This window comes from Pelophylax lessonae, assembly GCF_965119305.1.
Source record: "Pelophylax lessonae genome assembly, chromosome: 3".
Lineage (NCBI taxonomy): Eukaryota > Metazoa > Chordata > Amphibia > Anura > Ranidae > Pelophylax > Pelophylax lessonae.
In genome coordinates this window covers 240,223,201-240,511,558 of record NC_138770.1, presented here as the reverse complement: position 1 = coordinate 240,511,558, position 288,358 = coordinate 240,223,201, and the positions used below count along the sequence as shown (strand labels likewise).

The window sequence follows — 288,358 nt, the reverse complement described above, 5'->3', positions numbered from 1 at the left end:
CAATCAATTATACGTTTTCCTAACCTGTATAATTTCATATTTTATGTTCGGTTTTCTGTGATGTCGAGCGCCGCCATCCTTGCTGTGGGTTTCGTCTGCTGATCGCTGCTGTATTTCCGCCCACAGTATGTGTTTGTTCCTAAATCCCGCGCATGCGCAATAGACGCCGAAACCAAGCCTCGTTTTGGTTTCATTCACCATTTGGACAGCCAAAAGGAGGCTGTCCACTATCTCCCCTGTGACGTAGCAAGTCACATGGGGTAGTGGAGAATTTTTTTCATGGGGGGAAGTCGGAGTCTCGCGGGAGCATGGGGCTGACGTCTAGCAGAGGAAATGACGCAGCCCCGAAATAGACACTGAATTATTCCAGCAAGCTCATTATCTTGCCGGAAAATAAGATCACAATGAGCATGCGTGAGTGACGTAATTGACTGCAGCGATCTAAATCGAAGGAGAACGGCTGAAGTGACAGGCAGGGTAAAAGGTTGGTAAAATAATACGGACACAGATCATTTTGATTATGTAAAGTTGTAAAATTGATGATACTACCGCTTTATGTGTCATGAGTTGTAGATTTTTAAGTTTTAGTAGGGGTTCTCTGAGACCGGAAAATTATTTCAAGGGTTCCTCTGTGTTGAAAAGGTTAAGAAAGGCTGCTCTATAGTGTGGATGGGGAGATCTCACAGGCTGAGCAAAAATAATCTCTGTGCGTATACCCAGCTTAAGTTTAGTCAAATAAGTTTTTAAAAAAGTCAGAATAAGGGACATTACTTACAGTCAATGGCTTGTGTCCCTTGCGCTGCTGGCTGGGAAATCTTCCTTCCTCCGATTCCCCATCACTCACCCCCACTGCCATAATCTTCTGGTGCCACTGAGTTAATAGAGCTAAAAGAGCTGTCATATGGACTTGTCAAGAGTGCTGCCCCCCTTGCCATTCACATAAGTTGTAATAATAGTTGTATTATAGCCTTTTTGAATGAAATACGATCAATAATTGGAGGAAGCAGACCTTTCATTCATCTGCCTGTCCTCTATTCATACAGCACTTATCATTGTATAGTGCAGCTTCTATAAATGGAGGAGCCCAGAGCATCAGAATATTATGGCGGCAGAGGTAGCGGGGGATTGGAGGGTGAAAGATTTTAATTACTTCTGTAGCCATCAGCACAAGGGATGGATTGCAAGTAATACTGCTTTTGCTAATTTTTTTGAATACCTTTTTTAAACCAAAATAACTTTTTTGACCAAACTTAGGTTTAAGTGCTGATTCACACTGGTGCGATGCAGGAATCCCATGTGATCCGATTCTGGTGCGGGCCAAAAAATAGGTCCTGCACAATTTTTGTCCGAACGCGTTGCAATTTCAGCCATACAATCTGTATGGTTGAATTTGTCGCACAGACATCGCATGTGATTTGCAGAGTTGTGTGGTGCGTATCACATGTGATGTTTGACATCGCTACAGTGCGAACCTGGACTTAAAGTAGTTATGAAGCCTCAGTGAAAAATATATGTCTACTGTATATATATATATACAATGTATATATACAGTAATGTCATAGTATACTTTTTATAAATCCACTGTTCAAAAATACTAAAATAGCACAATATATATCTTTTTTCAAAGTTATATAGGCTGTCACATGATCACAATTCTTCTGCAGAGCATCACAGAGAGACTGGTGTGCATGACTCCTGGTGCCAAACTAGTGTTACTACCGGAGGGGACCTAAGCCCGCTAGTAATAGCAATTCTATGGCAACAGAATGCAAGCCAACAACCAGGGCCAGTGATGTCACTCTCCTATCCCCAGCAGGCAGTCAATCAACAGTGCAGGGATGGGGGAGGGGCGTGTCTAAAAACAGACTATGGAAGATACAGGCACTTTGTGTGCTTGCACAGGATCCTGTACCTCTGAACAGGAAGACATGGCACACAAACTTACCACACTAGCACAGATTGGTTACTATGTTTGGGTTCTGTGCTTAGGTTGATCAGTTTGCAACAAAGAAGTGAGGCTAGCAGGACCAAATAAGAAAATAATAAACACATTTTGCACTTTTAAAGAGACACATTACTAAAATGTAGGTTTTAAGGTAACAAACACTTTAATTCTCACATAGGGGGTAATAAAAACATAGCAAATTATGTTTTATTGGCATAAAGGGGTCAAGGCTGGAAATTTACTGACGCATAACTGCATGATAGCAATAAGCATCGTTGTCATTTATCTCTTTAAAATGTTTTGATCTTATATGGAAAACAAGTTTTATGCCTAGTGTACACTGTAAGGGACAAATCCACATTTATGCCTAGTGTACACTGTAAGGGACAAATCCACATTTATGTCTAGTGTGCACTGTAAGGGATAAATTCACATTTATGCCTAGTGTACACTGTAAGGGATACATCCTCATTTATGCCTAGTGTGCACTGTAAGGGTTAAATCCTCATTTATGCCTAGTGTACACTGTAAGGGATAGATCCTCATTTATGTCTAGTGTGCACTGTAAGGGATAAATCCTCATTTATGCCTAGTGTGCACTGTAAGGGATAAATCCTCATTTATGCCTAGTGTGCACTGTAAGGGATAAATCCTCATTTGTGCCTAGTGTACACTGTAAGGGATAAATCCTCATTTATGCCTAGTGTGCACTGTAAGGGTTAAATCCTCATTTATGCCTAGTGTACACTGTAAGGGACAAATCCACATTTATGCCTAGTGTGCACTGTAAGGGATAAATCCACATTTATGCCTAGTGTACACTGTAAGGGTTAAATCCACATTTATGCCTAGTGTACACTGTAAGGGTTAAATCCACATTTATGCCTAGTGTACACTGTAAGGGATAAATCCTCATTTATGCCTAGTGTACACTGTAAGGGATAAATCCACATTTATGCCTAGTGTACACTGTAAGGGACAAATCCACATTTATGCCTAGTGTGCACTGTAAGGGATAAATCCACATTTATGCCTAGTGTACACTGTAAGGGTTAAATCCACATTTATGCCTAGTGTACACTGTAAGGGACAAATCCACATTTATGCCTAGTGTGCACTGTAAGGGATAAATCCACATTTATGCCTAGTGTGCACTGTAAGGGATAAATCCACATTTATGCCTAGTGTACACTGTAAGGGACAAATCCACATTTATGCCTAGTGTGCACTGTAAGGGATAAATCCACATTTATGCCTAGTGTACACTGTAAGGGACAAATCCACATTTATGCCTAGTGTACACTGTAAGGGATAAATCCACATTTATGCCTAGTGTACACTGTAAGGGACAAATCCACATTTATGCCTAGTGTGCACTGTAAGGGATAAATCCACATTTATGCCTAGTGTACAAATCCACATTTATGCCTAGTTTGCACTGTAAGGGATAAATCCGCATTTATGCCTAGTGTACACTGTAAGGGATAAATCCACATTTATGCCTAGTGTACACTGTAAGGGACAAATCCACATTTATGACTAGTGTGCACTGTAAGGGATAAATCCACATTTATGCCTAGTGTACACTGTAAGGGACAAATCCACATTTATGCCTAGTGTACACTGTAAGGGATAAATCCACATTTATGCCTAGTGTACACTGTAAGGGACAAATCCACATTTATGCCTAGTGTACACTGTAAGGGATAAATCCACATTTATGCCTAGTGTACACTGTAAGGGATAAATCCACATTTATGCCTAGTGTGCACTGTAAGGGATAAATCCACATTTATGCCTAGTGTACACTGTAAGGGATAAATCCACATTTATGCCTAGTGTGCACTGTAAGGGATAAATCCACATTTATGCCTAGTGTACACTGAAAGGGATAAATCCTCATTTATGCCTAGTGTACACTGTAAGGGATAAATCCACATTTATGCCTAGTGTGCACTGTAAGGGATAAATCCACATTTATGCCTAGTGTGCACTGTAAGGGATAAATCCTCATTTATGCCTAGTGTGCACTGTAAGGGATAAATCCACATTTATGCCTAGTGTGCACTGTAAGGGATAAATCCACATTTATGCCTAGTGTACACTGTAAGGGATAAATCCACATTTATGCCTAGTGTGCACTGTAAGGGATAAATCCACATTTATGCCTAGTGTGCACTGTAAGGGATAAATCCTCATTTATGCCTAGTGTGCACTGTAAGGGATAAATCCACATTTATGCCTAGTGTGCACTGTAAGGGATAAATCCACATTTATGCCTAGTGTACACTGTAAGGGATAAATCCACATTTATGCCTAGTGTACACTGTAAGGGATAAATCCTCATTTATGCCTAGTGTACCAGTATAAAGGAATTTACATACATAATTCCTCACTCCCATAGGTGCTCTCCACAGTATGTGGCCAGTCCCTGCGGCCTCTTCTATAAGGTGTTCCACCAGTCGCAGGTATTCTGCCATCATCAAATACAACACAAGACCAATGGTCCTTCATTGTACTTGAGGTGTTCGAGGGATTGCTCACAGCCCAGAGTGTCAGGGAAAAGAGGTAAGTGGGGGGAGTGAGGGATTAGGTAAGTAAAAGTCCCTTTTCTTAGTAAATTAGGCATACAAGAGCATTGAACCTTTGCAGTACACAAGGAGCCCCTGTGCAAGGGTAATGTGTTGTTTTCCCTGGTATTCAGCTTCAAACACTTTCTTCTTGCATATATTCTATTTTAGTACTGACAGAGGGATGTGTTCTTGGGAAATAAATTACCTGGCCCCTAGACAATCTTTATTTAACCTGACATAGACATCAGGACAGGATTCAATGGCAATTAGGAAACCTCCTCATTACTGCTTACTGCAGCATTATTACAGCGGAGAGGCCAGAAAACCGGACAAAGATGTCCAATCTGTCTAATTATTATTGATATTAATGACGATCTCCTAATGAGGTTTGTCAGCCATTCATGTTGTGATTGCTGCACAATCTGTGACATGGTAAGGTCATAATACTCTTCAACTGACTGACACCACAGTCATTTCTTTTTCTCTTAGCATTTTTGGTGTCATTGCCAAATAATCAGCTGTGGAAATTCAACAGTTTTGACACCTTCGGGGGAATTAAAGAATGATCCAGGCATAAATCCTGTGCCACCCTTTTAGACTGATAAAACAGAAGAGATTCTGCTGCCAATGAATAAAGGGGACTTGTGTTCCTTTGCTAATTCGGGGGGGGGGGGGGGGACTGCTTGGTTTTTCGATGTGGTGTCTATGTCAGACAAGGGGAGATCTGACTCCTTCATACTAATGTGCTAACATTAGGTAAAATGCATGTGTTGCTGCATGCTACTTTATCGCACACTGATACATAAACAGCAGTGAGGTGTGCTACATTGGCATTTATATTTTAAATTCAAAATTAATTATGTTTTTTTTTATTTTTATTGTTAATGGCCTCACAATACGCTACTTCAGTGGTGAAAAAGACACGCTCACTGCAGCACACAATAATACACATGCCATGTGTTGTGGTCTGCTGAGTTAAAAAAAAAAAAAAAACAGCACATGGCTTGGGAATGCTAATTCTCTGGCTGTCATGTTGATGTTCTGGCTTTAAATCTATCTACGTGGCTGACATCAAACATAGAAATATAAAGAGTTCTTACAGTTTAAAGATGAGCTCTTGAAATGTGACCAGAACTCTTGCAGTGCTCCCCTTCACTCCCCGATTCCATACTGCAAAGGCCCAGCTCACATTTAGAGATTTGGGTTCACGGGTAGAATCGCCGCCATTCTGTTCATGATCCCAAATCGCTAAATGTGAATGGGGCTTAAATATTTGTTTAGTCTAGGGGGAGATAAACCAGCGTGTTTCTTACCATACTCCCTAATCCGGCTGGCTCCCCTGGATTCTCCTTTGCTCCCTGAATCTCCAGTCGGTTGGTGGGCCTCGGCATCATCACATGCAATACTGGACTAATAAGGACCTTAGAGAGGAAGCTGCAGGGGTAACTGGACGCACAGATTGTGGGTGCGAGCTGGAGTCAGGACTAAGGTAAGTATCTCTACCTATCTGTGCACCCCTAGACTATATAAGCATTTGTTCTTGTCACATTCTAGTTCAGCTTTAAAGCATGTTTGTTCTAGATCTATGATTTAAATGTACTTAAATTGAAACTTCACCCTAAATGGGAGTTCTACTTTATGTCCCCCTCCTTACCTCCTTTATCATATTTGTCACATTAACATTACCCATTACCAATAACCTAGTTTTGATAGGTACCCGCTCCCACTCAAATTGCCTAGGTCCCCCTTCTTTGCCTGCAGCCATCTGGGACACATCACAGCTCCCAGGAGGCTGCAGGACCATTCACAAAGTGCAAAATAGCTTGTGCCAGCACAGTATGAAGCCGCAATGCATCTCAGCTGGCATCCCACAGCAAGCATGCAGGATGTGGGGACCCAAAGACCAGTGAACGACTTGCCCGGGTGCAGACAACTCTGGATCCCTGGATGGGTAAGTGTCCTTTTATTAAAAGTCAGCAGCTATAGTATTTATAGCTGCTGATTTGTAATTTTTTTTTTTAGGGTGAAGATCCTCTTTAAATTAGATTAGCAACTAGCATTTTCAGAAGAAGACAGAGCCACTTTAAAGTGTGCTGCCAGCCTAATTCAAAATGAATGTGAGCAAATCAGATTGTTATCCATCAGGGTATCCATATTTGATTTTGTTACCTTAGTAGGTTTTCAGAAAGTAAAGCTGGCCATAGATGGTTTAAATCTTGGCCAGTTCAGCAGGGACTGGCTGAGATTAAAACCATGTATAGACAGGCTGAATGTGTCCAAGTTACATAGTTACATAGTTACATAGTAGGTGAGGTTGAATAAAGACAATAGTCCATCCAGTTCAACCTGTGTAGGTGTGTGTGGCTGTAATCATCTCGCATAGCCCTGAATGTTCTGATCCTTGAGATGCACGTCTAAGACTCTTTTGAAAGCCAAAATACTTCCCGCAGAAACCACATCTTGTGGTAGAGAATTCCACAATCTTGTAGCCCTAACAGTAAAGAACCCCCCACGTTGCCTGAGGTTAAAACACTTCTCCTGTAATCGCATTGTATGCCCTCGAGTCCTCATGCAATCCCTTCGACTGAATAGCTGTTTTTCTAAGCTGAGATCCCCATTGAGATATTTATAAATTGCTATCATGTGCCCCCTCAGGCGTCTCTTCTCCAGGGAGAATAAATCAAGCGATTGCAGACGCTCTTCATAATTAAGGTCCTCCAATCCCCTAATCAGTTTAGTTGCCCTTCTCTGGACCTTCTCCAGCTCCAACACATCCCTCCTGAGGACTGGTGACCAGAACTGGACAGAATACTCCAGATGTGGTCGGACCAGAGTTTTATAAAGTGGAAGGATTATAGTCTTATCTCTGGAATACATCCCTTTCTTTATGCATGCTAATATTCTGCTGGCTTTGGCAGCTGCCGCTTGACATTGCATGCTATTGCCTAATCTATGATCAACCAAGACTCCCAGATCTTTCTCCATTTTTGATTCCCCCAAGGGTTCCCCTCCTAACGTGTATTGTGCTTTTATGTTTTTAGTCCCCAAGTGCAACACCTTACACTTCTCCACATTAAACCTCATTTGCCATGTCATTGCCCACTCCGTTATTTTGTCCAGGTCATTCTGTAGGATATCTGCTTCATGCTGTGCAGTTATTGCCCTGGCCAATTTTGTGTCATCTGCAAAAACTGATAACGAACTACTGATCCCATCCTCAATGCTGTTTATGAATAAATTGAACAAGGTTGGTCCCAGGACTGAGCCTTGGGGGACCCCGCTTACTACCTCCGACCAGTCTGAGTATGCGCTGTTTATTACCACCCTTTGGACACGCCCTTTTAGCCAGTTCTGTATCCAAGAGTTAAGTTAAGATCCAAGTTGATCCATCAATGTCAGAACCAGCATGTCAGCATTTTAGGATGCGATTATTGCCAGTAGCCATAGCCACTAGCAGTACTCACTGTGTTCTCCCAGCAAGGGTGGCTCCCCTAGCCCCCCTGCTGGGGGGACACAATGGCTCCAAGGCAGGTTAAGTGAATGTTACATAGTGTTCATCCAATAAAAACTACATGTACTAGGTGAATGAAATACATCAAACAAAGCAGAAAATGGGTGAATTAGTGCATCAATATAGCCATCTTCCATAAAAAAATATAAAACAAACAAATCCTTGAGTGAAAAAAATAAAAAACAATAGTGTCTGAAGTTCATATATAAATAGAAGAAATGGTGGACTTCTAGGACTATGTAAACTCCCAACACCAAGGTGACTTATGTTCCTTGGAGATCAGTGTGTTGGGTGATCTCCATATATAAGAAGTAGCTCAGATTGTTGATTCCACATGTACTGAGCACCATAGATCTTTACAGAGGCTTTATTTTGGGCGATCCAGATTCCTCATCTGGCAACCGCTGACTTACTATAGAGGGTCACAGGCTGAGACCACCCTAGGAGACCCTCTAGAGGCACTTGGAGAATTCATCTTGTCCAGCCTATACCTTTATATTCAACCCTGTAACTTTACAGCTGTAAGGTGAGGGAATAGCACTCACAGAGGTGTCATCACATTGGGAATTGAAACATCAAACACGTTTGTTCACCTTGGTGTTGGGATTTTACTAGAAGTCCACTGTTTCTTCTACTTTTATCCCCCGTTCACACTAAGGCGACCTGTGAGGCGACCTGGTCGCCTCACAGGTCGCCGCAGGTCGCCTCCCATAGGGAAGCTGCGGACCCGTTCTAATAGGAGCGACACAAGTCGCTCCGACTTAGAAAAAGGGTCCGGAGCTTCTTTGGGGCGCCCAGGAGGCGACCGCCTTAGACTTCAATGTTATGAAGTCCGTGGCGGCCGCTCCGAGGTTGCGGCGCGCTGCTCGCACCGCGATCTCGGAGGTCGCCCCGGGAAGTAGCGTCGCGGTAGTGTGAACCGGCGCTTATATGAATTTCAGACACTATTGTTTTTTATTTGTTTTTTATTTTTTCACCGAAGGACTTATTTATTTTATTTTATTTTTTATTTAAGATTGCAATATTGATGCACTAATTCACCCATTTTCTGCTTTGTTTTTTGTATTTATTTTATTCATCTAGTACTTGTAGTTTTGATTGGATGAACACTGTTTAATTCACTTAGCTTTCATTTATTTGTTTACAATATTATATTTTTATATGTATCATTGAAGTTACAGATGCTTTTCACACCATTTTTAGTTGCCATTCAACAGCGCAGCATTACTTTTATATTTTTTTATGCTATTTTCGGCTTAGGATTGGCTGCCCAGTGCATGCGGCTGTTGATCATTTGGCCATCCTTACATGATAGCGTGAGAGTACCCTACTCCAAGGGAGGAATACCCCCATCAACACAGTCAGCAACTCATGGTTGCAGGAAAGACAATCGTTCCATCTATGTCTGAATATAGAATCACGAAATAATTGATTACACACACTGCAAATTTTTGTTGGTATATATTTATTATGTATGTCATCCCACACCTCAAACAAATTCATGGCTAGGTTTTACCTATGATCCCTAGCTATACTAAATATTTCTATTTCTATGTAATCTAATCTATTTCTATACTAAATATTTCTACAGTAAGTATAATTCTTTCAGTCCCGAGTCATAGCAGGAGCTGCCACAATTGAGTGACCTTTGTTTCTATATTAAGCGTATAAACACTCCCTTTCCTTCAATTCTAAACTACTAGTATATGGTGCTCTTATGAGATGGTGTTTCTGTTAGTGACGTTTGGACTCCATGGATATATAAAAACACACCAGCTAATGCTATTTTGTGTCCATTTGTTTTTAAAAGTTCTTTTCTTTTAAATGCAACATATAAAAGTATTTTGTTTTAATATTGGCTTGTTGTGATAATCCGCTGTACAGCAGCCAGCAAACTGTAGGAAAGAAAGCGTGCACCGATAGTCAGCCAGGCCTAGCTGCAGTTTACATAGGCTGACAGTGGATATCCTGATAGAGGAAGAGAGCAAAGTGAGCCAAGCAATGACTCATCCCTGTGCTGCCACACCTTTACTATCCAATCAGTCAGCTTGGGTGTGACAAAGTTGTGGACGATTTGTTGTGCTGCTGGCTGTACCTCTAGATTACAAAGATGGTTGCAAAAAATTACAACTGCTTTGTTAAGTATATCAGCTTCCCATATGCAGTATACACATGCAGAGCCATGCTGGCATTAGCCATGAGGCTAATTAAGACTGCTGCTTCAGGTGGCACTCATGTGCCCATGGGGGGGGGGGTGGCAGCACTGAGGCCACAGTGTCAGCGGCCACTCCATCCTCACTGCAGCTCATTAATGCTGAGCCTGGAAAAACTACAACTCAGCATCACGGAGCTCCCTGCCTGACCACTGTGTGTGCCTGCTGCAAAAATGGCTGCCTTAGTTGGCATCTGAACCCAGCACAGTCACATACAAGATGAATTCAATAACTGTTTTTCATTTTTGGCATCTCATGCTTTATTTCGACGCTAAGATGTTAATATAAATTGGAAAATTGGTGGTGAGTGAACAAGACACGCTCACTGAAGCACACTATAATGCACATGCCACGTCTTGTGGTCTGCTGAGTTAAAGAAAAAAAAAACAGCACATGGCTTGGGAATGTTAATTCTCTTACTGTCATGTTGATGTTCTGGCTTTAAATCTATCTACGTAGCTGACCCCGAACATAGAAATAAGGAGTTCTTACAGTTAAAAAAAAAATAAAAAATTTAAAGATGAGCTCTGGAAATGTGAAAAGAACCCTTGCAGTGCTCCCCTTCCCTCCCCGATTCCATATTGCCAGGTCCCAGTTCATATTTAGAGATTTGGGTTCGCGGGAGAAATCACCACAATTCTGTTCACGATCCAAAATTGCAAAATGTTTGTTTAGTCTAGCGGGAGATAAACAGGTATGTTTCTTACCTTCCTCCCTACTCCAGGCTCCCCTGGGTTCTCCTTTCCATTTTTGGCATCTCATGCTTTATTTCAATGCTAAGATGTTAATATAAATTGGAAAATTGATGAAAAGCAGACAGGCTGGCACAAAACATTAAAAAATACAAAGTAGAGAAAATGGCAACATCTCTACAAAACAGCAAAAATAAATAAAAAATCCCACTATCAGAGGAAAGGTTCTTACCCAGATCAGATACCCTCCATTTAAATGATTACACCTGATTTAGGTTGGCATTAACCATCAAAGAGAGAGAAGCCTGAATTACCTTTTTTATAGTCTTCTGAAGACAAAAGGGAAGGCATAGGGACAGTTTTTTTTTTTTTTTTTTTAGCAAAATAAATGTTCATTGATGGTACAATCAATGAACTCATCATGTACTAGTATAAAATCTGTTTAATGTTTCTTTGCAAATGATTGGGTATTCAAGGTGAACACTGCTTTACCCTATTTATTATCATTATCTTGCAACGGTAATATTTTTAAAATGATAATGTAATTTGTTAAAAAGTGAAAATAGTGAAAAGCCTTGACTCCTTTAGTAACCCAAACTACTAACTACATAGTACATTGCATTTTATCAAGTCAAGTTTACCATAGGAAACTATTTCAATAAGGTATTCAATAGCAGAGTGAGTAAATAGAGACAATTTTGCAACTAACCTAAGTCATGTTTACTAATGTTTGTGGTTCAGGACAAAGTCTACATATACAAGTTGGCACAAAAGTTCCATTTATAATCAGTTGCAAAGAAATCATTAGAATGTTTTAACACTAGGGATTAAAACTGAAAAGTTTATGTGGTTTATTAACACAGTATGCTGGTCCCGCTAACCCTTTAGGTTTCTCACTAAAGCTTGTCTCAGGCTTGGTCTGAAAACCCCGGTCAGAGGTCTGCCAGGAGGTCACTCAATGTTTTTGGCCATGGCAGCTCCCATATGAGCCACACTAATGGCTGGAATACACGGGCCGAATATCGCCCGATCATTCAACCACCGACTTATGAAAAAGTGTTCCTTGGTCGAAAACGTTGCCAACATACACAGGCCGAATATCGCCCGACCGTTTGACCGCCGACCATCGAAACAGTGCATGCGTGATTATGTTCTACAGATTTAAAATGAACGACCTTAACACCAACGTATAGAATATCGTTCGTTCGCAAACGAGACAACAGAATTTTTCGTTTTTTTCAAACGGGATTTTTCGTTCACAATATCGATATCGGTCACTGATGGCTGGGCATTAACGAGTAGAATATTGGCCGATCCTTCGCTGAATGGAAATTTTCGGCCGATTTTCTTATCGTGAATTCCGGCCATTAGCATTGGCAGCACTTTTTTCCTGACCTCTATGTGTATTCTACAAATGACTTCATAGCGAGCCAGGACTGTCCTTTTTAGGATTCCTTAGAAAGGCTATTGACTGGAAACCAAGAACGCTACCTATAACCACATGGTAGAGGAAATGAAGCAGGAGCATCCCGCATGATAACCATTGTTTTTTCATACTTCCCATTCCCACCCATTTATTACACTCTAAAGCCCCGTACACACGTACCGATTGTCGACCGTAAATATTCGGCCGACGACCGATCGGCCGATTGTAGGCTTGTTAGTATGATGCTTCCGACAGCCGACAGCGCATTTTCGGCCGAACAGAATCTGTCGTGCAAGCATTAAAATTTTTGTTGGCCAACACCAGAACGGCCGATTGTTCGCCAGTCAGTACAGATTTCGGCCGACAGACAGCAGATTTGCAAGACTGGGCATGCTCAGAAAAGAAAAAAGACAAGGAAAGTTAACCATCACATGACATCACTTCTGCAGTCGGCTGTTGTTGGCCGACAAAATTCATGTGCAGTCTTTTGCAGTTTTCAACAGACACGACAGCCCTGGAAAAAGACGGCCGATCGTTCAGCCGACAATCGGTACGTGTGTACGGGGCTTTACTTTAGCTCTCTCTGCCTCATTGATCTCAATATAGTAAGTGATTCCTTGAGCACAGGTGTTGTACCAATGATTCTCAAACCCACCACTATCAAAAAAACAAAAAAAAAACCCAAAACATTGCTCTTCTCAACTTAAACAACCTTTGACCTGTATATAATTTATCTACCCTTCCTTGCTAAGTTTCTAAAATGTGCTATCATATCTCAATTAGATAATCACCTGACTGTATAAAGTTTGTTTGAACCTTTCCGATCAAGTTTTCGACAGCTGCACAACACAAAAACTGCTTTGGTCAAAGTCACTAAAGACCTTTTTTATAACTTCTGATTCTGACTCTTTATCTCTTCTTATTCTTGACCTCAGTTCTGCCTTTGACATTGTAGATCAGAATATTATACTGCCTCACGTTGAAATCATATTTGGAGTTTCAGAAGTTGCTTTGAAAAGTTTTTTACTATTGCTTTGTCTTGCTTGGTGGATTTCAGCCTGAAATTGGTCCTGTTAAGTACAGTGTACCTCAGGGCTCTACCTTTGGTCCCTTACATTTTTAGCATATACAGTGCATGTTACTTGGTTGGCTGTTAAGATCACGGACCTCAATTAACACTTTCATGCTGATGATACTCAGATATACACCCATGCAAATCCATGTTATAATTTTGTTGTTTTATTCATTTCTAACTGTATCTGTATCATAAAGACATGGATGACTTAAAATGTCCTTCAGCTAAACTGTGACAAGAATGAAGTCATGCATTTTGGCACTCCCCTCTTCAACTTTGTAAAGCCATTCCTTTAAAGAGGAAGTCAACTCGGCTTTTTCTTTTCCTTCTTACCTGCAAAGTGAAGGTATAATCTGCTAGTAATGGTATCATGTGCTAGTATGCATCGCCTACTTGACACTTACCTGCAAACTAAGCCCTCGTCATCCCTGCTGAAAGCTGCATCCATCTTCACCTGTCCTCCTTCCAGGTCTGCAGACTCCAGCTGTGTGAATGGCAGAAGCCACATGACGTCACTCCTGCGCATGCGCCTGGGAGCTGCCGGTTATGACACTGGGCTCTGAAGAAACAGCATGGGCAGCTGTTCCTTCAGAGTGCATGCACTGATGACGTCATTGGCGCAGTATTCAGTAAGTATCTCCTAAACGGTGTAAGTTTAGGAGATATTTACAGTGCCTATAGGTAAGCCTTATTATAGGCTTACCTATAGGTACAAATATTAGGGGGGAGTTTACTTCCTCTGTAAAGGAGAAGTAGGGCGAAAGCTCTTTAGGCCTTACCTCTCCTGTGGGTTCAGGAGTGCACTTTGTCTGCATATCTGTGACCTGTTTTTAGCCAACGGCAAGCTAAGGTCTGCTGTCGGCTGATGTCACTCAGCTGGTGCAGGCTCTGGAACGATCCCAACTTTAATGTTGGGATCCATCCAGATGCCTGGACTGCTCTGTGAAGATTGAGAACTGAGCGATTAGTAGTGTTTAATCGTTCAGTTCTCAGTGTAGAGGTGACAGGGAACAGCTACAGCTGGGATCGGTACTGCAGACATCTATGTCAGTTATAAGGCCCCTTTCACACTGGTGGAGTCTGCCCGCTCAGCAGGGGATCTCTCTGCTGATCCCTGCTGGGCAGGTGGATGACAGGTCCGTTGTCCTCTATAGGCTGTTGGAAGGAAACGGGCTGCCTGTCCGTTTCCATCTGACTGTCATCCAATCCGAGCCACTGGACGGATGGGGAATGGATCCCCATTCGTCAGGATCAGATTTGATGTTGGCAGGTGTCAGTGGGCACATGTTCACTCTGCTCCCTAGAGAGAAATGGATGGTCCGACCAGGTCAGCCTGAAAAACTGACAGGCTGACCCAATCAGTCCTTCAGTGTGAAAGGGGCCTAACTATTTGTTATTTTTGATTCCTGAACTTCTCTATTAATCACTCTGATAATGGCACTGTACTTGAGCTTCAAGCCTAGCCCCCGTGACAGGCAGCTGGATTAATGAAGATATCCACTTATTAAAAAAGGATGCTCTGTGCAATCCAGTGGGCTCTGGCTTTTGAATGGAAGGCTCTAACTATATAGGCTATAATGTGAAAGTTGTGTGTCTGATTGAGTAATGTTTCCTTTCCTCGGGTTTACAGGAAACCACCATAACAGTGCTGTAAACTGAAAGCTAGTTTTGTTGAAAGAGAGCACAAAATACACAAAAGGGGGCTGCCTATGTGTATCTGCTTTGTGGCCACTATACTAAAAGAAATAAGCTGCCATTTCTGACCTCCCCTTGGGAAAACTACAGTGCCTGACTATCATGCTCATCAATAGCCTTTAGAAATACTTTGAGTCATTGACCCAGAATAAGTCTGCAAAACACATTTTCTGAATTTGTTCTAGGTGTGACTGAAATTGGGGGCTGCTTATAGTGATTCTAAATTCTTAAATTCTCAGTTGTTTTTTTCAAATAACAAACATACTTACCTACTCTGTGCAAAGGTATTGCACAGAGCAGCCCAAAACCTCCTCTTCTGGTGTCCCCTCCTTTTCTAGTTACACCCCATATGAAGCATCTTTCTATGGGGGCTCACCTGTGGGCTCAGCATCTATTGACATGCACAGCATGGTTCGGTTCCCTCCTTTAAGTATTTGACTGACAGCAGCAGGAGCCAATAACCCCTGCTGCTGCCTTTCTGTCCCTGTGTGAAGAGGGAGAGAGGAAAGTAGACTGCAGTCAGGCACAGCTCTGGATAGATTCCGGAGTCAGGTAAGTGTTTAGAGGGGGAGGGGGCACAGTAAGTCCTAAAAGATTTTTTTCCTTCAAGAGATTGTAAAGTCAGAAGGTTTTTTTATCTGAATGCGTTCTATGCATTAGGATAAAAAGCCCTCTGTGTGCAGCAGCAGCCCCTTAGCCCCCCTAATACTTACCTGAGCCCCATCTTGGTCCAGCAATGTAAACAGGACACTTCCTCCTGATTGGCTGAGACACATCAGCTGCACCGTTGGCTCCTGCTGCTGTCATTAAAAGTCAGTTAGCCAATCAGGAGAGAGTGGGACAGGGCTGAACCGCGGCTCCATGTCTTAATGGACACAGGGAGCTGTGGCTCGGATTGGGTGCCCCCATAGCAAGCTTTTTGCTGTGGGGGCACTCAACAGGAGGGAGGGGCCAACAGAGTCGGCGAGGGACCCGAGAAGAGGAGGATCTGGGTTGCTCTGTGCAAAACCATTACACCGGGCACGTAAGTATGACATGTTTGTTATTTTTAAAGAAAAAAAAAAAACAAACCTTTACAATCACTTTAAGGCTCGGTTCATACTGGGGCGGCACGACACTGTACTATTTCGGGGGCGACTTGCGCATTCCCATTCACCACGACTTCGGAGCGACTTGCAGGGACTTCACATAATGGAAGTCTATGCAAGTTGCTCCGAGGTCGCTCCGAAGTAGTACAGGACCCTTTTTCTAAGTCGGAGCGACTTGTGTCGCTCCTATTTGAATGGGTCATGTAGCAGTCAATGAACTGCGAGGGAGCGCGACTTTTCAGGCTAACAAGTCGCCTGACAAATCGCGCTGGTGTGAATGGACTCTAAGGTGGACATGCAGGCTGGTAATGCATGGCAGGGTGATTCAGGTTTGATATGCCGCTATCTTTGGCAAATGTGTCCTCAATAGGAAAAAAAATACACAAAAACACAACATTAGCATAAAGCTGAACTCTAGACAGATATAAAAGGCCCAAATTAATTCAGCTCTGTGTTAATTAATTTATCAATAAATTTTCTTTTTATTTGCATGCAGTGCAAGTACGTGGATGTGAATCAGTATCAGTGTATTTCAGTCCCTTTACAGCAGAGCTTAAAGTGGGAGGGAAGCTGCAGGATGAGCCAATCAGTTCATGTGTTGACAAGGAACATGCTATTTAAAAAATGAAAGCAAAGTAACAGAAAGATAAGCTGCACAAAGCAAGGTCTGTAAAGACATGGATGAGCGAGTTAGGGGTGGAGGAACTTGACTGGCTTGTACTGACCTCAACCCGATAGAACACTTTTGGGATGAATTTGAGCGGAGACTGAGCCAGGCCTTCTGGTCCAACACCAGTACCTGACCTCACAAATGCGCTTCTGGAAGAATGGTCAAACATTCCCATAGACACACTCCTAAACCTTGTAGACAGCCTTCCCAGAAGAGTTGAAGCTGTTATAGGTGCAAAGGGTGGGCCAACTCAATAATGAACCCTACGGACTAAGACTGGGATGCCATTAAATTTCATGTGCGTGTAAAGGCAGGCGTCCAAATACTTTTGACAATATAGTATATATATATATATATATATATATATATATATATATATATAAATATATATATATACATACTATATATATATATATATATATATATATATATATACAGTGCCTTGCGAAAGTATTCGGCCCCCTTGAACTTTGCGACCTTATGCCACATTTCAGGCTTCAAACATAAAGATATAAAACTGTAATTTTTTGTGAAGAATCAACAACAAGTGGGACACAATCATGAAGTGGAACGACATTTATTGGATATTTCAAACTTTTTTAACAAATAAAAAACTGAAAAATTGGGCGTGCAAAATTTTTCAGCCCCCTTAAATTAATACTTTGTAGTGCCACCTTTTGCTGCGATTACAGCTGTAAGTCGCTTGGGGTATGTCTCTATCAGTTTTGCACATGGTGAGACTGAAATTTTTGCCCATTCCTCCTTGCAAAACAGCTCGAGCTCAGTGAGGTTGGATGGAGAGCGTTTGTGAACAGCAGTTTTCAGTTCTTTCCACATATTCTCGATTGGATTCAGGTCTGGACTTTGACTTGGCCATTCTAACACCTGGATATGTTTATTTGTGAACCATTCCATTGTAGATTTTGCTTTATGTTTTGGATCATTGTCTTGTTGGAAGACAAATCTCCGTCCCAGTCTCAGGTCTTTTGCAGACTCCATCAGGTTTTCTTCCAGAATGGTCCTGTATTTGGCTCCATCCATCTTCCCATCAATTTTAACCATCTTCCCTGTCTCTGCTGAAGAAAACCAGGCCCAACAATGATGCTGCCACCACCATGTTTGACAGTGGGGATGGTGTGTTCAGGGCGATGAGCTGTGTTGCTTTTACGCCAAACATAACGTTTTGCATCGTTGCCAAGAAGTTCGATTTTGGTTTCATCTGACCAGAGCACCTTCTTCCACGTGTTTGGTGTGTCTCCCAGGTGGCTTGTGGCAAACTTTAAACAACACTTTTTATGGATATCTTTAAGAAATGGCTTTCTTCTTGCCACTCTTCCATAAAGGCCAGATTTGTGCAGTATACGACTGATTGTTGTCCTATGGACAGAGTCTCCCACCTCAGCTGTAGATCTCTGCAGTTCATCCAGAGTGATCATGGACCTCTTGGTTGCATCTCTGATCAGTCTTCTCCTTGTATGAGCTGAAAGTTTAGAGGGACGGCCAGGTCTTCGTAGATTTGCAGTGGTCTGATACTCCTTCCATTTCAATATTATCGCTTGCACAGTGCTCCTTGGGATGTTTAAAGCTTGGGAAATCTTTATGTATCCAAATCCGGCTTTAAACTTCTCCACAACAGTATCTCGGAACCTACCTGGTGTGTTCCTTGTTCTTCATGATGCTCTCTGCCCTTTAAACGGACATCTGAGACTATCACAGTGCAGGTGCATTTATACGGAGACTTGATTACACACAGGTGGATTCTATTTATCATCATTAGTCATTTAGGTCAACATTGGATCATTCAGAGCCCCTTTACTTTCAGTTCAGCAAACAGAGAGTTTGCTGCACTGAAAGTAAAGGGGCTGAATAATTTTGCACGCCCAATTTTTCAGTTTTTTATTTGTTAACAAAGTTTGAAATATCCAATAAATTTTGTTCCACTTCATGATTGTGTCCCACTTGTTGATTCTTCACAAAAAATTACAGTTTTATGTCTTTATGTTTGAAGCCTGAAATGTGGCAAAAGGTTGCAAAGTTCAAGGGGGCCAAATACTTTCGCAAGGCACTGTATATATTATATATATATATATATATATATATATAGATAGATAGATAGATAGATAGATAGATAGATAGATAGATAGATAGATAGATATAAAACATAGGAGAAACAAGAGAAGAAAAAGAAATTGGGTGCATGTAATCAATATGCTACACTGATTTATACTTTATAGTGGTTTGATATATTTGTAAGCCAAACATGATTAGATACATGCAGCATTTCTAGAAAGGAATATGCATTAAACATACTTAGATAAAAGACATTAGACGCAAATGACTTTTATATTTATAATTCAATTCATTAAAATATATGAGTTATTTTAGAGAACGCTGTAAGTGCACTTTAAGACAAAGTGCACTTATCCTGTATGCCTTTTTGTACTGACCTCACGCAACCCATCCTTCCTCTTCACAGATACATACTTACCCTAATCCAACAGACATGGCTTCCAGCGCCACAGGGTCTTGCTGTTTTTGCTGCACCTGTGCAATAAAATGGTTATAAAGCCTTAAAGTGGATGTAAACCTCATTTATGAAATTGGACCTGGGCACATATAGCTGTAGAGTTATTTATCTCTCTCCAAAGCCCTAAGTCCCGTGTCCTTCTGCTGCTCCATTTCTGTGTTATCAGCATGATAACTGTTGACAAGTTCTCCAACACAGGAGATAAAAGCAGCTGGCAGTTTGTGTACATAGAGATAGATTAGCAGAGAGCTGGTCTATTCACAGCACAGCTCTGAATGTTTCTTTCTTCCTCTGCCTATGTGGGGGGGGGGGGGGAGGTGCCTTTCCTCCAATCAGCTGTCACACAGTATATGCCAACACTCCACACCCAGTGCTGGAACAGGAAAAAAAAATTCTAACACGATGTTCACTTTCTAAACAGTGTAGAAAGCTGAAGACAGCAGCTATACAAATAAAACTTATGTAGCAAGATTTGTTTTTTGTCTGTGTATCATCTCAGGCTGTCCACTTCACTGGGTATATGTGAGGGTTTATACCCACTTCACGGTTTTTAATCTTAATACATTCTATGTGTTAAGGTGAAAAAGATGAAAAATCTTCTGTGATGCAGGGCTCCCCTAGACCCCCCCCCCCCTCTTTCTTACCTAGGCCCAAACCGATCCAGCGATGTGTACGAGCGCAGTGGCTCCAGCTGCTGTCTCTCTCCTCATTAGACAGAATAATAGTGGCAACAGCCTTTGGGCTCCCATTGCTGTCAAACAAATCCGGTGACACGGGAGCGAGGGGTTGTTTTGCTTGCGTCTAGCAAGGTTACTTTGCGGTACAAACAAGGAAACTTAGGGTAACAAGCCTGCACAGCTGCCCCCATGGAAACCAGCTGGCACCCGATAAAGAGAAGGGGCCAGGAGCACCCCAGAAGAAGAGGATCAGGGCTGCTCTGTGCAAAATGATTGCACAGAGCAAGCAAGTATAGGCCTTATAAAAAAAATGAGGGTTTACAACCCATTTTAGCCCTGTAGAACTTTATGTGAATGTAACCCAAGGCTAGAGACTTTTCTATATTAGTCTGTAGGGTTGTAGTGAGCAGACATGGCCAGAATGTAAAAGAAGATGCTGGAGGCCGGGACCGTGAGATCCAGGTAAAAATGCATTTGTTGAGGGGGAGGGTGGGTAATAAAGATAAGTTCACTTTGTCTTTAAGTGTACATATCCTTTAACTGTATCTATATTTTACCTCAAGACATTTTCCCATCCAGATGTTCATGCCAAAAGCCCTATACATATTGCAATAGTGTAGATCTGTTTTTTTTTTTTGCCTTAAATAGGTATTCACTCTATTTTTAATGAACAGTTATTTTATCACTACCTCGAATGGTGCAGTTTTCTGTTTCCTCATAGAACTTCACAATGTCACAATGATCACCAGAGTCCCTAAACATTAGAGTCCATTTCTGGGCAATGTATAACGCCCTCCCATCCCTTTCTTACTGCTCCTTCGCTATTTTTTTAGAATAAAACTTTAAACCTTATTACACTCACCTAACTCTACAGTCACTTGTCCCTCACCGGCGCTTCTTCCAGAAGTGGAGACCAGTGATACATGTAGCAGTCCAAGCCCAGTGCCAACTGGACGCAGACTGCTTTTTTATGAATCACCCAACGCAGATGGTAAAATTACCACACAAAAATACATAATAGATGAGAGAAAGTTTAGTGAATTAACCCCAATTTCCAAGGACTGTGTGTTTAATCAGAATCTCCTACATCCTTTGCCGTACATCACCCATTTACCAGTTTGACCATGTACTGATCTCACATACACCACATTATAAATATCATGAATGTTACTGGAGAAGGTGTCGTTATTGTACTATGACTATTAGTAAATCATAGACGGGGGAGGCTGTACCTAGATTCAGAGGGGTAAATAATATGCCCCATTGTTAAAGTATAACTAAACCTAAGGACAGAAAATGTAATATATTGAAGCCTACCTGTCCCTAGATGTGATGGCTGCATTCATTTTTATTTTTCAGGCTAAGAACTATTTCAGCAAGTAAAGAAAATACCTTTTGCTTTTACCATAAATGCAGCATCCTCGTCAATTCCTGTAAGCTAAACAGAAAGCACAAACATTGCTATCTTCCTTCTGTAAAATACTAATTCCCTCCACTGCGATAAAGGGGTTGATTCACTAAATCACGAAAAACTGGCAGTTCACTTTGCAAGGGAATTTCCATTAGCTTAGTGGGTGAAGTCAAGCTCGGCTCATATGCAATCAAAAATATATATATTTTTTTGCTACACTTAAATGGGTATTCTTTGCAAAGTGATTTTTCACAGCATTCACACAGTTAAGGGGACATTTTCTTAATGTGCGAAAAATACCCTGCAAAGTAAACAGCCTATTTTGTAAATCAACTATAAACAGAGAAAGGCATATTAGAAGTCCAGCCTGGGTGCCTACCATGGCATCCTTCATAGATACAACAGAGACATGACAGTAGTCACCCTTGAAGAGGAAGTGTGATATTTTCAGGATTACCAGGTTAAAATAAAGGGAAAATGCCTGAAAAAAGCGCCCAATCTAGGTCCTGTTATGCTGCAAAATATTACAATTTTTGGGGGGGGGGGGGGGGGGATGGTTAGATATGTTTTTAAAACCAAATGGCCTATGCATGAATGCATGAAACATTTCCGTTTTTGTGAAATGAAGGCGTTTTAAAAGCTGATAGGACTTTTGCCTTTGTGTTAGAATAGAAAAACATATACCATAGTTGTATTGATCAGTCAATGGCAACAGAAACTAATATCCATTTATGGATTTCTTTAAATCAAGTATCATCAAATGTTGGGCATTGGGTAAATCTAAAATGAGCACACTCTAGACCAGCCATTCTCAACCAGGGTTCTGAGGAACAATAGGGTCCCTTTATAGTTTGCAGGGCGTTCCTTGCGCTGTTGCTGACTGACCTCCCATCTGTTGATGACTGTAAAATTTTGGGGCCAACACGACTTGACAGAGCCAGCAGCACTGTCTACAACAATGATCTTTTTAACTGTCTGTAAGGGGGGCGTTCTGATCACCACTGTAAAAGGGGTATTCTTCCCACTAACCTTCAATTTGAGGGGCATTCTTCCCACTGAACCCCAATGAATTGGTTTTAGCCAGAGTCCCCTGAGTTCTGAATTTATTTCATGGATTTCTCTGGGGTAAAAGGTTGAGCAAGGCTGTTCTAAACAGTACAATAAAAGGACAGCATAGTCCTTTTAGTCAACATAGATGAAGAATGAATGGTTGTAAAATGATAACACTGCTAGTGGTATATATAACAAAATAACGCTTGTGATCTATCACCTGAGTACACTAAAATATGATGGAGTAAAACAACTAAGATATTTGAATTAAGCTATTCTAATGTGGCCACACGTACTTGTTGTTTAAACTTTGGAGTCTGTGTATGGACCAGCAAAAATATCGCCATTTTTTCCACAGTTTATACCTTGCACAGCTGCATGCTCATATTTGTCAGGGTATATCTAATTTAGGCATCTGCTTCTAAGTCTAAAATGCTAACTGGCAATTTGCCCCAGTGTAGGACTGCTTGCAGTGTCACAAGGTTTGTCATCTAAATACAACTTACTGCATAGACCAATAGCAGTTGTTAATATTTTTTTAATGACATTTACCAATGTAATTTTAATTATTTGTGTGATTTCAGTTGAATTACCACTTATGTTTAAGGCTTTTTGTTTACCACAGTGCAATGATGTAGATGGTCCAAAAAACTAAAACATATAACACAAAATAAATAGCAAAGCTTGTGCATTCCCTAAAAATCAACACCAATTAACCAATTGGTGCTGACTCTCACTGCCACTTTTAAGGGTTTTAGAATGCCAGGAGACGGGCTTTTGGCCATGATTGGCTGTCATGGCGGTCACATGAACATTAAACTCCTGTTCGCAAGCAGAAATCGGGAGGTCTCTGTTAGGTCTGGAGGTCTCTGTTAGGTCACTATGCCAGGAGTGCACTGGTGCAGTGGGTCCTGGGTTCCTCCTGGTGCACAACAATGCCCGGCCTCATGTGGTGAAAGTATGCAGCCAGTTTCTACAGGATGAAGGAATTGATACCATTAAACGGCCCCAACGCTTGCCTCATCTAAATCCAATAGAACACTTCTGGGACAGTATGTTTTGGTCCATCTGACGCCACCAGGTTGCACCTCAGTGTGTTCAGGAGCTCAGTGATGCCTTGGTCCAGATCTGAGAGGAAATACCCCAGGACGCCATCTGTCTCATTAGGAGTATGCCCAATGTTGTCAGGCATGCATACAAGCACGTTGGGGCCATACAAACTACTAAGTACCATTTTGAGTTGCTCCAATTAAATTTCAGCAAAATGGACTAGCCTACTGCATCATTTTTTCTCATTGATTTCCGGGGTGTCTTTAAATTCAGCCCTCTGTAGATTGATCATTTTAATTTCCATCAAACAATGTGTAATCCTTGTGTTCCTAACACATTACCCAGTCTATATCAGTATAGATATCCGGCATTATATTTTTCCCCATTCAGATCTGATGTGTTTTCAAAGTGTTCCTTTAATTTTTTTTGAGAAGTGTACAACACACAAACAGAAAAATCTAAAGTGATTGCGACGCTGAAGTAAAAATAGTACATCTCCACAGAAATGTGACCATATATTTAAAGTGTCACAACCACAAAAATGAATAAAGCCCAGTGCTAAAAGTATGAGAAAAGTCCAAAACTGCTTCACTTCAGCCATTAACCAGCGATTGAAAAAACACCCTTCGTGTCAATCCTTCACTGGATGGTAAAATTTCAAACTCACCACAATGATATGCTGTCTATTATTGGAATAGCAATGAGGGCTTCATGTATATGACATCCAGCATCACCACTCTCACTCTGCAAATGGCAGGACCGGACTGCTCTATTCCACTCCACCAGGGGTTAGTACCAGTTGATATCAGCATGGAATCACCAACTATAAAAAGTGATCATAGTGTAGTAGTTTTAATCATAATCCCAAATAACCAATACAAACACCCAGCAAGAAAAACAATGTAAACAAATGGCGCTTCAAACTTACATAAGGGGCTGCCAAACCGGCAGGGAATGGCAGTGCGACGTCTAGCCATTACCAGGAATGCCCAACGTACGCTTTGCTTGACTGCACGTCTTCAGGAGCTTCTGTTTGATCTTAAGCGGCCATTACTATGTGACGGATAGTAACATAGTTAACATTTCCTATTATTACTTCAGCGCTGCAATCATATTAAATTTACATTATTAGTTATTATTTGCCCTTAGATACTCCTCCAAAGTTAAAATGGACAGTCATATATACCGTATGTAATTTATCTATAAAGGTACTGGCTGTACTAATTACTGAATGATGTTAAACTGGCAATAGTCTGTGCATTCCCATGACTGCCATTAGGTAAAAAAAAAGCCCTCAGAGCACCCTGTAGACATACATACTTATTTCTGCCAAGCTTTCCAACCTTTCAGATCTCTCTGTGGCCAACCTTGACAGCGCATGACTGATAGTGTTTGCTGGCACCAGACATGAAATTCCACCCTGAATTACTGAAAATGGCTGCAATTTAATGTATAGGGACATCTTTATTCTCTTTATCCGTATTAATTATTTGGGTTGTTGTAAAGCCAGAGAGATACCATTGCACACATTTCATTCCATTGTCCATAGACAATGCATGGCCTATCATTGTTAAACATGCTCTTCTTTTTCCTATGTGTAATTCTAGATAACTGCCCAATATTGCATACATTTTACGGGGTGTATGGCATATAAATGGATGCACCTGCAGATTTGATTTCTCTGTAAGACTGACTTAGATTTGGGTTTGTTTTTTTTTTATGTATACTTAGTTATTTCATTTTTTTTTCTCAATGGCTTTATATTGGTGTTACATTGGTTAGATATGGATTGGTTGATTTATATGGAATTTCTTTGTCCCGACTTCTTTTCTTTTACATGCAAAATGTCAGCATCTTGCAATGATAAGCATCTCTGTTAGAGAGTTTTATCACAAGAAAGAGAAACTTAACACTGTGGTATTTTTTTTAACCCCCATCTTAAACTTTGAACTGCGTTAGCCGCAACTGACATGAACTCACATGCCCAGCAAATTCAGCGTTGTTAAGCCTGGTACACATAAGCCAATTATAGGCTGGTATCCCAGTATTGGCCGGTTCACGACATTTGGCCCATGTGTACATCAGCTTGTCCGGGAGAAGCCGGCCAAACCGACATCCGATCAGAGTTGGCAGCCAATGGCTGCGAGCGCTGGCCAGTATGTTCTGGCAGGGGGGCAGTCCTCCTGCTAGAACACAATAGCGGTAAACTAACAACTCACTGGGTTGAACAAAAAAATACAGTGTGTACCAGGCTTTTTTCTGGACTCCCCTGTTCTGCTGTCACACACCTGGTCGCATGCTGCCATCTTTTCTTCTATATCATCTGTCTTTTCCAGGTTTTTCCAGTTGGCCCCAATGATGTGCTACCAGGTCTGCCCTCCAAGTGCTGTGTGTATTTTCTCCTGCAGCTTCCAGGAATATGCGATATGTGGGGCTGCAGGCGCATGGACAAGTTATTCTGTTATTCTGTTCCTAGAAAAGAAGGGAGGCAGGGGGCTGGGTACTGTACTAAAAAATAAAAAAAAATAAATGTAAAAGAAAAAAGGGCTGTTTTTTTTTTTTTTTTTTTTTTGGGGGGGGGGCAAGGGTTGTTCTTTTTTTTTTTTTTTTTGAGTGAATTTCCACTTTAACCTCAAAGATCATTTTAGGCTGAAAACTTTTTATTCAGGTACATGTGCATACATAGGTGGATGGCACTGACTGTATAATCATTCTATTCCTGGGATAAACAGCGTTTTTGTTTTACTTCACCTTTAGTACAGAGTATACACTATAAAAAGGGCTGTGTAGCCAAAATTTGAACATTCTTTCTTTAAATTACCAATAGTTAATATTTATTAGCAGAAATTACGTTTCATTGTTGGATCTCATTTATACACCAGTCACCTTCTATATAACCTGTTATCCTAGAGCATGGCAATGATGTATGGTGACCAGGAGAAAAGGGTGAAGTTTCTTATACACGTTGCAGCCCTGAGAGAGAAGTGAGCCACGAAATTGGTAGCAGTGAACTTTGGGATCCAGTTACAAGTCTGTCATTCTGTGCTTGGAACTTAACCAGCAAACCTAGGGAAAATATAATACTTGCTAGGGATGTTAGACATTAGGCTTCATTTTTTTCTCTTTTTGTCTCTAAATGTTTCCTAATGACTCCTAGCATTATGCTTATATTCCTTGTTAGATAAACATGGAAATATTGTGTGCCACAGACCCTTTAAATTTGCAAGGGAGGTATATGTTTATGCTGCCCAAAGCTACCAGATGCTTCCCTAGACTCGGCTCATTTCCATGTCTGTATTTTAGATGTGATATTCATTATCACATTCTCTTAAACTGCCCCCAAAGCACATGGAGATTTCACAATAATCAGTTTCTATCTACATATGATTAATATTATTATTTTACAGGATTTTTTAGCACCAACAGTTTATGCAGAACTTTATAATATGAGGGTAGACAATACAATTCCTTACAGGAGGAATCAGAGGGCCCCGCTAATTAGAACTTAGAATCTAAAAGGCAGGGTCAAGTAATACAAAAGGTAATAGCTGTGGGGGATGAGCTAGGGGGAGGCAGGATAGGCTTCTCAAAAGAGAAGTGTTTTCAGGGATTTCCTAAAAGTAGACAGAGTAGGAGATAATCAGATATATTGGGGTAGGGAGTTCTATAGGATGGGAGAAACTCAGGAGAAGCTCTGGAGTCGAGGATGGGAGGAGGTGACAAGGGAGCTAGGGAGCTAAAGCTCTTGGGAGGAACAAAGAGAACACTTTGTTTGGTATTTCGAGACTAGGTTAGTTATGTAGTTGGGGGAAGAGATGTGTATGGCTTTGTAAGTTGTTAGTATTTTGAATTTCATTCATTGGGTGAGCAGAAGCCATTGGAGGGACTGGCAGAGAGGGGTAGTGGACACTGAACGGTTGGTAAGGTAGATGAGACATTTATGATAGACTGAAGGGGGGATAGCCTATGTAAATGTAATACAGTAAGAAGGGAGTTGCAGTAGTTGAGGCAAGAGATTATCAGGGAGTGATTTAGAAGCTTTGTGGTGCCATTCCTTAAGATGGGCTTATTTTGAAGATTTCAAAAGGGGGAATAAGGAAAAAGGGGGAGGATAGGGGAAGGGGACAATAGGGGAAGAAAAGGAAATTGGGACTTTAAATGAGACTTATTTTGAAGATGTTGCGAAGGTTGAGGTGGCAAGATTTGAACCGTGATTGGATGTGGGGCCAAAAGAAGTTTAGAGTCCAGGATTGCACCTAGCACCCTAGCATGAGGGGGCAGGTTGATAGTTGGGCCATCAATCCTAACAGAGAAGTCTGGGGAAGGGACAAGTTGGGAGAAAATAATATAAGCTCAGTTTTGGATAGATTGAGTTTGAGGAAGTATTTTTATGTAATACATTTTAGATGAATCTAACGCACATGGAATGTCTTATAGCATTGCTTTCGGTTATGCAGTTTTCACCTACATGCTTTCATCTGGTTCTTTTTTATATCCTGTCTGCTGCAGTTTTACTTCAGGCTTCAAGCAAGCCTCTGGGAAGATTTACAGCATTACATATGAGCTACATGAAACATCCACAATATATGTTTATTATGTGTTTTTTATTGCATAAAACAGTATGGGAAGTCCCCAAAAAATCAATACAGAAAACACATTAATACATAGTGAAATACTGCATGGCACTTGAATTTGTGCTTTCATAGTACCCGATAGCATGCCGTGATATTTGTACACTTGCTAAGCATCTATATTGTGCAAAAAAGGAAATGGGACCCTTACTTAAAAAATAAAAGTCAGACTGGCTGGATATTGTAGGCAATACAGACACTTTCAAAACATGCCTCATTTTTAGAGGTTCATTGTTTTAATGCAATAGTATTTTTGTGGTTATACAGCCGAAACATCATGTATAGCTTAAAAGGCCCTACACAATAGTTCTTTTATTGATGAATGGGTACAATATGCTTGATGAACCTCCTTGCTTCTTATAACAAATTGTACCCTAGTAGGGAAACTTTCACACTAAAGTTCCAAGTTCTTTTTTGTGGCAAAGTGTTGACTTCCTTGCTGTGCTGTACCCAGTCTTAGTAGGAAAACCTGGACAATTTAACCATTTGGTTTTAAATCTATACACTGAAGTCACTCCACAATTTAGAACATTTTAACAGGGTCATTTTCCCCAATTGAAATTGTTTTTATTGCACGTCACTTTTCTGGCTTTGATTGTCTAATTTAGTATGTCAGGGGAGTTTCCTGCAGTGCACATTAACATGAAAAATAGTATTTATTCAGGAACGTCTATATTTATATAGTGCTGACACAATTAACTATTTACACCAGTCCCTTTCCCAAAGCAGCTTACAATCTAATTTATACTAGCATGCATTTTTATTTGCTTATTGAGCTAAAAGGACATTGACTGAAGAGGAGAGGCATTGGCAAGATGTCTAGGGTAGTGTGAGTCTTAGGCCCCTTTCACACAGGCGGACCGTTCAGATCCGCCTGTCCGTTTTTTTGGCGGATCTGAACAGTCCCCCCATGCATTCCTATGGGGCATCGGATGTCAGCGGAGACATGTCCGCTGACATCCGACCCGATCCGATCCGTCAAATCTGGACGGATGGAAACCCTATTTTCCATCCGTCCAGCGGAGCGGAGCGGATGGGATCGGATGAGAACGGACTGACGGTCCGTTGACATCCGATTTCCCCCATAGAGATGCATGGGGAACTGTCAGCTGTGTCTCTGCACACAGCGCGGAGACACAGCTGTCCTCCTGCTGCTCAGCGGGGGATCGGCGGCTCCCCCGCTGTGAAAAACGGACTCCGTCCAACGGACGGAGTGTGTGAAAGGAGCCTTAAGCATTTAAAATACTGACACAGTTGTACAAACCTGATATATTCAATTATAAATCTGAAGATGCACCAATGAAATGGGATTGAAAAGGGAAGCAAGCATATTTGGAGCCTGGCCTTGACAAATATAGTGTTTCTAAAAAGCTTTGACATGTTCCACAGTTGTTAATTTCACTAACTGATGTCCATGTACATTTGTCCTTGAAAGGTAAAGGGTATTGATATGACAGATACACATTGATCACTGGGACTGTAACAATGTTTCTGAAACTTGAGCTGTTCATATTTTTCCCTCTGTTGCAAAGCCTATTTTAGTAGGCTTTTTTTTTTTCCCATGTAACTCCGTGTGCATTGATATAATAACCTTTTGTACAGTGAAATCTGACCTTCTTTGGAACAATTAATTGTTTTCAGCAGAAATCGCTAGACCTCTCATGCTTAAATTGTCCTGCCACGCCACAAACTAAACAGAAGACTTGAATGGCATTTTTATATTTGCAGCTGTTTATAAATGTTGATATTTTTTTCAAACTCTTCTTTTAATAAGGTATACTAGGGTGGCAGTAAAAAGATTAATGTTCAGGCATTTGCAACCTTAGGCTAATTCATTATTTTAACCTTACTGATTTTTAATCCTCAGTGTGGCAAGGTTTAGCAGTAAAGCTGGTGTAGTTTGATAGGTTAGGGCAGGACATAGAAACCTCATGGCTAAATCATTTGTCCAGTTCAGTTCAGACATATTAAATGACAATTCAGAATTAAGCACTGGTAAGCGGTTTATATCTTCCAAATGCCATACTTTTAAATTTAAGTCTTGATTAGAATAAGCACAATATACATGATCAACAATGCTATATACAGTGGGTACGGAAAGTATTCAGACCCCCTTAAATTTTTCACTCTTTGTTATATTGCAGCCATTTGCTAAAATCATTTAGGTTCATTCTTCTTCCTCATGAATGTACACATAGCACCCCATATTGACAGAAAAACACAGAATTGTTGACATTGTTGCAGATTTATTAAAAAAGAAAAACTGAAATATCACATGGTCCTAAGTATTCAGACCCTTTGCTGTGACACTCATATATTTAACTCAGGTGCTTTCCATTTCTTCTGATCATCCTTGAGATTGTTCTACACCTTCATTTGAGTCCAGCTGTGTTTGATTATACTGATTGGACTTGATTAGGAAAGCCACACACCTGTCTATATAAGACCTTCCAGATCACAATGCATGTCAGAGCAAATGAGAATCATGAGGTCAAAGGAACTGCCTGAAGAGCTCAGAGACAGAATTGTGGCAAGGCACAGATCTGGCCAAGGTTACAAAAAAAATTCTTCTGCACTTAAGGTTCCTAAGAGCACAGTGGCCTCCATAATCCTCAAATGGAAGACGTTTGGGACGACCAGAACCGTTCCTAGAGCTGGCCGTCCGGCCAAACTGAGCTATCGGGGGAGAAGTGCCTTGGAGAGAGAGGTAAAGAAGAACCTAAAGATCACTGTGGCTGAGCTCCAGAGATGCAGTCAGGAGATGGAAGAAAGTTGTAGAAAGTCAACCATCACTGCAGCCCTCCACCAGTCAGGGCTTTATGGCAGAGTGGCCCGAAGGAAGCCTCTCGTCAGTGTAAGACACATGAAAGCCCGCATGGAGTTTGCTAAAAAACACCTGAAGGACTCCAAGATGGTGAGAAATAAGATTCTCTGGTCTGATGAGACCAAAATAGAACTTTTTGGCCTTAATTCTAAGCGGTATGTGTGGAGAAAACCAGGCACTGCTCATCACCTGTCCAATACAGTCCCAACAGTGAAGCATGTTGGTGGCAGCATCATGCTGTGGGGGTGTTTTTCAGCTGCAGGGACAGGACGACTGGTTGCAATCGAGGGAAAGATGAATGCGGCCAAGTACAGGGATATCCTGGACAAAAACCTTCTCCAGAGTGCTCTGAACCTCAGACTGGGCTGAAGGTTTACCTTCCAACAAGACAATGACCCTAAGCACACAGCTAAAATAACGAAGGAGTGGCTTCACAACAACACCGTGACTCTTCTTGAATGGCCCAGCCAGAGCCCTGACTTAAACCCAATTGAGCATCTCTGGAGAGACCTAAAAATGGCTGTCCACCAACGTTTACCATCCAACCTGACAGAACTGGAGAGGATCTGCAAGGAGGAATGGCAGAGGATCCCCAAATCCAGGTGTGAAAGACTTGTTGCATCTTTCCCAAAAAGACTCCTGGCTGTATTAGATCAAAAGGGGGCTTCTACTAAATACTGAGCAAAGGGTCTGAATACTTAGGACCATGTGATATTTCAGTTTTTCTTTTTTAATAAATCTGCAACAATGTCAACAATTCTGTGTTTTTCTGTCAGTATGGGGTGCTATGTGTACATTCATGAGGAAGAAGAATGAACTTAAATGATTTTAGCAAATGCCTGCAATATAACAAAGAGTGAAAAATTTAAGGGGGTCTGAATACTTTCCGTACCCACTGTATACATACAAGGCTTGACAAATTTGCTTTGAATCTAGAAGCCAGCTAAAAAAGTTAGTTTTTTTTTTAGCATAGCATGGGTTGTCAACACCCAGGGCAAGGGCCAGCCAATAACCCCTACGTAACACAGTCAGGGTTATAGGCTGGCTGTAAAGAATGACAAAAACCTGTTATGGGGGAAACTCATTACTATGCCAATTTTCCTCTAAGCAATTTTCACATAACCCCCCTTCACAAACCCCCCCCCCTCTTCACAAACTCTCCCCCTGAGTGCTGGTATGTGAAGAAGAAGAAAAAAAACGTTAGCTCTGTTGCGGGTCTAGCTCATTATGAAATACTTACCTTAGAACGAGCCCCCGCCGTGCCGTCCGCTCACCTCTATGACGGGCGACATGTCCAGTCGCCCGTCTTCCGGGATCGCGGCATCCGGCCATCTGATTGGCCGGAGCCGCGGTGACGTCACTCCCGCGCACGCGTGCGGGAGCCGACAGTTACGGCACGGGGCTCTGAAGGAACGGCACGTGTGGCCGTTCCTTCAGAGTGCATGTGCCAGTGACGTCACTGGCTGCATGCAATGTAAATATCTACTAAACGGTACATGTTTAGGATATATTTACAGTACCTATAGGTAAGCCTTATTATAGGCTTACCTATAGGTAAAAGTGTCAGAGGAGGGTTTACTTCCTCTTTAAGACCCCACAAACAGCTTTCTCACTGCTGCTGTCCTATGTGCACTTATCTGTCTTGTGTTACATCATCTGCTGCCACACCACCCACAGTTGCCAGTGTGCATCTCCATACACTTGAAGCGTTCGTACACAGCCCTGAAAGCTGAGCAGAAGCATAATGTTTGCAAGGGCTTTTGGCCATTGGTTAGCATGGTCATGTGACAGTGCTGACCAATGAGAGTCTCTTATTTTGTCTGGGAAGAAAGCACAGACTCTCATTGGTCCGTGCTGTCACATGACCACGCTAATCAATGGCCAAGAGTCCTTGCAAAGATTATGCTTCTACACAGCTTCCAGGACTGTGTACGAATGTTTCAAGTTTACGGAGAAGCACACCGTGAGCGTGGGCGGCGAGCGGCAGATGATGTTACACAAGACAGATAAGTGCACAGGGGATGGCAGCAGTGAGTGGGCTGTTAGGAGGGTCTTAATGGTCTTTGATGCCAACAATGAATGGGCTGACAAGAGACCAGGCACCAGGATGCAATTTCTGGTTGGCATGGTGACCTGGCACCTGGGATTTGTTGAGCCCTGTATATATATATATATATATATATATATATATATATATATATATATATATATATATAGCATATATATGTGTGTGTGTGTAAATTTCAGTAAATACTAGTGGACTCTGTAAACAACACACATTAAACAAAAGAGGGATAGAGGAAACAAGTGAAAAAGAGACTAAGATAGTTGCTGGCTGGATAGATGAAATATTTCATTCATGTGCTAAATTTACTCTTTATCTGACTTAAAATAATAAAGGAAAAAATATTACATTTTGTTTTTTTTTTTAGCCTTGGCCATATTTAAGTGTAATTCATGTCATTTTTTTCCTTTTTTTAGTTTTAGATAGAATGGAGAGGGATAAGAACACATGTCAGTTTTTATTGTTGTCTGTGCCCTTATTAGGAAGATTCATTCTCTCTCTTTGTCCTGTTTACCATTATCATCAAAAGTGAAAGTAAAGAAAAATCCCAGTTTGGGGAAATCTTCCAATGGTGACTAGTTCTGATGACCCTGGTGACACCCTGGGATTCCCTTACTTTGGAGGGTTTTTTTCTTTGGCTATGGGACAAGATGTGAAAGGAAATCTTCCCTGTGGGACACAGAAGGCAAAATAAAAACTCCCAGCTGGCTTCATTGTAATGCAGAGTGCACCTCCAACTCTGATATCACCCCTTCTGATTTCACAGGCACGTGAGTGCATGAGCACAGTCTCAGCAATTCTCATTTTCTTTTTTGTCATAGGCAGAATTTCTTGAAATCTAGGAACAAACAAAGGGCCCCCTATTGACAGACTCATCTCCTCCTGCTTTGAAGAATTACAGCTCGGGTCTCTATATTGTCCCTGCTGCCAGAGACAAGTGCTGTCACTCACACCTAATTATATATTTGTCTCCTTGCTAACAGTGGTTGGACAGTGGTGGAGGCCCTAATGACTAAGCCCTAAGAGGGGTGAAACATGTCAGATGGGTGTCTACAACCAGCTATAACCAATCAAATTACCAGTGGGACTTCCATGGAGTGCAGACCTGTTACTTCAATTTTGCTATATGTATTGAGCTAGACAAGCTCTTGTCTTCCAGAGTAGTGGACCTCCCAGAGTAGTGGACCTGTTTAAGAGGTTGGAGCCGTGTCGTTTTTTCTTTAGCATTTTACCGGCCCTCTAGGAGTTGAGAATCTTTGCAAAATAAATTGTATGAATATTCCCTTTGGTTATCCAATCATGTGTAGATGAAAAGGGTAAACAGCTATATTCTTTTCACAGGAATGGATAACTGAAGTGAATATTCACATAATTTATTGTGTGAGGCTTCCCAACTCAGTAAATCAACTTCACTCATTTATATTCCTTGTCGCTATGGCATATACATGGAATTTGTTGAAGTTTATTATGCTATTACTGAGATGTAAATGGAAAAAGTGAAGTGTGTCACCTGACCATACACAAGGAAAACGGGTACAGTTATGGTGTTATTATTATTCAAAAAACTTTTATTAAATATAAAAAAAAAAGAAAAGAAAAACAGCCATATTCCCTTGAATTGCCAGGGTTTAAAAATACTTTCTGATTTCAGCCAAACACATAAATGTAAAAATAACGAGAGGTGCTCATAAAATCTTGTTCACAAAATGTGCTTTGTGCTTCTAGATGTTCCAGACATGTTTTGTCATCTCCTGTTTTTTATAATGCTGAAAGGCTTGCAGGCAGGGCATGGACAAAAACCTTTGCTGTTGGTTTATTTTCATAACTGAAATGTGTTGTAATGTCAGTTTATAGCAATACCTCTACATGGCATATTTTCAACAGAAATAGATCATTGCTAAGACTTTGAATTGCCTAAGCAGTTTAGTGCAGAAGATCATGTCTCCACAAGAATATTAATAATAAAAATACTTTAAATGAAAGGAATTTTACATTGGACATAAAATGCATCTAGAACATCTAAAGAAAGCATGGGCATCACAGAATCTACCCTACAGCAGAACTGAAGGCAATAGACAGAAGACATTGTTAATAAGAGAAATCCCACATGTAATTAAAAAAAAACAACTTGTTTAATTCTAAACTTTAGGTAAAGCACTAAATACACAACTAAAACACATATGGAACTGCTATACCTGCCAAAGAATTTGTATTTATGCCCATATGTTTATGGGACTTACACAGCTCTGCCATTTAGCACAGCCCTGTCTGGTAGGGGAACAGGACCCGCTTTTCATATGGATATCAAGCTAAAAATATTTGTAGCATTATGCAAATTCCAAGTGAGATAACTAAGCAAAGTTCCAAAATCGCCTCTCTAAGCCATATGATCGCCCACTCACTCATTTCTATAGCTCCCATTAAAGTTACATAATCCAGACACTATTAAAAGTCCTTTAGCCCCCTATGATCTAGCATTAGTATTGGTTTCCTGGAAGGTCTGTGGAAAGGGAAGCGTCAAAATTACTACCAATTAATTGTAATGACAAAATGACTGCTCATAAGAACTGGTACCCAGATTGCGATTAAGAGGCAATGCCTAATATATAAAAATATATAAAAAATGCTGTTTGTAGAGAAAGAAAGGTATACAGTACTTATTAGGTGTAAAAACTGGTATCTGTGTTAAAAGTAACAACCTTGCCTTCCCTTTTAAGTTTGCCATAAGCACAAATATACAGAAACTTTAGGGATAAGTGTTTCAGAAGCCTAGGCTATCTGCTCATTGCTGCTGATGTGCCCCCAAAGTGGATCTTTACAGCATCTGAGCATCACAAACGGAAAACGCTATTAAATAATTTTTTATTATTCAAAGCAAACTCCCCTATCCATCCATGTTTCCATGCTTAATTTTGTTGAGAAATCACTTTGATAAACCCCCCCTAGCTCTCCTCCCCTCCTGAGGACTCCTGGGATGTGTAACATCATTTGCTTAGGCAAGAAACCAGGAAGTAACTGAAGAAATGTAAAAACAAATGTTTAAAACAAGTAAATATGATATACTTTCCTATCTGTTTACTAATGCTAGCAGCATAAGGATTAAAGATAATCAATATTAATTGGGAGAGTGAAGTTCCACTTTAAAGTGGTTCTAAAGGCTAGACATTTTTTACCTTAATGCATTCCCTACATTAAAGTAATATATAACAAAAAGTGCAGCGCTATCAAATATGGATTATGAAGAAGATATCGAGGAGAGCAGTCCACAGGTGAAAATTATGGTGAAGCATGCACAAGATATAAACATTCAGTGCTCTTCAATGTGCTGGTAATCCTCCACCCAGTCTCATTAGCCTCTCACCTCACACTTAGCCCCTGTGTCACCAGACGGGCTAGTAAGACAAACTTTCTCCAAGGATATCACCAATATAGATCAAATCAGTATTCCTCTTCATCAGAAGATAAGGCTCACAGGTAACAGATCACAGGTCCATAAAGCGGGTCACAGGTCCATAGGAAAACAAAGGTCCGGACATAGTGCATTACCGCAATAAATTACTTTATTGAACATAGCATAAAATCATAAAAATTACCTTGTAAAGCACTATACAAGTGCATGTGATGAGCAGATTGTATTACACACAGCGGTCTCGACCGCAATGGATGGCGGGTGACGTCACCGGCCCCTCCCCCTTCGCACGCGTTACGTCCCACTGCACGGGACTTCCTCAGCTATTGGTAAGGGAGAAGGACAGGGCTACTTATAGTCACTCATAGCCATCAGTGGAAGGTGGGAGAGCAAGGGGTGTGTTGACCAAGAAGGAGTCTCAGTATCTAGACCCACTTTTTTGCAGGACACCTATTATCTATTGTCTTCCCAAGATCCACAAAAACGCAGAACGACCTCCAGGTCGTCCCATTGTAAATGGGATTGACTCGGTCACGGCGAGGCTTGGGCAATACATTGATGTTTTCCTGCAGCCCTTGGTAATTAAAACAGAGGCCTATCTTAAGGATACAAAACATGTAATTCAAATCTTGGAATCCTTATCTTGTACCCAATCAACGATAATGGTTACAGCGGACGTAAGTTCGCTGTATACTATCATCAGTCACAAAGAGGCTTTAGCAGCGGTGAATTGGGCATTAGAAACTTCTGATTTACCCAGGAAGAATAAAAGGTTCTTGTGTAGAAGTCTTACTTTCTGTCTATCCAGAAATAATTCACCATAATTTTCACCTGTGGACTGCTCTCCTCGATATCTTCTTCATAATCCATATTTGATAGCGCTGCACTTTTTGTTATATATTTGTTATTGGGACTTTTGGTTTATTGATCCTTTAGTGCATAGCAGCTTTCTATTATATTATTTTATACAGTTGCGCTGAATTTTTATCTATTATTATCTACATTAAAGTAAAACATGTCTCGGTAGTGGTATTGCTCCTTTACCTCCCTATCTCAAACCAGTGCTGTAGAGACACTGGTCTCTTTTTCTCCCTACAGCCTCAAAGACAGCATCAGGAGCCATTGGCTTTTGCTGCTGTCAATTAGTTTTGTGAGGAGAGCTGCATTGTGTCAAAGGACACACACAGTCAAGCTAGGGAGTGAGCCCGCAGGTGTGCCACCATTAGGATGCAGCTTCCTATGGTGGCATGCAGAGAAGAGGAGGAGCCAAGAGCACCAGTAGGGGACCCCAGAAGAGGAGGTTTCGGGTTGTTCTGTGCAATACCATTGCGTTGAGCAGGTAAGTATACCATGTTCATTATTTCAATTTAAAAACATTTTCTTTACAACCACCTTAAATCTTTCTTTTACATATGGTGTCTTTAAATTATATATTGCTATTTTTGCCAGAAAGGCAAATTTTTAGCAAAAGGTGTTAAAAAAATCATTAATAAAATACTGACTTTGCGTGTGAACCCGTTTTAGTATTTCATATGTTCAGTTAACTGTGCAGCTATATTGTGCTATTGTTTTGATCTGTGGACTCTTACGCACTTTAGGAATCCAAGAAATCAAAATGTATTAATCCGTTCTCTGCAGAATTCAGAAGAATTTGTACTCTGAAGTCCTGTAGTTCTTCTGAATTCAATAGAAGTTTGTTCTATGCAGAATTCAAAAGAGCAAAACGAATTATAAATAACAGATTTCAGTATTTCCGAGTTGCTTTGCTCATAACAAATGGTTTCCCTATAATATTCAAAAGGCGGTGACCCTCATGTAACACAGTTATCGGTAATCAATCCCTAACTGTTACTGAGGGCTCCAGTTGCAAACATGAATAAAGTGTAGCACACAATTTAATATCAATTTCTTCATTTACACTATCATGTCATGATGCTGTAAGGACATTCCCTTTTTAAAGAGACATCAAGGTAGGTGCAAAAAGCGGTAGCCCCACTTAATACATCTAGATCTAATTTCCAAAATTGTCTTAATGCTGTAAGAAGATTTACGTTTTAGCTCATTTATGTGTATCACAGGTTAATTGGATTCTGGTCAAACAAGCCCTAATCTGTGTAGATTGTTAGGCTGGCCAGTGATCTGAATGACAGATGGGGAGACACCAGCTCAGTTTTTCAAACGCCAAGACCCAGCACTAACTGATATGTAATTCAGAGAGCAACAACCCGCTTGTGTAAACATGAATAGAGAGGATAGGTGTAATTGCGAAAATCACTGTGTAGTTGCAAAAATCTTTATGTGCTATGACACTATGGGGTTATTTTACTTAGACTGTGGACTTTTCAAAGTGGTGGACCTCTTTCAAAGGGCAGTTGCCCTCTTCAAGTGCAGTTGCTCCAGAGTTTAGTAAAAGAGGTAAGGTTTCACTTTGCAAAGAGTACCCAATCACTTGCAAGGGAAATAAAAAAACAACATTTGTACTTGCATATGATTGGATGATGGAAGTCAGCAGTTTCTGCTGATTGTATAAGCTCTGGAGCAACTACACTTGCAGAATGCAACTGCACTTTGCAAAGTACACTGTCTTTTTCCCTTTAGTAAATCAATCCCTATGATCATTACTTTGATATTAAGAGTACCTAATATATCTAATAGATATCATCTAATAGAAATATCTAAAGGGTGGTCACTTTGGGTTGTTGGAATGAGATAGGGATACCTCGTTTATGCCCAGCCTTCACTACTTGCTAATAGGTGTTTTTATTTTTATCTGACTGTTCTATCAATACACATACAAAATACTTATTCTGGAAGTACATACCACTTACCTCTTAGCCTGGCATGGCATCACTGAATAAATGATGGAAGTGAGGACACTTCAGAAGCCCCTCTATAAAAATGGACTACAAAGCAATAACCCTAAATCTTACAAACTTAATGTGTTTTATTCAACTGGTTATTCGAGACCAGAGAGAGACTTATGTTTGACCTTCACATCATCCAGAATTAGCTGTTAAAGTGGCAAGAAAGGACAGCTTAGTCAAGTGAGTTACTCATGCATAGTGTGATAGCGAAACCTGTCTTCAGACCTTATTTAATTTAGGATTTAAAGAGAGCATTCGATAATGAAGAACCTATTTAGCAAGACAGCTCATCTTTATATAAAATGGGTTTTCTTCATTTAGATCTGTCGCAGTTTCACATTAGGGAACAAATACAGTGGCCATAAATCTATTGAATTTTAGGCCTATCTTAAGTGAAACTAATATTATGGGAATTTACCAGACTTATTTGAGCCTGAGCATATCCGAGGGTTGCACATAAATCCAAACAAAGTAAAGCACTTCAGACTTATTAAAGCCAGAGATCAGAAACCAATTTGTAAGCACAGAAGTTAGAGGGCAAATGTCTAGTACACTTCAAACACAAAGGTGAGATTAACGCCAGTGCTATTTTTCAATATATAGCAAAACAAAGAGCCAACTGGGAGATAAAAAATTTTCTCTCTGGGCTCCAAATATAAACTTAAAGAGGAAGTAAACCCTCCTCTGACACTTTTACCTATAGGTAAGCCTATGATAAAGCTTACCTATAGGTACTGTAAATATCTCCTAAACATATACCGTTTAGGAGATATTTACCTTACATGCAGCCAGTGATGTCACTGGCGCACGCGCTCTGAAGGAACGGCCGCTGGTGCCGTTTCTTCAGAGCCCCGTGCCGTGACTGTCGGCTCCCGCGCGCGTGCGTGACGTCACCGCGGCTCCGGACAATCAGATGGCCGGATGCCGCGATCCCGGAATACGGGCGACTGGACATGTCGCCCGTCATACTGTTAAGCGGGCGCCATGACGGGGGGCTCGTTCTAAGGTAAGTATTTCATAATGAGCTAGTATGCGATGCATTCTAACTCATTATGTGTTTCTCTTACAGATTGCAAAAAAAAAAAAAGTTGTATGGGTTTACAACCTCTTTAAGTACTAAGGAGAACAATTATAAATATATCATAAAAATTATTATTATAAATATAATTGTTATAATAATAAAAATGAATTAGGTCAACTAATGGTTAAAAAAATGCTGAAGCAAAGTGTACTCTTTATCGATAAAGTTTTATGAAGGAGACACAAACTACGTACATAATGCCTCTTTCTTTGTATGTGTACCATGCGTTTTCTGAAAATCCTACTGGTGGTCAGTAAAAGTTTAAATGTAGACAGATATAGAGACCACCATATAAAGCCCAACTCCAGGCTGTTTTTCAGTATACCCATGCAGTAGGGTCCCTCCCGCTCTTCATGGGTTAAATGCTCATTCAGCCAGCGATGGAGGGTGTGGTGAGTTGGGGTGGGAAGAAGAGATGAATAAAGTAAGCATTTGCACTTTTTGCTTTCCTTCCTAACCAAACGAGTTTTAACCCAAGCTGCTGTAAATCCTTACACTGCCACCAATGTAAGTGTTACATCAACGGCAGTGCCAGCATGTAAACAAACTCCCAACTGCTATAACAACTGGGAGCTTGTTTCCATTTTTACTCCTTGGTGTCAGCATTTACGTAGAAGTGATTGCATTTTGGAGGCTTGACATTTTGCATTTATTTATGCAATCTCATCTTTTATATTTTACCAAAAATTGGGTATTATATTGTATTTGTGGGCACCAATTTAAATTTGTGTATTTTTCACAGAAAATACCGATTTGATAAACAGTAGAGCAATTATTTATTGGCATATAAAAATTGCAACTGCCTCCATTTTATTCTACAGGGTCTTTAATTTCAGAATTATATAATGTTTTGAAAGTTTTAAGCAATCTTTAGGCTAAAAAATGTACATTTTAGGTTGTGAGCAAAAAATTAAGAAAAAAAAAATGGCTCCAGCAGCAAGCATGTACCATGGGAAAGGAAGAAGGTACACTGTAAGCCAATCGGGTTTTGCTGCATTTGGAATGGCTGTAAAAATGATAAATTACACTTGCTGACTGAAGAACAGAGCACATCGATAGCTTCACTGTAAAACAAAAGAATGAATATACTGCTACTTCTTCTTTTTGCAAATCCTGAACCAGGATGTATTGCTTAAAGTGAATATGTACTGTAGAGAAAGAAACAGGCTTATGTAACTGCTGCCGTCAGCATCTGCAAAAATTCAACTTCCTTTTACTCCCCTCAATTAGACTGCTGGCAGGAAACACTATTTAAGCTGCAAGTGTTAATGTGGAACTTACACAGGGCTGAGGACTCTCTTTCTGACAAAACCTTTAAAAGGCAGGTCAGAGAAGAAAAAGTTAGTACACGTGGCTGATGAGAATGGCAGTTAAATGACCTTGGTTTGCCCTGCTAACTCTACTGAGGCATGAATGCCTGGGTCACTACATTGGCTGAACAATATTCAAAATCTTTTAGCAGGTGGAACAGTTCATATAGTATATATTTGTTTCAACTATATGTTTAGCTGTTTGATGAAGTTCAATTTTCAAACATGTAATCACACAACATACTCATTTTTGAAGCATCAGGAAATTACATAGAGCCCTTTAGAAGGACAAATAACAATTACACTGGGCTCTTTAGAAGGAAAACTAACCCTGTCAAAATGGCAAACATTAAAAAAGATAATGGTCATCTTGGATTAAAAGAGTCACTTTCTATAATAAGATTGCACAATATATTGCCCTAATCACTTCCTTTTAAAACAACAAATTTCTATCTAATAATGATATCCTAAATTGTCCATACATAGTGGAAGATCATTACATGCACATTAGTTATTCAATAATACTGTGATGTATACAGTGGAAACATTTGTCAGAGGAAGTTGCAGACTAATATTGAAAAATCATTTAGGCTGGAACATTGTAGACCATGTTCTAATGGTCTCTTGGTTTAGCAGATAGGTTTCACTATATATGGTGCTTTTGGACTCCATACACCCGTACTCACTGTTGAAGCTCATTATTGTTTAAGCCAGACACAGTGCAGAGTGCAATAAAGTGATTGTAAAGTCTCATTATTTTTTTCAATAAAAATAACAAAAATGTCCTCTGTGCAGTGAATTTGCATAGAGTAGCCTAGATCCTCCTCTTCTCGGGTCCCTCTTCGGCTCCCCTGGCCCCTCCCTCCCTTGCTATTGGGGCACCCAAGCTGAACCACAGGTCCGTGTATCTATTCAGACATCTCTCCGTCTCTCTCCTCATTGGCTAACTGACTTTGATTGACAGAGCGGGAGCCTATGGTGCCACTGCTGTGTCATAATCAACAAGGAGGGGAGTTCCGAATGGCTGAGACAGTCGTTGGCATCAGTGGATCGAGAGGGGGCTCAGATAAGCATGGGGGGGGGGGGGGCTGAGAGCACACAGAAGGTTTTTTTTATCTTAATACATACAATGCAAATCCCTTTAAATACTTTTTAAAAGCTCATGTGTACTGAACCTTTCTCAGAAATCTCTGTTGGCATCAGGGCACTTACAGGCACATATTGATGCCCATTTGTAGGGTTCCCAATATGAAGACTACCTGACTTATTTCTGCTCTGAGTCATTTTTCCTTCAGGGTCTAAGAGAAAAACAAAAGATTTGATGGCTATGGATAGTTTTAACATCCTGGGCCTTTGACACTGGGTATCAAATGGTGGTGAAACTTTGTTCATCTGGGGAAACACTTTGAAATGGGAGTAGCCCTTAAAGAGACCCGGGCAAGAAAGGGTATTTGTAGTAATTTTAGTCTAAATCTCCCCTTTACTTTTGCAATTGTAGAACAGTCTTACCTATCAAGGACATATATATGTAATGTTTTTTAGTTGTGTTATCTTCCCGTCAAAGCAACAATGTCAGCTTAGAGCCATGCTGACCTTATGAAGGCTGACCCTTTGCTTTCTTGGGATCACAGCACTCTATCCAGGCTGCTATAGGAGGGTAAAATTGTCATTAGGTATTTTTTCTTTTTTATTTTCATATACATCTGACAGCACTTTTTTCCTATAACAGTATAGTAAGGGTCTGTTGAATTCAGGTAAGAGGTCAGACATAATATAAGTGCTTGTGCTGATATGTAAATTGCACAAAGTCTGCGCTATGATAAAAGACTCTTCTTGACAGACTCTTCTTCTTCTCTTTGAAGAGACCACAATAAGAGTATGCTTCTACCATGAACTGCCAAATGGAACCACCCAAAGTATTCCATGCCTGTGATCTCAATTGCATGCACAACAGCTTGCCACCCTCTTAGGTGCAGGGACACCAAACTGAAAATAAAAAATAAAAAGAAGGCGCACCAACCTAGTGCAATACCATAAAAAGTTTTTAATGAATGACATAAAAATAATCCATCATATTTACAAGACAACAAATGTCACAGGCATATAATACAATCCACACCAGACACACGTCAGTCAGGTAGACACGGCTGATGCATTTTGAGGGACAGGCCCTCTTCCTTAGAGCTAGCCTACACTTGTGTTCCAGAATTTATATATAAAAATACAAGTAATGAACACCCTCTAATGACCCGCCCCCAGTACAGAGGAAGGGACAATAATACAACTCCACCCCCTCTTGTGCTGATAGGCTTTACTATGCAAATGCAGCATGCTTTTGACATCAGTTTGATATAAAGCTGAGATCAATCAGAGTTAATTTCAGGTGCAGCTACCCTACATTTTGACCTGCTTCTGCTGCTTTTGCATTTCCAAAGACTTGTGTGAGGAAAAAAGCAATTCTAAAGTAAACGTCAGCCCATCAACACTGCCCCTTTTAATGAAAAATGAAGGATCAGATTATTAAAAAATAATATTGCTGAAAGTAATAGCCAATGATAGAAACTTGTGTCTTATAGGTAAAAAAACATCCTTTGCTTTTTGTGCAAATGCATGGAAAAAGTACCTACAAGTCGTAACTCCAAAAAGCTCAGGGAAGTTCGATTCAATTTGAAGACAATGTGAGTTCTGCAATCCAAGTGTAAATATTTGCACAAGTCTTTGTTTGATGTGTGATCATAATGGCATCAGTGGATAAACAGATCATTTTAAGTAGGTCATATGCCTAATCAGGTGCTTATGGTTATAGAAATGTACGTTCATTTTGGTTATACTTTGGTTTGGTTTGTCACCTTCAAACGTACAATACTTAATAGTGAAAACTATGATTCTCTACGGGATTGCTGTGGGGCAAAAGTTTGAGGGTATATAGGGTGATCTCCCAACTTCTACCCTGAGTTTTATACCAAGCACATTTTATGCATTTGGGTGCTCTTGACTTACTTTAAAGTGTTAGTTCATAATTACAGAAAAACTGTATGGCTGGGTTTACATTTGCTGAGGCCACGGCTCACAGCAGGGGGTCCAGTGAGTCTCCGTTCACACATTTTTGCCTGAATTCACCCCTGATTCAGAGCCAAAAACACACAGGACCTTTTCAAAATGGGGACCTCACCTGCCCCCAGAGGTGTGTGAACCAGCTCCTTTGAGAGCGGGTCACACTCTCCTGTCATGCGAATTGCATGCGGGGAAACCCGCTGTCAATTCATATAAGTGTGAACCCAGCCAAAAGGTTAATTAACAGCATACATCCCCCCTCCCCGTCATGGCTGTACTTACCTCCAATGAATGCTGAGCTGTCTGTGTCCTCAAAGCCAGTCCAATGGTCCGGGGATTTAAAATCCCTGCTTTTCTCCCTCTTCTCTGTGCAGCACTTTCAGGATGGACCAGAGGGATGCTCTGTGATGGCGCTGACCAACCACAGTCACTTTAGTCCATCTTGGTAAGCGCTGCACAGAGAAGAGGGCGAAGAGTGGACTACATGGGTATAAACAGGCCAGGATCCCCGGAGGTAAGTACAGCGGCATCAGGAGGCTGGGGAGGATGTACAGTGTTAATTGACCTCTGTGATAGCGTTGACCAATCAGAGTCACTTTAGTTCATCTTGGGAAGCGCTGCACAGAGAAGAGGGCGAAGAGTGGACTACATGGGTATGAACAGGCCAGGATCCCCGGAGGTAAGTACAGCGGGCATCAGGAGGCTGGGGAGGATGTACAGTGTTAATTGACCTCTGTGATAGAGCTGACCAATCAGAGTCACTTTAGTTCATCCTGGGAAGCAATGCACAGAGAAGAGGGCGAAGAGTGGACTACATGGGTATGAACAGGCCAGGATCCCCGGAGGTAAGTACAGCAGGCATCAGGGGGCTGGGGAGGATGTACAGTGTTAATTGACCTCTGTGATAGCGCTGACCAATCAGAGTCACTTTAGTTCATCCTGGGAAGCAATGCACAGAGAAGAGGGCGAAGAGTGGACTACATGGGTATGAACAGGCCAGGATCCCCGGAGGTAAGTACAGCAGGCATCAGGGGGCTGGGGAGGATGTACAGTGTTAATTGACCTCTGTGATGGCGCTGACCAATCAGAGTCACTTTAGTTCATCCTGGGAAGCAATGCACAGAGAAGAGGGCGAAGAGTGGACTACATGGGTATGAACAGGCCAGGATCCCCGGAGGTAAGTACAGCGGGCATCAGGAGGCTGGGGAGGATGTACAGTGTTAATTGACCTCTGTGATAGCGTTGACCAATCAGAGTCACTTTAGTTCATCCTGGGAAGCAATGCACAGAGAAGAGGGCGAAGAGTGGACTACATGGGTATAAACAGGCCAGGATCCCCGGAGGTAAGTACAGCGGGCATCAGGGGGCTGGGGAGGATGTACAGTGTTAATTGACCTCTGTGATAGCGCTGACCTATCAGAGTCACTTTAGTTCATCCTGGGAAGCAATGCACAGAGAAGAGGGCGAAGAGTGGACTACATGGGTATAAACAGGCCAGGATCCCCGGAGGTAAGTACAGCGGCATCAGGAGGCTGGGGAGGATGTACAGTGTTAATTGACCTCTGTGATAGCGTTGACCAATCAGAGTCACTTTAGTTAATCTTGGGAAGCGCTGCACAGAGAAGAGGGCGAAGAGTGGACTACATGGGTATGAACAGGCCAGGATCCCCGGAGTTAAGTACAGCGGGCATCAGGAGGCTGGGGAGGATGTACAGTGTTAATTGACCTCTGTGATAGCGCTGACCAATCAGAGTCACTTTAGTTCATCCTGGGAAGCACTGCACAGAGAAGAGGGCGAAGAGTGGACTACATGGGTATGAACAGGCCAGGATCCCCAGAGGTAAGTACAGCGGGCATCAGGGGGCTGGGGAGGATGTACAGTGTTAGTTCACCTTTATATTTTTTCTGGAAAGGTGAACTAACACTTTAAACTGCTGGGTTGTAGCAAATGGTGCTGAATTTGGCAGCACTCTTTTCCAAAATCCAGCTGTGTGTGGCTGTCTAACATTTGCTGTTTCACAAAAGAGGAGCTGTAGAAGTTTAGACTCTGAAGTAAGCCCCACGCACATGTCCCTACATTATAGTCACAAGGCATGAAGGGTTAGCTCACATATTTCCTGCCTTTATATTCAGAAACAGACTGCTTATATACAAGCACACAGGAAATACATTCGGCAAAAGCACCTACCACAGCTTCTTCAATTTAAGTAACAGTATCTTTATTTTAAAATCCCCCCCCCCTTTCCTAATTAAAGTCTGGTCACTCTGGTCAAACATTTTCACTATTACGGTACCTGCTAGCACACTTGATGAAGAGACGTGTCCAAACACACAAAACATTTTTTTTTACAAATAGACATGATATAAAGGGTATTATTAAATGTAATTTTTTAAAATGTGTAATGTATATGTTTATAGCATGTGGCTATTTTAGACACATACAACTCTTAAAAGAGTTCTTTACAGCATATGAATACACCATGAGTAGTTTTTTATATAATAAATACCTTTTAAAACACTCCATACACCTATAAAGCACACCGTTTGCCTAGCTTAATAATCTAGGAACAGCCACCAAAACACTCCAAAAATATTTCTATTACAGCAGTGGCGGCTGGTGCTCCATCGGTCGGGGGGGTCCAGTCCACACCATACCCCCCCCACGGCACCAGTTCACTTACCTTGTTCCTCCAGATGGCGATGGCTTCCCCCTCAGTCTCCTCCATGTTCCCTCTCGGCGGCCATCTCCTCCCTCCTCCTCCGCCAATAGGATGCCTTCTCCTTTGGCCAATTGGGAAACAGGTCTCAGAATCCGCTTCCTGATTGACCAGGAGGAGAATCAGTGTGGCCATAGCAAATATTAATTTGCTATTGTCACACAACTGGTAGGGCACAGTACTCTGCGCCCCCAGCCCACCCTTTTTTGAAGCCTATTAGAGCCTCTGGCTCTAATCACGTGCTTCAAAAAAAAAAAAAAACCTAATTGGAATCCAAGCATCTGGCGTCCTGCATGTAGATTAGGGGGCTGGACGCATGGATAGGAGGGGCCTCTGCGACCCTAATGGATGGGCCGCCACTGCATTACAGTCATGCCGCTCCTGATAGTTCCAGTCAGACAACTAAATAGTATAAAAATTGGGTCCAAAACTCAATAGGGACTGTAAAGTTATTTCACATTGATTTCCATTCTACTTCTCAAGCTTGTGCTTTTAGTATGAAAATGAATTATGCACACTTTCTCTAAAAGGGTAGCTGCTTTGGTTAGGTTTGAGTTCTCTCTTATGTGCTTCATACCACCCAGGCCACCCAAAAAACATATATTAGCTTAAACCTAAAATATGTAAGCGCAAACCAAATATATTCCTCAACGGCAACAAAAGATACATATTCACTTAATGCACTCAAAATGTCTTTGAAAACCTAGATATAACTTTGTAAAAGTAGCGGTAACATCATCACTGTGCTGTACATATCATGGGCAGAGAGCAGAATAGTTGTTGGGATCACGTCCTCCTACTAAAGGCTGCCTGAAGAACTAATAGTGAAAAAAATAAAGGGGAGGAGCAGTGACCAGTCTGTGCACTTAATACAGGACTTATTCCCTACTGGAATACTCCTGAGGACCACAAAACGGATTTTTAAAGGGGTATTAATTTCACATGCTGATCTGCCCAGTAACACCTTTCCTGTCCTAAGGTGTCTTCACTCTAGATGAAGTAATATAGCAGACACCTTTGGACAGCAGCATTGTCAATCTTGGGGGGAGGGTTGTGTTAGATTAGCAGATTTGTAAAAACTTGACTAACAAACGGAAGCTGAACTCCAGCTAACACTTTATAAGCAGTTACGGCAAACAGTTTTTCTCCTTTTGAGATAAAGGCTTTTACATACATGAATAAAAGCTGACCATTGTAAGCACCTTTATTTGTCAGTAATAAATGGTTTGTCTCAACCCTCTAACTGATATTTTAACCAGTTCTGGACCGGAAGAATTTGCCCCCTTAATGACCAGGCTATTTTTTGCGATTCGGCCCTGGGTTATTTTAACGGACAATTGCGTGGTCATGCAACGCTGTACCAAAATAAAATTTATGTCCTTTTTTTCCCACAAACAGAGCTTTCTTTTGGTGGTATTTGATTAACTGTGTGATTTTTATTTTTGCGCTATAAACAAAAAAAAGGAGCAAAAAGTCTGAAAAAAATATATATATTTTTCACATTCTGCTATATAACATTTCCCCCCAAAAAATCTAAAAATCTAATTTTTTCATCCTTTTAGGCCAATTTGTATTCTCCTACATATTTTTGATAAAAAATTAGCAATAAGCGTATCTTGATTGGTTTGCGCAAACGTTATCTTGTCTACAAACTAGGGGTAAGATTTATGTAATTGTTATTCATTTATTTATTTTTACTAGTAATAGCGGCGATCAGCGATTTTTAGCGGGACTGCGACATTGTGGCGGACAGATCGGACCCCTAACTGACATTTCTAACACTTTTGGGGGGAACCAGTGACATTACTACAGTAATCAGTGCTAAAAATATACACTGTTACTGTAATAATGACACTGGCAGGGAAGAGGTTAACCTAGTTGGTGATCAAGGGGTTAAATGTGAGCCTAGGGAGTGATTACTAAATAGAAGGATCACAGGTGCTCTGTGATCATTTCAGAGAGAAAAACAGTCAGCTGTGTTTACAACAGCTGTTCATTATTCTCTATCAGGGAGCGATCGTGGGTGGCCTGCGGCAATCGTGGCCGGCGGCCCCATGCATCGGAATCCCCGCTGCCTAGTGGGGGCGGGAACGCCAGCGGCGTGCGCTCACCCCCCCCCCCGAACCAAGTGCACGACAGACGTACCCCTACGTCGGTTCGCGCAGGAGGGGCTGCCTGCCGCAGTATGTCTGCAGCGGGCGGTCCATAACTGGTTAAACAGCTTGATATGTTACAGTAAAGCTGGCCATACATGTTCAATTCTCTTGTATAATTTTCCTTTAGCTTTACCTTAACCACTTCAGCTCCAGAAGGTTTTACCCCCATAATGACCAGGCCACTCGTTTCGGCACTGCGTTAATTTAACTAAAAATTACGCAGTCGTGTGACGCTGTACCCAAAACAAAAAAAGAGTGACAATTTTGAAAAAAAAACCACAATATTTTTTACTTTCGGCTTGAAAACATTGGCAATAAATAAATGTAAAAAATCAGCTTAGGCCAATTTTTGGTAACGCAGAGACCGCGTGCACATAAGCACATCTACATGATTATGCACAGCCGAGCCGCCCTGCCGCAGTAAATCTGCGTGGGGTGGTCGGCATGTGGTTAAACGATGTAATGCAAGGGCAAGGGCCTGCCTAGTTGGATACAATTGAAAGTTGTTTAGTTTTGACCTCATATTACAGTATATTACAGTATAGGGTTTTTGGTAAAAGGAACATTGTACAAGAAAACTGAACATGTATGTTAAGCCTAAGTTGAAAAATAACAAACTTAGTGGATGAATTACAAGTTAAGAATAAAGGAAAAATATCTAAAAATGGAAACAAATGCAGCCACTGCATCTGGGAATCAGTAAGGTACTATAAATTATCATTTTATTTTGGCATTTAATACTGCTTTAAGGAAGAATATATACAAACTGTGTATTTACACTATATTTGTTTAGCCTTAAACTGCAGATGCTGGTGAACTTTGACATAGTTTTAAGAGTTCCTGAGTACTGGGGTTACAGAAGCCTTTCACTATGCTTTTGTATGTCCTTGTGGTCAAATTAATTTAAGTTCTCAGCCATGTGTCTAAGGTACAGTTAAAATTTCAAGACCTACACCCTAATAATGAACTGACACTGGTCTCTCACTACTTAATCTTCAAACTTTGAAGCTGAAAATTTGCTCAATAAAATGTTTGCTCTGTATTATTGTGGACTAAAAGATATTCTCATTAAAATACCTGTATTTTGCCAGAACATTTATATGCACTTTGGTCTAATAAGTAACTCAGGATTGCAACAATCTGGCACACTCTTGTAGGCTGATTTCATTATGCTGACTAAAAAGGTCTTATTGGCGTAGTTAGTGCAGAGCAATATACAGTGCTAGGAACAAGAGTAGTGGAAGTCTCTCCAATATTATTTTATTTTCTGCAACCCACTGATCTTGGCCTCTTTCCTGAGGACTGCTCAACTCCCTCCTCCCTGGTCCCATTTGTTCCCCTCTGTATAGTTTCTAAATCTCCAGTCCCTTTCCACAGCCTTACCTCTGTATCTTTGTTTTGTTCCTTGTATTCAAGTTTTTAGCTCAGTCTTTCTACCAACCAGCCCCTCTACAATACATAAGATAATAATAACCTCCTCAGCCATTGCACAAGAGTTCCTCAAGCTTTTGCTCTGGAAACCTGCAGCTCTCCAAACGGGACCCAGTGTTTGAGCCTTTTATAAATCAAACACCAATCCTACCCTAAGTTTTTTAAATACCCTGAGCAGCCAAATCACCTGGAAATCTCAGAAATGCCTGATACTGCAAGCACAAATTAAGCAAAGAGGACAGCCGTCTGCAAAGATCCCTGTTGTCCTCTACATGAGAGCTACATCTAGAAAAGTATTAGTATGACCAGTAATAGTATTTCAGGGATAAATTAATATTTTACTTTAACCACTTTAGGACCGGAGGATTTTCCTGCTTTACGTCCAGGCCACTTTTTGCGATTCGGCACTGTGTGACTTTAACTGACAATTGCGCGGTCATGCAACACCATACCCAAACGAAATTTACGTCCTTTTTTTCCCACAAACAGAGCTTTATTTTGGTGGTATTTGATCACCTCTGCGCTTTTCATTTTTTGCGATATTAATAAAAAAATGCGACAATTTTGAAAAAATAACAATATTTTTCTACTTTGACAGTTAAAAAATATCCAATATATTCAATTTTTGGCATATATTTAGGCCAAAATGTATTTAGCTACATGTCTTTGACAAAAAAATTCTCAATGAGCATATTTTTAACCGATTTAAGACCGGAAGATTTTACCCCATTCCTGACCAGGCCATATTTTGCGATTCGGCACTGCGTTACTTTAACGGACAATTGCGCAGTCGTGCGACGCTGTACCCAAATTAAATTTATGTCCTTTTTTTCCCCACAAATAGAACTTTCTTTTGGTGGTATTTGATCACCTGTGCGATTTTTATTTTTTGCGCTATAAACAAAAAAAGAACGACAATTTTGAAAAAATAACAATATTTTTCACATTTTTTTATATGAAATTCCCCCCCCAAAAAAAATTTAAAAATCATAATTTTTTTAACATTTTAGGCCAATTTGTTTTCTGCTACATATGTTTGGTAAAAAAATCGCAATAAGCGTATTTTGATTGGTTTGTGCAAAAGTTATCACAGCTACTAACTACGGGAAATTTATGTCATTTTTATTGTTTTTTTTTAACTAGTAATGGCGGTCATCTGGCGGTGATCTGCGATTTTTTTGCTGGACTGCGACATTGCGGCAGACAGATTGGACCCCTAACTGACATTTTTGACACTTTTGGGGGTACCAGTGACATTACTACAGTAATCAGTGCTATACATATGCACTGTTACTGTAAAAATGACACTGGCAGGGAAGGGGTTAACTTTTTTTGGTGATCAAGGGGTTAATGTATGCCTGGTGCTTACTGACGTGTGTGGGGAGAGGGGACTGTGTGACACAGGCACAGATTGCAGGTTCAGCTATGCTGAATCCTGTAATCTGTCCCTGCCTGTCACTTAGGAGATCCGCCCGCTTTGTTTACACAAGCGGGCGGATCTCCTCACTCGATCCCCGACGATCGGGGAAGAGCGGCGGTGATCACCGCCTCTCCTCCCCTGGCCCGACTCCTGCTGTGTCTGAATACAGCGGGAGCGAGCCTCCGGCGGCGCTCGCGTCGCCCACAAGCGGAGGAGTCCAGTGACGTAGACCCAGGTCACTGGACGATAACGAACCACTTTGCCGCAGTACACTCAATGTGAGCGGTCGGCAAGTGGTTAAATTCAAGGCAGCATCCCAAAATTTCAAAGGTTGACTTACAATAGAAAATTATAAACTAAATATAAAAAGCTAACATCTTTAACTACTCGCCTTACAAAGAGCAAGTGACTAATCAGCAGTCCAGTAGCCAATACCCTTTTCAAAATGTTGTGCCTTATGCTACATCCCTCTGAATGACAGCATAGCTTATAGAAATCAAGGCAAAGTAAAGGGCCAGGCCGGCTAAGCTATAACTTGCTAAAGAGGATGCATGGCATTATACAGGAACTCAAATTCTCAAATTCTAATGTCTAAATAAGTGGTTGCCAATTTTCTTGATATGAGGAGACTCAAGTGCAGTCACCGACATCACCAAAGTGCCGCACATAGAATTTAGTGCATATTCAGTATCAGGGACAGCAGACACACTACAGGAAATGGACATAGAACATAGACATAGATACAAGCGATTGTCAGAAACTGTGGACAAATAGAGTAGATGTTCAGAAACTGTGGGCATGGTACAGGACTTGATTTTCAACTGTAAATATAATACAAGATATGGTCAGAGGCTGTGAACATAATACAGGAGATGATCAGAGTCCAAGGACATGATACAGGAGATCATCAGAGACTGTGGATATTCAGTAATACAACAGATGGTCAGAGACTTCAGACATGATAGGAGATGGTCAGAAACTGCAGACATACTGAAGGAGATTTTAAGAGGCTGTGAACATGCTATAGAAATTGATGCAAACTGGGGACATGATTCAGGAGACAGTCATAGACAGTACACATATTTCATCAGACTGCTAGAAATCATTGCTAAAACAGGACAATAGGGAAACACATATTAGGGTCTACAGGGGCCTCATGAGCCATACAAAAAGTGCCAAAAGGCGAAATGCAACCCCTGGGCCACACATTGGGCACCAGGAGTCTAAATGATCTATGATGGTCTAAATGTAGTCATACATTTTATAGATTTTGCATTCTTTCTTTTCTTTAAATATCAAATTGCATTAGAGAATCACAGTTTTATTCATATTTTAAGATTCATACATGTGCCCGCATCACATCTGAAAGGAATTTGACTTCAGGATCTGTTTATTGCTAATGCTAGTATTTATCAGTACCTTGTTCAAACTAAATCTGCCCAGTAATTTTGAGTGTATTTAGCTGCATATGCTATATTTTATACTAGTTTTACTGGGAATAAGCCAAAGAACCTGTGACAAGTCCAGTTCTACATCTCCCTATTCTGCTTGTGTTTGATTTTGTTTTCGATCTGCCAGTTGTGTTGATACAGTAGCAGCCCCTTCTCCCCTGCATGATCTATTCCATCTGGATAAGCTGTTTGCTTATTTTGAGCACTGCAAATTTCAAACAGACTTCATCTTTAAGTAGCTGCTTTGCAAACTTATTCTCAATTTTTTTTATGTCGTATGTAATCTACTGTATATCAACAATATTCAGTTTTTCTAAGAAGTTGAAAGTGAAACATAGTCCAAAACATGTTTTTTGGACATAAAAGCAGGCTTTGCTTGAAAACTTGTGCCCCTCCTTAAAAAACAATGCTGCGTCTTTACAAAAATTTTCACTGCCAGCTCCCTATAGTAGAAGAGGTATTATACTCACCTCTCTAGGTGCCTATTGCACCTACTTTCCTTTCATTCCAGTGGTGTAGCCTATAAATAAGTCTTTGGAGTTTAGGGACAACTGTGGTCCCCACTAAACACTGTTGCACTATTCCCTGACACCTGCATCATAATTGTGTCCTGTAGTGATGTAGTGGATGGACAAAGAACCACAGAACTTGATAAGAGACGCAGGAAGTGTTAAATGCCAAAGTGGCAGTTGTGGCACTGGAATGAAGGGAAGTCAAAGGCCTTAGGAGAGGTAAATAAATTAGGTCTTCTGTTGTACAGTGCTGGCATTGAGAATGTTCTTAAAACCTGACAGGGTTGCTTTAATAAAATAAAAAGATACCCATCAGTTTTTACTTATGAATTGTAAATTTTGGCATTAGTTCATATTTTTTTGTTTTACATGTTTTATTTATTTGTTGATAGCTTAGGACACTATAGTAGACCTGCTATTTAAAAAAAAAATAAAAAATATAAATAATTTTGCAGTGGCGAAAACGGGCTTTGAATTTTTACAATTTTATTGTAGCATTTTGCTGGTTATGCATTCAACAATTTGCATGCAATTTCACAAGCCTTTTCATCGATCATACATTTAAAAATGATTGAAAGAACAAAGGCAAACCTATCACTAACTGGAATGAACCCAATCGACTTTGAGGTCAAAACAGAAAGTTAGTCTAAAAGCACTTTAAACTGCTGTTTTGCAGTACCATAGTTTTAATTTTTTATTGAAAAATGACCTAAAATTATTGGTTTTCTTTTCCTGTCAACGTAATGGTAAATTGCACATTTACAAGATGGTTTATATGAAAATAACCAAATACATTTGGCTTTAGCTGTAGTTAGTGTCATCATTAAAAAATAATTAAGCACAATGAGTTCCGGATTTGCTTGGACAAAGTCATGGTTACAAAATCATGATGTCATGAATCAATTCTTAAGAAAACCACTTGAATTTACTAATGGAACTAGAAGACAAGAAATTATCTTTTGATGACAGATCATAACACTCAAATGGTCCTTATTAGTGTACAACCCTATAATATGGAGTGGATTTGCGTCAAGTGAACCTGAACCCATCCTGTCTGCGTTCTGATAAACTGCTGAAAAAACTGGTCAGATTTGGCCAATTTGCCCACCCAAACCCTTGCTTCTATTTGTGAACAAACTAGACAGGGATCACTGACCTTATTTGATCAATGACACCACTCTTTATCCCTGGCTGGCTTGTTTATTAATTGCAGCTGGCTGCAGATCTGTCTTTTGGAATGGGGGTAGTGATGGTGAAGCACTGTCGTGCGACTGGTCATTGGAGAACCCCACACTTTTTTTTTATTTCCTTATTTAGATTTTTCACTTTTAAAGGTTTAACACTTACTAAAGCTTGTTTGCAGTTTTTTTTTACACTGCCTGAGGTTTCCCTCCACCTTTCCTTCTCCCCACCCCTTTCCCTTGCTCCTCTCCTTTCACTGATCTCACATCCTCCATTTTCCTTTTCTCCCTTTACCCCTCTTTGGATTCCACTCTGTTTCCTTCCTTCCATCCCTCCCTCTCCCCTTCCTTTTTTTTCCACTGGTTTTCCTGTCCACCACAACTTAAATTGCCTGATCACAAAATATCATCCAAACCGGCCTCCACGCTCCACCCAAGACCTCCTGCTTTCTATCTCCCTCATCACTTTCTTCTGTGTTTGCACCCAACACTTTTCCAGAGAGTCTAGCCTGTACTTGTAAAGAGAAGATGCGCTTTTTGTGAGTTTAACAATACAGATTATTTTTAAAATATGATACTTACACCTCTGTTATATCCGTTCTTGGTTAAAGAAGAATTGCAGGTATGGGTATTTTTACACTGTTACGTTGGTCTAGCTCAAGCCACTGTAGCCGTGCATATACCATACCTGTGGCATCCCTCTAGAAGCTAAAAAGCACTGTATTAGGCACCACTACTACACTGATCTCCAATAGATTCCAGGTCCTATGCCAAGTGGCTGCCATGCTGCATTGAGCTCGGCACTGGCATCATTCAGCTTTGCCTTTTCTCAATGACTGCAAGGTGTTCTTGGATTGAACGCAGTGGAAAGGCAAGACAGTGACATCACGATCTTTACCTCACCCAATCAGAGAACACTTTGCATTCATTGAGAAAATCCAAAATGTTCTTTGAATGGTGCCAGTGCTGCACAGACAACCTCCTGTGTTCGGTAAGCAGCAGGGCAGCTGCTCAGTACAGGATCCAGAGGCTACTGGAGATCACTATAGTAATGATATCTACTACAGTGATTTCCAGCTACCAGGTATGGTATATGCATAGTTACATTGATCTAAGTTGGAGCAATGTAACTATGCAAAGATATCCATAGCTGGAAATCTTCTTTAGTAAGTTAATATCTGTTGCACTGAGAAGGGTCCTGTTTTTGGAGTAAAATATTGGAAATGTCTTTGAAGAATTAAAATGGCTAAAATGTAAGGAAAGCAGAAATGCTGTGTGGCTTTTCATTGCGCACAAGCTTTCATTACCATCTTCTCTGACATCTCCATTATATACACCAGAAAACTATACTTGATTTTCTGCAGACATTTTTTCATAAGAATAGATAACTACTGTAGCTAATTGAAATGAAAATCACAAAAAAGGATATTGTTACCAAGTGTTAAAGTATAACAACAAAATTTAAATTACCCTTCTCTCTAAAAGTTGCTATTGTTCTTCATATAATAAATGGGTTTAGTCATGCTGTTCATTATTTTGCGTAATTACAGAATTAAGAGACAAGACTATTTTTTTTTCTTTAACAGCAATAGTTTTCATGTTTAAAATACGAATCCATTCAACAATAAATTCTAATTTCATGTTTTCATTTTGTATTTAATATTTCTACTGCTAATACTGTGAATTTAATATGCCTGTTGGTTAGAGATGAAAGAACTGAACTCTGATTCAGCCTAATTTGTACTTAGGCATATCGGAGATCTTGGCAGATAAAATAGCAGTTTTCTGTGTTCCTATTTTAGTTTACTACAATGAAACAAAATTCCTTTCCAAAGTTTCCCAGTTAGGTACTAGGTATAGTGCTAGTAAACCCTTGGTAAGCACACTGCTGGAATACCCTTCACTAGGGTGGACTTTTAAGGAACAAAAGATTTCAACTAAAAATAGCAGTCCACAACTGTAGTGAGACAAGCACACCTGTGCCAAGCAGAGGTGCAAATTCTTGCTAAATGGGTTACTTGGTTGAGGGGCAGCTTCTGCTGGGAGAGGAAAGTCTAATAGAGAGAAATTATATACTCCATGTCCATAATCTTAGAACTACAAAAGAGTAAGACAAACTGCTGTTCTGCTCTTATAGTGGTTTGGTTCCAGTGTAGGTGAACTGTGAGGACAAATACAGCTTTAATGATGGCCCATCTTAGACAGTCTGGAATATTTTATTATACACAGGCACATGTTATTAACAGTCAGCAACATGATGTGTAGATATATGTGCTATCCCTGGAAGACTTTTTTCTCAAGGCCTGTCAGGACCTCTGACCTCTCCTGTGTTTGGCAATGACTCTACTTGCTGAGCCACCTGGAATGCTGGACAGTTCCCTGGACAATTCTCTGAATATTCCTGCCTTGAATCTTGTTTGTCCTGAACCTTGAACTCTTTGCTTCTCCTATTAACTTTCTGATTTAGGCCGTGTCTCTGCACTTCCTGTTTTCCAGATTATTGTGCTCTCTCCAGGCAATATCTTGATTTTGTCTCTCCTGCTGCTGTCTGTATTTTCACTACCATTCATTACCAACCTTTAGGCTTATTCCTCTACTATGCTTCTGCCTAATGCCAACCTGCAACTATTCATTACTGACCTCTGGTTTGTTTACTGACTACGGTTCTGCTTGATCTCTACCTGCTATATCTGCTACTGGCCCCCCGGCTTGCTCACCTCATAGTGGGGAAATCTGAGGACCATGACCTGGTGCTGACATGCAGCAAAGCCCATCTTCACCATCTGGAGCTCTGGTGAATACTATTAGTACTTAGACCCTGCACCTCAGGTGAACCTGTGTCATCGGCCAGGGTCACCTGTTTGTATATCTGCCCCACGTGTCAGTGGGTGCTTCTCCACTGCTATAGCTAGTAGCCTCTGTGCCTAACTCCAGACTGTGATAAGGCCACATTCTATGCTTCTGCCGAAATCCCGCCATGCCTTGGTTATGTTTAGCAAATAAGCAAAAAAGCTGTTGGGGTGTTTTTCTAAAGCGGCCTTTTTCAACCAGGGTGCCCAGGCACCCTGGGGTGAATTTAAGTTACTACAGGGGTGCCTTGGGAAAATGTCTCAAAATTGCCCATAAATTGTATACAAGCCAGCAGGTGGATCAGGCCTGCCTTTTAGTTACATAAAACCACAGGTTTTTAATGTGCACCATTCTAGCTACTGGCATTCTTGCAACCAGTGACATCATTGGTTGATAAGAAGGATGTTGGACACCTGCACAGCCTCCTTGTTTACCCTTCCCCGTCAGCACTGGGGTCACATTAGCTGAGTGAGGGAGAATTATCCAATCATGTGAAAGCAAATTTATGTTTGCTTTGAATACCCAATCATAAGCAGATGAAATTAGTAAACAGTAATTTGCTTTTCACATGAGTGAATAATTGAAGTCGATAGTCACAATCAGGGCTTTTTTTCTCAGAGAAAAGGTGCAGGAACTCACCCTCCCCGCCCTCAACCACACCCAAACCCCGCCTCCAGCCACACCTTAATTAGAGAAGAGAAGTACTGCAGCACCAAATAACTGTAATAAGTTAAGGCTTAGAACTGTATATCACACAAGGCACATGGTTCAGGAATGTGTAACAACAAAATACAGGACTCAGGATTTCGTAACACACAGGGCTCAGGAGTGTGTATTGTGCAGTTGTGAGAAGTGTGTATCACACAGGGTGCAGAAAAAAAATCAGCAAAAGAGTTAGTACTTACATTCAATGAGAAGTGTCCCTGTGCTCAGTAATATGCAGCATATAGCCCTGTGTACAGAGTTTGGGGGTCAGTAATATGTAACATAGGGGTTATCACACAGAGTGCCATGGTAAAGCATATATAATATGCAGACCAGCATACAGAATGCAGGGCTCAGGAGTATGCATTGCAAAATCTATTGTACAGAGTACAGCATTCAGGAGTACCATCTTGAGGCCTTTAATACTGTATGTAACATACAGCCATGCATAACATATTCTAGGTCACTTAACTTAGCATGCTTTACTTGCTGTCCCTCAGCAAATTTTCCTGGTCTTCCCCAAGCAAAAATCCCCCTTCCCTCAAGTATCCTACCCCCCAAAAGTAACCTTTAAATCCTCACCTCTGCACACCTCTTTGCTTATCTCTGTGTCCCCCCTTCCACAGCTTACCTCAGTAACCCTCATCCACAGCTCACTTCTTCTTTGCCCTGTCCAAAGTTCCACTCTGCACCCCTATCCACAATTCACATCAGCACCCTCCCATCCACAATTCACCTTTGCCCGCCCATCATCATCTCGATTCTGCACCCCTCCAACCACAGCTTACAACCCCGGTCCACAACTCACCTGCCCCCTTTTGCGCCCCATCTAAAGTTTATCCCAATGCACAGCTCTCACCTTTGCCACCCCCCATGTTTCATCTCTGCACCCCCAGCTTCCCTCACAGCTCTCACCTTTGCACAACCTGCCCCCCCCCTCCACAGCTCTCAAGTTGCCCTCTGCAGCTCTCCCCTTTGCACAAAGCTCCCCCTTCCCAGTTATCCTCTCCCTCTCTGCACAAATTTCCACCCCAGCTCTCCTCTCAGCCCAACCCCCCCCCCCAGCCCATCCACATTTTCCCAGTTCTCCTTTCTGCACAAATCCCTTCCAGTTCTCCTCTCTGAAAACATATGCCTCACTTCACCTCTCTGCACACATCCCCTCAGCTCTCCTTTCTGCACACCCCCCCCCCCAGTTCTCCTCTCTGCACACATCCCCCCCAGTCCTCCTCTCAGTACACATCCCCCAGATCTCCTCTCTGCAAACATCACCCCCCAGGTTTCCTCTCTGCACACATCCCCCCAGTTCTCCTCTCTGCAGACCCCCCCAGTTATCCTCTTTGATAACCCCCCCCCCTTTGAAGTTCTGCATAAATCTTTCCCCCAGCTCTCCACTTGGTACAAATCCCCCTCCCCTTTCACATTTTTCTCTACACACATCCCCCCAGCTCTCCTCTCTGCTGACCCCCCTTTCACTGTTCTCTTTGCACAAGTTCCTACCCGATCTCCTCTCACACTTTTACAGTACATTCCTCTATGCACAACTTCAGTCTCTGGAAATTCCTTACCTCTTCTGCCACCACTGGGCTCTATGATTTGCGTGGGCTTTGTTTTTTTCTTGTTAATTCAGCACAGTCCAGAGAGCTCCACCTATTATAGCACAGAGCTGAGGAGGAGTTTCAGAGCTCCTCGACTCTGTGCTACAATGTCTCAGTGGCGGCAGTAAGCAGGGACAGATGCTACTGGAATCACTGCAGCTGTAGGTTGCAGTGCTGGGAGAAGAAGCACTCAGGAGGGCTAGCGGGCAGCAGCCCTGAGTGTCCAACATTAACACTGAAGCCAGTAAAGGAAGTGAGCTGTGCAGAAAACGTCCTCTTCTGGCTTCTGTGTTACATGACAGGTCAGTGAGGAGAGGGCTGCCAGAGCTTCCGGTACGCCGTTCCGGCAAGTTCAAGCTGAGAAAAAGCCCTGGTCACAATATTTCTCAACGTATTTAGTGTTAGCTATGAATTAAAGTAGAAAGTTTGGTGTTTAATTGTTACCCTTTACTGGTGAGCTTAAATTAATAAAGATGATATCTATAAATCCTGAAAAATAGATCTATGTTATTCTAAAACTTACATCTCAAATAACTTAAACTTGACCAGTAAAGGGCATAGCCTAATGTCCAAACTTTCACATCAACTCCTTTAGTAAATAAGCTTCTATGTGTTACAGTTTTCAAAAAGTATTTTATTTGTTTGCTTAGCAAAAAATAAAACACCCATTAGTGATTAAATACCACTAAAAGAAAGCTCTATTTGTGTGAAAAGAATTATAAAAATTTCATATGGGTACAGTGCTCCATGACTGTGCAATTGTCATTCAAAGTGCGACAGCACTGAAAGCTGAAAATTGGCCTTGGCAGGAAGGGGGTGAAAGTTCCCGGTATTGAAGTGGTAAAATATTAAATTACAAAATAGCTTGTGTAGAAATTTTATATACATTTCATTTAAAATTGAGTTATCCTTAAAAAAAAAGAGTTCACTGTACCAAGCTTTAGTAAATAAGGCCTATATTATTGCAAGACATTTTCTCTATGTGTGGGAAACTATGCACAAAACAATGTCGATTACCACATGCACATTAATGCGTGTTATTTTGTTTGTTAATGTTCAGTGCATTAGGACAGCCATTTCATGTTGAATGGGTTGTCAGTGCACCATTTTTTACAACACAGCACATCACAACACAGAGGGATGGCCCTAGTAGACAGTTAGGTGTCTTGCATACAGTACATATGACAGAGAACATGCTAAAAGGAATAGAAGGCAAATTAAGAAGAGGGATGATAACTCATCATTGTTTTGACACTCCTTTGTTGTCCAATCAGCAGGCTGTGGGCAGGAAGGTGGCATTTCTGCTTTTTTTTTTTACCTCCAATGAAGATACGGTAGTAGTGCAGATGCACGAATCACAAAAGTGAGAGGACTGCAACTCCTTTGGCAGATAAGGCAGATTGCATTTGTATATTGAATTGTGTATCTAACTGTTTTACTGAAGTTTAACTTTAAATTCGAACAACCAGCGCTTGACAGTTATCAAGATGGATCTATATTCTGTAGCTGGGACATCATTAAGCCTATCACTAAAGCTGAATGCATGTCAGGTATGATAGCACCAGCTTCATAAATATCTTATCTAGTGTTATAACAGTAGTAGTTTTATCATGGGAGCCTTCTGTTTACCTTACTTTAAAAAGCCATTCGATAAACTGTTTTCAGCAATATAGATTTTGCACAAAAAATATTTAGGAGGCCTAGATTCTAAAGATACATATCAGCCTATCGCTGTCTGTCTAAGTCTTATGCACCAGCTGACATTTCCTATCGAGAATTATCATTATATATCCCTAAGCAGACAAAAAGAATTTAATTTATCTGTAAAGTAAATCACATAAAAACTTGCTGCAGTATATTAATACACAATGTTTTAGCTCAGTCTGGCCTACAATAGATTTAATCTTACATAGTTACATAGTTAGTGAGGTTGAAAAAAAACACTAGTCCATCTAGTTCAACCTATGATGTGTGTCTGTGTCAACAGTACATTGTATACCCCTGTATGTTGTGGTCGTTAAGGTGCCCATCTAATCGTTTTTTGAAACTAGCGATGCTCCCTGCTGATACCACATCCTTACCACTCTGATGGTAAAGAACCCTTTACGAAGTTTAAGGTTAAGCCTCTTCCCCTCTAATTTTGGTGAATGGCCGGGTGTCTTTTAATATTCCCTTTTGCTATGCTAGGGTCGCCAGTATGGTATTTGCACATTGATATCATATCATTAATCTAAGGGTCCTTTCTCTGTACATTTTTCAGGCGGGCCTGATGGGACATTGCATGTAAGTCTAAGGGAAGGCTTATCTCAGAGTCCATCCAGATCTGTAAAAAGATGGAAAAGTGCTGCTTTCTTTTACTTCTTTTTTTTTTTTGGACCTAAAAGTGACAGATGTGAGGTAGTTTGATGTAAACAAACACAAGTCCATTTTTATCTGGACACCCCCAGATCCAACACGGGTTCAGCAAAGTTCTAGCTGCTGAATGCAGAACAAAATGGCCACACATGTCACAAAAGTGAAGTCTCTTCTGCTTCAAACAGCAGGGGATCTATTCAGACAAACTGGTGGATGGACATGTGAAGGGACCTTAATATTGCAAGATACCATAATGCATAGCTTCTAGGCTCCTAAAATTATATAGTAAACAGCAAAGGCAAAGCCACTTATATTAAATGATGTTATTGTATATAATGTCCATAAAAGAAAATAGTGCTTGCATTACTTTTTTGTATCTATATGAAAGATAGGATTTGGAGGTCAAAATGTTATAAAATAATTTAAATCAGAGAAATTCTAAATAACATGTCTAACTATTAATTGTTTGTTCATAAAGTCAGAGTTGTGTTATAGTCACTAGTTGCAGTCTAACTATAGCAAATGTTTTGACATGCAAGTTTGATTTATTGCAATTGGGCATTTTAGACTGATACAGGTTATATTTGAGGGATATAGCCTATTAAGGACTGATTGACAAATTTACATTACATATTTACATGGGTTTTCTATTCTGAAGGAGACTATCTTTATGGCAAATAAAAAATAAAAAGTTGGCTGTGCTAAGGACCATGGAATCACATTTATCAGTCTCCACAACCTTGCTGCCTCTTTGATCTTGCAGACAGTTAATAATTGAGATCCCAAAGATCATCCTCTGAATATTATCCCATTTGAGCATTTTACTCAATCTTTAAAACAAAATAATGTAAGGAAATATGTAGGGTGTCATTGTGGCCTTCCATGTAAAAATTCTAGTTACCTGGCTGTTTTTGGCTTTTAAGGCAATGGTTAAGAACAAATATGCAGCAAGTTAGAGTGGAATCGAATCAGTCACTAGGGGTTGATTTACTAAAGATGGAAAGTGCAAAGTCTGGTGCAACTCTTAATATAAACCAATCAGCGTCCAAGTTTTGTGTCGAAGCCTAATGAAACAAGCTGAAGTCAGAAGCTGATTGGCTACCATGCACAGCTGCACCAGATTTTGCACTCTTTTAGTAAGTAAACCCCTATGTGCCTGACACATAAAGTTTTGAAACAAATCAATCAACAAACAAATCAGGGAACTAGCTTTGTCAGAATATGAATTCAGCAATGGAAGCCGGCATATTTACCCCAAAACAGATTTCCCTTCAATTTTTCAGCTTGATAAAATACAAATCTGCCATTGTTAGTCAGTATGGATTAGAAAATAAAAAAAGTGCAGGTTTGTAGTCATCACAGCCTTTTTGCTTTTTCAAGAGAGTGTAAAAATGATGTTGGACCTGTAAGCCTATTGTTATTCCAATAGAATTGAGGGAAAAATTCTAAGAGACGCCAACATGTTCTGGGGCCCAAAATGCTCCTTCATCACCAGCAGTGGCATGGCACTTAAATTTCTATCTTGAGTTTTGCAGTCTATGTATGCATTGTGGTATGCACCTTTCTAACTTTGAAAATGGTTTAATGTCTCTTGTGGTTTTTACACTCTTTCTGAAGAAATTCCCCAGCACTTGCCTGAGAGTCTAGGTTGTGAAATGCTAGGTTTATTTAGCTGTTATATCTGATGTGTTTTACTAACTTGTGTATTAGAGGTAGTCAAGGTAGTCAGGGATCCAGCCCTTCAAACCTTCATAGGAGTAATAATTATCACCAAGAAGGCAATAGAACCAAAGGCAACTTAGGTTATACAAAAATCTGAACAATAGCTCATAAAGAATTATAATTGTGCATGCCTAAATATGAATGCTCTATATTTGCACTGTGGAGAAGATTACCTAAATGGTTTGCCATGTATTTGGATTGAATTCGTTCATTGGAAGTATGGCAAACAACCAGACCTTTAGTGGTTCTATGTGATAATTATATCTTGGTTCAAAGATTACATTAAACTGATTTTAGGTGGTCCCAACAATCATTAAGTAATATATTAACATAGGCTCTTTAAAATGTGATTTTTTAAGATTTCGTAGATACATAGCATTTTCCTCAGAATATAAATTATGATGTCTGCTTTTATAAGAAACTGTGGGGTTTATTTACAAAAGGTGGAGAGTGCAAAATCTGGCTTACCTCTGTACAGAAACCAATCAGCTTTCTAAACTCAGCTTGTTCAATTAAGCTTTGGCAACAAAACCTGGAAGCTGTTGGCTTCTATGCAGGAGTGAGCTTGATTTTGCACCCCCCAGCTTTAGTAAATAAACCCCTGTATTTAGACCTGTATATTGTTAAGGTAAAATCAACTGAACAATCTGCAGTATTAGTTCATTTGTTTTAAATGTTTTTAAAGACTTGTTCACATGTGTGGCAGGCCTTGTTGCACCTCTGAGAAGCAATCTGTACTGGATTGCTTTTTCCAAGACAATATATCACCTTCTCACTATCTATTTTAACCCTGTAAATGCCACACACCCGTGCCACAATCAAGTGCAACCGCATTGCACGCAATGGACTTGCATGGATCGCGTTCAGCAGGTGTTTAAATTTTGGAGCAACCACAACACATGTGCAGCTATGAGAGGTGGCTCAGACAAAAACAGAAGTTACCAGCTCAACTCACCAACCATTCTGCTTACCAACCAAATTAACCTGTCCAACAGGGGTTTAGTTAGCACACATTTGCAAACGCATGCGTAAGCTGCAAGGCCCCTTCACAGCACCCTGTATTACTTGCAGTACTAACCCTACTAATTTATGAGAGTCTCCACAATGGAAGCACATGCATTTAATGGATAGATGAGAGGTGGCTGCATGTCTGTGTTCAGGTAGATGGTCAGAGGTGACCACCTCAACCACCTGGTTTGACTGGCCACGTGAACAAACCCTAAATGCTAATACACATGCTAAATAAAGAATGTAAAGTATGTTTGAAAGAATTACATTTTCCTCTGTGTTTTGACACTATCAATTTGTTTTGAAAGTCTTTTTGTTTTTTGCTATCGCACCATGTTTAACTGGGCTTACATTGACTGTCTGGCAAGTCTGACTTCTTGAGAGTATGAGGTTAAAAGTCAAATGGTGTTTGATCTTTGCAGCCTTGTCCATTGCATGACTTTATGCTGATAATCTAAAGTAATTTCACTTTTAATAAGTTTTGAGGGTTTTGTAAGATACATAGTGTAACCTGTACAAATGCTGAAATGTGACTAACATATAGGAAATTTTAGAGTGCATCCTTAAGTCATAGAAAACAATATAGGCTATAACAGTAAAGATCAATAACCATGAGTTGCAGTAGAGATACCCGTGTTGTAAGTTGAATAACAATTGTTGGGAAAGGAAGGTGGGAGAGGTATTAGGGGGAGTGAAAATGTGTGTAAAGCCTAGTACATCCAGGCTAAATGTCAGGAGACATTGGCCGGTTCAAAAAAAAGAAATAAAAAAAAGGCCGACATTCTGCTCGTGTGTGTGTGCCACCCTGTCAGACAGAAACTGGCCCTTTGCCTGGCTTCTGTCAGACAAGCATGCTGGAAGACCAGCAGCCGACTGACTCATGATCAGCACTCTCAATAGCCAATAGCAGAGAAGGCTGATCGGAGTGTTCTGGTGGGGGCGTCCCCCTGTCAGAACACAACAGCTGAGCAGGGGAGATCGCTATACTAACTTTGCATAGTTAATACAGCGACTCCGACCCCACTAGGTTGAATGAAAAAAAAACTCATATTGTGTACCAGGCTTTAACCAAGAACTAGGAGACACACCTGGATTAGATAGAGTTGGGCCCTGCACAGAGGGTGGTCAAGAAATAGTCAGTTCAAAGGGTTGCAACTATAAAGCTTCAGGTGACACATGACTCTCAAGAAAAAGGGTCTGACATTGTAACTAAAGTGTTAGTATAGCCAATACTTTTTATTTCAGTTTTGGAAACAGTAGGCTGTCTGTCTGTCTGTCTGTCTATGCCCTTCCTCCCCAAACTTCCTGTGTTATCTCAAAGAACCCTTCTAGTTTGTAACTTGGACAGAATATTTAGTCTTTATACTGTAAAGATATACGAATAGGAGTGGTTAAGTAAGTTAGCAAAATAAAACTGAGCAGGGCTGACACCATGCAATGCTATTAGCCTACAAAAGGACACATCAACAGGTATTTTCTGTAGTTGCACGTTATTTCAAAGGGATAAAGAATGGAGAATAATACATGTATTGCAGATAAGAACTGTATGTTTTTTTTGCCTCAACATATGCTTCCAGTCCAAATCTTGGTCACGTACATCTTGGAGTAGAAAAAAATGCAGGCTCTTGAGGATAACCACAGCAAAAAAGAAAAAGAGGGTGGTCTGGAGACCTCTTTCTAAAACCTACTGAAATCCATTCAATAAAAAATAGAAGTGCAGGGATTATTTAACTTATATCTGCCTAGGTTTTAATGGACTACGCATACTGTAGTAAGCTCTTTATGTATGTTTCCACGCAGGTGTGTAAATGGTTGCTCTCAACGTTTGGAGCCTAGTCCTAGGTCCATTTGGGGGTTGGTGAGATAACATTAGTGCAGCTGGAACAAAGCCAAAAATGTCTGGTGTCACAAAGGTGTCTGTGGGAGGAGTGTGTAATAGGATATGGCAAACTGCGAAAGAAGACCAACCAATGTTTTTCTGAAGAAATAATTATTGATTAGTGATATATATCATGGCAATAAAATAACGATAATGAAATAATGTGTCTGTGTGTTGCTGATTGCTCTGGATCCAGTCATTCAGCTAATCTGTGTTACACACCTTTTATCTAAGAAACCGACAAGTTGCCACAAAATGCTTCCCTGGACCCTGGTGTTATCAATAAGAATGTATTCATCTTGATACCTTTGGTGATGACACTTCTTACTTTGCGGTCTGCCATATCTTATTACAAAACCCTCAAACCCTCCCGCAGAGGCCTCTGTGACACCAGACACTTTTAGCTGTATTTCAACTGCACATACTCTTTAAGTGCTAGCCCAGTTGGGCAAGAGGAGCAGAACACTACTGTAAATGGGTCCAATTATGTTGAAATATCATCTCAAATAGCTAAATCAACCTACATACGGCTGTTTTATACCATACTTTCTTTTTGTGCATCATTTGAGATTTGCTGTAAGCCATTAACGGTCTAACACATAGAAGACTAATAACATTACTCCCAAATCTGACTAAATATTGTAGGTGTTGACGTTTTGAAAATGCACCTTGCACTGATCATGTCTATTGTTTTAGCCTCTGCTTCACCAAACTAAAACAAATATGTCATCAACTTAGGGCGTGTGCTGCCACGTGATTTTTTATCTGGCAAGGTGTCACCATTTTGTGGTGAAGCAATGGAAAAAGCTAAAAGTAAGGTGCCATTTTAAAACCAGAAGCCCGGAGGTGTAGTGATAATGCTTTTCGAACGATGAGGCCAGTGTCGGCTTGTTATTAGTATATACAGCGGCTTTTTGGCAGGGGAACAGCGTGCTACAGTTTATTGTATTTCTGGAATCAAAAAACCTATTTACGATTTAACAGCAGCGATCCCTTGAGGTAAACAGGAGCACGCACAGAGTCGTCTTTTTAACATCGCTTGCCATACGGTATTTCTTCTTGTGGTATGAAGTTTTTTTTACTTCTCTTTACCTCTAGATAGAGAGCTTTTGTTCATATTCTCCCCGGTCTGTGATGTATTGACAAACTGTCTGCTGAGTGCACAGCATAGTTTTAACAGGACAAGCCAATGCAGATTTGTGATGTGTATAGTCAGGGCTGCTTATAGTTTAGAAGGAAGCGAATGCAATAGGTCAGAAGAATGTACCATTTATAAACACCCCTCCTTTCCTTTTATACTCATGTGTGAGATGTAGCAGTGTGAAGGCAGCGTGTACACAAGGCAGAACAGGCAGCACAGGAGAAGAGTCAGCCTGGAAGTGATCTGCAGTTCTTGCCTTCCCGTCTAGTGATTTTCCAAGCTCTTCAGCTTCTCTCGCTCTTTCTCCTTCCCCCCCTCTGTGGAAAGGACGGGTCGTTTTATTGGAAAATAACATGGTTCAGCCCACTAACTGCATGCTGCATGTTGGGTAAATTCAAAACCCACATGCGAGACCTAGTGCGGAAGAATTATTTACATCTGATGGATATTTTCGCTGCTTATTGCATAGTAATGAGCTTCTGACAGGCGCGACCTTTCATAAGACAGCTCACATTATTGGCTTCCTGCCCAGAATATTGCTGCAACATTATCTGTGATTGGTTATCTTCCTATCATGCATTGCTTCACAGGGGAAACAGCTTCTTCTTCTTTTTTTTTTTCTTTTTAATAAACCTACGATGGCTGGCTGCAATATGTTACTCTGTAAGTATCTGCACAGGGGACGGACAGGCAAGTGTGTGCTGTAGCCACGCAGAAAAAGAGGGAAGGGAAGTGTGAAGGAGAAAGTCAAGTACTGCTTGGTTAAAATTAAAACGTGTTTGTTTTTTCTACAGGTTGGTACTAAGAAGTGCCTTTCCTGACGTCCCTGCTGCTTGGACCCGCTTCTAGAGCAGACTCTGCTTTTTGCCTTGCTTGCTGCCAGCTACACTGCAACGAGAGCAAATCCACCCTTCTCATCTATACCTCCCCTTCCCAATTCTGCTCCTAATCAAGACAGATCCCTGCATAAGGCACTGTGTTATACCACTCTGGGTATAGTAACAAAAACAAAAAAAGAAACCAAACTAAGGTATCTGCTGTTGGGAAAGCAAAGACAAACACATGGGGATATAGGGAAATCCGGTGGAAACCTCTATGATTTTTTTTCTCTACAGTGCTGCATCGATACATGCCTAACTAATCAATACAGATTGCTCAGCAGAGCCCTTTTGAATTGCCAGTTCAGCTGCGTGGAGATTACCTTTCGGCAAACTTAACTGAGAGCAGCCCGGATAGTGCGTGTGCCAGCACAGGGGTCGCCACGTATTCATGCTTGCATTTTGGGCTGAATATCAGAACTCCAAATGGGTTACTGAGAGGACAGAGAAGCTCCAGGCCACCTCAATTAAGCAAACCAAATGTTTTTAATATCACAGATCCGCTACTCTGTGTTATTTATAAGGTAGTAGCTGAAGAGCAGTGAGACATCTGTATGCATATACAGACAGCACAGTTTTACCATTTCAAAACCACAAGGGAGACAGAAAGGACGGTTGGAGTTTTTTCATTCTCTGGCGACTTCCGAGAAGTTTTTTTAGCTATCTGTAGAATTTAAGTATGGCTGTTAGCGTGGCACCCATGCGGGACACAAAATGGCTAACGTTGGAAGTGTGTCGGGAGTTCCAAAGAGGGACCTGCTCAAGGCCAGACACAGAATGTAAATTTGCACACCCATCGAAAAGCTGCCAAGTCGAAAATGGACGAGTAATCGCCTGCTTTGATTCACTGAAAGTGAGTAAACATTCTTACATTTTTGGCATAAACATTTAACAAATACATGCAAGAACAGTATCAGAGCTGCCTGGTATTTAAACACTGCTTTTTCTCACGTGGCTGACTGCATTGCTAGCTAGCAAAGGCATCGTATGCATGTGGTCTTAAGTAGCAAGGAAACATAATGTATTTGTATTGACATTATTTGTTAAGCAGCATGATAGCAAAAAGTAATTAAATTACCTGAACATAACATTTGTGCTTTTAAAAGTAGATTTTATTTGATTCCTTAATTTTTCTTACATTGATTATATTGATACGAAATGTTGAAATTAGTTATTATTTGATGTTGAAATTAGTTATTATTTGTAATACTTAGCTACATTTTCTATTTGCAGAAAACTTGCTCTGCATTTAATCATGCTGTTGACATATGGATTCATCTGTTACTCAGAATCAAGCTGTTGCATTCCCCATTTTACTAATATGAATGACCAATTACATTTTCTACAGATCTTAGTGTTGTAGTTTATTATTCCAATTGCAGTGAATCCCATTATTTAGATAGGTAGTGGCTTTTAACTACTTGCGTTGATTGCAGTTTGTGAAGAGTAAGGGGATATTTTTAAATGTATTCTATTTGTAAAACTTCATATTCCAGATTTTATCTTTAAGTTTTAGAGACGTAGTGTTTGCAGTTACTGCTCTAAATAAAGTTTGTGATTTCTTAATCATGGCGTAGTTGCAATATGCAAGTGGATCTGATGACAAACTGTGGAATGCGTATTTTAAAGCTACCTATACAGTATGTAAGCATGTTATGAACACAAGATGATTGTTTTTAGGCCTTCTGTGCCATTAATGTGCATGGGGTGCCTATCTACTTCTGGGGTGGAGAAGTATCCATTTACAGTCATTCAAGGCTTCCTTGGTGCATGTGTGTGCCTCTAAACTCTCTATTCTGGAGGGATATCTGTCAGATTTGGCTGTTATGATGGATATATATTTTATTTTGGGAAATTGAGCCATCTGCAGTACGAAAAGTAAAAACCTCAGGCTTCCTAATCTGCCTGTATCTAGACATTTTCAGACTGGATCCTTGTCTTGGACAATTGAAAATCTACAAATGTCTACTGACAGACTAATTTGCTAGGATAGAATTTGCCCTGGCCCCAATCAGCATGACAGATCACTGTCTAGCTAAAGTAACAAACTTTGGAAAATCCAGCCCCAGCTAAAATGTGTCTATTTTACAGAGGGGAGAAAGATTAAAGCGGAGTTTCACCCATTTTTTAAAATTTACTTTCATCCAAATGGCCATCCGCAGTGCATTTCTAAATAGATAATATATATATTTTTTTAATGTCTAAATACCTTATTTTGATCTGTGTACGCGGCACTTCTAGTCCCAGCCGCCTAGGCGATGTCAACATAAGGCGATTCCCATGGGCTCCTGGGATATCAGCGTCATCTATCCCAGGAGTCCATGGGAATCGTCTAATGAAGAAACTGCACTGTGCAGTGTCATTACTGCGCATGCACGAGATTGGGAAGTGCATGCTGCGTGGCCAGCTGCACTGAATCCGGGAAATAAACACAAGCGGGTTTCAGATGCCCACAACCTCAATGGCCCCTGCCTACTTCCGAGATCAGGTAAGATTTTATTGATTTAAAAGAAATAAGAAGGAACAAATCAATAAAATTTGTTTAAAATCTTAGTGCTGGTTCACACTAGGTCCCTCCGTCTTAGGGGGCGACATGTGAAGTCGCGTGCAGCGTGACTTGCACGGACTTCATAAAATTAATGTATATGCAAGTCGCCTCCAGGTCGCCCCGAAGTAGTACAGGACCCTTTTTCTAAGTCGGAGCGACTTGTGTCGCTCCTATTAGAACCGGTCCTGTACTACACTATGGGAGCGACGGTGCATGACTTGTTAGGCTGACCAAGTTGCCTGACAAGTCGTACCAGTGTGAATGGACACTTAAAGTAGAAGCTCTAACGATCCCAGCAGAGCATTTGAAAATAAATTTATTATGAAGACTGGAACTCTGCTTTAAGCTGTTCATACATGGATCAAAATTCAGCCAGTTCAGCAGGGACCGGACAAAGTTTGATCCATGTGTGGCCATTGCTGTTGAACAGAAGTCTTCTTCTGTTCAACCACTCTGTTGGTATTTTTTTGATATTTTCTTGTGTGATCAGTGCTGCAGGCAATAGGCGGCAGCGCTGATCTGTATATTCTGATGGAGGGGAGGTCTCCCTGTTGCTAGAATAAAATGACACAGTGAGGAGTATTCCCCATCCATACTGAATGTGCGGATGGGCAAATCGGGTCAGTATTTTTTTCTTTTTTTCAACCAGCTGATTACATTTTAAAAAAAAAACTGACCCATGCAGGGCCAACTTCAGAGTGTTCTTTAGTTTGTTTGCTGTCTGTGTTTGCATTTGGGAGATTTAACCTTGCAACCATTGTTAGGGTAAGACAAGTACAGGAAGTGATAGAATAACCCTCTGGTGGAGACATAGACTTGTAAAGGGAGGAGGGGTTAGAACATCTGTCAGGTTTGTAGCACTTTCTGTGTCTGTTCATCCTGTTCTGATAACACCTGTTTCCTTTTATTTCTTATGCTGAAGTCAACAGAACAAGGATATATATATATATATATATATATATATATATATATATATTCCATAGTCGTACTGGCTCTAATTCCAAGTCCTTTACCTCTAAAAGTTAGAAATTTATTCTTTGCATATCACCAAGAATTACATTAAAAGAGCTCATTGTGCCTTGGGCAGCAGGGTTTTAAAATAAATGTGACAACTTTTTCCTTATTTTGTTCATTTCAATTATCCAATAAAGTGAAAAGCAAATTCCTTATTACTTATTTCATGTGCACATGTTAGATAAATAAACTGTAAAGTCACAGTTTATTGAGAATTCACTTTAGTAAATTGTGAATTCTTCTTTAGTAAATCTGCCCATACTGCAAGGTTCTAAAAAGTTTGTTGAGGTTAAAGTAAACTCACCTCTGGTAGTTGGCGGTGTTCTTCTATGGGAAAGGAAGTATTCTTATGTTCACAAAAAGTTAAACCTCTTCTACCACAACACCTAAATGACAATTATCCTAACTGAAAAAGTCCCTGAAACATTAAAGTAATTTTTTGTAAGACTTTTAGTAATAGCTAATTTCAATAAGTCAATCTACAACTGATTTTCTGGGCCTTTAAATGTTCTGAAAATCCTTCCGTATACTTATTTAGCACTGTAAGCTTGTATTTAATTATATTCCAGACCTGGACATCTGTTTTACCAATTTAGGAGCGTTATTAAAATCTGTAATACTGGTTCCATATTCATGACAAATGTAATAATAAAGTGAGAAAATCTGTAATTTAGCAATTAAAGGGCACAGTTGTAGATCTAAGAGGTCAGAGTTAACCAATTTTACATTCTGCTAGCATACATCTACTTTTTTTTTTCTTTTACTTAATGTGAGTTTAGTATATTAAAGGCAGCTTGTCTCTGTCAAAGATGTATTGTGTCGGTCTGTTATTAATGCTCTTGGCACTGATCCACACCTTAACTGGGCTAAACCTGACCTTTATGAGAGTTATTACTTCAGTTAGTAATTTTTAGATTATATTAGGTTCTATGGGGCCTATCTAGAATCCTCCTGGGTTTATTATCTACAACATGCTAAGGAAACAAACTGCTTGCAAATAAACACAGAAGGGAGTTCATTTTTAGGTATTCCTTTAAGGCCAGTAAATCTAAAATATACTTTTACGAATATATTACCAACATTAAAGGCCTGGATACATGATTACTGGGTACTTCAATCCACCTAGCTCACAGCTTTGAAATTCCTGCCACTGACCCCTCAGTAATGCCTTCCTGCAGAGTGCAATGAAGTGAACACTTTGCTGAGTACTATGTGTACTGAGCTATGCACCTCAATGCACTCTTCATGCCCTGGAAGTCATGGAGAGAGTTTGTCTCGATATCCATGTATAATGATATACATATTTTTAAAGCTTCTGGCTTCTTGCAAGTATTGCCATCGAAGATCACTTCACAGAGTGTTCTTCAATAGCACATAAAACAGCAATTATAAAACATACACATATTTAAAATGAACCTGTGATTTGCCCATTTACTACAAAGTAGCATGGACTTTGAATCCAACCCTTTGAAGCAGGAAATACTCACCTGAACAACAGAGGAAGGAAGGGAAGGGGAATGTGTGTTGCTGTGGACCTGGGTATTATAGCAACTCAGTTTATTTGCCCTGCAAAGGGGAAAACATAGGTTTGCTATAAAATTCAACATTTCAAGGCATTGATTATTTCATAGATTAAATTTGATTAAAATAAATTTCAAATAGGAAAGAGTAGCCCAGGCACTGGCAACACACAGTGGGCACTTCCAGGTGCGTGAACATAAACTTCATTTTTCATTGCATTGTAGTTAAAAATCTATAGAAAGTGTAAAATGTTTGGTAGGAGAAAAGGAGCTTGTAGTGTACCTTATTATAATTTGTATAGACCTTTAGGCATGACACAATATATAGGACACAACAGGTTAATCTCCTAAACATCTCTCCAAAAGCTTTTTTGTGAAAACTGATATTTAACCACTTTAATACTACAGCTGTATCCTCAATTTAGGCCTTTTTTTTATAAATATATATTTATCTTTATTAGAGAAATGTCTCCTGGTTGCTAGTGCTAATTCAACTTACGTGTTTTACTATTGAGTCATCACAGTAAAGGTAGCTTGAAAAAGAAAGTTATAGAGGCATGAGAGGGATGTAAAAACTCCATCGACCAGAAAGCTTGGCCAGGTTTCTGTTTTTTTTGTGGCCACAAGTGAAGCAGAGGTGGCAGCTACACTGATCAGCAATAACTTTATGACCATTAAAAGGTACAGTAAATAACAAATAACATTGATTATCTTTTTACAATAGCATCTGAAAGTCGCTGGGATATATTAGGCAGCGAGTAAACATGTTGTCCATAAACTTCATGTGCAGAAAGCAGAAAAATGGTCATCACAGTTTGTTGTGTATTGGGCTGAATAGCTGCAGTGTGGTCAGGGTGCCCATGCGGACCCCTGTCCACTACCAAAACTGCCTACAATGGGCATGTGAGCATCAGAACTGGAGTACAGAGCAATGGAAGAAGGTGGCCTGGTCTGATGAATCACATTTTCTTTTACATCATGTTGATGGCCAGGTACATGTGTGTCACTTACCTTGGGAAGAGATGGCACTGGGATGCAGTATGGGAAGAAAGAAAGACAGTGAAGGCAGTGTGATGCTTTGGACAGTTTTCTGCTGCTACTGATGGCTTGGTGCCAGATACCATAGCATACCTTCAGAGGTCTAGTGGCGTCCATGCCTCGACAGGTCAGGGCTGTTTGGCAGCAAAAGTGGGACCTACTCAATATTATGTGGGTGGTCATTAGGTTATGGTGTATCAGTGTATATAAAATAAATATCACTTAGATTTTATTTTTGTTTAGTTTTTTGGTCAAGTTCGGAAAGATGCTTAGAGCAGAGTATAGTATATTAATGTAAAATATTCCATAATAGCCAGTCAGGAATAGTTTTCAGAGGTTAGGGGAAGCAGAACAATGTGCTTCTTGCTGACTTGTTGATAGCCCTTTGCACGTTTGTATAGTTATCCTTTAGGCTAGCTCCTTCCAGCATCTCAACTAGCCTGTCCATGTTCCTGGTCCACACTGAACAGCCCTACAAGGACAGTGAAAAATACCATTATTTCTTTTGGAGAGTTTTTCTATGATTGGGAAACATAACAAATTGTCTCCCCAAAGGAATAAAGGGATTTTCACAAAATTGGTCACAAACGCAATACTTTCACCTGCACTTGATCGCATGGTACAGTAGTTACTGCAATCCAGTTTCTGTGAATTTTGTAAAGTAGGGCACATTACGTTTGCAGCGGTCATGCACAATTTCAGCCCATTAAAAGGAATGAGCTAAAATCACACTGCACCCGGATGGCATGTGAATTGCACAGGAACGCACAGTGCATTCCTATGCAATTCATGGTGTGAACCAACCCTTAAAAAGGATTTCAATGCTGTCCTTCTGAATGCAGTGCAGGAGTTAGGCTCCTTTTATGCAGGTGGCCAGGGAGCAGTAAAGATAGGTGGTTCATTTGCATTTTTACTGCCCACTGATTGCATACCTCACAACTTTCTGAGATGGGAATGACAGACACCTATTAACGAAAGTATGTAGGCATAGGATACACCCCCCTGCCACACCCCCTTAAAGGAGAATTGTACAAAAAAAAATGATTGGTTAAACCCATGTGTGCTTTTTTTTACCACTACTATTCCTTTATATTGACTTTTGGAACTTAAAAATTCAGCAATTTCGAAATTGGATGAAAGGTTTAGCACTGGGAAACACTTTTTGATAGATAAGTAGTACATTTTATATACAACTATATAGATCAGACCATAACGAGGGACAAATGAGGGGGAAAGAGGAACAGAGGTGCATCTTTCCAAATCAGGAACAGTTGGGAGCTATGCTGATCTCCCACCTACAAGTAGACATGGTACAGCTCAGGTGAGTACACATTGCCACGGCCATAATGCTTTGCATTGGGGTGTGGCAGCTTTGTCGAGTTTGATAAGCAGAACCTTTCCTTAGATCTAGGAGCTGAATTCATTTTCTTTCATTTTTCTTTTCACCTGCTGATCCTGTCAGGAACAAACTTTCTGTCCTAGGGTGACAACCATACTGCATCTATGAAGGGAAGCATTGCCTGCTAGAAAGAGCATGTGTTATCACTCTGTAACACCATAGCTCCCAACTGTCCCTGATTTTGATGGACTGTCCCCGATTTGGAACAAAGTCCCTCTGTCCCTCTTAACTCCTCATTTGTCCCTGATTTTGGTCTAATCTAAATAGTTGTATATAAAATGCACTATTTACCTTTCAAAAAGTTTCCCAGTGCTAAACCTTTCATCCGATTGCTAAAATTGCTTCATTTATAATTGTCAAAAGCCAGTATAAAGGAATAGTAGTGGTAAAAGAAAAAAAAAATACTTATGGGTTTAAGAAATCATTTTTTGTAGAATTCTCCTTTAAAGCGGAGTTCCGGGCACAAAATTGAACGATTTTGTGCCCATCCGCTGGCTCTTCTTCACCTGAAAAGGAATTGGATAATTAGGGTTATTTTTTTTTTTTTTACTCACCTTGTATTCGTAGAAAGAAATACTCACCTATTCTCCACTTCCTCCCTCCGTGGCCGTGGCCCGCACCGTCACTTCCGGTTTGCAATGATTCCTGGGAGCTGAACGTCATCGCTCCCAGGAATCAATGCGATGGCACCGGCCCCGCTCGTCACTTCCGGTGCACCGCCGCATTCCTTGCTAAACAGCTTCTGGGCATGCCCAGAAGCTGTGGAGGAATGCGGCGCCGCACCAGAAGTGACGAGCGGGGCTGGTGCAGGCGCATTCTGGGAGAAGAAGACACGGAAGAGGACGCAGAAGAGGATCGCGCCTGCTTCAGCTGCACACAACAGAGATGGCAACGCTGTAGAAAAATTTTTATAAGTGAGTATTTCTTCTTGCAGTTAAGTGCGAACCGGGACAGATCAGAGGCTAGCCATTGTGGAATGTACTAGCCCTGACTGTCCCGGGGGTATGTTTATTGCAAAACTGTTTTTGTGCACGGAACTCCGCTTTAAGGATGCGTGTCCTGTGCCTACTTACTTTTGCTAATAGGTGCCTCTCTTTTCCATCTCAAAAGGTTGGGAGGTATGTAACACCTCCCCCTTTTCATAATACGGGGGTAGGAAAGGGGGTGTTTTGTAGTCAATGAAGATAGCTGGTAACTGTCCACAAAGAGCACATGAAGTCATCCTCTCACAAGATTTCTGATTGGATGAACAGCTATTTGCTAAACAGATATAATAAAATGCTTTCAATTTTAAATGTAATAGATCATAAGAGAGCAAATAAGGGAAATGTATTGTTAGGGTTTACATACACTTTAGGCTCCATTGCTGGTAGAATACTGTTAAGAAACAAAATTCCTCTAGTTCCAGCTTTAGTTCCAGGAAGCCGTTTTAAAGACAAAAAGGTAGCACTGCAGGATGATAGCTGAAACAATACCATAAAAAGGTAAAACAGTTCTTGCTGTGCAAATGCATTTATTATAGCACAGTAAAAATCTCTGAGTTGGCTACACCTAAATACATTGATATATGGATATACATAGATATAAAATATATTTATCAAATATTTTGTGACAGGTTGATTCATTTGAAGGAGACATTTACTTTAGCAAGTTTGTCCTTTACATAGTTGGCAATATTCCATAAAAAATTCCAAGGACACCTTTTTTTGCTCTGTGTCCAGCAAGCCATTGTATATAGAAAATGTAGTTTAAAGAGGCATTCATTTAAAATTGGTTTTGGTTCTACAAGAGACATATCATTAACCAATTGTATAATTTTATTTTAAAATACTGCATGTACAGGTAGACTTGTTATAATAAAGGACAAAAAACACAGCCACAAATTATGTGTCCTCTTTCACAAGAGTGCTTTGGCCTGTACAGCATGAAAAGCTGTCCTATTTCAGGTCCTGCAGGCACAGGTATTGCATACAGTCAGCTGCAAGCAGCCTGTCAAAGTCAATGACAAGCTAAAATACACCACTGCAGGCACATAGGGATGGTACTCACGTACAGCACCACATGCATGCAGCTGCTACATATTGTTAATGATTTTCACAGTCTGCTGGCATTGGGCTGTATGCACCACCTTTGCCTCCCAGATATATATGTCTGGTGTGTACAAAGCCAACATGCCCGTGTAACATGTATTTCTTTAGCTAGTTATCACTTTCAGCTTTTATAGTCAATTTATAGTGCAGCAACCCAACAGCTTTTTGCAGAGAATACCAACTAAACTGCCAATACATTAAGCAAAAAATATTTAGAAAACATAATTTGACCTTAAGGCTCCATTCACACCTGGGCATTTTGGAATTCAAAACGCAGTACAACTGCAAAATATAGGTTCAGGTGCCATTATTTTCTTTTGGAGCGACAAGCTTTACCTGATTCAATTTGCTGTGATATGCGACAATCGCACCCAAACCGCACTGCATTTTAGGTGCCTTTGAAAATAATGGCACTTGAACCTGTGTTTTGCGATTGTACTGCTTTTTGAGATTGTGGGCAGAATCGCAATATTCTGCCATGATCCCAAAAGGCCATGGTGTCAATGAAGCCAAACTGTTCTGCTGACTACTTTTACACCTGGCTGCTGATGGGGTGAAGGATTTTGTAGGTGGCAAAAGTCTTGTGTAAAAAAAAAAAAAACTATTCATGTGTAATAAGTACTAATCTTGTAAAGTAAAACTGGACTCTCTCACTCAGCTTAACATGATGTACAGAGAGTGCAGAGGTCAGGAGTATAATGTACAACATAGCATATATAATGCATTGGTCAGGAAAATCATGTATGCAGTTCAAAGGTCAGGACAGTGGCAGCCTGTCCATATGGGGTGCAGGGGCGCCTCTTTCCTAATCCATGCGCCCGGCCCCTATTAAGCCCCTAAGGGGTACTGGACACCTGGATTTCAATGTTTTTTCTTTTTTAAAACCTGAGGCTCTAATTGGCTTCAAAAAAAGGGTGGGCTCGAAGCACAGGGCACTGCATCCTGAGACCACCCACTTGTGTGACAATAGCAAATAATATTCACTAATGTCTTCCTGATTCTCCTCCCGGGCCAATCACGAAGAGAGACCTGAGACCTGATTGACCAGGGAGTCTTAGGGGGTGGCATTGGTTTCTGAGCACCAGCCACCACTGGGTCAGGAGTAAAATGTACAACAAAGCAAATACAGAGCAGGATTCAGGAGTGTAATACACAGTGCAGGGGTCAGGAGTATAACATACAGCATAGTGAATGCAGTGCAGATGTCAGAAGTATATTGTGCATCAAAATGTGTATAGTGCGGAGATTAGGAGTATAATATAAGAAATAGTTTATACCAGGGATCTCCAAACTACAGCCCTCCAGCTGTTGCGGAACTACACGTCCCATGAGGCATTTTAAAAGTCTGACATTCATGGACATGACTAGGCATGATGGAAATTGTGGTTCCTGAACAACTGGAGGGCCATAGTTTGAGACCCATGGTTTATACAGTGGAGGGAACTAATTTAGCATCTGGACCCACAGCCTAGTGATCTCTGATGTGATGCATAGTTTTGTGTTTAGTTGTGCTTACCACAGGTTCCTATTTTAGGAAGCGTTGGATTTTTTTTTTTTTTTTTTAACCTAAACCAAACAGGTAGTGACCATTGCTGAAGTTAAAACTATTGAAATCCATCCAAACAAAAATATAGAAACATAGAAGAGTGAAAAAAAACCAAGGCAGAAAAAAACAAGCAGCCCTTTTTTTTAACCTTCTTTGTCCAAGCATAGGTCTATGTTTGTTCCACGCATGTTTTCACTCACTGTTGACTGACTCACTAACTCTCTGAAAGTCTTCTCCAAACATCAAATATTGTGGTAAAATAATACTTTATTAGATTTGTTTTGCACTCTCTTCCTGCTACTTTGAGACGATGAGCCCATGTTCTTGATCTTAGCTTCATTTTGAAAATACTGCCTTACTCTACCCTATTTACACCCTTAAAGTAATTCTAAAGGCACACTTTTTTTTTTTTTTTTAAATAACAAACATGTTATACTTACCTCCTCTGTGCGGTTGGTTTTGCTCAGAGCAGTCCCAATCCTCCCCTTCGGGTCCCTCGTCGGCACTCCTGGCTCCAAGTGCCCCCAAAGCAAGCCACTAGCTTTAAATTAAAGCATGTTAATTTCATTTCAAAAGTAATTTCAATATTTTTAAATCTGCAATAGTAATGCATGGTGATCCTGCCATAAGAGTCCTTATTCAAACTTTTCCTGTTAAAGTGTGATAAGGCTCTGTCCATGTCTATGTTGTGCTCCTTCATTGTCACTGTGTCACACAGCTTCAGATGAGGATTACAAATGGCTGTTTAACATATCTTACATAAGGCATGGTCCCCTGTTGTCATCATGAGGAGATTTGCCCTGAGAAATGTCTGGCAGCCATTGCTATAGGGCAGTGATGGCGAACCTTGGCACCCCAGATGTTATAGAACTACATTTCCCATGATGCTCATGCACTCTGCAGTGCAGTTGAGCATCATGGGAAATGTAGTTAAAAAACATCTGGGGTGCCAAGGTTCACCATCACTGCTATAGGGCATGTAGGTAAATAGGAAGCGTCTATTAGAGGCTGCAAAACAGCAGAAAAGGACAAAAAATTGAAAACAAAAATGTTCCAAAAATGTCTTTCTTGTGTATCTGGTTCAAGAAAACAATACCTAATTTCTTGTGCTAATAAAGCACCTAGTGCTGTTTAGCATACCTCCCAAATTGTTGAGATGGGAATGAGGGACACCTATTACCAAAGTATGTAGGCAAAAAACACCCCAGCCACACCCCTAATGAGAATTAGACAAAAAGAAAAGATTAGGTAGTCAGAAGTGCTTTTTTTTATCACTACTATTCCAATATATTGGCTTTTGACATTTACCAATGAAGAAATTTAGAAATGGAATGAATAGTTTAGCACTGGGAAACACTTTTTGAAAGAAAAAAAGTGCATTTAAAATACAACTATATAGATGAGACCAAAATGAGGGAAAATTAAGAGGAAAGAGGGACAGAGGGACTTTGTTCCATTTTTTTTTCTTACCTGCAAGGCAAAGGCATAATGTGCTAGTATGCATCGCATACTTACCTGAAAACAAAGCGTTCCAGCAATGCAATGCCATCGATGGAGGCAGGGTCCATCTCTACCTGGTCTTCCTTCCGGGTTCATGGCTCCGGCTCTGTGACTGGCCGAGACCGCAATGACGTCACTCCTGCGCACGTGGGAGCCGGCAGTCACGGAACACTGCTCTTAAGAAACAGCACAGGCTGCCATTTCTTCCGAGCGCATGCGCCAGTGGTGTAACTGGCTACTAGCTCAGTAAATATCTCCTAAACGGTGCATGTTTTGCGATATTTACACTACCTATAGGTAAGCCTTACCCACTTGCTGACCGCCCGCCACAGTTTTTAAGTGGCAGGCTGGCTCGGCTGCGCAAACCGACATAGTGGTGCTAAAGGGGGGCAGCTGGGATGCCGATGCACGGGGCCGGCGGCCGCGATTGCCGCCGGCCACCTGCGATCGCTCCCCGATGAGAGAGAAGAACGGGCAGCAGTTGTAAACACAGCTGACTGTTCTTCTCTCTGAAATGATCACAGAGAGCCTTCTATATAGGATCACAGGTCTCTATGGTCATTTCAAAAGCCCCTCCCCCCACAGTTAGTAAACACTCCCCTAGGCTCACATTTAACCCTTTGATCACCCACTAGGTTAACCTCTTCCCTGCCAGTGTCATTATTACAGTAACAGTGCATATGTTTAGCACTGATTACTGTAGTAATGTCACTGATCCCCTCAAAAGTGTCAAAAAGGTCAATTAGGGGTCCAATCTGTCTGCCGCAATGTTGCAGTCCCGCTAAAAATCGCAGATTGCCGCCATTACTAGTAAAGAAAAATAAATAAAACAAAATGGCATAAATATTTTTGTAGACGCGATAACCTTTGCGCAAACCAATCAAAATACGCTTATTGGGATTTTTTTTTACCAAAAATATGTAGCAGAATACAAATTGGTTTACAAGGATGAAAAAATTTGATTCCTATTTTTTTTCTTTGGGAATGTTGGATAGCAGAATGTGAAAAATATTGTTTTTTTTTTTCATAATTGATGCTCTTTTTTTGTTTTTAGCGCCAAAAAATTAGGTGATCAAATACCACCAAAAAAAGCTCTATTAGTGGGGAAAAAAAGGACATCATTTTTTTTTTCGGTACAGTGCCGGATGACCGCGCAATTTTCCGTTAAAATAACGCAGTGCCGAATTGCAAAAAATGGCCTGGTCATTAAGGGGGCAAATCCTTCTGGTCCAGAACTGGTTAATATAGGCTTACCTATAGGTAAAACTTAAAGATGGAAGTTTTTTCCTACCTCTTTAAAGTGTTTCTAAAGGCTGAAGGTTTTTTTTTACCTTCACGTGAAGGTAAAAAACCTTCTGTGTGCAGCCCCCCTCCACCAATCCTTACCTGAGCTCCCTCTGATCCAGTGATGTTCCGGGGCTCTCCCACTGCTGTCAATCCCAGCCAGTGAGTCAATGAGGAGAGAGCGGGGGGGGGGGGAGCTTTGCCTCTATGTGTCTCAGTGGTGCCCCCAGGGCAAGCAGCTTTCTCTGGGGGCACTACTCAAGGGCGAGGAGCCAGGAGCCGGTGGGGTAACCAAAAATAAGAGGATCGGAGCTGCACTGTGCAAAACCATGACACCGAGCAGGTAAGTATAACATGTTTGTTATTAAAAAACGTAGCTTTAGTACCACTTTAAGGAAGGTGATTGTGAAGCCGGATACACACTAAAAGTCTTTTTTGTTCAACTCAGCGGACAGATCGCCGTGATAACATAAATGATGTTACAGCGGCAATCTTCCCTGCAATAACACCTTTATTAATCGGTAAATAACTCATAAGCGTGCAATGCAGATGCACAGATAAAGCATGTCAAGCAAGGCTCCTGACTGCACTTCTCTGCCCGGATCACTGAAGGGGATGTGCTCTATGGTTGTGGCTGCGCTGGTGGTTCTCAGGGCTCCCCAGCTACTTTCAATGCACTGGCACTGACAGCTGAGACGTTGGAACCAGAAGCCAAGGTGCGCATTCGCATACCTCCCAACTTTCTGATATAGGAATGAGGGACACTTATTAGCAAAAGTATGTAGGCATAGGACACCCCGCCACACCCCTTAAAGAAGAATTGTACAAAAAATTATGAGGTAAAACTTCCAGTGCTTTTTTTTTGCCACTACTATTCCTTTATATTAGCGTTTGAAATTTACAAATGCAGCAATTTAGAAACTGGATGAAAGGTTTAGCACTGGAAAACACTATTTGAAAGATAAATAATGCATTTTATATACAACTATGTAGATCAGACCAAAATGAGGGACAAATAAGGAGGAAAGAGGGACAGAGGGACTTTGTTCCAAATCAGTAACAGTCCCTCAAAATTAGGGACAGTTGGGAGCTGTGCGTTTGGAGCATGCATGTTCTTTCCTCAGGCTGAGTTTACCTAATAATTAAAGTGTTTTTACCTTCAATACTGCACTTAGTTGGCGCTACTGTTCTTCCCTCAGGTCTTTGTAGCCAACTCAAAGGGAGCTACCTAACCTCCATGTGTTAGGTTCACACCAACGGTGATGCCATGCTTCCAGCAGTAAAGGCTCATTTTCCCTAAAGGGGAAGGGGGTTCAAGGGGGCTTCATTACTGCCTCTAATTGCCTATGTGTGCATGGACACATAGGCTAACATTTAGGGGCGTATAGAGGCAGAAAAAAGTTGCATTTTTAATGCCCACTGTGCATGAGGCCGTAGAGTGGGCATATCTTCAAGCACACAAATAATCCCCAGCATGTGCTTGTAGAATTAGCTGTCCCTTCTTATGAGTGCTTTAAATATCAGTGAAGTCCCTGAACAAATGTATGTTCCCTGTATATGATGACACTGTGGGTTCAGGAAAGGATAGAGGTTAAGGAAAGGATAAGGAATGTGTTGTCATCTGTGTTTCTGAGGGAGATGGAGATGCTTCTATTCTATACTATTTTTAGCACAGAAGAAAGATGACTGCAGTATTTTCAAAGGAGACCCCATGAAGCGGCATTACCCTTCAGCTGTGCTTCCCAGATTTTGGACAAAGTCCCAGGAGCCTTATACTATGTCGAGCAGAGTTTCTAACTGCTGGATGACGGTAAAGGGCAATCATTCAAAATAGTCAGCACAGTATTTATGAGTCCAATCTATGGACATCTATCAAATATCAGAGCTTTTTAAAAACAGTCGGAATAAAGCTTGTCTCCTGTGGAAGATGGATGTTGTACTCACACACATATCTAAATTAATGTTCGTTCACGTTGTTCTCTATTTAGAATATGGATGGTAGAGGGCATGAAATATTAGGTGTTCTGGTACAAAATACTTTACTGTCTAGTATAGATACTATCAACTTTCCAGACTAAGGTAAATATTGGTTCAGCCCTTCAATCTGTGCATGGTGATTTACATTGCATTTAATAGCTACCTTCAAATAGCCTAGATGATAATTTCAAAAGTGGTTGTAACCCTAAAAAAGAAAAAAAAATATCCTTTTCTTTTAAATCATGTTAAACTGTATAGTGCTTCTGCGTTGTAATTTGTCCCTTTCTATGTTGTAATATACCTGTTTAATCCTGCCTGTTCCTCTGTCCCCTTAGTGTGCTGACCACGGTAATCATGGCTGCTGATCCATGATACTAAGGTCTGGTTACGTGCCTCCATCATCCCGCTGCTCTCCTCTCTCTCCCTCCCTCTCTCCCTGTCAGCTCGGGAGTCTGTGTATTGAGCCATCTCCTCCCCGCCCCTCCCATCCTCCCACTATTTCATCTGTAATAAGTTAGTGATTTCAAACCCTGTACAAGATGTACTACACAGTAAGTTTAATTTTTTTTTAAATTTGAAGCTAAATGCTTTTGACTGCCCAGCTGACGTTAGAGGGGAAACTCAGCCCCTCCCACTGTAGTCCATAGATCTGGGGAAGGTAACTGCATATCAGCAATATGAAAAAAGGTATTTAGCTGCCGAATTAAAAAAAGTATACACAATGTGTAGTACATCTTGTTATTGCAGAGGGGCTGGCAGTATTTGGAATATCTGACTTAACAACCAATATGAACAAAGAATATCCCTCTATAGTGTGTACTTGTCTTAATTAGGAGCACTACATGTCACTTTTGTCTGCTGGCTCGTTCCTCTGCTGTCAGCATTAATCATTTCTGATGAGTTTTCCTGCCACCAAGAGAAAAATAGTGACAGAGGAGGGACCTTTAGTAGACTGACAGACTCAGCTCTGTTTCGGTGTGCTGTGTGAAGAGGGGCGTGTCCCTTGCCTCCAATCAGCTCTCAGACTTCTCCTCACTGAACTCTGCAGAGTGTAATTTCAGCTCTCCATCCCCTTTTTTTCTGAACACTCAGACAAGCTGCAAATTCAGCACTTTGAATGGATGTAGAGAAGAGAAGACTGCAGATAGACAGGTACAACTTATGTAGAAGGATTTGTTTTATCTCTGTGTATCTCGTGAGGCCAGTCACTTCAATGGGTATATTTAAGGGTTTACAACCACTTTAAATGTAAATTGTGATCTTAGATTTCAGTTTATAAATACATCTTTCGTATTAACACATTTGCAGTTGTAATGGGACAGGGTATAACTGGAAACTATTAGCTGGGGATGGAGGTGGGGAAGGGGGGACAACCAATTAGTCTTGTCACAGAAGACTTAACCTACATGAAGGCCTTACCTTTGAGCAAACATGTCAAAGCAATTTGTAAGTAACAATTGCTGATGGATGTGTAATGTACAGCGCAGCATGCAGAGTGAGATGGTGTGGAAGGCAGAATAAACAGCACAGCCTACAGAATAGGATAGCGAGGAACATAAAACATAATGCACAGCATACAGAATGTGGCAATGTGGAACAGAGAATGTACAGGGGGCGTGGCAACACAATTCTAATAAATTAAAGAAAGTTCTCAGCACAGCTAGAAAACTGACCACGTTGTGCTCTCATGCCTAGTGTGATCAGTTTAAAACAGGAGTGCTTGGGTACTAGCAGGAACACCAGGTATTTCACACAAAGGAGGCAATTCAAAGAGAAAATGATCATTGTATACATATAAGTACATGGTACAGCAGGCACATATCAGAAATATGAAATGTTGGGGCAACATATTTTTTAATTAACACCCAGCTCTGGGCAAGTCTTTTTTCTCTAAACCTCGCCCTACCTCTCTGGAGAATCCCTTACCTATTTAGCTTCGGTAAAGAAAAAAAAAAGAAAAGTCACTGTTACATCATCACCCAGCTTCAAAATTCTCATCTTCCTGCAGCATAGCCGAAAGGAGTCTGCAGGGCGCCCTACATCATACAGGTAAACTTTGAACTAGTGGAGAGGCCATTGTATAAAATGGTCACCCAGCACAAAGATAGCTGACTGGGGTGAGCAGTTATCTTAAAGTGGTTGTAACCCCCCCTGTAATGTTTGTACCTACAGGTAAGCCTATAATATGGCCTACCTATAGGTACTGTAAATATCTTCTAAACTTGCACCGTTTACGAGATATTTACTTTCCATGCAGCCGATAACATCATCGGCGCATGCGCTCTTAAGAAACGGCCACTCGTGCCGTTCCTTCAGAGCCCTGTGCCATGACCAGCGTGCGCCTCCCGTCACGCGTCTCTGGCCAGTAGCACAGCCGGAGTCTGCAGGCCTGGAAGGAAGACGGGCGAAGTTCGACAAGGGCTGCGTTTGCAGGTAAGTGTCACATAATGTACCAGTATGCATTGCATACTAGAACATTATGCATTTACTTTGCAGGTAAACAAATATAAAACTTTTTTTTCGAGACTTCCTCTTTAACAGGAAATGCTGGCACAAGAACAGTAAGCAGACAGCACTTCCTGATGAATTGGGAAAGAATCAAACTGAGAGCATCTTAAAGATAAAACCCCATAGTAAAGCTAGGGCACTTGCTTTATTTTAAATTCTACAGCTTTAATGTTTTAAGATTCCAAGCACTAGTATCAGTAATTGGGCTGCTTTTAAGATGAAGAGTGTAATGTAATAGGTATGCTGATCATGTTTATACTGACTTCAACTATTACAAGTAAATTAGGCATTATAATCAAAATGCTTTGCTGTAGGGTATGTTGAGATTGTATTTCAAGGTACTGGCTTGTTAAATTAAAGTGCTAACGCTATCACCATTGCAGAATCTCTGGCTGCCACAGGCCTTATAAGCTAGGTCCCGTAGACTGATTCCCTAGCCCTACCTCTTGCAAAGGCCTGGAGCGTCAGTGCTGTACACTGATTTGGCACATACAGTATCTCACAAAAGTGAGTACACCCCTCACATTTTTGTAAATATTTTATTCTATCTTAAAGAAATGACACTTTGCTACAATGTAAAGTAGTGAGTGTACAGCTTGTATAACAGTGTAAATTTGCTGTCCCCTCAAAATAACACACAGCCATTTATGTCTAAACCGCTGGCAACAAAAGTGAGTACACTCCTGTGAGGAGTACAAAAAAAAGTGTGTCTTGCCTACAGTCAAGCATGGTGGTGGCAGTGTCATGGTCTGGGGCTGCATGAGTGCTGCCGACACTGTGGAGCTACAGTTCATTGAGGGAACCATGGATGCCAACATGTACTGTGACATACTGAAACAGAACATGATCCCCTCCCTTCGGTGACTGGGCTGCAGGGCAGTATTCCAACATGATAACGACCCTAAACACCTCCAAGATGACTGCTAACTTGCTAAAGAAGCTGAGGGTAAAGGTGATGGACTGGCCAAGCATGTCTCCAGACCTAAACCCTATTGAGCATGTGTGAGGCATCCTTAAACAGAAGGTGGATGAGCGCAAGGTCTCTAACATCCACCAGCTTTGTGATGTTGTCATGGAGGAGTGGAAGAGGACTCCAGAGGCAACCTTTGAAACTCTGGTGAACTCCATGCCCAAGAGGGTTAAGGCAGTGCTGGAAAAAAATGGTGGCCACACAAAATATTGACACTTTGGGCCCAATTTGGACATTTTCACTTAGGGGGTGTACTCACTTAAAACATATAATGAAATATTTTCAAAATGTGAGGGGTGTACTCACTTTTGTGAGATACTGTACATTGATTAGGATAGATATACACAACAATGTCTTGAAAATTCCCAGCTCACTTACCAGCCAGCCTGCAACAAACCAAACTGACCCTGTCTAACAGTTCACGTTAAAAACAAGGGCTTTGGTTTTCGCACCTTTGCAAATATATGCCTAAGCTGTAGTGGCCATGACATGTGTTGCCCTTCCATGTGCTCCTTGCTTCAAAGCCTAGTTATAGGTTGGAGTGGTTGCCATTTGTTTGTACAGAGATGAGACCAAAGCAGTTCTTTTTAATTCCATAGAATAGTAAATTCTTCCCATTGTGAATTATATAAATTGGGGTGTAGAAACTGTTCACGTACCAAATTGAAAGTTTAATAGACGTGCAATTTGTTTCGGTCCGAGTGTGAATTCGGATGAAATTTTGATTATTTGGAGATTCGGATGTATGTATGTCAAAATTAGTTGAAATTCTCTTTGTTTATTTGTTTTATAATGAATTACAATTTTTCGAAATAATTCAAACGATATGAAACTAAACTAAACTAATTCCGAAACGATTTAACGGAACAAAATTAGTAACATAACGAATCTATCCAAAACTAAACACATTTTTCCATTCTGCATATGTCTAAAGTTTAATGAGCTTAGTAAATAGGTTAAGTCAGCCTTTTATAAACTAAACATTTTTTTATTGTTTTATTTATGCTTGTAAACAATTGAATAATCACAGGTTCGCCTTATTAACAAAAAATGACTTTGCTAAACGAACAGCCTCTAATCTTTTAGTAAATCAGCCCCTGTATATTGATATATTTTTGAATTTAAAACACAGAGAACTGATTCAATTTAATTAGTGGCTTACCTTAAGCTGGTTTTAAACAAGGAATGTAATGTCACTTTGTTCAATAAGCAAGATGCAGTCTGTAAAATGACATGAAAGGGCACAGTATACATTACATGACAAGCCTAGGGTTTCAAACGCAGATGTTAATAAATATGAGATACAAATCCTACGTCTGCTTTAAGTCCTGTGGACTGAACTTAGAAACATGTTCTCTAATGTCACGTTATATTAAGCTCAGAATTATCCTGAAATAACATTACTTCACTATAATGCTAGTTACCTCAGCTGTACTGTTATTTTTGCATATACCATACATATTATCTCATTGAGACATATTTACAACATTGAAAAAAACAGGCATCTGCTTTTACTCTAATGTGGAACATTAGCATGCATGTACATGTATAGGAGTGTCTTGGTGTCCCAAGGACACAGTTTTGCAGTCCTTATTTGTCTAGTTTTATTAACTCTATGAAGAGGTTATATGACCTGATCTATGTGGAATACTAGCCACTTCCACTTTGTCTATGTCAAAAATAGTTGCAAGCAAGCTGTTGCTATTGAATACAGGTGCAAGAGAAACATTATGACTTATTTGCATGCTTTACAACTCCTGCCTAAAACTGAACTGAGCTAGAGATAAAGGTACTGGAAAAGAACAAAGAAGAGAGGGTGCACCAGCCTAGTGCTTTATCCCAATCACATTTTATGGTTAAAAATAAGCAAGTGACTACTTACATACATAGAGGGAAACAAAGCTCAACTAAGTGATGGACTTGTTCTGGCCACTGTGGCTTGAGGGGACATCTTCCTGGATCCAACCGGCTTATGCTTTTCAAGAGTAAACTCTTTCTCAGAGCCGAGGGTTAACCCTCAAAATGCTTAAGCTGGATGGATCCAGGAAGATGTCCTCTCAAGCAACAGGAGCATATGGAGGGCCAGAACAGGTCTATCACTTTAACTAGCTTTGTTTCCTTCTATGTTTGTAGTCACTTGCTTTTTTTTAAAATAAAAGGTTATTGGGATAATGCACTAGTGCACCCTATGTTCTTTTCCAGCACTTTGTTTGGACTCTCCCCAGTCCTGTGAGAGCTGCAAGGTGTGGTGCGCTTACTTCTACTGCCTGCAAATAGATATGTATGAAGATTACATGCCAGATCCCAACATTCACGTGCAAGAGGTGTATTGCTTTGTTGACTAGAGATAAAGGTCAATCTCCTTCCCGACTGCAAGGGTTAACTACTAATTTAGCTGTTGGGTGATGATCAAGGCAAATTACTTATCTTATTCCTCATTACCCTGGTAGCCAGCACTTTCCTCCACTATTTCATGCTCCAAGGTGGTGGGCCAGCCCTTGGTGTTCTCACATACAATGCAGGACCATTGGTCCTGCACTCTATGTGATGATGTTAGAAAGCTGTGACTAGGGATGGGTGAATCTGCCCGAGCTGGAATTCCTCAAGGGTTTGGCGAATCTTGTTAAATTCTAGTCATTAGTGTTAATAGGCAGAATACTGAATAAAAGAAAAAATAATCAGCGCAAACCAAAATCAAACAAAAAGACAATCTCGTGCACAAGGCTGCAAACAATCAGTGCCAAACACAAAAACACCTGTAAAACCTGAAAATAATAATATTGCTGCGCCAAGTGAACATCAATCAAATGAACATAAATTGGTGTTTAAATATCAAGTGAAAAATAAATATCATGTGAAAATAATCAGGGGATATAAATCAATCAAATTGTCCCAATCAGGTGATATAAGAATCACTAAAAAGAAATAAATTGTCCCCAATCACACATACATTTGCATACATTTGGAGAAAGGAGCAGGAGGCGGTGATTGGAAGACCAGGCTATTGGAATTTTCCAAAGTATGCTTTGACTATTAGGAGTCTCTCCTTGAGGTGAGCTGCTAGTCTGTCACTAGTCACTTGGAGCACTTGAAGTGAAGCATGCAGCACCTTTAATCACGTTTATGGATGAAGATTTCACGATTTCTGACACGATCTTTTATGTGTGATTGGGGACAATTTACTTATTTTTAGTGATTCTTATATCACCTGATTGGGACAATTTGATTGATTTATATCACCTGATTATTTTCACATGATATTTATTTTTCACTTGATATTTAAACACAGATTTATCTTCATTTGATTGATGTTCACTTGGCGCAGCAATATTATTATTTTCAGGTTTAATAGGCAGAATACTGCCGAAAAGGCACAGGACTGGGGACTGCCATGGGGGACAATGGAAAAAAAAATAGAAAATCCATACAGTGGGGAGAGAGTCTTCTCTTGCTGCTTTGAGGGCAACATTGAAAATGCATAAATCCCTGCTTGTGCTTTCTTTACACCTTCATTCTACCCCTCAGGGGGTAGTTGGTTTAAGACTGCCACTTTAATATCGCTTAGTTGTGGTATAATTAGAATAAACTGTTTTTTTTTTATTTCTCAATGCAACATCGTTGGTGATATTCACTTGTATAGATTTATACTTTATTGTATGTGTAGGAAAATAGATAATTCCCTTAACCACTTACCTACAGTGCACTTTCACCCCCTTCCTGCCCAGACCGATTTTCAGCTTTCAGCGCTCTCACACTTTGACTGAGAATTACTCAGTCATGCAACACTGTACCCATTCAAAAATTGTGTCCTTTTTTTCACACAAATAGAGCTTTCTTTTGATGGTATTTAATCACTACTGGGTTTTTTATTTTTTGTGCTATAAATAAAAAAAGACTGAAAATATTGTGAAAAAACGCATTTTTCTTTGTTTCTGTCATAAAATTTTGCAAATTAGTAATTTTTCTTCACAAATTTTGGCCAAAATTTATACTGCTACTTATCTTTGGTAAAAATAACCCAAGTAAGTGTATATTATTTGGTCTTTGTGAAAGTTATAGAGTCCACAAGCTATGGTGTGAATCATTGAAAATTGATCACACTTGATCACACCTGATGTACTGAAGGCCTATCTCATTTCTTGAGACACTAAAAAGTCAGGAAAGTACAAATACCCCCCAAATGACCCCTTTTTGGAAAGTAGACATTCCAAGGTATTTAATAAGGGGCATGGTGAGTTTTTTGAAGTTGTAATTTTTTCCCACAATGCTTTGCAAAATGAAGATTTTTTTTTAATTTTATTTTTTTTTTACAAATTGCCGTATTAACAGGTTATTTCTCTCACACAGCACATGTATACTTGCAACTACACCCCAAAACACATTCTACTACTCCTTCTGAGTATGGCGATACCACATGTGTGAGACTTTTTCACAGCCTGGCCACATACAGAGGCCTAACATCCAACCAGCACCGTCCGGCATTCTAGGAGCACAAATTTCACATATAATTTCCTGACAACCTATCGTACTTTTGAAGGCCCTGGAGCACCAGGACAATGGAAACCCCTATAAAATGACCCCATTTTGGAAAGCAAACACCCCAACGTATAATTTTTGAGGCATAATGAGTCTTTTGAATATGTCATTTTTTTCCACAAGTTTTTGGAAAATGTGGAAAGAAAATGAAAACACATTTTTTTTTACACAAAGCTGTCCATTTATGCAATATTTCTAACACATAGCATGTACATAGCAAAAATTGCACCCCAAAATACATTCTGCTATTCCTCCTGAGTATGGCGATACCACATGTGTAACACTTTTTCACAGCCTGGCCACATACATAGGCTTAACATCCAAGTAGCGCTTTACACAAAGTTGTCCATTTATCCACTTTAAGACTGGGCCTATTTTTGACACTTGGTGTTTACAAGCTAAAATCATTTTTTTGCTAGAAAACTACTTGGAACCCCCAAACATTATATATTTTTTTTTAGCAGAGACCCTAGAGAATAAAATGGAGATCGTTGCAATATTTTTTATCACACCATATTTGCGCAGCAGTCTTCCAAATGCGATTTTTTTGAAAAAAAATCACTTTTTTGATCTAAAAAATAAGAAAACAGTAAATTTAGCAAATTTTTTTTCCATAATGTGAACGATAATGTTACGCCGAGTAATTAGATACCCAACATGTCATGCTTCAAAATTGCGCATGCTCACAGAATGGCGCCAAACATTGGTACTTAAAAATCCCCATAGGCAACATTTTAAAAATTTCTGCAGGTTACTAGCTTAGAGTTACAGAAGAGGTCTAGGGCTTAAATTATTGCTCTCGCTCTAACGATCGCGGCGATACCTCACATGTATGGTTTGAACACCGTTTACATATGTGGGCGGGACTTGCGTATGCGTTTGCTTCTGCGCGCGAGCTAACGGGGACAGGGCGCTTTAATTTTTTTTTTTTTTTTTTTTTTCTATTTATTTTATTTATTATTTTTTTATTTTTACACAGTTTAAAAAAAAAAAATGTTTTGATAATTTTTATTCCTATTACAAGGAATGTAAACATCCTTTGTAATAGAAATAGGCATGACAGGTCCTCTTTATTGTGAGATCTGGGGTCAAAAAGACCTCACACCTCACAACTACACTAAAAAAGAAAAAAAAAAAAAAAATTGTTGAAAGAGGAAAAAAAAAAAAGCAAAAAAAAAAAGCGGCCCTTTAAACCGGTTGCTAGGCAACATCTTTTGACGTAGCTCCGGTCCTCCAAGACCATAGAGTTGAGTGAGGGCCATCTTGCCCTCACTCGACTTCCTGTCTCTGAGGATCCGGGACCGGATGGTTTTCCCCGCTGGCGGCGGGTCCGGTAAGCTGGGAAAACGTCTGGGACGCGGCAGGAGGGGGGGGGGGGCACCTCTTCCCCTGCACCGTAAGGGTAATTCCGCGGCGAATCCGCCACTGGGACCACCCTTATCTGAAAGCCGACCGCCCGCCGTTTCAAAAAATACCAGGGTTATGGGGGCTATCTTCTGCCATAACCCCAGTATTTAGCTTTTAATGGCCGACGCATATAGTCGTTAGGCGGTCAGTAAGTGATTGCATGTATATGGCAAACAGGTGACGATGACTGATGGGGTGACAGGTGACGATGACTGATGGGGTGACAGGTGACGATGACTGATGGGGTGACAGGTGATGATGATTGATGAGGTGACGATGATTGATGAGGTGACAGATGACAATCACTGACCGGGTGACATGTGACGATGATTGATGGGGTGACAAGTGACGATCACTGATGGGGTGTCAAGTGACGATGATTGATAGGGTGACAGATGACGGTGACTGATGGGGTGACAGGTGACGATGACTGATGGGGTGACAGGTGACGGTGACTGATGGGGTGACAGGTTACGATGACTGATGGGGTGACAGATGACGATGACTGATGGGGTGACAGGTGACGGTGATTGATGGGGTGACAGGTGACGGGGCGATGGTCACTGATGGGTGACAGGTGACGGGCGATGGTGCACGGCGCTACTGATGGCAGTCTCTGGTGACCGGTGAACTTTAGGCTACATTCACATGTGAGCGTAGCGATCACGGGCAGAATCACTGCGATTCTGCCCGCGATCCAGAAATCATTGCAAATGGCGGGACGCCTGTGCGTTGCCCGCTGTGCGATGTTGCTGCGATTTCCGCCTGCCGAATCGCGGTAACATCACGCAAACAATGCATGACGCCCCAAAGAAACTCTTGTACTTTTTTGGGCGTCATGCGATGTTTGCGCGATGTTACTGCGATTTGGCAGGCGGAAATGGCGGCAACATCGCACAGCGTTTGGGGTGCTATTGCAAATTACGGGCAACGCACAGGCGTCCCGCAATTTGCAATGATTTCCGGATCGCGGGCAGAATCGCGGTGATTTTGCCCGCGATCGCTGCGCTCACATGTGAACGTTATGGGTGTCAATTTCTGGGCACTGATGAGGTGACTGTTGGGTGACAGGTGACATTGGGGGGGGCTGGGGACTGTGTGGGGACCTTTATTACTGTGATTTTAGTGTGATTTTACTTCTTACATGTGTACAGAGCAGTAACTCACTATTTCTAGCTCTTCTCCCCTCATACTGGAAACTGTATGAGGAGAGAAGAGCTAGTAACAGTCAGTTACTGCTCTGTGTTTACATTTTGTGATCGGCTGTGAATGGATTCACAGCCGATCACTTAGTAAACAGTCACTGTCAGTGACTGTTTACTACCGCCGGTGACAGCTGTGTTCCTACGGAACACAGTGCCACCGACATGACCGCGCTGCGCGCCCCCGATCGCGCATGCGCGGTCATCTCCCGGCCGCCTCCATTGTGATCGGCTGTGTCATTGGAACACAGCCGATCACGTGGGAAACAGCCATGCCTATTGGCTGTTTCCCCCCTGCCGGTGACCGGCTGTGTCCCGGGGACACGCCGACACCGGCAGTGCACGGCGGCGCGCCCGCGATCGCGCGCCTGCCGTGCATTTACTGGGTCACGTCATATGACGTCCGCCCAGGATAATAGCCGCACCGTCCCGCCGTCATATGACGGCGGGCGGGCGGTAAGTGGTTAAATAACATGTTTCTGGTATGCCTTAAAGCAGTATGTGGTGTTAGAGAATAGTACGATTCCACCGACATTCTGAGTGACAGCGTACATTGGCAGCATAAATTTGACCAGCTACAGGACAATTTTAATGAGCAAAGCTAGTCCTAATTTACCAGAGACAAAAAGCACAGACATGGGTTATTCTACAAGAATAAGAACACTGCAGAGGATACAGTGGTGTAAATTTGGCAAAAAGCAGGATAGTTTTGATTAGTGATAATAGGCCTAACTGGTGTATGCCTAATTTTTATTTTATCTTTAGTGATAGGAGGTTGCTGGGAAAGTGAGTAATATAATGTTTTTTTATGATATAGCAGCATGCTGCAAACAAAAGAAAGGCAACTCCAGGAATAGATGGTTGGCAGCAAGTTAGTGCTTCACTTGGAGCACCCCAAGCTAAAAAAGGGTCAACTTAAACCCAAGAAAGCCTCCCCTCACCCATTGAAATATTACCCCACAATTTTAAAGGGAGACCATGCAGTAAAAAGGTAGTTTAACCTAAAATAAAGATGCTATTAACATAAAACAAAAAATAATATACTCCCAAAATGAATGAAAACCCCAAAATACAATCACCCCACAGCCCAGGGATGCATTGCAGCAAAAAAAAAATAAAACATTTCTATGACGTGGACAATATGTAAAAGTGACTACTGACCTTAAATCAACAACAAAATAAAAAAAATAAAAAAAGAGGCATTAAAGTGGTTAAATGCCCATAAAGCTAAAATGCAGTTCTCTAACTGACACAATTTCCCCCTATGCAGTTTGCCAGCTTTCTCTATGCTTTCACAACAAAAATGTCCACTTTACACTGCAGTTGCTCTGTACCCCCAAGACCCTTCTAAGGCCTCATGTACACTGTATGTTTTTACAGCTCCTGTTTTTGGCGTCAGACGTTTTTTCTGCAGCCAGTAAACTCCCCAGCATGTTATTCTATGTGGCCATGCACACATAGGCTGTTATCAGCAGTTTTTGGCAGGGGCATTTTCTGGCTGAAAAAAACCCCCCAGAACTAGTGGGTTTTAGGAGACTTTTTTCAGCTGTAAAAATGCTCTAACTCTGATAAAAGCTTAAAAACTCTGAAAAACATCAAAAAATGCAGTTATTCTGCGTTTATCAACGTTTTTGAGCCATAGGCTTTTGCGGGAGTATAGTTTTCATAAAAAAGTTAAAAACGCCACAGCTGAAAAAAGCTACAAAAATGCTGAAAAACGCTACTGCAAAAAAGCTAAAAAATTCCTTCTACAGCTATAGCTTTCTACTGATATTTTGATAATGTCCAGTGTGCATGAGGCCTTATAATCAGGGGCTGACTGATCATAATATAGAGCCCATGCAGTGCATTATGGTTAAAAAAAGAGCATAAATTCACTGGTACCTCAAATCCAAACCTTATCCCTAGTTTTGACAAAACAAAGAGAGGCAAAGAGATGTGGCTTCATAAGACTAAATAATAAGGTAAGAATATTTCTATCGTAAGATAAAATGAGCAGTAACCCTTGCAGTGCGAAGGGAGACCCACTGCAAGGGTAACTATTTTTATGCCCAGAGTTCTGTGAAATTGCCAATAAGCATGGTTTGGTGGAGGGGACATGCAAAATCCATGATTTTTCTGAATAATTATCACACCTTCTCATTTAAAACCATATGCTGCTCTTTCATTATACCTTAGTTCACCTTTAAAAGCCCAGATAGTTTTTTTGGCCCCTCCTTGTCATTAGGGAGATTTACTAAAAGTGGTGCACACAGAATTTGGTGCAACCTTGTCTAGTAACCAGTCAGCTTCTAGGTTGTATTGTTAATGCTGAATTGAACAAGCTGCAGTTAGAAGCTGATTGGGTACTATGCACCCCAGATACCGTGTGCACCACTTTTACTAAACCACCCCCATATTGTATTGCATCCAAAGCCATTTGGGAGATTCATCCACGTTATTTGTCCTAGTGAGGGAAAAAAATCTAAAATATAGAGATTTTACTGGAACAGGAATAGGTGAAATGGTCAGATGGGGACATTTGTGACTGTGACAGTTGCTTAAGACAGGATTTCCCTTCAGTTGGAGATATTTCATGCCACTTCCTCTTGTGTCTTAAAGAGGTAGTAAACCACTGCCATTTTATTTTTAAACCTGCAAGGCAATGTTATGATGTGCTAGCATGCACCGCATTCCAGCACATTATATGAAACTTACCTTAGAACGAAAGCCCTCAAGTGGTGCGCTGTCACAGTTAAAGGTGCTTCCATCTTTACCCGGTCTTCCTACTGGGTTTGTGGACTCTGGCTGCGTGAGTGGCCGGAGCTGCCATGACGTTGCTTCCTTGCATGTGCATGGGAGCCATGGTTTAAAGCATAGGACTCACAGAACTCTGAAGGAATGGCACAGGTATGCCATTGCTTGAGAGCGCATGCATTGGTGACGTCACCGGCTGCATCTACAGTAAATATCTCCTAAACGGTGTAAGTTTAGGAGATATTTACAGTACCTATAGGTAAGCCTTATTATAGACTTACCTATTGGTAAAATTCAGGCATGGTAGTTTGCTCCCACTTCAAGAAAAGTAGAGAATGGAAAGCTCTCCCAAAACAATTGTCTATGGGGTTTTACCCGTTCCCTACTCTATGCAAAAATATTTGATTGAGTAGAGCTCAAAAAGTATACACAGTGCCAATTTCAGGGGGTTCCTGATAAACTGGTTAATTTGTTAAGCGGTAGATCATGTGGATCCAACTAACCAATTAAAAGAGCTGGACAGAAAAACGTGGGGTGAACAGCAGGTGGATTCCTCTATCCGCACTGTATAACAGTCTGCAGACTGAGCAAAAAAAAATCCATGATTGGTCAGCTTTAGTCTCCATATGGCTGATCAATGGTTGAGCAGGCAAAGTCTAAGATTTCAGCTCCTGGTCTTAAATTATGTATGTGTTATAGTTTAAAGAAGTAATGCTGGAGGTTTGTGAGACCACAGAGATATTCTGTCTTTATGTTATACTGGCTTTGGCAGTTATGAGGCGATTGTCAGCTGCTGATTCACTCTCCAAATGTTGTCAGAGGTTGAGTATAATACATGGGTTTCTTTCTCCTGACTTCTTTGCTGCCTTTCAGCAGTGCTCTGCTTGTCACGAGTGTTTACTTCTGTATTCACCATGTTCTAATGCTGTTTTGAAAAACTGCTCCGACTTGGATGGGAAATGAAACGCTTGTGAATCATCAACAGACACTTGTTTCTCCCTTTAAGGCTCTTTCGGTGCACTGTAGGCCGATTCATGGCCACGGGCTGTGAAGCTGGAATCAGGTTGCAAACCTTGCCCCTATAAATGCACGATGGAAAAAAAATAAGTAAAGTAACCAAGACAGAATAAAGTCTTCATTCACATATGATTCTAAGATTTATGGGGGGCTTCAACTTGCTCAGCAGACCCACAACAGTGTATATTATAGGTAAAAATATATGGTCGCATATTAACGGTATTGTTTTTTAATTTTTTTTTCAGTGTTGTATGAATTCATATAATGCAATTTTTACTATCAATCACTTTGAAGTGGTAGCATATTTCAATCTACCCAATTATCTTTGGGCTGTATAGCACTGTATGTGTATAAACCACGTTTTTATATTTATATATATGCATACATTAAAAATTACAAATAAATCCCATGAATCCTGTGGATTGAATTTAGGGTAATTTCCTGTAATTTTATGTTATAGTAAGGCGGAACACCAGGCAAACTGCTTAATACACAGAAGGAATATAAAAAAGCAAGCTGTTTTACTTGCCAAAGGTGTTATATTTCTGTCCACCCAGGTCTGAGATTTACTCAGCACACATCATTTTAATAACACTTAAAGGGTAACTCCACTTTCATGGGGAAAAAACTAGCAAATAAAGAAAAAAACAATATAGCGTATACAATTGCCACACAAATCATATTGTAATTTAATTTTATAAAAATGACCTTTCCTTTTCAATCTGCAGCTGTTGTCATTTTCTGAAAATACAATGCAATATGGCTACCTGAAGGCATTCTGTACACAGAATGTGTACTGACCACACCCCAGAAACATAATTTCCTGCTTGTGTGATTGGCTCACCAATTTTCCCAGAAGTCTGCCTACAAGTCTGATTTCTGGCATCCCCTGCAACAAAAATGTCATGTTTGGTGAGATACTCCAAATAGAAACACATCTAAAGGGATGCACGCCCAGCAGATTTCCTTATTAGAGCCCTGCAGCTGCTACAGCTGATAGATAATTATAAAACCACTCCCATTTGAACTACCCAGCACAGAGGCACAGAGGGACAAATAATGATTTCTTCAGAATAACAAAAGGTAGGAATCTACAACAAAGATTGTTAAAATCCCTGCAATGCACAGAGATCACCCAGAGGGGAATGTTTTTTTCTGAACAAAAGTGGAGTTATGGTTTAAAAGTCCCCTTCCCACCTCCACCCTATGACTGGACAGTGAAAGGAGAACCAGCATACTGTTGAGCTCATCTCAATGTCACTCTGCTTTCCCTTCCTCTTAGCATGCTCATTGCACTGTAGCAAGTGTTTCTTCTCCTTCTGCCAGGCTGAACCCTACTGTACAGGGACTGCAACAGACTGATACAAACTTCAATTTGATACATATGCTACTTGCATTTAGATAAAAAAGAAAATGTAGAAAATTATATTATTGAATACAGTCCTATATTAATTTGTTTAATTTATATCCCCTTGAGTTTTAACTTTGAGCTCAGAATCTTTAACAAAATAAATTCACTTTATAATTATTGGTACAACACAATGTGATAGCGCTGCTAACAGCTTATTCATTTTTCACTTTATAATTAACCACAAAATATGTTATGTGCACACACCTAACAAATTTAACCCCACGTCTTGAAACTATTATCACTATTCACCAATAGGTTAAGTTATTGCCGTCACCATAAATCTAAAATCAATACACAATCACTATTAAAACATCCAGGTAGGTAGCGCTTTAAAAAAGGGTAAATAAAAATGGAATACATAAAAAAAAAAGCACCCAGTGTGATTTAACTTAAAGCCTCTGTTACCCCAACACTTTATATGCCTGATATGTGCTGAGAAAGTATCCTGTTCTCTCTGTATTGCTTCCTTTATGGGAAATCCCTGGTGTTCCTGCCAGTCCCTCTGCTCTTCTTTTAAAAACTGACCACACTAAGCAGAACACAGCGTGGTCAGTTCTGTAGCTGTGCTGGGAACTCAGCCTGCTCTCCTCCAATGATCAGACTTGTCCTGACACACCCCTGCTGCACAGCCATTTACTGGGAAGCTCAGTGGGCTGCTGCTTCTCCTCCCCCAGCTCTTATGCAGCTGAGAACATAGGGAATCTGATCACTTATAAAAAAGGAAAAAAGGTATTTATAATGTTTTTTTTTTTTATATCTATACAAAAATGTTTTGCCTTTCATTTCTATTTTAAACTGAATGGGTTGTTTTACAAGGTGATCATTTACAATCACTTTAATGAAGTCCAAAAACAGAAATCAGAATACAAATACTTCATATATTGTGTCCTCTTCCACAACCCACTACGTACTTCAGTGACACCCGCTCCCCACAGGACACTCACTCAGGGAATACAATCTGATGAGTGAATTTTCTATGGGGAGCAGGTGTCACTGAAGTACGTGGTGGATTGTGGAAGAGAGTACAATACATCAAGGATCTAGATTCTGGCTTATGTTTTTGAACTTCATGTAAGTGGAGCTCCACCCAAACCACATTTTGCACCTTTCAGGGGGGAGCAAGTACCTGGTTTTTACAGGCACCCGCTGTCCACTTCTAGCTGACTTTGCCGTGGTGAACTCATCCGGAAGTTTGCCCTTCCTCCTCCTTCCCCCACTGCCGGGCCATTTACAAAGCGCTGCGCAGTTTGCGCATGCACAGTAGGGAACTGGCTGTGAAGCCTCAAGGCTTACCCAAGATGGTAGCACCCGGGAGCCGATTGAAAAATCGGCTCGGGTAAAGACACCATTGGATTCGTGGACAGGTAAGTGTCCTAATATTTAAAGTCAGCAGCTACAGTATTTGTATCTTTTCAGAAGGAGCCTGGAGCTCTGCTTTAAGTTAAATCACATGTTGACACTAGGTGTTTTTTTTTTTTTAATTTTTATGCATTCAAATTTAATTTACCTTTTTTTCCATTATTTGAGGTTAGACACTACTGTTATAGAGCTACCTACAGTACGTGGATGTTTTAATAGTGGTTGTCTATAAATTCAGCAATACAAGTTACCGGAACTGTACTCTTATTTTTGAATATAACGTGCCTACTGTATTATCACATTGAGACCTAGTGGCATATTATCTCATTGAGACATGATAGCATTCACTGCTGACTTTCAGTTCTGCAAATTGTAACAGAATACAGGAATACGGGCAATCAGCACTTTTGCTGTAACAATGACATTTTAGATTTTGTCCTAGTCATGAATCTCCTCATTTTGCTCCTATTACAACTTGAATTTCTGTTGGCTGATAGCCACAAGATACGCATCTGCTCTTTGCTGACTAGATAAGAGGGGAAAAAATTCATAAATTAATCAATACAATTAACTATATTTAGCTTTTCAGAGATAGAGTAGAAATGGTTTATTGCTGGAGGACTTTATCTGAGAAACATTGTGTCTTTATAGAATGAAATACCTTCTCCGCAGGAGAACGGAAATGCATTTAGAACAAGCAAATCAGTCAGCTGGGAACCAGTTTTTGCAATACAGAGAAAATTTAGTGCCCGTCCCACTAAATTTAATAATGATTTTTGAGTGAAACCTCGTTTCACTTCACTAAGTATTTCTATAATGAGGAATCAAGCAATGGCTGTTCCATAACTGTAACATATTGTGACAATATTACTCTGTTAATGTAAAACATAACGAAAGAATACCTTCCTGTTATTTTATATTAGGAACTACATGAATAACCTGAAAAAATACATACTTAAATAAAATCTGCATATAGAAACTCGGTTATCTTTTGTAGATTCATTTATTATACATTCCATATATCACAGATCCCTGTGTAACTTCTAATATGCATTAAGTACATATTCAACACTTAACAGTGAGGTTGTCTATGAAGAATATACATATAAACAGACCATCATTGCATAAAGCGTTCTTGTCATTCCCATTAGGGAACACATTCAACATTATGTAAATATTGCAAGTAAAGGCTAATTTTTATTGAATACTGTACAGTAGGCCCATCTTTTATTTAATGAAGCTTAGAGGCTCACAACCTTTGGCTGTCCTAATCTTTGCCTTCAATACTAGGAACACACAGAAAGTTTCCTTGCATTACAAGGCTTGGCTTGAGAATTGTAGAGAAAGTTAAACATGTACTGTGTTTAAAGAGACACTGTTACTTCATGTCTGACCCCACTTCCCCCCTCCCCAGGCATGCACACTTAGCTACACTCCCTCATTGCCTTCTCACACTTGTGAAGCTCAAAGCAAAAGAACAAGACTTCCAGGTATGGGGAGCATTTGACCTCCTTGATGTGATAGTGCTTGGGCTGGGGGAGGTATTTACCCCCTAACACTGAAACATGTGGGGATGCTATGATATCATGCCTTTCCCACGTCTAAGCTCCGACATCAGTCAACATCATTGCTTAGACAGGAGAGGATAGTGCAGTTGGGAATTAGCAGGGGAGCATCACTAAAGCTGGCAACAAATGGTTCAAAATTTGGCTGATTCAGCAGGAACCTGTTGCATTTTAACCCATCTATGGTCATTCCCGTTTCTTCTCTCAAATGAGACTGTAGGTATATTTTCATTCGAACAGAGCTTGCAGCCGCTGATCTGTGTATTCTGACAGAAGAGGAGTCTCACTGTAAGAATACAATACCGCAGCAGGGAGATTTCCTTTATCCACCATGGCTGGCTGATCAAAAAAAAACATCTATTGCCAGCTTAAAGGAGAAATAGAGCCGAAGCTTTTATGGCCCTTCTCCTTCTGTGAGTCACAGGAGTGCACTTAGTTCTGCACTCCTATCCAGACTCTGGAGAGATGCTGACTCTAAAGTGACACTAAAGTCTGTTTTTTATTTCTTTAAAAATAACAAACATGTCTATACTTACCTGCTCTGTGTGGTAGTTTTGCCCAGAGCAACCCAGATCCCCCTTTTTCCTGGTCCCTCTCCGGTGCTCCTGGCATCTCCCTCTTGTAAGGTGCCCCCACAGCAAGCAGCTTGCTATGGGAGTACCCAACCTGAGCCGCAGCTCTGTGTGTCCATTCAGACACGGAGCACAGGTTTGGCCCCAACCCTCTCTCTCCTGATTGGCTAACTGACTTTGAATGACAGCAGCGGGAACCAATGGTGCAGTTGCTGTGTCAATCAGGAGGGAGAGTCCTGAATGCCAAGGCACTTGAGAACATCACTGGGCAGATGGGCTCAGATAAGTTTTAGGGGGGCTGCTGCACACAGAAGGTTTTTTTTTGCTTAGAATGGATGAAGATAAAAAAACCTTTTGCCTTTACAACCACTTTATCGTCGGGATCCACCAAGATGCCTGACCCGCAGCTAGATCAGCTTCTCAGCACGCAGCTGGGAGGCTGAGCCAGCCGCTCCCGCCCTCTCCATTGCCTGGCGCTCCAGTAAGCGCTGGAGAGGCAGAGCTCAGAGTCACTGCTCTCTGCTCACTGAAGACCAAGAACTGAGCAAACACCAGTCTTTGATTGCTTAGTTCTTAGTCTTACAGGCAGTGGGGGACAGATTTAGCATTAGTCAGATGTTGCATCCACCTAGGTACTGTAAGTATGTAGGTTTGTTTTTATATATTCCCGCACTTCTCATTTAAGCATACATGGGGTAGCCAGTTGGTGAGCTACACAGTATGCAGACACTGTCGTCAATAAAGGGCAGAGGGCCTCTTTGATAGTAAATCTAGCCCTGTGTATTACATATATGTCATTTTATTAGTGACAAGAATTTATACAGTTTTTTTTTAATTTATAACCATAGGTTGCAATCTAAAAGGCAATAACCTTGGGTGAAAATGAGGGTTCTGTAATTTCCCAGCACATATCTCAGTTATTGGAAAACTGCATTATAACACAAATCCTATTAGACCGATTCACATTTTCTTTTTTATCCAATATACATGCTGGATATTGTAGCTTCAAACAAAAGAGTATGTTCTGTCGTACAAAGGAAAAAAAGATAAGGAAAAGAATATCACAAAGGGACTTGTCTTATTTTCTGATAAAGGGTTATCTCTAGCTGTTCTATAATACTCCTCTTTGTCCTTAGAGGAAATATAGATCTAACAAATCGCTGAGGAATTTCTTCCAGGTAATAAAATTAGGTCATCAAATGGCAACATAGATACAACCAGCTCACACAAACAGAATAATATGCTTGTAAATTTGTATTTTCGAATGCTACAGTGATTTTCAAATGTGAAATGTGAATCTTTTAATGCTGTATGCAAGTTGTGATGAATTATATTAAAATATACAGAGTTTCTTTTTAATCCAGATTAGCTTACTAAACTGGAAGCATATTTTCAATAATATTGGAGTAGTATGAAAAAAATCAATTAAACTCATAGACTAGAAAGTGTAAAGAAGATCTATTATACTTCTTTATTTATAGTTCTGTATCCTATAGGCCAAAGTACATGTAGTACTTTTTCCCATGTTTCTTAGTCAGGGCAGCCATCAGAAATGTTGGGGCCCCTTACACAGCTTTAGGCCTGGGCCCCTCTGGGCCTGACCACTAACATTCCACAGGGCAGCCCTCTTGCCGTCCTACCAAGTCCGCCCACAGACCATCCCACTGAATCCTTCAGTGCAACCACTTCTTTTTTAAGCGCCATCCTTTTTTCTGTTTCACTTCTTTTTTAACACTCTTATAACTTAATAAATGAAAATGAATCCAATCCATCAAAGAGACATCCCAATCCAGTAAAAAGCCAGCCTCATATATTCAGCGCAATCCAGCAAAGAGACATCCCTTCAGCTGCATCGGCTTACTCTGCAGCCTCCATGCTTTAGCAATTGCTACTTACTACAACACCAACAACTCGGTCTCGTTGGTTGGGGCCTTGTCGGCTGGGCCCCTCAGAACGCCTGGGCCCCCTACATGTGTATGGGCTGTCCCCCCCTGATGGCTGCCCTGTTCTTAGTACTTTCTAACCTTAATTATGAGTATCGACCTACCCCACTCCCATCCTGCCGTGGCCAATTCGACAACAACTGGGAAGTAAATTGTTGATTCATAGATGTAGTTTGTGTCAGCTGTGAGCTTTTTCCCAAGACAAGCAAAGGTAAGAAAAATGCAGAGACTAATACACGCCCTCCCTCTGCATTCCTCTTGCCATTGCTTGTCTGTGGAAAGTGTTCACAACTAATGCAAACTGCAGCTATGAGTCAACCACATTGTTCAACTCGTTGAATCAGCTGCAGCAGAAGAGAAGAAGGGCAGGTTGGTACTCATGACTATGCGTAAGAAGTGCTTAGAAACATGATACAAAGTACTACATGCACTTTGTTCTATAGGGGACAGAATTGCATAATAAAAGGTTTAGTGATAGATCTTCTTTAACTACTTTACCTGCGGGGCAATCTTTTACATTTTTCACACATGCTAACATCAGTTTTTTTTACTAGAAACCTACTGTACTTAGGACCCCAAACATTATATCTTTTCTAAAAACAGAGGCAGTTTGGATGAGGGTGCTTTTACTTTTCTTTAATATTTTTTCTTTATTTCATTTAAAAAATGTACACTTTTTTATTTATTAATTTATTTTTTTATTTTTTTAATTTGACTTTATTTCTATCACAAGGGGGTACACCTTCTCACTACCGTAAAAAAGAGATAGTGTGGCTGTAGAGCTGCCTGGATCACTTTTATTGTACAACTGATCTCTGGCTGTGAAAAGTGATACCAATTACCAGCTGCAGTTGCAGCCATAAGCTTGTTTTGATCACTTCAAGTCCAGGATGTTTTAAACTGCGTAATGATGTGAAGTGGTAAAAATCTGTTTTTAGGTTCAGGAATGTATGTTTCTTGAGCTGAAGAATAGAATGACAAATACTATTTTTGATCCATGCAATGGACAGTACAAACACCTTCAGTTTTTGGTGGATTCTTGTTAGAAGGAAGACATTTAGTTAAATGCCCTGAAATTATGAATGTTTTGAACGTAATTAAAACCACCTTAAAGTAATGTTTCTGTATTGATAGGCAGTTAGGTGCGTTGAGATTAATGTATTAGGTCTGAGTATGCTTGATAAGGCAGGATATTTTATTATTCTGTACTGTTATCTTAAAGATCTTTTCCTTCTAGCTGTATATAAAAAGAATTGTAGTTATCCAGTTGGGAATAAAAATACACATTTTACATTGGTGGTTGGTATTCTGTGGGAATAATATACTTTAGATTATCAGGTGGAAAGATGAGGGTTTGACAAAAGCTGACACTTGCTCTCTAAGTCATTTTACTATGTACTACATGTATTGTATTATCATTACTAGCCTGTGATCTGTGGGTAACATTTTTAATATAAATTGGTAATTAGTTTGACTGCTATATGTTTAGCGTTTTTAGAGCATTGTATAGAATTCTAACAAATATAAATGCATAAACATTTGTGAGGGATGTCTGGTGTCCTGTCTGTATCTGTGGGTACATACCATGCTGTATGCACCCCACCAATGTCTCTGGAATCCACTTTAGTTATAAGGGATTTTGCTCCTTGTCCATTTTTCACAACCTACTTGGCATATACCCCTCTTCTCTGTTCCTACTCTTTGTTCACTCTTCATTTTGACCACAGCTACGTCTCCTCAGATGGTGGACATCTCTAATCAAAGACAGACATAAATCACATCATGAGCTTTAATAATTATCTGGTGTTAGAAGTCATCTACCATTTTTTTTTTGGTATAGCAACAGAAATAACTTGAGTCTCACACATAGGCCCTTCTGGGAACTTTGGCAGGAATTACTCTGTTCTTCATCTTAGCAGATTCATTTCTGTCTTCACAGACATCACCCAAAATAACTAGGGGAAAACCTGGCACTCACATAGGGTTCCTGAGACTCTGACTGTGCTTGGTTGGGCCTCTTCTAGAAGACAGTCCTACATGCTGCTATCTATAGATCCTATTAGAGAAGAAAATGTCACTTTTCAATGGAAAACTCCACAATTTCCACAACATTTCCATGTATCCAATACGGCAATTTTTCAAAGACATAGTTGGAATCTTTTTCCTTCCCCTGGCATGTTAACCTATGTCTATAGGTGATTATTACTTGCTATAATGTAGTGGAATTTCATTAATAATCCTCCTAACTTCAGGTTTACACCAGGCTGCTATCTCCAGACTAACATGTTACATAAAAATACCTCAGGTACAGCCCTACTGAGAAAACACCAAAAAAGAAGCAATGAGCTGAAATTAGCATTCTGCACAGAGTATTATGCAGTATAAAAATAATATCTGTGCTTTGTTCATCTCATGTGATAAGCATGGGAGTGTTCATTATCTTCTAAAATCAGAAAGACATGACTACCCTATCTTTTTTCAATTAAGCAAGGATATCACATGTATCAAATGTAAAAACATAAGTAGTTTATTTTCTAAATAAACAGGGTATGCATAGGTTGCTCATAGTTATATTTACTGTTTGCCAATTTTAATTAAAGTATAGATTTATAGATTTTCTTTAAATACAGATTTCAGTGCTGATTTACAGCATATAAATATATGTAGATGACAGCACAATCAAAACATTGAAAACTGTTGGAATCAGTCCCAAGGATTCTGATTCAAACCTTTTATTCCAATCATCTGGCTGGCCTTTGTCATACAACATACAAAGAATTTATTAAAAAGAATGTGGATTTTTCAGAGCTGTTAGTATTCTGACTGTAATGTTCTATTCTACTGTGAACAGGTCAAGGCTGAAAATAAGGCTGAAAATAGAGGGCAGATACCTTTTTATGCATTGTACTATTTATGCCATTGATTGCCTCATAGCTAATACCAATCTACCTCCTCTCTTTACCACTGAGGTCAAACTGCTATCACAATGAATGGCTGACATATTGTCCTTGCCAGACTTGGAATTATGCATCATTTCTAGCATTACGCAATGGATAAACATGTCGGTATCAGTCACTCTGTTCTGGATGTTACCGCTGGGGAAATTATGCAAAAAGCTAGGCTGGTGGAGCCCTAGGGTTTGTTACACCCTACTGATAGCAAATATAAGTGTCATTCTAAAAGGCACCACTTACTGTCGAAAATTGATAATACGCTGCGTACCCCAGATATAATTCCCTATGTTTGATTTTTTACAATAGATAGAGTCCAGGGATATATCTGTTTACTCTATCTATCTATCTATCTATCTATCTATCTATCTATCTATCTATCTATCTATCTATCTATCTATCTATCTATCTATCTATCTATCTATCTATCTATCTATCTATCTATCTATCTATCTATCCCAATGGACTTCCTAGACTATATAAAAAAAAACCTTGAACATTTGTAAGCCAGCTGCTAAAATAAGAAAAGGCTGGATGTATGTTTCTCATAGTCACAGGTGGGGTAGAGGATATACGTTATGCTAAGGCACAGGGGATGCTTTACTGAGTAACTCATATTCACCATCAGTGAACTTGCAGTCCTCAAACCCATACACTGAAATGCAAATCTTATTACCCTTGCTCAACAGCTGTAGCTTTGCAAGTTGATAATCCCTATTTAAGTACTGGTGGTTCAAATTCCCACAGAACCTATGACCTCAATATATTTAAACTGTCCAAAATATATATAATTGTGCTGGGATTACAAGCTCACAGCAGAGCATGGTTTATGTTTTGAATGAGTGCAGGTCGCTTCAGTACCCAAAAGGGTTTGTCTCCTGGGTAGACAGAGCTCAGCTAAAACAAATGAAGCAAAATAATCCCTGTCTGAAATGTGTTTCATAGATATGAGTATGAGATAGCATTTAGCAATTATAACAGGGTTGGTGTAGCAACTGTTAATGATGATTATCTTGTGGTTTCCTGTCAGAGATGACTGCTACTCTATAATGCTACCGATGATGTTGGGAATTGTAAGCTAAAAGGCACTGAGAAATGTTTTATGTTTCAATATAAAGTTGTTATTCTGGAATGCAATAATCCACACCAAGCATTGCTGTCAGTTCTTTCTCTTCCCTTTTTATATTATTTCGTTAAACGCAATACCATTAAAGAGTTTCAGCTCAATCTAGAAGCAGGATATTGTTTTAAAAAGAGGAGCTGTTGAAATCACAAATACAGCCAAATAACAATTAGGCCTAATTTGCAATTGTAGGGCAGATACACCACACCCCAGATAGCAAGCAATTGAGCTGCAAGTTTGAAAATGGCTTGCTAAGCTATTGCTAGACTTGCCAGGTTTCACAAGTTTGTTGCACAATTGCACAAAGTCGGCATTGCATGACTCCAGATGATCTTTCTTTGCAAACATTCTGCAAGTCTGCTGCAAGTTCTGCTTCAGTTATGTTGTGGAATAGTCATCCCACCACAGGGGTCACTGTGGCTGAATTTGTATGCTGTAGACTTGCAAAGCTCTTGCTATAGACCCACCACTGCATTTTTGTTCTTGCTAGAGACTTGCCATGAAAATTTGCTACAAATTGGAAAAGTGTCAACTAGAACTTGTGCTTCAAGTGCTCTGCAAATGTACAACTTGCCAGCGAGTGTATCAGGTGCGCTAAACTATTAAATAATATGTCAAATATATAATCATATAGTGACAAATCAACAAAAATGGTGACTTAGAGTGAAAGGACAGACCTTTCCACAGAATGATAAACAAAATAACAATCTATAAGAGGAATAAATTCCAAAGTGATAAACAATCATATAAATGTAAATCAAAAATGTGAGTCCATAAATAAATGGTGAATGTCCAAAATCATGTTCAACCAATATGCATGTGAAGAAAATCCAAAAGTGCAAAATCCAATTTAATAGATGTGGGCAGTGAAGACCTCCACCGTATTTGGATAAGCCCCTTACCAGATGAAATAACACAAGGGTGTGAGTGTTATCATATCCAATGTTAATACCCAGGAAAGATGGGAACATCCTCAAGAGAATAGAGCAGGTCAGCCTCTTACCAAATGGTTAATGATTGTAGGCAAAGAAAGGTAACATTCCGCATGTATTGGCAGCCTGTCTTGTTGCCTGGGATGCAGTGCTGTATCTTGGCCTAGGCCTACAAGGCCCAGGACTAGGGCAGCACTTTGCAGGGGGGCAGCAAAAAAGCTGCACCCTACACGAAAAAAAAAAAAAAAAACAGCCTTCTCCCAGCTCCCACACTAAAGGGGTCCCCGCTGGCTTGTGCTACACTTTTAGTATAGTGCCAGTCTTATGGGGCGAATTGGGCTGGAGGGCAGGGTCCTGGAGGCAAATCACTAATAAGGCAGCACTGATATGCTGCACTGATGGGCACTGATGAGGCTGAATTTATGGGAACTGATGAGGCTGCACTGATGGGCACTGATAGACTGTGGTTGTGGTCTGTGGTTTACAGATGACAGGGCGGATCATAATAAGGAAGGGGTGTGGCCTTTACAGAAAGGGGTGGGTTATATTTAAATTAGGGGGCGCACAAGTTTAGTCAGGCCTAGGGCACCACAAAACCTAAATACACCACTGCTGGGATGGATGGATCTCTGAGCTCAAGCATGTGCTTCCATGTGCAGGTTAAAATAACTTTTTCCATGTGCAGGTTAAAGTATTTTCTAAGGTCGCAGCTCTTCTATTTTTTCAGCGCACTTTCTTTACACATCACTATGTGGAAGATGTCATCTCATGCTCCCATCGATATCCAGAAACCGCTACCCAGAATACAATTAAAATATCATAATGTTTTCCATAAAGATATGAATTTATTAAAAATAGTAGATAAAATTGCACTCACAATAAAAATTGCAATTTAACTGGTGCACTACAGAGATCAAAGCTTCACATTCTATATACAATGCCATAGGTACTGTCACCATAGGGTCCGCAGCATTTCAGCCATAGCCAAATGTATGGAACAGACTAGCACTGTAATCCCCTTGGTTGACTCTCGAACAGTGTCCTTCACTTGTTTGCATCGCTCTGAGGAAGCCATGCCCATGGCGTAACTTGTAAGGAGCAAGAGCCATGACATAATATATTGTATCACATGACAAATAAGTGGAAGACACCATTCGGGTGTCAGCGTGCGACGTGAGCATTTTGCCAGTGCCATTGGGATTACAGTGCTAGTCTGGCACCAACTGAGCCCTGTTCATGCCGTTAGGCAACAAACTTAGTGGTGCACAGGCACAATTAAAGCACATATTTAGAGATTATTCTGTTCATCCTATGAAATATGGCTGAAATATAAAAGTGCTGTCTTAGGAAGCAAACTTTTTACCTATTTATTATACCCTGCACTGTGCAATATGCATTTGACAAACTAACCAATCAATATTAGTTGACTAGTAGGCATAAAAGAAAAATACTGGGTTGCCCAGTTTTTATTACTTTGCCTAACACACAAAATATGAGAGGTTTACATACTACAAATATGGCCTCCTTTCTGTTGTATGAAATGATGGTGAGGGTAACCTATTTTCATTTCTATCAGAAAATGTTATTTTTTTATTTTTATTACAAGTACTTATATAGCAATGTAAATTGTTGTACATTCATTCCCTTCCCTCAAGGAGCTTACGCTGTAAGTTCCCTAACTTGCATTCATACATATACATACTAGGGCCAATTTAGGCAGGAGCCAATTTACCTACCAACATGTCTTTGTAATAAATAATACTCACCCTCTATGCTCCTAGGCTTGTCCAAGGAGGCGTAGATCTTAATGAATTAGATGCAGCACTTATCAGTGTATTCATTCACCTTCAAATGGCCTTTTATGCAAGTGTCACACTATAAAATGGTTGCTTTGTACAATTTATGGCTATATTTGGAGGTCTGTGGAAAATGTAAAAAGATGTCAAATATTTGAACAAAAGTTACCGTTAGAAAAACAGTTTGGTTAAGTAGACAAGTATGAATGGCTTACAATAGTCATCATTCATGGAGGGGCAGACGCTGTACCGTGCACCATAAGCCCATGGCAATGAATAGAGCCCCTGTTCATGCAGCAAGCAGCACGATGAAACAGATGTGTCCTATACAGTGGCTTTTGTTCAATCACCTTATCTTGAGAGTAGGCCCATCTTACTGCAAGTGGCAGTATTCTAAACCATAATTAGTGTAGCTACGCTAATTATTTTTCTAACTTTATCACACATCTAACATGTTTACATAGACATATCACTGCAATTAATTACGATTTTATGCACTAGACTAATTTATGCAATTAAAATCCAATAATTGCTAGCAATACCTTCAAGATCCACACTTTTCCTAGATATTCCATAACATTAGATTAACATTTTTCTACACTAGAAATTCTGATTACAGTATACCAATAACAACTTTGCAGTGTATGGACAAGAAATGGTTAATAAACATACATTCTGGAACCGGTGTTTGACAAAAGTTTGAGGAAAAAAGATGTCTCAGTTTTGCTACATAGGCAGTTCCTCTATTTTCAGCACACTTGTTTATTGTCTTTGGACAAAATACCATTTGCAATATGCATTACATTTATGTGTCACGTGTAAAATTGTTTCATAATGTCCATTTGTATCCTAGTAGTAGTATGTATCACTACCCTTAGTACGGTTGTGGGCATGCTGAAAAGATCAGACATTTATCCTTCATCCTAAGATTTGCATTTTGGGTCTTTCTTCAGACTTTGCCAATTATACAAACTGCAACATTCAAAATTCAGTAATATAATAACCAATCAGAATTTAGTAATCTGACTTCAGTAAGCTGATAAATTATTGGTTACTATTAGTTAGTGCACATCTATCTATCTATCTATCTATCTGTCTATCTGTCTGTCTGTCTGTCTGTCTGTCTGTCTGTCTGTCTGTCTGTCTGTCTGTCTGTCTGTCTATCTATCTATCTATCTATCTATCTATCTATCTATCTATCTATCTATCTATCTGTCTGTCTGTCTGTCTGTCTGTCTGTCTGTCTGTCTGTCTGTTTCTCCCTCTATCTCTCTCTCTCTCTCTCTCCATATATATATATATATATATATATATATATATATATATATATATATATATATATATATATATATATATATATATATATATATATATATATATATATATATATATATATATATATATGATATATATGTTATTATACAGGATTCTATATTTAAAAAAAATTTGATTTGTTGAATAAAGTTCTCCCAATTTTTCCATTTTGTTTTCAAGCTTGCAACTAGTTTTGAGACTTCCACTGTTATCTCACAAAAGCATAAATATTGGAAATCACTTGCATCCATTCTTTCTATATGGGCCTCTAGTAGCTGAAAATAATTTTTATATTAGTAGCATTAAACATAAATACAATATCATGTTGTAAATGAGCAAATCTAAAAATGTCCATAGCAGATAGACTAGACATTTCAAGCCCAAGTTAAAATTGCAGAATTTGTGGAGTTAATAAAAAAAAAAACCTCTAGTATAATTGATGATTGAACACAACTGTGTTCAGATGTGGTCAGTGTATGTGGGTGTACCATCTCACTGATTTATACTATAAAAATGATGTTAAGGTCGGTCAGTTTAGGTCAAAAATGGTCTAGAATGATCATGTAGGGTAGTTTCTTGTCTTAAAGGTTTTCTAAACCCAGGAGCTTGCATTCACTATGTCTGGTCTCCCACAGAAAAACAAAACATGGAAATGCAATTATTTTAGTAAATATAAATATAAAATATAAATCCCTTTTCTCAACAGCAGTATATAGCAGTCTTGTGACTTCTAACAGTGTCTGGTTAAAGCTTGTGGGAGGAGTTTACATTTTCTGTCTGGACAGTGTTGATTGGCCCTGTGCTGTTTACATGCACCCCCCAAAGAAATATATTTTTTTTTTTTCTAGCAATACACACCAAACTGAGCATGTGCAGAGTGACTCCAAAGGCCATGTCTTATTGGGGGATGGATTGGGGACAGTGGAGGAAGGGGAGGATCAGAGAAGATAGGATCAAACAGCCTTTTAACACAAATCAGAGGATTAACCTCTTAGGTTCCACAGTGAATATAACAAGCATACTTTACTGCATATACAGACTGATTTTACTATTGTGGGTTTAGTAACACTTACGTTTTCCTTGAAATTCAACTAGTATATAGGTATTGTCCATGGATGGTTGAACCTAAAGACAAACTACAGAAAGATTGTCATTACTTTGTCCTCTGTTTTATATTGAATTTTCCATTAGCTTTACAGTAAGGTGGAGATGAAGTCTTTATTGTGATCTCCCTGACAATGTTAAAGGTGATGTATCAGTTCATTGTGCATGTCACTGCAGTGTAATTGGTGCAGTATTGGGCAGTCTGCAGAGTTGTAATGACTGTATTGATCTCAGATATAACTATTAGATCTAGAGTAGCATTGCTTTTGTTGAAGAAAAATACAGCAATATATATGTTGTCTTACTGCAGCACTATAAAATATTTACATCGTTTGTGGAGCAATTACAGGTTTTTCCATGATAGGATGCTGCATGATTAAATTTAGCCACAACCGGAGAAATCTTGTGGTCTGCCATCAGCACTGAACACCAGGGAAAAAGGGAATATGCAACATCACCCCATTATTAAAAACAAAACAAATGGAGAACACTGTGGTTAACTCTATATGGTACTATAGTATTGGTTCCTCAACAGCCAACGCGTTTCGTTAAATGTAGCTTCATCAGGGCTTGTTGAAACTGAAACAGTATATATCTAGAAATTAACAAGCTAGGTGTATGTTCCTCCTCAGCAAGCGTTAATGCATATGGGGAATGGTTGACCAGTTGCCAGTTGACCGTGGAGATCGGAGGCCAGAAGGAAGTAAGATTGGGTGCAGACCTCTTGTTTAGGCCTCTGCAAATGATATTGGGTGACCAGGCATAATACGCATACAACTGTGAGAGGACACTCACCATTTTGGGGGATTTGGGGTTGATGGGAAAGCTACTTCACCCTGATACGGGACTGATGGATATATATTTTATTGCACGCTAAGGAATATCATTAAAGTTCTTATCTGCAAGGACATATCATATATAGACTGCTTTGATCTTCTACATAAAGGAGGACTTGGCTAGGCCTAGTCTCCGAGGAAGGTCTCCACGGTCAACAATTCCCCATATGCCTCAGCGCTCGCTGGGGAGGAACATGGTGGGTAATTTCATGGTGGGTAACTAGGTGGGTAATTTCAAGATATATACTGTTTCGGTTTCAACAAGTCCTGATGAAGCTGTTTATGTTTAGCGAAACGCATTGGCTGTTGAGGAACCAATACTATAGTACCATATAGTGGTATCCACGGTGTTCTCCATTTGTTTTGTTCTTAATAATGGTGTGAAGTTGCATATAGAAAATGCGCATTGACATCTGGATTTTTAATGTATTCAATAAAATTGTAATATTTTTTATTCATAGTTTTTTTCCTGTGTACTCCTTTCTGGCCTGTAAAGTCCGACACAATACATAATTTTTGGTTTCCATATACAACATGGACGATGGCCGAATGTTTGCCTCATATTTTCTTCTTTTTTTTTTAACCCAAAAAGGTGCTTTATTGAAATAATCAAAACACGTCACAAAAATAACAATATTTTCTTCTAATTGTTGGAAGTTGGCACACTCATGTCATTTATAAACAAGTACCACTGAGGTCAGAAGGGTTTTTTTTTGCCACATATTGGACCTGAATGGTGGAGATGTGGATGGCACTCTATTGCATACACTGTATATACCATATATGTAATAGAGCCTGGATTCTGATTACAGGTAGTTATTCTGCTTATTTATAAAGTGTGTGTTTACAACAAACAGAACATTTAATTGTTTTTCCTTTGTTAGCTGAGTTATTGCTGAAAAAAGGGAAGAACTGTCAAAATGTTATATTTGCTGTACAAACATTTGAAATAAATGGAATAACACCCATCAGTGATGGAGCTCTGAGTGGTGCATGCATAAGATAATAAAATAGATCACATGTACCAGCATAACAGATAAAATATTAAAGTGTATCTATAGCTAGAACACTATTTTTGGATTTAGATAGAGAAAGCGTGTATTAGACCCTCTGCCGAGCTTTTATTGCTGTCTGTGTCTCCCATGGGAAGATTTCCCCCCCAAATATTTGACCATTGTTGCCTAGACAGAAGTAATAGGAGATCCAAAATTTTCCAGTCGTCACCAAAAACAAGAGATAAACTGATTTCTTCCAATAGGAGCACTTGTTCTGGTGACACCCTTCAATGAGGAGCATTTACCTGGTTGTGTGAAGATTTCCCTTCATTTTCCCCCTACCTTTTTTTCTGAATAATCCATAAAAAATATATTCATATGCCCACCAATCCAACAATCTTCTGTGGGGATCCACTGGACGACTGTTGCACAATGGATCCCGTGCTGCCTTTTTTTTTTTTGTGACCTTATCAGAGGGCCAGTTGTCTCTTCTAGGCTTTGGCAGCCAGCCTCCTGTTCATTGACCCTTCACTGAGGGGCCAGATAGAGAAAGCTGGCACCCCTCATGCCTGATGATGCAGAACATATGCATACGAATAAATCTTGGGCTCCTGGGATGCATGATGTGGTTATCCCAAGAGTCTGCGAGAATAAGTAATGCCCTTGCCTAGGTGAAAATCCAGGCATTGGCGGGGTGGTGGGGGGTAAATTCCCAAAAAATAGGTAAAAAAAAATAAAAAATGTAAAGCTTTGCGATTTTGAAAGAGAAGTGGGATGAGATGAGAAGGCAGAAGGTGGCTGTGGAGGGTGACGTCCACTTTAATGAATAAAGTGAAGCTTTTTTCACTTTGAATACACAATCATTTACTAGGGGAATGATAAGAACAGGATATTGACTGGTATGTTTGTTTGTTATGTATGATTGGGTGACTGAACTAAAAGCATATTGAAGTTATTTACTCCCTTACTTTGCAAAGTAAAAATTCTCTGTTCTATTAGGAAATACATCCCCAAAATGTGTTATAATTACAAAACAAGAGCATGTTGTGCTTGTTATGAAAAAATAGCTGAAACCTGGCTAGTTGCTAAAAAGCAGCACCTCCACATTTATGTACCCCTGGCTTGTAACCATTATGCTCTTTTTTTTTCCAAATGGTACACAGGTATATATATAGGTTGCTTTTGCCAGACAATCTATTTTTCAGCCATTTATTAATAAACAATACTTGCTGAAAAGTAAATTTTATTTATGCCAATGTTTGATTCTTTTCGAAGTCTATTGATCCCTCTGGATAATAATGATAGAGGTATTGGCTATATTTGGCTAGGATTGAGCAAGTGTTGGGCTCTTTTATCCATTCTATCCAGCAGCCCTGTTGTAGGTATAAATCTGCAGAATTTTCTGATATGCCAGTAAAGCTGTATGCCAGGAGAACTGGGAGGATTGTGTACACACAGTCTGCTCAACAGATTGTGAAATGTCATCCTGGGGAGAATTATACCTTGTGTTTTGGGTTATTAGACTCGTTAGCCAATATTAATGAAAATGTAAGCATTGTGAAAGCTGGCAACAAAAAATATGCAACAAAATGCAGACAGCTTGAATACAAATTCATGAATATTGGAAATCACAAAATTCCAAATGTATTTTAGTTCAGAACACCTATACCTTTTACAGGTTGATTTTGATGTTTGTATTAAACTAATTTGTGACAATTATTCTCCCCTAGGTCTTAGACCCCGTTCAGACAGGGGCGACACGACTTGGTGGGGCGACCTCGGCGCGACTTGCACGGACTTCATATCATTGAAGTCAATGCAAGTTGCCTCCAGGTCGCCCCAAAGTAGTACAGGACCCTTTTTCTAAGTCGGAGCGACTTGTGTCGCTCCTATTAGAACGGGTCCTGTACTATTCAATGGAGAGCGACCCACCGCGACTTGTCAGGCGACCAAGTCGCTTGACAAGTCGCGCTAGTGTGAATGGACCCTTAGAGCAATATTAAACCCAAAAGCAAAATTTTATCATATTGCAGTCTCTCTTTCCTTCCTTCATTTTCACCTTGTGATCCAGCCAGTAACACACGTCCTGTCTTAAGGTGTCTCCACTCTATAAAGGGACAATGAAGCCACCCTTTTACAGCAGCATTGTCAATTTGGAGAGGACAGTGGTATATGGACTAGGAGATTTGGATAGACTTAACTAAGGCTGGCCGGCGTGGTCTGACCTCGCATGGAGATGGCTGCCTGATCCCTGCGCTCCCGCCGACACGGACAACAGCATCCATAAGCTGGAGAGACCCGGGTGCTTCACTGCCCGACAACGATGGGATCCACCTCCCGGGCTTCCTCTGCCACCCGATCACGTTCCCCGAGGGACACAGGGGCTCAGCTGAGCCAAAGCATCCCTGAAATGTTCCGGACCCAGGGGACAAACATGGCGCTCACAGGCAGCTTGGCGCCCTCCTCCACACAAACTTCGCAGCCTGCTCGCTCCTATGCTGCGGCTACAGCCTCGGGCACCGATCCACCCGCTATGCCGACCCCCCCTCCTCCCTCGGTGACGATGGCGGACCTCCGGATGATCGCAGCCGACATTAAGGACACGCTGGGCTCTGCGATCCATGACCTGAGGGAGGAGATGAGAAGCCTGACCGGCCGAGTGCGGGGCATGGAAACTGTCACAGCACAGCATGACAAAGTGCTACGGTCTGTCACACGTGCGGTGGATTCTCACTCCCTGCAGCTTAGGGAGCTTCAACGGCATATGGAGGACTTGGACAATCGGGGTAGACGTCACAATCTGCGGGTACGTGGTCTCCCCGAATCTGTGGAACCCGACATGGTCGCCCCTGCTGTCACAGGTATTTTTAATACCCTCCTTGATCGCCCCATGCAATCCCCCATAGACATGGAGCGGATACATCGTGCGCTGCGCCCCAGGGGCAGGGATGGCGACCCTCCCAGGGACGTGGTCTGCTGCCTAGTGGATTACAAATTAAAAGAGGAGATCTTGCGAAAGGCCAGGAACAGGGCCAATTTGGAACATGAGGGTGCTGTTATTCACATCTATCAAGACCTCTCCAGCATAACCTTGCAGCACCGCAGAGATCTGCGCCCTCTGCTGGAAGCCTTGAGGCTGAAGGGGATACCATATAAATGGAAGTTTCCTTTTTGCTTGTCAGCCACCGCGCAAGGCCGTACGGCTCTCCTGAGGGTCCCGGAGGAACTCCCACACTTCTGTGCCGCCATGGGGCTCCCGCTGATTGATGTCCCTAACTGGTACGCTGCATTCCGTGGGGGTCCGCCAGCAGCACCAACGCCCAGAGAGGAACCTATGGAGGCCCATGATTCTCGTTTCAGGCGTCCTCGTTCACCCTCACCACTCAGGCCCCTCGCAGCTCTGCAGATACCACCATTGGCGGCGAGTCCCACAAAACCTCCCAAGCAAAGGAAGCCTCGTCAAGGTGACTGATGGCCGGGACACCATTGATCGTCTGGCAAGTATCACTGTTTTTCACGTTATATGCTCCCTTGCCCACTCCTTGTTCTCCCGTAGTTCACTGGACTGGCCACTCTCCCCCTTTATCCATGGAGCCCACGTTTATTTGTTTCCTCGTCCCATGTTTTGGCTGGCTATGATCCGTCCTACCTCCACTCCACGTGCCTAGCCGATGTGCCTTATGAACATCCTCGGACTGCTCATTGACTCAATGCTTATGTATTGTCCAGCGCCCCTGTATTCTAACTGTCCTGCCCTCCTGACCGCTGAACGCAGATATATGCCCACCCATGCTTGCCAGGGTCGGGCGGCCAGCCTCCCCCTCCCTAGTCCTCCCCCCCCAAGGCACTGGCATATTGCCGCTTAGATCTCGCTTCTTGGCATCCGCAGCAACGTAGACCCTTTATGTGCCCTGCCTGTTCATGCTATTTGCTGACTAATGGTCGCTTTACCTCTGTTGGACTTCCTTTTACTACCCCGCCCCCCCGGTTACCACAGCCTAGTGGTTATGGACTTTGCAGGCTTCCCGACTGCTGCGGTGCTTTATATGGACCGGATTACTTTTGCACTGGGTGGGGGTTGGGTTGGGGAGGGTTGGCTTTTGGATTTTGGATTTTGGGTTTTCGGTTTCTATCGGACATGCCAGGTATACCCTATTCAGGTGGTCCGCGGGATGTGGTGGCGCTGTTGACAATAGCAATGTTGCCTAATTTAATGTTTATCGTAATGTGTTGATATTTCCCTGGATAATGCTAGCTTGGGGGGTCGGGTGGGCTGCCCGGGGTCGTGCAGGGGGGGATTTGCCTGTTCCGGACGGATCCCTTCCGCCCCCGGGGAGTCGACCGGACCTCTCTTGTGTGATATATGCTTGGAGGATGGACTTCATAATATGTGTCTATGTTTTAGTGACCTTACAATGCTAATGTTGTAAGTAGTGGGGGGCCCACCCTCCCTGGTGACGGACGTCCATCGGGGGGGGTGGTCCTGCCATGCCCCATCCAGGGGCCTCCAGATTTTGGTTATGTTTTGCTAACTCGCTCCTGGCCTTGTGGTGGGTGACACCAGTGACCCCGGAGGCACGTGAGTGACCGGCTACTTTTCATGGTATGTGTTATACACCACGACGGTTCTCTAGTTTACCCCATGCCAGGTTTATACTGTTGCACTGATTATACGGGACTCCTTCCCCTATCCCTGTGGGCATTTGCATCTTGATCATCGTTAATGTCTCTCCCCTCTTTGCATCCCCTCTTCTTTGTCCGTCGGCGGGGCACACAGTCAGTTGGTTCCTGTTTCTACCCGTGTTTCTCCTGTTTCCTTTTTTTTCCTCTCTCCCACCCGAGTGTGGAAACAGGATCTCACGTGTGCCCTCCAGGTTAGGTTTTATCCAACCCCCCTAGTGTGTTACGGTTGACTACAATTGTCAGCTTAACGGCACTCATTGCACTTAAACACTACCTCCCCCATTGTTGTTTCCGTGCTTGACAGGTAGGCAGGACCTCCTGCCACCGGATTGTTCCCACAGCCTTTCCTCCCCCTTGCCCCCTCCTCCCCGACTTAACCTTCCTTCTCCTTCTCATCCCCCGCACCCTTCTTTCTTTCTTTTCCTCTTCCTCTGCTCTTCCTCCTCTCTGCCCTCTCCCCCTCTTCCCTCCCTATTTCTCTCTCCTCTAAGCTGACTACCATGCCTGCCTCCTCTAGGGGGCGTGTGGCGCACTCCCCCGGGATGCATGCGCCGGACCCACTTTTGAAAATCCTTTCCCTTAATGTCAGGGGCTTGAACGTTCCCGAGCGTAGATCTAAGCTTTTGCTTTATGCGCGTCAGGCTAAGGCGGATGTGGTGTTTCTGCAAGAAACCCATTTCCGCTCGGATAAAACTCCCCGCTTTTACGATCGCTCCTTCCCGACGGTTTATCACTCAACGTCCAGCGTTTCTAAGTCTAAGGGAGTTTCTATACTGGTCTCTAAAAACTGTCCGTGGACTCTACAAGATTCTGTCTCAGATCAAGAGGGACGCTTTCTTTTCCTTAAGGGCACCATACGTGGTCAACTCTTTACGCTAGCGAACATTTACGCCCCAAACAAACGCCCCGTACCCTTTTTCCGGGCAACGCTTCTTCGCTTGACCGAATTTCAGGCGGGCACTTTAGTAGTGGGTGGGGATTTCAACGTAGCCCTCTCCCCCCTCCTGGATGTTTCCTCGGGCTCCTCCTCCTTACCGTACTCCGCCTTGCGAGCAATTAAGACTCTCCTTAGAGACCTTCTGCTTCATGACGCTTGGAGGACGTTGCACCCGGACACCAAGGACTTCACGTACTTCTCGCACCCCCATAATAAATACTCCAGGATTGATTATCTCTTTCTTTCCCAGGCTGCCCTCTCTTCTTTGCGCTCTGCGTCCATTGATCCTATGTTTCTGTCTGACCACCACCCTATCACCATCTCCCTCTCCCTACGGCCCGACCCTGGTCGCTCCCGCTCCTGGCGCCTGGACAACTCCCTATTGACCGACCCGGTATATATCGCGGAACTGACCTCTGCTCTGCGAGAGTATTTTGCCCATAACGCCACGCCTGATGTGACCCCTGCTACGTTGTGGGCGGCCCATAAGTGCACCATCAGGGGCGTTTTTATTGCCATGGCTGCGAAACGCAACAAGGAACGACGGGCTCATATTGCTACCCTCACTAACCGCATCCATTCCCTGGAACGCGCGCACAAGCTCACTCTAGCCGCACACACTCTGACTGAACTGACTCAAACCCGACAAGACCTCCTCACAGAATTGGGCTTTATAACGCAACGTAAATTCGCTTTACAGCAACGTCTGTTTTATGACTATGGTAACAAATCGGGCAAATTTCTGGCCAGAGCGCTTCAAACTCGACGGGCGGCAAGGACGATCCACTCGATCACGGACCCGCGTGGCGGGAAGGTCACCTCCACCAGTGCTATCGCTCAACAGTTCCTTACGTATTACCGTGCGTTATACAACCTGGATATCCCAGACCCTGAGGTCCCCCCTGCAGACAGAACAGCACATATTAAGGCATTCTTGCAGAAATACTCCCCCCCTCCCCTTTCACCGGAAGCCTTGGCGGAGTTTGATGCGCCCATCTCCTCCCCCGAACTGCACTCTGCACTCAAACAACTTAAACCGGGGAAGTGTCCGGGCCCGGATGGCTTGACGGTGGGATACTACCGGACCTTCGGGGATATCCTGTCCTCCCCAATGCTTGCGGCTTTCAACTCCTTCTCTGATTCCCCTACTTTGCACCCAGACTACTTGGAAGCTCACATTACCGTCATTCCTAAACCCGGCAAGGACCCATCCCTGGTCTCCAATTACAGGCCAATTTCCCTCCTCAACGTGGACATCAAACTTTACGCCAAGGTACTGGCGAACCGCCTGCTACCCCACATTCCGGATGTCATCTCGCTCGACCAGGTGGGTTTTGTCCCCGGCCGCGAGGCCCGGGATAACACTCTCAAGGCACTCAACATCCACCATTGGATGACTTCCTCTGGCACTCCTGGTTTCTTCCTCTCGCTCGACGCGGAGAAGGCGTTCGACAGGGTTGCCTGGGACTACATGACTGCAGCATTGGAGTCTCTGGGCATCGCTGGTCGCATGTTGAACTTTATACGGGCTCTTTACTCGTCGCCCTCGGCTAGGGTACGGGTCAACGGGGGCCTGTCGGACGCCTTCTCCGTGTCGAATGGGACCCGACAGGGTTGCCCCCTTTCCCCATTGATATACATCATTACCCTTGAGCCCCTCCTCCGCCGCATTAACTCTAATCCCGATATAAACGGTATAACTATAGCCCATAAAACCTATAAGCTAGCGGCCTTCGCCGACGATGTGTTGCTGTTTTTGACGAACCCTGCAATCTCTTTACCTAACCTTCTCCGGGACCTTGACGCCTTTCGTCTCTTATCCAACCTCAAAATTAATTACGCAAAATCAGAGGCCCTGAATATATCCCTCCCGCCATGCAAAGTACAGTTCTGCAAGGACAACTTCCCTTTCCGCTGGGAATCCTCTGCTATCACATACCTAGGCATCCAAATCCCTTCAACTCTTGCTGACCTTTACTCACGCAACTACCTGCCGCTGTTGCAGTCTATAAAAGCAGACCTCTCCAAATGGGAATCTGGCTCCTTCTCCTGGTTCGGCAGGATTGCAGTGGTCAAAATGAGTGTTCTTCCTAGGCTTCTCTACACTATGCAAGCCGTCCCCTTAAAGCTCCCTCCAGCGTTTTTTCGTTCGTATCGCTCCGCATGCACATCCTTTATCTGGCGCTCGAGACGCCCCAGGCTGTCTTGGGACGTCTTGACTGCCCCGAAGGAGATGGGTGGCCTGGGATTGCCGCACCTTCAGAGATACTATTGGTCCTGCCACCTGGCAAGGGTGGTGGACTGGCACAAACATCATCATGTCAAAGCTTGGGTCGCGTTGGAAGACTCTTTCTCCCCCATCCCTGTTCAACACCTGCCCTGGATCTCGACGCCTTCCTTTCCGACGGTGTGCTACAAGCACCCGACCATCAACCCCACGATCGTAATCTTTCGCAAGCTGTGCAAGACCTTGCACCTGGCATCCTCGCCTGGCCCTATGGTACCCCTTGTTCAAAATCCGGACTTCCCTCCGGGCCTCTCCTACATCCCCCCGCAGGGTTCTGCCTCCGACGCTCCATGCAGGGCCGAACACTGCTTTCAAGCGGGCTCACTGCTCTCTCTCCATGATTGGGCACAGAAATACCCGGACTTTCAGCTTCGCTTCTTCAATCACTTGCAGCTCAGAGACTTTTTCCTACATACCCCTGATGTCTCCTGCTGGTCTAGGGATCTCACCCCCTTTGAGACCCTGTGCAGATCGTCGGACCCGCAACGGCATCTTATTTCCCTACTATACTCCCTCTTCTTTTTGCAACTTCCGCCTCGCCTCGTCCGTTTACGGGCTAAGTGGGAGGAGATCACCGCCAAAACTTTGTCGGATGATGATTGGGAGCGAATCTTCTTTCACATTCACAAGGGTTCCAGGAACGTCCTCACACAGGAGACTGGCTTTAAAATCTTCGCACACTGGTACAGGACTCCTGAACTTTTGCATAAAATGTCGGCGGACCTCCCCTCCCTTTGCTGGCGTTGCCGCCTCCATACAGGATCTCTCCTACATATCTGGTGGGACTGCCCGCGGATCCAGCCCTTTTGGAAGGCGATACATGCCCTCATAACTCGTATCACTACTTATACGCCGGATTTCAGCCCGGCACAATTCCTCCTCCATCATTCCTCCCTCCCTCAGCGGACGTACAGGAGGTCTCTGGTCTTTCATTTAATCTCTGCCGCCAACATGTGCATCCCGTGCCTATGGCTGTCTCCCTCCCCACCCACTGTAGCTGATTGGCTGCGGAGGGTTGGAAGGATCGCCCGTATGGAAGATCTCACGTTTCAAGCTCTTGACACTCCCTCCAAATTTTATGACATTTGGGCCCCGTGGATCTACTTTGCTGCATCGGATGACCACCGTCGCCTGATGAATACATAGTCTGTCGTTAGCTCGCCACACCCCACTTGCTTCCCGGTCGTCTTGCGGGGGAGTGCGCCCGCACTCCTCTTCTCCTTCTTTCTCCATTTTCTATCCCCCTTCTGCTCTCCCTACCTAGTGTGCTCTCTCTATCCCTTTACCCCCTCTTCTTATGCTATTGCTCTCTTCCCCCACTGTCTCATGACGCTCTCGGCGTCCTCCACCCCCACCTGCTCTCCCTGTGACCCCCCTCTCCCCTACCTCCTGTTGCCTACCGTACCCGTGTGCAGCGTTGGGCGGTCTATCTACATGTATGGGTGGTGCGCCCCCGGCCCTGGACACAGTGAGTTCCCCTTGGGGGTGTCCGATTCGGAGGTGCCCCATCCAGGACATTCATTCTCATGCCTCCTGTCTGCCCTCATCCTCACTTCCCATGTTTGAGGGGTCGGAATTCTCTCCCTTCATCAGTACTCCCTTACCCCCTGATTCCCAATACCCCATATGATTGCACTGAACCCCGTAACGCATTGGTTTCGGCCCATGCGGCGGGGATGTTAATCTACGCCGCAGTGGCCCTCTGTATTTGCAATAATATACTGAATTTTTGGCCATGTATTGTACGAGGCTGGGTCACTTTTGCTTTGTTTATTTTTTAGTATCTTCCGCAGATGGCATCTCTCTGCGCCCTGATACAGTTTGTGGTTATTTTGGATGTACACTGTTATTTGTACTTATGTCTGTTGACTGTACTATATTGCCATCACTTGTTAATGTGCGTTTTTTTATTCTTTTCAATAAATTGTTTATAAAAAAAAAAAAAAAAAAAAAAACTAAGGCTGGCCATACATTATACAATCATCTTGTCCAATTTTCCTTTAGATTTACCAAAACCATATAATATGAGGTCAAACCTAAACACCTTCAGTTTATATGCAATCAGACAGGACCTTACACTACATAGTTGAAGGTAAATCTAAAGGAAATTGAACAAGAAAATTGTATGATGTATGGCCAGCTTTACAAATTAAAACTGAACTCCAGTTAACATTTTTTAAGCAATTACAGTAATATTTATTTTTCTTTTTGAGATAAGTTTTCTACACACATGAATAAAATTTGACAATTCTAAGTACCATACCATACCAATGATATAAAAAGAGGGAAGCCTTGGGTCCAGGGCTCTTGGTCAGTTCTATTCCCACTCTTTGCTCGTGGTAGTGGGACTACTGCGCTTTGCAGCACGCTGAAGACACAAGGATTTTTGGAGGGCATCCAGGTCAAGGAGAATACCAGCATGGACTACCACCTCATGCAGGTATGCCTGGGCAGCCACACAACTATAGTTAAGCCCCGTACACACGCACCGATTGTCGGCCGACCGTTTGGCCGTCTTTTGTCCAGTGCTGTTTTGTTGGTCGAAAAGTGCTCAAGACTGCACACGAATTTTGTCGGCCAACAACAACCGACTGCAGAAGTGAAGTCATGTGATGGTTAACTTTCCGTGTGTTTTTTCTTCACTGAGCATGCCCAGTCTTGCTCATCTGCTTTTTGTCAGCCGAAATCTGTACTGACTGACGAACAGTCGGCCGTTCTGGTGACGGCCAACAAAAATTTTATAGCATGCACACCAGATTCTGTTCGGCCAAAAAGTCGCAGTCGGTTGTCGGAAGCATCATACTAACAAGCTGACAATCGGCCGATCGGACGTCGGCCGAACATTTGCGGCCGACAATCGGTGCGTGTGTACAGGCCTTTAGGGTTAGGAATTGGACTTGTTCATATTGTACTGTAATGTTGAAGTTTCACCACTAAAGTTACAATAACTGTTCTGAGCCTGATCTCAAGTTATTTAAGAGAGTGCATGTTGGTTCTGGTGTATCTAAAGAATCATGGTCAGTAAATCACAAAGGGGTAATAAAGCAACACCACTAAAAAAAGGGTTAACTCGGCAAGACAAGGAGGAGTGCAGTTGCTAAGAGTAACCAAGCACCAGTTTAAGAAACCATGCAACCAGTCGTTAGGCGTGGTATCTGGTGGGGTGACAGGTCCTCCGTTAGCAAAAGGGTCCATATTCTGGCTCCCGCCCTATTGGTCGGTATCTAAAAGCCATCAGTGCTGAACCCATGTTACGGAGATCCATGGCCTGGTCACATAGATAGGGGAAGTAAAGGAGTTAGTACAGGTACTCATGAGGTCTGCGCTATGTGCTCAGCAGGATCCCATTCTGTTACTGGGAGTGAGGTAGCAAAGGTACGCTAGACTGGTGGAGGCTCAGCACGTCCCTCCTAATGCAACATACATCAAATGTTGGGACATGGGACAGCACTTGTCAGAGGAACTCTGTTCTTTAATCACTGCATACAGTGAAGGCTCATCTCTGAGTCAGGGAACTGCCTTAATGTTGAATTATTCACATGACCACAGTCTCTGCCTGGTCTTGGGCATTGATGAGCGTGCTGTGTGTGAAAGGTACCTCTGTGTGCAGGGCGAGTAGGCCCCACCCACATGCGCCACTCACCTACCCCCTTCTACCCTCTCTGCCTTTTAGAGAGCTTGTATTACTAAGTATTCTGCCACGACACATTTTGTTAATAGGCAGAGGAGATCCTGTCATTCAACTGTTCCCTTCTCCAGTCACAGGTGTCATTCTCTTGTGATGGATGGGATGGTTTCTTCTGCTTTTTCAAGGAGGACCCCTCTGACAGTTATATTCTTATATCTGGCCCTTGGGTCTGCTTATCTAAATCAGACAGTTCCCAAGCTATTGGGGAGATTTTTCTTTGGGTCGTGTTTTAGCTTGACCTACGATGGACATCTCCTGGGTGCTGCAGGGCAGGGCATTTACCTGCAGAAAAGGTTTAAGACCTGCTCCCTACACTGGACAATGCTAAGTGTGCTCACTCAATATAAAGAAAGATTTGGGGATATATATACTAGTTGTCTTTTAAATTATTTTTAATAAATAAATATCATATCAAAGGGTTATCTTTTATTATCTGCATTGAGTTTAGCTTTAAAGCCCTGTCTTTTCCAGTTGCATACTTTAAAAAAATCAAAGAAACAAAAGTAGCGTAGGACAATGGTGTTTTCTTTGGAAAAATATATAATATAATACATACACAGCCTGCCATAAAAAGATGCCTGAAGAATGTCAGGAGAAAGTACATTTTCTGTCAGGTTTTCTGATCTTGTCTATGCTAGGCTACAAATTGTAGCAGTGAATGAGCAGCAAAGACATGTTCCTACATACAGGACAACTGTGTTCTGTTCGATCTTAAGCCCCGTACACACGTACTGATCGTCAGGCCAACGATCGGCCGTCTTTTGTCCAGGGCTGTCGTGTCTGTTGAAAACTGCAAAAGACTGCACACGAATTTTGTCGGCCAACAACAGCCGACTGCAGAAGTGATGTCATGTGATGGTTAACTTTCCGTGTGTTTTTTCTTTTCTGAGCATGCCCAGTCTTGCTAATCTGCTGTCTGTCGGCCGAAATCTGTACTGACTGGCGAACAATCGGCCGTTCTTGTGACGGCCAACAAATATTTTAAAGTCTGCACGACAGATTCTGTTCGGCCAAAAATGCGCTGTCGGTTGTCGGAAGCATCATACTAACAAGCCGACAATCGGCCGATCGTTCGGCGGCCGAATATTTACGGCCGACAATCGGCACGTGTGTACGGGGCTTTACTCTGCCTTCCATTTGTGTGAAGTGGACAAGAAAGGTCTGTAGATGCTCAGAAACCTAGCCTTACTATGTTCTATACTGCATATAAAATAGATAAAAGTACAGCGCCAATGATTTATGTAAGGACAAATCACTTGTGAGGTAAAAGTCCAACAAATATAAATAGATAGATAACGATCCTCAATTAAAGATGAAAAGTCCAGCCACCCAAAGTGGAATCAAGTAGATGAAAACATCAATACCGCGTGCAACGGAATGTAATAGATGTCAGCTTACCAGAACTTCCAGACCCCCTCTCTTTATTATAGAGAAATAAAAATTGGCAACTCACATTCAGGACAATTCAATGCGCATAGAAATGGTAACCAGGAAAATGTCCTAGGGAGGACGAAACGTCAGGCAATGTAAGTTTACTATGCCATTGGAGTCTCCCTCTTGATTTTGAGGTTTGGTACTATCTTCACCTACTGCACTGATGTGTCTGGATGCTGGAAGTTTGCCTGTTTTGGAGTGATCTTATCAGGATTGGTTCCCTCAACTTAGAGGACCCCCTCCTTGGATGTCTCTACTTCATGCCCATTTAACCCACCTTAACAGGGGGTCTGGAAGTTCTGGTAAGCTGACATCTATTAAATTCCGTTGCACGCGGTATTGATGTTTTCATCTACTTGATTCCACTTTGGGTGGCTGGACTTTTCATCTTTAATTGAGGATCGTTATCTATCTATTTATATTTGTTGGACTTTTACCTCACAAGTGATTTGTCCTTACATATATCATTGGTGCTGTAATTTTATCTATTTTATATGCTGACAAGTTGTGTTTGTACTGGCTGCCTTTTGCTTATCATTTATATATCCAGAGTGTGACCGAGCGCGGTCCTTTTTTCTTTATTATTATGTTCTATACTGAAAACAGAAACAGATCAAATAAGCGGACCTAAGCATGAAACCAACTGAATGAGAGTGGTTGTAAGCAATCATCTGTGGGAAAATAAGCATAATTTGCACCTGTGGTTAATTTTCTGATGTCATTTTATTAGTTTTTGTACAAAGTGCTTACCACACCCCAATCCCATAATTATACTGAGAATATAAGTTCACCAAACTGTACACACAAAAACGAATTATTCTAGAAGCTATTTTATAGAATTAATGTAACTAGACAATACATTTAACCACCCTCCTTTCCCCACCATACGTACATATAGACACACAAACATACTCACACAGAAGCCTGCATCTAAGTCATTTTCCAAAATGATTGCAAGTCATGCTTTGAAAGGTGGAGGTTGTCTTCTCCCATGGTTTTTCTTGGTTACATTAGTTCTGAACATGCTTTTATTGATTGGTTATGGGGGGCTATAGATTGCCAGACTGACAGGAGGTGGGATACGTTCCTGTCTTCAAAAGCATTGCCACTCCGCTGGGCCAGCCACATTGTTCAGTATGAATGCAGCTTACATGCAGAGGTATTCACTGCTTCTTAGAATGCTTCCATCATAGAAATAGGATCAATTATATAATAATGAAAACCTACAGCAATGAGAAATATGCATAGGCAAACCATGACCATTTACAAATATGTGTTAGTTAATCTAAAAGTGGGCAATGAACTAAATAAAATAATGCAATAGAGATCCTTGGGATACCACAATCCAAAGTCCTGGCCAAGCTGGAACATTTGATCAGTTATCTTTGTTGTCAACAGTACAAAGGTATGGTCTACCCATTAGTTTCATAAGCATATATATTTCTATTGGTGGACATTAATAATAACAGTACCTGGTCCAATGTAAAACATTTACAAAATATAGACAATTATGTTGTGCAGGTACAGACAAGTTACTCTTTAAATTAGTTGTTTTTTTGCGGGGGCTGTGAACATGCAGAATGGAACCTATTTGTAAATTCTTATATATTCAGTTCTCATGTGGAAATTCCCATGTGTTCCTGCTCAATGGGGTTGATTTGCTAAAACCGGAGAGTGCAAAATATGGTGCAGCTCTGCACAGAAGCCAATCAGCTTCCAAGTTTTTGTTGTCAAAGCCTAATTAAACCAGCTGAAGATATAAGCTGATTGGCTAAAAAGCACAGATTCACCAGATTTTGCACTCTCCAGTTTTAGTAAATCAACCCCAATGCCTTGCACATGGCTACATCTGTTTAGGATTAGGCCATCTGGGTTGAAGCCAGAGTTGGTTTGGATGGCTTAATCTTTATATCTTCATTTTTTGTTGTTGAGGCAAACCTGTCTAAAATATATGTTTGGCTTACTGGGCACAATGAAAGCAAAGCATGACAACTAGCAAGGTTCTTCTAATTTTCATAACAAATACTTACTTGCAACATAAAAATGTTAATATAGTTTTATTTTTGTTTGAATACATTCTCGTTTGTTTTCGTTACAACTCAGACCTAGCAAGGCTGGAAATAAACCCTCACACTATTTGCTGGCTCCATTTGTATGTTATCGATTACATTTAAACACTTATGGTTAAGCCAGAACCAAATCATAAAACATCTGGATGCACTTGAGATGCTGGCAGGTCATCACTCCTGTAACAAACACATTTCACATTGCCTTGCCTTGCTGGGATGTTTTTACTAAATCTAATCTCTGCATTTGTTTTTTGCCTTGTGTATAAAATTATATTTGACTGATTGTGGCACAGATAAAATTATATTCATGTTACTGCTGTGTGTGGTCAAAATTTTCCAACATTTCCTGTAAATCGAGTCTAATAATGACTCAAAAAGAAGCCTTATATATAAGAAACAGTGAGTTCCATCTCTCTTGTGGCTTGTGTCTCTTGCGGGCTCTATTCTCTTCTATCACTGGTGTAATGACTTTGGTAGCTACTTATAATGTAAGACATAGTATAGCTAACAAAACAGTCTGGGTAAAGGGGAACATGACTCAGGAATACATAAGTAGAAAGAAAATCCAGAAGGTAACATTCATTTATAGGGTTGAGCGGACACCTAGATGTCCGTGTTCGACGGGTTCGGCCGAACTTTAAAAAAAAGTCCGGGTCCGTGTCCCGGACTTTTACCGAACTTTTCCCGGACACCGAACCCCATTGAAGTCAATGGGGACCCGAACTTTAAGGCACTAAAATGGCTCTAAAACACCAAAGGAAAGGGCTAGAGTGCTGCAAATGGCAGCAAAACGTAATTAAGAGCATGGCAAGTGCTCTGCAAACAAATGTGGATAGGGAAATAACTTAAAACAACAAAAAAAAACAGAAAAATAAAACAATGTTCTTCTTCATCTCTGAAGGACGAGGCCCATATGGAGTAGGAGGGAGGTTGAGGTGGTGGTGGATGTGGCGGTGACATAGGCGTGCGCACAGGGTGTGCTGGGTGTGCCTGGGCACACCCTAATCACCTAGGGCACATAGCATTGCCAGTGAGGAGATGGGAAAGATCTCCCTGGGACCTGCTCTGCTCTATTTCTCCTTGCCTACAGGTACATGGCCCCGATACATTACTCTCCCTGCTGGCAAACACATGCATGTGTATTTCAACTTTGGGGTGCACACCTTAATGCAATAGGCTGCGCACACCTATGGGCGGTGTAGGTGGAAGCGGCGGTGGAGGAGGACCAGGGCCGGATTAACAGCATCATGGGCTTGGTGCTGAGGATTTTGAAGGGCCTTAAGGGCCGTGCCTTGCCATGCACCCAGAGGAGGAAGGGTGCAGCCATGCATGCCTAATTCAACATGGGATGCTGTCTCTGAAGCCCATAAACACATCCATGCATCGCCAACTGTCCCTCCTTGTCCGGCCTTCACGCTGTGTGGGGAGGTTCTGAGGGTGCTGCCTGGGGAAGCGAGCATAGAAGCCAGACTTCTGTGTTTACAAGTGACAGAAGAGCGGTAACAGTGAATATGGCCAACCCGGGGCCTATATAAAAGGTAGGGGCCTGGAGCTGCAGCTCCAATAGCCCCTACATTAATCTGGCCCTGAGGAGGAGGACGAGGTAGCCAACACTGCTTCTTTTCACAAATTTTAAATGAGGGTACACCCCAAAAGAGTGAGAAAGAGCAAAAATGGAACAATGGGTGGGTAAGGTCGGTATCCATTGCTATTCTGCATAAGGTACGGAAAAGTCCCGTGGGATCCATGCCTGGTTCATTTTAATGAACGTGAGCTTGTCCACATTGTCTCTGGACAGGCGGCTGCGCTTGTCTGTTATAACGCCCCCAGCCGTGCTAAATACCCGTTCAGATAATACACTGGCTGCAGGGCACGCCAGCACCTCCAAGGCGTAAAGGGCAAGCTCAGGCCATGTGCCCAATTTGGAGACCCAGAAGTTGAAGGGGGCAGACCCGTCATTCACTACATGTAGGCGTGTGCACACATACTGCTCCACCATGTTGGTAAAATGCTGCCTCCTGCTAAGACGTTCCATCTGAGCTGCTGGTGCTGCTGTTTGTTGTGGCGTGCTGACAAAGCTTTTCCACATTTCGGCCATGCTAACCCTGCTTTCTGAGGTGCTGGCGGTGCCCTGGTTGCGTTGGCGACCTCCTCCTCCTCCTCCTCTGCCTTGTGCTTCCACTGTGGCCCCGCTGTCAGATGGGAATGCCAGCAGCATGGCGTCTACCAGCGTGCGCTTGTACTCGCGCATCTTGCGATCGCGCTCCAGTGAGTGAATTAAGGACGGTACGTTGTCCTTGTAACGGCGATCCAGCAGCGTGGCCACCCAGTAATCAGCACAAGTTAGAATGTGGGCAACTCGGCGGTCGTTGTGGAGACACTGCAGCATGTAATCGCTCATGTGTGCCAGGCTGCCCAGAGGCGACGAAAGGCTGTCCTCTGTGGGAGGTGTATCGTCCGTGTCCTCTGTATCCCCCCAGCCACGCACCAGTGATGGCCATGAGCTGGCCTGGGTGCCACCCTGCTGTGAACATGGTTCCATCTCCTCCTCCAGCTCCTCCTCCTCCTCATCCTCCTCATCCTCCAGAACTGTGCCCCTGCTGGACAATTGTGTCCCTGGCGTTTGTGTGTGCAGGAACCCACCCTCGGAGCCCCTTGCGAATGACTGCCCTGAAAGCCTTTGAAATGTTACCTCTTCATCCTCCTCCTCCTCCTCCTCATCCTGTGCCACATCCTCTTCCATCATCGCCCAAATTGTTTTTTCAAGGAGGCATAGAAGTGGGATAGTTAAGCTGAGAATGGCGTCATTGCCACTGGCCATGTTGGTGGAGTACCCAAAACAGCGCAACAAGGCACAATATATGCAAATGTCAAATATGCAAACTATGCCGCAATTTAATGTTTTTTACACCAAAAGGGTGTGTATTGAATAGCGGAATAGGATTAAAAACTGTGTATCTCACACGTACAAACACAGACTAGGCCCGATTAAATTTTTTCCTACCCTAAAGGGAGGATGAGGAAGAGGAGTATGGAACATGCAGCACCCTCAAATCTTCAGAAGTATGAGATGAACCCCAAAAACTTGGAAAGGTGGATCTCTCTCACACGTACCAACACAGACTATCCCCCAATTTAACTGATCCCCAAAGGTTTTTGATTAAATAGCGGAATAGAAAATATGATCCAAAAAAAGTGTATGTATATCACACGTACACAACCACACTAGGCCCCAATTACTATTGTTTGTACCCCTAAAAGGCTAGATGAGGAGTAGGGGGAGTATGGAACAGGCAGCACCCTCAAACCTTCAGAAGTATGAGATGAACCCCAACAACTTGGAAAGGTGGATCTCTCTCACACGTACCAACACAGACTATCCCCCAATTTAACTGATCCCCAAAGGTTTTTGATTAAATAGCGGAATAGAAAATATGATCCAAAAAAAGTGTATGTATATCACACGTACACAACCACACTAGGCCCCAATTACTATTGTTTGTACCCCTAAAAGGCTAGATGAGGAGTAGGGGGGGTATGGAACAGGCAGCACCCTCAAACCTTCAGAAGTATGAGATGAACCCCAACAACTTGGAAAGGTGGATCTCTCTCACACGTACCAACACAGACTATCCCCCAATTTAACTGATCCCCAAAGGTTTTTGATTAAATAGCGGAATAGAAAATATGATCCAAAAAAAGTGTATGTATATCACACGTACACAACCACACTAGGCCCCAATTACTATTGTTTGTACCCCTAAAAGGCTAGATGAGGAGTAGGGGGGGTATGGAACAGGCAGCACCCTCAAATCTTCAGAAGTATGAGATGAACCCCAAAAACTTGGAAAGGTGGATCTCTCTCACACGTACCAACACAGACTATCCCCCAATTTAACTGATCCCCAAAGGTTTTTGATTAAATAGCGGAATAGAAAATATGATCCAAAAAAAGTGTATGTATATCACACGTACACAACCACACTAGGCCCCAATTACTATTGTTTGTACCCCTAAAAGGCTAGATGAGGAGTAGGGGGGGTATGGAACAGGCAGCACCCTCAAACCTTCAGAAGTATGAGATGAACCCCAACAACTTGGAAAGGTGGATCTCTCTCACACGTACCAACACAGACTATCCCCCAATTTAACTGATCCCCAAAGGTTTTTGATTAAATAGCGGAATAGAAAATATGATCCAAAAAAAGTGTATGTATATCACACGTACACAACCACACTAGGCCCCAATTACTATTGTTTGTACCCCTAAAAGGCTAGGAGTAGGGGGAGTATGGAACAGGCAGCACCCTCAAACCTTCAGAAGTATGAGATGAACCCCAAAAACTTGGAAAGGTGGATCTCTCTCACACGTACCAACACAGACTATCCCCCAATTTAACTGATCCCCAAAGGTTTTTGATAAAATAGCGGAATAGAAAATATGATCCAAAAAAAGTGTATGTATATCACACGTACACAACCACACTAGGCCCCAATTACTATTGTTTGTACCCCTAAAAGGCTAGGAGTAGGGGGAGTATGGAACAGGCAGCACCCTCAAACCTTCAGAAGTATGAGATGAACCCCAACAACTTGGAAAGGTGGATCTCTCTCACACGTACCAACACAGACTATCCCCCAATTTAACTGATCCCCAAAGGTTTTTGATTAAATAGCGGAATAGAAAATATGATCCAAAAAAAGTGTATGTATATCACACGTACACAACCACACTAGGCCCCAATTACTATTGTTTGTACCCCTAAAAGGCTAGATGAGGAGTAGGGGGGGTATGGAACAGGCAGCACCCTCAAATCTTCAGAAGTATGAGATTGTGTTCACTGTACCCCACAAAGATTGAGTTCACTGCACCCCACAATGATTGTGTTCACTGCACCCCACAAAGATTGTGTTCACTGCACCTCACAAAGATTGTGTTCACTGTACCCCCCAAAGATTGTGTTCACTGCACCCCACAAAGATTCTGTTCACTGTACCCCACAAAGATTGTGTTCACTGCACCCTAAAAGGATGTTGTTCACTGCACCCCACAAAGATTGTGTTCACTGCACCCTAAAAGGATGTTCACTGCACCCCAAAAAGATTGTGTTCACTGTACCCCCCCAAAGATTGTGTTCACTGCACCCCACAAAGATTGTGTTCACTGCACCCCAAAAAGATTGTGTTCACTGTACCCCCCAAAGATTGTGTTCACTGCACCCCAAAAAGATTGTGTTCACTGTACCCCCCAAAGATTGTGTTCACTGCACCCCACAAAGATTCTGTTCACTGTACCCCACAAAGATTGTGTTCACTGCACCCCAAAAAGATTGTGTTCACTGTACCCCCCCAAAGATTGTGTTCACTGCACCCCACAAAGATTCTGTTCACTGCACCCCACAAAGGATTTTGTTCACTGCACCCCAAAAAGATTGTGTTCACTGCACCCCAAAAAGGATTTTGATCACTGCACCCCAAAAAGGATGTTGTTCACTGCACCCCAAAAATGATTTTGTTCACTCCACCCCAAAAAGATTGTGTTCACTGCACCCCACAAAGATTGTGTTCACTGCACCCCAAAAAGATTGTGTTCACTGTACCCCCCAAAGATTGTGTTCACTGCACCCCACAAAGATTCTGTTCACTGTACCCCACAAAGATTGTGTTCACTGCACCCCAAAAAGATTGTGTTCACTGCACCCCAAAAAGGATGTTGTTCACTGCACCCCAAAAAGGATGTTGTTCACTCCACCCCAAAAAGATTGTGTTCACTGCACCCCACAAAGATTGTGTTCACTGCACCCCAAAAAGATTGTGTTCACTGCACCCCAAAAATGATTTTGTTCACTGCACCCCAAAAAGGATTTTGTTCACTGCACCCCAAAAAGGATGTTGTTCACTCCACCCCAAAAAGATTGTGTTCACTGCACCCCAAAAAGATTGTGTTCACTGCACCCCACAAAGGATTTTGTTCACTGCACCCCAAAAAGATTGTGTTCACTGCACCCCAAAAAGGATGTTGTTCACTGCACCCCAAAAAGGATTTTGTTCACTGCACCCCAAAAAGATTGTGTTCACTGCACCCCACAAAGGATTTTGTTCACTGCACCCCACAAAGATTGTGTTCACTGCACACCAAAAAGGATTGTGTTCACTGCACCCCAAAAAGATTTTGTTCACTGCACCCCAAAAAGATTTTGTTCACTGCAGCCCAAAAAGATTGTGTTCACTGCAGCCCAAAAAGATTGTGTTCACTGCAGCCCAAAAAGATTGTGTTCACTGCAGCCCAAAAAGATTGTGTTCACTGCAGCCCAAAAAGATTGTGTTCACTGCAGCTCACACACAGAAAAATGGATGTGGATCACTGACACCTGCCTATCTCCAATCCCACACCACACAGCAATATCGATTGTAGTTTGTAGAACACAGTTTCCCTAAAATTCAGCAGACTCTGTCCCTAACAGGATTGAGAAGAGATCGTAGATCAGGATTGAGTGCAGATTCACCCCACCCCCCACACAGCAATATCGATTGTAGTTTGTAGAAGACACTGACCCTATAATTCAGCAGACTCTATCCCTAAAATGCCTACAACTCGCCCTGCCTAAACACTCCGACCTGTCCCTCAATTCTATCCGGACACAAATGTTTTTTTCCTGCCTATCTTTCCCTAATCAGCAGCCAGCACATTGATGTGTGCTCTGTCCCTTAGCTAAGCAGCAGAATGACGCTGCTGCGGCGGCTGCCTCGAACTTATAAAGACTTGGTCACATGCTTCAGACGGCCAATCACAGCTACTAAGACATTTGCAGGCATGGCTGGGATGGCTTAAGGCACACCAGTTAAACGATTGTTGATTGGCTGTTGAAAGCCCGCCATGAAAAGAGCGCCAAAGCATGCAAAACCCGGAAATAAAACGACCGAACACGGATTTTTACCCGAACATACAGTAAAGTGTCCGTGTCCGTGTTCGGGTAAAAAAAATCCAATTATTCGGTACGAACACGAATAATACAGTCCGTGTTCGCTCAACACTATTCATTTATTAAACTACAACTGACTTCATCACTAAAAACCCCCAAAAAAACAAAAACAAAAAAAAAACAAAGATGTTAAGTCGAAATTAATGATTATCTCCAAATGTCAATGATGTATGTTCCAGATGCAGAAAAGAGTTTAAATCAAATTTTTGGGACGCTGGTACATCAGTCTGTCTGCTCTGTGTACATCAGTCTGTTGAACGGGCATATTGGAAAACCACATCAGTATTCAATCAGCACCCCCCTCAAGAATTAAAAAAAGCTCTACTCTATTCTAGCAAGCTGATTATAACCTTGTAAAGGTAAAACTGGTTGTGCCTCCAGTTCACTTTTAACAATATAAAATCGTTAAGGCTCTGAATAATCATGTGCTCTCGATGTTTAATACTCAAATATGGACTATGCAATGTTTCATAGCAGCTCAACCTATAAAGTGCAAATGTTTTGAGAAGTTTTTGACAGTTTGGAAATGTTTAATTGCCTTTATAATTTATGTTTGACATTTTTTTTATGTATTTATAACATGGTTTTGTTATTTTATAGAGGAACAAGTATATTATTCAGTGCTACAATAACCTCATCTCATTAAGTTCATTGTTATAAATCTTGTTCTCAGAATACTTCCCATGAGGAATGTTTACTGTGAAATAGCGTTAACTCATTATTTGCTTTGCTTTTCTGGAAAAAATGGGCATAAAAGGCCCAATATTTGCAAATAATGCAATTGAGTCGGTTCACACTGGGGCGGCACGACTCTGTACTACTTCGGGGGCAACTTGTGCATTCGGATGCACCACGACTTCGGAGCGACTTGCATGGACTTCACATAATGGAAGTCTATGCAAGTCGCTCCGAGGTCGCCCCGAAGTAGTACAGGACCCTTTTTCTAAGTCGGAGCGGCTTGTGTCGCTCCTATTAGAACGGGTCCTGTAGCAGTCAATGGACTGCGAGGGAGCTCGACTTGTCAGGCTGACAAGTCGCGCTAGTGTGAATCGACTCTTAGAGTTCCTTTAGAAAACTTTAAAAAGCATGTCTAAATATAAGAACTATTTGAAAACCCCTTTAACTGGACATTATCAATCCCTTTTCCATGGAGAGGTTTTAAAAGGAAGTGAGCTGTGTTCACACTTCCTCTCTCTGAAAGTTCAATGCTTGTTCCAGGTCAGTTATTTACAAAGTATTGAATTCAGAGGCAGAGAGATAACTTGTCCTTTTAGAAGGACGTTAGCAACAGCAGCACCCATTCTTCTTTCAGAACAGGTTTTACCTAAATATATCTAAAGTCCACATTTTTATTTTTAATTTTTGATAGATCAGAGAAGGTTTCAAACCTTTTTTTGCTTTTTATTGCTGCTGTCTGAGTTACAGCTGGGGAGATTCGCCTTATTTTTTTGTCCTAGTGGCCACCGTCAAATGAAAGAAATTTCTAGTTGTCTTCAGAAGAAGAAATAAAGGGAAACCTTCCAATGAGAACATCTGTGTAAAAGGGTATTTGTGTTACTTTTAGGAGATTTCTTCAGCTTCCTGTTATTTGCATGGGGCAGGAAGTGAAGGTAATTCTTTTTAATAGAACATAGATGGCTAAAGAAATAAAAGAAAAAGAGTCTTCAAGGGTTTTAACCATTCCCTTTTCTATGCAAAGTAAATGAAATAAAATAAGTGAAAGCTTTAGGTGTACATTAAGGTTATTTTAGATTTAGGTTTTTAGTTTTGTTTACTACTTCATAAATGACTTAACTTAGATAACTACATTCATAGAGGCAAGAAAAGAGACAAAACTCTCCAGTGTAACGAATGCATATAGAAATGCTAAAGGGAATGTACAGGAAAATAAATGATATGAGTGTATTGTTGTAGATATTTCCGTTAACCCCAGAGAACAGCAGTAGCAAACAATTCACATTCAAGTACAAGTGAAGTAATGTAATGTGAGAGGCACTATACTGAAGAAAGAGTTTGATCTTCAGTCCTGAAGCTATTGTTAAAGATGTTTTCCTACCAACATATGTTTATTTTAGAAAACCCTTTTATGTCCTGCTTGTGACTTTTCACCAAGAATCTGCAGAGGGACAGTTCTTGACAGCTTTCAGGCATGTCTACGTAATAATAACTGGCATAGTGCACCTTTTTTTTACATTTACTATTGACTTTTAAAACCTTAGAAATTCTTTGGACACTGGAACAATGCAGAATAGAATATATGTATTTTTGAGGGTGCAGAATATAAATACGAAGAGCTTGTCAGGCACTATACAGATTATTGCACACAGTCACCTGACAGTCTTTAGAGATCATGCCCAAGACCTACAGGAGGTCCTGAGAAAATCCATCAACCTTCATCAAGTGGTGAAAGCACATGTCAAGTGAAAAAAGGAATCATATAGGGGGTCATCATTAAAGTATTAGTGACAAAATAGTGGTACTTTGCTTCCACCGTGCAGTAGCATGGCTGCGTCTGAGTTTTGCTAAGTCATCCCACTTAAACTGAGAGATAATGCTGTTTACAGACAAGGCGTTAACATTTGCCAAGGATGTAGACTAATGATAACTGGTCAGCTGTTCCTGAAGTACGTAATAATAAAGCAAACTGTTTAAAATTACCTGTCAGAACCAAAACTATATTTATTTCTAAGAACATAGCATCTACTCACCATAACTACATATTGTAAATGCCATTTTTTGTCAACAGTCTGCATGTTTATTTCTATTTGTGTATCTATTTATAGTGACAAATATCAAAGTAGTTATGGTAAGGTAAGACATCTATCAATACCTTCAATTAGTTTGACCATACTAACTTTTAATAGTGTCAATTGCATTATTGTCTGAGATCAAATAGGAAAGAAAAAATCATATTTATGATCATGACAACATATAAGCACCGATCTGGTGAAAAGTTTTCATACTTTTTATGTGCAATATGAAGTGTAGAAATTTAAGCTGGAGCTGCAAAAAGCTACACATTTTGGGCGAGCTAGTGTAATCTGATATATGGAATATTTGGTAGTAATTTTTCATATAGGGCATTTAGATTTGTAGATTACGCATGAGAAGTTAAAACACTGAGGCTGGGTCCACATCCATTACCCATGCGGCTCACAGCAGGGGTCCCGTGTGTTCCTGTTCACAGTTTCAGGAAATTTTTTACCAGAATTCAGGCCTGAAACTGAGCCAAAGATGCACAGGACCCCTGTGCAATGTGCTCCATGGCTGCCCTGGAGATGTGTGAATCGGCTCCATTGAGAGCTGGTCACAATCTCCTGTCATGCAAATTGGATGTGGGGAAAACCACATCTAATTCCTATAAGTGTGAACCCAGCCTTAAAGTTGACAAAAGGCCTAAATAGTGACACATTATTAAATAAGGTTGCTGACCTGCTGGGAGCCAACATGGTGCTATTTTTAACAGGTAAAGTGATTATTTTTTATTTGGAAGTGATACTAACAGTGACAATCCGGCCAAAATCACATCATATAATGTTTGTAACCAATTTCTTTAAACATTTAGATATCAAAAGCAGAAAATTGCTGCTCTCAGGTATCAAGTCATTGATACTATTAGATTATTAATCTACTTGACTGGGGTTTGAATATAACATACATTTGGAGTAGGTTTTTTTGGATATCAGGGAAGAGTTGATTATGATTGCTTGGGATTATCTGAAAAAATGCTACATTGACCCCAATATTAGCAGTTGGTTTTCAGCTCTGTATACAAAGTCCTGATGAATATCACCCAACTTTTCAGTAGCCAGGGGCATTAGTGCTAACATTTCCTATTGTTCCTGCTATTTATTAACTTAAACCACATTGCTTAAATCAGGTGAACTGTTGTCATTGTTAGAAGTCTGGCGACATTGGCCAGTTCAATAAAAACCATCTTACATTCAGCACGTGTGTATGGTAGCCGAACCGATAGAAGCCGGCCATTCAGTCGCCTTATGTTGGATGTGCATCCTGGAAAACCAGCAGCTGACCGGCTTCCAATCAGCGCTCTCAGCCAATTGTTTTTTTTTTTTTTTACATTCAACCCAGCGGTTGGTCATGGTGTGTATTATCCTTTATTCTCATCTTTGTCTCTGTGTGAAGGTTGACATCTTGGCAGAGTTAGGACTTTTTGCTTCTTCATGTCAGAGCCTTCAGCGTGAACAGCAATGACTGCCATGGAAGTGGCTTTACCAAATCTCATTCCAAATCTCCAGAAACTAGCAGGATGAGGCATCAGTGTCTTAGATCTCACAATGCAGATATACAGCTATGAAGCTGGAGACTCATTTACATAGCAAGAAGTGCACTGCAATTTTCAGGAGGCATTTCACATGAAAAGTCAATTTTTTAGGGTTCTGCTTAGACACAATTAACATTTCTAAGTTTTCCCTTTAACGTAGCAGGTTTTTACTTCTTGAGTTCAGGTCCACTTTAAGTCTGTTGAACAAGCCTCCTTTGAGCTTTGCTGGCTTACCAAATACTGAATCGGGATGTCTATTTGACACTCTCATATGAAACTCTGTTTGCTACAACTTACTAACCTAAATTTAACCATTACAAGATTTAGTAGAAACATGGAATAGATATTGTTAATCTCGGCTTGGCAGAACTTCAGCTATAAAAATGTTGATGCCCCCTAAGTTTCTATACTATTTATCAGTTCTCCCGGAACATGTTCCACTTATGCTGGCAATATAAAAATCCCAAGTTTTTGATTTTAATAAGGTTAATACTAAATGTAAAATAGCTAAATCGATATTCAACCACCCGAAATCAAGTGAGAGCTTAAAGTGATTGTAAACTATCACCTTCAACCCATTCGGTTTAAAATATAAATACATTGCATAACATTTTTGTATAGATATAAAAAAACATAATAAATACCTTTTTTTCCCTTTTTATAAGTGATCATATTCCCTCTGTTCTCATCTGCATAAGAGATGGGGAGGAGAAGCAGCAGCAGACTGGGCTTCCCAGTGAATGGCTGTGCAGCTGGGGGGGGGCTAGTCTTATTGGAGGGGAGCATACTAAGTTCCCAACATGGCTAGAGCACTGACCACACTGTGCTCTCCTGCTTGGTGTGGTCAGTTTTTAATAGGAAAGCAAGGGGACTAGCAGGAACACCAGGGTTTTCACATAAAGGAAGTAATACAAAGAGAACATGATCCCTTCTCATACAAGTACATGGGACAACAGGCACATATCAGGAATATGAAGCGTTGGGGTAACAAAGGCTTGAAGTGTCTCACAGATCACAAAATACTATTAGGCTGCCTGAGCTGCTTAGATAGCATTACTGCATACTACAAACATGGCTGGGGGGTAGGTTTTTCATTAGAGATACTGTATATAGCTGTTTTCTCGAGTCATTTGCTGTTACTCACTAAAGAATACATGAAAACATTTCTATGCTCAAAAACAATCTTTCATTTTCAGTGTGTAATAGTTTTAAGTATTAAAGGGGATTGCTATGATCATAACTGCTTCTCCTGATATATTTAGGTAACCCAATTTCACCGCTGGCATGGATCACCCTAATAGATACAAGGGAATCTTGTTTAAATTTATGACCTAATTTACTGGTGCTAAATAGCATTAAACCATTTCAATACTAGCGGGAGCAGCACAAACTGACATCTCCAGTAATGCTCCGCTATCTCCAAATAAACGCTTTCCTCATTACTTTCTTAAGGGTTAAAAATAGTTTTCAAGTGTTTACTAATTTTGAACATCTATTTGTCGAGGACCATCATGCTCCAGGTCTATACTAATAAAATATTCTTTACTAGTGTCATCTAGTAGGACAATTCTAAAACTCTATTCTTACAACTCCAAGACTATAAACCTACAAGGGTTACAATACTCAAGTGCTCTATGAATGCTAATGTAGCCAAATCCAAGTTTAAACTACTGATATGTTGATATTTAGTAGTTCCTTCCAACTTTGTTCAGCCAGTATATGTATTGTATATACCTCCCATTGTTTTCACAAATGGATAGGTACTGTTTCTAATGACTCCATGACAACATTTCAGAATGTATGGATCCTGTGGATTTATTATTAAACCTCAAATCAAAAATGTATTTTCTTGCAGCTTACCAATTCTAAGATGTACTGTAGTGACTGCACTCGTTTTCTAATGCAGCCACTACATCTAAGGACTGGTAAGCTTCAATACACTGCAATTTTGCTTAATTAATGAATTCCCTGCATTAATGTAAAAAACGTCCCAGTATTCATATTGCCCCCTCACCTCCATAAACACCAATCTTGATCCAGTGCTGTGTCTAAATGCATCAGCGCTGCTATCTCTTCCTCTCCTCACAGTGAGAGCAGAGGAAGACATTGGCTCCTGCTGTTGTCAAGCAAATGCTGTGAGAAGAGAGCAGGGGTGGGGCCAAGCTGTGCTATGTGTGTTTATAGACTCACAAAGCCCATCTCGGTAGCGCATGTGACCCCATAGGAAACGGCTTCCTGTGGTGGTGCACCAAGAATAGGAGGAGTCTAGATGGCTGACAGGAGGACCCGAGAAGAGTAGGGTTGGGGCTTCTTCTCTGTGCAATCCCATAGCACAGAGCAGGTAAGTATAGCGTGTTTGGTATTTTTAGAAACAATATAAGCTTCACAACCACTTTAAGCTTTGCATTTGATTTTGCAGGCTTCAAAAATAGAACACAGTAGCTGCTTCTAGCTATGGCTGACAACTCATTGTGAATTGGTAGTAACACAAATCGTTTTACCGTAAAAAAACGATTTTTGGGTATGTTAGAGCAGTGTTTCTCCACTCCGGTCCTCAGGGCACACTAACAGGCCAGGTTTGCAAGAAAACTGAAATACATCACAGGTGATATAATTTGCTGCTCAGTGATTGCAGTATTCTAGTCTGCATATCCCCAAGGTAATACTTAAAATCTGGCCTGTTAGTGTGCCCCGAGGACCGGAGTTGAAAAACACTGTGTTAGAGCAGTAAACTGGTCATAGCTCTATTGCCATAAAAGCGGAGTTTTAGTCATTTTTTTGTTTATTAAAAGTCAGTAGCTACAAAAAGTGTAGCTGCTGACTTTCAATAAACAGCCACTCACCTGTCCCATGATCCAGCGGTGTACTCACTAAGCTGTGTTCTCCCTGTGTCCTTCCTTGGCGGCGCCGGCATCTATACTATGGTCACCCGGCTGTGACAGCTTGCGGCTTCACATCCGACTGCGCATAAGTGAGCGGCGCTGCACTCTGTGACTGGTCCCGAAGTCTTCTAGGACCTGTCATGTGTCCCACAAGACTTAGAGAAGGGGAACTTCCATTTCCGATCTCCTAAGGCGATCAGAACGGAAGTGGCAGCAGGTATCTGTCAAAGTTGGGTACCTGCTTCCCCCCCAAAAGCTCCATTTCACAAACAGGAGCTGGGGAGGAGGCCTTAAAGTAGAAGTTATACTTGTGGGTGAAACTCTGCTTTAATCAATGTTGCTTTACATTACACAGACACCGGAATGATAATATTTTGAGGGGATTGTGCTGTATATAATGTAAAAGCTAATAAATATATATAAAAATAAATATAAGCTTTTATGAAACGGACAGTCTTGTCTTTTGTCTCATTCTCTTCTGCATCGATGCCAAGGAATGCATATGAGGTTAACTATTGGCATGAACTATGTCACTAACCAGCATGTGACCACCAGAAGCCAATCAGGGGTCTCTAGTGTCTGCTGAGAAAGTGTGCTGAAACAAGGATTTTAAAAGCACAGGGAAGTGAGTATGCACAGGAGCCAGTTAAAGGATATTGGAAGTCTATTGAATATATACCTTCAAAGCTTTATAACTTATTATGACAATAAATATAGAAGGAGAGAAAATGCTGTAACACAGAGCCAGGGCAAATGATAAATATTTTTCTGTTGCGGGATAGGGTTAATGTGCTAGTGGGTATAAATGATAGGTCCACTTTAACAATGTTTCTCCCTGACATCTGTAAAGGTTGGCATGTGCATATTACAGTTTTGCCGTGCTGAAGATCTGTCAAACATTTTGTTCCATTTCATTGTTGCAGCTTGCCTTCACACACTCCTTTCTTTGTTTCTTTTTCATACAGAAATGACTAATCTTCCTGTTATTCTATTCTCTCAGTTTTTCCCTTAAGTTATTTTTTTCTTGTCAGCCTGCATCAATCTGCCAGCAACTTCCTGTGGAGTTTTCCTAAGTTTCCTTTGTATTACTTACATGCTACTAATTGGGAATGCCTATTCGCACACACACACATGGTACAGTGCTAATGCAGCATAGGATCATTTAATGCACCAGACGTACTAGATGACTAGACACATTTTTTGAATGTGTCCCAACCCAAACTGCAGTTACTTTAGCAGAAATTTTAGGCTCTGCAAATCAGATACATTACAGTAGAGACGTTGGCAAGCAATTTCATACCAGGCTGATCTGTTCTGTGCACAATTATTAAAAAAAAAGAGAGAGAATCATAAAGGCCTAGCAGATTCTTCAAATTTGTAAGAAATGCTCTTAATCAATCCTCTAGAGCAGGGTTTCTCAACCATTTTCTGTCAAGGCACCCTTTAAAAATTATGAACAGTCTTGAGGCACCCACATTCTAAAATGTAAAAACAATTCTAATAGTTTTACATAATGCATCAACATCCACACATGTAGAATGCCCAATATTAGAGGTTATTCTTCCAAAGCAAATACACTTTTGCAAACGGTACTGACTAGTATTCTAATGTTTCTCTTCTCTCTCTTTCTCCATCAATCAGCTAATGTGACCCCAAAGCTGACAGAGAGGGGCTGGGAAGGGTCAAACAAGGATGCTGTGCAGGCAACTGACATCCTCCTTATCAACTGTTCATGCCAATGGTCATTAGGACACCGGTAGCTAGAAGGTTGTAATAGTGCACAATGAAAACTTGTGGCTTAGTGTAACTAAAAGGCAGTCTTCATCCACATGCTAGTTTGTATACAATTTTTGGGCAATTTTGAGGCATTTTGAAAGGCACCCCTAAAGGAACCTCAAGGCACCTTGGTTGAAAAAGGCTGCTCTAAAATTCAGGGCTTTTTTTCTGCTGGAACTTGGTGGACCCTCTGGCCACCTCTGGCTCAGGCCCTCTGTTCCCTGCTCACCAATATTACTTGTAAACACAGAGATCCAGCTTTTGTGTTTACAAGTGACAGTGTGTCTCCCAACAGGTCCTATAGATCTGACCTCCCAAGGGGCTCACATTAAGTGCAGGATGGGGACAAGAGAGATGCAGGTGCTGTGGTACAGTGCGGATGCCAACACCCCCACTAGATTATCTCCCTGCAAGTGAGAGAGGTGGAGCCACCTACAGTGTGTGGGGAGGTACAAGAGTCGCCTGGGTGCTTCAGCCTAATGCAACAAGAAAAGTAAGGTGGAAGATGGTGGAGCTTTTAAGGAGGAGGGGGAGAATATAGGGGCAGTGTAGGGGGGTTGCATGTAGAGGTTAGAGCTGAAGAGGGGTGAAAGTGAGATGTGGTAAGGGAATGCAGAGGCAAGCAGCTGTGGAAGAAGGCTGAACTCTGCACTCTGTGTGTAGCTCACCCCTGAACTCTGCATTCTGTATGCAGCGAACCCCTGAACTCTGCACATAATGCATCCCCAAACTTTGCACTTAGCACGCCCCTGAACTCTGCACTCTATATGTAATGCCCTCCTGATAAGAATTGCCCTTTTAGGAACACAGCCACTATTTGATGCGGCTTTGAGGATGTGTGTGTGTGGGGGGGGGGGGGGAGAGGGTTTTTGGGGGTCGTGGTTGAGTTCCTACACCTATTTTCTGAGAAAAAGAAGCCTTGCTAAAATCAATTGTACCTTTTCTGTGCCTATCTTTCCAGCTTGTGAATATCTGTTGATTTTTAGATGTGCATTTATGTTTGCAGCTTTTTAGAGGAAAAAAAAGAAAGGTATGGTTTTTAAAGAAAAAATCTAGCTGAGGGCTTGGCCACTCTTCTATGCTTTCAAATTATTCAATTTTGCATTACCTAAATTGCGGTGGGTACTAGTATAGAGCTTAACAGCATAGAATTTAAAGTGATTGTAAAGCTAATTTTTTAAAATAAAATAGAAAAGTTGGTATACTTACCTGCTCTGTGATATGGTGATGCACAGAGTGGTCCCTTACCTTCTTTTGTGGAGTCCCCTACCAGCGCTGTCCGCTCCACATCTCCTCTTAGTGCCCCCTTTCCTTCCCCTTTTTGAATCAGCAAGGTCAAGTCACTCACAGATTTGGTGTCAAAATCCTGCATTAGAGGGGAATGATTCACATCCTTCTCAAAGAGTCCTCCTTTCTTACAACAAGCAATATTCCCATTGCACATGTTCCTGGAGTAGGCATAAAGTAGACAGGTGCTGCAACAACTACTACCTGGAGACTCAGTGTTACTCATAAGTTAATGCATATTTCACCAGCACACCATTGATATTCAAGTTAAAGCAGAGTTCCGGCCTTTTTTGGAACTTTAGTGATTCCTGGAGTGCTCGCTATGCTGATCAACAATTGGGCATTTTCAATTTTTTCGGGGGTCTTTTACCTTATTTTCAGGGCATTTTTGATTGTACTTCCTCCTTCTCCCCCCTCTGTGGCCACGGCCACCGACATCACTTCCGCCTTTGCATTGCATCCTGGGAGCTGTTTGTCATCACTCCCAGGAGGCTGGAATCAGGAAGAACTCCCAGAACACTCACTGGACTCAGGAAGAAGGACACAGCAGATTACACTGCGGCTTCAGATGCCCACATCCAAGAAGGCCGCGCTCAGACAGCATTTTTAAAAGTAAGATTTTGACTAAACTCCAATACTGTACACCTTGGAAGTATGAGAATAGCGGTTCTGTAAAGGGCGATGGATTAGTATTATAGGGGTATTTTTAGTTAAAAAAGGTATTTGAGGCCGGAACCCCGCTTTAATGTTCAAATGTGTATTTAAAATAATCACACCACGGTGGTAAAGTACAAAGTTTTGGGGCCACACAATACCCCTTTGTCAGGCATGTGACTGAGAAAGGGGTCCAGTGTGGCCCCGAAACATTGCACCTTCTGCTGTGATGTGATCATCTTAAATAAAAGTTTGAAGATCTACGGTGTGCTGCTGATATATGCATTAACTCATCTCCTACCAGCTACTAAGCAAGCCAGTTTGCACTTCAAGCCTTGACCTGTATCCCAGGGACAGACTCTACTGGTATTGCATTCTCTGTTCAAGCCTAACTTTTGGTCCCAGTAGTAAGCACTGACAAACCTCTGCGTGTCCTGTATCCAAACCTCACTCTCTCTGTGCACATCACCTGAGGGTTCTACTGTTGCTGCTAATAACATGTAAAAAAACAAACCACTCCTTTGCTTCCTTATGTGTTATTAGCAGTATCTGGCATAGTAAACAATAATCCCCAAGGGCCAGCTCCTATCTGCAGTAACTAAGGCATTATTTATCATGTAGGAGGGGGAGCCATCTAGCATTCACTTCCTTAAAATGTATTTAATAAATTGACACTAAAATACCCTTATTCTCCACATATAAACATAGACATCCACTATGTAATGGCCCTGTAATGTAATTTTCATGAAATCATTTCTCACTGTGTTTTTCTGCCTCTTTGTATTTTTTTTTTTATTTTTATTTCAGGTACTTATATAACGCTGTCAATATACGCATCGCTTTACATATACATTGCACGTTCACATCAGTCCCTGCCCTCAAGGAGCTTACAATCTAAGGTCCCTTACTCACATACATACACAGTAGGGCCAATTTTTTTATACAGGATCCAATTAACCTACCAGCATGTCTTTGTAAAGTCGTCTGTAAGCTTCTGAACCTCTCATTTAGACCTTTACTTTTGTTTGTTTGGAACAAGCAGTGTACCTTAGTTCCTCTTTGCATACTACATATTCCATGCAGTCTTTAGTCCATCTCCGAAGTGAGCAAGAGAGGGTGTCTATGTTTCTATATAAAGTGGGACCACCAGCAACGTAGCCACCCTCCAACAGGAAGTCAGATAAAAAAAAAAAGAAGTTTGGAGATGTGGAGGAGGCTAGAGGCTGGAGGCAATATAAGGTTCTTTTTGGGTTAAGATAACATACATAAAAAACATTTTTTTGTTGTTTTATTCGGAGTTTATTGTCATTTTACCCCTTAGTGTTGATCCTAAATAATTTATAATATGCTTTAAAATACATATTATAAACACATTCAGTCCTGTTCTTAAAGCAAGACTTCACCTAAAAGCCTATTTACATTCTTTGGCATTTTTTAGGGGGGGGGGGGGGAGAGCAGGCACCTGGCTTTGACAGGTACCCGATCCCACTTCTGGTCAGATTACTGTGGCAATCCAAGCGGAGGTTTAGCTTCCCCTCCTTCCCCTGAAGCTCTTGGGGACACATTACAGGTCCCAGAAGACTGCGGGACCTTTCACAAAGCGCAGCACGGCTCACACATGAGCAGTGGGAAGCTAGCTATGAAACAGCAAGGCTTCACTTCTGGTTTCCCTTAGTCAAGATGCTGGCACCTGGACCCGAAGCTGATTGAAGAATTGGCTGGGATGAGGACAACGCTGGATCTTTGGACAGGTAAGTGTCCTTATATTAAAAGTCAGCAGCTACAGTATTTTTAGTTGCTGACTTAAAATTTTTGGGGGGAGACTGAAGCTCCTCTGTAACCTACCAACTAACCCATATTTTGGTGGCACCACACCTATAGGATTTTATGCTTAGATAAGCATAAAAGGCTGTTCTAGCATTAGAAAGTATGTCAGTCTTTTGCAAATTGCTAATGTTTATATACAGGCACCACCTAAAATGTTATGTACAGTAATAAGTATTGAATATAGTTCACAAAAGAAAAATAAGCCTTTTGAGGGTGAGCCGCCCACAGGCGCTCACAGGCCCAGAGACACTTTTAAATCCATAATGGCCATACTGGTGACTTTCAGAGGACCCAAAATGCCAGTCCATGGGACAATCATACTGGCGCAAAAAAAAAAAGAATTAGGCTACATCCCATAGGTAATATGGTATAATAAAGGCAATAAAAAGTTCAATAAAAGATTTAATAGGAAGTTCAAAATAGGTCCTTGATGATGTTCTTGTGCTGGCTCCTTTAAATGGCTGCTTAGTGTGCAAGCAAGAAGAGGCTTATGGGTTACTGGAGAGAAAAAACAAACGCCATCTAAATGTAGCACATCAAGTGATTTATTGGCAAGAGGTATACAGGTACTCACAATTAGATATGTGATAGATCATATAAGGCGCTATGAAGCATACCCCCTGTGGAAAGGGAATCATCAGGATGGCCTCGGCGGCTGCGGCTGGCCAGGATGTGACCAATGGATGTCAGCACTTCCAATGATCAGTGATGAGTCTGCGCGACTGTCCGTGATGTGCACTTCTGGTGCAGGGGGGCTATCGAGGAGAAGCGTTTGCGGAGCATGCGCTCCCTCTTCCAAGGATTTAGAGATGTGATGGGCAGGCTCACAGACCAAGAAAACCGAAACTTCCAGTGGAAACACAGAGGGAGGAACCAATGAGAGCTGCAGGGGCCCAGTGGATCAACATTCCTAGTTTTGGTTTCCCTGTGAACTTTTTATGAAGATTTCTAGTAAACAGATGGCACTGGCAGTGGAAAGATAAAGTATGGTGTCTCTTTCTCAGGCGCTGATAGGCCTGAAGAAAGAGCGCATGCTCCGCAAACGTGTCTCCTTGGCAATCCCCCTGCACCCAGAAGTGCACGTCACGGAAAGCCACGCGGACTCAACGCTGATTATTGGAAGTGCTGACATCCATCGGTCACATCCTGGCCAGCCGCAGCCGCCGAGGCCATCCTGATGAATCTCTTCCCACAGGGAGATATGCTTCATAGCACCTTATATGCTCTATCACATATCTAATTGTGAGTACCTGTATACCTCTTGCCAATAAATCACTTGATGTGCTACATTTAGATGGCGCTTGTGTTTTCTCTCCAAAATGCCAGTCCAGGCATTGTTGCATCATGACAGTAGGTTTTCCAAAGCTGCAAACTTTCTGTCAATTCTGCAACCTTGATGCAAGGCCTATGATTTAATGTTCTCTAATGTTTTAAAAACAATCATCAATTTAATTTTCAAACATTGCAGCCGCACCTATATCTGACAAGAAAACCAAAGCATTTGAGTTAATTTTATTTGAAAACATTACATTATTTTCTGTGGGAATTTTTGGCTAAATTCCAAGATCTGTCGCACACTGTGAGCAATCTGCTACAGGCCTATTTATCTGCGTGGAGAAGTTGCCACTTCTCAAATCATTTTATCTAACACTATTTTTATAATTGGATAATGGGGTGCCATATGTATCATGTTACTGAAAAGAGAAACCAACTGTATTTATGCTTTTTTTTTGCACACAATAATGCAATGTTCAGCTGAACTGTAAAGCTTGTAACAAGGACAGTCTGTGTGGGCGTCAAAAACAAAGCTGCCTTCTCTACACTGCTTCTCCTTGTTTGAAGAAAAAAAAAAAGGAACGCAAGGAAAGGGTGTGAAAATGAAAACATCAACTCATCTTGTAGATGTTTATTCTTCACATAGATATGTTTAGGGTTTAACCAGTTCAGTGTTAAAGATAAAGATATGTCTTGCATAGTGGCAACACACTATCACTGCGGGAATAATGAGATTTCAGGGTCAGTTATCGTAATACTGAGCGGCTACGCAAAAGTTGGCCTTATAAAAGTTTTAATTACTCATCTTTTTATGATTGTGCATATAGACGACCTGATTATTCTGTTTTGCACATATATTGGGGTTAAGGCATAAGGTTTTATCTAATATCGGAAATGCTTCTCTCTTAGTGTTATGTACAGATTAGTGACCCTGGTAACTAGTTTGCAGTCATCTCTCATTAAGCTGCACACCCTAAGCTGCTGAAAGTGGAAATCTAATAAAAGGGATGTATTCACCATAATAGGAAAAATGTGTTTAATATTTGAATAGTAGAGTTGATTTCTCTTATTTGCATGTCTATTCTTTAAATTTATATTTTTTGTTGTAATGATTATATAGACATTGACAAAATATAGCAGATGTTTTCAAACAAGGTTCCAAGGAACTAGGACCCCGAGTTCCTAAAGAAGTTGCTTGAGCTTTGGCTAATTGATTTTCCATCTGATCTTCATGGTTCTAGGTCCATTGACTTTTTTAGAAGCTGTAGCATGCCATCAATAATCTGTTCAAGTTACTGTAAAGATGGCATTCAAACCAACACTGTAGAGAGACATTACGTCCATTGACTACCAATGTAAGGGCCATTTTCTCTATGATTCCAGATGGACTAATCTAAGCAGGGGGTCTCAGACACCGGAACACTATTTCAAGGGTTCCTCTGGGGTGAAAAGGCTGAGAAAGGCTGTATATATTGTTCCAGAGCTACCTAGCTGTTGACCCACATTATAACACTGTGGGTGATTTCATGTCTGTAGTAAACAACTATAATAAAACCATTCTGGTAATTATTTAGATTAAATGTTAATTGAAACATTAAAGACCATGATGATAGTGAGCTGCAGAGAAAATCCAATCCAATGCTCTATGGCATTAGCTTAACCGGTTGCCGACTGCGCACAGTATATTTACTGCGGCAGTCAGCCCCGGCCAGGCAGAGTGACGTTCAGGGAGGAGTGCGGGCGTGTGACCGGCGGACCCGATGTCCGCCGGTCACTCGCCGATTGCCGGTACAGCGGGAGAAAGGCAGAGCGGCTTATGTAAACAAGCCGCCTGTCATTCTCCCCTGTGTAAAAATGGAGATCAGATGGTTCTACTATGTAGAACCGTTGATCTTTGTTTTTACACCAATAGCCATGTCCCACTAAAGTTAGAAGCACGCCCCTAGGACACACTTAACCCCTCCCTGTCCAATACAGTTAACCCCTTCCCTGCCAGTGTCATTTTTGCAGTAACAGTGCATATATATAGCACTGATTACTGCAGTAATGTCACTGGTACCCCCAAAAGTGTCAAAAATGTCAGTCAAGGGTCCGATCTGTCCACCGCAATGTCGCAGTACCGCAAAAAAAAATCGCAGATCGCCGCCATTACTCGTTAAAAAAAAAACACCAAAAATGACGAAAATCTTTCCCTTTGTTAGTAAACGCGATAACTTTTGTGCAAACCAATCAAAATACGCTTTTTGCGATTTTTTTTTACCAAACATATGTAGCATAAAACAATTTGGCCGAAAATGTTAAAAAATGTTGATTTTTACATTTTTTTGGGGGGGAATTTCATATAAAAAAAAGTGAAAAATATTTTTATTTTTGCAAAAATTACACTCTTTTTTTGTTTATAGCACATGATCAAAAAATGGCACAGGTGATCAAATACCACCAAATGAAAGCTCTGTTTGTGGGAAAAAAAGGACGTGAAATTCGTTTAGGTACAGCATCGCACAACCGCGCAATTGTCCGTTAAAGTCACGCAGTAAAAAATCGCAAAAAAAACCCTGGTCAGGAAGGGGGTAAAATCTTCTGGGGCTTAAGTGGTTAATATCTGAGAACTAACAGAACAGCTTTACCCATACTGTGCAGCTGGTGGAGTGTACTTTGTAGAGATACTATATATTATATTCTGACAAGATATCTACCAGAGCCCACAAGTCCTGCCATTTCCAGCCCACACTATGATCAAGAAGACTATTTTCAGCATTAAAGTGAGAAATCTCAATATATAACCATTCCAACAGTCAAGTGAGGGTGGTCTAAGAAGAGCAAAAATATCAGCTACAACCAGGGCTTTTTTTCAGGGGGAACGCAGTCCCGGCACCTCCAACACTGAATGTATTTTAGTGCAAGGGGTGCGGGAGTGTGCTGGACGGTCTATTGATGATGGCGGCTGGGAGATCTATTGTCGCCAGTGGGAATCTATTTTTGCATGGGGGTCTGTTGTTGCTGGAGGAGGATCTATTGTTGCTGGGAGGGATCTTATATTTCTGGGGAGTCAGTTGTTGCTAGAAGGGATCTACTGTTGAGAGAGAGGCCTATTGTTGCTGGCTGCTGGATAATTTAATATTGTTGCTGGTGGTCTATTGTCACCAGGGTGTTTTTTTGTTGGGGGGGGGGCATTGTTGTATAGGTGATCTCTTTTTTTCTGGGGGGGTCTATTGTTGCTGGCTGCAGGGGATCTATTTTGCAGCTTTTCTTGTTAAAATTAACAAGTTCAATACAAATTACTTAGCACCACAGAATGATACTTGGGGATAAAAGGGGCGGTAAAGGGAGGTGGGTAGGGGGTGAGACCAAGGGATGTGCTTGGGGGTGGGTAGGGAGGCAGAGACAAGGGGTGACTCAGAAGGGGGGAGTTCCTGCACCTACTATCTGGGAAAAAAAGCCCTGGCTTTTTGTAGTAATGAAGTAATGGAACTAATGGAAGTAATGGATCACTTCACTGGCCAAAAGAGAGATTTGCAGAGTGTTGCTTCAGGGACCTGGGCCACTTTAGAAGGTAGGATGAGCCTATAGATTTGCATTAAATGTTGCATGGATTTGGAATTTTCTGCAAAATTGTTCCCAATGTTACCATCACTATAAAATAATTCACTCTTCAACAGGTAGCTCATAATCTGCATTTGGTAAGAAGTTAAAATGTTTCCTTTATTCCTATATTAAATATCCTTTATTATTTTCTTTTTTTTTCAAATTTCTTTTATTGATCAAACATAATACAGTCATCACACAAAATATGCAGTAGAACACAAGTCAAAAATGCAGATTACATGAAACATCTGGGGATAACGCCAGTAACCACGTTATCAGACCAGTAACAGATAATTAGAGTTCCATAAAAAAATGACATGGTATCAACTGGTGTAGCAGTGAGTCCCATGATAGCAAACCATGGGGTAAATGATATGTAAAAGGAAGTGATGCACACATATGTAACAGGGGTAACCACTTCACAAGTACCAGACAGAGACGATCAGGTAAAGTCCATATCGGGTGGGGAGGGCGGGTGGGACACGGGGGGGGGGGTGGCAGGAAGGGGGGGGTACATGAAGGGATAGGAGACGACAGGGGAGCAGAGGAGAGGACGGAGTAGAGAGACTCAACAGCGGGTGGAGGAGGCGAGGAAGCTCGGCCAGTAGGAGACGGCCAGAGTCGTCCCGAGCGGGTGACCACCGCCCAGGTCAGTCCGTGGGCGAACCAGCGACCCCACCCAGGGCCATGCCCTCCGCAGACACGACAAAAGAGTTCCAGCATGCCCAGGTTTTGGAGTATTGCTCCCTTCTACCTTGAGCCGTAAGAACCAGGTCCTCCAGCTCATTAAGCCATTTGACTCTACGCAGCCAGAGAGAGATCGTTGGGGGCGACGTGCTCTTCCAACATAGAGCTATACATGATTTAGCTGCATCCATCAGGTGCCTAAGCACCGAGCGTTTGTAGCGCCTAGGAGCAATGCCAGTGCAGTGCAGCAAGAAGAAGGCCGGGTCATCCGGTATGACGCGTTCCGTCATCAGCTGGGAGATCCGACGGACCTCCGACCAGAAGCCCCGGATCAGGGGGCAGTTCCAGAAAACGTGGGACTGGGTGCCCCTATCCTGCAGACAACGCCAGCACCGATCAGTCGCCTCCGGGAAGATACGGCTCAGTTTGTCTGGAGTATAGTACCAGTGCATGAGGATTTTGTCCTTTATTATTTTCAATACCCAGTATACTTACCTCTATCACTATTGTTAGATTGCATCTACTCCTTCCCACCAACATTCCTCCTCTATCCAATAGTCAGCATAATAGCGTTTTTCCAGAAAATGCCACTGACCTAGCTTTGCAAATAAAAATCCATGACATAACATCTTTTTTCGATGTATCTGCCTTTTTTTTTAATATATATAATATGGGGTTGATTTATTAAAACCGGAGAGTGCAAAATCTGCTGCAGCCGTGCATGGTAGCCAATCAGCTTCCAACTTCAGCTTCAATTAAGTTTTGACAAACAAAAACCTTGATGCTAATTGGTTTCTCTGCAGAGCTGCACCAGATTTTGCACTCTCCAGTTTTAGAAAATGAACCCCATATATATATTATAGATTACCATCATTGTTAATTACATTGTGGCTTTTTTTGTATACCTGGAAAAAAACAGACAAACAAACAAAAAAAAAACCCGCCAAAGCTGTCATTTATGTTGCATTCTGCAATGGGTTAAAACAAACTGAATGCAGATATACAGTCAGGCATTTATAGTATCCATTCCAAACCAAGCTCCATGCCAACTTCTGGTAGAAAATAGACCAACTGAGCAGCATCCTGTACAACATGGCCGAAGCATCTGCTGTCGTTGGAAACTGTTCCATTAAACCAGTTACAGGAAAAGTGCTCTCAAATTATATGTTTGAGTCAATTTATTTATTTTTGGATAACATGTTTGTCTAAAAAATAGCAACGCAAGCCAGAGGAAAACATTTAAACAAAATCATTTAAAAAAAAGGCAGATGCCCTGCTTGAAAATATTTTATAGTTGGTTCTATAAACAGCTATTTTAATAAAATATTGAATAAATGTATTTTTTATGGACATAGATGTGGCACTGCTGAACTTAATGGTATACTTGACACTGCTGTGCCACACCGGCAGCCCTTAAATATGGAATCCAAGATTCACCAACCTCTTATGGACATTTGGTCCCACTTTGCTTGTCTTTTTTTTGTTATTTAGTTATTTTAGAATTACACAGAATGCAACAGGAAGAAAAACTTTGCAATATAGCTGCTTTAGAAGGAGAGGTACAACAGTAGATGGTTAAAGTGTATTTAAACCCCAAAACAAACTTTCTTTTTTTTTTTTAATTACTTTAATTTAATTAATGTCTTTAATTGTAGTGGCTACATTAGTTTTCATTTTCAAGGCTTTTTCCCTTCATTTTCAATTTGCAATGCTGCAAATAAAATGCTTCCCATCGCTGGGTGGTTGCACTTACCCATACCACTATATCTATGAAGGAAACTATTGTTGCCAACCAGACTGTAAAATTAAACATGTCTGCCTTTGTTCATCTCCATTACATGAGGGATTGGGGAAATTATTAATTTACAAAATTAACAATACGTTTAGTTTACAGAAAAACTACAATGCATTCTGATAAGATTAAATGTATTCTCTGTTCTTGATAAAAATTATCTTAAAAAAAGCCTTAACCACTTGCCGACCGCCGCAAGTACATGCGGTCCGCTCCGTGTGAAAGAGCCCTTAGCCATTAACCACCTGCCTACTGGGCACCTAAACCCCCTTCCTGCCCAGGCCAATTCTCAGCTTTCAGCGCTGTCGCACTTGGAATGACAATTGCGCAGTCATGCAACACTGTACCCAAATGAAATATTTATCTTTTTTTTTCAAACAAATAGAGCTTTCTTTTGGTGGCATTTAATCACTACTTGGGTTTTTATTTTTTGCTGAACAAACAAAAAAAGACCGACATTTTTGAGAAAAACAAACAAACAGTTTTTATAGTTTGTTATAAAGTTTTGCAAACAGGTAATTTTTCTCCTTCACTGATGTGCGCTGATGAGGCACTGATGGGCAATGATAGGCTGCACTGATGGGCACTGATAAGGCGGCACTGGTGGGCACTGATGGGTGGCACCAATGGGCACTGATGGGTGGCACTGAAGGGCACTGATGGGTGGCACTGAAGGGCACTGGTAGGTGGCACTGAAGGGCACTTATAGGTGGCACTGATATGTGGCACTCCTGGGCACTAATAGGTGGCACTGATGGGTACTGATAGGTGGCACTGATGGGTGGCATTGATGGGTGGCACTGAGGAGGCAATGATAGGCACTGGTAGGTGACACTGATAGGCAGCACTGATGGGGCACTGATAGGTAGCACTGGTGGGCACTGACAGGTGGCACTGGTGGGCACTAATAGGGTGCACTGGTGGGCACTGGTAGGTGGCACTGATCTGCACTGGTAGGTGGCGCTGGTGGGCACTGGTAAGTGGCACTGGTGGGCAAAGTTGCTCTTCCTCTTCGGGACCGATGTCCCTCCAACAGCAGCCTGCTTCTGTCTACATCACGTGATCAGCTGTCATTGGCTGACAGCTGGTCACGTGGTATGGGGCCGGGAGCGCGCAGGCAGCTCATGTACGGGATGATGTACATGGACGCCCTCCCGGCAATTATGGTCATCCTCTGGCTATAGCGTGGGCGGGAATAAGTTAAATTGCATTGTTCATAACTGATCATAATACCTGTTCTAAAACTTTTATACATAATTCTGCAAAACCTTAATAAAGTTAATACCATTCCCAAAACATTTACATTTCAGACTTTTTAATGTTTATTTTTGGAGTTATATAAGTTCACTTAATTCAAAAATTCTTTAGGGAAATGCAAACAGAGTATATTGCATAACTGCCCAAAATCCATTTCAGAGATACAATGCATGCAGCCAATGACGTCTTTGGCGCATGCGCTCTGAAGCAACGGCCACCCGTGCTGTTTCTTCAGAGCCCAGTGCTGTGAACGGCGGCTCCCGCGCGCATGGAGTGATGTAATTGCGCCTCCGGCCAATCAGATGGCCAGAGGACGCGGATCCAGGAAGCAGGACAGCCAAACATGTCGGTCGTCCTTTCGGCACTGAAGGGGCTTCGTTTTTAGGTAAGTACTTCATAATGAGCTAGTATGCGATGCATACTAGCTCATTATGCCTTTGTCTTTACAGGTTTTTTTTTTTTTCACATTTTTTTTCAGCGGGTTTACTTCCTCTTTAAGTGTCCAAACAGGTCTTAGGCTGGCCATACAATATACAACTTTCTTACAATTTTCTGTACAATTTTCTTGAAATTTACCTTCAACTATGTAGTAAAAAGGCCTGCCTAATTGGATACAAGTGAAAGTGTTGTTTAGCTTTGACCTCATATTATATGGTTATTGGTAAATCTAACAAAAATTTGTACAAGAAAAATGAACATGTATGGGCAGCCTTAGCTGTGGGTTTAGCTTTAAGCCAGTCACACTACAACCCCGACTTATATTTATAGCACTGCAGTAGATGCTGTAAAGAGAACTGCAAGCAGAAGTCTCATAATCAAGTTGGACATCTTTTTCAGTTAGGGGAGGAAGTGGCTAACCATCCACAGGAAAACTACATGTTGTGAAAACTGGAGCTACACATCTAGCAGGGGTTTGTTAAACATCATTATATTTTGTTTTCAGTGTTCATAGCTAAATTCAGTTTGTGATAGAACAGAGTCACAGCAATCCTCCAGCAGCTGACTAATGGTGTTGTTATTGAATGATACCGTTATATGTGTATCACTTTCTAACAGTCAGCACTATAGAATGTCAATGGAAGTATTACTAGCATAAAATGAATCTTTATTGAATTCCTAACCTGACGTTAATAATTCAAGTTCCTCCCGATGTCTGCTACCTTTACTGACAAAAAGCTTAATTACTTTTTTATTACTGTGACTAGGTCACTGCTCTGTTTTAACAAGTGACCTTTTCCTCTAAACCTATAATTCTCCAAAAGCAGAAGTGTTTTATTAGGTTGTTTCTTCATGGAGTTATATATTGGGGATAATGGTGGTAATGGAAAAGCAGGCAGGAATTTACAACCAAAATGAATGAGCAAACAACCAAGTGAATTTGCACAATTTGGGAAAAAAAATAAGGACGCGGCCGTTTATTATTGGTTTCAAAGTAAATATTAAATAAACAACTTAATTTAATTAATTATTCCTCTATACACTAAGTCCCCGTTCACACTGGGGCAACCTGTGAGGCGACCTGGTCGCCTCACAGGTCGCCGTAGGTCGCCTTCCATAGGGAAGCTGAGGACCCGTTCTAATAGGAGCGACACAAGTCGCTCCGACTTAGAAAAAGGGTCCGGAGCTTCTTTGGCCGCTCCGAGGTCGCGGGGCGAGCAACGTGCAACGACCTCGGAGGTCGCCCCGGGAAGTAGCGTCGCTGCTATGTGAACGGGCCTAAAACAAACCTAGTCACTACGACTCAGGTTGTATAAACATCAAAGTGACTCAAAAATTATTTTTCCAACAATAAATCAATAATAAATATAACAATTATAAGCACTCAATTCTTGACATAAAAACTCTGTCTTCCTTTGCATTAAAAAAAAAAATTGATACTACGGGCTCTTTCACACGGTCCGCCTCCGTAGGCAGATCCGTGCTGCTCAGCGGGGATCGATCCGCCGATCCCCGCTGAGCCAGCGGATTACAGCTCCTTCTCTGCTTGCAGTGTGGAGAGGGAGGTGTCACAGCTCCCGCTGCTCTCTATGGGGGATCGGATGAGAGCGGACCGCCTGTCCGCTCTCATCCGATCCGATCCCTGAACGGATGGAAAAATAGGGTTTCCATCCGTCTGGATTTCACGGACAGGATCGGATACGGATGGCAGCGGGTGTCAGCGGAGGTGTCTCCGCTGACATCCGCTGCCCCATAGAGCTGCATGGAGGATCCGATCAGATCCGCCTAAAAAACTGACAGGCGGATCTGATCGGATCGCCCGTGTGAAAGAGCCCTACCACATAATAATTTGGCCGGGAAAAACAAAGGGGAGGGAGGGGAACACCACAGCTCAGTTTCTGAGGCGACTGAGCCTGAACTGCTGAGGTGCCCCTTAAATACCCCTGGATCGGGTTCTAAAAATAATCTGGCGGGACATTGAGGCGGGAGAAAAGAGCAGGAAGCGGCTACCTGACCCCAGGAAAAGGCCAGCCAGCCAATTCTCCCCAGATACAGAGATAAAATTTGGGCGGGAAAGAGGTCACTTGATCCCCTGAGGAAAAGGTCAGCTAACCTTTTCCCCAGAGACAGTGACGTTGTTCCCTTCACCCTGTAGTCAAGGTCAATAGGGGACCTTAAACAGCCTGCTCCTGCCGCCATCCCATGAGGAAAAGGGGTGCTATCGACTTTCCCCCCATTCTTGGAAAATCTTTGCAATGTTGTATAAAAATAGCCAAAGATATTTGATAGATATTAAGATATTAAGCTGGCCATTAATTACACAATGTTATTTCCTTCAAACACAGGTTGAAGGGGAAAAAAAATTGCTTGATTCCCCCATCAACACAGTGTTGAGGGGAAATTCCTCCCTGTAATATTGTATTCTGACAGCCGGAGGTTTCCCCACCATCAGAATACAATGCTCACTGCCGACAGCTAAAACAGGCTGGATGTACTGAAGTCGATCGATGGAGTTCTGTTTATTATGCACATGATATATATAGAGATAAAAATGAATGTATGTTAGTCATTTTTTTCCAAGTATTCTGATCATGTAGGAGATCTCCAGTGTGGAACCTTTGATCCATAACCCAGCTTTCATTTCATAGCTAGGAAGGCTAACATTGCTGTAGGTTATATGTGGAAAATACTTTAATTCTCCATAAGCAGTAGTGAATGAAGATCTTGCCAAAAGATTGAAAGTGAGATTAATGTGTGTTGGGAGTATTGAATCCCTTGTTACATCCAAATAGAAACAGGGTTTGGTGAGCACTAAGAATAGATGTACAAAGATACAGTCGGCTGTGATATTTTTTTACATGCTATCTGTAGGAGTGAATAAAATACTACCATTTGGAAAAGTGTGTGACGCTATAAGAAAATATAATAACATATTTCAATGAGCAGAAAAAACAAACAAACACATAAGCTACTCCTACCTGCTGCACCAGGTAATTTTATAAATGTAGGTTTGAGCAAGTGTAAGAGTCGCATTCAGTAAAGCTGGCCATACACTAGGCGAAAAATCATTCAAACTCATTTTCGAAAAACGAAAAATCGGCCGTGGGAGCAGATGATCGTGCCATCATGTAATGACCGAATTTCGAACGATAAATCGTTCAATGGACATTTTTTCCTTCAGTTTGTCACATATGCCTAGTGCAAACAGTTCGGCCGAGAAACACATTAACCTTTCAATTTATCGTTCGTTCGGCAGAATTTTCCAAACTGTTCCTTCAATTTTTCGGCTCTGAAAAGTTAAAAACAATATTCGATTTGCGCCCACTAACTGGAAGAAAAACGAACGATCGAACCAAATGACAGATTTTCAAACTATTTTTCGTCTAGTGTATGGCCAGCATTACTCTCATGAGCAGAGACATAAAGTGCTGCACTAAGACTCTACATTTTTGTAAAGCACTGCTTTTAGAAACTCTTAGGCCCCATTCGCACCTGAGCGATTTTCTGCTTGAAGCTTGTAGCTCTAAAACACCCAACAAGCCAAATTCCTTCCATTTCAATGGCTCCTGTTCACATATGAGCATTCTGTCGCCTGAAGCAAATTGCCTGTCACTCAAAAAAGTACATGAGCTTCTTTTTGCTGGATTACAAGTGTTTTTGGCCCCCAGACTTCAATAGAAATGCCTGACTTGAGCATTTTACAAGCCTTTTGTCGCTCGTTTTCTGCTCAAACAGCAGCTCTCCACCCCTAATATCTTCTCTCTCTACTCCCCCTAGTGCTTTCTACTGGCTAAATAAAAATGCCTGAAGCTGTAAAACGCTTGTAATATGCTTCTAAAACACTTTATAAAGCTTGTAAAAAGCTGCAAAAATGCTTAAAAAAAGCTCCTGAAAAATGCCAGTAAATTGCTACACTCAGATGTGAATGGAGCCTAATTCATACATAAATGTAAGGCCTCGTGCACCCTAGCAGTTTTACCCCTACAACATAAAAAGTAGGCATATCTCAGTGCCTGGGAGTCACAGGAGCAGTGTACATTCTGCCAGCAGCTTGTCAAAATCAATGACAGACTGAAATATGCAGCAGTTGTACACTGTACTAAAGAGTATTGGCGTACAGAGCCATACATCTACAGGGATGTATGTTCTGAACACAGAAACTCTGACATTGGTGCATATGTCCCTGTAAGCATTTAGTTAATGTGTATTATGTTTTGGAAAGTACAGGGAGGGGTACTTCAAGTTTTTGGTTGTTGTTTGCTTTTTCTGTCCTTGCTGGAAAGATTCATGCTACTTTTTATCTTTTTAACCATTGTCATCGAGACAGAAAGTGAACACAGGTTAATCTTCCAATGGGGACACCTGTTATGATGACTAATGTAAGAGGGGGATACCTCTTAGCTGGGAGAGATCTCCCTTTTACTTCCTGTTGGGTCAACAGGACAGAAGTGATTTGAAATTGGACACAGACAAGGGGTTCAACCCTTCCCCTCTCTATCCACAGCTAAAACAAATTTTGGCCTTACGTTTTTAAGCTGGTTTGCCCCGTAGAAACACAGATCTCCAAAGCAAGAGTACATACTAGTTCTTGGGTATGTATAGCGGTAAATATAGTGTCAGCTGAACCAGGTGTGATCTTTTTTGACAAATTTCCTTCAAGGATCCAAATTTTCATTTCTATTTGTTCATTATCACCTACTAGGTATAGTGGCATCTGCAGGATAAGATGCTAGGGTCCATTGAATCAAACAACAGACCAGAAGGAGGCCCCTACTGGAGACCACCCCCTCTCCTCAAACACACACACATACATGCACCGTGGAACAACTCAATGATTAGCCTAGTGTTTAGAAGTTAGAACGTTTGAATGTTCTTCTGGAAATCCTAATTTAACCAAGTTGCTGGCTGGGTGACAGGCCAAAAAGTATAGCTAATAATAATAATGTAAACTTCCTATTTTGAGCCATCAAGCACGTGTCTTTCCTTGCTGCGTTCAGCAGCTGGGACAGCCAGTTTCCTTGTGGACAGCCTGTGGGGTACTTTTCCTAGTTGGGCATATATGACCAACCAGCCTGATGGTCTGTCGCAGTGTCCCCCTAACAGGCCAGCAGTACCAAGGCCTAAGCTAGTAGTTTCCTGTCAGTGTCCTGGGTGGATGCTCTGGGCTTCAGATTAAGATTCCTTGCAAGATGGTAAGTAAAGCTTTTTTCCAGGATGAAAACATGTCAGCTGAACTAGGTGTGGTCTTTTGTGAAAGATTTCATAGAACCAAATTTACATTCTTACCAGCCCCATTCATTTTAATAACAGAATTCCATGTTGTTCTGTTAAATACTCTTCAAACTGGTTTTTCATAATATGGGTGTATACGTTCCCAAAGCCATAATTTTAGACAAGCTCAGGGTGTGGATGCTGTTGTAGTTAGGTATATCAACTATGGGGCTGACTGGCATGTCAAGGCAAGAATGACTAGTCACTCACGAAGACTATTTAGTGGTGCGTGGGTTCATAAAAATCATACATAAGAATAAAGCTGCCTAATTTGTGTTTGTATGCTTTCACTCTGTCTCTTACATGTAGAAGTTTCTTAGAGTAATGGTAGTTTTGTTAAACATGAGATCCAAGCAAGTATAAGTAAAACATACAGAAAGCATAAGTACCTGTGTCATGTACCTGGTCAAGGCCGAGCTGATGAGAGGGCTTTCCCTTACACATCCTGTCCTGTATCTCCTGAAGGTGATGACAGGATTTAACAGAGCACAGAGTGGCACGGGTGCCTTGTAGGAGATCCTAGCCAGAAGTACCTTGCAGCAGGTGCCAAGCAGCAGACGGACTGATGAGCTGGCTGATGCGAAGACACAGCAGCAAGTGCAGAGCAGTGGGCAGCAAGCAGGCTGGCCAGCAGGCCAACGCAGGATACTCTGGCAGAGGCACTGTGACAGGCACAGAACAGTAGTCAGCAAGCTGGCTGGCAAGCAGGAGGATGCCCGATCTCAGGTTGGTATCAGACATGTAACAGAGGGGCAGAATCTTGAACCAAAGCAGAGTCAGAGCCAGGCTGGGTCGATATCAGGCGAGCAGAGAATGTACCAAGACAGCAGGCAGAAGGCAGGGTCAGGTCACAAGCCAGAATCAGCAACGGGGTATCAGGAGCAAGCAGTGTCAAGACAAGACGGGTAGTAAAGGATCAGGTCACAAACAGTAGAAGCTGACAACCAGTCAGCAATTATCTGTTCTCTGGAGCCACTTTAAATAGGCAAGTGAGGCAAGTATTCACTCATGCACATACTATCGCGCATGCGCACTTGCATGGGAACGCGCGCGAGTTAGGGCATGTCTAGTTGTCACTCAAGAATTATTATGAGCTTATGCATAGGTTAGGGAATGTCTAGTTGACACTCGAGCATTATTATGAGCATGCGCATATCTTCTAGCACACCGTGCATATGATTTTCCTAAAACTAAACCTCTCTTGATATTAACCTCCTATAATACTCTGCAGAGAATTGAGACAGGGAGTTAGGATTCATACTCCAAGCCAATCAAGACTGTACTGTTTTGCAAGGCACTGTTTGTGATCATGTTTCCGAAAGGAGATAACAGTGAGATGAGCATAGTATAATCTTCCAATGTGACAGGCTGGGTTGGGTCCTGGACCTGGTTGTTTTCAAGTTAGCTCTGTGGGCCGATCCACAGAATCCATTGAATGGCTGCAATCTATCTGGTGAGGTGCAAGGTCCTTAGCAGTGCCATAAAGTGAATGAGAACCAAACAGTTGTTGGTAAAAAGCCTTGAATGGTAACGACTGGAGGCTTTATTTTAAAACTGACTAGCTGGTTATCATGCCTTTTCTTGGAAACAAGTCCAATAGTACCATGAATAAACTGAATCTTTCTATGTTAATCAGTTGTGCACATAACTTATACTACTACATATAAAGTAGAGATGTAAGGGTTGATTAGATATAAAAAGTAGCTGTATGAAAAAGCGAATTAACCACTTCAGCTACGGAAGGTTTACCCCCCATCATGACCAGGTCATTTTTTTTGCGATACAGTGCAGCATTACTTTAACTGACAATTGTGCGGTCATGAGGCAATGTACCCAATAAAATATATGTCCTTTTTCTTCCCACAAAAAGAGCTTTTTTTTTTGGTGGTATTTGATCAGTTTTTATTTATTTTTTTTGTGCTACAAAGAAAAAAAGACTGACAATTTAGAAAAAAACGAACAATATTTTTATTTTCTGCTATGAAACATATCTAATGAAAAAAACAGTAAGCAAATCTAATTTCTTCATTAATTTAGGCCAATATGTATTATGCTACATGTTTTTGGTAAAACAAATCCCAATAAGCATATATTGATTGGTTTGCGCAAAAGTTATAGCGTCTACAAACTATGGGATAGATTTATGGAATTTTTATTTTTTTGACCAGTAATGGCAGTGATCAGTGATTTTTAGCGGGACTACGACATTGCCGCAGACAAATCTGACACTAAGTGATACTTTTTGGGGACCAGTGACACCTATTCCATGATCAGTGCTAAAAAAAGCGCACTGTGCCTGTACTAATGACACTGTCAGGGAAGGGTTTAACATCAGGGGCAAACAAAGGGTTACATGTGTTCCCTGGGAGTGCTTGCTAACTGTGTGGGGGGATGTTTTGACTGGGAGAAGACAAAGATCAGTGTTTCTGCTTAGCATAAAAGCAAGATCTCCATTCTCCCCTCTGACAGAATGGTGATCTGCCTTGTTTATATAGGCTGGCCCTCATTCTGCCTCTCTCAGAAACGATCGGCAGGTGCTGGTGAACACTGGGTCTGCCGGATTGGCTGATTGGCTCCCACAATGTCCAATCACAGCAGGAGCGAGTCACTAGCGGGCGACCAAGACCCCCCCAAAAAAAAGACGTACAGGTGTGTGATTTCATACTGAAAAGCCTGGCAGTTAGGCAAAATATCTATTTTGACATTTAAACAAATTCGGAAACTGTTGGATATTACTTTGTAGCCCACAGATGCAATAGGCTCGATTCACAAAGATAAAACAACAGGAAATGATCCTTACAAATGACAGTTATTTCCAGATAAGATTTGAAAATGAATAGTCACATGGCTGAAAATAAAGATTCTTATCCTGTGTAACGATTTATGAATTAAGCCTAGTTTTAGCAAACATAGAAAATATTTTCTTATAACTTACTAGTGACACAACTACTATATATGTAACCTATCAGCTATATTTTACACTTTGTGAAGCACAAGGATGATGTGTCAATTATCTAATTTTTAAAGGGTTTCATGATGGAATTACCAACTGACATGAAAGATAAAAGGCATCAGAAAAAAGAAAACAAAGCTATGGGTTTGATTTATTAAAACTGAAGAGTGCAACATCTGATGCAGCTGTGCATGGTAGCCAATCAGCTTCTAACTTCAGCTTGTTGAATTAAGATTTGACAAAATAACCTGGAAGCTGATTGGTTTCTATGCAGAGCTGCACCAGATTTTGCACTCTCCAGTTTTAGTAAATCAACCCTTATATCTATACTTCAAAAGGAAATGTGTTCATAATAAGGAACGTTGTACCATCTTCCTGTAATGTAAAAGATCCTCCTAGAATTCAAGACCCGTATAAGTTTATTTTAGAATGTTATGTTATCTCATACAGTCTTTGAACTTCTCCCTTTGCAGTGTTTAATGAATTCGTTATTCATCACATGTGTCCAGCCACATTGCATTATTCAAGCTCGTTAGATGTATTGTTCAGTACATCAAAAACACGCCTTATACATTGAAATATAAAATATTTGAACAATAGTTCTTCTGAATTTCTTTTGACCTCACTACCTTCATGTTTGTTGTAGGTTTAAGTCCATGTAACTTGAAGTATTGACACCAGAGATGGGCAGGGAACCATGACAACCTCCATATTGCTGTTAGTGTTGGTTTCCACCACCACCTCACATAATGCAATATTCTTATTTTTCTATAGGTCGTTGAGGTGTTAGGTAAGGATGTAGTGCTGAAGTTCACGAGATGATCATGCAGCATATACCCAGAACTAGGCAGCCTTTGACCTTTTCTATAGGGGTGATAGGCTGCATTGTAGAGGTTGCTGAAGATAGAATGATTATACAGCATATACCTAGAATTTTGCCAGCCCTTATGCCATTTAAAAATGTCACTTCTGTATTTAACATAAGCCTATGCAGATACTTTTTGATGCCTCCTATTAGTGGCATAGCTTGCCTCTTAAAGCGTTTGTTACTCTAAAAAAAAAAAAAAAACATGTTATACAGCACAGGCCCCTTCTATCACCTAAAAAACCTGGCTGATCCTGCCTGGCTCTGCCCTCCCCTCTCTAAACTGACCATGGTATATCATGGCTGCTGAGCCCTGACACCATGGTCAATTTACCTGCCTCCGTCATCCGCAGCCCTACACTGTTCTCACCCTCCTCCCCTCTCTGTGTGTCAGCTCCTTCGTGTGAGCCGTGTCCTCCCCGCCCCTCTCATGCTGCTGCTTTACTATATACAATAACTTTCTCTACTAACTAGAATCCCCTTTAGTATATCAGGTTATATCACTCAGTGCCTTTGTTTTAGAAAAATGATGTAGCGCAATACTGAAGATTGTTGCTGATGGGTCACGTGACCACCAGAGGCTCTCCCGGTGACATCAGAGGGAACCTCAGCTCCTCCCTCTGCAGTCCTCAGAGCGGGGCAGGAGAGCGCCGCGACATCAGCTTACTGACAGCGGTGCTGCAAAATGAGGTATTACCCCGCATCATTTTTAAAAAACCGAGTGATATAACCTGATATAACAGAGGGGGTTCTAGTTAGTAGAGAAAGTGACTTTACAACCACTTTAACTGTAATAATGAAGTCAGCACAGTGCATTGAGGTATGGATGCTCAGATATAATCCAATATGTGTTTGTTCAATGGCTTTCTAATAAAAAACAGAATAATGCAGTAATGCAACTGAATATTTTGGAACCTATGAGAATATGTTTCACTCAATTTTACAAACAGACAATATAATAGGTAAATGTGAATTTGTCATATTACTTCACATTGCTTGTGATCCTTAAAGTCATTTATTTTTCAATAAAAATAACAAACATGTCATACTTACCTGCCCTGTGCAGTTTGTTTTGCAAAGAGCAGCCTGGATCCTCCTTTTATTTGGTCCCTCTTTTGCTCTCCTGGCCCCACCCTCCCTTTGAGTGCCCCCACATCAAGCAGCTTGCTATGGGGGCACCTGAGCCAAGTTGCAGCTCTGTATATCCATTCAGACATGGAGCTGGCCCCTCTCTCTCCTCATTGGCTAAATTACTTTGATTGACAGCAGCAGGAGCAAAGGGAGCCACTGCTGTGTCTTAGCCAATGAGGAGGCGGCTGAGACAGTCATGGAAATCGCTGGATCGAGAGGGAGCCCAAGTAAACATTAGGGGTGCTGAAAGTTGCTGCTGCTCACAGAAGATTTTTTTTATATTGATGCATTAAGATAAAAAAAATTCTGCCTTTACAATCCCTTTAGGGCTTACAGAATGTTCAGAGGCTGTGAAAAGCAATAAAATGCTATAAGAAAAAGTAATAAAATGCTATGTGGGACAAATGCACGCCTTTGCTCCAATTTTGGTTTGTCCAAAGTGCTTCAAACATGGAGCACGTTTTTTTTTTTTCTGCTTTATATTAAATAATCTAAATTGCTTTTCAAAGCCTGTGTACATCAACCTAAAGAACCCAAAGATTAATTCTATTGGTAATTATGTTGTAATAAGTATCGAACAAAAGGAGACACCAAGTTCCCCATGCACACCGCTTTTCTGTGCTCCTTCATTGACTACCCTTCTGCAGTTGTCAGCTGTATGTGGCATCATTTGCAGAATAAACTCTTCAGTTTAATTGGATTTATTTAGCTGTTTTTTTTTTTTTTTTGCTTGTACAATTCGTTTTTAATCATCAGCACTTTTAATATATTTCCTATTTTTCTGTTTGCTTATTGAATTTATTTTTAGTCATCAGCACTTTTAATATATTTCCTATTTTTCTGTTTTCAACCCTGGAATTGGAGCACTGTGATAATCATTAGCAGTGACGTCTGCTTGTAAATAAAACCCTCTGGGTTCTCATCTGCATGTCTCTGTCTGGAATGGGTGACATCAGCAGAAACACAGACTGTGATGATTTATCCAAGGTAAAAATAAACTGTTGACCAGCAGACATTATTATGGCTATAGTAGACTTCAATTTTCTCTCCTATCTTTAGAGGCAGATGGAGATTTTAGGAGACCTTCTCTCAAAAATAAGATAAAATACAGCATTTCACATTTTGTTTTTTGGTTTTTTTGTGTCAGGGCCCAAGAACCCTTTTTGCTTTGCATTTGAGGTACTTTTTCCCATAAAAGGCAATAAGAATGCAAAATCAACTCAAAGAACTTGAATGCAGCTTGATGCATCTACTACAACCCAAGAGCATACTGCATTTGACTTGCTCATGAGTCCGAAGTTTATACTCCATTATGATTTTTTTCTCATATTTGAATTTTTTTTTTTTTTTTTGGATATATTAATTAAAATAGTTTATGTACATGGGCATAAGGCTACAAAGTAAGTTAAATATAGTATGCTTTTAGATGCTTCTGCTTCTTTGATTGACCTTTAAGTTGCTTATTACCGTATATACTCGAGTATAAGCCAAGATTTTAAGCATGTTTTTTCATGCTGAAAATGCCCCCCTCGGCTTATACTCGAGTCACTGTCTTTTTAAAAATGGCGCCGCCCATGCCGACGTGTCACCGATTGTGTACGGGCTTTCCCGAGTATCGGCGGCGCATTCACAGTGACGTATTGGCGCCGGACGGCGCCATTTTTAAATCAAAGGCGCCTCACCGAAAGGTAAGGGAGACTCCTCTGCAGCCCCTGCATTTCCTCATGCAGTGCTGCAGGCATGGTACAGGACATTCTCCTGTACCATGCCCGCAGCACTGCATCTCCTGTGCCATGCCTGTACATACTGTGCCATGCCTATACCTACTGTGCCATGCCTTTACCTACTGTGCCATGCCTGTACATACTGTGCCATGCCTGTACATACTGTGCCATGCCTATACCATCACCTGTGCTATGCCTATACTATCTCCTGTACCATGACCTGTGCCATGCCTGTACCATGACCTGTGCCATGCTTGTACCATCACCTGTGCCATGCCTGTACCATCACCTGTGCCATGCCCTTACCATGACCTGTGCCATGCCTATACCATGACCTGTGCCATCTCCTGTACCATGCCAGCAGCCTCGTGGTGGTCCAGTTGGGTCCAGTAGCTGCTGCATTTCCCTCCCTAGGCTTATACTCGAGTCAATAAGTTTTCCCACTTTTTTGTGGTAAAATTAGGGGCCTCGGCTTATATTCGGGTCGACTTATACTCGAGTATATACGGTAATTTGATCTAATCTGCTTCTTAGTTATTATTTTTTTTTTTTTGTTGCTGTTTTTTTTTTTTTATATATTTTTATTGAAAATTTGCAGTTTTCAAGTATTAAACAGAAATAGAAAGAGGTAGATTTACAAAGCTTGTATCTATATTTTAAGCTACTTTAATTAATTTATTTATTGCATGCTGACTTTTTATTGTGAAGAAAAGCAGCTCAGAGGAAGTCTTTATACCTCAGCCATAAAGATCTTAAGGGAAATCACTTTAATACGATCTCCATATTGCAAATAAACGTTTAATACAGGGAGATTCTATGGCCATGTGTTCACAAGTGTTCTTTAGTTTCTAATAAGAAAAATTGCCTATCTACAATTGAGGCAGGAAGAGGGATCCTACTATGTCCCTACTCTAATTTATTCAGCTTTGTGTGTGTTCTTCTGACTAGCAGCTTATCAAATTACAGACTTTGCAGGATGAAAGTAATTGACTTAGCACAAGTGTTGTAGAACTGACTTGATTGTGCTACCTGCTGTCTGCACATTGCAAAAACAAAATATGTGTATTTACCTTATTAACAAAAATGATCATTTACATGTTTTAGCACTTAACATTGAAATACTACATTTTAGCTTTTAAAGTGTATCAAAATCCAAAACCTTTTTTTCATTTTTGAATAGAAATTTTTTTTTTAGAAATAGTTTTGCACAGAGCAGCCTTGAACCTCCTCTTCTGGGGTCCCCCACTGGCAATCTTGGCTCCTACTCTTCTCCAAGTTCACTTGTGCAGACTCAATCCCGAGACAGGCTGTGTACGTCCACAGAGACGTACAGTATGGCTCAGCCAACCCCCCCCCCCCCCCACACTCTCACTCCTTTACTGGATTGACTGAGCTGCTTTCAGTAAAACCCGAGAATGCAGAAAGAGAGGAGAGCGGGTCTGTCAGCGGGGACAGCGCTGGACCGAGAGTGGTGTCAGGTAGGAGTTTAGGGGCAGGAGAGGGGGGGAGCACAGGCACATGAAGGTTTTTTTTGCCCTAATGCAGAGAAGGGTTTACATTGCAAGGGAATCTCTACTGAGTTTAATAAATGTAGGAGAAAATGGCTAATCAAAAAATACCCAATAACATGTAAGGAATATAAAAAAACTTCATACTTGCTTGCATATCATTGGATGATAGAAGTCAGCAGAGCTTCCCCTTATTGACTAGGCCAGGGATCCTCAAACTACGGCCCTCCAGCTGTTGTGGAACTACACATCCCATGAAGCATTGTAAAACTCCGACATGCACAGACATGACTAGGCATGATGGGAATTGTAGTTCCTGAACAACTGGAGGGCCATAGTTTGAAGACCCCTGGACTAGGCTAAGGAAAAAGTCCCTAACAGGTTACAAATTACCTTGCAAGGTGAACAGCCTATTTGTTTTTGGTAAATTGACTCCACTGTCTCAGACATTATAGAGTACAAGGTTCATTTTAAAAGAGAAATATGGCCAAAACTTTTATGACCATACTTCTCTTTTGGGTCTTGCACTTATTTCTGCACTCCTGTGACATCCTAGACTAGGTCTAGGTGCTACTAGGATCCAACCTTTAATGTTGGGATCCACCTAGACACCTGGATGCCTATCCAACAGCTGACTATAAGTGTGCCGCTCAGAGCCTTAGCCAGCCGCACCCAACCCCTCCACAGCTTGGTGCTCCAGTGAGCCCCAGAGGGACGGAGCACAGAGCAGCAGCTAACAGTGAAGACAGAGAACTGAGTGATCAGTGGTCATGCTAATGCTTGCTTCTCGGCCTTAAAGCTGGCAGGAGACTGCTGCGGCATTGCACCACTGATCGCCGATCACTGAAGCAATAGCATGACCACTGATCGCTCAGTTCCTAGTCTTCGCTGTCAGTCGCTGATTTGTGCGCTGTCCCTCTGGGGCTCACTGGAGATCCAAGCTGTGGAGGGGGTGGGTGCGGCTGGCTCAGGCTCTGAGCAGCATACTGAGAGGCTGCAGCCATATAGGTGAATATACAGTTCATGTTTGATTTTTATTACCCTGCACTTCTTCTTTAATAATAGAAAAACCCACAGAGATTCTACTGTGCAGCTTGAGTTGAAACAATTAGAAAACTGTTACAGATAATCCAACACAAAAAAAATGAAAAAAGTCAAATACATTTAAATTTTTTTTTTTATAAATTAAAAATAATTTTGTAAGCCCGTTATTAATATATAATATGTAAAACAAATTAAAGGTTGTGTCCCTTTATGCACAATGTCAATGCAGGTGTTGCTGTGTTCCACAGCTTAACTCTTTGCGTCTGTCCTTAGTCATTAGTAAACACATTACATTTTAAATACAATGGACCATTTGATTGATACACATGACTTTGCTTTCCTTCCTTGTAGCATTCTTCAAATCCCCCATTGTGCTTGTTCTTCCCACACCCACCTGAGACATTGCCAAAACATGCTGAGCTTTCACTCATGGGAACTAGAGTCTATACATGTCTAAAACTTGCTATACTTTGTTGTGCCAAATGGACGTGGTAATTCAGGTTTGTGCATCTTTTGTAATTTGGCAGCTCATCTTGTTACACTGAAGAAAGGAAATGTTTCATTACTTCAATAGCCTAAAGAGGTACCAAGCCACACCTGCTAGCTATTTTAGCAGGAAACAATCTAAAAGCGGTGCCATGTTTTTCACAGAAGCGATGGGTGTATTACGCAGTCAAGGTGCCTATTGCATATCCTGCTCCAGCCATGACTTCAGTTTGTAGTAGAGCAGTGTAGCCCACTCAGGGGCGTCATTGACATTGAGTGTGGATGGCACAACCTTCAAGCCTGTCAGATACTGCAGGCATTATGCATCGGGTATACAGCAAAAGCACATGTGTATTTGTAGATACAGTACACTCTTGTACCACCGGTCATCTAAGGAGTCTTAAATGATGCAAGGCATGTACATTGACCACCCCTTCTTGATATCAATGCACACTTAAATTAGAACTACAGTAAACCCCCGCTCCATCGCGGTTCAGTTTTTGCGGTCCCGGTATATTGCGTTTTTTCTGTAATGTTATTTTACTATATAAATCATTAAATATTTTTGTGTTTTCCATAGCTCTTGCTCTGTCTCTCAGTATCTTTTATGTGTTTAAATGAGTTTCTATTGTTTTAAAAGTGTGTTTAAAGACCTTAAAATGCTTTTAATAGTACAGTGACAGTAAAAAAAAAACCATGCCTACAGTGTATTTTAATAGGGTTTTTCTATTTCGCGGATTTTCACTTTTCGCGGGTGGGTCCGGAATGTAACCCCCGCGATGGAAGGGGGTTTACTGTACAGGCAAAACTTTGTTTTTACATTTTGGATGGAGGAAGGGAGAGTTATAACCCATGTAAATTTATTTTTTGCTATCTGTGCCCTATCGTGGAGATTTCCCTTCACTTCCTGTTCCTTAGCCAAACAGGAAGTCAGAGGAAATCCCTGCAAATTAAGGGAATTCCTTGGGGGACCCCCCCCCCCCCCAGCTCACCAGAACTAGTGTCCCCGTTGGAAGATTTTCCTCTATTACTTTTCTGGGGACAACTCACAATTTGGGATTTTCTTTTACTTTACCTTTCAATGACAGTGGTACACAGGTCAAATAGAGAAGATCAATCTCCTTAACGGAGGCACTGACAGCAATAAAAACGGACAGGTGTTCTAAACCCTCTCCACTATATCCAAAACTAAAAAAAAAGTTTTGCCTTTAGTTATACTTTAATTGTATTGGTTTTTTTTTTTACTCCTGTTTCATACTTTTCAGTATTTGTTTTTTAAACATCTCTTTTTGCAAATCTCTTGTTAGTTTGTAAGGTGCATTTTACAAATGTTAATAAGAGACACATTAAATAAAAAAGATTGATTCGTTTCACCTTTTAGATCAGTGTATTGGAGAATATCCTATTCCATTACAGGCATATTTCCCCTCAATTCTCTGGACGCCAGCTGCAGGCTCCTGATGGTCACCGGCCACTCCAAGTAGAGCACACTCCAGTCCTTAGGTAGACAGGGAAGCCACTCATCATAGTAAAAGCCAAATTTCAAACGTATTAAATACTCTGATGCACAAACTACACCACTTGCTGCTTCCAAACCTTAACACGTTTTACTCCTGCACTGAGCTTATGCCTACTTTACATCTCTACTCTTCATTTCTATCAATAAGCTCCATGCAGAAAGAAGTTAGAGTTTGGAATCACCAGGTGGTGTAGTTTGTGCAATGGGATATTGAATAAATTTTAACATTTGCTTTTACTAGGATGAGCAGCTTCCTTTTCTGCCTAAAGCATGGAGTGTGCTTCACATTTTAGATCCCTTAAATTCTGTTAAATATACTCTGGGGTTGATTTATTAAAACTGGAGGGTGCAAAATCTGGTGCAGCTCTGCATAGAAACAAGTCAGTTTTCCAGTTTTTTTGGTCAAAGCTTAATTGAACAAGCTGATTGGCTATCAGGCAAAGCTACACCAGATTTTGCACTCCCCAGTTTTAGTAAATTAACTACTATCTGTATGCCCTATTTTTAGGTTGCTGGGTGGTCAGTGTTGTTCATTGCTGGAAGTTAGCTGGAATTCAACAGACAATGTAAGTTCCTCCCTGGTGCAGGTCCTCCGCATTTCCTACATTTCCTTGTCTGGTCCCTCAATATAATTTTTTTTTAATGGTACCATACATGCTGATTGATGTCACTGTTCATGTCACTTCTACTAAATTACTTATATGATCTTAATTATGGATAGTCATACTCTTGATATGGATCCCTTTTAGGTTCTTAGGACTCCTACAGGACTTTTTTGTGTTTCACAGCCATAGCCATTTTTTTAATAGTGCACTCTCTGTATTAACTCTAGCACTGTAATAAAAACCCTACTAGTACAATTGAGTATAAAATACAAGGTCATGATTGATAAATATATTTATTTAAGGGGATATTCCATTTTTTTACTAGTATAAAATGTATAAAAGCCATTTTATTAACAGTAAAGCAAAAAATGGTATCCAGAAAAGTAGCGACCAATTAGAGATAAGCTTACAAGTAATTTCTTTTCCAGGCCTCAGCTTTCAATAATTGGTTACATTTGATGTTTTATTCTGGTAATATGGACCTCCATGTTGGGATATTTGGGGACTAGAGTTGAGAAAACTGAAGCAGCTGTGCATAGTAAACAATCCGTTTCTATCTTTAGCTTGTACAGTTAAAGTAATTGTAACTCTCAGACATGAAATATGAACAAAGCATATCCCCATATAGTTAGTACTTGTCTCAATCAAAAGCACTAAGTGTCATTTCTGTCTGCTGCGTCATTCCTCTGCTATCAGCATGAATCACTTCTGACAAGTTTTCCTGACACCAAGAGAAAAAAGGTGACAGGGGAGGGACCTCTGGCTGATTGACAGCCTCAGCTCTGTGTGCTTTGTGGAGGGGGGTGTGTGCCTTCACTCCAATCAGCTTTAAGAGCTCTCCTCACTGAGTTCTAAAGTGTGTAATTTCAGCTCTCTGCCCCTTTTGTATAACAGCTCAAATAAGCTATATAAATCTTGTAATTAAACGGATGTAGAGAAGGGAAGACTGTAGATAAACAGGTACAACTCATGTAGGAGGATTTTTTTTCATCTCTGTGTAGCACATGAGGCCAGTCACTTCACTGGGTATATGTAAGGGTTTACAGCCACTTTAAGCTTTGAAAATGAAAGCTAGAAGCTGATTGGTTGCCATTTACCAGGTTCTGTCTTCCCCTGTCTTAGTACTTTTCCTTCAATATGTTACTATTTATTTAGTACTTACACCTTAATTTGAGGACGATGCTGACAAATATTTTGTATGTGCTTAAGTTCACATGTCCCTTTTTTTACAGACTGCCCAGAGCTGTAACAGTTATCTATGAATAGTGTTCAGCTGTTAGGACAGAGATTAAGCTTCCTGAGAGTCATTGACAGCAAACCTCTTAATTTGTAAAGATCAGTTCTGAAAGGCCTGCAGTGTGGAATCTGACAGGCTCACTGGGCAATTCATTAACCTACCCGGTGTAAACCTATTCAGCATGAAAGATAGAAATTTCAATTATTGCAGGTGCAAAGGCACATTACAATAGCTGTTAATGACATAACTTGATTTGTAGTCACAACAAAGCAGTTAATTGCCATACTGCTGTTGTCTACTATTATTTAATGGTGGAAACTCTGCAGCTGGAGACCTTATCTGCCATACCAGTCTAATGCCATTTAGGATGATGGGTGATGGAGGGCCTGTAATCTTAAACCACAACCCATTCACTTTACGTAATTAAACTTAAAATAAATACATTATGCTATACTGAAATAATGGAGAGTACAGTAAAACAGAGGTCTTGTACATGTGAAGTTGTTTTGACCTAAACAAAAAGAATGTGACATTCCCCCTGTGTTTGTTAAAACAACTGACATTGTGTATGATTTACATGTAGAAAAAATGTTATGGAAGGAAATGAACACTCTTAGAGCCGGTTCACATTAGCGCGACACGACTCCTTACTACTTTGGGGGCGACTTGTGCATTACAGTGCACCACGACTTCGGAGCGACTTCACATAATGGAAGTCTATGCAAGTCGCTCCGAGGTTGCCCCGAAATAGTACAGGACCCTTTTTCTAAGTCGGAGCGACTTGTGTCACTCCTATTAGAATGGGTCCTGTAGCGGTCAATGGACCACGAGGGAGCGTGACTTGTCAGGCTGACAAGTCGCCTGACAAGTCGCGCTAGTGTGAATGGGCTCTTATGGTGGCCACACATATGACAATAAACACAGGCAACACAGCAGGTTTGAACATTTAGGCCCCTTTCACACGATCAGACCAATCAGGCCTGCCTGTTCATTTTTCAGGCGGACACGATTGGGCCACCTATTGACCTCTATGGGGAGGGGGATGTCAGCTGGCACCCACCTGGCATCCGATCCGACAAGGTCTACTGAAACAGATGTATGGACATATGTTTACCATCCGTCCAGAGGGTCGGATTGGGTGGGATTGGATGAAAAAGCACAGGCTGTCCATTTTCATCGAATCTCCCCATAGAGGAGAGCGGGACTCCTGCACAGTGAGTGGAGATGGACCTGTCATCCTCCTGCTCAAAGGGGATCAGCGGAGCTCAGTGTCTGAATGCAGCTCGGGTGTCCCTATAGCAAGCTGTTTGCTGTGGGGGCACTCGACAATAGGGAGGGGCCAGGAGCACAGAAGAGGGACCCGAGAAGAGGGAGATCCGGGCAAATCCAACTGCACAGAGGAGGTGAGTACAACATGTTTATTATTTAAAAAAAAAAAAACATGAGATTTTACAATCACTTTAAATCAAACATTTTAACTTTGCAGCTGCTAGATAAGCTGGGGATGGTTCCGGTGTTTTAGGCTCCATGTACACGGGACGCTGAAAATGGCCGTTTAGGAGCAGTTGGGCATTTTTTTCAGAAGCCCCTGAACCCATCTACATTTTATCTTATCTGTCCATGTACACCAGGTCGTTTACAGTCATTTGCAGGCAGTTGCGTTCAGGGACTGTTTTTAGAATGCAATTATTTGCGTTCGAACGTGTGTTTCCCGGCATTTCAAACGCACAAACGCGTCCGAATGCGTCTGAACGCGTCCGAACACGTCCGAACGCGATGACCCACGTTTAGCGTTCGCGTTTTTCCATTTTAAAGGGGAATCATTTTTTTTACCTCTAGGAACGGTTCTAAACGCAAACGCCCGCTAAACACGGGTACAAACGCGACCGAACGGACGTTTCAAACGTCCTAAAAATTCCAGCATTCAAAGGAACTTTTAACAACGTCCCGTGTGCATGGAGCCTAAGTGTTTTAGAATGTGCAGAATTTGAAATTTAGGTATAACTTATAAATAATGAAGTAATGAAATGCAAGTAAATAATCTGATAAGTTTAAACCTGAATTATGTCCAAAAACATTATTTGGACATGTACACTGTAAAAATAATTTAGCACTTATGAAGTTTGTACTGTGTGTATGCTGTAGTGTTCTGTAAAACATTTACTTTTATTCATCTTGTATGGTATAGTAAGTGCCAAACATCCGGCGCTGAGTACAGCTCTAATAGCAGGTCGCCTTCCATCTTTAGCTTGTCCATTCAGTAAACATTTTGCATTTCTTTCACAAAATACAGGAAATCACAGAACAAAAGTGCACAGAGGGTACAGAATGGCCAATCCTCTGAAGAGAAAGGGCCTCTAACCCTGAATTTTCAGGGGCGCAATTTCGCGCAAAGCTCCTGACAGAGGCAAGGTACACCATAGTCTACCTAGGCCAAAGCCAGATGGACCCTACTCCTTAGGGGCCAACCAAAGTCGAGTCGGTCCACCATGTTTTTGGTGAGGGGCTTTCCCAAAGAGAGACCTCCCTGAATGGGGAGAGACAAAAGACCCAAAGGCAACAGAGCCTTCCTCAAACATCAGGGCAAGCCCCCTGATAACCTACACCCTCTATCTCTGTGCAAAAAAACACCTGGCAAAAATAAAAACACATTTGCAGTGCTGGTACCAGTGAATAAATAGTAGCAGAATAAACATAAAAAGTGTAGCACAGTACACAGCGAGCCTTTCAGCGCGTATAAAACTTGCCCTCGCTAGCCAAAAAGCCACATCCGAAGGCGTAATGCAAGAAAAGCATAGGTCATATGTCCTTGTGCCAGTAAAACACCAAAGGTATAGTGCAACCCACAGTGTTTTTCCACCACCCCAGGGGGCACATAACTGGGAGCTCTTTATGCTTCCCAGCCCCAGACCAAACAAATGCAGCCCTATTCAGATCAGGAAAACATTAGAACTTAGGGACACCTTTGTCATCAACCATGGATAAGCCTGTGGGACACAGGCCAGATTCAACCCAGGAGGAAAAGGGCCTCCCCACCATTCCCAACTAATTACATCTGGCCTTATACTATTCCAGCCAAAAGTGTCTCAGTGCCAGCTTACTCTGCTGCACGGGGTATATGCATAGCACATGGCACACACTTCATAAGTGCTATTTTTTTTTAAATGTTTAGTGCAGCATACATTTGGGTAGTAAAATGGTACATTTTGTATAAAGATGTACACATCAGACCAAAAAGAGCAACAGCTGAGGCTACATGAGGGACAGAGGGATTTGGCCTCAAAAGAGTGACAGTTCCTCCAAATCAGGGACAGTTGGGAGCTATGACATAAGTGTTTTAACCTTGTGGGGGGGACGGCAGCAGCTCTTCCTATCAACCAATTGCAAAAGACAGATCTGCATATGGCTGCATGATATCAAGAGGTATGGAGGCATGTCAAAGGTTTACTGGAATGAGTGTGAAGCATCAGCTAAACCTAAGCTTTGCCAGACTAGTGCAAGCTAAAATTTATATGTCCAGCTTGCTTGTTGTAATATTTAAAATGCTTGCAATCAACAGCACAATCCCTTTCAAAGGGAAGTAGCTGGAATATCTTACTTGGAGAAGGCTCACAGCTCTTGAATGTCAAATTTCTGGCTTTTTAGTCTCCAGAGTTCTTGGCTGAATACTGGAAGTTTAATAGCATTTTTACCGATTTGTACTGCAACAAGTTAAATGACATGTGAAAACCACATAAAGCTCTATTTATTTCTGAGTTACTTGAGTAGACAATAGGCTGTTTCATATACCTTCACATATGGGAATGTTGTTTATGACATGCAAGTTTCCATATAAGATTTGCTGAGCATTAGGTATTGTTGACATAATCTCTTTTTTATGAACTTGTGCTTGGTGTTACCAGTCAGAAATTGTCAGACTTGTTTTTTTATGAAGTGATATTCCTTTCCACTGTGCTTGTGACAAACCATCATCTAAACACAAATAGCCACTTGTTGATCATCCAAGAAAAGAAATAGAACTTCTTGTACACCATGGTAATGGGTGTGCAAAGTGTTAAAGTCCCGTCAGAGCACATCTGTCATTACAGACCTGACATGTGCTGACTGAGAATGCTCTAGACAGGGTCAGACAAAAGCAAACTAGGCTTATACGTGAATCCCCACATAATTTCAAGCATTTAGGTACTATCTGACTGTGATGTCTAAAATGTGAACCCACAAAGACAGGGATTTGGTTGCAGACAACATGTAGTCCACATACAAAGCAGCAGTGTGTTATAAATCCTTGCCAGACATGATTATGATTGCTGATGCTATAATAGGTGAAGGAAAATAGCTGCCCTATATTTACCAGCAGCGTAAAGTAAGACACTTGGATTTTCAATGTTTTTTTTTTCTGGTGCTGCGGTTCATTTTTTAATCTTGATGCTAAAGTTTGAGCAAATCATTTTTATACATGTACAGAGGTACTTTATTATTACTAGATTGTGTAAGCAATATACCACGTGGCTCAGCAACATGGTGCTATGGGTGGCTTCCCTGTGCTGCTGGGCCTTTTTAACCACTTTACCACCGGAGGATTTGCTGTCTTACGTCCAGGCCACTTTTTGCGATTCGGCACTGTGCGACTTTAACTGACAATTGCGCGGTCATGCAATGCTGTAGCCAAATGAAATTTACGTCCTTTTTTCCCCACAAACAGAGCTTTCTTTTGGTGGTATTTGATCAGCTGTGTGATTTTTACTTTTTTCGCTATAAACAAAAAAATAGCGACAATTTTGAAAAAATAACAATATTTTTCACATTTTTTTTATATGAAATTCCCCCCCAAAAATGTAAAAATCAAAATTTTTTATCATTTTAGGCCAATTTGTTTTCTGCTACATATTTTTGGTAAAAAAAAATCGTAATAAGTTTATTTTGATTGGTTTGCGCAAAGGTTATTGCGTTTACTAACTAAGGGAAAGATTTCTGTAATTTTTGGTGTTTTTTTTTTAACGAGCGATGGCGGCGATCTGCGTTTTTTTTTGCGGGACTGCGACATTGTGGCGGACAGATCAGACCCTTGACTGACACTTTTGGGGGTACCAGTGACATTACTACAGTAATTAGTGCTATACATATGCACTGTTACTGTAAAAATTACACTGACAGAGAAGGGGTTAATTTTTATTGGTGATCAAGGGGTTAATGTATGCCTGGTGCTTACTAACGTGTGTGGGGGGAGGTGACTGAGTGACACAGGGACAGATCGCAGGTTCAGCTATGCTGAACCCTGCAATCTGACCCTGTCTGTCACTTAGGAGATCCGCCCACTTTGTTTACACAAGCGGGCGGATCTCCAAACTCGATTCCCCGACGATCGGGGAAAACCGCCGCTCCTTCCCTGGCCCGACTCCCGCTGTAACTGAATACAGCGGGAGCGAGAGAGGGGAATGTCTGGTGACGTAGGTCTACGTCGCCAGACGATAACGAACCACTTTGCCGCAGTACAGTCAACGTGACTGGTCGGCAAGTGGTTAAATAAAAGCGGAGTAAAAAGGAATACTTGGTGATATCTATAGCAGCTAGATAACTGGTATCGTTTGCTTCCTAAGCCAGTATCAGGATAGCTGGAATCTTGTTGATAACTGTGTTAGTAAATGGTCCCTTTATCTTGAGGTTTAGTTAATAAATATAATTCTCTCTCCTTGCTTTCCTTCCATTCCTTCCTTCCATTGTCTCTTACATATATATATTTTTTATTTGATTAACCTCCACATTATACTCAATTACATATATATATATATATATTTTCCACCAGTTTTGTAAGTACAATCTTACATATTTGAAACCACGGTGGGTTATTATCTTGTCAAACCTTTTTCCAGGGTTAATAAGGGGTTCATGCTAACATGAATTAATTTAAAATGCTGCATTTGCTATTTAAAAGCCTTGCCTGCAGTTCAAGTGCAACTCAATAGGACAATCTAGGGGAGATTTACTAAAACTAGAGCACTCAGAATCTGGTGCAGCTGTGGATGATAGCCAATAAGCTTCTAATTTCAGCTTGTTCAATTAAAGTGGTTGTAAACCCGCACATATACCCAGTGAAGTAAACAGCCTCCAATGATACACAAAGTTTTACTTGTTCATCTGCAGTCTTTTTCTTCTCGACACCCCTTCAAAAGGGCATAAAAGTGTCAAAATCTTTCTTCATCTGTCAGGAGCACAGAGGAGGGGTGGAGAGGCTGAAGTTACAGTGTGTAAGAACTGATTGGAGGAAAGAAACACACCCCTCTCTACACAGCAGAACTGTGTTCTTTATAGACAAGCTGTCCGCTGAGCTCTCCCTCCCTCCTTCCCGACACAAATTGTATCTCATGTGTCGGGAAAACTTCTCAGAAGTGACTCATGCTGATAACAGAGGAATAAAGCACCACAGCTTTGGAGAGAGCTAAGTAAACACTACAGATATATGTGCTTTGCTCAGATTCCATGACTGAGGTTTACAACCACTTTAAGCTTTGACAATAAAACCTGGAAGCCGATTGGTTTCTATGCACAGTTGCACCAGATTTGGCATGCTCCAGTTTTAGTAAATCTCTCCCACAGTGTCCAAAGAAACAGTGTAAAGCAAATCAGGTCAAACACATTATCTAAATGCCCATGTGTACTGCCCATTTAAAGGCATTTTGCTGACCTGCGATTAGCAAGCATTCCTAACAGGAGAAACAAGGCCTGTCATCATAAATCTTTAAAGCGGAGTTCCGGCCACAAAATAGACATAATCGATTTTGGGCCATCCGCTTGCTATTGGTCACCTGAAAAAGAAATGGATAGTTACGATTTTTTTTTGTTTACTTACCTTGTTATTGAAGAAAAATATACTCACCTTTCTTCCACTTCCTCCTTCCGCGGCCCGTGCTGTCACTTCCTCTTTGCATTGATTCTTGGGAGCTGAACGTCATCGCTCCCAGGAATCAATGCGCCTGCACCGGCCCCGCTCGTCACTTCCGGTGCAGGCGCCTCATTCCCTGCTAAACAGCTTCTGGGCATGCCCAGAAGCTGTGGAGGGATGATGCGCCCGCACCGGAAGTAACGAGCGGGCCGGTGCATTCTGGGAGAAGAGGACATGGAAGAGGACGCAGAAGAGGACGTGCTGGCTTCAGCTGCCCACACCTGAGATGGCAGCGCTGGAGAAGAAATCTTCAAGGTAAGTATTTCTTCTAAAAGGTAAGTGTGACCCGGGACAGTACAGAGGCTATCCATTGTGGAATGTACTAGCCCTGACTGTCCCGGGGGTATTTTTTATCTCAATTTCACCCCCGTGGCCGGAACTCCACTTTAAGTTGATTCCTTCATAGTGAGCATTATGTGTCACTTGTACAGTAAGTCTTATTTCTCACAGACAGTCAATGTGATGAGTCAAATTTTATGTAGACATCAAAGCAAAAGTAATCATTTTCTAAACTGTAAGAACAGGGCCAGGCATACTGGCAGCCTGCAATAACGGTTATAAACTTGGTATAACAATTGACACCTTTTATCCAAACGCCGTTGATATGCATATTTTGCTGGAAAAGAAATTAATTATAGATGCATGTATTTTGCATAATATTCAATGTTAATCATAATGTGAAACTTTCATTATTAATGAACTCTAGTAAATCTTTTTTTATTTTTATTTGGCCGCTCAAAAGAAGTGTAAAGCGGAACTAATGCCACCATGTAAATGCAGAAATAAATGTAAAAAATAAAAAAACTGCAGGCAGGCTTTTTATTGCAGAAGAGACATGCAATGTCTTTTCTGCATTAAGGTATACTTATCTGCCTATTCATAATCCTGTACAGAATTAAAACTGTGTTTCACATGCACAGCTCAATGTGCTTTCCAGCACATTACCAGTGTGACGAGATGACTGCAGTGCTACGCATGTGTGGCAGTGATGTCATCCCACACTGGCCAATCAAGAACAAGGAAGAAGAGGCCAGTGCTGACAAGGGACCTTGCGGTTCACAGACCATTGTAATTAAGGTAACAATTTGTGCCTTTAGTGCCACTTTAACTTTTTCCCAAAACGGTTACATTCAAGGCATGTCTTGAGCAGTGCTTTAAGTGGCCCAAAAGAGGTGCTGGTACTCTATTATAGCCTATACATTTTTTCACCCCCCCACTCCACATCAGGGTCCCCACAGAGCACCCCCCCCTGGCCTGGGCTGGGACTCCGGAGCAGGGGGACTCACTGGTGGTGACTGGTTTGGCTCTGGAGTGGGAAATATTCTTGGGGGGGCAATTGAGGGTGCAGATGTCCAAAATGAGCGTACTGGTACGCTAAGGAGAGGTGGCGGTATGCTCAAGAGCCATATTTGGAAGTGGCGGTACTGAGTACCAGTGCATACCGGCCCCCTTAAAGCACTGGTCTTGAGTGAAAACTGTGAGTTACTAGTGTGCTTATGTTAGCTCTCAGCCAAACTGTTAGGTCATTAAATGGCTGGTGTTGCAGCCGATCACATGTGCAGCTTCAGGATAACTGATCTATGTAAGATGGCAGCTAAGATGGCAGCTGCCATCTTAGACAGTTCTAGCTATCTAAGATGGCAGCTTCCTTGACTTTCTGTAAATCAAGGCTTAATGTTTTTGGTCTATCTGTTTCGTAGACTGATAGGTAGATTAAAAATTGAGAAACTACCACATCTTCTTATTGCGGGTGGATTTGAACAAATATGGGTTTTGAAAGCAGTCTACACAAGCACAAAAGGTTGGGTTATCAGTACCACTTAGAATGTAAGTCAGCTTTTAGAAGACATACTTTTAGTGGGCTCTGATGTCCTCCCTCATCAGCCAAGGCTAACTCTTACCTGCCCCTAGCCCACAAAGATCCTCACACTGAAGCCTGCCTGATGCTGCACAGCCTCTTCTTGAAAAGCTTCACTGTCAGGTCCACCTCTTCCTGTGCATGCACTGCACTAGATACTTTCCATTGGAATACATGGAGATTGCAGAGGCGCAGGGTCCAATGCTCTTTCAAGAAGGTAATGTGATATGTTATTCATTTTATTCATTTATTCATGAATTTCGGCAGACCATCTCATGTAAGTGGGACAAATGAAAATAACAGAAGTACCAAGGCAATGAAGTTCTGAGCTAGGCAATATTCTATTTCTCGATTTATTAACGATGACATGGTTTGCTTCAAGTATAATTAAACACAAACTTCAGTCCAAGTGAGTATTAAATGATACATGCGCTTTTTTCTTTTCATAAGAAAAGATATTGAGACAATTTTTCAGCCCCAGTCTGTACTCACATTTGTTGATGATCTGGTTCCCCTTTGCTTATCCTGACTTGGAGACGGATCTATATATAAGTGCATCTTATAAACTTGGAATATCATTAAAAAAGTTAGTTTATTTCAGTAATTCAATTCAAAAAGTGATATGTTTCAAGCATTTCTTTCTTTTAATTTTAATGATGGCTTACAGCAAGTGAAAACTGCAAATTCAGTATCTCGGAATATTAGAATCCTACATTTAAAGAAAAACATTGCCAAAAGTGCCAGTACCTGGTTTAATAATCATGGTATCACTGTGCTTGATTGGCCAGCAAACTCCCCTGACCTAAATGCCATAGAGAACCCCATAGAGAATTTGTGGGGTATTGTCAAGAGGAAGACGAGAGACATCAGACCCAACAATGCAGATGAGCTGCAAGCTGCTATCAAAGCAACCTGGGCTTCCATAACACCTTAGCATTGCCACAGGCTGATTGCCTCCATGCCACGCCGCATTGATGCAGTAATTCTATACTGTACAAGGACATACTTTTTAGTAATCCAACATTTCTGTATTAAAAGTCCTTTTTTTCTTCATTGGTCTTTAGTAATATTAAAATGTTCTTAGATACTGAATTTTGGGTTTTCACTAGCTGTAAACCATAATTACCAAAATTAAAAGAAAGAAGTCCTTGAAATATATCACTCTGTGGTTAACGCAGCTATATAAAATATATGAGTTCCACTTTTTTAATTGAATTACTGAAATAAATTAACTTTTTGATGATATTCTAATTGTATGAGATGCACCTGTGTGTGTGTGTGTGTGTGTCTATATATATATATATATATACACACACTTGAGAGTTCTTCAAAAAGTCTCCACACTTTTTTAACTCTGTTAAATATAAAAAAGTGCAATGCAGGACAGGAAGCATGTCTGTCTGTAGATAGATAGACAGACAGACAGATAGATAGATAGATAGATAGATAGATAGATAGATAGATAGATAGATAGATAGATAGATAGATAGATAGATAGATAGATAGATAGATAGATAGATAGATAGATAGATAGATAGATAGATAGATAGATAGATAGATAGATAGATAGATAGATAGATAGATAGATAGATAGATAGATAGATAGATAGATAGATAGATATTTTAAATAATCACGGAAGGTCATCTGAATCTATACTGTTACGCAGCTTTCACACTGACTGGAAATGATACCAGTGCCGTAGGACCAATCAAGACATTAAACTTTTCTGGGGAAAAAATGCCCTAAGCTTACAACAACTTTTTAGCCAAAAGGGTGTTGCTCTTGGAACACTGCCTGGTTACACAGTCACAAGCCTGCTAGCTGACTCACCAAGAATGGAATTTATACATTAAATTGTAGCCAAAGTCATTAAAATTGATTCAGAGAGTTGTCTTTGCATTGTTTCTCTTTTAGCTTGCCTTTTTTGAATGACAACTTTACATAGACTATACATTGAAGTAGCAATATGATCATTTTTGTTCAGTTTAATAACGTTTTTTCTGCGTGTCTTCCAACTTTATTACTGACTTTAATGGTAAAGAGCTTAGTATATCTGCTTTGTTTTATGCTACTGTAAAAGTCTGCCAGCGGATACCTCATTTCTAAATATGTTTAGAGAAAATCCAATTCATTCTTATGGAGAGGCTATATATTATGCATTCCACAATTAGATGGTCTCCCTATAGGAATGAATAGGATGTTCTCTGTGATTGCGCAGGAATGAGCGACCAACTAGGAGAGTTTGTAGCAGTAGCTGCACAGCTCTATGTGGGCCCCACAGCATGCATTTTGCAGGAGCATGGAGATTATTTAATGTTACCTAAAGGCAGTTGTTGAAAGTTGAAAAACATATATAAACAATCAGAAGCAAAAACTCTGCTGCCTCTTGGGGGAAACTCAACACACTCCCTGGACCACTGCTAGACTACAATCTGCCCATCTTTGTCTCATGAGTACATATTACGCAAATCTTGTCAAGGTGCTTTTTGGATGAATACTGCTGTACAGTGTTTTTATACTAATAAAACTTCTGGATCTCCTGTAGCTTTGGACCTTTAGTGACATACAGAAAAAACTTGATCAGTGATAAAACCGTAATATGCAATATACATGTAGTATGCTATTCAACTAAATGCAGTATACAGTAGCATTTCAAACTGTTCTGTCTATTTATCTATCTATCTGTCTATCTATGTGTCTATCTTTGTTGTGTGTCTGGGGGGGTTTCTGGCAAGTGGGAGTAAAAAAATGTCCCAGCATCAAAAGGAGTAAACAGTGTCCCAGTCTTGGTTGTCAGTGGTAGTAAAAAAAGTAGGAGGGGGAATATTGCTCTATAAATGGTATCAGCTGGATAAATGAGGAATAGTGCCCTATAGGTGGTATCAGTGGGATGAATAGTTACCCATCATCGGTATCAGTGAGATGAATAGCTCTCCATCTTCGGTACCAGTGGGAGGAATAGTGGCCCATCATTGATATCAGTTGGATGAATAGCTCCCAATCATCAGTATCAGTGGGGGGATAGTGCCCCATCATTGATATCAGTTGGATGAATAGTTCCCCATCATTGGTATCAGTGGGAGGAATAGTGCCCCATCATTGATCTCAGTTGGATGAATAGTTCCCTATCATTGGTACCAGTGGGAGGAATAGTGGCCCATCATTGGGATCAGTTGGATGAATAGCTCCCTATCATCAGTATCAGTGGGAGGGATAGTGCCCCTTCATTGGTATCAGTGGGAGGAATAGTGCCCCATCATTGATATCAGTTGGATGAATAGCTCCCTATCATCGGTACCAGTGGAAGGAATAGTGGCCCATCATTGGGATCAGTTGGATGAATAGCTCCCTATCATCAGTATCAGTGGGAGGGATAGTGCCCCATCATTGATATCAGTTGGATGAATAGCTCCCTATCATCAGTATCAGTGGGAGGGATAGTGCCCCTTCATTGGTATCAGTGGGAGGAATAGTGCCTCATCATTGATATCAGTTGGATGAATAGCTCCCTATCATCGGTACCAGTGGGAGGAATAGTGGCCCATCATTGGGATCAGTTGGATGAATAGCTCCCTATCATCAGTATCAGTGGGAGGGATAGTGCCCCATCATTGATATCAGTTGGATGAATAGCTCCCTATCATCAGTATCAGTGGGAGGGATAGTGCCCCTTCATTGGTATCAGTGGGAGGAATAGTGCCCCATCATTGATATCAGTTGGATGAATAGCTCCCTATCATCGGTACCAATGGGAGGAATAGTGGCCCATCATTGGGATCAGTTGGATAATTAGCTCCCTATCATCAGTATCAGTGGGAGGGATAGTGCCCCATCATTGATATCAGTTGGATGAATAGCTCCCTATTATCGGTATCAGTGGGATGAATAGCACCTTGTCATCGTTATCAATGGGAGGGATAGTGCCCCATCATTGGTGTCAGTGGCAGGAATTATGCCCCAATGTTGGTATCAGTGGTTGAAATATTGCCACATATCAGTTGGATGGACAGTGTCCCCAAGGACCAGATAAAAGCTAGAAAGTGCTGCAGTTTGGAGTCCACTGATATATCCAATCTATCCATCTGACAATTTTAGAGAGCCAGAGAGCAAGCATCAATCATGTCTGTAAAAAAATATCCCTACCATACATACTGTTGGCCAAAAGCCAACCCCAACCAGTAGCTGGATGCTCTTTCAGTTTACTGTTATTTCACAGTAGTTGTATGAGATGTCTTGCTATGTGACCTCCTTGGGTAGCAGAACAAGCATCTCTGCCATTTGATTGGATTGTATGCACTCACTGACCAATGTACTGGATATGTTATACATGTTCTAATGTCTTTACAACACTGTTCCTATTCCTCACTTTTTGGAACATTAGGTCTCTTGTCATTTATGGTGAAATTCCAATTGATTGCTACATAAGCTCTTCCATAATACCCCCAGTATGCTTTTCAGTGTATGGTTTTATTTGGTTTTTCAAATGGCCTGGCCTTTGGGTTACCTCTACGCATGTAATCATTGTTTTTTTTTTCCTTTACAGTTTTGTTATCAATCTGTAGCATTCAGGAATTTTCAAGACTCCAAAATATTCAAGCTGTTCTTTTGTTTCCTGATTCAGCCGTGGGAGACTTCAGCTCTTTCTGCTGAGAAGTTGTATTTTTTTTTTTCTGTTGGCTTTGGGACACATATTGGCTGGAGCAAGCTTTAATTTTATTCAGCCATAATTAAGATGTCGGCCTTGTGCGAGGAAGCTCCATGTGTCAATATAAACACTGCTGTTATTTAGAGCAACATGTAGGTGCTGCTGTAAGAGAGGCAGTAGATAGCCATGGACATATACTATTTGACAGCTTCTTCTTCTTCTTTTTCTTCTTCCGTGAATGTGTTAATATTTTATGCAAAATGTAAAACACTGATTTGATTCAGTAGCTCCTATTATGCCTTGTTGCCATGGCAACAGCTTAAGTCTTAGTCACAGGGAGAGAGTTTCCCTGGTAGAAGCACTTACTTATATTGAGTCCTACAGAAATGTCAGTGGTCCGCTGGGAAATAGATGTGTTTTTATTCAGAGGATATCAGTGCAAAGATGTAGAATTGCATTTGCAATTACAAGAGTACATGACAGCCCTTAGCAAAAGCCACGTTTTCAAACTAGTAACTTTATACCAATAGTCTACTACACAGGGCCTAATGTACCAATCCTGTTTGAAAAAAAAAGTTTAAGTGTTGCTCTATCTAAATGGCTTCCAGCTATTAGAATTATATTGATCAAGTAAAGGCAGATTTTTTTTTTTTTTATTGATGATGAAAAATCATCAGTAGCAACCCATTTGGATAAAAATCTATGATCTTTTGAAGCCACTGCAACTTTTGGGCTTCATCTACACTGGCATAGACAAATCTGCTTTTATAGGATGGTTCTAAACACAGTTAAAGTGATTCTAACAGCCCATTCACACTGCCGCAACAGGATTTTGTGGGGCGACCTGTGAAGTCGCGGTGCACAGTGTGCACCGTGACCTCGGCGCGACTTGCACGGACTTCATATAATTGAAGTCAATGCAAGTCGCCTCCAGATCGCCCCAAAGTAGTACAGGACCCTTTTTCTAAGTCGGAGCGACTTGTGTCGCTCCTATTAGAACAGGTCCTGTACTATTTAATGGCGAGCGACCGACCGCGACTTCTCAGGCGACCAAGTAGCCTGACAAGTTGCGCTAGTGTGAATGGACCCTAAAGGTTCATTTGTTTTTTGTTTTTTTTTTTTAAACAAACATGTTCTATTTACCTGCTCTGTGCAATGACTTTGAACATGGAATTCCCGATCCTCTTCTTTTTTGGGTTCCCCTCTGGTGGTCTTGGCTCCTCCCCCCTGCTGAGTGCCCCTAATAACAAACTTCTTGCTCTAGAGGCAGTAGAGCAGGCTCGCTCCCCAGCCGTCTCCTGGGAATGGACATTTTCCATTTACACACAGAGGGTGGCCTGGTCCCAACCCCCGTTCTCTCTTTATTGGCTCACTGACTGTGATTGACAGCAGCAGGAGCCAATGCTCCCACTACTTTGTAAGCCAATGAGGAGAAAGAGCCCTGGGAGAGCTGATGTTCTCATGCACAATCCTTGGTCTAGATGGGGCTCAGGTAGGTATAAAGGGGGGCTGGGGGGGATGTTCTCAGAAGCATAGGCGTACGTACACACCCTAATCACCCTTGTGCCCTGTCTGTGCTTTCACTGCTGGTGCTAGAGCTGGTGCTGCAACATGTGCCAGTATTACCAATAGCTAACTGTGGTCAGGTGTGGGCCGGCAAAAACAGCTGCCTGTGCTGTAAGTGGGAGGTCGGAGGTGTTTGTTCAGGGACTAGAGGACCACAGCCGCGGAGTAATTTCAGCCGCATTTTCCGATGCAGCTTCTATAGTTCAGGCTGCAGGTCCAGTTGGCATTGGCGGAGTGATATACAGCTGCACTCCGCCTCTCCTCATGCCTCTCTATCCCCACTTTGGAAGTTTGGCAGAAGCAGCTGAGGATAGCGGCAGACGGGTGGCAGCTAGAGGGGAGCAGTGTCAGTGTGTGAGACTGAACACTGAGCAGTGCTGCCTGCCAATTCAAATCAATATGAACCCTATATATATAATTTTTTTTCCCATGTGGCTGTCCTGCAGCAACGCCATAGACTATATAGAAGACCCTAGTAGCAATCCTACAAATGAACCTAAAAATGCATAGTTGGTATGACTGAACTGGCATTTCTGACTATTGAGACATGATTATTTGCTGTATTTAGTGTATAAAGGCAAAACATATTTTTTTTCTTTCTTTTTTAGATTTGGATAGAGTGGTGAGGGGCTAGATCCCCTGCCAGGTTGTTATTGCTGTCTGTGTCCCTGTTAGTTAGATTCACACTTTGTATTTCTCTTCATTACCAATGTCACCAAGAATGAAGGTCAGTGGAAAAAATCCAACATTATGAGCTGCCAACAAAGCAGAAATAGAGGGGAAATCTTCCAAACGGGACACTTGTTCTTGTGACATCTTGAGTCTACAGAATCGAATGTGAAGGGAGTTCTCCATAAAGGGTTAGGTCACCTTTACAAAAAAACTGCCTATGCATATAAAGAGGCATCTGTAGATAAAAGCAAACCTTGCAGCTCTGACCAAAGTTGAATAATGCCCTTGCTATTGGTGTAGACCAGGGATCCTCAAACTACGGCCCTCCAGCTGTTGCAGAACTTCACATCCCATGAGTCTTTGTAAAACTCTGACATGCCCAGACTTGACTAGGCGTAATGGAAATTGTAGTTCCTGAACAACTGGAGGGCCATAGTTTGAAGACCCCTGGTGTAGACCATTTACATACCTCATGAAGCCTGACCTGAAAACTCCCAAGATGTTGCTAGGACGTTGCTAAGCAAGGCCCAGCTATTACTTTTTACAATTACTATCATAGGATCGAAAGCTCTAATGCTGAGCTACTACATCAGGGGAGAGAAAGTGCATGTGAGGGGGTTTGAATCAGGGAAAGAGCTCACTCCTGTGATTGTGAGGATGAACAGTAATAGCTGGGCCTCGCTTAGCAATGTCTTGGCAGTGTCCTAGGAGTTTTCAGGTCAGGCTTCAGGTGGTACATAAATGGCCTATATATATATATAAATAAGGGCATTTTTTGATTTTGGTCATCATCATCTACAGACATCCGTTATCTGAAAAGGCAGCTTTTTTGGTAAAGATGAACTAGCCCTTTAACCACTTAAGCCCCGGAAGATTTTACCCCCTTCCTGACCAGGGCCTATTTTGCGAATCGGCACTGCGTGACTTTAACGGACAATTGCGCGGTCGTGCGACGCTGTACCTAAACAAATTTGGCGTCCTTTTTTTCCCCACAAACAGAGCTTTCTTTTGGTGGTATTTGATCACCTGTGCGATTTTTTGATCATGCGCTATATACAAAAAAAGAGCGTCAATTTTGCAAAAATAACAATATTTTTCACATTTTTTATATGAAATTCCCCCCAAAAAAATATGTAAAAATCAAAAATTTTTAACATTTTAGGCCAATTTTTTTTTTTACCATATGTTTAGTAAAAAAAATCGCAAAAAGCGTATTTTGATTGGTTTGCGCAAAAAAAATTGTTTGTTTTTTTAACGCGTATTGGCGGCGATCTGCGATTTTTTTTGCGGGACTGCGACATTGGGGCGGACAGATCGGACACTTGACTGACATTTTTGACACTTTTGGGGTTACCAGTGACATTACTACAGTAATCAGTGCTATATATATGCACTGTTACTGTAAAAATGAGTTAAGTGTATTGGAGAGGGAGGGTTTAAGTGTGTCCTAGGGGTGTGCTTCTAACTGTGATTGGCTGTGGCTGTGTGTGTAAGAACAGTGATCAACGGTACTACATAGTAGAACCGTTTGATCATCATTCTTACACAGGGAGAACTGACAGGCGGCTTTGTTTACACTAGCCGCCTGCCTTTCTCCCGCTGTCACGGACAATCGCGAGTGCCCGGCGGACATCGGGTCCGCCGGGCACACGCGCGGGGGGGTCCATGACCGCACTGGAGCGGGAGCGCGCCTCCGGCGGCGCGCACACGCTCCCCACACCCTTACAGGCTAGCGACGTAGCCCTACGTCGCTCTGCCTGTGAGGGGCTGACTGCCGACGTAAATAGTCGTGCGGCAGTCGGCAAGTGGTTAATGCGACAAAGATGGAAAAAACCACAACTGACGCCAGTTTGAACCATCTTTTACTCTATCCAAAATGAAAAGAAAAAGACTGGCTTTAGATATATACTTTAATTATAGTTGAAAAAAACACAAGGGTGACAAATGATATAATAAGAATCCTGGGTGTGAGACAGGAAAAAAGTTATATGACAATAAAAGTATTAAAGTAAAAAGACTCTTTCCTGGTAATAAAAATTAGTAAATTATAATTAGTACATTTAGGTTACCATTTTATACTGATTTATGTTTTTTCTTTATATGTATCTGTATAGCTAAGTAATTCCACATATGCTATATTTAAGTACCAAGCGCTGCTCTCAAAGCTTCAAATTAAAGGCTTCCCAGACCACAGTCATTGTTAAAAATAGAAGCTAAAAATATTTCACAAAATAAAGGTGATCTAACTACAATGGGATACAGAGTGATCTCTGTTTAAATACTGGCTATGCTGGAAGCCTGGGTATGTTGTTTACACTATCCTTCATATAGCAATGCTTTTAAAAATAAATTAAACAGATGATAGTCAGGCTAGTCTTAAAAGAGTCAAACTGTGGGTTTAGCTTGGCAAAACAAGGCTATTTTTATTCGCTGTATTAGATAGCTCCACTTCTACTCTGTCAGTGAACATCTATGTTGTAAAACATACAGGAAGCAATTTGTGAAAGGCAAAATTAACCAGTTTTAGACACTGGACCTAAAAACCTAATCAAAATATGCATGGTTTGCGCTGTACTCCCCCCAATCCCTGTGCTTGCCGGTAATTCCCGACTGTCAAACTGATAGCTGTGTAAATACAGCAGCTGTAGGAGCTGCTGCTCTTAAAAAAAATAAGACCATTTGACAGTGTTTATAAACAATGTTCAGAAACGAGATAGATACCAAGTGACATACTTTTGTGTCTACTCTGTTTCATTCATCTGCAGATCAAAGGGGTGAGCTTTGATTTGCATATGATATCCGTTGAAGTATTCTCCATCCTTCCCTCTTTCACCACCATGCAATACCTTACACAGTACTGTGCAAAAAATTGGTTACTGCATCCTCCCTATATCCTTCTCAGCTTAGTATCGTGTCTATTTTAACAGTTTAATATAATTAGCCGGTGCTTTTTCACCTAGCATCATTTATGAAATGGAAGGAATCTGGAAAAGAGAAGGTAGCACAATTTGTTTTGCCGTATTTCTTCATTTTTTCATGATTTTTACGCAGCCTGTCTCCATGTCAACATTTCCTAAAGTGTACTTCAACGTAGTAATTTTCCACAGTAACTAAATATTAATAAACTAAAAAACAAAACAGGCAAGAGAGCAAAGTGCAGTAGAAGTTAAAAAAATGATTTAAATTGCTTTGAGATGTGTTTGCATTCATTTTGACTTGTTTGGGGAAGAAGACAGTTCAGAGTCAAACAAGTGTCCATGTACATAAGTCTTTATGAAATTCCTTCTCTGGTTTCTCCAGTGGATTATCTCAGGGTTGTCTTTATAAATTGGCAGAATTTACTAAATTGATTTTGTACATTTTTGTGAAATAGAAACATTTTGGTTGCTTAGAAGGAAGCTCCAGGAGACTGTGCCAGGTCAAATGTCTCTGTGCCAATAGAAGGAGTGCCAGACTAATAGAAGGTGTGCCAGACAGGAGAGTCCAAATTGGTATATTAGTTTGCATTTCCATTTGGCCTGGCACTCCTTCTATCTATAGATGTTTTTTCTGGGAACCTGTTGGGTACCTAGTGGAGGGTAGCTCTGTTTGTTGTGAATATGTTAACCTTAGCCAATAAGCTCTCTGAATATTTTTTCGCCCCCCCCCCCTTCACATTTGGCACATCATTTTTTTTTTGGGGGTTGGGGGGGGGGTACTTGGTTTTGACAGATACTTGCCCCCACTTTCAGTCAGATTGCTGTGCCAACCCGAGCGGAAGTCCCCCCCCCCCTTCCTCCGCAGCCTTCTGGGATGCATAACAAGTCCCAGAAAGCTGTGGGACCATTCAGACAGAGCAGCGCAGCCCACGCACGCACATTAAGCAGTCGTCTGTGGAACTGTAAGCAGTCACAGCCAACTGTCCACAGTTAATATGCTGGCACTGGGGACCAAATACCGGTGACGAAACTGGCCAGGTGAGAACAGTGATGGATCCTGGGACAGGTGAGTGTCTGTTTAATTTAAGTTAGCAGCTACAGTTTTTGTAGCTCCTTTTGGGAGGGCGCAGCATGGTGCGACAGCAGAAACTCACACACAGTCCAGTTGCAGTAGAAAGAATTTTTTTGTAGTCAAAATATAACAGTTCACAACAAGCCCAGTGGAAGACAGCCTGACTGGGCACATTTAGAGATGAACAGAAGATTGCAGCAAAGCAGGTCTTAGTGAAACTGACAGCGTCTGTCTTAAAGGCGAAATGGGGCCTGGCCGGTCCGTGCCCAAGCTGGAAGGTTTTGTGGAGAAGTGGTGAATCCCTAGACCTTCCCTACTCATCTGAAACCCTTCACTGCTGTAATTCCTGTCCCTGACAGACAGGTGACCTGTCCCTACACTACCCAAATGTAAATGCGTGCCAAACTCGGGAGCCAGGGTATTAACCACTTTACCACCGGAGGATTTTGCTGTCTTCCGTCCAGGCCACTTTTTGCGATTCGGCGCTGTGCGAATTCAACTGACAATTGCGCGGTCGTGCGACGCCGTACCCAAACAAAATTTACGTCCTTTTTTTCCCACAAACAGAGCTTTCTTTTGGTGGTATTTGATCACCTGTGCGATTTTTACTTTTTGCGCTATAAACAAAAAAAGAGCGTTTATTTTGAAAAAATAACAATATTTTTAACATTTTTTTATATGAAATTCCCCCCAAAAAAGATGTAAAAACCAATTTTTTAAAAAATTTTTGGCCAATTTATTTTATGCTACATATGTTTGGTAAAAAAAATCACAATAAGCGTATTTTGATTGGTTTGCGCAAAAGTTATTGCGTTTACTAACAAAGGGAAAGATTTCTGTCATTTTTGGTGTTTTTTTTTTAACGCGTAATGGCGGCGATCTGCGATTTTTTTTGCGGGACTGCGACATTGCGGCGGACAGATCGGACCCTTGACTGACATTTTTGACACTTTTGGGGGTACCAGTGACATTACTGCAGTAATCAGTGCTATATATATGCACTGTTACTGTAAAAATGACACTGGCAGGGAAGGGGTTAATTTTATTGGAGAGGGAGGGGTTAATGTATGCCTGGTGCTTACTGACGTGTAGGGGGGGAGGTTACTGAGTGAGTCATGGACAGATCGGATGTCCAGCTATGCTGAACAGTCCGATCTGTCACTCCCTGTCACTATGGAGATCCGCCCGCTGTGTTTACACACAGCGGGCGGATCTCCAGACTCGATCCCCGACGATCGGGTAAGAGCAGCGGCGATCGCCGCTGCTCCTCCCCTGGCCCGACTCCCGCTGTGAATGAAAACAGCGGGAGCGAGCCTCCGGCGGTGCGCAAGCGCCGCCCAGAAGGGGGAGTGTCTGACGACGTAGTACTACGTCGTCAGACGATAACGAGCCACTCTGCCGCAGTAATATCACTGTGAGCAGACGTAAAGTGGTTAAATAGACTCTACCTGACCCAAGATGTCTACCAGAGTCATATGGACTGCCAGCATCCAACTGGATTGCTGCCCCAGTGACCCATGAAACCACAGAGGAACCATGTTCCTCCGATTCTGCACTGCTGCAGTGGTTGAATGCCACCTACAGTGGAGGAAATAGACTGCACCTGCCTACATGCTTTTCATTTTTCTACAGGTGACCGAAGAACTGCTTTAAAGTCTCAACACTTTTTTTAGGTCTAATTCCTCTGGCACGAGGGTTGCCTCTGACTGGAGTTTGTTGCTAATGTTGTTAATAGAAAAGGGACCATAGGTTGGTACTTCTCCCACGAAAGATGACAATCTTATCTTACACAGATGTAGGCAAAGATGCCAAAGTTTACAACTGCCGACTTCATTCATAAATCACTAATTGAAGAGCAGGACCTGGCTGTCACACCGACAGCCCAGTCTGGCAGATTACTTTAGGTGAAATCATTGGAGTTCTGCTGTCATTTTGATAGCCAGTTCACTGTGTTCTGTGTATCAGGAGCTGCTGTCAGTACTGCATATACAGAGCATTGTCCAGTTGTCACACTGATAATGGAGCCCCTCAGATTACTCTCCCAGTGCCAGCTTGACAACTCGGTCATGCACAATGCAAGAGCTAGTGCAGAGCCAAGAGATGCTTATGATACAGCACACCGGACCCCCGCCCCCCCAAACATAGTACCAGAAGCAGGAGTCTACTCTTCCGCTTCGGCCATTTCTGCTTCTTTGGGTTCAGTTGTCTTGGAGTTTTGCAGTTTAAATGGAAAACCATTGAGGGCACTGTTGGATGACTTTATGGGTCTTTTTAAAGCCACTATTCTTGGTGTCACTACAATGAAAGCTCAATGTCAATTACATTCTTAATTAGATTTAAGCATTCATGTGTGCATTTCTTTAGTAAATGCACTTTCAAGGTTTATTTATCTATGTTTGATTTTTACGTATTTTTTAGGTATCCTCACAAGTGTAAAGTGATGCTTTCAAATTTTTTTAGTGTGTGAATTTTTTAATGTATACTATTACTGGGCTAACGTACATTTTCTTTGCCAGTGAAAAAAGGAGGACACAGCTTGGAATAATCATCTGTCCCTGAGCTATTAAAAATAGAATTTAAATTCAGACAATATAATTACTTGTTAGTCTAAAAGGATCACAGCAATTAAAACGTTAGAGTGAAACCGAGAACAATGCATATTTCCTTTTGTTTGAGAACTCCTTTATAGCATTTAATCTAGATGATGAAAATTCACACTTTCTTTCCTATATTATAGTAAAATATTAAACACATAAATCTATCCAAATAATAATTTCAGTGGCACTTACCTTATTTAATTATAATCTAAAATTATTAAATGTGAAAAACGTATTAAGTTACAGCAGTATATCTTGCTCCAAGGGTATATCTGCCCAGCCATATATCACAATCTTGAACAGTTTTGCCTGGTATTGAGTGACATTAACCGAGTTCAGAGTTCGATAAAACCGAACTTCTAGAATGGCATAGAGCAGAAAGGAAGTAAAAGGGAAATCTTCCTGATGGGGAGACAGACAGCAATAGAAACCTATGTAGAAGGGTTAGAACATCTACATAGGTTTCTATTGCTGTCCGTCTCCCCATCAGGAAGATTTCCCTTTTACTTCCTTTCCCAGAAACCTAACAGGAAGTGAAATCTAAATTTTTGCATTTTATTACCATAACAGATGTCACCATTATAAGATATTGTCGTTACTCCAGTACTGGTGGCACATGGATAATTTGGCATTTCTTCTCACTTTCCGTCCTGATGACAAAAAGTGAGGGTAGATTTTTCCCGAGACAACAACAGACATACTATCTTTTCCTTGCTCTTTTCAAAATTAAAATAAGAAATTGTTGGCCTGGAAGACTACTTTAATCATGAACTTGTCAAAATAGTTGTCATTGCTGACTTCATACGTGGTGCGTGTTTTGGCTTTGATAGCCCTTTCCCTACTTAGTGAGGTTAATTACTTAAAAAGTAGAGACCTCTTAGTTATAGCAAATAAATGTTCCTTTAACATAGTGGGAAAGTTCAACCTGTGTCCACTCTACTCATCCGATTGTGCACAAGAAAAAATCCTGTTTTTAATGTCCCTTGCTAATGATTGAGTATACAAAGTACACATACATTTACTGTATTTACTAAGCTAAATGAGCAATCAGTTTGCTAATTAAAAAGTTTCTACTGCTGTAGTAAATCAACCCCACCTTGAACTTGTTTACACCATCGGCAAGGCCTGCTGCTCCATGCTTGGATCACTCTTCAGAGGTGTATCAGAAACCACCCGTGTTAACCCCTTGAATGGGTTGTGTTTGAGAGGCCATAGTACCTGCCAAACCCAACAGGGGTTTTATTCCTGCCATGACCATAAATCAAAGCTTTGCCTCCATTTCATGTTTGCCCCCTGACTGCTGCCTTTTCAATTTAAGAAACAGGGAGCAGTTGGAGGCTTTGTAAAAATGCAGCCCAACCCCCCCCCCCCCCAGCTTCTTTTAAGCAACAAATGCAAGTGTAAACAAGCCCTTAATCAGTGACCTAGAGCAAGCATGCCAATATTAGGTGTTAGTAACGTTTTAAGTAGTTAAGAAGAAAAAAGAAAATAGCCCTATAGCTTGCATCTTCATTAACAAGTGAGCAGCGGTAGTTCATGTATGTCTATGATGAAGGATTTCCTTTAAATGGTGACAATATAGTTAGCTTTTGATCTACTATGCTGGTAAAAACAACAGATGAAATCAGTATTGTTTAATAGGAATGTATAATCCAGCTGTATGGTGATAGTACATGGGTCTTCTGTGCCAAGAACATGACATCTGCCTTTTTTTTTTCGTTTAAGATTTGGAGTGGTGAGGGCCTAGGATTACTGCCCCCAACCCCCCCCCCCCCCCATTTAGTCTTATGCACACTGGCTTACAAAATGCTGCTTTTACAGGCGTTTTGTGTTTTTTTTTTCAGCCCGTTAATGCACCGATAGGGTTGATTTACTAAAACTGGAGAGTGCTAAATCTGCGCAGCTGTGCATAGTAATCAATCAGATTCCAGGTTTAGGCCCACATTCACAATGGTCCGATTTGACATGCGATTTGATATGTCAAATTACATGTCAAATCGGAGCCAGTTGGCGGCAATTGCACCTTCTGAATCGATGCGATGTCGAGTTTCTGTACTACTTTTGGTGACTTTGGGAGGCGATTTCCATAGACATCAGTGCAGGAACCCGCACAGATGTCTATAAAATTGCCCCTGAAGTCGGACTGAAATGCCGGCTTGAAATCGTGCGAGTTCAGCTAAACACGCACAATTTCAAAACGGCCTCGGTATAAACCTACACTTGGGCCACTTTCACACGGGCTTTTCGATCCGGTCCGCCTGTCAGTTTTTCAGGCGGACCTGATCGGATGTTCCATGCAGCCCTATGGAGCAGCGGGTGTCAGCGGAGACATCTCCGCTGACACCCGCTGCTCTCTGATCCAATCCTGTCTGTGAAATCCGGACTGATGGAAACCCTATTTTCCATCTGTCTGGAGGATTGGATGGGTTAGGATCGGATGAAAATTAACAGGCGGTCCATTTTCATCTGATCTCCCATAGAGGGAGCGGAGACGGAGCTGTCATCTGCCTGCTCAGCGGGGATCAGCTCATCGATCCTCGCTGAGCAAAATGGAATCCTCCGGGCCCACCGCCCGTGTGATAGGGGCCTTATTGTGAAAGCTCAAAATCTGGTAAGATCAAAACCTGGTAAAGCTCTGCAAAGAAACTTCCAGCTTTTATTGTCAAAGCTTAATTGAACAAGTTGAAGTTAGAGGCTGATGGTTACCATGCACAGCTGCTCCAGATTCCGTGTGCTCCAGTTTTATTAAATCTCCCCCAAAGTGTATACAGTAGAAGTAACATCATATGTAAAAGTGAAAATAGCACAATTATAACCATGTACCTAGCTACATAATAGTTGTGTTATTAAACCAATATATAGAATTGTTGTATAATTACATTATGTGGTCCTATGAATTCAAAAAGCAAATACACAAGTACTTGTTTCCATTGAACTGGTCAAGTTGTACTGTTTAGAAATCCTGTTTGAACAAACAACTGAGGAAGATAAATTGATATGTCTGACCTGTTTGCAGATTTGTGAAATCTATGCCCTCAGTACAAACAAGAAATTTGCACAGCATGGTGTTGACTTTCTAGTGAGGCACAACAGACAAAGGAAGTCCTTGCTTAACAACCAACTACGCCTGTGAGCTTGAATGCTCAGTGCCTTGGCCTTTTTGCCCCCTGCTGCTTGATGTGGATTGCTACTTAACCTTTACATGGAAGAAATTATCAGCTGTTCCGCCGCTGTCTGTGTTGATAACTAGGTGATGCTGTTGTATAGTACTGTACTGACAAAGGCCTGTCAAAGCAACACAATTAACATACATGATTGGAATTCAGTATCGCAGAAGAGCAAGAATAGTTGGACAGTACACATTGTGTGTGTATATATATATATATGCATGTATATATCTACATATATTATATATATATATATACATTATATATTTACAATATATATATATATATATATATATATATATATATGTATTATAGGATGATTTGATATATATATATATATATATATATATATATATATTTATACACAGCATACATTTATAAAAAAATATGTATATACATATATATATATATATATATATATATATATATATATATAAATCTATATATATATATATATATATATATATATATATATATATATATATAGATAGATATATATAGATATATATATATATATAGATATATATATATATATCTATATATATATATATATATATATATATATATATATATATATATAATGGATAGCTGTAATTCTTACTGGTAATGGTTATATCAATTTGATCTTTCCCTACCTTTCTAAAAGATGTGATTGGCAGGACAATAGTGAGATAATACAGTTTGTGGACAATATTAAATTACATGCTGTGACTGTGCTGGCTAGTTTTCATGGTGCTCAGGTGGAAAATGCACAGTTTTCCCATTTCATTTATTTTTACAACTGTCATTTTTCCATGCAGGCTTAAATGTTCTATTCAGACTATTCATACCTCTCACATTTCATACAGAAGGGCCTATGAAGTAGTGTTTTACATATAGGATGCAGCTGTTTTGCACAACAAACAGTCAATTTTTAAGATATCGAATGTTACTTGATATTTATTTGGCTGGTGTCACAGCTGATCACATGTGAAGCAACATGGCAGCTGTCAATCAGCTGCAGGGCCGCATGCTGAAATGTTCTGTTTAATCATGCAGGTTGGTATCTGGTGAAACAATGGTACCATGCGCTGCTTTTGTGCATCACACTGTTTACATTTTTTAAACTTTTTTGAGAGTGTACAAAGTTGCACTCCATTCTAATCTCTGCATTGCATCATGCTGCACTATGCTATGGTGGCTTGTAGTGTTATCTGTTGTATTTTATAAAAAATATAGCATTTGCCTGCATTTTTCTGCATTGCACATCACAACAGCATTGTGGTGTGAATGGGGCACATGGGAAACAATTTTTTTTCTATGTGCCCTTGTGTTGACTGGCATTGATCAGGTGCAGAAAAATGCCAGTCATGGTGCATAATGTGAGCAGCATAGGAGAGTTTAGTTCCACTTAAGACTGCTGTTCTTATTGTTTGTACATCTATTTGCTAACTGTAGATAACATTAGTCCTTCGTGAATATGACTACAAACTGTTTCCATTAGCCACAACAGCCTGCATAGGCATATCTGTATAGATAGATAATATCATTTTGCCTTTCAATGTCAAATGTTGTCAGCTATATGTAGTGAGAATTTACAGGGATTTATATACACTGTGTGTATGTGGGATCATATCTGGACATACGCAATTCAGATTGCTGGTAGTGAACAAGGCTCAGCTGAAATGAAAACGCTCTTGTGAGATGAAGTGTGGCTTTTCTTGCCGAGGCCAGGGTCTAAAAAGCTGCATAATGCTGCTGTAATTTAATTACACAAAGGCTGGCTGTTTAGCAGAGCCTGGGCTTTCAGCCTAAATGTTGTTGATGTGATAGCAAAAGAAAAACATCATATGATAGCCGTCTGTGCTTTCCCCTCTCACTTTCATATTCCTGCTGATTAAGTTTCTGAGCTACCCTATTCTGGCAGCAGCCTGACTCTTACCATCCTCAGAATCCTCCCTTTGATTTTCTGGCATGCTAGGCATCAATGCGGACCAGTGCCGGTGATCACGGTTAGGATAAGTGGTAATTGAGCAATTATATTGAGTTTTTATTTCTTCCTCTGCTTGGAATATGACCTATTGCTTTCCAAGCAATCAATTTTAGATAAGTAATGTAATCACATATATTTTCCAATTATGGGAAAATGTATCAATTTCCTGCTTACTGAATTGACCCCAATATTCTTAAACCACATTTCCTTTATGTAATATCTACCATACATACGTTTAACCTGGTGTTTCACATGTTTGTATATGGAATGTATCTATAGTGCATGAGAGGTAATAGGACAGATAGAGAAAAGCAAACAAACAGCCAGTATTTGCAGAAAACGGTTTATAGCAATGCTGTTACTATGTTACCTATTGAGCTAAATAATAAATCAATGACATTGTGGAGACTGGAGCTTGGGAAAGTGAATGTATACACACTAGTGGGATTTCAGATGCAACGTAAGTCACCACAATCACATGACAATGGAAATAAGACAATGACAGTGGAAATAAGACCTCATCTGGAATATGCAGTTCAGTTTTGGGCACCAGTTCTTAAAAAGGATATCGGGGAACTGGAGAAAGTGCAGAGAAGGGCAACCAAACTGATAAGAGGCATGGAGGACCTCAGCTATGAGAAAAGATTAGAGGAACTGAATTTATTCTCTCTTGAGAAGAGGAGATTAAGGGGGGATATGATCAACATGTATAAATACATAAGGGGTCCATATAGTGAACTTGGTGTTGAGTTGTTCTAGGGGAAAACAGATTTAGTCTCCAAATATGGAAAGGTTTCTTCACCGTAAGAGCTGTGAAAATGTGAAATAGACTCCCTCCAGAGGTGGTTCTGGCTAGCTCACTAGATTGCTTTAAAAAGGCCTGGATTCTTTCCTAGATTTACATAATATAAATGGGTACTAAAATTTTTGTTAGGTAAAGTTGATCCAGGGAATATCCGATTGCCTCTCGGGGATCAGGAAGGAATTTTTTCCCCCTGCTGTAGCAAATTGGATCGTGCTTTGCTGGGGTTTATTTTCACCTTCCTTTGGATCAACAGTGGTTATAGGATTGTGTATATGGGATTGTATGGTTGGGTTTTCAAGACTGTTTTTTTTTTTTTTTGGTTGAACCAGATGGACTTGTGTCTTTTTTCAACCTGACTAACTATGTAACTATGAAATCTCACTGGGGTTGAATTTACTAATACTGGAGAGTGCAAAATCTAGTGCAACTGTGCATAAAAACCAAACAGCTTCTAACTTCAGCATGTTCAATTTGCGCCACTCTTTGATGTGTGATCATAATGCCATCAGTGGTTAAACGGATAACTTTAAGTAGGTCATATGCCTAATCAGGTGCTTATGGTTAGAGAAATGTACATTTATTATGGTTAATAAAATGTTTGGTTTATCTCCCTTAAGAGCCCATTCAGACTAGTGCGACTCAGTCTGACAAGTCGCGGTCCATTGAGTAGTACAGGACCCGTTCTAATAGGAGCGACACAAGTCGCTCCGACTTAGAAAAAGGGTCCTGTACTACTTTGGGGCGACCTGGGAGCAACTTGCATAGACTTCCATTATGTGAAGTCCCTGCAAGTCACGCCGAAGTCGCGGTGCACAGCGGTGCACGCGACTTCACAGGTGGCCCCCCGAAGTCGGATCGCCTCAGTGTGAACCGGCTCTAAATACTTAAAGTGTTACTAAACCCACAACAGTTAAATCAGCCTGTATATAGTAGAGCATGCTTGTTATACTCACTGTGGAACCTAAGGGGTTAATGCTCTGCATTGTGTAAAAAGGCTGTTTGATCCTGTCTTCTCTGATCCTCTCCTTCTTCCACAGTCTCCAATCCATCTCCTGATAAGACAGAGCCTTTGGAGTCACTGTTCACATGCTCAGTGTATATTGCTAGAGAGTTTTTTTTTTTCTTGGGAGGGTGCATGTGATCGGCAAAGGGCCAATAAACACTGCTCAGATAGGGGGTCAGGGTCCTTCAGCCTCATAGGACAGTCAGAGGAGAATGAAAACTCTTCCTACAAGCTTAAACCAGACACTGATAGAAGTCACAGAACTGCTATATACTGCTGATAAGAAAAGGTATCCAGCAATTTATATTTACTAAATTAATTGCATTTCCATGTTCTGTGTACTGTGCAGAACAGATATAGTAAATGCAGAATCCTGAGTTTAGTAACACTGTAAGCTTTGACAATAAAAAAAACCCCAAAAAAACCTTGAAGATGATTGGTTTCTATGTAGAGTGGCACCAGACTCTCCAGTTTTAGTAAAACAACCCCATTGTTTTCAGTGGCGTCCATTCACATCAATGCCTTGCAGCACAAAAAGGAATAAGGGTTCTGTAATACTTTGGTGCGATTCCAGCTCAATTTTGGATCCCATGGAAAAGCACCAAAAATGCATCTATACGTGATTTGATACTTTTAATGCGATTTCACTGCTTTTAAATCCTATATACTTGCCTCCTCCCAGGCACATCCCTCCTCACATAAATCCAATGAGGATAAGCATATGTACTCACCTTTATATTGACATAGACGTGTAATTGAAGAACTTTTCCTTATGTGCACAGAGGTCATTATTCATGACCCAGAACTGGCCTCTCTTCTGCCTATTTGCAATGAGTGGATGGATCCAGTATCTATGTTTCTTTTTCCTCTGTTCCTCCTCTGCTTCAAACAAAACTTCGGCAGTAGAAGTAACAACTGTTGCCATGACCAAAGACAGAGAGGACATGACTTACCACCACACAACACAGACAAACAAGGAAGAGGACACCTTTAATTTATGTCACAACAAACATGCTTATCATTGGGCAAAACCAAAAACACACAGAGGCATGAAAAGTGCATCAAAAACCCATCAAAATCACGTAAAAAAAATGCAACCATGAAGCACTACATATTCATACTGAAAATCGGATCAATTTGTAGCCACAGTTGTGTGAACCTAGCATTATTTGCAAGTCTTTTATATTAACTTAGATCTCTAGGTGTGATGAGTTTTGATGACCCCCAAATTGTTTGTCACAGCGCAGAGGGGGGGGTCTGGGTGAAATCATGGAAACTGGTGGCAGGGGCATTTTACATATTCCACCTTAAAAACAGGTGAAACATGTAACATGTTCCAAAAGGTGAACTTATCCTTTAATAACCATTAATATTCTAAAATGACACATATTATAAAGCAACAGAGACTTATGTCTTATTTTAGAACTTTTTTCACAACCACTAATTAGATGGGATGAGCTCAGGGACCCTAGTCTGAACCCACCATAGCTTTCCTACCAGGAATCTGTCACAGCGGCACAGCAATCATAACTGGAGCTGAATGGGACAGATGTCAGTGTTTTGATGTCCATGCCCGTTCAGAGAGTGTCCACATATACCACAGACTTGTGGTGGCTTTATGGGTAGCCAGATGTAAATGGACTTGTGTCCACTTACATCAGGCTAATTCTGATCTGTCACATTTAGAACGCAGGCCTTTTCAATTTTTTTTTTGTTGGACCTGAATTGGCACGCGGGTAGGTGGGTGTAAACAGACAAAAGCCCATTTACATTGGGACTCCCTAGACCTACATGGAGCTTTCAATCAGGTCCACAGGAAAAACTAACAGGCAGACCTAATTGGAAAGCTGCCGTGAAAGGTTCTTAAAAGGGGAGTGGTTTGAGGGGTGGCAAAAATGTAGCTCAGCTGTGTGTTTTTAATAACCCTCACCCTAAACACAAGTGTAAAATAGCATCTAATTGTGTGCTCATGATGATGATGATCATCATCATCATCATCATTATGTTGCTCACAGCACAGCAGGTTCTCTATCGCTTTACTGTGTGTTACAGACTATAACGCAGTACATTCATAACACAGTCAGCACCCAACAGCTATGTGACACTGAGAGAGACATAGAGAACCTGCTGTGCTGTGAGAATGCAACAGAATGATTATGATGATTATCATCATCATGCTAAGCACACAGCAGGGGAGTTTGAGGACTGCACTTTCCTGAGTAGCCTATGTGACCTGTCAGACAGTTTGCCATGTGCAGGGGACTGCTTCCCTGTGTTCAGCTGTCAGAAGTACTCCCGCTATGCTCTGAGCCTCCACTGTGATCTCTCTCTCCCTCGGGCTGCAGCGCTGACACTTTCTGAGGCAGGGAAGGCTCCACATTTGAATCCATCCGCCAGGGAAGGCACACAGTGGGCGGCCGGAACTTTAATCTGTGCAGCTGCACAGGTGAAGAGCAGCATGCAGCGCGGGATAATGTGCCTGCGCCCGAAAATGGCAAAAAAGTCCCTCCTCTGCTCTCACCTCCTGGGCCCCTCTGTTGACCTAAGGGGGCCCAGGAAAACACTATAATCCCTAAAATCAAGTGGGTGTGGGGCTGTGGGTTATAAAGTCCTTTTTATTTGTTTTAGATATAAATCAACTGTAAAGCTATCTGGACCCCCCCTGTGGAGTTTTTGAGGCCCGGTACAACAGGGCTGGATGTACTGCCTTATCAGCGGCCCTGGTCATATTGCTCACAGCTCCACCCTTACAGTATTTCCCCAAAATGCACAATTTCTAGCAAAATGGTCAGGTTTAAATCTTTTGTCAGTGGTGGACAGCCAGAGGCAGTGACACACTTCATAAAATCCCCTACTAGAACACAGGCCAAATTGAAGCACACAACTGAAAAATGTAGAAGGAATGCCAAGCCATTATAAATCTCAATAGACTATTTCAAGCCAAAAGCAGAGCATGATGTTGTAAACCTCCATTAGCCAAAATGCTTGAAAGATCTTTAATTAAGTCCTGTCATTACATTGTCATGTCAGAAATTGTCTACCAGAACAGTTTAATGCCAATGTACACTCTAGTCTAACTTCCAGAAGCAAACCCTTTTCATAGCCCAAAAGTTCTGTTGTGATGATGTTACATTTATAAAACTTTGTAAGTGTCCTATACTTTAGTGTAACAATCAGTTAGACACAAAACACACCTATATTTCATGGTCCAGCAAGTGAATGGAATACCTTGTATCTCCTAATGTGATATGTGCATCCCATTTATATTATATTTGGTCTCTATCGAATAGTAATTTCGTTCTCTGCCAATAATATGTTGGTTGTCGGATTGTGAACCTTGTTATCTTTAAGAAATATATAGTTAGAATAAATGTGATAATGGAGCATAATAAAACACTTTACCACCCCTTCAGCACATCCTTCAGACCCTTTGATTGGTTGTATTATGTTTGTAAAGTCTTTTCAGGCACCTGGAAAGATGGTTGCAGTAACAGTTCTCATCTAACATCACTATAAAAAAAATGCTGTGAGTCATTTATGAGAACCAGTCACTTTAATACATCAGATTGGATTTACTCTGCAAATGAATGGGACTCTGCTAGAACCAAAGATCAGGCAAAATTTGCACAGTCCTTTGAGCCCCCGTTCACACTGGGGCGACCTGTCAGGCGACCTGGTCGCCTGACAGGTCGCCGTAGGTCGCCTTCCATAGAGAAGCTGGGGACCCGTTCTAATAGGAGCGACACAAGTCGCTCCGACTTAGAAAAAGGGTCCGGAGCTTCTTTGGGGCGACCCGGAGCGACCTGTATAGACTTCAATGTTATGAAGTCCGTGCTGGCCGCTCCGAGGTCGCGTTGCCCCAGTGTGAACGGGGCCTCATTCCTTTTAATCCCATTTATTTTATTTTTACTTATTGTGCTTTGTAAAATTGTTTTTCTGAAAAAATTTTCTTGCATTGCTTTTTTTTTTTTTTTTTTTTAAGATTATCAAATTGAATCTATCAAAGCACTAACGAGAGATAAAGAGATAAAAGGCTTAGTGCCTCTTTGAAGAAAGTGAGGGGTTACAGGCATTTCTTTTTAAAGGTCACAGTTGCAACAGTAGATGCTGTGAATGGTACATGTTACTATTAAAGCATGCAATGGTGGCTAATATTTGTCTGTGTAAAGGTTTAACTGGGGTTAACCTACCCCAGAGAAAATCACTGTCTAAGCCTGCTTGTGCTTAGATTGTTGGCCTGCAAGCTGCAAAATCTCTATTCAGAGTAAGGCAGAGAGTGTAATACGTCACAATAGGCCATTTTTCAAATGTTAATTTCTGTTCTTCTGAAAGAAACCCTGTTTACATTACAAGTTCAAAAGAACTTGTTCATATTACAGAAACATCATGGTGACTTATACCATTCCATCTCATTTTGTCTGCTCTTTACAACGTTATACAAATATAGAGAGACAGTCTGAATGCAATCAGCTACTGATGTGACATTAGTGTCAAAGGGGCACTCTGCACAGTTTGTTTATTTGTAAATTAACAAATGGGAAACATCGCTCCTCCGAATTTAACCGTAGGTACGTCTTTTATTGAAGAGGAACACGCCTAGGTTCGGCTATGGGAAGTACAGCTAAACATATCAAAAGTTTAGATGCTGAATCGAAACCCCGTTGAAATCTTTTTTGACCTGAATCAGTCAAATCAATGTTCTTTGTTTTTAAGGCTACAAGTAAAGGGATTAGCAATAACATGCAAGGTTGGCCACTGCCCAGGGAACATGTACCAATACAAAAAAAAAATTCCCAGATATCTGCCCCCCCCCACACCTGAATGAGGGGTAAAAAGAACCTCTATTCATGCACAAGATGTCAGTTGCAAGAAAACACACATCCGATTCTTACCAGTCCTTCATTAAAAACGAAATTCAACTGCCAAAAAAGCCAGCCTTGTAAATCCAGCGTCAGTCATGGTAAATGATGACGCCATTCATTGAAAAAAACATATTGACACGCCAACCCGCCCAGTCATGATGTATTCCCATGCTAATTCTCCGGAGTTTATATAACTTCTGGATACTAGCAGCACCATCTTGGGGCAATAACGGTACAAAAGGACATATTATATATATATATATATATATATATATGAGATGCACCGAAAATTACAGCCACCGAAACATATCGATGGAAAATTGTGTTATCAGCATTTTGCTAATAAGAGAAAAAGGTGCTGATAATGGCGTGGAAAACGCATGTGATTTTGCCACAATTTCATATAGATTTTCCCACGATTCTACTGCAATTTTACCAAGATTTTACTGTGCTTCTGGTTTGTTTTTCATAGGTCATGTGAACATGTAACATGGGTGCGTTATTGATACGTTCTTTCTGCATTTTCAATGCATTTAAATGGGGAGGTGCATTTTTGGGGCGGTTTTTCTAACTGCAGCAAGCAGGATTTTTAACACCACAATGGAAGCGGAACAGACCAGTGTGAAGACATACATAGAACTTTAAGGCATACATTTTTTTTTTTAGCTTTTCTTGTACTAAAGGTGCCGATAATGGGCGACAATAAATTCATATTCATTTAAATTCATAATATTAATTAAGACGTCGAATTTAATACACTTATATCTAAAAATACATATATTTTTTGAAAACTGTCATTTTTATCGGTTTAGGTTTTCGGCTACGCGCATCCTGCATTTTCGCTTTCAGCACCAAAATTTCCATCTATTGCACCTATATATATATATATATATATATATATATATATATATATATATTTACAAATACCATATACTTTTGTATATTTTTAAAGAGATTTTTGTTACTGTTCGCTCATGTACTGTATCTGACCTGTGCAAGTCAGAACACTTTATCATTGTTATTAACCTCCTTGTGCTGTGTGATAGATGAGCACATTGGTAATTTAGATGTGCTTTCAGGCTGAAGACATTACTGCTCTGGGTGAGTATAGATTTTTTTTGTCAGGAGTATTGCTTTTTTGGCTGGTTTCAACTACAGCATGACACAGCATTAATGCCTTCTCAACATTACATTCACGTTCGGTTATAGAGATGGCTGTTGCAGTGATGAATTGGGGGAGTTCGGCCTTGGAATTAAGTATTTTGATTTTTTTGCAAATTATATTTGCAGATAGATAGTAAAACTGACATGCTGTGTAAATAGATGTCTTGACCTGAAGGTCAAGGTGAATTCAGCATGAGCAACCCTCAATACTCCAGATGTGTTGGAGGAAAGAACAAGCACACAGCTGAAAGTGGCCAAGTTCCTGGTTTGGTAGTGTGTAATCATGGATTCTCCAACACAAACGTGCCCTTGTAAGATTGATTACCCACACATACAGGATGGAATATGTAGGGGTCATACTCTGGAATGCATTGGGATTGATTTACTAAAAACAAATCCACTGTGCTCTACAAGTGCACTTGTAAGTGTAGTCACTGTAGATCTGAGGGGGGGATCTGAAATGAGGGGAAGCTCAGATGCTATAGCACAGTGACGGCGAACCTTGGCACCCCAGATGTTTAGGAAATACATTTCCCATGATGCTCAACTACACTACAGAGTGCATGAGCATCATGGGAAATGTAGTTCCAAAACATCTGGGGTGCCAAGGTTCGCCATTACTGCAGCAGATAGCAAAGATGCTATTTTTTATTTTCCTTGCATGCCCCCCTCAGATCTACAGTGACTGCACTTCCAAGTGCACTTTTAGCACACAGTTGATTCGTCTTTAGTAAATAAACTGCATTGTGTTATTACGGTACAGATCTGTGACTGTGACAAGTTTGAAACCTTCAGATGCTGTGATATCAATATAACAGCGGTATAATGAACAGAGTAGCCAATTCTAGGGGTCCTAAGCCCAGGTTCTTTAGCTTTATTTCTTATATTTTATCAGACATGAATTGTTCAAAGCATGAATACTGTATTTGCTCCTAGAGTTATATGCACTTTGCAGTTCTGGTGCGTCTGTCATAAATTGAATTAATGATCTGCTACTGATGCAGCTAAATGTTGCTTATTCATCTGGAAGAGAGGCAGCTCATAGTAAATAATAACTTTATATGAAGGTTTTGAAGTAATACATTTCAGGCAAGTGTAGCGATATAGTGTACCATTTGAAGTGATACCAAAGTGACAGCTAGCTGGATTAAGCAGATATGATGTCAGTTATGAGTATAGAAAATACCTCTCCAAGCGTTATCACCTTATATGTACATATATTCTGTTTTGATGACTATATAACATTGTTTTCATATCTGATTACCAATATTAAAGAGAGTTTTGCATAAGTCAGCATATAATTTTATTCAGTACACAAACTCACAGTTCTTATTTATACATGCTGTGTGGACAGAACAACCAGGTGACTTGCATTTTCAATGCCAATGTAAACAGCATGCAGATATACTTGAAGATAGAAAAATTGTTTATGCTCTGTTTTCCACATCCTACGAGCGAACAAAAAATCACATCGATTTATACTGACCGTGCCTTGTTTTTCCTTCCCCAAGGGTCGCTGTTCACGGGAGAATTGTAAATATCTCCATCCACCACCACATTTAAAAACACAGTTAGAGATAAATGGACGGAATAACCTGATTCAACAAAAGAACATGGCCATGCTGGCCCAGCAAATGCAACTAGCCAATGCAATGATTCCTGGTACCCAGCTTCAGCCTATGGTAAGTACATCAGTGGGAAACCGGTAATAGAACTTGGCTCCTTTTTTATGTTTAACTGTCTGGGCATCTATTGCCAGTGATGTATGTTTGTAAATGCACAACCTTAGATAAGTTCATCCATCCGCTTATAGTCATTTCTCTTTTGCAATAACTGCGCTATGAGATCTGCATTCGCGTGAAGGCTCTCCGAGCCAGTTACAGCAATTTGCAGTGACCACCTGCAATATATGCCATTAAAGGATATGTTCACCTTTAGTAGCATGTTACGGGCTACACCCATATTCGGGGTGTAACTTATCACTAAAGCAGCTGCCCCCGCACCCCCCCGCAATCACTTATGCTGACAGTGGGTGGGTGATCCTCTCCCGGCACCCGCTGTCACAAGTTTAAAACAGTGTGGCTGCATGGGGCTCCACCCACACTGACACATGATTCATTCACAGAATTCTGTGAATGAATGAACTACAAGTCGTGTCTGCCACCACAGCAGATCGCTTGTAATTCTCAATGAATTGTGAGGGTGCTGGTGAGCGCTCTCATAGATCATTGATCCTTCCTGCTCTTTAGTAACTGTCTGCTGGGTAAATGCAGATCACTGTACTGAGAATCTGCCGGAGCCTGACATTGCACCTGTGATCTGATGATTGTGGTTGCAATGCTCTGCAGGCTCATAGGAAAAAAAAATAATAAATGCAAATTTTTTACTTGCAAAAATATGTGCATTTATTATTATTATTATTATTATTATTATTGATTTATGTATTTATTTATTTATTTTTTGACAAAAGTGAACTTAGCCTTTAAAAGCATAATCTGCTCATTCCCACGATAAAACAATGAGTGAAAGGCTGCTGTATTGTGTCAAGTGTTTTTTAAAAGAAATTTAAAAAATATGAAAATCTTCAAGAAATTTGGAAAAAGTCTCCACATTGCAATACGGTTAAAGTGTTACTAAACCCCGGACCCTGCATTCACTTTATCTGGTCTCCCACAGTACACAGAACATGGAAATGCAAATATTTTAGTATATATAAACTGCTAAATACCTTTACTCATCAGCAGTATAGAGCAGTCTTGTGACTTCTATCTGTGTCTGGCTGAGCACTGGTTAAAGCTTATAGGAGTAGTTTTCATTCTCCTCTGACTGTCCCATGAGGCTGCATGACCCCCCTGACCCTCTGTCTGGACAATGCTGATTGGCCCTGTGCTGATCACATGCACTCTCCCCCCCAAAAAAAAAAAAAAATCTCTAGCAATACACCAAACTGAGCATATGCAGAGTGCCCCCAAGGCTCTGTTTTATCAGGAGATGGATTGGTGACTATGGAAGAAGGGGAGGATCAGAGAAGACAGGATTAAACAGCCTTTTTACACAATTAACCCCTTAGGTTCCACAGTGAGTATAACAAGAATGCTTTATTACATATACACACTGATTTTACTGTTTTGGGTTTAGTAACACTTAAAATGTGAATTTTAACCAATACAAAAATATAAGAGCCCTCATCTATAAACAGATCATAAAATACAGTGAGAAAAATGTAATAAAACTTGTGTTGCTGAAATCTGGAGTAGCTATAATTGGCACAGATACTCCAGAAGAAGAAGAAGACTATAAAGTAATAAAGGCTTATACTGGGTGGAGGTAAAGTCTACAGTATAGTCTATATAACCAAACTTTTTTCTTTTTTTTTTCATTTGGAATACAGTGTGGAAGTATTCGATTCCATGTCATGTTTTTTTTTTACTGTCCATGTCACCTTCTCTATTTGTCTTGGTGGCCAATAGGTGATAAGAAATCAAACTTGATATTTGTCGCCAGAACAAGAAGCACGGATTAATCTGCTGCGTCTTTGGGTGCAATTTGAAGGGACAGTTTTTGTTTTGGCCGGATCTGTAAAAACCTCTCTCTTAATAGCTGAGAATTTTGATGTAAACCCTGCCTGGACAGGATAAAAGAACGTCTCCAACTGCTGTTGTTTTCGACCAGTAAGCTGTGAGATGTCTCAATGCACCCCCCAGTCTGCACAGATTAAACAGTGGCCTGAAGCTGGCCAGATCTATGTCTGTGGGTACTTTTACACATGTACGTTGTCTTAATACACTTCATTATCACTTCTTTCAATGCAATAAGAAGCTAAATACTATAGTATATTGGAATTAGACTGTGTGACTAATGGCCAATGCTGTGAGGACATAAGCCACTGCTGGCATGCGTTTCTAAGATAAAGGAGGCAAGCTTAAAATGGGAGAATCTACTGATTAGTCTTTTATTAATAAATGAAAAAAATAAATTAATAAATAATAATAAAGTTCAGTATTATACTGTTCTGCTTTGGGAGCACTAGCAGTCTCAACAGAAAAATCCATGAGCAAGCATTTTACAACGGAACATCCAAAAGGTCACCACTTGTTAGTTTCAGCATTGTTTACTCCTAATGTGTCATTATGGTATGCATAAAACATCACAGCATCCCTAACAAGGATTTCAGTTGTCAGTAAAGATTTTAGGATAACATAAAACACTTGTTCTATCAGACATTCAGATGGCTCTCTCTCTTTCAGCTCTTTTGTAACTATATGTAATCGCTCTTTGTCTTATGAAAGCATGGTGACTTGGTACAAATTTGCTTTATTTCATTTATTGTATTATGTTCTCTGCTGTTATTTACTTCAATGCTGCAAAGCAGGGATCCCACTCTCCTGAGCCACCCCCTGAATCAGTTCAGGATTGGGAAGAGGATGTGGAAGATGTAGCTGAGGGTGACCCTATAGAAAGTCAAGCTGAAATTTCCACTTTCGGGGAGTCAGAGAAATCTCTATCAGCCTCTCAGTCCCAGAGATTGTTTATCCAGCCTCTTGCTGAGATGGTCCAGGCTGAGTTTAAACTCCCACCCCTAGAAACAACTAAAACCTCTTTTTCCTCCCTAGGCTCATTGAACCCTCCTCAGAGTCCTTGGTCATTTCCCATGCATCCATTCTTGGAGCAAGAAGTGTATAATGGCTGGGATCATTCGGATAGGATGTTTGTTCCTCCTAAAAGGTTTTCATTGTTATATCCTATGGAGGATACGTTTTCTAAAAGATGGGAAATTCCCACTGTGGATGCAGCCATTTCTTCGGTTAACAAGAATTTAACCTGTCCTGTGGATAATTTAAAGATCCAGTGGATAAAAAGTTGAAATCTTTATTGAAAGCCTCCTTTGCAGGTGCAGGTTCTGCAGTACAACCGGCAGTAGCAGCCATAGGAGTGTGTCAGTCTTTGAAAGACTGCATAAAGCGAGTGGCCAAGACAGTTCCTTCTCAAGGAGAGTCTGTGGAAGATCTGTCACTTTGTGTTTCGCAGTAGATGCTTTTACGGACTCCATAAGGCAAATGTCACGGTTTGTTCTGATGACAGTGCATATGCGTAGAATCCTTTGGTTAAAGAGCTGGTCTGCAGAATTACCATGTAAAAAAATACTGGCTAACTTTCCCTTTCAGGGAGAACGCCTTTTTGGTGATGATCTGGATAAGTATATCCAAAAGATCTCGGGGGGAAGAGTACATTGCTACCTGTAAAGAGGAAGAGCAGGCGTCCTTCCTTTAAGATCCCCAGCACACATAATACCAGTGCTTCCAGTTCCAGGCAGTGGCGACAGCCTCAACCGTCTGCATCCGGACCAAAGCCTTCGGGGCAAGGTCAGAAAAAGCCCTGGGCCCAGAGATCAGCCAAGTCTTCCTCTAAGCCCTCTCAGTGAAGGGGTGCCCCCACTCGCCTGGGTGGGGGGAAGGCTCCTGCAGTTCTCAGGGGCATGGGTGGAGTTAATTCAATACAACTGGGTTGTCTCCACCATTTTATAGGGATACAAGCTGGAATTTCGGGTATTCCCACATCCTCCGTTAATGAGGTCAAGTATACCAACAGATCCCCTAAAAGAAAGCTCTCTCTTTCAGGCATTGGACCAGCTGAGAGCTCAGAGGGTGATAACTGAGGTTCCAGAAAAGGAAAGGTTCAAGGGTTTTTACTCAAACCTATTCGTAATTCCCAAACCAAACAGGAATGTGAGACCTATTTTGGATCTCAAGGCGCTAAATCAGTTTCTGAACGTTCGTCCTTTCTGCATGGAATGAATTTGTTCAGTCGTAGCCTCCCTGCAGCTAGAGGAATTTCTAGCATCCATAGACATCAAGGATGCATATCTTCATGTGCCTATATTTCAGACCCATCAAAGGTTCCTTCGTTTTGCGATTGGAAACCATAATTTCCAGTTTGTGGCCCTGCCCTTTGGGTTGGCCACAGCACCAAGAGTGTTCACAAAGATCCTAGTTCCAGTATTGTCTGTTCTATGGTCCCAAGGGATATCGATAATAGGATATCTGGACGATCTATTACTAATAGATCGATCGGCGTCGGCTCTAAGCCAAAAAATCCTTCAGACTGTACATTTTTTGAAACGTCTGGGTTGGATACTGAACTTAGCAAAGTCAGCAATACAGCCAGTCCAGCGTCTGGAATACCTGGGGCTTCTTGTTGACACGGTGCAGGCAAAGATATTCTTGCCAGCAAGAAGGGTCTCAGACCTGAAGGGTCAGGTTCGGTCTATAGTAAGACTGAGATATCCGTCTATACGTCTTTGCATGATGTTAATTGGGAAGATGGTGTCCACATTCGAGGCAATTCCCTATGCGCAATTCCATGCCAGACCCTTGCAGAACAACATTCTCAGTCCTGGGTGAGAGAGTTCATATAGGAGATGCAGAGATGTCATCCTCACTGACATTTCTTGGTGTGGTAATCAGCCTACATGCACCCTGCAACTACCTGTGGCTATACGGGTTGAGGTGGCTTCCTGAAGCCGGTGTAGTGATATCTACATCTATTGCAGCAATTCACAGCATGGACTGAAGTACCTTCATACATGCACAGAGCAATGAGTGGATATCGGAATCTCTTATATGAACTCTCTCACCTAGGACTGAGCACTTGGGTTGTTTAACTGCTTTAATCTTAGCCATGGACAGCCCAAATGCCGTATGATATACCAGACACCCCTGAATTAAAGCCAGTGCAGTGACACCCGTATATCTTGCAGCAATCTACAGCACAGATAAATGTCATTTACATGTGTACAGAGTGGTGAGTGGATGTCGGCATCTCTTTATTTGGACTCCTTCATTCAGGACTGCACGATCAGCCTACTTTCTTGATACAGCTGATTGTTTGTATGGCGAGTGATACCTCTGACACTTACTAACTTATCGATGATTAAGATACACCGTTACCTCAATGTGAAGCTTATAGCCTGTAAGATTCTGGTACCTTCGGTACCCTTCCAGCCCAATTCTTCCGCATATAGCTACCTGTCCCTTTAAATCTCGTGACGTCATCACTAGGCTCCGCTCTGAGCGGCTATTTCAATCGCCAGTTTTCACTCACAAGGTGTTCGTGCAAACCGCTTGTTACACAGCCTTGTCTGACGCTGCCGAAGCCTCCAGCTATTTCCTGTATCTCGCTACGGATCCTGTATCTCGCTACCGATCCTTCTCCTCATTACCGGACCCCTCATCTCTCTAAAACCAACTAGTGATAAATACCCCGCAGGGGATTCCTTCCTATCAACTTACACTATCTACTCTTGTATACTAAAGACTGTTGCTATCTATGCATTACTATTTCTATCATCTGCACTGTTACATAGATTGCTAGCTCTTGAGTCTACTATCATCTATATCCTTGCACTGAGTTAGCAATTCCTGTACACTTCATCTACTGTCCCCTACCACCTGTTAATTGTACATGATTGCTAACCTATCTGCATACTATCTATCACCATCTGCTAACACTCCTGAACATTACTATTGAGTGCCTATCATTGCTATCACTACTCACGCCTGTCCTTTCAGCACATCACCTCTATACTATCGTATACAACCTATCACTCCAGGAACATCTTATCTGAGTGCCTGAATATTTGCATGCTGAGGCAGGCTGGGCCACAATGATGAGTCTGGAGAGTTGGATATGGTGATTCAACACATCTCTGCACGACTACTGAGTGGAAATTCTGCAGCTTCAAATCCAGTTCACTAAACAAACGCCAGAGCGTTACATAGCCTCCTCTACACCCATAACCGCACATGAGCCATGCATTCCTTATGACATTCTCTTACAGTTTGAAGATGAATTTATGGACTTCTACTTCGTACCTATATTCCATTATTTGGTACTATTACCTATCCTTTCCGAATTTATGTTGCCTGCATGGTTTTGGGTAATGCATGAGCAGCTGCTAATTATCTCCCCCTGATTAGACAACGTTGAATAGTTTTAATTGTCTGGGCTGCAATTACAGCCCTTGGTGGTCAGTTTGTTGTTTTTTATTATTGATTTAATAAAGCTAAGTTTCATATTCTCCGTGTGCTCACATTTAACCTTCTTACTGGCGACTCTGCATTTTGCAGATTTCACCTTCCCCCCCTCTTTTCATGGAAATCCTACATTGCCTGGTGTGAAGCCAGGAAATGGCATCCCCACACATATATTATCGGGAGAATTCTATCCTTCCTGCAAGCAGGAGTAGATATGAAATTAGCCCTGAGCACGATTAAGGGGCAGATTTCAGCTTTATCAGTTTTTTCCAGGAACCGATCGCTTCCCATTTGTTGGTTCAAACCTTTGTTTGCTTCCAACAGTGAAGCCACTGTTATGTCCTTGGGACTTAAATTTGGTGTTGGCAGTTTTGTAAAAACAGCCTTTTGAACCTCTGGGGCAGGTTCCCCTGGCGCTTTTTACCAAGAAACTGGTCTTTTTTATTGTGATAACTTTGGCTAGAAGGGTATCGGAACTAGCAGCTCTTTCTTGTAAAGAGCCATTCTTGATATTTTATCAAGATAGGGTGATTTTACGTCCTCACCCAGATTTTTTGCCCAAGGTAGTGTCCGCCTTTCATTTGAATCAGGACATTATACTACCTTCTTTTTTTCCAGATCCTCACTCAGAGGAGGAAAACTTATTGCATTCTCTTGATTTAATGCGTGCATTTAAATTTTATTTTCAGGAAACAGCTCAGATTCGTAAGACTGAGAGCTTGTTTGTGCTGCCAGAAGGCACCAGAAAGGGGTTGGCAGCATCTAAATTTACGATTTCCTGTTGGATTCACCAGGAATTACCCAGGCAAATGGTTTAGTAGGAAAGGTTCCACTTTTTCCTGTAAGGGCACATTCTACCAGAGGAGTAGGTGCCTCTTAGGCACATCGCCATCAAGCCTTTATGGCTCAGATTTGCGAGGCAGCGAACTGGTCATTGGTGCATACGTTCACTCGTTTCTATAGAGTGGATGTTGGGACCCAGGAGGAGTCTGCTTTTGACTGCAGTGTGCTGCAGGTGGTGGTGTAATCCTTCTGTTAAGGGTCAGATGGCGGTATTGTTTTGGTGTCCCCCTCCCCTCAGATGCATTTCTTTGGGACGTCCCATATGTTATGTGGGGCATAATGATTTTAAGGGAGTATGGGATCCTTTGGCCATTTTTTTACCAACAATCACTGGTAGGGGCATGTTGGAAGAATTCTAAAAATGTTTCAATACACAGTGTCAGCTCTTCTCTACCTAACCAGCTCAAAATAATAGATAACTAAACCAAATTTTACAGCTTCCCAGTAGAGATTTCAACACGCCGTGCCAATTTTTGTATTTTGCATTTTAAATCAAACAAATATGTCAAAATATTGGTTGATTTACCGGAATTAATCTCTTCAGAGTTTCAACTAAATTATTACAAGTGATTGAGCCATAGATCAGAAATTCAGTTGGGATGGGCTAACCTTTAAACTTAATGGGATATGGATATACGGTAAGTGATGCTGAGAATGGAAAAACTGTACCCACCAAAGGGACTAAGTAAGCTTGTTTGAAAAATCTTAAAGATTTATGTATAAGAAATGCTTATGTAGTTTGTAAAAAAAATGTTTATGGAAATTGCATTCAACCACTTCTCAACCACCCGCCGCCTTTTTACTGCGGCAGGGTGGCTCTCCTGCATAAGCTGACGTAGGTCTACGCCGGTCGCGCGCGGAAAGCTAGGGGCGAGTGCGCGCCGCCGTCGGCGTGCTCCTGCCCCCACTTGGCAGCGGGGAAACCGATGCATGGGTCAGGCGGCTCCAATTGCCCCCTGACATCTGCAATCGCTTCCAGCTGAGAGAGAAAGACGGTCAGCTGTTGTAAACACAGCCAACCGTTCTTCTCCCTGAAATGATCACAGAGCTCATGTGATCCTTCTATATAGGATCGCATGGCTCTATGGTCATTTCACAAGACACCCCCCCCCCCCACAGTTAGACTCACTACCCTAGGCTCACAATTAACCCATTGATCACCCACAGGGTTAATCCCTTCCCTGCCAGTGTCATTATTACAGTAACAGTGCATATTTTTAGCACTTATTACTGTAGTAATATCACTGGTACTCCCAAAAGTGTAAAAAATGTCAGTTAGGGGTCTGATATGTCCGCCGCAATGTCGCAGTCCCACAAAAAATCACAGATTTCCACCATTACTAGTAAAAAAAAAGAAAAACAATAAAAATAACATAAATCTTTCCTGTAGTTAGTAGACGTGATAACTTTTGCGCAAACCATTCAAAATATGCTTATTGTGATTTTTTTTTTACCAAAAATATGTAGCAGAAAACAAATTTGCCTAAAATGTTAAAAAATTTTGATTTTTACATTTTTTTTGAGAATGTCATATAGCAGAATGTGAAAAATATTGTTTTTTTTTTCCAAAATTGTTGCTCTTTTTTTGTTTATAGCACTAAAAAAAAAAACCACACAGGTGATCAAATACCACCAAAAGAAAGCTCTATTTGTAGGAAAAAAAGGACATCAATTTTATTTGGGTACAGCATGCACAACTGCGTAATTGTCCATTAAAGTAACACAGTGCCGAATTGCAAATTAGGGCCTGGTCATTAAGGGGGCAAATCTTTCCATTCTTAAAGTGGTTAAGGAAGGTATGCCCACTATAAAACTGACCCACATACTTAGTAGAAGCAATTATACTTCAATTTCTTTAGTGTTGTTTCATCTTCCATAATTCCATCATTGTGTAGAGTCATATAATGTATTGTTTTTTTCAGCCAATGTTTTCAGTCGCACCAAGCCTAGCCACAAATGCAACAGCAGCCTTTAACCCATACCTGGGGCCTGTCTCACCGGGTCTTATGCCTGCTGAAATTCTTCCTTCTGCACCAATGCTTGTCGCTGGGAACCCCGGAGTGGCTGTGCCATCAGCCGCAGCAGCCGCTGCACAGAAGCTAATGAGAACAGACAGACTAGAGGTATGGCCTTTGTATAATATAATTTAAAGTGTATTCATTACATATAAGAACATATGCAAGCCTCGCTCTCTACTTTGTTGGTTAGCTGAATGAAAGGAATAAACCCCCGAAAAGTAATACATAATGTCAGTTTCATAAGAAAAGATACTGCTTAACTAGAGTGTCACAAAAACCACAGTCAAATAAAAACAGTGTTCAATTATTGTTTGCTTTATTAACTCACAGTTTGCTATTAAGAGATTGAACAAAGAGATTACTCCTAGTTAACCAAATTACATAAAACTACATGTAATATTGATTTCTGATGCATTTTAATTGATTTTGGTTAGTGTTCTCTATTTCTTACTGTGAAAAAGCATTATGACTTTGGTTAACCATTGTAAAATCTGCACAAATACTTTGAATATGCAGGTTTTATGTAAGCAGTACACTGATGTGGATTTTTAGTGCTACAATAACAGTGTAACACAGAAAAAGTGGATATGTTTCATATAGATTATGTTGCCCATTTGTTGTTCATAGCAATACCATGAAAAGATTGGATTAGGCTGCTATGAGCAACACATTGTTCCTGCTCTGACAGTACTGCTAATAATATCATAGGCTGAGTAAAGGCTTACCTGCAATACACACATAGCACCACCAGTGTGCTCTTTGCCCTCCTTCCATTTATCAATAAAGCCATTGTATAAATGAACAGGTGAAGACTCTAACAACAATCTCACATCCAATGCACTGAATTATGGATGATTTGTCAAGTCAGTAATAACCGTACTTGTGCCAGTACATTGGATAATAATCTTAAAAAAAAAAAAAACCTCATTAACTCTCATTCTCGTTATGCTCGTCAGCAAATATGCCACATGATGCATATAAGCTGATGTTATGTGTTCTCCTATGACTGCATTTTACCTCGGAGAAAATATTCTATATATTATAAATGCAGGGTTTATTACTGAACCTTGGTTTATTTTACTTCAATGGCTTGATGTACAAAATAACTTTGGGGAAATTAAGAATTCATTTGGCAGAGAACACTGCCATAGCTAAGTTAAAACTCATAAAAGAGAATTGATAATATCATTTCTGTTCTAGCTATACATTGGGAGAAGGGCAAATATGTTAGCAAAAAATTTGACAAGTAAAAATTGGACACAGATTTTAGCTATCTGACACTTGCTCTGACATCAAATTAATAATTTTCTGATGACTACCAACTCTTTATTAAATACTATTGCAGTCAAGAACAATGATGTGCACTGTCTCAATAAAAATTAGCAGTAGTTCAGCCAGAACAATAACCAGGCTGATCTTTGCCAGTATTATACCCAATTCCGGCATTACTTAACACAATTGAATGAGTGCTGAACTATCTGAGATCCATGGAAGGCATACATTATTGCATGCAGAATTTCACAAGATTGTTGGAAAATGAATTGGAATCTGGAGATGATCATTCCTTTTTCTTCATAGGAAACTTAATCAGTATTTCACCACTAACACTTGTTAGCATTGTTGAACAGAGGACAGCTGTAGATGGAACTGGGCTGAAGAATTAGCAGATGTCTCACCGCCATTCATTCTTAGCAGGGTATCTCCATCTATGACCTACCTAATATAAACTGGTTACAAGTTGCTATTTCTGATGGACATCCTTACCATTTTACAAATAGAAAATGTTAAAAAAAAAAAAAAATCTATTGACCATATTGTGTCAAAAACAATTAACGGCCCCAACTGAGTGCCAACAACAAATTAAAAGTCTGATTCAGCCATTTCATGAATGACACACATGAAGGTTGATTTATTTCCTTTTATTACTGTACATCATTGTTCTTCACACATGTTTAGTCTAATAATTACATAAATGTATTAAATGAACCTAAAAGTATTTGTGTAAAGTATGCAAGAAACATTAATTCTGCTGTCTTTTGGTGTCTCCAGAGAGAGTTCACTAAGTTAATTGTGCATATGTTTTTGATGCTAATGCCATGGAGTAGTCTTCTATGCCTTTGCCTTTTAAGCTTGTTGGTGCTAAGAGAGAACTCATTAAGTCTTTCTGTCTTCATCCACTCTTTATCAGGAAGCAGTCTGCTCTCACCTCTTTCATGTAAATTTTTCTTTTTCCGAATCTCATATTATTATAACACTTTTCTTTGTAATGCTAAGTTATTTTTCCTTCTTTATAACCATATCCCACCAGTGGATCATTTGTCTGTATACTCACCATAAGCTCTTTCTAATGCAGCATTCTCCATTAGCCTTTTCTCTTGCTGTAACTTCTTCTTTACTGACTGGCTTGCAGAACATATGTGAGAAGTTCAGTATTTTTACAGGACTTCATCAATTTTTTTCCCTTTATAACATTCCTTCCTTCTCTTTCATTCTGATTTAACAAAGTGAGGAAAGTCTTCATAGAACGAATGTTGTCACTAATCAAAATAAATAAAAAAGAACATAAATAATTGATGCTGGCTGGTTATACCACACGCCATATTTAGCTAGGAGCTATGGGTTTTTTGCACGTGGTATACCCACCTGCTGCAAGCCCTTACAGGGTTCCACTCTGTTAAGGTATGCATTTAGTTTGCATTACAAAGAAGGAGACCCACCTGCTAAAGCTGCTAAGGTGTGACTCCACAACGTGGAAACACATCAAAGAACCCTGATTGTGATATCTCTTCACTTGATTCGCCTAGAGACGAAAACAAATGTAGCTGGTGATATGACGCACCATTGTTTATCTATAGATAAAATATCAGTATTGTGTGTACTGATCCTTTATGTAATAATATCAAGTAGACATGGTTTCCAATTTCAGATTTAGATTTATACAATATGACAAGATGAAAGCATGCCATAAACAAATAATATTAGAGAACATGAGTGTACATTCAGACACCTAAATGAGGGGATAAGGGTTTTGTTTAAATACAACAATTGTGAGCTTGCTGAACTAAAGCTGGCTATACATGAATCAAAATTTGGCCAGTTCAGCCGGGACTGGCCAAACTTCGATCCATGTATGAGCACCTTGGTTGTACACAAGTTAATCTATTAATCAACTTTTCCCAAACGATTAGTGCCACTGGCTATAGCTGGCAACACTAATCTTTGTGTTCTGCCTGCAGGAAAGATTCCCTGCGCTTCCTGTCGGCAGAATACAATAGCGCTGTGGGAGGGATTCCCCCATCAACACTGACTGTGTTTATGGGAGAACTAAGGTATTTTCTTTCCTTCTACCTGTAGTGGAAGGATAGAAAATTGCACATTCTATGTCTACTCTAGATTGCTCTCCTAATGGAATGTTTCAGAATATATACTAAGAAAGGCACAGGAAACTTTTAGACCTTCCCTAGAATCTAATTTGTAGATTCTATATTGTATATTTCATAGAAGCTATAATGCAAGTGTTGAATTTTCACATTAGATTACGTAGAACCACAATACCAATGGTAGAATCTTTTTTTATCATAAAGTTGGTGACTCCAAATGCAGAGTGATCACATTAAGCAATTAGGTGTCAGGTTGTCATATAGAGTGTGGCCTTATCAATACACTGTCATCACATTATTGGGTGACTCATGGATTACATCTTTGAAGTCTTTGCAGTATTAAACACAAACTATATAGTTAATATGTAGTAAGATGAGTCCCCTATTAGTAACTTCTTTATGTTCCTATTAAATTAATAATAAAAAAAAAAGCATTATACACAAGATATACAATATGTGTAAACAAAACAAAGTAAAATATTTCTGTGCCAGCCTCATCTGCCTTCTTCCATGCTTTGTTCGTACTGCATTTCTATTTACTTTGCAATTTTCCTTTGCCATGATATGCCTCTGCATTTTCAACCGCAGGCTGGGTAATAAGCACTCTTTGACTATGTTGATGGTGAAGGGACTGGCTGGGATGGAAACTGAAGTCCTCTTTTTATTCACAGGCCAGCTACAATCAGGCAGCTGCAGTGAGAGCTTCCCCACGTTGCCCAACCAATGACCTCAACCTCGATGTGGAGGGAGCACCCTCTTTCTGGTTGAGAGGTAATTCAGTCTCCATGCCAGCTCAATCCTGGGCCTCTCCTGAGCAGAGACTGCCTGTAATGCCAAATTATGTGTGGTGGTTTTGTGATGTGGACTCCTGCCCTCTGGGAACTGAGCTGAGACCAGCAAACTCATTTCACTTAGGACATCAAACTGGACTTGACCCCCGGTCCCAGAAGAGAAAGGCGAGTGTTTTTCCACCATGCCCAATACTCCATACTGTGTCTAACATTCTGCATTTTGGACAATTTTTTCATGTATAACAGTTACTGTGGACTCCTTTAGCACTGATTTCTATTCTGTCCTCTATTTTACATCTTTTATGACCCAAATCCTTTCCATTTTTGTTCTAAATAATGTCATTACTTCTTCCTTTGCTTCCATAAATAGCAAAATGTTATTTCTAAGTACATTTCTAGAAAATTTCCCTTTTGCTAATAACTTTCTCCGTTTTCTTTCTCTCACTTTTCCATGTCACATTCCATTTTGGTTGTAGCACAAATGTACTTTATTGAAGCATGTTTATAGATTTGTTTTCTGTTGTACACACTTGGACATTGGACAGCGAGTTTTGGAGTCCAACATTCCTTGGCTGTTCGGAAATCAGCTTGCAGCAGCTTAGACTGAAAAGCTAATGGGATTTTTTTTCAAGGGGGTACCCATGGGGTAGTGCACACCAGAGCTTTTTTCTCTTTAGTACCTTAAGTAAAATATTTGTTTTATTCAAATTTGATTTCCAGTTCAACCAAATGTTTTGATAGCACTTTAGCGGACTTTGTTTTAAATTCCTACCTTTTTCTGTGTTGGAAATTCTAAACTACAATTTTCTACCCCAAAGTTGGAAGAGCAACTCTAATTAAAAGGACAGATATTATTTTAACATGAAGCCCTGAAAATCACTACATAAAGCCAAAATATCAACACTAATTTTGATCATTTTGAATGGGGCAGTGGATTCAGAAAGTACCCCCTCCGTCATCAGCCATTTTTATTTTTAGTGCTATGATAGCACTGGCTATCTAAGGGCTACTGTATATCTGATGTGACATTTATAAAAATAAATGTCCACTTCCCCACCATTTTTTATTTTTTTTTATAATATGGCGGTAGAGAAGTGATTAAGTTGATATAAATGTTGCTAATTTTTATTTGTACTTTCTTACTCTAGCTGGATATGTGTAGGATAAATGGTCTTTCCTTGCTGGTTTTCTTCCCCTTAGAAAATCAGCTACTACATTTGGTCTTGGCTAAAAATAGTCATATAAAACAATCTTTCAGTCTGACAACATGGTGCGTTCTCAGTTACAGCGAAGTTGCCAGGAGATCTTCTGCTTATGTGTCTGCTGGCTTAAGACTATAAATATAGTTCATGGCCTTAGTATTATATACATTCATATTAAACACACACCAGTAGAGAGATTTCCGCAAGCTCAGTCATATTGTAATTGTCCAGAATGTGTTCTTGTAATCAAACTTGCCTGAGGAAAATCTTTGTTTACTTTTCTGTATGATATGAATAGTTACACTATATCATGGCACCAGTATCAATAGACAATCGTTCCATTAAATTACCACAAGAAGTCTGTATAAGCTGGAGCTCTCTGACAGTCCACATTCCTCTGCAGCTCTTAAATTATCTTATGAATATTTTTATTCACAAATCTAGCTGAAACTATTCAACCTGGAGTTTCTCATTCTATTTTAACATGCAATTTCGATTTTTTTTAAAAGTTACCATAAAACAAAAAATGTTAGAATGTGTGACCCACTTTATGAAGCTATTTGGGCTTGTTTTAAACTAATACCGACCATATAATTTACATATACGGTGGCTAGGCAGCTCTGATGCAGAATCATGTACCTAGTATCCGATCCTGCTCTTCCGGGTCACCCCCGGAGATCCGCTGTGATTATACGCAGCAGAAGCTGGTCTGTGGGTAACGCCTGCACCCGCCGATCATTCGACAGAGAGCCAGAACAGCGATCTGCCCATGTAAACAAGGCGGATCGCCGTTCTGTCAGTAGGGAAGGCATTGATCCTGTGTTCCTGCAAAGCAGGATCAATGCCTCCCTCTTTGTCAAAGCACCTCTCACACAGTACACAAGCACTGGCTAGGCACACAATTAACCCTTTGATCACCCCCGATGGTAAGCCCTTCCCAGCCAGTGTCATTTGTACATATTGTTAGCACTGATCACTGTATTAGAGTCACTGGTTCCCAAAAAAGTGTCAAAAGTGTCAACTAGTGTCAAGATTGACCGTCGCAATATCGCAAACCCGCTATAACATGCTGATCACTGCCATTACTAGCAAAAAAAATAATGAAAAAATCCATTAACATATCCCATAGTTTGTAGATGCTATAACTTATGGGCAGACCAATCAATATACGCTTATTGGTATTTTTTTTTGTTACAAAAAAAAATGTAGCAGAATACATATTGGCCTAAATTGATGAAGAAATGTGATTGTTTAAAATTTTTAATTAGATATGTTTTATAGCAGAAAGTAAAAAAATGTTGTTTATTTTTTTTCAAAATTGTCGGTCTTTTTTTGTTAACCACTTTAAGTCCCGGTTCACACTTGTGCGATGCGGGAAGGCTGCGAATTCGCAGCCTGTTACCGCATCGCAAACGCACATCTGGCAGTTCACACTGCCGTATGCGATACGCAGGGGGTGTTAATTAAATGTTAACGACACCCCCAGTTTGATCACATATCGCAGTGCGATCTGACAGTTCGCACAGGATTGGATCGCACATGTGTGAACCACTGTGCGATCCGTTCCTGATGCGGCTGGAAAAAAGGGTCCTGTGCGTCTTTTGTGCGGGTGCAGTGCGAATTTCAGCCATACAAAGTGTATGGCTGAATTCGCATCCGCACATCTGATCACATGTAATGAAGGAGCAGTGCGCTCCGATATTACATGCGATCGCCGCACTCGCAAGAGTGTGAACAAGCCCTAAGACCTGAAGGATTTGCCCCCTTAATGACCAGGCCCTATTTTGCAGTTTGGCACTGCGTTATTTAAACGCACAATTGCGCGGTCGTGCGATGCAGTACCCAAATAAAATTGATGTTCTTTTTCCCCCCACAAATAGAGCTCTCTTTTGGTGGTATTTGATCACCTGTGCGATTTTTATTTTTTGCGCTATAACCAAAAAAATAGCGACAATTTTTGGTAAAAAAATCGAAATAAGCGTATTTTGATTGGTTTGAGCAAAAGTTATCTCGTCTACTAACTACAGGAAAGATTTATGTCATTTTTTTTTTTGTTTTTGTTTTTTTTTACTAGTATTGGCGGCAATCCGTGAATTTTTGCGGGACTGCGACATTGCGGCAGACAGATCGGACCCCTGACTGACATTTTTGACACTTTTGGGGGAACCAGTGACACTACTACAGTAATCAGTGCTAAAAATATGCACTGTTACTGAAATAATGTCACTGGCAGGGAAGGGGTTAACATTATGGGTGATCAAGGGGTTAAATGTGAGCTTAGGGGAGTGATTCTAACTGGGGGGGGCATGGCTTCTGAAATGACCATAGAGACATCTGATCCTATATAGATGGATCACAGGGGCTCGGTGATTATTCCAGGGAGAAAGACAGTCGGCTGTGTTTTGCAACAGCTGACCGCTCTTCTCTCTCAGCGGAGAACTATCACGGGTGTCAAGTGGGAATCAGAGCCGCCTGCCCGCTGCATCATCAGCTTCCCCACTGGGGAAGGGGCGGGAGAGCGCCGCTGGTGGTGCACGCTTGCCCCCTAGCCTCGTGAGCGATGTACAGCGATTTGCCTGGGAGCGGCTGCCTGCTGCAGTACATCTGCGGCAGGCGGTCGTAAAGAGGTTAATAATGCAAAAAAAAAACAAAAAAAAACTCAGAGGGGATCAAATACCACCAAAAGAAAGCTCTATTTCTGAAAAAAAAAGGAAATGTTTTTTTTTGAGGTACAGTGTCGCACAACCGTTCAATTATCAGTAAAGAAACACAGTGCCGTATCGCAAAAATGGTCTAGTTATGAAGGGCGGTAAATCTTCCGGAGGTCAAGTCACTTTATTCTACCTATGAGTTTGATTCTGAGCAGAACCCAGAGTTACTTAAAGAGGACTTTTTATGCAAACCAAACCATCCTTGACCTCTGTAGTTGTTTTTGTTCAAAGGTTCTCAAATATCCCTGATGTTCGTTTACATCAGAAGGCTGACAGGATTCTGTTGCAATAGACACTAAAGAAGAAAAAAGCTTGGATTTCACTGTCTGTTGTGAAATTTAAAGCTGTATTAAACCCCAAAGCTAAAATATATTATAGTTTAGCTTACCAAGTCTTAGATGTGATGGCTGCATTCGATTTCCTTTTTTAGGCTTTTTTTTCACCTGGTGATTCAGCCAGTAAGTCTGTTGTTTTTCAACAGAACAAGCTGTTCTGCAGATGTAGCAGTTGAGTGTTGAGATAAAGCATTTACCACAGACAGGGGTGCTTCAATGATCAGCTTTTATTTACTCATTTAAATAATGTATCTCATGAGGAAAAAAAAGAATAGTTAGTGTTTTTAAATCTGCTAGTCCATCTAACCCTCCCCTTCCCCTAGACTGACAATGCTGATGTCCAAAGGTGCCCCTGTGCTCCTTCATCCACAGAGGGGGCACCCTAATACAGGAGGTGTGTTACTGGCCAGATCACCAGGTAACAACACGGGGAAAAGTGTAAGAGATAATACAGGCAGCAAATCAGGCTGCAATATATTCCATTTTTGATTTGGGTTCAATGGCAGTTTAAAGGTGCATTTCTCCACAGTGCCTTTAGCTACAGAGGTGAATGAGGGCTTGTTTTAAAGTGCTTTTACGACTGGTTCAGAATATTTAAATACTTTAGTCTGTATAGTCTGGATGCAGGTAACGTTAATGCCTAACTCCAGCCAAAACATTGTTTTAAGAATGGAGAAAGATTCTACTGAGAAGACGACTCCTGACTTCTCTTCCATGTGATACCAGAACAGGAAATGAGGGGAAGGGTGTCACTGGCATAAGCACTAAAAAATACTAAATTAGATAAATACTCATCCATTTATCTATGAAAACTTATATTTTTTTAAAAATGCGTTTTCATTTCCAACTGTATTTTGTCTGTCCTTATGTCCCCATTGGGGTGGTGTCCTATCACTTTTGTCTTGAAAAAAAGCCTGATAGAAGATTTAACCCTTTCCCACTCAAAATGAAAGTTTTCACTCCGGGGTTTCATTTTAAAAAAGCAAACATGTTGCCTGAATCGGACTCTGAACATTGCTCCTTTAGTAAATCAAAACTAAAATAATAAATATATATATATATATATATATATATATATATATATATATATATATATATATATATACATTTAAAAATGATAGGTTTTATTCTAAGTATTGGCTACAGGGCAGACCTGCTCATTGGAGGAAGCTCCAAATAATGTTCTTTTCTATATATAATTGCAGAGTAGCCTATTCCCCATTTTAATATACTATATGGTAATCCATATTGATATGTAATATGGATTATTGCACATATACTGCACTTTACACTATACAGGATACATATACCCTCTGGCCTGATTGCTTCTGCTATATACTGTAATTTCATCCACACAGTTCAGAGCTGATACAGTAAATATAAAACAGATCCAAGTGATGTTTATCATTTTTAAACATACAAAATTGCATAAGAAAAATACATTTCCACAATATGGGGTCAAGGGGTGCATTCGATAATGTACCAGTTGGTTCCTATTTATTATTTGGAGTAAAAGGAAAAATAGTTTTATAAAGTTTGATATCTACACAACAGTGGACAATAATTGTTTTAAGAAGTGTTAGGATGCCCTCTAGTGGTTAGTATGGAATATTCAACTATACTCGCCACAGTAGCTCCATTTTACCAAATCACTCTGATTACTATCATTTAATTTACTGTACACAAAAGTAAAGATTATCAGAGACACTATGGGTTAAACATGCATGTTAAGTAGTTCGGCTTTGAAATAAGTTAAGACAAAGCATTACTGTTTTTTGCAACACTCCATTAAAATGTTCACTGCAGTTACGAGTTTGTTATCCAGATTTTAAGATGAACACCTTACAGTCTTTGGCTTATTTTGTATTATAAGTGCCAGTTCACACCACAAAAACATTCTCCAGATCCAGTGCGGATGTGTTTCTGCATGTGCATTTTTAACAACTTTTTTATTGCGATTTATCGCATTCTAGTAAAGTCCTGTGCAGGAAAAAGCAGCATGTACTTTTTTTTCCTGGAACTAAAAAGCACTGGAATGCAGAGCGCTGGTGTGAACTATGCCATTGGAACCCATATAACCTACTTCTCATGCTTTCTTTATGCAGAAAAAAAGCACTGCACTGCATGTGGGATGATTTTCTTTCAACTTGATCCAATTACAGTGTCAGATTGTTTGGCTGCACTTTAAGTTGCATTTTACGCTCATTTATTCGATATGCCTCGTAGAATAATGTAAAAAAACTCCACTAAGTAACAAATGGTGTTTGCCATTGTGTCCATAGGTATGTCGGGAGTACCAGCGTGGAAACTGCAATAGAGGAGAAAATGAATGTCGGTTTGCCCACCCTTCTGAGAGCGCAATGATTGATACCAATGATAATACAGTCACTGTGTGCATGGATTACATTAAAGGAAGATGTTCACGGGAAAAGTGCAAATACTTCCATCCGCCTGCACACTTGCAAGCCAAGATCAAGGCTGCTCAGTACCAGGTCAATCAAGCTGCAGTTGCTCAGGCAGCAGCCACAGCAGCAGCCATGGTGAGTATCTTAACACTGAAGAGATTGAAAAAAATGAAGTGATATCCTTGCTACTTCACCAAAGTAATGTGCTGCTTCCCTGCTGGCTAATTGGGAGCTTATCGGGGATAAAACAGCCAATGCATAGTGCATAGATATCTGACAATGGGCCTGTTATTTACTATGTCTCTAAGCCTCAGTAACAAAATTAAATCCATTCTTGACCTGTGAATTAGGGTACCCTGGTTTAAATTGGTTTCTGGTATGGGTGAGAATGGTTGAATCCTAAGCGGGTCAGTAACTTACACATTGTTTTCAATAAAATACTATTCAGTTTCTTTACAACTATAGATGTCAAGGTTCCTCAGGGTGTCTAAAGGACATATAGATTTATGACAATGCAAGGAGCAGTCATGATGTTCAGATTGCAGCAGCCAATCATAAAACAGTTTACTGTGGAAGATCAATGTTACAAGCTCTGCCTAAAGGTCCAGTAAATCCGGCAGTCTGCAGCCTGTCAGGTGCTGGCTTTTAAGAGCTCATTCCAGCAACCACACTGAATAGCAAGCAATCAAGGAAAAGCCCCACACTGATGACCTCGCTCCATACATGTTTTTTTCACTTGACTGGCTTAGTTACTGTCCCTTAGGCCACGCACCTATGATGGGTCTAATTGTAGAGGTACAATTAAGCCCATCGGAGTAAAACATGTAAAAGGGTCACAACCATAGATTGGAATTGTCATTCAGCCAACCAGGTGCAATAAAGACTATTCATTTTTGAAAGATAAACATGTTTTTCTAGATTTTGATAGAGTGGTGAGAGCTTAGAGCCACTGTCAGAATGTTGTTGATGTTGATGCCCCCATTCGGGAGATTTGCTCTCTCTAAATTGTCATGATCGCTAATGTGACCAGGAATGAAAGTACGAGTAAATTCAACACTTGAGATGTCACCAGGAATAGAAGGGACATCTTTTAATGGGGACACTTGTCTCTGTGACAAAAGAGGGGATTTCCCTCACATTGGGAAGATATACCATCACTTTCTGCTGAGTCTACAAGCTAGAAAGTTAAAGGAAATCTACCTAATGAGATACATAATGGCAAAAAAAAAACTGACAGCAGTTGCAGCCCTCCCCTACTCTACACAAAATGAAAAGAAAAAACATCTTGCTGTAGACGCTTGAAAAGTGTTAGCTAGAGTTCAGCTTTAATTCGTAGGTCCCTTACATAATGTCCATCTAAGTCTAGTAACTAGCCCATCTAACACTACCCTTTACAGACAGTACTGCTATCCAAGGGTATTTTTGTTGGTCTTCCTAAGGGAGCCAACCTAAAAAATGAATGCAGTCACCATGTTTAGGAACTGGTAGGCTGCAGTATAATCATTTTCTGCTTTTGGGTTTACTTTAGATATGATTTAACTTTGTTTTTCAGTATAGTGTTTATGCTAGTTGCTGTTTTAGGCCAAGAGAAAAGTACCAGTGACAAGTAGCTTTAAGCTTTATATATATGGATTTATGGCCATATATAAGCCTGTATGTGGGGAATACCACAGTACTACATTTCTATCAAATATCTTAAGTTTTGATAAACTTTTCCCAAATTTTATTGTAGGCTTTTTTAAGTAAACTGATCAAAAAATGAGCATATGATGAAAAGCCTATACGCAGAAGTTAACCTTGACCAGCATTTGAGAGATTTGAGATCTAAATGTCTACTATGCAAATCTTGACTTTTCTTTGTAAATCTAAAAGCAAAAAACCCAGTAAAAATGGAAAGGAAAAAACACAAAATGGGAGAAACAAAGCCCTGATTCCAGAAGCAAAATGATAAGTACTATATACGAAGAGAACGGTGGGTGTTTTTCCAGTAATTGGAAAAGTATACAAAGTATACATTTCTAAACTACCAAAAAATCATACATACATATAAGATGAATTTCAGCCGATGATGTGCTCATTCCTACTTTTTCCCAGCTAGCAAGCAATTGTGCTACAAGTTTGAAAATGGCTTGCTGAGCTATTGCTAGACTTGCCAGGCTTCACAAGTTTGTTGCACAATTGCAGCAAGTCCCATTTGCATGATTCTAGATCAACTTTCTTTGCAAACATTCTGCAAGTCTTCTGCAAGTTGTTCTTCAGTTATGTTGTGCAAAGATTCATCCCACCACAGGGGTCACTGTGACTTTCAGAGCTCTTGCTGTAGACTCATCACTGCAACTTTGCTCTTGTTAGAGACTTGCCACGCAAATTTGCTACAAATTTGGAAAAGTGTCAACTAGAACTTTAAGTGCTTTGCAAGTGTACAACTTGGCAGTGAGAATGTGCAGCAAGTTAACAAGACTTACAATTCAACACTTGTTATGTTATATAAGAAGTTTTCAATAATGGTGATTCACCTATTGTGGTTATAGGGACACAAGACGAATGCTTGTTTGGTTTTGTTTTGGGTTTTTTTTTTTTTGTTATGCTTTTACGTGTTGGGGTGGGGGTTATTAATAATATTTTTATATATATTTGATAGACTAAGTTGGTTTGGAAATATATGCTTTGTTGGGTTTTGATTTAACCACTGGAGAAATACTCCAAGCTCTCTTTGTATATATTGTTTTTATCCTTTGTAAATGTTAGGCATGGAGAAATACTCCAAGCTCTCTTTGTATATATTGTTTTTATCCTTTGTAAATGTTAGGCATGGCCCTACTGCACCCACCTCCTCAGTCCCCCTGTTGGTCAGAAAAGCATCCCAAATACCAGGTCAGAAGACAGGGTGTCAAGCTTATCCTTTGCTAAAAAAAAAAAGATTTGCATACAAATTGAGCTGCCTGTATCTGAATTTCATCATGTATGCGGTTTAAATTGTCCAGCATTGAAACATTAGGTATTTTATAGTTTCTGACTCTTTAAGGATACATTCCATCCACAACCAATATAAATGTGATGTAATATGGCAAATCTGGATCAGAGTGGATTGCTTTGCTTATATTAATTCAAACACATTAGTACAGCGTACAGTTAGTACAGCTGGTAAAATAGTTGTAAATTTAAAAACTGAATAGGTGTCCAAGTGTAAAGGAATATGTATGCAATGCAGCATTAAAGTTTCTAATTGCTATTGTGCATGGTTGTGTCCATTGTGAAAAATATGTATTTTGTCTTCTGTGGAAAAACAGAGTACAAGTAACATAAAGGTATAACAATAAGAGCTTGCTTTGACAGCTTTATTGCCAAGCCATAACCTACTGTGCAATATAACACTGCAAAAGGAGATGGTGTGCCTATACTGCATACTACTAATGTACATGTCTCCCCTCTTACTTAACAATATCACAAACACACACACACACATACCAGAACAATACTGCGGCAGCTGTCAAACTATTTGTTTAAATTCCAATGGCGCTGCTGAAATATTTAATTCAGAAACTCTTGTTTAACGTCTTCTTATAACTTCTTCAAAACTGAATTAATTTGTTATTCTGAGTAACTGAAAGCTTGACATTTGTAGCACATGAGTGAATATTGATAATCTGCTAGTCGGAATATTATCTCACTCTTCACAGCTGGTTGAGTACATTTCTACATTTCTCTGCATTAAAAAAAATCTAGCAGAACTCAAGGAAGAAAGGTTTGCATTGAAACATAACTGCATTCTGTCAAGAGTTTCTTATGCGAACCATTCATTGTTATATGCCATTAGAACAACATATGTACCATAAAAAGGAGCATTTCCCTTTGGGTAGCTTTGTATTCTGCATGGGCAAATGGATCAAGATGGATAATCAGTCCTACTTGTTAAAGTGGAACTTTAACTATAACAACTTGATAAAAAATAATGTTCTTTAACAAGGAACATACAATCCACATTATTAATTACGCTACCAAAGTTAGTGTGTGCTGTATATTGCCTCCAGCATTGCTCCTGTTTCTTCTTGCTGGAGGCTGTCATTTTGCTGAAGCCCAGAGCCCCTGAACAGCAGTAAATCATAAATTGGAACTAAACCCATCGATTTAACAGTTTAAAAAAAGTTACCATCCTGGAGTGCCAGGATTGCTAACTGTCACATTTGCTTGTGTCCTCACCCAAACTGTCAAACCATCAAATGGCCGGTGTCATAACTGATCATGTGCAGCAGCATGGCAGTTGCAGATCAAACTGAAGCAGTTTCCTTGGCTGTAAAGGATAGGAGGGTTTAATTCTGCTTTAAGGCTGTCAGCAGATCAGCCTCTACAAACTCGGCAGTGCCAATAGTGTAGGCATTGTTTTTTTTAATGTTGTACATAGCTATACATGCAAAAGGGGCTAGCCTGAAGCAATCTAGTAGGTTTTAATTTTCTGAGTGAAGTTCCACTCTAACTATATTATCTCGTTGCCCTGGTGTGAATACAAAATGTATAAAATACCAGTAGGGATCGAACAGCTGGTCATCTGTATCCTTTAAGCATGTTTTTTTGAACCGACCCTTATGTTGAAAAGCGCTAAGCCTGGTTAACAAAGACTATACTATATATACCTACTGCTAAATGCTACGCATGAACTAAGGACACGTGACATTCAGACAAGCATGCAAAACTTAACTGCAAAACATTTCAAAAGCTTGGTGGTTAAGTCCTTTAAATGTATTAAACTGTACCTGTACTAGCAAGAATGTGGCTGTTAGCTTATCAGAATGTCTTTATTAATATAATTTATGCTATCAGTGAGAAAGTGGTAGTTGACAATAACATATCAGTACCTTTACTGTGCATGCTTAGTCTTGTTATTTGTTATTTACGGCATTCGGATGATTTGTTTTTTTATTTGTTTTTTTTTCCTCACCTACCAAAATATGCACTGCTGCCCCCATGATGCACCTCTGCTTGCTGTTTATGTTAATGCGCTTGAACCCCATTGGCCCATTGCCATCATGTGCTCGCTGCCTGCTAATTAAGACTCAGTCGGCTGTCAAATCACTGAAGCGACCCCTCGAGGCAACCTTTGACCTGGTACTATGACCTTTCACCTTTAAGCTTGGCATGTAGCTTTATTGTACAAACAAGTATTAAACTTACAAGCATAGAATTCATTTTTTAGATATGTTTTTGTTGAATGGTCAGAATATGCAATACCAGACTGACTGTGGTTTACAAATTATACACGTACACACAAACTTTACACGTGTGTGTAAAATTTCAGTCGTATCTTTTAATAAGCCCCTGTTATAGTAACCACACTCAGTTCTGCCACAACAGAATATGTATTGTGGAATAGAGAGACCTGTCTATAAATGTAACTGTTTGTACTTTATCTGTGTGGTTGGCATGGCTTTATTGCTATTCTTATGTATATGTGTAGTTTTAACATTTGTAAGTCAGTGTTAACATACTTGCATGCAGTAGTAGATTTTGCATGAGTAGATAGTGTTGGGGAAGTGTGGGTATGGTTCAACCGCACCCAACCTTCTTCAATCATTCTGTAAAACTGTTGCTTTAATCATTGACCTTCATGGAGCTAGCAGTGCAGAAACTTCAGCTTTGATCGTTTTTATAATTTATATTTTGCTTAGGGATCAAACTTTAGGACGTTACCTGTTACATTCTGTCTGCTAAGTAGCTCCAAATTAAACTTTTTTTTCTGGATAATATAAACTTGGATATTTTTTAACATGGCACAGATATTATTCTCCTATAATGTCTGTTGCCTCTGTGTTTGAAAGGACAATCCACTTGTAAATATGATGAGAGGAGTAGAGGGGGAGGTGATTGGCCTGTGAGAACTGCACTTAGCTATCAGTTCCTCATCTGCCACTTCTTGGTAAGCATTAGTTTATTCTTCTTCTAAAGAGCAATACCTGTCACCTGCACTTATCTTGGCATCAAAGATTCCTCTGTAAATGCTGAACAGTCCAACACATTGGCTGGCCCTTGACCTCCATTACATGGGCGCTTAGTGGATCGGTGATGGGTATCCTTGAAGAGATGCAGAAAACGTTGTCAGGAAAAGCCATGGTCACAATTTTCATGTTATTTCCGTAGACTAGATGGCTGCTTTGTTTGCTGATGACTTATCTCACTCAGCTCTGGAGAAGTAGGTCAGTAGGCCATTTGTAGTCACTCATTCTCTTCTCCAGCTCAGAGTACATTAATAATGCTTTTTGGATGGTGATCTCTTTACCTTTTTTTCACTTATTCTCCTCATTTCTTTTATTGTTTCCTCTAACTCCTTGGGCTTGAAGGGAATTCCTCAATCTGTACTTCCCCCATTACCAAAGAGGCCTGCACTTGAAAAAACCAATGGTGCCACTGGAATGTTTAATACGGGTTTTTTCCAGTACCAACAGGCTCTTGCCAACATGCAGCTCCAGCAGCAGGCAGCCTTTTTCCCACCAGGTAAGTTCAGTATGAAGTCAGTATCTATCAGGTAAAGGTGATAAATAGACAATGACAGAACATTTACTCTAAAGGAGGGTGTAATATTTCTAGCAAATATGGTGTACAATGCTGATTTGTGATCAGCAATGTGAAGGGGGGTTTGCATGCTGTGTTTTTGTCTCTAATGTGGATATCAGTGACAGCATTACAGTAATAGGGAATCAGAAGTGCGAGATATGCATGAAAGGATTTATATATGTACATTCTTGTTTGGCCTAAATCGTTTGATTATATTGCTGATCATGAGTTACACCCCCCCTACCTAGTTACTTACTATGTGCTTAGCTCTGCCATGCCTCCTCTTCATTGCTATAGGTGTATTTAACCATAGAGATGCTCGTAATGCTTTGGTATTTTTCAATGTACGTTTTTATGTAGCTGTGAGTATCTCTATGAATAAAGATTTTATACTGTAAAAATCCCTGAAGTCAACAGGTATATGAATTGTATGGATCTTTAAATCTAAGCCCTATGCAAGAGCCCTAAAAACCCAATATTATCATAAATATTAATATAAGAACTTTATTGCTGTTTGTGACTTTTCATTAGCTATTTAGTGATATAGCACAGATAACATGAAACATTTTACAGTTCATTATAGTAAGCAAAGCAAGATTTTATGTGTAAATGACCAAGACAAATCTCCAGGGGACTGTTTTCTTGAAATTAGAGATTTTTAACAGCTATAGAATGCCCATATCATGAAAAGGGGGCCAAAAAGTGGCAGAGACCAGAGTAAGTAATAAATGGGTTAGGAAGTGTAGCGTGCTTAAACTGCCATCATGTGACTCTCACTGTAACATCACCGGACACTAAAATGCAATAGTTGTGCTGTGAGTCTTTCTGGGATCCATAAATTGTATGACTTTAAAGTAAACTTTACCTATAAATCAACTTGCAACAGTGCTGCAAAGGTGTGTCTAATGTACACAATAAAAAAGGATAGAAAGTGGTAACTTATTTAAGGGGAAACATGTGTAAGACATCCCAAATAAGCTGCCATTATCCTAATGCCAAGTTCCATATTAGTTCTGAAGGACCGAACCCAAACTTATTAATGACCTAAATTCATATGAAACACATGAGTCAAATAATGGAGGTTTAATCTGAGGATTCTTACATAGGTTTTTTAAGTTATGACAGCTTCCCTTTAACACAAAAACCAAAGCACTTTGTTGCCAAAATCCATGATGCTTTCAAGAAATTGAGATTTCTGTCTAAAATATGTGTAATTCTTTCTGAGGTTTGATTTTCCTAGAACAAAATTGTGAAAAGCGCAGTCGTGTGTTGTTACCTAAAGCAACAGACAGGATAGAGAAAATATCTCTTTCTGAACGATCTGTAGCTGATTCAATTTACCAAAATAGCTAACCAATTTAGATAGAGCTTCACTAGATAGAGTGTGACTAGCTAGAGCGTGACTACGTCTGTGAATTGGCCACAGCCTGGGGTCTGTGGTTTTATAAATAATTGAATAAACTGCTGCTTTTCTCATAAGCCCACCACTTTTATTCAATTAGGATAGAGTATTCGTTTTTCATTTGTTAGATATACCTAACTCAAACATTAAAGTAAGGTGCTCAGTCTCTTTTAAGATGTGGGTCCCAAGGGTCCTTTGTGTCATTTCTTAGAACAGGGGTCTTCAAACTATGACCCTCCAGTTGTTCAGGAACTACAATTCCCATCATGCCTAGTCATGTCTGTGAATTTCAGAGTTTTACAATGCCTCATGGGATGTGTAGTTCCACAATGGAGGGCCATAGTTTTAAGATCCCTGTCTTGGAACATCTATCAATCTGTAAATCTGTATTTGCTTTGGAACCATGAAAACATTTGAGTCTCACCAGGCACCCATTGTTTATGTTCTAACTATAAAATATCCTTGGACTTTAAGGCTAGGTTCAGATTATTGCGAGTCGGGAGCATGTATATGTTCCCGAGTCCCAACAAGTGAGAGAAACGTGCTCTTTGGCAGATGTGGGGGGTGCCTTTAATTCTTAATAGCACCCTCACCCATTGACAGAACTGCCGTTTTTGTGTGCGTGAAACTTCATGGTGCAACAGTACTGTGCAGTCCCATGTGGCACGAATAAAAAAAAAAAAGGAGTCAGAGACTTCTTACCCAATGTTTCTAGGGGTAGGGCAGCCCCTTGAAACGAGTTGGCTGTCCTACCCTCAGAATGCATCCTACACAAGCGTGAACCAAGCCTAAATATGCAAAGACTGATACAACCCAAGGTTAACATGGATTTTGGCAACTGAAGGGGGTTGGCTTGCTACCTCAAAAGTACACCCTCATACTACTGGGGTGCTATTGCTGGCTTTCTCCTGAAAATGTTGGTTGCCTGGCTGTGTCTGGTTCCAATCTTTTTGAGCCATAGACGCAGAACAAGCATGCTGTGGATGAGTGTCAGAGATATGTCAGAATTCTTTGTCTCTATGCTTATTCCAGCTCGATGACTCATAAAGCAGTGAAATGTAAGCTTTAGACAGCTAGAGACAGACATGCGTTCTCAATAGGAAAGGTCAGTAATGGCAGCCTTTGTAATTCTTTCATGATAGGTGTACCAAGTGCTATAGCTGCATATAGACAATCTGGTTTTATCATGCTATGCCCTGTTATTACATTCTGGTATGCAGGCATACAGAATATCAGCAGGGATTAGTCAAGGGTATACAGTATATCTGTATGGCATCCATTCACAGATTTAACAAAATTGTAGTTGTCACAGCTGAATTAGAACACCAGTGTTATATAAAATGACTGTATTTACTGTTCAGCAGCAATAAACTGACTATAAAGGCTTGACTATCTGTAACATAGGCTGCTGTGAATTTAAGCAAGAACAAAGCCATGTTTAAACAGAATGTACTAGGACATCGTTCACCAATAACAAGCTTTGCCAGTATTTAATTTCCTCCAAGAACATATTGTCCTTATTGCAGCACTAACAAATGAGGTGATGGGTAATCCACACTACCCTGCTCCACAAATGTGCTATTCACCCACTATGCTCCCTTGTGATTCCTGTATGCTCACAGTTTTATGCCACTGTTGCCATAATAACAAAGTTCTTTCTTGTTTGATTTTTTTTTCTCTAATAACATGTGTGATGGGTTGTTTTTTTTTTTTTTTTTTAATTCTTTCCCCTTTTCAATCCACCTTCCTGTTGCAATGCATGATGGGCAGGCTCAATATTGTGCATGACACCCGCTGCAAGTATTGGTAGGTGCCAGCTTTGTTTCTTAAATATTTTTCATGCCTGGTGAACTTTTGTTTTTTTTTGCACTCAAAATCCATTCCTGGTATTATGTGTCTAGGGAGTACTGTCCCAGAAATTTTAATACAAAGATAATGATGTGACATTTAATCATTTATTAGGTCATGCTTTGAAATATGCTGCTTAGAACATGACTGGATTAACTGTCTGCTATGGATTTTGACTGTATTTCCTAGTGTGTAATATAATTAAAACTGTTGTTTTATGAAACTGTAAGGCCAGTTTATGTGTTTTTTTGTGAATTAAATTAGAGTAGAAAAAATGTACATACCTCCTTTACTTCTATCCCCAAGCACAGTGGAGTTGGTATTTGGTTGCCAGAATAAATATATGCGAGAAACTTGATATAATAATATTTTTTACCAATATGATTTAAGACAAAGAGCAGTTTTGCATAGGCACGCACAGGGGCTGTCCCAGGTGTGCCTGGGCACACCCTAATCACTATGTGCGATGTCAATTCCCCCTACTGCCCAGGTTTCCCCCCTCTTGTTGGCCCAGCCGCCCCACAGTGCTGCTGGCTTCCCTCCTCCTACCCTCTTCCCCCAGCTGCTGCAGGGGATGTTCCAGGATGGAGAGCGAGGGAAGGGGCTAGTAAATGTGTAATTTTCTAAATGAACACACTTGCTCAATATGTTCATTCATAACTAAAGCATAAAAAGCTGTGTTAACTATGCTTCAATTTGTGAATGATCAGGAAGCCACTCAGCACAGAGCACTTCCCATTCATTCACTGTCTAGTGCAACTGAGGCTGCAGAGAAAAGCACGTGTGTTTGAGCTTTGGGGTGCACACCCTAATGCAATAGGCTGCACACACCTATGAGTTGTTGAGCTCTGGTGCTGTGCCCCAGAAATTTGCTGTGTCCCTGTATGGTGGTCCCAAAAAGTGCAGTGCTGCAAATGTAGAAACATTTGTACTAATTAAAGAACTAGGGGGGACATTTACAAAAACGGCACAGTGCAAAATCTGGTAAAGCTCTGCAAAGAAACCAATCAGCTTCTAGCTTTTATTATCGAAGCTTAATTGAACAAGCTGAAGTTAGAAGCCAATTGGCTACCATGCACAGCTGCACCAGATTCTGAGTACACCAGTTTTAATAATTCTCCCCCTAGAATTAGAAGTAGTTGCAGGCCCTCCTTAAAAAGCAGTGTTTTAACTTTTGAAGCAATCATTGCAACCAGTGGCAAATCTCAAGGGATGTTTTTTCCTAAAAGGAAATAGCTTTTTCACTTTACTTTGCAAGATACATTTCCTCAGAGCTTAGTGAATAAGGTCCACTGACTTATATCATTCAAATATGTGCAACTAAAAATGCTGTTTTTTATTTTCATTAAATTTGATTGGGAATTCTTTGCAAAGTGAAATTTCACCTCATTCACTAAGCTCTGGGGAAAAATCCCCTGCAAAGTAAACAGCATATTTGCCTTTAGTAAATCAACTCCTATGAGTTTACTGCTGAGATTAGACCCCGAAGGAAAAGGAGGCTTGTGCTACAAACCCCTGCTCCTAAATACCATTGTTGTTCCTCATACCTCTGAAGCACTGCCTCCCTCCAGTAGTGTTATGTTTCTTAGTCTGATACCAGGCAAGATACAATCATATTACCATTAAAAGGAGCATTTACATTGCAAAAAGAAGGTTAGACTAACATAGCTGGGCTGGCTATAGACAGTTCGAATCTCGGCCAGTTCAGCAGTAACCAGCCAAGATTTGAACCGTGTATGGGCAGACTGAATGTACCCAAGTTGATCGATCAATCAACTTTTGTACAACAAGGCCTACCAGATTTTAGATGCATCTATTTATCGTTATTTACCCATGCTAGGATTGTCTAAAACTTTAAACCCCAAATATGTAAAAAGAGATGTGAAAATTAAATAAAAAATAAAAATGAAAAATAAATGACAGAACCAGTTTGCTGCTGTTATAAAGGATGGATGCCTAAAAAATGATGTTCAGAAAAACTCACAGTGTTGCCCCTTTAAATCTACCACCAATATCACTATACAAATAAGTGTACTTATTTTGTCAACAATTACAACACTAATGACCCCAAACGAAAAATTTCCACATTTCACAGTCCTTTAAATTCTACACCAGTATCTCTATGCAAATATCAAATTGCAAAGTACATAGCTGTACAAACAGATAGAGATACTGGTAGTGAATTTAAAGAAACAGGACTGTGAAATTTGGGAAATCATCATTTGGGGTCATTAGTGTTGTAGTAGTTGCAATATATAAGTACACTTATGAGTTTTTCTGAACATTGCATGCAATTATTGCTAGCAGCTGTTATAGCCACTAACAATACTCACTGTGTTCTCCCAGTGGGGGTGGCTTCCACCACTGGGAGAACACAATGGCTCCACTAGAGGGATTCCCCTGTCAACACTGTGGTGATGGGGGAGTCAAGCAAATTTCTTTCCCACAACAACGGTAAAGAAATTTGCTTGGTCTATGGCCAGCTCTTTAGCAAGCGCCACAAGGTCCCTGTACATATCAGTCACCTCAGAATCTCCAAAACATAGGACCTTCACAATATGCAAACACCAACTTTCCTTAGACATGCCCTTACACACCACAGTATAATGCTAGAGCAGTGGCCCCAAAACTGCATCCCTCTTTACTTGTCTTTATCTGGCATTATTCCTGACACTGACATGATGGGGCATTATTTCTTTCACTGACACCAATTAAAAGGCACTAATCATTCAACTTACACAAATTATGTAGAATAATTCCTCCCACTGACTCCATAGATGGGCCAAAGTTCTTTACAATGTCAATGTTGACACCAAAGCTAGCTCTTTTTATTTTACTTCACTGGCCATTAACCCTAGGGCATTTTTTACTCCTATTGGCCACCAAACCAGTGGTATTTTTTACTCCCACTGACCACTGATGCTGGGACATTTTCTAGTCCCACAGGACACAGTCTGGTTCCCCTAAAGTCTGAAGGACATTGAACTTACTCTTTGTTTAGAAAGTTCTGAGACCCTGTGCTAAAATTTTAGTAAAATTCTAATAGTGAAACGTAACCTTGCTATGTCAATTTGTCCTGAGTTTCTTAATGACAGTTTCCCTTTAAATTTTTTTAATGAGATTTATGCAGTAAGACAAGGTGCTGTGTGCAATGTACAGTAACCCATGGCAGTCAAAATATATTTCTGGCTTTAGTAAGCATATATAAGACCAGTGTTCTGCCAAAAACTCCAAATTGCCGAGATCCCCAACGACGTTACTTCAGGTGAGTGTACACCAGGAATAATTGGATATTTCCACCACTTGCTGTTTTCACAGAACACTGGCAGCCTATATGCTCCGGTAGATACTATAATTATTGCAGATTGTTAGTCCGCACACTAAATGTTGCTGCCTAGGAGGCGGCCATGTTTTTGGTTACTAGCGGGGCAGACTAAAAATCTGCACTAATTATAGCATCTACTGGAGTTTATAGGCTGCCGGTGTTGTGTGAAAACCCCAAGTGGTCAAAATTTCCAATTATTCCTGGTGTACACTCACCAGAAGTAACGTTGTTGGTGATCTCGGCAAGTTGGAGTTTTTGGCAGAACACCGGCAGTTATTTGTACATCATCACTGCATATTTCATTACTGTGTTAAAATTCAAACTGGTGATACCAAGGGCAGGAAAAAGAAAGATGCCAAAGAAAGGAGAAAAGGGTTTTTTTTTGCCTTTTTCAAACCTATAAGAAAGGAACTGTAGGCTTCCCCTTAACTGTTTTATTTTTATTTGAGTTTTTTTGTAAGTTTGCATACAATAAGTGAAAATCAAAATAATTTTAGCTTGAATATACTATATATTACATAATTGCTTTATGTGACATCCAAGGGGCCAGGCTGCTTAACAAGATCTGTGATCTTGCACAATGACCCATTAACATTGGCAAGCAGTTACATAGTTAGTCTGGCTGAAAAAAGACACAAGTCCATCTAGTTCAACCACTTCCAGTTCTCCATAATTAAATTTGGTGCGGTTTATACTGCAAGGAACACCAGAAAACCTTGCATAGCCTCATTGGGGAGCATTGGAGACCTCTGTGGGCCTAAAGTGGGGCACCGCTTCAAGCTTGTCAATGACCCTTGACTCCATTTTCATAAATCTCGGTTTGAACCATAATGGCATCCTCCACTGTGTGCAGGTGATAAGTATTTTTAGGTTAAGCACATGTGTAATGAATACCGTGTTTTGATGATAACAAATATTTTCCCTTTTTTTTCTCTTCCACCCCCCCCCCCTCTTCCTCTTTACCCCGGAATGCTGTCCTGCTTTTGCATTCTGATTGCATGACACTCGCTGGTGATGATGTTACCCCACGTGGCTTCTCGCTGCAATAAATTCCATGCCAAATTGATCTGCCACCTGTTGCTATGGTTCCCACTCTGCTACACTCTTCTGTATGTTTGCTTATATGATTTCCCACCGAAAGTTCCCATGATGCACGGTGCAGCGCCGGCTACTGTGTCTGCAGCCGCAACATCTGCCACAAGTGTCCCCTTCGCTGCAACAGCCACAGCCAACCAGGTTTGCTAATTTACAGCTTCCATTCTTAAGAACAACTCTAAATCAGTGCTTAATAGCAACACAGTCTGGGTTCACTTACATCTTTGTTGGCATACTAAGCAATCACCTAATTGTATTTTTTGTTAAAATGGCACTATGATGGCAGTATAACTTCTTGTTTCATAGAGAAATATATACTATTTAGCTACACAGATCAAAAACCTAGACTATTTCACTTTAAACGTAGTGCATAATCTTGACATGCAAGTGTAAGAAAACTGAATCCAGTTAAACAAGCTCATTCTCTGCGGTGCAATTTGCTAAATTGCTCTCATTTATCTCTAAATTGCTAAATTGTGAAAGCAGTACTGTTTATATTATAGGCGCACTTGTACATTTTTTTTGCATTATGGTTATAGAGCCTGACATACAGCCGGAATGTATGTCTTTAGTTTTTTTTTTTATCTGACTGGATGGAAACCAGAGTTTCGCACTGCAGAAAATGTAAAATGCTAGAGATGTTCAAATTGTGTATAGATGGCCTTAAAGTGGTTTGTAAAGGATCACCTTGTAAAATAACCCACACAGTTTGAGATAGAAATCAAAGACAAAACATTTGTGTATAGATTAAAAACAAAATTATAAATACCTTTTTTTCCCTTTTTATAAGTGATCACATTCCCTCGGTTCCCTCTGTTCTCAGCTGCATAAGAGTTGGAGGGAGGAGAAGCAACAGTACACTGAGCTTCCCAGTGAAAGGCTGTGCAGGAGGGGCATGTCAGGACAAGTCTGATCATTAGAGGGGAAACCAGAAGAAGGTTTGGGACTTTATATGAGGTGTTTGACCAGCCGTAGATGTATTACATATAGACGTAATATATGTATACAAAAGAGGATGAATATGTAATGAAAACAAGTATTTATTTAAATCTATTCAGCAAATGGTAACAATATTGCATTCTCGTTGAAACAATTCATCAGATAATTTTTATATATGGATGGTACAGTTGAGCCATAGCACACTTTTAAAGGTGTAAAATTGGTTTGATAAACAATCATGATAGTACGGTATATATCCATGATGAACAAAAATGAATGTACAGCCACATGACGCTGGGAGCTATTCCAATGCACGTTTGAGGGGGTATATATTTACCTCTTCTTATGAGAATTGCACTCTGCACTTTCCTTGGGCACGTTTGGTATCCTATCTTCATACATTTAGTTATTAGACAAAACAAAGGTAACTAGTCAATGGTGATATACAAGTGGTTTGTTTCGTTCTTTCGTTTTTTTGCATTTTGTCACTTTCTGTCTTCCTTTTTTGTCTTTGACTGGTCGGTGCAGACCCTTCTTCACATATTATAAGTGCTCACTGCACATATTCTAGGATTTTTTTAATCTCATCACACATTATAGTGCACACAGGTATATATCATTGGCACTTTAATGTCTTTTCCTTCTCCTGGTTTTGGGATTTAACCACAGCCTCACTATATATAGGCGATATATGTATAGGTTTATCAGCTAAACCATATATCTGTTTTACAATTATATACGTCAACAAATAGTTTTAAAGAATTCTATTTGGACAGCTAGCTGAGGCATCAGTGATCCCTCAATGGAGATTGGCACTCTTCCTGCAGTCCTTGCATACCAACCCGACATGCACAGGGACTGCTTCCACAGTTCCTGGGTTAGACGTTTCCAGAAGACCCTTAATCCCAAACCCCATGTAGTAACCATTTGAGTTGATTTGTAAGTAAAATTTGAGAAAGGAATTGCTTTAACTGTGTGTCAAATATTCAGATACATTGCTATTTATATATATTTTGTGTAGATACATGGATTGCACCTGCTCCTGAAGGAGTGAATTTCACTAAACGCCTAGAGAACATTAGGATGCAATCTCCTTGGTTTTTATTATTTATTCAGATGTTTGTCGTTACATAAATTTTTGTTCATCATGGATGTATACTATCATGATTGTTTATCAAACCAATTTTACACCTTTAAAAGTGTGCTATGGTTATGGCTCAACTGTACCATCTATGTATAAAATGTGTATATCTAAAGAATTGTTTCAACTAGGAAGCAATATTGTTACCATTTGCTGAATAGATTAAAATAAATACTTGTTTTCATTATATACTCATCCTCTTTTGTATACATACATTACGTCTTTATGTAATACACCTACGGTTGGTCACACATCTCATATTAAGTCCCAAATCTTCCTCTTGTTTCTCCATATTTAGGAATGGAGGCACATTAGTATATGAGCCTCATTTAACCACTTAAGGACCGCCCGCCGCATATATACTGCGGCAGGCAGCCCCTCCTGTGCAAACCGACGTAGGGGTACGTCGGTCATGCGCCTGGTGCTGGGTGGCTCACACACTCGACCAGGGGCACGTTCCCGCCCCCACTCTGCAGCGGGGATGCTGATGCATGGGGCCAGCGGCCACAATTGCCACCGGCCACCCGCAATCTCTCCCGGCTGAGAGAGAAGGACGGACAGCTGTAAACACAGCTGACCGTTCTCTCTCTGAAATGATCACAGAGCTCCTTTGATCCTTCTATATAGGATCACAGGTCTCTGTGATCATTTCAAAAGCCCATCCCCCGCACAGTTAGTAAACACGCCCCTAGGCTTACATTTAACCCCTTGATCACCAACTAGGATAAACCCTTCCCTGCCAGTGTCATTATTACAGTAGGAGTGCATATTTTTTGGCTCTGATTACTGTAGTAATGCCACCGGTCCCCCCAAAAGTGTCGGAAATGTCAGTTAGGGGGATCTGTTTGCCGCAATGTTGCTGTCCCGCTAAAAATTGCAGATCGCCGCCATTAATATATTTCCTGTCAAGTGCCCACCACAGCAAGCTACTTGCTATGGTGGCATTTGCGTTGGCTCTCTCCCGAACTGTGCTTTGTGTGTTCCTTGACACACGGAGCCTGGCTTAGCCCCACCCCCCACTCCCTCCTCCTTGGCTGTGATAAACAGCAGTGGTAGCCAATAGCTCCAGCTACTGACTCTGAACCTATGAGGAGTGAGAGAGCAGAGAGAGCTTCTGCTCTTGTGCACAGTGCTGGATCAAGATTGGGCTCAGGTAAGCATAATGGGGCTGGGGGGGGGGGGCGAAGGAGTTGCACACTCATGCAGAGAATGCATGAAGGTAACAAACCTTCAGCCGTTAGAACAACTTTAAGTATTGCCTACCTAGAATATACTTGCTAAGCCAGGCAAGTTTATGTATTCAAGGAACCTTCTGCTTCTACAATTTAATACTTTTCAAAGTTAGGACATTTATTCTATGCATCATCATGCTAGACAAAAATATAGTATGTGCTAAACAAAACCGATGCTCAGGCAAACAAAAACATGTACAATCTATCATCGGACTTAATATAGTCTACAATTTTGCCTTGTCAGAATCATAAAATACTCCGATTTCTTAGACTCCCAAATCACTCCCATAACATTTCAAATTATCTTTCTCTCAAATGACTTTAGTTGCAATTACAAACCTTTACTTCCTTAGTTGTGTAGTCCTAGATTGAATTCAATAACGACATTAGTGTATTCCAACAAAAACACTCTCTTTTTAATTACTGCTTCATACAGTATGTGTTGCATAGTATGTTGACCCTAGGTATCCTTAATAACTGATAATGACACTTATTTAGAGTTGTTGAGCAATTCTTAACATCAATTTGCTACTTCAGCATTAAGTTTCACTATTACAACTTATTATTATTTCTTAATGCTTTACATTAAGAGTTCAAATGCTTTTGATGTTTTTTATATAAATAGCTGAGTGTTGGCTGCAAATGTTTTTGATTCATCTTTAACATGTTTTATCTACAGATACCCATAATATCTGCAGATCATCTGAGTAGTCACAAGTATGTTACACAGCTCTAGAGATTGTATCATGATGCAGTAAGTTGATTCATATGCATTTCTCGCTTGTAATATTTGCATTGATTTGATGTTCTATTCTTTTACAATGTAAGTTAAAGTTGAACTATGGGCTTCCAAAAAAATGTGTTTCAGCACTTTATTGTACATGCAAAGCACCTTGAGCATTCAAGAGCAGGCTGTGCCTTCTTGCTTTAAAGAAAACTCTGTAATTGATCAATTTTAAACAGTTTGTTTGATAATACATGTGTGGAGTACATATTCAACAAAAATATCTACTGGTGCTTTAACAATAAACAATTCATCCAACCCATATGGGAAAAGTTTAAGAAAATATTTAATGAATTGTTTATTTTTAAAAACACCTGTACATATCTCTATTTTATATGTATGAATGTGTGTATTATCAACAAATTGTTGTATTCGATCAACTGTATAAAATTGATTTATCAGTTGCAGTGGGTATAGTTATCAGCACTGTTACTGCTTATGCAGGATATACACGGTGCAAATTTCTTTCCTGCAACCACGGGTTCCCCCATCAACACAGACAGTGTTGAGAGAAGAATAAGCAATTATCTTCTCCAGGCTTGGGGGAGATGGTGGTCAGGGGAAGCGATCCCCATCAGGGAATTAGCAGTTATCTTCTCCAGGCAGGGGGAAGCGATCCACATCAGGGAATTAGCAATTATTTTCTCCAGGCAGGGGGGAGAGGGTGGGCGGGGGAAGCAATCCCATCGGGAGAAGACAGTGATTATCACAAGTGGTTATAGCATCTGCTAGTGATAATCGCAAGAGAATCCGGCAGGCTGGTTGTACCCAAGTTGATAAATCAATAAACTTGGTATATTCAGCCTGCCCACTAATGGTTCTAATCGAATAGTGTATGGCTGGCTTTATTCACAAGCCTGAAGTGCCTGGGTAGAGAAGCCTATGAAGCATAAATAAAGGAGGATTAGGCCCACTCAAAAGTTGTAATTTATTTTCCAGAAGGCACTAATTTTTGTTAGCAATTCTGCAGAACACATCTGGAAAACCAAGACCCCCGTTCCTTGGCTTTGCCTTGCCTACTTCTTCTTCTTTCCTGTACCTGTGTTATGCTGAAGTTTTTTATATTTAATACAACCAATTGCAAGTCCAAATGTGTCACCTGTAAGTAGATTACTTTGTAAAAATGTACAACAGATAGGTAGACTTTTAACTAAACTCAGATGCAAGCAAAAAAAATTAGTTTACATTATGCTTTGAGTATAAATTTAAGTAGACTACACGTCACTGGAGTTGACTATATTGCAAAAATCGGTCTTCCAATGTATGCCTTAGGAAATTAAGACTGCCCAAATAATGAACCAACATTACTAAAGAGATTTTTAAGGATTTCCACTTATTATATTTAAATACAGTCAGCAGGCTCCTCAGACAGCTACAGTTTTTAAACACATTCATTTCCACAGTATAGCTGTCTAAAACTGGAAAGTGGCTTCAAAATAAGATATACTAAGAGAGACTGGGGGGGGGGGGGGGGGGATTTACTAAAACAGGTGCACCCATAATCTGGTGCAGCTGTGCATGATAGCCAATCAGCTTCTAGTTTCAGCTTGTTCAATTACACTTTGACAATGAAACCTGAAAGCTAATTGGTTTCTATGCAGAGCTGCACCAGATTTTGCACCATGCAGTTTTAGTAAAGAACCCCCACTGGTTCTTAGGAGACTTGCTATCATAAATATTTGTTCAGCATTATCAGTATCAGTTGTTGCATCCCACTCAGCAACCAGTCAGCTTCAGATGAGGGTTCAGGCAGAATTGTAAAAATGTGCCCGGGTGACATGTATTTTGATGTGATTCCATTGATTTAAAAGACAAAAAGCATCACGCAAAAATGTGAATGAAGTCTGAAACGTCCATAGCCTGGTCACAGGTTCACTTTAACCCACCCCTCAGCTCTCATGGCTCTTCTTGAGAAATTAATGAGATTTAATAGTTTACTGAACAGCCTCACTTTGTACATAAGAAGAATGAGTATTCCAACTTACTGAAAAAACGTATTATTTTTTTTGACTGGTTACATAAAAAATCTTCTTCTTTTTTTTCCATAGATCAAAGTGAACTTGAAGAAAAATACAGGCCAAGGCCGTTAGCCATAATGTGCATACAACATCAACAAGAAACTCAAAGATCCCAACAGTGAGACGTCTTGCATGCTGAACAATGTCAAGATCAACACAGAATCCAATTGCAATATACAATTAGTACATTTTCTTTCTGTCTACGTATACATCATATCCTGTCTTTTCACAATGCAGAGTGCATACATGCATCTCTTTGTACCTATCATTTACTCATATGACCATTATACAACAGTGCAAAGAGCAGTTTTGTGCAGTTAATGAAAGCCGATCAAAAGTAGACTTTTAGCAGTTTAGTGTTGCCCAACTAATATAGGATAGCTAGTGATTGGCTCCTATGTCCACTGCACTTTGCACATTGCTCTTTGTCTTAATAAATAGGGCCATAGTGTATGTATTGCTTTGTGCATTGGAAATTCAGCCTATGTTGTAACATCTCCAATGCGTTGGTACGTCTTTTGACCAAGATTACGCTTTTATTTTTTTTTTCAAGGTTTACAAATAACAAAAGGTGCACCTTGTATTTAAAATTGCCATTGTAGCCAAGAGTATGCATGCAGAGTAGTTTTATAAGGATAATATTTTTCTTGTTATAGATTGTAAGAGGTGGTAAAAGGTCTGAGACACATGAATGTGCCAAGTAAACCACAACTGAATATGTTTTTAAAGCACATTAGGGCTTTGAGTACGGTATTACTAGTTGTTCTCGTAAAGTGCCATTGATTGTACATGATTATAGAGTATTATTTCAGCAGTGTTATTTTTGAAACTTCCACATTTACATGTGGTTGTATGCATCAATCTAAGGCACTGTTGGAGTTTTTAACCAAAGTTCTCACAGAAATGAGTTTATCTGAACCTAAGTTGTAGGCTTGACATCACTAGAAATACCATCCTTTTATGTGGGCTTTAATCCAGACGAATCAGACAAAGGAGTTTATTTACTAAAGACAAATCTCTGGAAGTGCAGTCACTGTAGATCTGAGGGGAAGATCTGAAATGAGGGGAAGCTCTGCTGATTTCTATCATCCAATCATATGCAAGCAAAAATGCTGTTTTTAGTTTTCCTTGCCTGTCCCCTTTAGATCTACAGCGACTGCACTTCTAAGTGCACTTGCAGGGCACTTGTAGTGCACAATGGATTTGCCTTTAGTAAATAAACCCCAATGTCATAGTGTGACAGATGACATGAACTGTGTGTAGGGTAGGCCTCACAGGCAAATTATGAAGTACAATAAGGCATGATGTATAAAGGCTAGAGCACAAAGCGGAGTGTGTAATACCAGCAAATCCGATTCAAACTGTGTCTCTAGAACAGATTGGAAAATAAAAGCTAACAATAGATTGGTTGCAATATTGTATATGTTACCGCTTTGCTAAATAGCAATCATATATGGCACTTTTCCACTGCAAGTACCGGCTCGTACCGGCTCGGCTCTACTCGGCCCTGCTTGGCCCGGTTTGCTTTTCCACTGCTGGTACCGCATGGTACGGTGTTGGAACGGTTCGGTACGGTACGGTATAGGTTTGCTTTTCCACTAAAGTAGTACTAAAGTTAAGTGGGTGGGATAACAAGGGGGTGGGTGGGATTCTCTGACCAATCAGTGGCTAGTAGTGACTGCATGCAAAGGATTGTGGGATATGGTACCAGTTTGGTACCTGTTGGAACCACAATCGAGTAGGTACTGTTTTTTCAGAGCCGTACCGTTCGGTTCCATGCAGTGGAAAAGCAAACCTATACCGTACTGTACCGAACCGTTCCGACACTATACCATGCGGTACCAGCAGTGGAAAAGCACAAAGGCGTGCCGAACCCTTACGGTTCCATGCAGTGGAAAAGCGCCATTGGAGAGTTTATTTATTTAAACATTCTTAAGATATATTAAGGCAATAGGATGTAAAGAAGCAGAAATAGAGAATACATTTTTAAATTCTGTTAAAACAGTTTAGATGTGGTAATCAACACCTTGTCCTACAGCAGGACTTATCAGTCAGGAAATCGCTTTTACGGAACAGTAACATTAAGAAGAAATTAAGAAAGAGAAAGTTACATTTATAATTCATATACAGTTTTATAACAGTGCATATGCTGTTTATTGTACTGTAAATATACTCTAACCTTAAAGAAGAATTCCTCAACAGACATTTTGTGTATGATGGGGTTAGAGGAGGTAAAAGATGGATTAAGTCTTTTGTACACCTGAGCTAATAATTTGCCCTTGTAAATGTGGCACACCAAGCCTTTCAACATCATTCTGTAGGCTCTGTCAGTTTATTTAAAGACTCCACATTTGTGTCTAATAGAAGATATTGTACCTAATGCTCTATGTTATTTCAATGAGCAATTTTCTTTTAGTCCTACTAATTTGTGTTCATTTCAATTAGTACTGTTGCCAAATATATACCACCACTTGCTCAAAAGAAAAGTTTAGGCATTATGGCGATACTGGTAAGGCTAAGAAGACTTGTTGGCCGATGAAAGATCCTAAAAATAGTGCAATTTCATTTTTAATAAATAAAATAGTAAATAGCGCTAATACTGTGATAGATGTATACATAAATATGGGCCACTATGCTTTATTGCTAAGGGCTGAATAATAGCCCCTGTCCAGCAAAAGGTCATAAACTACTTCAAAATCAACCCAGAGAACAGAAAAAAAAGTATACCTAATAAATGTATCAGTCTAGCATTCCTTTCTATTGAAAATGACTCCTTTTGCATGTAACCCTCTCACTGTGTATAGTGGTCTACAGGATGACCAGAAGAAATGCTTGGCTTGTAACATTCGGAGCCGCAGATCACAGGGTCATGGTGCAAATGTCTATATGTATACCCTCGTTGCCTTTTTTTTTTCTATCTACAGTGGGTACATTTTTCCTTTAAACATAATATATATAAATATACGCTTAATACCAGTATTGAACTTTAGGACATCTCTATTAAATACCAGTATGGAAATATAAAATGAATCAATTTTTGTGACTGGTCAAAAAAAGATGCATTATTGAAAATAATAGAGTTATGAATGCCCTATGCTAAGATATAATCTTTGTCGAAATAGATTTCCTTGAACTGTTTTCAGAGGTATATTGTAATAGTTCTAACACCAGAAAAATGGATAGTCAGTTAAATCTCAGCATATGTGTACTTACTCAGAAACTGGCTTATCCAAATTACAGCATATTATTGCTGATGCTTTAAAGCACACCAAATGTTAGTTATAATAATAACCTTTTAAGCAGAATCCAAGGAAACCCTCAGTGGAACATATAATCTATAGACATGCCGCTGCTGACATAAACTGATGTAAAACGAAATCTGTGACTTAGAAATGATAAATTGGACATTCAGCAGTCGACCATTTAGATAAAGTAGCACTTTTTCTTCTGAGTCTGTCTGTGTCCAGTTTATTGTTACAATGCACAAGTGACTCAATGTTTGACTTTTTTAATACCTGATATTAGAGACAGACACAGAGGGGTGTTAAGAGCTTAGGACAAGTGAGTTATTGTTGTTTATTATTTAGCAACCAGAACTGAATTGTATAAATTGTGGCCCTGGACTGACTATTTGTTGCATAATGAAGATACTTAAAACGATGTCTTATAATCGAAATAATGAATAATATTATTTTATTCATCTATGATATAAAAAAAAAGCCAGTTGTTGAAATTCAATAGTTTTTCTTCAGTAAACCTGTCCTATTTTCTATTACATAATATAAGTGGCGATGTTTCTACATAAAATATATGTGCATCAGTGGTTCCTTCAAAGTATTTTAAATGAGAGACTCACACAATATTATATTTATGAATGTTTTACTCTGTCACATTTTCTATGCATAATTCTAGAGTTTGCACTTTTTATTGCCTTATACTGGCCATACGCTATGCAATGTTTGCAAGTGTTGCAAACATCAATTTTGATAATCAGATAGTGTATGGAATTAGCAATCAAATGTTGATGATTGCTAATAAGAAATACGTGTAGCGCCAACTGAGGAAATCTTACCATGAGATAGAACATTTCTGGTGAGTGGACAATGTCATATTCATCAATACTGATCATAGGCCTGAACATACCTACAAAGTGAATAATATATCTCATGTATATTAATTAAGCCTCATTTACAAAAAGTAATTTGCTTCTCATAGCAACCTATAAGAGTCTCAATTTTGTCCTTTCATGCCTTGTAAATATAAAAGGGAGAATTTGACTGACTGTGGTGAGAAACTACACCACTTTTATGTGTAAGGGCCATTATTACCTGCTGTGAGCTCAATTCCAAATCTGATTGAAGAATAAATATAGTTTGGCCTTAAAATGATTGGAAATAAAAGTTGAAAAGTGTGATTATTATGTAACATTGAAAAGAAAATTTTAGTTCAATGCAGCTCCACACAGAATTGTGACTTTATGAATAATTGCGACTTTATGAATATACAAAGATGTATACTAGACAGGTTTGCTATTGTAATAGTGAATGCCAAGTCAAAAAAGAAGTCACTTTATTTTTAAAAGCTGCTATTCTCACATCTACCCACTTGAAGCTATGATCACATAGGGCTGGGCTGTAGATATGTACCATAAATGATAAAATATACAATATTAGGTATTCATATGAGAATACTTTATTCTTATACATTGTATGTATATTACATACTGCATGCACTAAATTAAATGGTAGAAAATAACTAAATTAGAGAATGCTTTTTGTAACTATTAATAGATATACAAAATATATATGTCAATTCCTTTCTTTATTTGTGTTCAATATGTGTACGTAAAAGGATGGGCTATGTCTGTGATGTCATAACACATGTTGTTATATTATTTTGTATTAAAAAATGATTAACTTCATTCTAAACTGGTATTTCACTTAGTTACTGGTAAGTTGAATCATAGCTAACTGCCATAACTATTAAAAAAAACACGTGATGGTGTCTTTTCCCCATAGTTTTTGCAGACATCATTGGGGATCCAGCTGCAGAAAAGGTCACCATCATCAGAGAACAGTCAGTATTTGAGAGCTATAATATGCAGGAAGCTAATTTAACCTCCCAGTACCCACCTAGGCCTGAAATATAAGTTTAGGGTGAATATAATACTCAATCTCCATAAACAACTTGTTTTATTGATAGAAAGTTGTCTCCAAGAAGGTTCAATAAACTCGTATTAGGGACCCTACCCACTGAAAAAGCTCAACTAAACTTGATTTATGAACCGATGCATTTAAAAATATGGGGTGATTAAATACATGATTTTTTTTTTTTGGATGAGCATCTGGCTGACAGATAAACATACAAAGAATTTGCATATTATGGGTTTACAGGCTGCACTAATGGCAAGGTTAGGAAGGCTCTACTGAGTCCTGTAGTTTCCCCGAAAGAAGACCTCAAAAGAAATAAGGGGTGCAATGTACCCAAGGTCATCTGATGGAGCTAAAAACTTTTCTGTCATGTGGCTTAAAGAACAGAGCTATTTTCTAACAGGCATATTTTCTATTTTGCTTCCATTCTGTGCTTAGAAAGTATTACTGGTCATTGTAATATATTTTAAATACAGAATTGCAGTACTTAAAAAGTTACCAACGCAAATGTATAGAACATCTCACTAAACACTAGAAGGGAACTGTTTATTGCTTCAAAAAAGAAAAAAAGGTCAGAGGCAAACAATCAGTTGCCAACAGGTTAAATTTACCCTAATTTGCAAATTTGCACATTTGCCACGGACAAAGGCTAGGAAGTTTGCACTTGCACACAAAATAGCTAAATTCATTGTAAGGAAAGTGAACCTTTTTCTATTAAATGCCCAATTGCAAAATGTATAGAGTAAACACAAGCATGTATAAACATTACCTCTTTGCATCTATAACTTAACTATCCCCATGATTATGCTTTGGGAGGAGGGGGAGCGGAGTGAAACACATTGGGGGGTGTGGCCTTTTTGAAACCCTGGCTGAAACTGCCACATACTCCTTTATAGAGGACTTGCAGTGATGTGTGGCTTATGGAATACTTTTTCTGGCTACATTTTAACCATTTTGTTCTCATGCAAACCAATGTTGAATTTCAAATCATAGTGTTTTAGGATAGTGGTCTCATGTGTGAGCTGTCAGTATGGCCTATACCATAATTTACTCCTCCTATATGCAGTGCACCCCTTCAAAGATAATATTTATGATACCTACTTAACCAGGTAGTAGGTCTACATGATAAAACATTAAGGAATAAAGGATGATTCATTTATGTTTCGGTAATGAATATCAGTAGTGACTAGTTGGCTTCATAAGGCATTCATAAACAGTTCTTCTTCAATTTGGCCGAGCATCTATATCTATGAATACCTTAAATGGGACACTAAGAAGACAGAAAGTAAAAGCTAACCTAATTATGTTTTAAAGGTAAATGCATATTCACTCAACTAGACTAGTGCACTCTTTACACTATAGGTCAAGGTTGCTGTGCATTTTCCTTTGCTAGACAGCAAAACAACTACTTCTAATCTTCTATCTTAATTATAATTAGAGTGTATGTCAAGCCAAAACCTTTTTTGTGGTTTAGATAGAATGAGGTTATTGAGGGGGAAAACTCTGACAACAACACAAACAGGGGGACTCAGAGTCTTTAATTTCTCCCACTTCCAGTCTGATAAAACCATTGTCCACAGGACAGAAAGTTAGGTAAAATCTCTGTGATAGCGCCCTGGATAGCAGTAAAATTCAATCATGTCTTCTACCTCTTCCTTGCTCTATCCAAAATATAAAAGCATTTGGCAAATCATTCATTTTAAATCAGATAACCTAATTATATACATGTTCAAATACATGTGGGTATCATCCCAGCCTGCCACACTGCAAATCTTACGGGCCCTTAAGATGTATGCTTTATGATAACCCACATTTTACCCCATTACTGTAATGCACAGTAACACATGGCATCTTGTGCAGTGCCATTCATTGTGCACACTTACAGTAGTGGACAACACACAACATTGCACATGCCATGTATTGTGCTGTTAAAATAAAAAGGTAATTTGCCTTTTCTGGTCCACTCCAGCACTTTAGCAGGCCATTCATAAACAAGTTAAAGGAAAGTAAATGTATGGATTCAACCTCAGAGCTTTATTTGTAGAGTCAGTAAACAGGTATAGCTTACTGAGCGATCCACATACATTGCCATTGGGAAACGCCTTCTAAAAATGCTAGCTGATTGGCTATCTCCGACTAATATGTAAAATTACTGACCTGAAACAAACCTGCAGCAGGTTATATCAGAACTCCTTATTCTGCGTAAAGTATTAAAGCAATTGGATTAGCATGGAAGCCAGGCATCTAACATTTTAGAAGAACTTGTCAGAAAAGGCAGCTTACATGCTCTCATAGCCCAACTTACCTTTAATAAACCATCCATTATGTACATTAAATGGTAACCTGACCATCAGTGCAATCTGTAACTCCAACATTCAGCCTATGACAGGCTGTAAAGCAATAAGTCCACGTGTTACCAGCTTGACAAAGCTTTCTAAGAGCAAACTTATTTTAATACAGTATTATATTACTTGTGAAATAAATCCACCAGATTCACTGTCTGGTAATTAAAATATTTATTTTTAATGCATCAAAATTACCCAGTTCATTTATTTTATCTGTTGGGCACTCTACAGCTGAAAAATCCGCACAATGTGAAACAGCTGCCGAATCATTCAGAGTCACAGTTTTTGTTTTAGATGGAAAAAAGGAAACTGATCAGTTTGTTGGTCTATTTGTGATTTAACGTCCTTAAGAACTAATTTTGGTATGGGATTTAAGTTTAATGATTGTACTGTGCATCTATTAAGGCCTTAGATTACATTACGGGTTGAAACCCAAACCAATGTAATTTCAGTTGCGTTAAGAAAGTATAAAGTGACTTTACATTTTATGATAATTACTTACATCATGAATAGTACATTTTCTCTTGTTGAAATGTAATTTTTAATTTCATACATTTATTAGTATGTTTTCATTTTTATTGCAAGTTAAATACTGTTTTTTTTAGTATGAGTTTTTTTTCTGTTTAAATAGATTTTACCGATGACTTTTTCAAAATATAAAAAAGGAAAAAAAAGAAGAAAAAAATAGTTTTATTTTCTTCATACCATTTACTTAGTTCTGAATTTACATGTATTGTCATATAAGTATTTGTATTATTGTTAACTAAATGATTTATATTTTACAGACTTAATATTACAATGTAAGAATATCAGTCATTGTTAGTTTTCACTAAGAGAACAAAGACCTTTTGTATGGATATCTTATATTATGTAATCATTGAAAACGTGAGGAGTCGAGTTGTTGCTGTGGCAACAATCCTGGCAGACAATTAAGTAATATTTTGATGAGTTATTTTGTTTGTAATTAGTTATTATAAGAAAATAGTTCCTAGATATTAGAGCAAAAATTTATTTTGTATTGTATCCATTTCAGATGTTAAAATATTGTTTTAATATTTTTGAAAAAAAAAAAAAACCCTGATTATCAGGTCTTGTTATAAATAAGCTGCATAATCAATAAATCAAGGGACACTTTTTGTTGATAATCCAAATATTCAAAGTTTACGTAATGAGTAAGAGTGTGCAAACTCTTGAAGGTTGATTATGCTGCAATATAGCATGTCAGACAGGATAGGGAGAAGTTGACTTTTTGCACTTCTGTATATAGTCAAAATAAAGAAAGAAACATGTATTATAGTAAGATCTTATTTTCAATAAATATGTCTATAATTATGAGGAGTTTTGCTAAGGCTCATAAAATGACAGGCTAAACAAAATTGCTTGCAAAATGTCACAGATTTAGCACTCCATATCCTTAAGGGCTTGGCTGCATATGGGCATTATTTTAGTTGCACTACTGTGTGATTGTGTATTGCACGTAGTCAACTATAAAATCTAGTAGAATAAAAAAATTGGGGTTAATTTACAAACAAGTTAAAACTCTGATTAATCAAGTGCAGTTGCTCACTTAATGAAGATACGACAAATGAGGAGAATTAAGCCAGCCATAGATGAGTCAAAATTCATCCGGTTCAACAGGGACCGGCCAAATTTCAATCCATCTATGTGCAGGCTGGTGTACAGAAGTCAATCTCTCAGCTTCTGTACAACCTGTCAGTATTTTTTTTTTTTCATTTTAACAGTGCCACCAGCTATAGCCAGCAACACTGATCGTTGTATTCTGATGGTGGGGACCTCTCCTGTTGTCAGGATACAATAGCTCCATGGGAGGGATACACTGAGTGTGTTGATAGGGGAACCAAATAACTTATTTTCATTCAATCCACTGGTTAAATGAAAAAACAATGCATCTTTGGCTTGCCTTACTGCAATTTAGCAGACTAGGCAGTGGTACTATCTAAGAAATGTGAATAGTCTGGAGCAGTATTAAATGAAAAACTAAAAAGTGGAAATTTTCAAGTTAACATGTTACAAGACAATTACTGTAGACAACTTCATTCACAGCCGTGTATCATCTGCATGATTATACCAATAGTTCACAAGTTGCTGCTCCTGTGTAGCCTAGTTCATAGATTTTCACTGCACTACGTGTAGAGTCCCTGGAATTCCAGCAGATTTGGATCACACAGTGGCACAACTGAAAATTGCTCATGTAGCCAAGACTTAAAAAGGCTGCTTTACTTTATGTGATAGGCTTGTAGTTTGCCAGGGTTTTTTAGCTGGGCAAATCATCATTATTCTGAGATCATACAAAAGACACCGACCCACCGGTCCATTTCTGCCTGTACAGTATCACAAAAGCCGTACAGTTATTTCAGCCATAAAAAGGTAGAATCACAGATCAAGTAATCCTTACGTTTCTCAAACAAATGCATGTTTAAAATAATCACAGAAAAAATATATAGAGGGTATATACTATTCAACTTCAGTTCTTTACAGTTTGTAGTTTATTGTTCACAAGACAAAAAAAGACTGAATTTCACAAACATTAAAGTATACCTGTTGTATGTACTCTGAAGAGACAGTCATCTTGTGGACTGATGTAATATTAGGATTAGGCCTTTAAAAGACTTACAAATAGCCTTGTCTGAGTTTAATTTACTATAAATAAAATGTCACCACCATTATTCAAACATTTCTTTAATTATTCTTATATGAATGAATAGGAAAATGATCTTGATCCAGCAGATTTTCAGCTAAGCGATGATCAAAGCTATCATAGGTTTTGAGTGGCACACATGCATTGGAACTCTGTATGTTCAGTACATGTGACCCTCATAATTTTAATGTAGTTATTGATATACAAAGTGTTCTTATTGTACTACTAGTTGGGATCATACCCTCACATCCACTAGACTTAACTCAAAGACTTTCCTTCTTGTAAAAGCCGCCATTGGATGATTGGTTTTTAATGCAAAAGGACTGGACTATAGGCATTCAGCTTTGAGCCAATATATTCCTTGAGTAGTCCAGTGGTATCATTTATACATTGTATATCGCTAATGACAACAATTATTAGTTACCCTGTTGACTGCATATTCATGTATGCTACCTCTCTCCACAAAATGTTTTCTCTGCATTGTAAACATAACAGGTATTCTTTAAATCTTAAGCAGGCAAATCAAACATAGCACATTTGCTTTAGTAGTTTTATTTTTCTGTAATTTGTTCTTTTAGCAGATGATTCGTATACAAAGACCTTAATAAATTGCACTCACCAAACAGTATAATGTTGTAAACCAAAGCTAAAGATTATTATTGTTATTTTATTTTTATTGTTAATATTAATATTATTATTATTATTGGACCATTTGTTACTCAGAAGTCACACTGGCAAAAACCTAAATTGCACTTAAATTGAGATGTGTAACTTTTCATCTGCTAGAAGGACAGATGTGCTTGATTTTGCAATTGTGTAATCACAGATTTACTTTTTGCTTGTAGTTGCTTAACCTATGTATTCAGTCTTTGGCTGCAGTTTGTTTTAGGCGTATTTTATTCTCAATGCTAATAGTTGACAATGTTGTATGAAAATAAAGTGAAATTGCCATAATAAAATATGTTTATGGAGCTGGTTTTCTGTGTGTATATTATTACAAAGCTATAAACAAAAAATGTTTTTTAATGAAAAAAGAAAACCAACCCCTGGGGTGCCAGCAAGAGATGAGCTTGTATTCCACCTTCCTGACACCCTACCCTCCTCATCAGTCATCTGTGCATTGGTAGAAAGAACCCCATTTGTTAGGGAGCCTCATTGAATGTCCCTCCCCTAATGGTCAAGGGCATGTGAGTTGGTTTCAATGTAGCAGGGAGACAACGTGCTCATTCCACTTTGCTATCCATATACCAGCTGGCATGTTGGGGAAACCAGGCTAGTTAGCTCTGGGGGAGTGGGGGGGTAGATGGGGTTTAAACAGGGTAAATGTCAGTGAATATAATGCTTGCTGAGAAAATTATGGGTGAAGGTCTATTAGTTTTATATTGTTATACAGGGTGAATGTTGCCCTAATTTTTTGGTAAATATCTGGTGAATTGTTGAAGGGGTTGTTAACATCGATGCATGCAATCAGGCCCTCCCAAAGGCCACATATAAAAGAAAAGTCCAGGATTGCGGCACTCAAATGTATTGAAAAATAGAACAAAATATATACAAAATAAAAAAATAGAATGGTTCCATATCAACAGTTTTGGGCTTAAAATCGTTCACACCCATCTTCAGGTAGGAACACACATATACAGTTATTTTACACTAGGAACTAAGGAGGCATTTAACTCTTACAACATACAAACAAGCGCCTTCTGTTTTCTAATATCCTGAATCTGAAATTGATTGTTGCATAGGCATAAGTTGCATAAGTTCATTCTCCACTTAGTTAAAGAGGAGATACTGGTTCAAAACCTATTGTCAAAATACATACATCTGGTTAAAAGCTAATAACCACCAGATAAATATAAGTACAAAAAATGAAATTTCTAATGACATAACCCCATAATAGATCCTATTAAATGTATTGCTCATAAACATGTCATAAAATGATCTATTTGTGAAGACTGCCAGAAACTGAATATTAATCATAAAAAAAGATGCAAATCAAAGTCAGAATTTAACCCTTTGGGCTGTAGAGTGTCAAGATGATTTATCCAGTGCACTTCCCGTTTTTTTATTTTTAATTCTTGATTACCTCCTTGTCTATCCTGAGAAATTGCCTCAAAAACCATAAAGCGAATCTGTGCCACTGTATGTTTCATTTGCACAAAGCGCCTTGCTAAGGGAAGCTGGGTTAATTTATCACGTATGGAATATTTGTGCCTGGCTATCCAGTCTTTTACTTTCTGCGTGGTCTCCCCCACAAGTAGGAGACCACACGGACATTTAAAGGGTTTGTAACCCTAAATTATACCTTGCTGCCAGCCCCTCTCTTTCAAGCCCCCATCCTGCACTGTAAGAAACGAAGCATCTAAATACCTTTTTGTGAAGTATCATCAGGCCCGTCACATGACCCCCAGCTGCTCTGCTACTACTATCCAGGGCTCCAGCAGAAGGTGCCGAGCTCACCCTCTGACATCAGCCGGGAGTCAAGTGGCCGCAAAATTAGCCGCCCAGCCCCTTTTTTTACCTAAGCCCCTCCCACTGTAGCCTTGGATTGTAGTATTACAGCCTCTGGGAGTCACGTGACCAGCCTGAGGCTACTTCACAAACAAGGTATTTAGAGGCTTTGTTTCTTACAAACGCTTATACAGGTCAGGATGGGAGCTTAAAAGATAGTGGCTGGCAGTGACATTTTACTTTTTTATTAACAGCAGCAGGGTGGGGGGGGGCGGAGACAGAGACAAAGACTCCCAAGCTGACAGGCGGGGAGGGGAGGGGAGGGGGAAGGGGACAGGGAAGAGCAGAGAGGAGACACAACGGATGATGTAGGGACGTAAGCTGACTACAGTAGTCAGGGCTCAGTAGCCATGATTATTGTGGTCAGCACAAGGAGGGGGACACAGGAAGTGGCAGGATCAGCCAGGTTTTTTTTACAGTTTCCAGAGGGGCCGGTTAGACAGCACAAGCACTATGCTGTTTTACCTTCTATAAGGAAACATAATCTCTATTTTTTTTATTTTTTAGGATAACAAACACTTTAATCATGCAAATAAAAAAAGATGACTGACAAGTATGGTACTATTTTGTTTTCTCTTAAAATAACAAACATGTTATGCTTACCTCCTTTGCGCAGTTGGTTTTGCACAGAGCAACCTGGATCCTCCTCTTCTTGGGTCCCTCTTCGGCTCTCCTGGCCCCTCCCTCCTGTCAAGTGACCCCATAGCAAGCTGCTTGTCTCTGAGTCACAGCTCCCTGTGTCCATTCAGACACAGAGCCCCGTTTTTGCCCTGTCCCCTCTTTCTCCTGATTGGCTAACTGACTTGACAGCATGGGAGCCAATGGCGCCACTGCTGTGTCTCAGCCAATCAGGAGGAGAGTCCTGGGCGGTCGAGGAACTCGTGGACATCGCTAGAGGAAGATGGGGCTCAGGTACGTACTAGGGGGTGCTGGAGGGCAGCTTCTGCACACAGAAGGTTTATCTTAATGCATAGAATACATTAAGGTAAAAAACCTTCTGACTTTACAACCACTTTATTTCTATATTCATCCCTCCATTTGGGTGATTTAAAAACACCCATTTTTTTATTGGATATGTTTTATAGCAGAAAGTAAAAAATATATATATTTTTTTTCAAAATTGTCCTATTTTTTTCCATCTATAACACAAAAAATAAAAACTGCAGAGGTGAGCAAATACCCCAACAGAAAGCTATATTTGTGGGGAAAAAAAAGGACATAAATTTTGTTTTTAGGTACATTGTTGCATGACCGTGTAATTGTCAGTTAAAATAGCACAGTGCCATATCGCAAAAAATGGCCTGGTTATGAAGGGTGTAAACCTTCTGGAGGTCAAGTAGTTAATTTGCACACACAAAAAAGTATTTTTCCTAACAAATTCATTTAAGACTATGTGGCAAAAATGAATACACCCCTATTAAAGTTAAAGGGTCCCTTCACATGGGCTTTCCGCCCGGCGGACTCTGCTTTGCTCAGCGGGGGATCGATCTGCTGATCCCCGCTGAGCAGGCGGATGACGGGTCAGTCTCTGATCACTGTGCAGAGATGGACCTGTCAGAGCCCCGCTCTCCTCTATTGGGAGATTGGATGAAAACAGACCGTCTGTCAGTTTTGATCTGATCCCATCCGATCCGATCCTTCAGACAGATGGAAAATATCCATCTGGATTTCATGAACAGGATTGGATAGCAGCGGTTGTCAGGGGATATGTCACCGCTGACATCTGCTGCCCCATAGTAGTGCATGGAACACCCAATCAGGTCTGCCTGAAAAACTTGCTGGGGGACCTGATCGGAAAGCCCGTGTAAAAGGGGCCTTAGGAGCAAAGCTAAATAGACAACAAAGTTCTAATTAACAAGAATTCAACTACAGGTGAGTCTAATTGTTCATTAAACAGGTGTCCAGCAGACAGATGAATATAAAAGGGCGTTACTTAACAAAGAAAACCTCTTCCCATTCCATGCTGTCAGCAATGGCACCACATGAAAGAAAGAAAATCATTTCTTTACACAGTTAAGGTGAAGGCTTCAAGAAGATCAGCAAAACTTTCTTATTAGTCAGAATACCATAGCAAAAGTGATACAAACATTTAACAAAGATGCAACCATCTCATAGAGATGTCCAGGCTGTCCATGGAAGTTAACACCTCGACAAGGGTGTCTTCTGATGAGAAGGGTTGAAGTTCACTGCAGTTAGCTAAAGAAGTAGAAAGCCAAACTGATTGTTTCCCGTGACACAAAATGGTGTACACTGCAGAGGAATGGCATGCATTGGTGTCGTCCACAAAGAAAGCCTCTCCTAAAACCCATGCACCAAAAAGCCTGCCTAGAATTTGCCAGGGCCCATGCTGAAAAAGAAGACTACAGGGACTATGTACTCCGGAGTGATGAGACCAAGATAAATGATTATAGAACTGGTGGCTTCAAAACTGTATGGCGTCACAAAGTTGAGGTACAAAGAAAAATGCATGGTGCCTACAGTGAAACCTGGTGGTGGCAGTGTCCTTCTGTGGGGCTGCATGAGTACTGCTGGTGTCGGGGAGCTACATTTCATTGATGGTTTCATGAATTCACAGATGTACTGCTCTATATTGAAAGAGAAGATGCTACCATCACTCCGTGCCCTTGGTCGTCGTGCACTTTTCCAATATGACACTGTTGCATTTCTTAAGAAAAACAGGTTGAAAGTGATTCAGTGGCCAAGTACTGTATGTCTTCTGATCTGGACCCTATGGGGAATTACAGCATCCAGGCTCTAAAAGAGGTTGTTCTTGAAGAATGGAAAAAAGATAGATGTTTCAATATGTCCCCAACTGCCGAGAAGACTTGGTGCTGTCCTTACAAATCATGGAGGTCATATAAAATAATAGATGTAGTCATTTTTGTTGTGGGGTGTATTCATTTTTGCATCAACTAATTTGAGTAAAACTGAAAATTTTGTAATCTAAGTTAAATTATTAACCTTACTTTCAAGTAATGAGCTAAACAAATGTTCTATAAAACTCAGTTTTGCCAACATTTTGGAAATTGTTCTTGTGTTCATTGAGATATTGATTAAAATCTTACTTTTTAAGAGGGGCATACTCATTTAGTGCCGGTTCACACTTATGCGCTTGTACTGCGAATGCGATGCGTTCTAAATAGTCTCCAATCGCATGCATTTACAAAATTCATTGAATTCGTGACGCTCGTTCACATCCATGCGTTGCGATCCAGATGCGAATGTGATGCGATGATAAAAAGGGTCTTGTGCGAGTTTACAGAGTTGCGTTGCGAATTTAGTCTCCATAGACATCAATGTAAATCGGTCTGGACTCGCATTATCAGTTCAGATATGTGCGAATTCTTATGTGCGAATTTTTATTTTTTGTTTCATTTTCCCCTCAGCTCCACCCCTCCTGAGCTTAATTAACATAATCAACGCAATAAAATTTTCATTACAATTGCGCTGGTACTATTGAAAAACACAAGGGAAACTCGCACTGCAAATTCGCATTGCAAGCGCAAGCGCATAAGTGTGAACCGGCACTTTATGCTGAGCACTGTGTGTGTGTGTGTGTGTGTGTGTGTATGTATATATATATATAGATATACACACTGCTCCACAAAAATTAAAGGAACACTTTTTAATCAGAGAATAGCATCAAGTCAATTCAACTCCTGGGATGTTGATCTGGTCAGTTAAGTAGCAGAGGGGGTTATTAATCAGTTTCAGCTGCTTTGGAGTTCATGAGATTAACAACAGGTGCACTAGATGGGCAACAATGAGATGACCCCCAAAACAGGAATGGTTTTACAGGTGGAGGCCCCTGCCATTTTTTCCCCTACTCATCTTTTCTGACTATTTTTCAGTAGTTTTGCATTTGACTAGGGTCAGTGTCACTATTGGTAGCATAAGGCGATACCTGGACCCTATAGAGGTTGCACAAGCAGTCCAACTCCTCCAAAATAGCACATCAATACGTGCCATTGCCAGAAGGTTTGCTGTGTCTCCCAGCACAGTCTCAAGAGCATGGAGGAGATTCCAGGAGACTGGCAGTTACTCTAGGAGAGCTGGACAGGGCCGTAGAAGATCCTTAACTTATCAGCAGGACCAGTATCTGCTCCTTTGTGCAAGGAGGAACAGTATAAGCACTGCCAGAGCCCTACAAAATGATCTCCAGCAGGCCACTGGGGTGAATTTCTCTGACCAAAGAATTACAAACAGACTTCATGAGGGTGGCCTAAGGACCTGATGTCCTCTAGTGGGCCCTGTGCTCGAGGAGCTTGATTGGCATTTGCCATTGAACACCAGTATAGGCAGGTCTGCCACTGGCACCCTGTGCTTTTCACAGATGAGAGCAGGTGTACCCTGAACACATGTGACAGACATTCTGGAGAAACCATGGCGAACGTTATGCTGCCTGTAACATCGTTCAGCGTGACCGGTTTGGTGGTGGGTCAGTGATGGTCTGGGCATGCATATCCATGGAGGGACGCACAGACTTCTACAGACTAGACAATGGCACCCTGACTGTCATTAGGTATTGGGATAAAATTCTTGGACCCATTGTCAGACCCTATGTTAGTGCAGTGGGTGCTGGGTTCCTCCTCATGCACAGCAATGCCCGGCCTTATGTGGTAAGAGTATGCAGCCAGTTTCTAGAGAATGAAGGAATTGATACCGATAAATGGCCTCCACGCCTGCCTGACCTAAATCCAGTAGAACACCTCTGGGATATTCTAGTTCGGTTCATCTGACGCCAGGTTGCACCTCAGTCTGTTCAGGAGCTCAGTGATGCCTGGTCCAGATCTGGGAGGAAATACCCCAGGACACCATCCATTGTCTCATTAGGAGCATGCCCTGACGTTGTCAGGCACGCATATAAGAATGTTTGGGCCATACAAACCACTTTGTACCATTTTGAGTTGCTGCAAAGAAATTTCAGAAAAATGGACCAGCCTGCTGCATCATTTTTTTCACTTTGATTTTTGGGGTGTCTTTGAATTCAGCCCTCTGTAGGGTGATAATTTTCATTTCCATCAAATGATGTGGTATCCTTTTGTTCCTAACACATTACCCAGTCCAAATCAGTATAGATATCCAGCATGATATTTTTCCCTATTGAGATCTGATGGGTTTTCAAATTGTTCCTTTAGTTTTATATATATAGTTATAGTATATACCCTATATTGTCAAAAATATTGGCAAGCCTACCTTTACACGCACATGAACTTTAATGGCATCCCAGTCTTAGTCTGTAGGGTTTAATATTTAGTTGGCCCACCCTTTGCAGCTAAAAGAGCTTCAACTTTTTTGGGAAGGCTGTCCACAAGGTTTAGGAGTATGTCTATGCGAATGTTTGACCATTCTTCCAGAAGTGCATTTATGAGGTCAGGTACTCATGTTGGATGAGAAGGCTTGGCTGGCAGTCTTCCTGTCTTATTTATCCCAAAGGTGTTCTATGTGGTTGAGGCCAGGACTCTGTGAAGGCCAGTCAAGTTCCTCCACCCCAAACTCGCTCGTCCATGTCTTTATGGATCTTGCTTTGTTCACCTGTGTGCAGTCATGTTGGAACTGTTCCCACAAAGTTTAAATTGTCCAAAATGTCTTGATATTCTGACGCCATAAGAGTTCCCTTCACTGGAATTAGGGGCAAAGCCCAACCCCTGAAAATCAACCTCACACCATAGTCCCCCTTCCACCAAATGATTTGGACCAGTGCACAAAGCAAGGAATCGAATTTGTTGGGTGGCATGTATCAGATGTCTATCTTAAATGTTAAGCTTTACCGAGCAAGGCGTTCTGGTTCCACTTGAATTAAACTGGATTTTTTATTTTGTTTTGTAAAGTGCTGCGCAAATACAAATGACAAAATAAACCAGCTGTTAACACATCAATGCATATTTCCTCTTGAGCCTAGAAGGGTGAAAACACATTGGCAAGCCCCTGCTGATATATTATACTTCTGGTCCGGTCAGACAGAAAACCTGCTGTCTGTCTTATAGGATTGGAGTATTTTCCATTGACTTCCACAATAAAACTGTGCAGTGATCATGAGGTGAGATTTTCAGTATTCAAAAAGTCCTTGGCATGATTAAAACTCTGACTTAAAAGTGGGAGAAAGAACAAGAGTAAATCCTACAGGATCTCATCACCTAACCATAAGAAGGTTTCAATATTATTGTCTACGTGTAGTTGATGAATACGATGGCTGACTCAAATGAATAAGTAAAAAGCTCTTTTAACTCTTTGCTGTACCAGAACAAAGCCCAGTGTCTGCTTAGTCATTGTAGTGTCAGTTATGATTCATTTGGGATTACTATATTCCAGCAGTACATTGATCCGGATTCCTATGCACTTTTCCCATGGGCCTCACATTGTTTTCGAAGGCTTTATTTTAGAATCTTTAATTTGTGATAAAACCATCATGATTGATAATGACCTCAGAGAATATCTATTCCTGGAAAGATGAAAATGACTCGAGATTTTCCCAGCAGCCCTGCTAATTATTTAGAAGCACAGTTGAAAATTGTCTAAGTCAATATTTAATAAGATTCAACTTGTAAAGCTGCACACATTTTGATAATTATAAGCAAGTGGGGTAAATATAATAGTTGCATTATCACACATTTGTGATCAGGTGCACACTTTTAAACATTGCTCTCAAAAGGAAACCTGTGTTGAGAGAAATACAGAGGCTGTCCATTAATGAAAATCTCAGTAGTTTGGATGTCATGTGGTTCTTATAGCTTCAAAACTTTCCAAGTCACTGAGTACAAGTGTGCAGTCTATAAAGGCAGAGCTCCTGATCTGTATTCATGCACATTGTTGGGCGTTTCAAAAGTATTGAAAGCATTAGAATAGCCTGACAGCCAGGGAGCAATCATTTTCAGAAAGACAGTTTAGAAACGGTAGACTGTTTTTAATAAATAATTTCTTATTCTGTCTTTCTGCCACCTCCTTGAGTTCCCAAACTTCTTTCACCTCCACTTCCATTTGTTTGGAATGAGCAGTGCATGTTAGTAGCAGTCATGTGCACTGTTCCATGCACACTACAAATCCCAGAGTCCCTAGTCTATCTCAGAAGTAAGCAAGAGAGAGTGGCATATGTTCCTACATATAGTAGGACCATGGAGAATAAATGTAGCGTAGCCACCTTCTAACAGAAAGTTGCATCAAAGCAGCAAAAAAACAAAGGAATCTGGTGATTTAGAGAGGGCTGAGAGCAGTAGAAGGTTCTTACCAGTTAAGAATACATACTTGAATAAATTGTGAATATTTTTTTTCAAACCAGAGTTTGTTACCTCAAGGAACACTCATTCTTCTATTATAATAGCAGGTAAAAATCTAAACAAAGGTCTTGCCTACATATAAAATGTAAATTGTGGCTTGTAAATAGATAAACAACAAGTTAACAAGTTTAAGGCTCCGTTCACATGTTGGTGTAGCGGATCGCGGGCAGAATCACAGCGATTCTGCCCGCGATCCGGAAATCATTGCAAATCGCGGGACGCCTGTGCAATGCCCATGGTTTGCAATGGCACCCCAAACGCTGTGCGAATGTTGCCGCAATTTCCGCCTGCCGAATCGGGGTAACATCGATCAAACAGAATCGCGGGACGCATGATGCATAAAAGAAGCTCTTGTACCTTTTTTGGGCGCCGTGTATCCCACGATTCTGTTTGCGCGATGTTACCGTGATTCAGCAGGCAGAAATCGCGGCAACATCACACAGCGTTTGGGGTGCCATTGCAAATCATGGGTGTCGCACAGGCGTCCCGCAATTTGCAATGATTTCCGGATCGCAGGCAGAATTGCGGTGATTCTGCCCGCGATCCACTACGCCCACATGTGAACGGAGCCTTAGGGCTCTTTCACACTGTCGGACTTCGCAAGCAGATCCACCTGCTAAGTGGGGAATCTGTCCGCTGATACCCGCTGAGCAGGCGGATGGTTGGTCCATGTCCACTCCACTTATGCAGAGTGGACACAGACACAGCCCGGTTTCCTCTATAGGCAGTCAGATGTAAACAGCTGCGCAACGGGGACAAACAACACAAATTTTACTATCAATGGGCCAAGATTTAAAATCTTTTACAGGTTACCTTATTAAATTTAATGACAAGGTCTAGTGCTAGAAATTACTGTCCATGATCTGATGTTCGTGGTGATACCTGACATGTGTAGACCGATCGCTGTTTGTGCGTGTGTGGGAGCAACGCGTGCATTCGCCTTTGCCACATGCACGGGTGGAGGGGGCACTTTATTTTTTATTTTTTTAATTATGAATTCATTCATTTTTTTTTTTAAACTGTTGCTTTAAATTGATTTCTTTTTTTATCACTTCTATTGCTATTGTAACAGCATCTGAGGATCTGAGGTCAAAAAGACCCCAAATCACAACTCAGCACTTAAAAGCATTCGAAACACCAACATCCACGTTTTTGAGTGTTTTTTTTTTTTTTTTCTTTAAATGGCACAGATGACATCTGGGTCAACCGGAAATTATGTTTGTTCATGATTTCCGGGTTACCGATATGGAAACCAGATCAAAGCCAATCCCAACTTTGTTCAGGTGTCCGACCAGCTGGCAGATGTGCCAGATGTTTACTCGGGTCTCCCTGTTGGACAGAAGAGCTTGAGCAAGCCGCGGAAAGCAGTGGGAGGGGGAAAGTTCCCTCCCATTGCTTGTAACAACAACTTAGTGGTTAGCTAGTCACTCCAATTGCACTTACAAGCAAACCAACCCCCAGATCTAAAAAACAGTACTAGGGTGATGCTTGCAGCTGCAGGATTCATCCCAGTACAACCACTTGAATTCAAACGAGGTACCGGTACGTCGATTGGCAGCAAGTCGATCAGAATTTGTAGAGGACTGACATTAAGGGGGGTTCTCAACTATGGAGAAGTTCAGTAAGTACCAAGTGCTTTGATGTAGTTTCTTGTTTTTGCCACCTTCCCCCCCAATGGGCCCGTTTGCAGGGATCTCAGTTACATGGAATTGAATGCCAATGGACTATTCTCCATCCTAAGTATGGGCCTTACTAAGTTTTCTATGCACCTATTGTGTGTAAACCGCTAGGGAAAGAAGCACAGCCATATTACCCCATCTAAATCACACAGCCCATTGAATATCTATTAATCTCTATTAATTGTAGATGTATGTGGATAATAATATACAGTATGTCCGCAAGTAAAAAGTACTCTTTTTAGGTGGAGAAGTTGTTTGTGTCCCTCAGAATTATCTATAACAAACAAGTGTAGCTATGGTGTATTTAAAGAATCTGAATACAGGGAGCACAAGCCATGAAACCCTCTGAATTGAGCGATGTGAGCTCATACATAATTAGGGTATCAGTTAACCCTTGTGATTTGGCATACTGGAGTGGCTATCTGTATATGAGCATTAGCAGCCAACTGGAGATGTGAGTGGGTGGCTGTGGCGAGTGTTGCCATCCCTGATGTGGTGAGGAACTGAGGTGTCAAATGTCCCCACTCTGCATACTGGTCTCTATTCTGGAGCCTGCTGTGTCCCAAGGTTGGTATGAGCTTAGTATAGGAAGAAAATCCTTTCAGATGTGCACAACAGGTGGTGTCATAGGGAGATGCAATGTGCTGGTGAAGAGCAGGATATGCTCAAAATTCTTCTCCTAAACACTACAGTATAAGTCTGGCGTTTATTATTAGTGGACCCTCTTTACCATCTATATCAGACTCTCAATTATGATAATGGTCTGGTAATGATGAGGTGAATCCCTGACCATCTGTTTGCAAACAGAAGTAAAGGCTATTGATGACAAATAAAGGACATGTTTTTCTTAGTAAATATGACTTTTGCAGCAGTCGGTTGTATACATCATACAGATGCACCACTTTACAAGCTAGTTAAGGAAATCCCCCAGGCTTGTTATTGATAAAAAATGGGCAATTTTAATGCTTAAATTCTTAAAGCATTATTAAAATCGCTGCTTCTCTGCCAAAATTAATCTTTTTTTTTTGCCTTGTTACATTTTGTCTATGGCAAGGGCCCAGCTCCATGCCATTTGTATCCTAATTCCATACTATTAACCAAGAAAATGGCCATCAACTTGGGTTTTAGATTTGGCACTAAAACTTAACCACTTGCCGACTGCTCACATTGCTTCTACTGCAGCAGAGCAGCTCGGAGGCGCATTCACTGCTCTACTGCAGCAGAGAGGCATTCCCGGCTCCAGGGCGCGCTCCCGTGCACCCTGTGAGCCGATCCTGGTGTGATTTGGCTCAGAAGCAATCAGTCACCTGATGCAGACCAATGATTTTTGATCTGGATCTGGTGATCGGTCCTGCCCAATGGCATCACGTCCCCTGCCTGTTTAATGTAAACACAGGCAGTGGAAGTGATGTAATGTCCCCTCCTGGAGCCCTTTTGGTTCCAGGAGAAGAAGGAGAGACATCTAAAACGTGAGTTCCACCAACACCACGCTAACACCACCACACATAGGCACACTTTGACCCCTTGATCACCCCTGATCACCCCCCAAACCCCTCACAGTGTACATTATATACAGTGGTATACAGATCTTTTACTGATCACTGTATTTAGTGTCACTTGTGACCCTAAATCGCGCTTGCACTAGGCCCAAATAGATTTAGGGGACCCGCCATCTATCCCCTAATAAAGTTTTAACCCCTTGATCACCCCTAGTTAACCCCTTTACTCCCTATCACACTGTGCACTAAATATAGTATATAGGTAACTACTGATCACTGTATTTAGTGTCACTTGTGACCCTAATTTGCATTTGAGCTAGGCCCAAATAGGTTTAGGGCACCCGCCATCTATCCCCTAATAAACTTTCAACCCCTTGATCTCCCCCAGTTAACCCCTTCACTGCCCTGTCACAGTGTTCACTATATACAGTGATTACAGATCACTGCATTAGTGTCACTGGTGACGCTAGTTAGGCTAGTTAGCGTTAGGGTCCCACCACACCACCGTTATTTAGCATCAGTTAGAGTCAATTACACGATCACACACACACACACACACACACACATACATACACCTCCATTACTAGTATAGTGTTTGAACAGATCAATATCTGATCTGATCAGAACTATACTAGCGCCCCCATAGTTTATGGAACTTTTCCACTGCAAGTACCGGCTCGGTTCCACTCGGCCCTGCTTGGCTCTGTTTGGTTTTCCACTGCATGGTACCGCATGGTATGGTGTTGGAACGGTTCGGTACGGTTTGGTACAGTTTGCTTTTCCACTAATAGTAAGTTGGTGGGATAACAACAATTCTCTGACCAATCAGTGGCTAGTAGTGACAAACAGTCAAGGCTGCATGCAAAGGATTGTGGGATATGGTACCGGTACGGCCCTCTTGGAACCACAATGAGGTGGTACTGTTTAAGCGAGCCGTACCGTTCGGGTCCATGTAGTGGAAAAGCGCAGCAGTACTGTACCGTACCGAACCGTTCCAACACCGTACCATGCGGTACCATGCAGTGGAAAAGCACAAAAGCGAGCCGAACCGTTCGGTACTATGCAGTGGAAAAGTGCCATTAGTGTTCCTAAAACGCAATGTTTGCATGATAAGCACTAATTCCTGCCAGCTCCTGCGTTTAGCCCCTCCACCCAGCCCACCCTACCCAGGCAAGTGCAGTAATCAATAGATTACTGTCACTTCTAAAAAACACAAATCACACAAAACCGCTGTGTTAGCAGAATCAGGCCTGATCTAGCACTAGCAGTTTTTTTTGTAGCGACCAAATAGTCTTTGACATCCAGGTGCTTTTTTTCCTGTTAGTCACACTACTGTACCTTTAAATTTAGTTACTAAAATGTCCAAATGGTGGTACAGTAGTGCAGAGGCCTACAGTATACTGACCATGTCAGATGAGAGCGATGGGGAAGCCTCACTGGCAGAATCAGGGTCAGTATACGAACCTTTAGAGCACAGCGGCTCCCTGACAGATAGCTCCAACGACGGATGGGTCTTGTTAAGATCAGGCGTACCCGACTCCATTTTGGAGTTGCTGAGATGCAAGAACAGGATGTTTGTCGTATGCAGCAGAATGCCAGTACTAGTGCTGCTCACACTTCATCTGGCAAGCATGAGCGGCCTAGTACACCCTGGACCTAGACATACCAGCACTGCAGTAAGACTTGGTGACGTGGCGAGTTCCATAAGTGCAGTTGAAGCTGGTGTGGTGGCTAGCACAGGTAGTGGCCTGCAGCCACTGCGTATTCGAAGACAGGCCTGTAGAGCCCATAGCGCCCTCCCTGAAGTGCTGGCATATCCTAATTGGCAGCCCACTGAAACTACAGCGCCCGTACTTCCCCCATTCACTGCCAAACCCGAAATTCAAGTGGAAACAGCTGGTTTTAATCCCCTTAATTTTTTTGAGCTGTTTTTCACTGGAGATCTTTACAGATCCTTTTATGGATCAAAGTAATTTGTATGCTAGTCAATTTATTACCGCCAATCCAAATTCGCCCCTTGCCAGAGAATTCGGCTGGAATCCTATAACGGTTTCCGAATTTAAGATATTTCTGGGCCTATCCTTCAACATGGGCATTACAAAAACAGTGAATTGCGGTTATATTGGTCCACTAACCCAATTCACCAAATGCGCATGTTCTCTGCTGCTATGTCCAGGGTTCGATACGAACAAATATTTTGGTTCATGCATTTCAACGACAATGAACTTTGTCGTCCTCAGGGAGACCCTGAATTTGACCGGCTCCACAAAATTCGGCCCCTCGTAGACCACTTCAATTAGCGGTTTGCAGCCTTGTTTATCCCCGAACAAGATGTCTGCATTAATGAGTCCCTGATTAAGTTTACTGGCCGCCTTGCTATCAAACAGTATCTCCCCAGCCAGATACGGGGTCAAGCTGTATAAGCTGTGTGATGGGGCCACAGGCTATACAGTTCGTTTCCATGTCTAGGAGGGAAAAGATAGCACTGTGGACCCCCCCCAACTGCCCAGACTACATAGGGAGCAGCGGCAAAATAGTTTGGGACTTGGTGTCACCCTTATTCAGAAAGGGGTACCAATTGTATGTGGACAATTTTTATTTGAGCGTGCCACTTTTCAGACACCTCTTTCAATTACAAATTGGCGCATGTGGCACCGTGCGATCTAATCGCTGGGGCTTCCCCCAACGGCTAGTAAATGCCCCACTGAGTCCGGGGGAGAGAGCCTGCTTGAGGTGCAATGAATTGCTTGCAGTGAAGGGGAGGGACAAATGGAACGTTTTCGTTCTGTCCTTCATTCACCCAGACATGGCAGTCAAAATTACTACGGTCACCGGTGTTGTTGTTGAGAAGCCCCTGTGTGTCCATGACTATAACCGTAAAATGGGAGGGGTGGACTTCAACGACCAGATGATGGGACCGTACTTAATTGCCCGTAAGGCCAGACGCTGGTACAAAAAAGTATCTGTATACTTATATTGGCTATTTACAACGCTTTTGTCTTATACCAAGCGTCTACTGGAACATTATCCTTCCTCCTTTCTTCCTTCCCAAGAAGAGATAATCAGAGCCCTTCTGTTTCCAGCAGGTGCTCCTGCCCAACTTCCCCAACCAGATGCAATGAGCCGGCTGCATGAGAGGCATTTTCCGGAATTCCTCCTGAGTACCCCTACCCAAAGATACTCCCAAAAAAGATGCTGTGTCTGCAGCAAGCATGGATTTAGGCGTGACACCTCTAATTATTGTCCTGACTGTTCTGACCGACCTGGTATTTGCCACGGTGACTGTTTCCATCGCTACCACACACTAGTGGATTATTAGCCTAGGGTACAGCACGGCACAGTTTAGGGAACAATGACACAGGGTCTCAAATGATGTTCGATGGCTATCGTCATTTTGAGAGACCCTAACCTGGAACTTTAACATTGAAGAAAAAAAAGTGTAAAAAAAAAAAAAAAAAAAAAACATAAAATAAAAATTACAAAAAAACATAAAATAAAAAAGCCAAAAATAGTTGTCGCCTGAGTTATTTTTCTGTTCTTACTCTGCTCTTCTACGTATACTCATCCTACTTTTACTGTTTTTCATTGGTACTTTTCAGGTACCAATGTAAGGTTTTATGTTTACTGTTCACTTTGCCTTGCAGGTACTCATCGGCTGCCACACTGATTTTATATATTCTGACACAAACAGCGTTTGTGGATACCTCTGATGGCAGCGCTGTGGTAGGTTGATTTCACCACTGCAGTTAAAATACCTTTAGGTATACGTGGAATTTTGTCATGTATACCCGCCATTAAGAAGTGGGTTTGGATGTTGGGCGGTTAATGGTGCGTATACTACACAATTTTCCTGCAGAGATTTCTGTTAGGTTCTCTTTTTTCGTTCAGCCCACAGGCTGCATGGAAAAAAAAAAAAAACTACATTATATGCCAAACAAGGACAAGCAATGTACTGGTACGTTACTGGACTTTGAGTGGTTATACCAGGATGATGCCTGCAGATTTAGGCATCATCCTGGTATGGTTTTTTACAGCCAGCGGTCAGCTTACATGTAAAAGCAATCCTAGCAGATAATTGACCGCTAGACTGCTTTTACAAGCAGTGGGAGGGGACTCCCCCCCTGCCGCCTTCTGTGGTTTTTCTCTGGCTCTCCTGTCCCACCGGTTAACCCGAGAGTGCAGCCGATGGTTCAGTTATCTAACAATGGAGCTGATTGGAGACAAGAATGGCTCCAATCATCTCTATGGCCTAAGATATCTGAAGCTATGAGCATTTTATTACTTCTGTTTCACCAGAAATAAACAGCGCCATTGAGAAATTGGGAAAGCATTTTATCACACCAATTTTGGTGTGGTCAGATGTGTTAAGGTCAGAGGAGAGATCTAGAGTCTAAAAGACCCCAATTTTTTAAAAAAGAGTACCTGTCACTACAGATTGCTATCATATGGGATATTTAAATTCACTGTGATAACAATAAAAATGATTAAAAAAAAAAAAAAATTAAGGAAAGGTGTCAAAATAACATAAAAAACGCAAAATAAATAAATAAATAAATAAAAAATCAAGCCCCCCTGTCCCCCCGTGCTTGCGCGCAAAGGCGCACGCAAGCGTTGGTCTAGTGTCATATGTAAATTGCAATTGCAGCATGCATGTGATGTATCGCCGTGAACGTCAGGTAGAGGGCAGTAATTCTTGCAGTAGACCTCCTCTGTAAGTCCAAAGTGGTAACCTGTAAAGACTTTTAAAGGCTTTTAAAAACATAGATAGTTTGTTGCCGCTGCACGGGCGTGCACAATTTTTTAAAGCATGTCATGTTTGGTATCTATGTACTCGGCATACGATCATCTTTTAAATTTTACCAACCAATTAGAAATGATATAGTGTATTTCGGCATTAAATATAAAAAAAGTGTTTTTTTTCTGCAAAAATTGCATTTGGAAACTCTGTGCACAAATACCGTGTGACGAAAAAAAATGCAACATCCACCATTTTGTTCTGTAGGGCCTCTGCTTTAAAAAAAATATATAATGTTTCGGGGTTCAAAGTAATTTTCTAGTAAAAAAAAATATTTTTTCATGTAAACAAAAAGTCACAGAAAAGGCTTGGTCTTCAAGTGATTAGAAGAGTGGGTGATGTGTGGCTAAGATTGAGCATAAAATGCCAGGACAGTTCAAACACCCCCCAAATGACCCCTTTTTGGAAAGAAGACACCCAAAGCTATTTGCTTAGAGGCATATTGAGTCCATGGAGTTATTTATATTTTGCCCTAAGTTTCAGGAAAATGACAATTTGTTTTTTTTTTGTTTTATTTTTACACAAAGTTGTCACTAAATGATATATTGCTCACGCATGCCATGGGTATATGGGAAATGACACCCCAAAATACATTCTGCTGCTTCTCCTGAGTACAAGGATACCACATGTGTGAGACTTTTTGGCAGCCTAGCTGTGTATGGGACCCTGAAAACCAATCCCCACCTTCAGGTTTTCTAATGGCGTAAATTGCTTATTTTACCTCCGCACTACCTGTCACAGTTTCAGAGGCCCTGAAATTTCAAGATAGCACAAAACCCCCCCAAACAACCCCATTTTGCAAAGTAGACGCTTCAAGCTATTTGCTGAGAGGCATGGTGAGTCCATGGAATATTTTATATTTTGCCACAAGTTTCGGGAAAATTGTCATTTTTTTTTTTTTTAAACACATTTTATTGATGTTTTTTCAAGAAATGAACAGAATTTGCACAAACAATGCAATGCAGAGTACAACAGTATCATGTAAATCAAAATTCAAGTAATAAACCAAAGTAATAAACCAAAGTAGGCGTCCCGAACAGGTCCCATAGATTCGGGTTCGTAGCCTCGATATGTGGACCTGATGGGAGGCAACAGACCATAAACATGCATTGTATCTAGCAGTGAAATAGTAGGGTGGGGGTGGGAGGGAAATAGAACGTGCAGGTAAAGAGGGGAGGGGGGGGTTGAGTGGGAGAAGAGAGGTGGGAGGGGGAGGGAAAGAGAGGGGAAGGAAAGAAGAGTAGAGAAAGGATGAGAAGAGAAGGGAGGAGAAGAGAGGAACACCATCTCATGATAGCAAGTCAACGCATTAACCAGCAGTACATTTTAACACAGCATACTAAGTACTTAGAGTCTGACAAATGGGTAGGAGAAAAGGGCCCAAACTATTGCCTAGATCTCTCGAGACAATTCATGTGGATGGGGAGTCCCAATCTTGAGAAGCGCAAGGTAATAGGGATACCAGCTGATGAGAAGATGGACATATCAGCAAGTGCCAAATGCAGCGGTGTAGATATAATCATTAAATATGAGATGTTGACCAGAGTATTGAAATGTTCAAGCAAGCGGTAATTCAATCCGTAGGGTATCTTTGGCATAAGTGGGAGCTACTGGTCATCTATGAAGAACATGTAGGCGGTAATGTGCGCAAGAAAGAATTCCACTTGCGATTGAACTTGACAAGATTGGGAGACGAGGCAGTTGTAAGTTCGAGGGCTTCCTTAGCTTGCAGTCGTTGCAGGTTGGAGATCACTTCAGTCAGGGTTGGAGGTAAGTCTTGTATCCATTTGGCCAGGATAGTTCTTCTGGCTATCATATAGCAGGTTAAGAGCCATGTTTTATGTGTTTTGATGATGAAGCCTTGGCTCTTAGGCAGGTTGATGATAGAAGAGTCCAGATGTCCAAAGAGGAGTGCGTAAGGATCATTCAGGGGTGTCAGACCCGTTTTTGTACTAACATAGGCTTCCACTGAGGTCCAAAAGGCTGAGATACGTGGACATGACCAGAGTCTGTGCGCGAGAGTAGGTTTGGGGGCATTGCAAAGCAGGCAGCCAGTCAAATGAGTTGGATGGGAGTTCCTGGAGAATGGGACATAGCTGCGGTGCATAATCTTGAACTGTTGCTCCCTCCAAAATTCGTTGGTGATGGCTTTGTGAGTGGCCAAGTAGCCTGATAAAATAAGTGAGTGGGCGTCAGGGTTAGGGAAGTCTTTGGCCCAGGTGGAATTATGATAAGAAGATTTGCTGATATCTGGGGAAGACAGGAAAGCTTTATATATGTCCGAAATTTTGTGGAGGCCTTGGCCCAGAAATTGGTCGACCAAGGTAGGTTGGAAACTAAGTAAAGGGTCGGGACAAGTTTTGACTATGAAACTGATAGCTTGCAAGATTCCCAGAGTGTGTCCCTTCGAAAGGTGAAAACGCTCTCTAATCACTGAGATGGGTAAAGGTGTACCTCGGACGGGGTCAATTGAGAGAAATAGCGAAGACCCCGGGTATGCCAGTCCCGGAAAGGTAAATAGCACTGCGCCTGTGTGAAGAGAGTATGTCCACAGATTGGGAGATGAGGAGACATGGTGGGTGAAGATCGGTTTTTGCGGTGGATTTCCCTCCAAGCTATGTTAGTGTCCCTAATCAGGACATTGTTCTTCAGAGCAGGTGGTAGGGCACTGTGTTTACAATCTAATATGGCAGCCAGGTCATAAGGTGAGGACTGGTGGGATTCTAGTATGAGATTAGAATATCTGGAAGCTTTGCCAATCCAATCCAGCCCTACTCTGAACACACATGCAAGGTTGTACAACCGAGCATTAGGGAGTGCCACCCCACCCTCCCTCCTCGGCAGATACAGTTTCTGGAGGGCAATGCGGGGCCTTTTGCCTTGCCATATGAAGTTGGATACAGCTCTAGTCAACTTTTGCATATCCGCATGCCTCACCAGAAGAGGAATCGT

At 40.8% G+C, this 288,358-nt stretch overlaps 1 protein-coding gene across 18 annotated transcripts; it reads left to right on the top strand.

The window, feature by feature from the left end:
• The first annotated feature begins 68,684 nt into the window (after nucleotides 1-68,684).
• On the top strand, nucleotides 68,685-255,449 carry MBNL1 (muscleblind like splicing regulator 1). Of its 18 annotated transcripts, none has more exons than XM_082250209.1 (11): nucleotides 68,685-68,825; nucleotides 69,762-70,698; nucleotides 216,961-217,131; nucleotides 226,248-226,448; nucleotides 230,395-230,679; nucleotides 237,045-237,302; nucleotides 242,217-242,270; nucleotides 243,500-243,653; nucleotides 246,886-246,921; nucleotides 251,430-251,524; nucleotides 255,375-255,449. In XM_082250209.1, the coding sequence occupies exons 2-11, from the start codon at nucleotides 70,525-70,527 to the stop codon at nucleotides 255,429-255,431; spliced, it is 1,485 nt and encodes a 494-aa protein (XP_082106335.1). In that variant the 5' UTR covers nucleotides 68,685-68,825; nucleotides 69,762-70,524; the 3' UTR covers nucleotides 255,432-255,449. The 18 variants fall into 18 exon arrangements, with proteins under 18 accessions (XP_082106335.1, XP_082106334.1, XP_082106333.1 ...); XM_082250208.1 differs by having other exon boundaries at nucleotides 68,705-68,890; XM_082250207.1 differs by lacking the exon at nucleotides 68,685-68,825 and adding an exon at nucleotides 69,190-69,630.
• The last annotated feature ends 32,909 nt before the right edge of the window (nucleotides 255,450-288,358 follow it).

Bases quoted from the DNA above. Each gene is read 5' to 3' on its own strand.
- MBNL1 (XM_082250209.1), top strand. From the start codon at position 70,525: ATGGCTGTTAGCGTGGCACCCATGCGGGACACAAAATGGCTAACGTTG. The intron at 217,132-226,247 runs GTAAGTACATCA...TGTTTTTTTCAG, and splicing joins GTACCCAGCTTCAGCCTATG to CCAATGTTTTCAGTCGCACC. The intron at 242,271-243,499 runs GTACTATGACCT...TTGGGCTTGAAG, and splicing joins TCGAGGCAACCTTTGACCTG to GGAATTCCTCAATCTGTACT.